The sequence below is a fragment of the Lissotriton vulgaris genome, chromosome 12 (assembly GCF_964263255.1).
Source record: "Lissotriton vulgaris chromosome 12, aLisVul1.2, whole genome shotgun sequence".
Taxonomy (NCBI): Eukaryota; Metazoa; Chordata; class Amphibia; order Caudata; family Salamandridae; genus Lissotriton; species Lissotriton vulgaris.
The window spans coordinates 664,063,129-664,351,486 of NC_141700.1; positions in this window are offsets into that span (position 1 = coordinate 664,063,129).

The window sequence follows — 288,358 nt, forward strand, 5'->3', positions numbered from 1 at the left end:
AGTAGAGAACGGCTCGGGACCAGGGTTCAATTCCCGACGTGGCAGGGTCGTGGACCAGGGTCAGCGGACTCGATAATTCTTGCCTCGGTGCCTACTCTAACCAGGGAACACACTCGGCAACTCTGGGCATTAGCTTGCCTCATCTCTACAACGGCCCCCCACATTCGCCGGGGATGCCTGGTTTCACCTTGGAGATACCCAGTAGGGACCATCTCACAGGGATAGTCAGGGCGGGTTCCCCAGCGGTCTACAGCGCCACGACGCCTCAGGGCAGCAGTGCACTTTACAAGACACATACATTAATATCACTACCAATACCACCACCACCACCAATACCGCCACCAATAGCACCACAAATACCACCACTAATACCACAACTAATACCACCACCAAAACCACGACCAATACCAACACCAATACCACAACCACCAATACTACCACCACCATCAATACGACTACCACAATCAATACCATCACCACCAATACCATCACCACCAATACCAATACCACCAATACTACTAATACCACCACCACCAATACTGCCACCAATACGACCACCACCACCAATACCACTACCAATACTAGCACTAATACCAATACCACCACCACCAATACCATCACCACCAATATCTCCACCACCAATACCACCACCAATTTCAATACAAGCACCACCAGTACCGATACCAATACAATAATGCCAATGCCACCACCAATACCACAACCACCACTACCGATATCACCAATACCATCACCACCATTACCACCAGCAATACCACCAACCACCAATACCACCACCACCACCAATGCCACCACCAAAACCCCCACCACTACCGCCACCAATACCCCACCACCAATACCACCACCACAAATACCACCACCACCACCAATACCACTACTACCACCAATACCCCACCAATATCAATACCAGCACCAAAAGTACCAATACCAATATGACTACCAATGCCAATACCACCACCAATACGACCACCACCAATACCAACACCACCAATACCACCACCACCATTACCACCACCACCAATACTACCACCACCATCAATACCACCATCAATACCACCACCACCAATACCACCACCACTAATACCACCACCATCAGTACCAATACTACCACCGATACCAATACCACCACTAATACCAATACCACTAATACCACCACCACCAATATCACAGCCAATACTACCACCACCACCAATACCAGCACTAATACCAATACCTCCACCAATACCACCACCACCATCAATACCACCACCAATACAAACACCACCAATACCAATACCATCACCACCACCATGCCACCACCACCACTACCACCACCACCACCACCACCAATACCACCACCACCAATACCAATACCACCACCACAAATACCACCACCACTATTATCTCAACAATATCACCACCAATACTACCAATACCACCCCACCACCAATAGCACCACTAATACCACCACTAACATCACCACCAATACCACCACCAATACCACCACCAATACCAACACCAATACCACAACCACCACCATTACCACCACCACCAATACTACCACCACCATCAATACCACCACCACCATCAATACCATCACCACCAATAACACCAACACCACCAATGCCAAAACCCCCACCACCAATACCAATACCACCACCACCACCAATACTAATACCACCACCGATACCAGTACCATCACCAATACAAATACCACTAATACCACCACCACCAATACTGCCACCAATACCACCACCAATACCACTACCAATACCGCCACTAATACCAATACCACCACAACCAATATCATCACCAGCAATATTGCCACCACCAATACCACCACCAATTTTAATACTAGCACCACCAGTACCAATACCAATACGACTAACAATGCCAATAGCACCACCAATACCACCACCAACAATACCACCAGCAATTTCACCACCACAAATACCACCACCACTAATACCACCACCAATACCACAACCACTACCACCACCAATACCCCACCACAAATACCACCAATACCACCACCAATACCACCAACACCACCACAAATACCACCACCACTAAAGTGGAGTGGTGTGGCTCACTGGTTAAAGGCGGCAGACCCGGAAGTAGAGAACGGCTCGGGACCAGGGTTCAATTCCCGACGTGGCAGGGTCGTGGACCAGGGTCAGCGGACTCGATAATTCTTGCCTCGGTGCCTACTCTAACCAGGGAACACACTCGGCAACTCTGGGGATTAGCTTGCCTCATCTCTACAACGGCCCCCCACATTCGCCGGGGATGCCTGGTTTCACCTTGGAGATACCCAGTAGGGACCATCTCACAGGGATAGCCAGGGCGGGTTCCCCAGCGGTCTACAGCGCCACGACACCTCAGGGCAGCAGTGCACTTTACAAGACACATACATTAATATCACTACCAATACCACCACCACCACCAATACCGCCACCAATAGCACCACAAATACCACCACTAATACCACAACTAATACCACCACCAAAACCACGACCAATACCAACACCAATACCACAACCACCAATACTACCACCACCATCAATACGACTACCACAATCAATACCATCACCACCAATACCATCACCGCCAATACCAATACCACCAATTCTACTAATACCACCACCACCAATACTGCCACCAATACGACCACCACCACCAATACCACTACCAATACCAGCACTAATACCAATACCACCACCACCAATACCATCACCACCAATATCTCCACCACCAATACCACCACCAATTTCAATACAAGCACCACCAGTACCGATACCAATACAATAATGCCAATGCCACCACCAATACCACAACCACCACTACCGATATCACCAATACCATCACCACCATTACCACCAGCAATACCACCAACCACCAATACCACCACCAATGCCACCAACAAAACCCCCACCACTACCGCCACCAATACCCCACCACCAATACCACCACCACAAATACCACCACCACCAATACCACTACTACCACCAATACCCCACCAATATCAATACCAGCACCAAAAGTACCAATACCAATATGACTACCAATGCCAATACCGCCACCAATACCACCACCACCAATACCAACACCACCAATACCACCACCACCATTACCACCACCACCAATACTACCACCACCATCAATACCACCATCAATACCACCACCACCAATACCACCACCACTAATACCACCACCATCAGTACCAATACTACCACCGATACCAATATCACCACTAATACCAATACCACTAATACCACCACCACCAATATCACAGCCAATACTACACCACCACCAATACCAGCACTAATACCAATACCTCCACCAATACCACCACCACCATCAATACCACCACCAATACAAACACCACCAATACCAATACCATCACCACCACCATGCCACCACCACTACCACCACCACCACCACCACCAATACCACCACCACCAATACCAATACCACCACCACAAATACCACCACCACTATTATCTCAACAATATCACCACCAATACTACCAATACCACCCACCACCAATAGCACCACTAATACCACCACTAACATCACCACCAATACCACCACCAATACCACCACCAATACCAACACCAATACCACAACCACCACCATTACCACCACCACCAATACTACCACCACCATCAATACCACCACCACCATCAATACCATCACCACCAATAATACCACCAATAACACCAACACCACCAATGCCAAAACCCCCACCACCAATACCAATACCACCACCACCACCAATACTAATACCACCACCGATACCAGTACCATCACCAATACAAATACCACTAATACCACCACCACCAATACTGCCACCAATACCACCACCAATACCACTACCAATACAGCCACTAATACCAATACCACCACAACCAATATCATCACCAGCAATATTGCCACCACCAATACCACCACCAATTTTAATACTAGCACCACCAGTACCAATACCAATACGACTAACAATGCCAATAGCACCACCAATACCACCACCAACAATACCACCAGCAATTTCACCACCACAAATACCACCACCACTAATACCACCACCAATACCACAACCACTACCACCACCAATACCCCACCACAAATACCACCAATACCACCACCAATACCACCAACACCACCACAAATACCACCACCACTAAAGTGGAGTGGTGTGGCTCACTGGTTAAAGGCGGCAGACCCGGAAGTAGAGAACGGCTCGGGACCAGGGTTCAATTCCCGACGTGGCAGGGTCGTGGACCAGGGTCAGCGGACTCGATAATTCTTGCCTCGGTGCCTACTCTAACCAGGGAACACACTCGGCAACTCTGGGCATTAGCTTGCCTCATCTCTACAACGGCCCCCCACATTCGCCGGGGATGCCTGGTTTCACCTTGGAGATACCCAGTAGGGACCATCTCACAGGGATAGCCAGGGCGGGTTCCCCAGCGGTCTACAGCGCCACGACGCCTCAGGGCAGCAGTGCACTTTACAAGACACATACATTAATATCACTACCAATACCACCACCACCACCAATACCGCCACCAATAGCACCACAAATACCACCACTAATACCACAACTAATACCACCACCAAAACCACGACCAATACCAACACCAATACCACAACCACCAATACTACCACCACCATCAATACGACTACCACAATCAATACCATCACCACCGATACCATCACCGCCAATACCAATACCACCAATACTACTAATACCACCACCACCAATACTGCCACCAATACGACCACCACCACCAATACCACTACCAATACCAGCACTAATACCAATACCACCACCACCAATACCATCACCACCAATATCTCCACCACCAATACCACCACCAATTTCAATACAAGCACCACCAGTACCGATACCAATACAATAATGCCAATGCCACCACCAATACCACAAACACCACTACCGATATCACCAATACCATCACCACCATTACCACCAGCAATACCACCAACCACCAATACCACCACCAATGCCACCACCAAAACCCCCACCACTACCGCCACCAATACCCCACCACCAATACCACCACCACAAATACCACCACCACCACCACCAATACCACTACTACCACCAATACCCCACCAATATCAATACCAGCACCAAAAGTACCAATACCAATAAGACTACCAATGCCAATACCGCCACCAATACCACCACCACCAATACCAACACCACCAATACCACCACCACCATTACCACCACCACCAATACTACCACCACCATCAATACCACCATCAATACCACCACCACCAATACCACCACCACTAATACCACCACCATCAGTACCAATACTACCATCGATACCAATATCACCACTAATACCAATACCACTAATACCACCACCACCAATATCACAGCCAATACTACACCACCACCAATACCAGCACTAATACCAATACCTCCACCAATACCACCACCACCCTCAATACCACCACCAATACAAACACCACCAATACCAATACCATCACCACCACCATGCCACCACCACTACCACCACCACCACCACCACCAATACCACCACCACCAATACCAATACCACCACCACAAATACCACCACCACTATTATCTCAACAATATCACCACCAATACTACCAATACCACCCACCACCAATAGCACCACTAATACCACCACTAACATCACCACCAATACCACCACCAATACCACCACCAATACCAACACCAATACCACAACCACCACCATTACCACCACCACCAATACTACCACCACCATCAATACCACCACCACCATCAATACCATCACCACCAATAATACCACCAATAACACCAACACCACCAATGCCAAAACCCCCACCACCAATACCAATACCACCACCACCACCAATACTAATACCACCACCGATACCAGTACCATCACCAATACAAATACCACTAATACCACCACCACCAATACTGCCACCAATACCACCACCAATACCACTACCAATACCGCCACTAATACCAATACCACCACAACCAATATCATCACCAGCAATATTGCCACCACCAATACCACCACCAATTTTAATACTAGCACCACCAGTACCAATACCAATACGACTAACAATGCCAATAGCACCACCAATACCACCACCAACAATACCACCAGCAATTTCACCACCACAAATACCACCACCACTAATACCACCACCAATACCACAACCACTACCACCACCAATACCCCACCACAAATACCACCAATACCACCACCAATGCCACCACCACAACCAATACTTCCACCACCACCAATACTCCACCAATACCATCACTAATATCGATAACAGCACCACCAGTACCAATATCAATGTGACTACCAATGCCAATACCACCATCAATATCACCATCAGTACCACCACCACCACCAATACCACCACTACCATTACAAGCACCACTGATACTACCACCACCATCATTACCACCACCACCAATACCAATACCATTACCACCAGTACAAATATCAATACCACCACCGATACTAATACCACCACCAATACCACTAATACCACCACCACCGATACCACCAACAATACCACCACCACTACCACCACCACCAATACCACCACCAATACTACCACCACCACCAATACCATCACCAATTCCAGTACCAGCACTAATACCAATATCACCACCACCAATACCATCTCCACCAATATCCCCACCACCAATACCACCACCACCAATGCCAATACCATCACCAATATCACCACCACCACCAATATCACCAATACCACTAACACCAATACCACCACCACCATCACTACCTCCAATACCACCACCACCACCACCAATACCCCACCACCAATACCACAGCCACCACCAACACCACCACTATCAATACCCCACCACCACCAATACCCCCAATACCACAATACCATCACCACCAATAGCACCACCAATATCAATACCAGCCCCACCAGTACCAATGAAGTAGTGAAGTAGTGTGGCTCACTGGTTAGAGGTGGCAGACCCGAGAGCAGAGGACGGCCCGGGACCAGGGTTCGATTCCCGGCGCGGCAGGTTTCTGGACCAGGGTCAGCGGACTCGATAATTCTCTCGCCTCGGTGCCCACTCTGATCAGCGATCACACTCGGCAACTCTGGGCATTAGCTTGCCTCATCTTCACTAACGGCCCCACCAGACCGCCGGGGATGCCTGGTCTCACCCTGGAGATACCCATTAAGGGACCATCTCTCAGGGAAGCCAGGAAGGGTTTCGCAGCGGTCTAAGCGCCTTGGGACCCTCCGGGTAAGTAGTGCGCTATATAAATGCCTATACATACAATACCAATACTATTATCAATAGCAATACCACCACCAATATCACCAATACCACCACCACCAATACCACCACCAATACCACCATCACCACCATCACCACCAGAAATACCACCACCACCACCATCACCAATACCCCACCACCAATAACACCACCACAATAGCACCAATACAGCACCAATACCACCACCAAATACCAATACCACCACCAATACCAATACCACCACCAATACCACCACCACCAATACCAATACCGCCAATACCACTGTAGGAGAGTAGGGTCTGCAATCCTATGATCACCCGGACTTTTTGCTTTTGTTTCACTGGTTTACGACTTTCTCGGGCTGTGGGCCTGCTAATCAGACCCACAGCCTAGCTGTTCTCTCACTAAATTGATGCGTGTACCTTAGGTGCATTACCCAATTGGAACTGGGCCACCTTGTCAGACCCTGTAACTCAGGGCATCGGTGTACCCAGGGCCTACCAGGGGCTGAAGCATGTATTATGCCACCCCTGGATGGCCATCTAAATCTGACACAACTGGCTGCACGACAGCTGGGGCAACGTAGCGTACTCGCTCGTTGCTTTAGGTATAGTATCCCTATATCTAACCTCACAATGGACACCCGGCTTCCTATCAGTCACTCCTATGGCAGGCCTTGACAATCCTGAAGGCAGAGTGCATGGAACCGTGTGAATTGGGCTCTGGCACGAGCCGAGCCCGGTTGCAGCTTGCCGAACCAAGACCCAATGGCTGTTCCATGATAACGCGTATCATATCGGTAACTTCGGTATAGCGTTATCAAGACATGTCGAGTAAGGTGTCATACGAATCGGGATGCTGCCCCCTCACCAATTCTGGCGACGAGGTTAGCATTCCGCCCTTCTAGAGGGACACGACATGTACGTAACTGTGAACCCCGGTTAAAGTTAACTAAAGCCTCAGCTCCACAAAATGGATGCTGCCACCACAGACACGAGTCTGACCTCCTGCTGCTGGGAGTCCTTCCAGCGAGGAGAGCTTGGACAAAGGGTTTCCTGTCCAGGGCGGTGTTCGCACCGTCCCAGACAGGGTTTGTGTATTCTGGGTAGGTAGGGCTTTGCGAGAAGGTGACTGCGGAGTGGCACCCCGGTGCTCACTACGCATCTGCCGGTTAGAACCAGTTCCAGGGGCGTGCAGCCCCTGACCTGGGGAAAGTCCGGCAGGGGAGAGGGGTGTAACTAACCCCCTTCCTGGTCCCACCCCTAGGGCAGGACCTAGTCATGTACCCACCCCTTTCTTTAGGATAAAGGCCGGAGCGGGGACCCTTCCAAATTAGATCATCTTTGAATCAAGAACTACTTTCTACGAAAGGACATTCGAGACTCTTCTCAAGATTTCTCCCTTGTGGCTAAGGAGTAGTCACCCTGCATCAGCGGGCACCATCTAAGAACTCTGCGGTTTGCTGCAAGTCCTTCCTCAGGAATCCGACGATCCAGCTCAACGAGAACCGGCTTCCCTGGCACCTCTGACCTCTACCCACATCGTCAGCTCAGCTGAGATCTGTGGGTGCGACAAAACCTCGAGGGACCGGCCATCATCAAAACCTGCACGCTTTCTTAACCAGCACGACCACCGAAGGAATTCTCTGGTGAGTGCTCTGGGGTCCGAGAAGCCCCGACCCTGAGCAGCTCCAGCGCCGAAGTGCAGTCTCCCAGCATCTCCACGATCTGCGTGGGGCCCTTCTGCTCGCTGCTCAGCACGTTGTCTGGTCACTAGCCGCTGGCTTGTGCCCTTCTTTGACGACATCCGACAACCAACGCTGCTGGTCTGGTTGCTCCAGACTGGCCTTTTCTCCCTTCTTCGAGAGGAGCACCCCGGACCCCCCTGGTCCACTCAAGACGCCATTTTAGGCCCACCACGTGGCCCTGAAATCTGCCAAGGCTTGTTGCCCCAATCCTGGGCCCAGCGACGCCGACAGCATCAACCTTCGTGGGACAGCTCGCACCTCTATCCTGGTCGCCGACAACGCCTCCAGGTCCGTGAGACTGCAGAGCCCAGCGTCGCCCACTCACCTAGTTGAGGTGACGGCCATCCGGTGCCTTCCTGGTACCCTCTGACTACTGGCTAGTAGTACGAACTTGGTCCCCTCTGCTTTCAGGTATCAACGATCACTGATCCAGGCTTGGATCTCTACGAACTATTCATCACTGGTCGCCGGCCAGCAACTCCTTTTCTTCCGGCTCCTGGCTCGTCAGCGAAGACCCCCGACGCCTGTAAGACTTGTGCAGCCGCAGCCCTCGTGGCTAGGTAACTTCGGCATTTCGGTGCCTGCATAGCCTCCTTACTTAAGGGTCCTGAGTCCCTCGCTTCCGACTTGCCTTATCGGGTCCGCCCGAGACCACTAGAACTTTCCGTGCCCTCGGGCATTTGTGTTAATTGTGCACTTGAAGTATTTTCATAAGAGTTTTGTTCTGTGCTTAGTACCCTGTCCTCATAAAGAGTACAGGGCTGTTGTGATTCTAATAAATACACTGTTTATTTTCATAACACTTGTGTGGTGTCCTTTCACTTGGTGTTCAAGGGGTATGTGATGGTAGAACAGCTGGCTTAACACGCCCTCTAGAGTTTAGCCCGAAGACTGCTCATATCCACGCTACTAGGATAGCTGGTCTAAGGTTGACTTACAACCAATCACCATAAGGGTCGTTTGGACCGATGCATAGTGGTCGCTAGAATAGCGAACGCTGCATATCGGGCCAACTTCTCACAACCACCACCACCAATACCACCAGTACCACAACCACCAATACCACCAATACCACCCCCAATACCTCCCCCACCACCAATACCACCATCACCACCAGAAATACCACCACCATCACCAATACCCCACCACCAAAAACCCCACCACCAATAGCACCAATACACCACCAATACCACCACCATCAATACCAATACCACCACCAATACCAATACCACTACCACCAATACCACCACCTCAGTGCCCCTCGCTCATTGCTAATAGCAGGGGCACTGTACAAGGCCGGAGCTGCAGCCAAGACCATCACTCCCTCCCTTCTTGCCTGCCATAAAGCACAGCCCACCCTGCACCAGGAGGTGAAGCCAGGGCCCTACTACAACTGGAGTGTTTTTTATTAGGCCAAAAGTAGCAATGACATTACGCAGTACCACACTGCACACTCAAATCATGGATAGGGCAGGAAATAGCCCCCCCTCTTCCTCCTGAGCCGCAACAGTGTAATCACAGAGCGAAAGGTGCTGGGGCGCTTTGTAAGTGTTTATAGCTCGGACCATATGTAACTCTCACTTCACACTTTTTGTCTGTGTAATTTACAACACTTACACATCTTCTTCACTCCACTATTTATCACTACTTTGAATACGTCAAAGGCCGGTCTCTTCCTCTGATATTTACAATCTAACAAGCAGTCGAGAAAGCCCTTTATTGCAATGCAATAGGTTTCGCATTTGCGGGAGTTTAAGCTATTAGTATTGTAAACGACAATGCCTTTTATTTATGTTTTAAACCCCAAAAGCGCTCCATTGTATCTCACACCACTCAATGATTGAGATTATTTTTAGCTCTTTTTGTGTGAACGCTTAAGCTTAACGGGTGGGCATTTACACACGACATGATCAGCCGTCACCCCCCCATCTAGCCTCTATATTAAGAGCATTCAGGAGAGCGAGTATGTATGTCATTTTCAGGCAGTAAAAGATGCCAATGGAACCCATCTTATTTCAAGTAAGCAACAGCAGGGCTTTTGGTTCCCCTGTGTGGTGTACACTGGATGTTGGTAGATATCACTTGCCATGTCGGTATCTAGCTACGAGATTACACGTTTGTAGAAACATTGAGACTGTTAGTTTAATCAAAGGTCTATGTAAGGGCAGCACATTTCTTCACATGTTTATTGGCATAGCGTACGTGTCTGCAATATATGTCTTTCATAGTGTAGACATATTGTTACCATTGTTAGGATTTGTCCCTACATGGGAGGGATTTTTCTTCTTGATAGTATGAGGACAGCGTAGCTGCCTTTCAATAATGTCCTGCAACTGCAGTTGTACATGCATGCATTTTCACCCGTGCCTCACGGCTGCCTGGGTACCTGTATTGTTGTCTTGACCTAGCAGACATAATTGTAGGCTATTCCAGTTAGACTATATATGTAAGGGCTTGGAACAATGTATTCCCAGAATCTTTAATACAAACAAAGGTAATATTGTCTACTTTTATTGGGCCAACAGAATAATAAGGTCTTAGACAAAAATAGATGCATCCAGCTACTGAATTGGCCCATAAATTAATGACATATCCCTGTCCATCTATCTACTAGGTCTGCATACAAATCTGGTTGGAGGAAAGCGGTTATAAATAGAGCTGGGCGTAGTTCGCGAAGTAGCGCTACGCGAAGCTACGCAAAGTGCACTTCGCACTACGCGTAGCACTACGCGAACTGCGTAGTAGCCTGTTCACACTGTGCAAGATGCGGTTTTCAATGATTGCACAGTGCGGACAAGCATCCGGCACTGTGCAATCATTGAAAACAGTGCGAGCTGTGGTTTACTGCCACTCAAGTAGATTTTTACTCGAGCTGCAACTTTCTCAACCATGACTGGTAGTTTGTCATCGAGAGCGGTCGCGAGCATACGCGACCACTCGCAATGAGAAACCTGACCTCCACGCATTAAGAATCTCACCGGGAGGTTTATTTTCCACGCTCGCGATTGGCAACTTTAGGCTGCTGATCGAGAACGAGGAAAAAGTCTCGTCGAGATGTCATTTTGCTTGCTTGGGGTCGACAACTTGACGTTGAGGACCGCGAGCCAGCAAAAAATGAACGGAGCACTACACTACCCGTGTTTGCTCTGTGCTACTTGCAATTCGCGTAGTGCGAAGTAGCGGAAACTTCGCAAACTATGCGAGCGTAGAGTAGTGCTTTGTCCAGGGTTAGGTATAAACAGAAGGTCATTTTCTAATAATTCCCTCAAAGAAGCAGCCTAAACACACTATCCTTTGGTAAGATCATCATAGTTATTAATCACATTATGGTGTTTCCTCTTAAATGCATGCAGTGTGTATTTAACGCTTTGTACTTTTTCGCCCCATACAGAAGGTCTGCATATATGCACTAAATTTGCCGACATTTATCCAATAGCGGGCATTCAGCAGCATTTGCACTCACTATGGACAATCAGCACCAGATGTGAGAACACTCAACCTACATTGCCCATTTAGCGAATTAGAGGAACACCTACGGCCATATGTAGGTAATTTAATTTTACCGATACCTAAATACCAAATTTTACCGATTCGGTATTTAGGAATCGGTAAATTGAATGTAGGTAAAAATTCGGTAAATTTTACCGAACCAGTAATATTCTTTATTACCGATTCAGTATTTACCGATTCGTAATTCCTATTCATTCCTATGGGCCTGGAGGCCCATAGGAATGAGTGGGAAGCCATTCACTATTACCGATTCGGTAAATACCGAATCGGTAATAGGGGGAGCATTTTCAAGGTTGGCAGGGTGTCACATTGACACCCTGTTGCACCCCTGAATCGTGCATGAGTGCACATGTGGCTCACATGCATGCCCTAAGGGCATGTATGTCTGCCACATGGCACTTTTAAAAAAGCACAACATTGCTTTTTTAAAGGTATTCGATATGTACCACCAACTTGTAGTTGGTGTTAAATACCGAATCCTTAAATCAAAAATGCACTCACTTGAGTGCTCCCTACATAGGATTTAAGGATTCGGTAATTTACCGATTCCTTAAATTACCGATTGGGTAAATTACTGAATCCTAAATCCAGCCACCTACATTAGAAAAAGCTAAATACCGGTCGGTAACGAAAAATTTACCAATTTTCGCCGTTACCGACCGGTATTAAGCTACCTACATATGGCCCCTAGATTCTTATGGGCGAAATGTTCAGGTCAGTTGTCAGCTCCGAACAATGAGATAGTCACATATGGGGAGGTCAGCTTCTCTCTTTCTTTCCCATTTTTAGTTCTATATACCTGCCCCTCATTCTTCCTGATGCTACTACAGTGATAGCACCATGAGCTAATGGTCTTTCTCTCTTGTTTGATTATATTTCTCTCTGTCGGAATTGGATTTTTCTCTGGAACACATGTTTCTTGACACCCATGTGTATGAGCACTGTATTTATGAGATTGGTGGAGGTTGTTCACAGGAGGCCGATTCAGGTTTATTATATTTCAGCACGAATAGAACAAACCAGTTTTGTGCTATAAATGTTCTCATGTAAAATTATTTTGTGGTTTAGGGCAGTCCCTTTTCATGTACATAATAATACATCTATTGTATATTTATCCACAGATTTTGTCCCCCCTCCACTCTCCTGAAAGTAGGCGATAAGAGTGGTCCTGATGAAGGTGGAAGCTAATTATTCCCACCGAAACGTACTTTGACCAGGCTGTGTGGAACCTCCTAAGGACAACACCAAAGTGGATCTAAATTGTGATTTGCTCTCTGTTATCGATGTATGCCAATCTATCTCTGAGGGTTCCCTATTTATTCTTTTGTGTGAGATTGTACTGTTTGTAGAGTGCGGTATGAGAGGTGAGATTGCATGTTGTGAAGTTTTTTTGCTTGGGGGGGTATGTGCCTGGATAAATAAGAGTAACACCTGTGTCTTTCTATGTTTTTAAACTGTAAATATTTGTTGTATATGATAATTGTATTAAAATCTGAACTAACTGTTTATTATGAACTTATATACACTTTTATAAACAGACATGCCACAATTAAAAAAGATGTATAAAAATAAATATATTTTTGTATAGTCACATATGGCATGATTGATTTCTATGGGAGAGCCCAATCTGAGTCTTGTGCAGGCCATTAGATTTAGATTAATAGATATAGGTCCGAAAGGAGCATTTGTCATAACACTTTTTCATGTGTCTTTCCCCCTTGGCTTCTGGACCTCCAAAGTATTTCTAGGGAGTTCCTTTCTTTGAGGAATCTTTAAAAAGCCAAAACATAAATAAAAGGCATTTCATTTACAATGCCAATAGCTCAAACTCGGGTGAATGGGAGACCTATTGCATTGAAAATTCTTGTTTAAATACAGTGCACCTTACCTTGTGGCCTACAAACCCTACATGGAGGTGACTTACTAATGTTTAAAAAAAGAGGTTATACCTGTCAAAAATGGTCAATTAAACAGGTAGCACTACAGTTTTGACACTGAAGCATTCAGACTACAATGATACACATGAATCCAGTGCTGCAATTCAGCAGGCAGACATTTAACTTTTCATGCCATGGATGTATTTCCACATTACATACTATGGCCTTATCAAAAAAGTGGATTAAGTCAATCAGGTATTATCCCAATTGTCTATGTTTTAAAGTTTAGAGCACATACACTAGGCACTGGAGAACAGTGCCCACATGTGCATAGTCTAAAACCAGCAATAAACTTAATCAAAAATGGAGGTTTACATGCAAAAAGCTGTATTTTCTTATAGTGTTGAGTCCCAACATTTCTTATTAGAATTAACATGAGAAATCAATGTTTTGGGACCACTGTTTTTCTTGGTCCCCGTTTGATGGATTGGCAATAGATTTTCCAAGAAGGAACTAAGATGGAAATAATATTTTTTTAGGAAACGTTTTGTGAAGCTTGGTCAAACAGTGCTAAAGTTAAGTCCAGAGTCCATAAAGAAACCAAAAACAGAAGTCCATTGTCCCAAATTATAATGAAGCCATACCCCAAGCCATAGGATGCGTAGGAATCCTCTTACTGGCTTGGGGGTAAACATTCCTGACCATCCTCGCTCTGCATCCTCACAACGATATCCAGTTCCTCCTCAAACGTGGATATCAAATGGCTTGGTGTGGCAGGATGAGACACTCCAAAGGAAGAATGAAACAGTTGGGTAGCTGGGGAACAGGAGTCACAGATGATCTGGAGAAGGACTGCAGGATGTGGAGTAGACTGGACAGGAAAAGGTGACATGAGACCTGCTTTTAAGGCGATCATGAGGACCCATACAATTTTGAGTTGTTAAGTGACCATCTCTCAGTGTATCCGAACCTCACGGACCAAGTCCCAGATATCCCATAAGATTGTTCCCTGACCCTCTCTAATTGGCTTTAGGGCCTTCTTGATAGCAGCCAATGACACATATGTCGGGGGAATGGACTGGGCTGCCCAAGAATAGTGTAGGGTGTTGGGGCAGATGTGTCCCTGGACTCTAGTTCTTCTCAGCAGGAACTGGGAGGGGGAAGCAATGCATGAGTATGGGGTGCAGATGGAGGATGCAATGGAATAGGCCTCAAAAGTTAAGAAGTAGCTGGGTGCAATCCCAAGTGGTTATGGGACTTGCTCGTGGGACACCACAGGTTGGTCTAAGTCAAGGTCAGGGGAAAAACCAGGATGTCCCTCCTCCTGGTTGGTGGTATCCACATCTACTGCCCCCTAGTTGGCTGTTCAGTCTCTGCCCTCAGTCTCTTGGTGATGGATCATGTTAGTCCCTGGGTAGGCACACTGCCCATGCAGGTAGTGAGTTTCTCCTCCTCACTGGTGTTGTCTAGTGGTCATGCCTGCCTCTGAGTCAAGAATGTAAGTTCTTGTCCCTGGCCTTCCTGTGATCTTCTTGTCCAGTCTGGTCTGATGAAAATAGAGATTTTTTTTAAATCGTTAGGTCAATAATGCTTCTTTTTAAAATAATTTTGGCTAAAAAGGAAAAGGTTCCCATTGTCCAATTGCAAGTATTGTGGAGTCTAAAACAGACTTGTCACTACCCTCTGCTTTTATACTCAAATGTTGGTAATTCCAGAAAGTTACATTGGAAAATTCACAAAATATCTGAATAAAATACATATATATAAATATATAATCAGCTATTAAAAGGAGGAGAAAGGGGTAGTAAGAGCTTCTCGGTGAAAAATATAGTTTAAACTGTTGAACATGTAGGTTTTCCAGAGGTTTCATAAATAGGCTATATGGGAAGAGGTAGTTTTCAAACATGGCTAAAAAGCATGTTAAAGTATGTTGAACTGTGTTAACATCAAACGTTCCACACATTATTAATTTTGTGAACTTTGACTGTAAAATGTATCAATTATAGTGGTTTGGAAGTACAATAAAGGTACACAATGTCAACATCACAAAGTAAAGTTGACAACATCGAAGTGTTACAGATTTCAAATGTATCATTTGGGTTTTCGCTTTTATGTTGACAGAAATTCATTAAAAGCATTTCCATAATGTCCACATCACATAAAGCAAACTAAACAAGCAATAAACGTGTGTTAGCCAACTTTTCACACCACGAAACATGTTAAATATAATATGAAAAGTTGTAACAACGCTCACAGATGACAGATGGCAAGACACCACTATCAAAAAGCATGTGCATTTAAATTATTATTATTAATATACACTTAAAATCTCTCCTGCTCAAACTCTTCCAGAGGAGCACAGAGTGTTGTTCAGGCAGCTTTCAGGACCCTCCACTACAGAGGTGCCATGCAGAGGCGATGAGAATATCGGTTAGAGGGCAAAACCATAATGTTCTTGGCCTTAATTTGGGCTCATTGATGAAGGTCCTGCCAGTGCTTGCGGCAAAGCTTCTCCCACTGGGTGTGGACACCCAGTGCACTGCAGTGCGATGCAAAGTCTTTCCAGATTTGGACCAACCTTGCATTGCACTTCCGAATGTACTTGTCAATGACCCCCTGGCTATTGATGTTTAAATCTGCCTCAGAGAATGCGGGCGGGGGCTTCTTATCAAGACCATCAGCCATGTTGGGGGCAAAAGCGGCGAGCGGGCCATGACGGAACCGCTCCGTCATCAGCACAGCACACCCGCAGCTGATGACGGAGCGGTTCCGTCATCAGCGTGCAAGGGGTTAAGATACTGTGGCTGGACTTTTGTAAGGTGTGAGGAGATGTGCTTCAACTGAAACACAGCGCATTGACTAAACCACAGCACCTTCGACGGATCAGCAGTCCTCTCCCCCTGAGCCCCTTGAAACCCTTATGGATGAGCAGCCGTGCCTTACATGACACTTGATTTGATTGAGAGTGTATAATTGGCATCCCCAGGCTGCAACAAAGAAATGTGATTTTGTTCTTTTTAACAAGGGGCATCTATTCTAATTGTAATACATGGCTTCATACATGTAATGTGTGTAAGGGTAATATGTGTGTATTGTGTGGTATTAATTATGTATGTGATGCCACCCTGAGATGCTCATGTAGTCCCCAAGCGCCATGCAAAAGGTGACTGTTGGAAAATGTAGCGGTCATGTGTGCTTCCTTAAAAGGAAGTGTACATATCAGTAACGCAGCTCAGTCCCTGGTATCGCAGACAGCCTGCATGTTGATGGAGTGCCAACAGTGTTTGTTGCAGAAAAGATGTGCTCTGTGATGAGGTGGCTGAAGTGCAATGTGGGTGCAGTCAATGGTACCTAGCACATGAAGGAAGTGGCAAATGGCATAAAATTCCCTTGCCACCTTTTGCCTTCCCACCAGTGACTATGGCATGGTGATAAACCGGTGCATTATTGCTCTGTTGATGCATCTCAGAACCTAATGCAAATATCCAGACAGGATTGCCTGTAAGATGACAATGTTGTCAGAGGTCTCCCTTTGGAAAGATCTAGTGTCCATGAAACAGAGTGCAGGCAGTATTTTGACATAGGCTGGGATACCCTGGGAGGAGAATGTAGGTTAATGAAGCACTTGATCCCAGTTGGCAACCATGTCCAGGATCACATCAAGTGATAAGGGATGTCTGGCATTGACAACTTCCCAACCTTTCCCTATAATCCCTATCTCTCTTCCTCCTCAAATAATTCCTCCTCAGAATGAGGGTCAAACCTAAAAAGACTTTCCATTATATATGAAATGCAGGTAAATTCAATTGGTGTGTGAGCTAATTTCTTACTTGGTCAGCCTGGCTGTGATTGGCTGGTGTTGAAATGTGTTTCATCTGTAGATGAGAAGAAACACTTCTTTCATTACCAGTTGGTTTAGCAAATGTTGTAATCCTTGTTTTGTAAATCTCCAGTATTTTGCAAAATGCGGCCTAGTTCAAGCATTAAACATTTTAATTTATGTAAAAAAGAAACATAATAATTTTACTCAGTGGAACATTATATGTGGAGTTTACAATTAAAATTGAGCAAGATATTGGATCAGAAAACAAAATAAAGCTTTACACGGCATTTTTAAAGCAAAATCACAAATTTGAATGTGAATAATAGAAATAAAAGTGTCTTCATTTGCCAATATATTCCTATTATTTGTTGACTCCATTGATTTGGATGGGAGGGTTACCAAGGTTTGGTCATGAGTGCTGCTAGAGTTACTCCAGGTCTGAGCTGGAGTATATTTACTACTTGTTTGGGTCATATTTGGTCGTAGTAACTTTAGATACAAGTGCAGTTTGTGAATAACATTGGGCTCACTCTTTTGTGGGTTGGTCTTTGACCATCCCATAACCCCTCCTTAATCCTCCCATTTTGTAGTAAGCATTCCCCATTTTTCAGCCACTCTCATCTGTCCCTCTGGCATTTACTAAAAAAAAGTATAGTTACATGTGAGGAGAGTCCTCAGTGTGGGACAATATCTCTGCCCAGAAAAAGATAGGAAATGCGGAGGCAGAACCTCCACACATACATTTGTGAATAGTATTTTGTAGTATGTTAGGATAATCTTTGTAGTACTACTAATGCACTACAAGATGTAACTTGTGAATAGGCCACAGTGAGTCTAGGATACACTCTGTAAATGACTTTGTTCCACAGAATCATTTAATTTGATCTCTGCATACTACTTGCACCAAGCCCATGCGGAAGGTAAAGAGACCAACAGAACAATATGTTCAGTGGTTAATGATATGGATGTATGACGTTACAATGCATGCTTTTACCACGCATGCTGTTACAACGCAGGTTTTACTACGCAAACCATTACAACGCATTACACATAGGGGTGCTGGATAGTGAATAGTTTAATTTACTATTCCAACTCCAGTCCCCGTGGACACTAGGGAAGGTGTTGGATAGTAAATTAAACGTATTCCTTATCCTAGAGCGCCCCCAGTGTAATGCGTTGTAATGGTTTTCGTTGTAATACTTGCGTTGTAACAGCACTGCGTGGTAAAAGTTGCGTTCTAAAGGATGTTTCCCTAATGATATATCCAATAATGGTAATGAAAAACTATATAAAGGCCTTATGATACAGTGTGGTATGGCGTGTCTGCATTTTTTTCCTGGTGGGATTTTATCGCCCCTTCAATTCTTCTTCCATTGTTAACTCCTACTGTTTCCTAAACTGGGTACCACTTTAACACAGCTCAATTCACACACCAATGGCAGAGCCAATTTTGCCTCCTTATGAACTACTTTGGGCCCCATAGTGACAGGCATGGAAAAATGAAAAATTATCCAAACTTGAGATGTATCTCATGGGGCATTGGGGCTTTGGGGGGGGCGGCCGACCAGTGGGAGGCCTGCCCCTCCCGGGGGAATTTGGGGCCGGGGATGGGGGGGGGGGGGAGGTAGTGCCAGCACCGTCCGTGGGCTGGTTTTGGCGGGTTGGTGCTTTGGGCTGTGGGCGGGGCGAGTTTGGGCGGCTTTTGGGCTGGTGCCCCATGAAAACCGGCCATGTCATTGTGCAGGCCACCATTTCGTCTGGGTGCCCCAGCTGTCGGGCGGGGGGTGGCGGACAAATTTATTTTGGGCCCCTGGTGCGGTGGTTGTCGGCGGGGGGGTGATCGGTGGAGCTATGAGTCCAGGGGGTGATCGGTGGAGCTATGAGTCCATTTCGTCTGGGTGCCGGCATGCATCGAGGCACAGCACGGCTCGGACGAGGTGGGCCGCGCAGACTGGTGCGGCCCGACGTGGCGGTAGGGCCACCGAGTGCGTGACGTAGGTAGGTGGTGGTGGCAGTGCTGGGCCTGGGGGGGAGGGCGGTGTAGTAGGGCCGCGGCAGGGAGGCGGGGCAGGGGGGTGGGGGGCGAACATGTGGCGGCAGAGGCGGCGGAACTTCCTAGACATGGTGGGTGGGGGGCGCTCGGACGGGGGAGGGTGGGTGGGTGTCGGAAGATGTGTATGGTGTGGGGGCCGGGGTGGGGAACTTGCCGTTGCTGGAGGAGGCGGGGCGGAAGGGGGGGAGGTGAGCTGGATGGGGCCTGGTGGGGTGGCGCCAAGGGGGGGCGGAGGGCGAGGGCCTGGGGGAGAGGGTGGGGCGGGCGGGGGAGAGCGTTTTGGCTTCGAGGGTGCGAAGGGGGGGTAGGCCGGTTTGAGGAGGGAGGGGGGTGGGGGGTGGCTGGCCGGCTTGGGGGGAGGGGGCATCTGGTCGGGGGAGGCGGTGTCCAAGGGGGGGTGGAGGGGGGGTGTGTGCTGGGTAGAGGGGGGGGGGTTTGTTGTCCCGGCATGCTGGACCCATCTCTGGTGCTGGATTGGGACGCAGAAGTAAGCGCTCGGGGAGCAGCATGCGGCTCCACGCGGCCGAGAGGATGGGCCGGCTCTGCCTGGTGCGGGCGGTCGCGCTCCCACGAGGGACCAGTCTTGGAGGCGCGACGAGAAGGGAGTAGTGCGCCACCGCTTTCCCCACCCGAAGGGTCGGAACGGCCGCCGGGGCTTGGGGACATGGAGTATGGACTTCTTTATTACATCTGCTTATGGACTTAGTTATTGCATGTGTTGGCGCAACCTTGGAACAAGGCTTCCCTTGACACTCCCACCCGAAGTGTCGGTACGGCCGCCGGGGCTGGGGGACGTGGAATATGGACTGATTTACTGCATGGTATTATGGACTGATGTATGGCATTGTGTTGGGGCAAACTTTGAACAAGGCGGTGTGAGCTGCCCCTGCCACCCCCCCCGAAGGGTTGGTACGGCCGCCGGGGCTGGGGGAAGTGGTACATGGACTGATTTCTGTATGGACTGATTTACTGCATTGTATTATGGAGTTATTTATGGATGGTGTTGGCGCAAACTTTGAGCAAGGTGGTGTGAGCTGCAAAAAACACAGTTGATGGACAGAATGTAGAACAATGTCATACATTCACCCCAGTACAAGGATCTGGGCCTAAATCCATCGTTTTTTTGCACTCCACACCACCCTGGGTCAGACACTGGCTATATGCAAATCAGCTCTGACCCTGTGCCCCATGGGAACAGTCCAGTCCGAACTACCAAGCCATGTCTTTCCCAGACCGGAATCAAGCATCCAAGGACCGGTTTCTGGCTATCAGCCTTCATTCAGCCTGGATAGCTTGACTCCAGTGGTGTGGAGAGCCTGGGGCTCACGTCTGAGTATACCCAGCACACTCGGGGTGAAAATTGCAAAAAACACAGTTGATGGACAGAATGTAGAACAATGTCATACATTCACCCCAGTACAAGGATCTGGGCCTAAATCCATCGTTTTTTTGCACTCCACACCACCCTGGGTTAGACACTGGCTATATGCAAATCAGCTCTGACCCTGTGCCCCATGGGAACAGTCCAGTCTGAACTACCAAGCCATGTCTTTCCCAGACCGGAATCAAGCATACAAGGACCGGTTTCTGGCTATCAGCCTTCATTCAGCCTGGATAGCTTGACTCCAGTGGTGTGGAGAGCCTGGGACTCACGTCTGAGTATACCCAGCACACTCGGGGTGAAAATTGCAAAAAACACAGTTGATGGACAGAATGTAGAACAATGTCATACATTCACCCCAGTACAAGGATCTGGGCCTAAATCCATCGTTTTTTTGCACTCCACACCACCCTGGGTAAGACACTGGCTATATGCAAATCAGCTCTGACCCTGTGCCCCATGGGAACAGTCCAGTCCGAACTACCAAGCCATGTCTTTCCCAGACCGGAATCAAGCATCCAAGAACCGGTTTCTGGCTATCAGCCTTTATTCAGCCTGGATAGCTTGACTCCAGTGGTGTGGAGAGCCTGGGACTCACGTCTGAGTATACCCAGCACACTCGGGGTGAAAATTGCAAAAAACACAGTTGATGGACAGAATGTAGAACAATGTCATACATTCACCCCAGTACAAGGATCTGGGCCCTGCCACCCCCACCCGAAGGGTCGGTACGACCGCCGGGGCTGGGGGGTATTGTGGACTTCAAGATGGCAATTGATTCTGGCCTTAGTTGTGCATGGTGATGGCGCACACTTGACCAAGGCTGTTGGAGCTTTCTGGATGAGAATGGAGTGGCTCCGGGGGGAGTAAGGGAATGTTGGCATGGAGTTGGCATAGTGTACATTCTAGGATAGGAGGTGTATAGCAATGCTAGCGAAAGAGATGGCTCACTGACATTTCACATGTGCGGGGAGTGATTTAATTAGGCGGAGTTGGAAGCGGGGGCGAACAACTTGCAGGAGGTGGTGATACGGGGGGAGTAGCATGGAGGTGCTGATAGTGAGGTATCGTTCTTTTAGGAGGCGGGGTATAGATAAGGGAGTCCAACATGCGGAAGGGAGTGATACGGGGGTAGCACAGAGGGGAGGGGGGAGGCACTGTTTTCCGGTCATGAGGCGGGGGCGAGCGCGCGCCGACAAGCTAGATGAGTGGCGTGTTCCGGGGGGCAGGGTTAAGGCGTATGGTGTGATGGCTTTTCTTTCCTTGAGGGTAGGTGACACGTGTGGGTAAACATTGGGCGGGAGACGGCAGTCGGTGTGTGCAAGGGAGGGGAGGGTGGATGCAGGGGGGACAATTTTACAATACAATTGCAGTTTTACTACCTTCACTATATCTAAGAACATTATGCAAAATGAGTGTTCTTCGTTGTGCATCAAGTTCGCACTTTATAAAACTTTATAAATACATAAATAAGTAAAGATGGATCACACTCTTGCCCAGACATGGTTTGTGCGATTTTACAGGCGGAAAGGTGCAGAGTTCTGTATCTCGCCACTTTGCGATTGTTGTGAAGAAGCTGCCAATTGTAGAGAAGCATTAGCAAATTCAACGGGTCTGGCCTTTGGCAAGCTGGTGAGAGGAAAAAAGACAACATGCCGCCAGCTAAACATGGTCACCAAATAGCTGCAATGAAAAAGTTAGGTTTTAAAAAACAATTAACCATTACATCTAATTTAATAGAAGTATATGAGTGCTCCATTGGAGGAAGGTGTACTTAGAACAGGTGTAGGAACCTTTTGGTTTAACAAACAACTAACAAAAAACCTGTTACTGGTGTCAAGAAAAGATAGTATTTCTTTGAATTATCGCTCCCTGTAAGCATAGTTTAAACTCTCAAAGATTACAATAATAAACAAGCGATGTTAAAGGCCCTGAATTTTTTGGTCCTGGTGCTGCTGTACCAGCTGCACCATTCAAATCATAAACCTATTGCCTGCTGGCTGAATGCACATGTGACTGGCTTGTTTAGTAGTAATATTTTGCAATAATCTGGGTTTCGCGGGGTCCCTAGAGCTTTTGGCCCAGTGCATTCAAATCAAGTTGCTTTTAACTGCAAGGTAACTACAATGTTGACTTCCTGTGTAGTAGTAAAATATAGCAATGTTTGGTGTTTAGAGGTCTGCTTGGAGCTTTTGGTACTGGTGTCACTGCACCTGCTGCACCATTGAAATCATGACCCTGCAGTCTGAAAGGTAATAATCTGAGTTTAGTGGGATCCCTAAAGGTTTGGCCCTGGTGCCCCTGCACCTGCTGCACCATTCAAAACAAGTCAATTTTAACAGCAGAGTAACTGCAATTGTGACTGTCTGTTTAGTACTCAAATATAGCAATTTTATGTGTGTAAATGAGTTCTGACAACTTTTGGGGCCCAGTGCTGCTGAACCTTCTGCACCATTCAAATCATGACCCTGTGGTCTGCAAGGTAACTGCACTTGTAGCTGCCTGTTGTGTAGTTAATATATAGCATAGCTCTGATATACTAACTTTAATTTTAATGTGCAATGTTTATTACAACATTTAGAATTTGTTCATAATGACCAAATAGATTACGGTGGGGAAAAAATTGATCCGATAGTGCCTACAAAGTGCAAAGAAAAGTACTGAGGCATGAACAGAAACTGTCACAAACGTTCTAAGGCTAAAGCATCTGCTTTACTCAACAAATTAATAAAAAGCGAGCATTCCAGAATACTGTTAGAAGCTGTCTGCCTTTTCGGTGGAAAGGGATCTTCTGTTATCAGTGAACGAGGCTTAAACAGTGTGAACAGCTTTAGTAGAAGCATTGTGAATGTGGACAGTCAGGGGGAGTTAACAAATAAGCGTATGGAAACAGTACTTTGGCATTGGGAACTTATAAGGGATTGGTGTCAGTACAACGCGGATTTTTACAACGCATTCCGTTACAACGGAATTTTTACAACGCAGGATCCATTACATCGGATGCCATTACAACGCATGGCATTACATAGCAGATGCTATTACAACGCATACCATTACATCGTAAGTATAGGTAAGTATACCTTTTTTAAAAAAATGTTATTAAGTTAATTTAATTAATTTAATTTAATTAATTTAATTTAAATACATTTTAAAATAGCCATTAATTTAATTTAATAAAATAATATCTATTTAATAAATGTAATTTTAATAAAAAAAGGAAATAATTTAATTTAATTAAAATAATGAAATTAATTTAATGTACATATTTTTATAATTGAAAATAAATCAAATTAATTGAAATAATTTATTTTATTTAATTAATTTAATTTAAAAATGTAATTAATGTAATAAAATTAATTTAATTTATTAAATATATTTTAATTAATTTAAAAATGGTAAATATAATTTAATTTTCCCAAAACACAAACCTACCCCTGAAGCCTACAATACCCCTGTACCCCAAAACCCAAACCCTGCCCTAAAACCTAAAAACACCCCTGTACCCCAAAACCCAAACCCTGCCCTAAAACCTAAAAACACCCCTCTACCCCAAAACCCAAAGCCTGCCCTAAAACCTAAAAACACCCCTGTACCCCAAAACCCAAACCCTACCCTAAAACCTAAAAACACCCCTGTACCCCAAAACCCAAACCCTGCCCTAAAACCTAAAAACACCCCTGTACCCCAAAACCCAAACCCTGCCCTAAAACCTAAAAACACCCCTGTACCCCAAAATCCAAACCCTGCCCTAAAACCTAAAAACACCCCTGTACCCCAAAACCCAAACCCTGCCCTAAAACCTAAAAACACCCCTGTACCCCAAAACCCAAACCCTGCCCTAAAACTTAAAAACACCCCTGTACCCCAAAACCCAAACCCTGCCCTAAAACCTAAAAACACCCCTGTACCCCAAAACCCAAACCCTGCCCTAAAACCTAAAAACACCCCTGTACCCCAAAACCCAAACCCTGCCCTAAAACCTAAAAACACCCCTGTACCCCAAAACCCAAACCCTGCCCTAAAACCTAAAAACACCCATGTACCCCAAAATTACTTACATTAACATATTTAATTTATAATATTTAAAAACATAAATAAATATTTTTATTTATAATAAATAATAATTAAATCAATTATATAATATTAAATAAAATAAAAAAAAATTATATACTTACCAATACATACGATGTAATGGTATGCGTTGTAATAGCATCTGCTATGTAATGCCATGCGTTGTAATGGCATCCGATGTAATGGATCCTGCGTTGTAATAGCTGCGTTGTAACAGCATTATGACGTAAAAGTTGCGTTGTAAGTGTTACATACCCTTATAAGAGACCCCTTTTAAGATATATGAAATACAAGGGATTCACTAGCACAGTGCAAATGCGGTGCAGGCGAAACCTAAAAAGCGGTTGCAGGTTTTGGAAGGAAGGTCCCTAAGGAGTTGAGAAGTAGCCCTGCAATTACAAGCAACTCACAGATCAGCTGTGACAAATCCTTTTTTAGCATATACAGGAATTGTAATGTTACAGACTCAATGGAGCGCACGGTTGCATTACTAATATTAACGTTTCCATTCGCCGCGGGCCGGACATGTGACTGTCTTTGCCCCAGCGTTACCTGCCTTTCAGACGGAATGGGCGTTCTTAGAATCTGGCCTTTCTTGCTGGGCGACCCGCTTTCGGGCGCGGCGGGTGGGCGAGCAGTGCTTGTTGGCGGTGGGGCTTTTCATGGCGGACAGGCTCTGACACGGTGACACCTGATCTGGATGACTTCTTTCTGGTAGGACGGCCGGGTTCGATGGACTGCCAGCGGCAGCTGGTCGGTTGCGGGCCTCGTGGCTTGCCGGGGGGTGCCCCTGGCGCCAGAGAAGACGTACGGTCCCAGACTGTGCTGTCCTTGCTGGGTGTTGAGCTCAACTCCGGGACAGGGAACCATGCCCGCCGGAGGCAGGGGGCTGCATGGTTGGCGACGGGCTGCACAGGAAGTGTCGATTTAGGGTGCGCGGTGTGCGACGTTCAGTGCTTTTGCAGTGGGTTTTCCTGGCGGACAGGCTCTGGCGGTGGCGCACTATCTGGTGACTTTTACTGGTGGGACGGCCGGGTTCCGATGGACTGCCAGCGGAGCTGGACGGTTTTGCGGGCCTCGAGGTTTACCTGGGGGTGTTCAGGGCGCCAGAGAGGAGGCACGGTCCCAGTTTGGTGCTGTCAATCGTCGGTACAGAGCTCGACTCCGTGGCCATGGAAGCAGGCCTGCCGGAGCTATGACCGGACAGAGGAGGACTTGCGGCGGTAGGGGGTTGACGGGGTGACGATTTGTCGGTGGGGGACTGGGGGACGTAGCGTTTGGCAGTGGGGGCAGGTTGTCTCGTAGTCAGGGGCAGGGAGAAGAGGTGGACGCTGGCACGAGTTATTACCGGCTTGGTCCGAAGGGGTATAGGGGGGTGTGTGCCGGCCTTTGCCGTGCCTAACATAAATAAATAAATAAATACATACACAAAGAAGGAAAATACAGGGTGAGGGCCTGGGGGGGGAGTCGACGCTGGGGGCGGGGGCTTGTCAACTGTCGGATTTTAGGTCAAGGGCGTGGGGGTAGAGAGGTTGGAAGGCCATGAACTCGCCACTCTTAACTCTCTGAATACTATAGGCGGGGGAGTTAATAAATTAACGATACGAACCAGGGTCAAGCCAAGGGTATGGCTCGAATCTTAGAGGGGTAGGACGGTGTTGACAGGATGGGGACCCGGAGATTGGGTATGGGGCAGTGTCTTTTTGGGGATGCACCTGCCGCACGGAGCGGATCTGATGTGGTACACTTGGTGGAGGCTCTTGAGCAAGGCGTTGGTGGGCACGGGTGCCAGAAGGTGTAGGAGTCCTAGGGGGGGTTCGAGGGCCGTTAGCACGTCCCTCGAGTGGCGTTTTTTTCCTAAGATAGGTGGGAAGTGTAGGAGATCTGTTTGGATTATCGGGGGTAGGTCAAGCACAATAAAGTGTGTAGCCAGGTGGAGAGGCAAATTGACGTTTTGCTAATTGTTTACTGTTGCGGATTGGGGGAACCAGTTTTAGGGGAGGGGGTGGGGGTGTGTGTCAGGAAATTGAATATTTAGTGAGGCCTAGTTTTGTGCGGCGCAGGCCAAGGAATTCATTGTGTAGGATGCACCTTCTTCCAATAAAGTGGCCTTTATCACACTTAATTGGAGTCTCTGATCGGTGTTTTGCCCCCCCCCCCCCATTCCCCAAAGGGCCCCAATGGGGCTTTGGGGGGGGCGGCCGACCAGCGGGAGGCCTGCTCCTCCCGGGGGAATTTGGGGCCGGGGAAGGGGGGGGGGGTAGTGCCAACACCGTCCGTGGGCTGGTTTTGGCGGGTTGGCGCTTTGGGCTGGGGGCGGGGCGAGTTTGGGCGGCTTTTGGGCTGGTGCCCCATGAAAACCGGCCATGTCATTGTGCAGGCCACCATTTCGTCTGGGTGCCCCAGCTGCCGGGCGGGGGGTGGCGGACAAATTTATTTTCCCTCCCTCCCTCCCTGGTTTTTCTGACAGTAAAAGGGGGGAGGCCCAAGGGCGAGGTGATCCCCCTTTTTTCGGGGTGGTTTGGGTTGGTTGTTGGGGGTTTTCGGGGGAGCATTGGGAAGGTTTATTGGAGGCCGGTGCAATGGGGTTTGTTGATGGTTGTGGGGTCGTCGTGTCGCTGGAGCAGGTGTGGTTGTGATTTCTGCCTCTGGGGGCGTTTTTTTCCTAAAATAGGTGGGAAGTGTAGGAGATCTGTTTGGATTATCGGGGGTAGGTCAAGCACAATAAAGTGTGTAGCCAGGTGGAGAGGCAAATTGACGTTTTGCTAATTGTTAACTGTTGCGGATTGGGGGAACCAGTTTTAGGGGAGGGGGTGGGGGGGTGTGTCAGGAAATTGCATATTTAGTGAGGCCTAGTTTTGTGCCGCGCAGGCCAAGGAATTCATTGTGTAGGATGCACCTACTTCCAATAAAGCGGCCTTTATCACACTTAATTGGAGTCTCTGGTCGGTATTTTGCCTCCCCCCCCCCCATTCCCCAATGGGCCCCAAGGAGCCTTTCTTCTGCATCACAGTACAGAAGCAGCAGATAGAGCGAGCAATCTCGAAGCATAAAACCAATTTTGTAATAAAATAAGGTAGAATTAAAAGCCCTGAAAAACTGAATATTTTACGGCTCAACCTGTAGTTCGTGTTAATACGACCTCATTACAAAGCATTTCTTGTAAACTGGTCTGACAACAGAGTTGTGGGTGTGAGCTGTATTTGCCGAGCACCAGCCAGACCTCTGGCTTGGCTTTCAGCAGAAAAGTCAAACATTAGTGGTGGCAGCTGCTTCTGGCTAGCAAACTCCAAGGTTTAAATTAGCTCTGTCCCCGCAGAAGCAAGTCCTGTCTGGCTGTGCCACAGCATTACCGAAGAGTAAACTCAGGAGAAACTGGCAGCCCGCGACATGGGCAACCGAAAGGCTGTGCGCGGGAAGGGGAGCTTGGTTTGCCAGCACTTTTTTTTTTTTTTTTTAGCTAAAGTATCACTTAAGCTTTCCAACCTGAGATTTATGCATCCGAAGGAAAAAAACAAAAATAAATATCTGTGACTCATGACGCATTAGTACAAATATGGTATCCACTATCATGTATTTTTGGAATATAAATATTAGAAACCCCAGCTAGACATATCATTTGCGTCAGGGTAGGAGTAAGGGGAGTCATCTGCATGTTTTTTGTAAAGTCCTAAAACAATGCAGGCATTCACATTTGAAGAGGGCGGTTGACCTACGACCCGGAACAAAAGTACCTTCCACAAATATTCTCTTTGGGGTAGAATCAATGAAAGAAGTCAAACCGCTCCAGGGCAATGTAACATTTGCACCAGGTATTGGGTGCTCCTTTTGCTCAAGTTTCAAGTTTTTATTATTATGTTTTGGCTCTCTTTGAGGGCCACATAAAAGACATACCACCAATACAAGTAATAATACATCAAACACTATATTTCATCTATATACAATATTTCTAGTACATATGTCGATCAAGTCCAAAGAAAAAAGCATTCATTAAAGTAAGCACAAAGAGAAGCTGGCACAATAAATAAATAACATCAATAAATATCTAAAAAACTTTTGAAGAATTTAAAAATGAAGAAGCAGAACACTTCATTTGGAGGGCAGTATAAAGATTGCATAAAAATATTTAGAGTAGATATACCTAAGCGGAGACAGATAGGTTTTAGCCATTTAAGGCGCAAAGTACGAAGTGCTGGGCAGATCAACAGAACGTGCATACGGTCCTGTATACTAGTATTACAAAAATTGCACATATTAGATGAACCGTGCCATTTAGAGAGAAGTACATTTAGTGGCAATAGATCGTACCGAAGAAGGAACCAGAATCTTCTGATGCCATGGGGTAAGTTCCATAAAACATAATTTACTGCTTTTTTGGCAACATATGAGTTAAGGAGAAGATCACAACCCCCTTTTCCTTGTAATATGTTTTTATCGGTTAGAAAGCATAGTTCCCATGATGCCTGTTTTAGCAGGATTTTTAGTTGTACTGGAGAGTACTGGAACAAAGTACCTTCCTCCAACCTCAGAATAGTCACCGCTTTTCTGAAGTTCTTTACAAGTAATGAGAACTCTTTAAAGTTGCCTAATAGTTCACTCTTCAGCAGTGCCCTCATTGTCCCCGGTTCCGCTCTGGCTAGAGAGGCCACCCATCGTACCAGGGCACAGAGCCCCTGTACCCAGCTACCCCTTAGCCCAAACTCAAGTCTGCATGCTGCTAAAGAGCAGTTAGTATTTAGGGATGCGAGGGATCTCAGAAGTTTCCCTTCGATTTTATTGCAGAAATCCCATAGTTTTATATCTATGAGTTCAATGCCGTAAATGAGGGTAGCGGGAATCTTAGCCTTATATACTTCAAGCAGAGAGGCAAAGTGTCTTTTGCCAGTTGCTGAGTAGAGTGTTTTAAGGCCATGTGCTATAGCCTTTCGTGCACAGTATTCGATGTGCGGCCTCTCGCTCATGTTAGCCGCGATGATTTTCCCCAAAAAGGTGTAGGTTTTAACGACCTCCAATTTTTGACCACCGATTTGCCAGCCGAAGTTTTCCGAGCGGCACTTCCTTCTCCCCCCTATACACATAATTTTGCTTTTGGTGATGTTAATTTTCATAGAGTGGGAGACTGCGAAAGCATTAAGGGCTTGCAACCTATTTGCCAAACCTTTCGGTGTCAAGTCAAGGAGGAGAATGTCATCAGCGTACATCAAGCAAGAAACTGAAGCCCCCCCTATCACTGGAGCAATGCCCTCACAGGCCGCCACCACGGTAGGCAAATCCTGCGTGTATAGGGAGAACAAAAGGGGCGCTAGAAGACAGCCTTGCTTTAGACCATTAAGGGAAGAGATACGGTCCGAAAGACCTCTTTCCCCCCCCTGCAGCACCCTACACCATGTTTCCGTATGTAATGAGCGGACAAGCGCCAGCAAGTACGGGGGTACTCCAAGAAAGGATAATTTTCTCCACAGCGTTCCACGATCTACTCTGTCGAACGCTGTGGAGAAATCAATGAAGGCTGCATAAACAAATCCCCGTCTTACTTTCGTATACTTGTCAGCTATTACGTGCAGGGCGGTTAAATTATCTAACGTGCCATGTTCCTTACGGAATCCCGTTTGTTCGCGTGGTAAGATATTGTTCTCGTCGACCCAGTCGGAGAGTAGCCTTAAGAGACATTTTGCAAAAATCTTGCCGACTGAGTCGAGGAGCGCAATCAGGCGGTAGTTACTGGGGACTTCCCTTGCACCCTTCTTGAAGATGGGTATCAGAATACTACCCCTCCAAGATGCTGGAACCCTTTTGGTCTCAAAACAGGATTTGAATAGAGGGTAGAGAATTTTACTCCAAAGTAAAGGCTCCTGCTTGAGAACAGTCATGGGGAGTTCATCCGGTCCCATTGCACCGGACGAACGCATATTTTTTATGGCCGATACTATTGTTTCTTCTGTGGGATAGATAATTTCACCATCAGAGGTTACATCAGGGAAGTTAGTGTCCTCTATAATACCATTCCCCCCATAGAGCTCCCAGATGTAGGAAGACCAGACATCTTCAGCAATAGGGATAGAGCAAGGGATTACTCTATTGCCACATTCCTTCCCAATTATTGACCAAAATTCGCGGATCTTGCCATGCACTACAGCTTCCCTTAGGTTAATCCATACTAGGTCTTCCTTCTCCTTTTTTATTGTCGCCTTCAATCTAACTCTCTTTCTTTTTAACCTAGATACTTCTTTTTCCCGTTCCCCGTTTCTGTTTAGAAACTGGGCGCGTACTAGTTTATTTATCTCTTTATTTAATGTTCTCAGAGCACTGGGCATATATACCCGCTTTAAAGGACACCTAGCTTTTTTAATATCTAGAATAATGTCCCGCATAAATTTTTCAAAACTGGATATTTCTAAACCATGCCAAGCATTCAGGTCTGCCATGGTTTTACACAAACTAATATGCACCCTAGCAATTGCAGATGGATTCCAGTAGCATCTACCAGAGGAAGTATGAAAGTCCGTAACTTCACCATTAAGAGACCATGATGCCGTACTAGGTGGTTTTAAAGAAATAGCCAGGATAAGTATATTATGATCACTCAGCATCGTAGGAACTAATATAAGATCCAAGATGCGCGGGAATATATCATAATCAGATATCGCATAATCAATTATAGAGGGCTTACCATGGGAATTATGCGTAAATTTTGCAGGTACATCAGAGGGGAATCTCCCATTTAGAATAAGCCCCTCGACTATCGATAATTCCTCAAGGAGAAGTTTCCCTCTTTTGCTAGTTGTGATTTTATCTGGAAAAACAGATTGTGGTATAAAAAACGCCTCTTCTTTTGCTCTATTTCTGAAGAGATTCATACTAGAGTTAGATATTTTGCAATTTAGGTCGCCTACTAATATGACTTGTGGGGCGGGAGTTCTATTTTTAATGAGGCCAATATATTGAAATACCTGCTTCAACACACGGTTAAAACACTCTCCGGGAGGAATATAAGCATTTATAATAACAACAGACGTCTTCATGGGAAGTGTGGGAAGGTTTGCTATAGATATAGCCTGGAAGAGGTTACTAGGGTCGATGTACTGAGCAAATTTCCAATTCACTTTGTTGGATAACAGGCAAGCGATTCCTCCTTTAGCATGGCCTTTCTTGGAAGCAACAGCCGGGACTTCCAACACAAAATAGTCATTTCTGACATCAAGTTTACTAGTGCACCAGGTTTCTTGGATACAAATTACGTTTGCACCTAACGTAAATAAAAACTCCAGTTTCTCTGGGCTATTGTGGATCCCGGCTGCGTTCCATGAAATAATTTTCAATTGGTTATTAAAGATGCTGAAATAATTTAGAATTGTCTGTGGATTTGGCTGCTAGAGCACTATGCAACCAGTTCCATCGATTAGAATCCTCTGACAAAGAGGAATTCTTGGTCAGTGGGAGTGGTTTTATCTGGGAGACTAAACGTTTCCCTTTTGCTACCCAGACCTTTAAGTCTTTAAAGGATGAACCGATCCCAGTTTGTTTATCATCTTTTTGGGGCATCCTATAAGACACATCTTTATAACCAAAGTTCATTATAGGAAGGACATCAATGCCTGTACATTGGAAGCACTCTGCCTGTTGCAAGACCAAATTTACAATTATTTTTGAGTAAAATTTCACCCTAATACTCGACACAGTTTTCCCCCCCAACAGAGAGACTAGCTCAATATCACTTGATTGGATGAGCTGTAACTTATCTATTTCACCAAAGCGTTTTAGTAACCATGATCTGTTTAAAAGTAAATCATTATCAAATAGCGGCAAAAAGTCCAACACATTAGTGTCCACATAAGATAAAGCTTCTTTTTGCTCATGGGGAGCAATTGGCGGCTCCCGTCCCCCCACTATAATAGTGAAAGGAGAAGCCAGTGGGTTAAGACCCCCGGATTTCAATTGATTAACATTCCCTGGATTCAATTCAGGGGGAGATTTTAAACCCACCCCAGCTTCTTGTATTGGGACCTCCCCAATCATAGGTAGAGAAATTACAGGGGTCTCAGGAGTATGGGAACTAAGACTCATTTCCAAGGCCACCTCTGCATTTGATGTAATAATTTCAATGGCACTACTTTCCCCATCACTCAGATGTAAAGAGTCTTGAAAAATGATTCGCCTCTGTCTTTTCTTCCTATGCTTTCGCACCGGTTTCCTTTTATTTCCTTTGTATTTTTTTTGTTTTCCATTTTTTTCCCTTACTTCTGGGTTAACCTCGATAGTTGATTTTTTATTTTCCGCACAGAAGATAGGAAACAGATCTTGTGGTACCTGGCAGTCAAGTTTGGGCATACTTCCATCTTCCAACTCTAGATCCCCCTTCATAGTGCACTTAGTTGCAGTAGTTTCGGTAGTTACAGGCAGACCTTTAACACTATTATCAGGATCTACCAAAGATATTGGAGCTGGGACCTTCGAGTTTTCTGTACACACCTCAGTTTCCCCCTTTTTCAAGATAATGACTTGCGGGAGGAGTGGGGTGATCTTCTTCTCCAGTGCTTTTTGGACTAGGTGTTCCAAGATTTGTGTAACGGACTCCAAAATGCAGTCCGAGCTACCAACAAATTTCCCCAGGAGAAACAGAATAGAGGCTAACAGGTGTTCCAAGGCAATAAGGGATTCCGATACTGGTTTATCTACTGCCCCAACTGTAGGGCAACTGCCAGAAAGATTAAGAATTGGACTCCTAGAAGTACTCAATAAGTCAGACATTTCATGTTTGCCAACAGAGGGGGTACTACTGTAAAGATGGAGCCCAGATGGAGTCGCCCTTCCCGGGAGTTTATTAATTTTTGGAACGTCCGGGCTGTCAGGTTTCACATAGCGGCCACAAAGTTCAAGGTCAATAGAAAGTGGTAATGAAACCTGCCCATCCATACTGTTCAAAGAAGGCTCCAAGAGAGGGACGGGGTCATTAACTAAATCGCCTTTAGGCAAAGTTGCTGGAGGATCAATAGCCCCGCCCTCCTCAAAATGTACAATACTAGGAGAGTCAGTGGGTATCGTCTGAACTGGTTCAAAAGTTATAGGAAGAGCGTTGCTATATACAACATTAGTATAAGCCTCTTGGTTTGTTTGGGCAATGTTATCATTTCCACCGGTCATTAGGAGTTTGTCCCCCGGTTTTTCCCATAGTTCAAATAACTGACATTGACCCTTTAGCAGCGGGTTACTCACTGATTTATTTCTCAGGGGATTAGATTTTGTTTTGGCACAGGTTCTTCCACCCACCATTCTGCCAGAACGGAGCTTTTTAGTCATCTTTTTAGATCAAAGCTTCCCACACCTACGACGTATGTAGGAATGAATATTCCAAATATGAGAGTGAAGAATAAAAACTTGGCTACACACAGATATGAATTAAAAATTACAATAGTACGGCCAGCGTTCTTGTACAAACGTAGGAATTCACTTCTCTTGGACCAACAACAAGATAGAATTGGAATACAGATGAAACTTTAAAATGACGGGGCCCAGCCCAGCCTACCTCGGCCACTGAGGGCCACAGAGGGCCCGCCCTTTGCCCGGGCTTAGCCCGGCGTCCCGCTCGCGTCCCGCGAGACGGGGCTGACTCTGTATTTGAGCGCCTCCTGGCGCGCGTTTGGCGCGATTAGCGCCGCTAGGGCAGCTGGGTAATGTAGTTTTTGCAGGTCCTCTACCACACTCCTCACGGCTGCAGGACCCGAAGATGGAGCAGGGGTCGGCGGCGGGAGGCGGGAGGACGAAGGCACCAAAGTTAGCTGCAGCCGGTTGCTTCAAGGGTAGCCCAGGAACCACACAGCGTCCGTCTCGGTAAGCAGAGAGTCGCCCCCTCGACCGGGCTGACTCTGTATTTGAGCGCCTCCTGGCGCGCGTTTGGCGCGATTAGCGCCGCTAGGGCAGCTGGGTAATGTAGTTTTTGCAGGTCCTCTACCACACTCCTCACGGCTGCAGGACCCGAAGATGGAGCAGGGGTCGGCGGCGGGAGGCGGGAGGACGAAGGCACCAAAGTTAGCTGCAGCCGGTTGCTTCAAGGGTAGCCCAGGAACCACACAGCGTCCGTCTCGGTAAGCAGAGAGTCGCCCCCTCGACCGGGCTGACTCTGTATTTGAGCGCCTCCTGGCGCGCGTTTGGCGCGATTAGCGCCGCTAGGGCAGCTGGGTAATGTAGTTTTTGCAGGTCCTCTACCACACTCCTCACGGCTGCAGGACCCGAAGATGGAGCAGGGGTCGGCGGCGGGAGGCGGGAGGACGAAGGCACCAAAGTTAGCTGCAGCCGGTTGCTTCAAGGGTAGCCCAGGAACCACACAGCGTCCGTCTCGGTAAGCAGAGAGTCGCCCCCTCGACCGGGCTGACTCTGTATTTGAGCGCCTCCTGGCGCGCGTTTGGCGCGATTAGCGCCGCTAGGGCAGCTGGGTAATGTAGTTTTTGCAGGTCCTCTACCACACTCCTCACGGCTGCAGGACCCGAAGATGGAACAGGGGTCGGCGGCGGGAGGCGGGAGGACGAAGGCACCAAAGTTAGCTGCAGCCGGTTGCTTCAAGGGTAGCCCAGGAACCACACAGCGTCCGTCTCGGTAAGCAGAGAGTCGCCCCCTCGACCGGGCTGACTCTGTATTTGAGCGCCTCCTGGCGCGCGTTTGGCGCGATTAGCGCCGCTAGGGCAGCTGGGTAATGTAGTTTTTGCAGGTCCTCTACCACACTCCTCACGGCTGCAGGACCCGAAGATGGAGCAGGGGTCGGCGGCGGGAGGCGGGAGGACGAAGGCACCAAAGTTAGCTGCAGCCGGTTGCTTCAAGGGTAGCCCAGGAACCACACAGCGTCCGTCTCGGTAAGCAGAGAGTCCTGATTACGATCTCAGCCCTATGGGCTACAGAATGACGTGAGCAAGCAGTTTTGAATCTGGTTTGCCTGAGGATTACCCAAGCACGTTGGGTGGCACAGGCAAATTACCACTAGCTTTGATCTGGTGGTGCCGGTCTAAGAAAAAACAACAAGGCAAGCACAGTGAATGACTGAGTACTACAGAGAGCATGTGTTAAAATGGGCGCTACTATTTTTGCACCAATTGTGATTCCGTGTTACACAGTGAACACAATAGCGCAGTTTTGAAAATGAGAGAGTAACACTGTATGGTGTTCTTAAGTGTGTGGGTGAGTTCCACCCTGTGGATACAGGTGGCACTAAGAAATGAGTTGACAAGGCAGTCAGGCGGAGCCTGAGATCTTTAAAAACACCTAAGCCTCATATCTAACCCAATTAACAAGCCTCTTTTGCCCGGCCACCATACCCACTTATCACCTTGCCCCACCTTAATCACTACCAACCTGCTTCCAACAGTGTCGCTATCCAGCTACCCCCCACAACCATCTTCACTCCATCTATTGCTATAGAATGATTGCTACCCGTTGCCACACTCCAGAAACTACCTGCCTGCCTCACACATCATTCACTAACCACCGGCACATTAACACACCGACCACCCACACCTTAGTCACTACTCACCTGCCCAACTATCCCTACTCGACTGAGCACCACACCCATGCCTCAAACCAGTTACAATCACCCTGCCTCCACCTCAATCATTACCCACTTGTGCCTATAAATGTACCCTACCAAACCCATGACTGCTCGCATGACTGCCACACTCCTGTACCCACCTCAATCACTACCCACCTGACCCTACAACGCCTGCCCTCGCCTCAGATATTTCCTGCTTGCGTCAACACCCTTGCATCAACTGTCACCATCCACTTGACCCTTACACTCCTGCCTCACACTCAACCAAAGTACAATATAGATACCCCCACACCACTGACAAAAATGAAGTGATAGGACCATTCCCAGACCTGCCGGTGCTAGAGACACTGTGCCGCAGCACGTGCTACATACACTCTTTTACATGAGTTTACTGCTTGTGGTTTAGAAACATCAGACATATTTACTCTCAGGCCACCACACCAACTCCCCCAGTTGCCCATCCCCTCAGCCCTTCCCACTCTGACCACGAAGCCTTTGTATCTCCAGACAACCTGCAAAGTCCCAACATGCACCACAGTCTAACCTGCTTTGTGTATCATAACATTTGTGAAAGGGCATTTGACTGAATAATTTCCGCATATTATGTCTTCCCCTTGCAGCACCAGCCCAGCCCAGCCCAAGAAATAGTGAACCTGGTGCACTCTAGTTATTGCTGGGATCGTCAGCTGTACACCATCCCAGGGACTAGGAGTATACTGGGAGACTTCAGGAACAAAACACAAGACTTTCTCTCTAACCCCTTTAAATCCAAGACTGGATGGAGATCACAGTGATCTGGAGCCATGCGGTGTCAAGAGATTGCAAGGCTAAACTGTGCTCTCCTGCCATCTAGCTAAGGGTGTTTCTCTTTAACGGACCAACCCAATTTGACTAAACTGTAGTGAGAGGTTGTGTGCCCTAAAGGGGTCAAACATAAGTGGCCATTCCACTGTGATTCTTTGGGATGGATATCGGTCCGAGGAATTCACACTTCCCGGCGGAGTCCCACAAGGCTCGGCCTTGTCCCCTACGCTCTTCAATATATATGTAGCCCCTCTGGCTAGACTAATAAAAAGTTACAGCTTTACGCTGGTGTCATACGGTGATGACAGGCAGCTTATAGTGCCGGTAACACAGTCAATGGATGCTATGGCAGCCCAATTCTGCAAATGTATTTCCGCCCTGATATCCTGGATGAACGACAATTTCTTAAAGCTGAACGTAGATAAAATCGAGGTGATAGAGTTTGGCCAGAAAATCTCGGTCTGGAACCAATTATGGTGGCCAACTGCAGCCGTTATCTGTCTGGCTCCGGTCAATAAAGTCAGGAACCTCGGTCTTATGGTTGACAAAGACTTCACCTGGGCTCCTCAGATTAACCAAGTCTCATCAGCTTGCTTCTTTATGCCTGAGGGAGATTCTCCCATTTATTCCGTTTTCCTTGAGGGAAACAGTGGTAATAGCCACAATTCTATCTAGAATTGACTATTGTAATGCTTTCAATCTGGGAGCAGGTGCTGCTCAATTCTCCAAACTTCAGTAAATTCAGAATGCAGCAGCTAGAGTCCTGCTCAAACTACCCAAACATCACCCTACATCAACCAGTATAAAACAACTACACTGGCTCCCAGTGCGGCGGCGAGTTGATTTCAAGACTATGCCTGGTGCACAAAGCCCTGTTTGGTGGTGGGGCCAAGGATGTGCAATCCTTGTTTTCCCGATATGTACCAGCACAATCTTTAAGATGGTATACACCCGTTACAACGCATCTTTTACTCCGCACTACCATTACAACGCGACTTTTACTCCGCATACCATTATAACGCATTGCGCTGGGGGGGCGCTCTAGGATAGGGAATAAGTATAATTTACTATCCAACACCTTCCCTAGGGTCCACGGGGACTGGAGTTAGAATAGTAAATTATACTTACCACTATCCAGCACCCCAAAGCGCTATGCGTTGTAATGGTATGCGTTGTAAATACCGCGTTGTAACGGTATGCGGAGTAAAAGTATGCGGAGTAACATGGTACATCCCTTTAAGATCAGCCTCCCTTGGTCTGGTACAACTCCTAAAGATAAAGAGAGCAAGGTGTGGAGGTAAACGCTTTTCCTTTTTAGCATCCAAACTCTGGAACTCATTGCCCACACACCTAAGACTTCTGCCAAACAGATCTGTCTTCCGGAAGGAAATTAAAACATGGCTCTTTTCACAACCCTGAACATGTCGGCTACTGTTTTTGCATATCACCTAGCGCCAAGACGCCTCGGCAGTAGTGCGCTCCACAAATACCTTCAGTCAGTCAGTCAGTTTGGTGCTGCTGAAAGGCTTGTCTGGCTGGGAAAAGGCTTGCTCACATGTCAGGCATACCAGACAAGAGGTTCTATGGCTGACATTCAGGAACAGTGCGAGTGATTGACATACTAAATGTGACTATCTCTAAAATGTTCATCAACAAAGAATTAGTACCACCCTAAGTGATCACAATGTTTCATAATCAATAGCACCAAGAGGACCTGATATTTTGCTTGAAAGCAAATTAATTTATCAGATGTATTTTTCTAATCATTCCTTAATATTAATAATACTAATAATACATTTATAAAGCGTGATATTCACCTTACAGGTGTCTTGGTGCTACAGTATCTAATCCTGATCTCCATCTGTTAGAAATGGGGGGTCTATAGTTGGCAAATTGTTACCGGGTTCTAGGAAGGACCCTTCTTCCTGGTCAGGATAAGGGGATACACGACTGATACAACCCCTGCTCAATCCCTTGGTAGCTTGGCACAAGCAGTCAGGCTTAGGCAGTCAGACTTATCTCAGAGGCAGTGTATGAAGCATTTGCACATAACCATTAGTAAATGTAAACGTGTGTGTCTTGTAAAGTGCACTGCTACCCAAAGGCGTCCTGGCGCTATAGACCGCTGGGGAACCCGTCCTGGCTTTCCCTGTGAGATGTTCCCTCCTGGGTATCTCCAAGGTGAAACCAGGCATTCCCGGCGTTTGTGGGGGGCCGTTGTGGAGATGAGGCAAGCTAATGCCCAGAGTTGCCGAGTGTGATCCCTGGTTAGAGTAGGCACCGAGGCGGGAATTATCGAGTCCGCTGACCCTGGTTCATGACCCTGCCGCATCGGGGATTGAACCCTGGTCCCGGGCCGTCCTCTGCTTCCGGGTCTGCAGCCTCTAACCAGTGAGCCACACCACTCCACTAATACAATGAAAACACTACAAAAGGACAGCACCTCAGTTTCAGAAAAATAACCAATATTTATCTGTGTAAAACAAGACAAAAACAATAAAAATCCAACATACAATAATCAGATTATGCACTTTTCAAGAATAACCTTAAAAATATAGTTTCTTGAAGTTGGTAGCTTCGTCTGGTGCTGCCGCTGTGCTGAAAACCACCAAATCCAACAGTTTCGGTCGACCGCGCCGGTGTGGACCGGCGTTGGTGTCAGAAGACTTGTAAACAATACCTTTTGTTCCAGCTGACCACAGCGGTGTGGGCCAGCAGCGGCAGTCGCCGAGGCTGTGGTGTGAAGTAGAGCGTGCGGCGTGTGGTGCCCTCAGGTCGCAGAGCAGGCAGAAGCTTGGTGGCGGTTGTCCAGTGTCGTCGGTGAGACCAGGGCTGGGGTATGAAGCAGGGCGGTGATCAGCACAGTCCAAGCATTAGCGTCCGTCGAAGATCGGCAGATGATGGTGCTGGTGTTTGTCGGCTGCGGTGTGCGACGGGGTGGTGCTTCATGCAGCTTACGAGCAGTGTCCCCAGACCACAGTGCAGACCACAGCAGGGATGTCAGCTGGCAACTGCATCATCAGTGAGACCAGGCTGGCAGAGTGAAGCAAGGTGGTGCGGAGTGCAGTGCCCACAGGTCGCAGTGCAAACAGCAGCTCGGTGGCAGCGGCGGTCATCACCGGTGAGACCAGGGTTGTGGTGCAAAAAGCAGCATGCCCTCTGCGGTGGCTTCAGGTCACTGAACTGCCATCAGTCTTGGTGACAGGTTGCGGTATCCATATGTGGCAACTGAGATACGCCTCCCCAGAGGAAGGTGAAGCCTTTGCTGTTCCTGAGACTTCCTGAACAGGGGTTAAGTCCTACCTCAAGCCCTTGGAGAAACTTAAACAACAAAGTTGCAGACATTTCAGTCCTGTCCTTGCTCTGCCCAAGACAGAAGCAGCTGCTGCTGGCCAACACAGCAAAGCACACAGCAAAATGGTAGTTCCCCCTCACATTTTCTCTAGCCCTTCTTCTTGGCAGGTTTCTGAGTCCAAAAGAGTTCTAAAATCTTGGTCCCCAATATTTATGCCACATTTTCCTAAGTTCTCTTGTGGCTGAGAGGGTCTGTGCTCAGTCCAAACCAGATCTCTCCTCTCTGGCCAGCTTCCTGGCAGGAGGTAGAGACAGCATTGTCCAAGGCAGACCAGGCCCATTCAGGTGCAAAGAAATCTCCTCCCACTACTCTAAATGCAGCCCAGGTCTATTCAGCCAGCCCTGACTCATCTAGGAGAGGCAGGACTCACTTCAACCCTCCCCGAGGCTGTCTGAAGAGAATGCACATCCCCACTCCAAAGCCAGACAGTCAATTAACAACCAGCAGAGGCACATAGGATGGTTAAGCAAGAAGATACCCACTTTCTAAAAGTGTTATTCTCTCACACACAACATAAAAATCATCTTTACTAAAAAATGTATTTTTACATTCTGAGTTCAGGCACACTAAACTCCATTGCTCTATCTTGTCCCAAAGAAAAGTTGTACTTGAAAGGCTATCTGTCCCATATGATAGAATGGTATGATACTTTGTAGCATGTTACAATAGTGAAAAACAAAATACACTGTATTTCACTATCCGGACACGTCACACACACCAGTTCATGTCCTACCTTTCACTTACACTACACCCTGCCCATAGGGATACCTCGGGCCTACCTTAGGGGTGACTTACATGTCATAAAAGGGAAGGTTAGGGCTTGGCAAGTGGGTGCACTTGCCAAGTCGACATGGCAGTGGCAGGTCTGAGATACCTTTACAGGGCTGTTTCTGTGGGTAGCACAATCAGTGCTGCAGGCCCACTAGTAGCATTTGATTTACATGCCCTTGGCACACACAGTGCCCAGTACTAGGGACTTAGCTGTAAATCAAATAGCCAATCAAGGAAAGACCAATCCATAACACAATTTTCATCGAGAGCATATGCACTTTAGCACTGAATAGCAGTGGTAAAGTGCCCAGATTACCAAATCCAACAAAAACAGGGTACAAATAGGAGGCCAAAAAGCAAACGGTCTGGGGTGAACCCGCTGAAAAAGCCAAGTCTAACGCTATCCAAATGCAGTTCCTTCATATGTAAACATGCAGCTTTCTTGCTTGCTGTCTGCTTTTGTGGAACCATGGATGTGAACTATGTCAATTCAATTTTATATTGCACTGAAAGTTGTAAATGGGATTTAGTCATTTCAGAATGTTTATAATAAAGTTTCACCATGATTCACAACAAACACTGAGCACTTTTGACCTTACAGCATTATCACACTGTAAATTTATTTTATGCATTCGCTGGCAAGTTGTGGTTATTACTGTTGCATACGACTTATGATTACCAACCACTTTGCCTTAGTGAAGTATAGAATAACACTTTGCCCCAGTAAAGTGCACAATCCCACTTTGCCCCCAAAAAGTACAGAATCACATTCTCTGTCTCGCATACAAATGCATTGGAACCCTGAAAGTCTGGTATCAGTTTTCCCTTCTGAAGAAAAAGGGAAACCCTTTCTTTCAAAATCCGATTTAAAAACAATAGTTCAAGCCCTAGTCCTCTCTCACCTGTACAAAGACAACCCTCTGCTCAGGGGCCTTTCAGAGAGCACTGTGGCACCCCAGGAAACCACTGTCTACTGTATGTCCCACCAAGGGCTTGAAGACTTTTGACCACATCATCCTTGCTCTTAAAGACCTACACTGCTACCCACCAGGTCAGTTGCATCAACTAGAACGACATCAGAAATTATACCGCAACATACCTGGGTGAGTAACTATCCACCTCAGGTAGAAAGTTGTAAACCAGGAGCCAGGATATCTATAAACTTGAGATGAAGAAATTAAAGAACGAAAAAACACAGAAGGCTACCTGCTCCATCTATGCACTCCAGGAACCAAGGGACGTGGGCAGGCCAATTAATTTCCTACGGCAGAAATGCAGCCTTGGACTTCCACTGCAATAGTATTCTAAATTGACTATTTTTTTTAACCAAGTTTCCTTAGTTATGCAATCAATGCAATTTACTTCAAATAATACAGAAACAAATTATGACAGTATGACACAGTGTTTTGATTAGTCAAAAAGACAACGTGCTCCTACAAAGTGATGGCTCCGTGAGAGTGACTAAAGTGATAAAAAAAGAGCTTGTGCTAAATACAAATATATATAGACTAGCAGCCCGTCCCGACGTTGTCCGGGTATGAATTGCTGCCGGCCAGTAGTATATTGTTTTGTAGGATTTCGTTTTGATAGCATTTCTTATCTGTGACAGGCCTGTGAAACGCTCCGATTCACAGTGCCCTGCTGATGCACTTAAGAGTGCGCGTTCAGTAGTGTGTAAACTTGAGTTTCCCTACTTTATTTTTCCTTGCACTATTATATAGCGCGAACTCGACAACATGGCATGAGCACAATTTACATTACAGAAGAACACATTCATTTGTGGTAGGCACGGGGAGACAAAGCGATTTGCCTGGAATCACAGGATGTTGAGCTGATGCCGAGATTCGAACGTAGCTCCCCAGCTCTAAAATTCTAGAACTTGTGGCGAGAGGTGTGTCTAAAAGTGTATGTCGGTGCTGGCCATCAATGAGAGAGACCTGTGCATTTTTCACATGGGTGGTGAAAAGTATGTTGCTGGAGATGTGGGCCGCCGTGCCACCAATGTACTTACCGGGGGAGTGTAAACACCCATTATTTCGCAACTTTCTTTCCGCATACCATAACTCTGCATACTTTCATTACGAAAGTACCATGACTCCGCAATGCAATTATAACGCATGGCTTTACATTTTATATGCTTTTACCACGCATACATTTACAACGAAATTCGTTGTAAATGCATGAATGGTAAAAGCATGATTTTTTTATAGGGGTATATGTTTTGGGGTACTGAGGTATATGTTTTGGGGTGTTTGGGTATTTTAAGGGTTCAGATATAGTTTTGGGTTATGGGGTACAGGGGTAGTTTTAGGGTTTAGGGATAGGTATATGTTTTGGAGTACAGGGGTATTTTTAGGGTTCAGGGCTAGGTTTGGGTTTTGGGGCACAGGGGTATTTTAAGGGTTCAGGGTTAGGTTTGGGTTTTGGGGTACACGGCTATTTTAGGGTTCAGGGGTAGGTTTGGGTTTTGGGGTACAGGTTATTTTTAGGGTTTAGGGTTTGGTTTGGGTTTTGGGATACAGGGTATATTTATAGGGTTAAGATGGGTTAGTGTTTAAGGGTGTTGGGGTATTTTAAGGAGTAAGGGTGGGTTATGATTATGGGGTCCAGGGGTATTTAAAGAAAGCAGGGTGGGATTAGCACACGATATGAGACATGGCATGAAGGGCGGAACGTACCACACGCCCCAGCGTTTGTCACGCCCCCAGCACACGCCCACAGCACAACTCAGACACGCCCACAAGGGACTACTTTGCTGGCACGGTTCTTTTACCTTTTAAATGTATATGGTGGGCGTCTGCATAGCCCATGTCCTTCTGCTGCAACTGCCCTTTCCAACGCTGTATTGGGTGTTGTGATTGGTGCTGTGGTTCCTGAGATTGCCCGCCTCAAAGGTTCGGGCTCTCTCTTTATTATATTAGTATGGATATGGATGTGACTGATTGCAATGATATGTTATTGTACATGGCACTGATACTATTAGTGTCTAAATCTCAAACATAACTTAAAATCAGTCCACAGATGTTGTTGTCTACGTTTCGACCTTTTAGCACAGTTATTTAGAGCATGACAAAAGTAAGAACAGGAGACACCAAGAAACACAGAAGCCAGGTATCAGTTCCCGTGATATACATTGTAATATCATTGTTAATTGGGTCACAGGGAAACTAAATTAACATACCAGAGGATTGGGGTGCAAGGACCCAAACTGTAGATGTGTCAGTCTTATTAGCGCGGCAAACGTCTGAAAACCGTAAGCAAGGAGATGCAATGAAACATATTGAGTTCAAACCATGTATTAGGTTTCATGATTCGCAACAAAGTGTAATGTTATTTCTATCTGGGTCACGTGGAACCCAAAACCACGTACCAAAGGATTGAGGTGCCAGGACCCTCAACCATAGATGTCTCAATCTGAATTACGTCTGGCAACCTTAGCATACAGAGAGCAAGTGCCTGCAATGAAAAAAGAAAGGTTCAAACTAACTATCACTTTCCATGATTAGTTATATATTATAATATCTTTGTTCAATGGGTTACAGAGTAACCCAATGGGCATACCAGGAGATTGGGGTACAAGGACCCACAATCATAATTGTGTCAATCCTAGGTGCGTGGGAAAACCTCAGCAGAGTTTGAGCAAGAAGCTTCCAATGATTACACAAACAGAGCTTTCATTCTCCCTTGTGGCTGTAAAGAAGTAGACGGATCCGGCTTGCACGCTACATGCACTTCAGTGAGTACAAGCAGAGACTGGCTTTGATTTTCTGGTTTGACATGTTCCTAAAATGTCTTGGCCCATAACTAAACTGTTTTAACTTTATATGTCCCGCGCAGTATATTCCACATATGTTGCAGCCCTTCGCCTGAGGGGAGCACATAGCATGGTCTTCGGCGCTTTAAACATCTGCATTTACTTCCCCTTAATTTATTTTCAATAGAAAATTACTGAAATAAAAAAAAAAATCCTTGTCCTAGAGCCAGAGTTTATACATAGCCCAATAGCTAATCAAACTATTGCGCACAGAGATAGGCTTTCATTGGAGCAAGTGCATTTGAAATGGTTGTACATATGTGTGCTTTTAGCCTGCATTTAGAAAGAAATTTGACCGAGAGAAAATCCAATTACTATGGGACTCAGTCAGGGCATAAAAACAAGGAAGTTTCCAGTTCATTTAATGTTTCTCAGACCCAGACAACTGATGTAGACAAGGAGCAGAATGCCATTTATTTATCTCTCACATCTAGCATCTTTCAGACACCTCTTTACACATGACTCATACAGGAAGAGTGTTGACAAAGCAAATACCTATTACTGCATGGGTAATGCGTTTCTTGGAGAAATAGGGCGGGTTAACATCCCACACATTCCCTCATACTTTATTTCTTTTTTAGACACAAGCAATAATTCTTTTCTGAAAAATTGAGGAGATACAGGACTGCTGAACCGACATTTCACTTTCGGTATGCGGCTCCTTATGTTACCTATATCCTTGGTTTATTCCACATATATTATGATGAAACAGCTTTATTGTCTCATAGCCTTGATTTCCGAGATAACCGGCCACGGATGATCTACCCCAGTGGTGCCAGTAATCATTAGAAGCTACAAGGACAGACACAATTATGATTGTGGATCCATGTATCCCAATCTCATGGTATGTAATTTGGGTTCCTCTGTGACCCATTGAACAAAGATATTATAATATATAGCTAATCATGGAAAATTATAGATAGTTTGACCCTGTTTTTTTCCATTGCAGGCACTTCCTCTGTATGCTAAGGTTTCCAGACGCAATTCAGATTAACACTTCTTTGGTGGTGGGTCCTTGTACCCCAATACTTTGGTATGTGTTTTTGGGATTCATGTGACCCAGATAGCAAAGATATCACACTATTTAGCGCATCATGAAAACTGATACATGGTTTCAAGCCAATCTTTTTTATTGCAGCTACTTGCTTAAGGTTTGCAGATGTTTTTCCACGCAAATAAGACTGACACATCTATGGTTGTGGGACCTTGCACCCCAAACCTCTGGTATGTTAATTTAGTTTCTGTGTGACCAAGTTAACAATGACATTACAATGTATAACAAATCACTGGAACTGATACTTGGCTCCTTTATTTCTTGGTGTCTCCTGTTCTTACTTTTGTCCTGGTGATGATCCTGTCGTAAATAACTGTGTTAAAAGGTTGAAACGCCGACAACAACATATGTGGACTGATTTTAAACTATGATTGAGGTTTTGCCACACATAGTATCAGTGCCATGTACAATAACATAATATAAGCAGGGGAACCCAATAAACCCTTGTAGGCTTGGGCACTAGACGTTTGAGGTCAATGTGTGCTACAAGGGACTTGATTCAAGCAATGATGGATTTCAATTGGGAGTAGTATAAATATATATTGTACTCCGGTGAATCAAATATGATATCACATTGAAAAGCTAGTACACATCAAGCCAAATGGAAGGAAGGAAAGAAACACGGAGGAAGTGAATTATATGCAAAAAAGTTATTTTATATTCCATCAATTTGTTACTAGGCAGTTCCTGGAAGGGGTGACATGCTTAGTTTAACTATATAACAACAGAATTTTATGTTACACGGAGTCTTAAGATAAATTCTATATAATTGATGGAATATTGATTGCTCAAAAGAATATTAAGTTTTCAATATGCTTTGTTAGTAATATAAATTCATTGATCCAACATAGGGGGTTGTCCCAGCAACAAACTATTACTGTCCTGATGATGGTCTTCTTGACGACTGCACAATAGACCGAAACGTCGACACTTCCATCATCTCCAGAAGCGTTGCTTTGGCATCAACACACGACCACTGTTGAATATAGAATTCGGTCATCTGTGATATCTACCAGGAGTTGATGTTTGTAGTTGTGAACGGATGAGTTGAAGCAATCTATACTTCTGCTCACTACTATTTTGCTTAACTTGATTTTTTGTATATCTCCCCATTTGATGCTTTGACACTCAATATAAAATAACTTTTTTGCATATAATTCACTTCCTCCGTGTTTCTTTCCTTCCTTCCATTTGGCTTGATGTGTTCTAGCTTTTCAATGTGATATCATATTTGATTCACCTGAGTACGATATATATTTATACTACTCCCAATTGAAATCCATCATTGCTTGAATCAAGTCCCTTGTAGCACACATTGACCTCAAATGTACAATAACATATCACCCCATTCAGTCACATATATTTATGTGTGTATTTAGCAGAAGCACGCTTTTTTATCCCTTTAGTCACTCTCACTGTGCCGTCACCATATAGGAGCACCTTGTCGTTTTTACCAATGTAAATAGTGCGTCATACTGTCGTGATTCCTTTCTGCATTATTTGACTTTAATTGCCATGAATAAACGCATTGATTGCATAACTAAGAAAACTTAGTAAAACGTCTCTTTAGGATACTATTGCCATGGAAGTCAAAGGCTACACCTCCACAGTTGGGCCCACCTTTTTGATAATAACAATCTATCAGCCTGATTCATCAAGCAGAAATCGGCTCGCAAAGGGCCAGATTCTGAGAATCTGGCCCTTTGCGAGAGCTATTTTTGCATTTGGGATTCATCATCCCAAATGCAAAAATCGGTAATAGCGATTTCGCAATTTTGCGAGTAATTACATTTAAGGAATCTCTATTTGAGATTCCTTAAATGCAATTCATCATCCATTAAAAAATTGCGAATTCGCAATTTCGGCCCGCTATTTACTGCGAGGTCAAACCTCGTGGTAAATAGCGAAAACTTAGAAAAATGCTTTTAAACGCATTTTTCTAAGTTGCATGTTGCACACACACATGTCCTTTGGACATGTGTGTGCGCAACACCTGTTTAAATTTGCATTTAAGGGGTGCTACAGGATGTCCTTTGGACACCCCTGGCACCCTTTAAATAGCTATCTTATTTGCGATTAGCTAATTGCTAATCGCAAATAAGGAATACTCCCCATTCATTCCTATGGGCCTTTTGGCAAAAAAAAATGGGATTCCTACATATTCCTTATTTGCGATTAGCTAATTGCTAATCGCAAATAAGGAATACTCCCCATTCATTCCTATGGGCCTTTTGGCCCATAGGAATGAATGGGGAGTTATTCCTTATTTGCGATTAGCAATTTGCTAATCGCAAATAAGGAATATGTAGGAATCGCATTTTTTTTTGCGATTCCTACATGAATCCCGTTTTGCGAGTCTGTAATAGCGATTCCTTATGAATCGCTACTATAGACTCGCAAAACGGGTGGTTGATAAATCAGGCTGTATGTATCCAGATGCCGAAACTGCCTTCCTGAGAAATGTTGAGTACCTTTGGTAATTGTCTGTGGGGTTCTTTGGCCAAAAATCTAATGTCAGTTTCTACTGTTGTGGTCTTTGGGACTGTGTATTGTTGTCACCAGCCATGTTTCAACTGATGGTAGCGTCGCCTAATATATGTTTTATGTCTGTGACTCATTATGGTCTAACTGTTATATTGCTTCTTGCAAGTGCACCAATATGACACAATGATCAGCAAGCAACTCCGGAACACCCCCATGGCACTACCTTGACTTTGAGTATATGAATCATGACCTCTGGCTGTCAGTATAGCAATCTTCATCATGGATCACAGTTTATTTCTTAAAAGGGCAGGATTCAATGGATGACCTTGGGCTCCTATGTATTTTTTTGTCCTCATTCTTCAAACAAGCATTTGCAATGCAATAGGTCTCGCATTAGGAAAGTTTGAGCTATTGGTATTGTAAATGACAAATTTTTTATTTATGTGTTGGTTTTGAAAATAGCGAAATTAATAGCTTTGTCATTTACAATGCCAATAGTTTTACCTTTCGCAAATGTGACACCTATAGCATTTGTAATGCAATAGGTGTTGTATTTACGTGACTTAGATGTATTGATATTACAAATAACAATGGCTTTTAATTTTTTTAAATAATTAATACTTAAATAAAAGTTATTGTAATTTACAATGGCAATAGCTTAAACTTTTGTAAATACCTTTTGTGAAGATTATGGTCAGTGTATTAGAACAGAAGTGAAATATTAACATCTTTTTGTGACATTTGTAATAAAGCTTGAAACATTGAGAGAACATATTTGAACCAGTTGTTGAATGGTTGCAAAGATTGATGCTGTGGTGGGGCTGAGTGATGTGGTGGTGACGAGTGATGCTGTGGCGTTCAGTGATGCTGTGGTAGCGCATAGTGATGTTGTGGTGCCCCTGAGTGATGCTATGATGGTTCTGAGAGATGCTGTGGTGATGCGATAGATAGATAGAGGGAGGGCGATAGATAGATAGAGGGAGGGCGATAGATAGATAGAGGGAGGGCGATAGATTGAGGGAGGGCGATAGATAGATAGAGTGAGGGCGATAGATAGATAGAGTGAGGGCGATAGATAGATAGAGTGAGGGCGATAGATAGATAGATAGATAGATAGATAGATAGATAGATAGATAGATAGAGTGAGGGAGATAGATAGATATATAGATAGAAGGAGGGCGATAGATAGAATGAGGGCGATAGATAGAGTGAGGGCGATAGATAGATAGATAGATAGATAGATAGATAGAGTAAGGGCGATAGATAGAGTGAGGACGATAGATAGATAGATAGATAGATAGATAGATAGATAGATAGATAGATAGATAGATAGATAGATAGATAGATAGATAGAGATAGAGGGAGGGCGATAGATAGATAGATAGATAGATAGATAGATAGATAGATAGATAGATAGATAGATAAATAGATAGATAGATAGATAGATAGATAGATAGATAGATAGATAGATAGATAGATAGATAGATAGATAGATAGATAGATAGATAGATAGATAGATAGATAGATAGATAGATAGATAGATAGATAGATAGATAGAGGGAGGGCGATAGATAGATAGATAGATAGATAGATAGATAGATAGATAGATAGATAGATAGATAGATAGATAGATAGATAGATAGATAGATAGATAGATAGATAGATAGATAGAGGGCCATAGATAGATAGATAGATAGATAGATAGATAGATAGATAGATAGATAGATAGATAGATAGATAGATAGATAGATAGATAGATAGATAGATAGATAGATACCGTACAATCCATTCCAGTTCCAAGGAAAAGAATCATGTCCGCATTAAGAGCGGGGCAAGAAGGGGTACATAGATTAATATAAAACAGTAACATTATTATCCATCAATGGTAGGGGGAGAAAGAGGAACCCAGTTTTTGTCCCACTTAAAAAGCCCTCTACGGAGTACAAAGGGTCTAGGCAGCAGTTTACTTAACAGGTCAAACGCACAGATTTTTCTTCCTGCACTTGCCTGGGGCCTGGCTCAGTGTTTACACTATAAACAGTTAAGGGAGCCAGGCGACGGAAATGTAAATGTAAATGTACAGGAATTTATATAGCGCAAATCACCGAGCGGTTTCTAAGCGCTTGCTTAGGGAACCTGTCCTGGTATTCCCCTGTGAGATAACCCCAGCAGGGTATCCGCAAGGTGAAAGCCAGGCATCCCACCGCGAGGGGCCGTTGTGGAGATTAAGCAAGCTATTGCCCAGAGTCGCAGAGTGTGAACCCGTGAATCGAGTAGGCACCGGAGCGAGAATTGTCGAGTCCATGGACATTCGGAGCTACACGTCACAAGGATAAGGAATGAAAGAATGGAGAGATACACCAGACAAAGTGGAGATAGATGAAAGAATAAAGAGAAAATGCAGAGAATGGATAGATATAAGGGAGAGGACAGATGAGGAATGTGCGGAGAGACGCAGGGGATAAGGGAAGGAGAGAAAGAGTTAAGAGAACAGAGAAATGCAAGGGAGAATAGAGATTAAGAGTGAAGAGCAAATGAAAGAGTGGAGAAAAACAGGTAGTACAGAGAAAAGAAGAGGGTTCAGAGATGCGAGGGAGAATGGAAAGGTTCCGGAGCGAGATGTAGAGCCTAGAGAGCAGAGAAAGAGGAGTTGGTCCGGAGAGAAAGAACGAAAGACAGAGAAGAAAACCATAAGAGGAGAAATGTGTGAACTGTAAATAAAGATAAAAAGACTGAGGGGAGAATGGGAGCACGCAGGGAAGAGTGAAATGAAGGGATAGAGGAAAGGGAACAAAAAGGGCCTAACGTAATGTAGTAGAAAAAAAGAGAGAGAAGTGGTAAGCTAGACATAGTGCACAATTGAAATATCACCGGAGACTGGATAGAAGGGAAAGTGGAGAGATACTTGTAGGAAAGGTGGGGCGGGGTGAATGAAGAAAAGCAGTGAGATACAGACCCACTGTGAGGCGGGTAGAAGGAAGATATATATGGACGTCTGGACAGATATGGCAGGCAGAGGCAAGAGTAGGGGACAGTTAAGAGATAGAGGGGACAGAGCGAAAGGGACAAGAATTCGGTACTGCTGCGCAGTCACTCACAGTAAAGGTGAGGATTTCAGCAGACACGGGCAAAGGATCACACGCTCGGGTGAGAGGCTGACGAGATTCACAGCTCCTTCCAAGGTATCACTTGCACAAAGGAAGCCCTTATCTGCCAATAGTCCAATTTCATGCTGACTGGAAAGGGAAAACATCTCTCAACAAGCATTGGCAGCCGCAAAATTAACGTAAAAAAAATCTATTTGGCCTCTGCGAAAAGCTACTCCTCGGCAACTTGTAGTAAAGGGTGACAGTAACACGTTACACATATAATAGGTACACACTCGCCAATGACTACTCGATAGCAACAGTCTTCATCTGAAGAACATAAACTTAGTCAGACAAAGAGAATGTAACCTCACCAAAAGAGAGAACGACGGTTATCGCCACCCAAACTGAGTCCGTACAAACCGCAGCACACAATTCACACCAACACTGAACACTGACACCAGATACGAGAAAACTCCACTAGAATAAAAAAAATACATCACTGTACTTTTGATGGAGACTACCAAAAGCACATCGAAATATTCTAAATGCATGATACATACGTACTATATATATGTACACTCCACTTTTAAAGGACATTGGACCGAGCACACAGAACACAGTTTAGAGCAGGAAATAGCCACAATCCACCTTTGAGGGAAACAAACGAACATTTAGCAATCACGCCACACTCCTGAAGAATCTCCTCCCCCCACATCTAACCCCGGGACTGGTGGCTCAGTGGACTATGCACTGTTTGACCTTATGGTCGCAAGTTCAAATTCCGGCGGGTCCACTCAGCATTTCATCATTCGGAGATCGATAAAATGAGTACCATTGAGTTGGGTAACAATAAGCATCTGTTATTCAGCACTAAGTTGCCCACTGGTGAACGTGCATTTCGTGATGTTATAAAGCAGTTTCCTCCACCTCTCAGAAAGACAGGAGCACTCCGACTACCAATATGGAGTGAGGAAATGATTTATGAGATATGGTATTTAGAACCTATAACTATTTAGCACCAGGTAGGTCAGCAAACAGTAGAATATGAAATTTTGGAACAGGGCCAATACAAACAAACAAAATCCGATGCATACTGGAACCTCGGTAAAGAGCAAATTGCTCTCATACAACACCCTCCATTCTTTCAAAGTGTCTGGAGTCAACACATTCGACGCCTTAGTGCTTATTCACTTAAGTAACACATTGAAGAGTGCACAGGTGTTTGCAACCTCCGTGAAGATCGATGCACCAACCAAGAAGCTTGCTAGGCAATGGATAGCAGCACCTTCAAACACCACTTTATATGCACTGTTCTGCATTCCTTTTCCCTGGTGGGTGCCTTTCCTGTCCTGACTCCCCCGGCCAAGTTGTTGCGTGCTACAAAGATATCGCTGTCTGTTCCATCCAGTGTAAAGTACAAAATGCTAATGCTGAGCAACCTCTGAGATAGAGGAAGCTGCCTCCGTGCACAGCTCTGGGGGGACCTATGAAGGTTTTGTAAGTTTAACTCAATCTCAATAAAGTTTTTTTCAAAAAAAGTTAATCTTCAATGTTGTTTATTCACAATCATTTGTTATGTTTCATCCATAAGATTAATATCTCTTGCATTGCTTGCATCGCCATAAATGTACTTCTCCCAATGCATTTCGGGCTTTGCTGTCGCCCTTCGTCAGGGGTTCAACTCTAAACAATAAAGAAAGTACATATGTAATGTTGATTTATATGTAGTGATTTATCTGGTTATGCGTGCAGTTAGAATCTGGGTGTGCCGTGAATGGGATTCTACATGGGGTGATCTAACGTCTCATGCTCAAACAGTACAAACAACATGTGCATTAAATATATGTGTCCGGTTGAATGAAAGAGGTGTTCTAACTCATGCCTGGGTATATGTGCCTGTTGTGCTCAACGTGTGTATATGGATTTCAGTAACGACAAAGGTGCAGGGCTTCTTAAATTTCATTGTGCCTTTAATTTTACTGTGCCGATTTCAAACCGATAACGGTATACATGAGGGTGTTCTCTGGTGCTATTAACATGCTCTACCAATATCAAACCTAATAATCCACAAGTTTGATGATCACTTACATGGCGGTTCGCGGTAGCGTACTCCGCCTGTTGAAAAAAGTACACGTTGTAAAGTTGAACAGTCCGATAGCCTGTTCCTGTTATAAAAACGTTGTAGTGCGGTCCAAAATCGTACTTACTTGTGGGTTAAACGTATGCGCTAGTGGCTTCATGCACTCGTGTTGCTAATTTGGGGATGTGTGTTTGTGGATTATAAGGTTTGAGATCTCACTTCTTGCCAGAAGTATCAAAAAAAAAAGAAGTGCCTTCTGGTTTCTTGACAAAGCCAGATTTTCTGTCTCCGTTGAAATTACCCCAAAGATAACTGTAGACGCTGTTAGCCCAACCTCTCTACCCATGATTTCAGAAATAATCTTTCTCATGTGATCCCAAAAGAGCTCAATCGAAGGGCACTGCCAGAACATATGTACCTCGTTTACGTTATTTTCTTCACACTTCCAGCACTTCTTTGTCGCTCCGCTCCTCAGCATAGAGAGTTTCAATGGCGTCCAGTATGCCTTTTGTACAGTGAAAAGACGGTTTCTTTTTAAAGGGGCAGCTTTTACATACAGCCAAAGAGTAGACTTAGATACTTGCCCGAGAGTTTCGAGGTCTTCATCTGGCCCCTATGTATTGTATAGAATATATCCCTCATAGCTGCCCTACAGCGTCTGTTCAGACACCACTGTTATTTAAATTACTTGTAAAGTTCCTGCGAGACACCACCGTAAAGCACAGCCTCAAGCATTATCGGTGCCTTGGTGACATGGACATCTAGTCACTTTACTGTTAAATCCTGGCCCTGAATTCTCATCTTGTTTGAGGGAAGATGCTGTGTGGATGTTACATTTCTGGCTGTAGCTTCCCTTGATGGAGATCTTGACGCAAATGCTGCCTTGGTGTCAGGCAAAGACAGATCAAGATGACAAGTGACCAATATCTTCATGCGCTAAAGTCGCAAAACCTGAGCCTTATTTACAAGTTTATATGTTCCACCTGGAGCATTAACTCTGGTGGGGATACAGTTCTGGGTACCCAAGTGTCTTTCAACGTGATAACTCCAGGTAGAGAGAGACGCTGGTTCCGGGATCACTGGGTGCGAATCCACACCCAGCTAAATTGCCGGACAAGAGCACAGAGCCTGGGACTCACCATCTTCCTGTAGCACAAAAGCCGGAGTAGAAAACTCCCCCTGGTCTACTCGAGTTCTGGCCTGGCAGGACCTTACCTCTTCCCATTCACCCAGTACGTTTAAAGCCCCCACAAGCCCTACTAATGACATATTATACCTGCTCTGAGGAAGGGGAAACTATCAGTGTATTTGTCTTCAGGATCTGTGAAAAAACTAGTAGAAAATTACCCAATGTTCTCCTGTTTGGCTGAAGACTCATTGCCAGTTTTTGATAAGGAAATACCTGCCGGAATTGGAGATACTGGCTCCTCCTGGCACCAAAAACAATCAAACTCGTAATGAGGGCCTTAGAAGTCCAGTTGAATGCTAAATATGTGGGCGAAGACCTCTCATTATGCCTGCTCCCTTACTTACCGCCACCCTCCCTAATGTGGGTGTGGCAGGCTAAATTCTCCCTTTGCTGCATGCATAAAATAAGTTTCTCACCGCAGATGGAATACCGCCCAAGTACACTAGCCCATACCAAAATATTTTGTCTGCTTATGGCATAATTTTAAGATCATTCCCAGAGTGGTCTGTTCTGGTGGCCACAGACAGGGTTCTGTAAGCTTATCTGATTTTATGCTATCCACAGACTGCGCCACTGTAAGCGGTTGACACTCCTGCGGGTTGGGTCTGCAACTCTCACATAAGCCACGCCAATTATATATGAATATTGACTATACTAAGCAGGGTGCATGTCGATGCACGTTGCCCCTGGACTTATTTTCTATAGCAAGGACCTTTATGCCTTAATTTTGTTGTTTGCTTCAGATAAAAAAAAATCCAAAAATCTGAAAAGTTATATTTAAAATGTTTCTTAACAGCATCAGAGGCAAACTCATTAATTTAACGAGACACTTATTAGGCCTCCTTGTTCGAATGGATCCAAGCAGTGGTTTCACTAAATGTCTAATGGATTGAAGGAATAAAAGCAGTAGGTAAGGTTTCCATCCAAATGCAATCCAGTCTCCAGCCACACTTCGGAATGAAAGCTGGGCAAATATGAAGCTTATAAAAACAAATACAAGACATAAAAACTGTGATGACTTAATGATAATAAAATCCATAACACCCACACCTGCCAATCACATATCATGCACTTTAATGATCTCCAGAACACATTTCTCGTTTAGAAGTGTATCAGCAGGCTTTTCCCCACATATTAGTTAATAGCATTGTGGACCTCTGCCCTTGTGGCTTTCAACAGCTGTGCAGATGACTCATTATTGTCTCAATGTTGATTCCATCCAGAAAGAAATGGTTATCTTCATGTAAATAGGACATTGGAAGGTAAAGTGAATGAGGCTCTCAGTAATCTTGTTATGTTCAAACACCTACAGACCTGGTGTGACGTACACATCTTGTTCCATTTATTCTCCCTTCCACCTCTCAGTTCATGATTGGTTGAACTGCAGGCCAGCAAAGTTCAATCCGATACCTTTAGCACATGGACTAAAGAACCCTCTCTGAAATAAGCACCACTTTTTTGCAAATGCCAGTTTTACTGACAGCCTAAAGAAAGCTTAATTCATTTCCTTCTTTCCTAATATGTCGCACAGAGAGATTTAACCTGCAATTCCTCCATCTTCTTAATGCTAGAACATTGTACACAGTACATGACTACAACTGTGGTTGGTTGAGAAGTAGCATTTCTGGAATTAAGGAAATTCTATGCTGACTGCTGTAAAGATAGGGATCACGTCCACTTCTATGTCAGGTTTTCTCCCGCTAATAGAGAATGCTATTTCGTTCTTCTCTCTATTATGAGAAGGGGATGCATGATTCTATTTTCAAATAAATCTAGCTCTAGACATACAATATTAACGTTGTGTATGTTTCTATCAACGGTGTAAGCAACGATAAGCCTGGGTGCAATTGTAGTGTTGAGAACAACCGTCTGGAGTTTAGAATGACCCATGACGCATGTCCTCTACTAAACTTCTCTTACTGCAAACCTGCCCATAGGCAATTATATGTTATTCTGTTAGGGGAGTTTTATATAGCGCTCATAAATCAGGGCGTTTCTTAATGCTACCCTTTCCCTAAATAACTAGTGCACCGCCTTAAATGGAATTTTACAAGTGCAGATACTCCTTCTTCAGAGTACCTGCTTTCTCCTGAGAAGTGTTGGTGCCCTCCCATTAAATGTATTACGACAAGACCCTCTCAAACCGCAACTACTTCGAGGCCACCCTCAACAGCTACCACAGACGGCTCAAGGAATCCAAGAAAGAATCCCTCATCTCCCCGCCTTGAGGCGAGTACCAACCACACAAAAGAGGTCTTCAACATCGTCCGAGAGTTTGCCTGCCCCTCCATCACTGAGAACACAGTATGCCCTTCCCAAGAGTGCAAACATCTACAGCAACTTCGATCCTCAATCCACCAACCACACCCACCGCCGCATCCCCAGCGATATCACCCTCCACCGGATCACCGAATGGAAGCAACTCTCACCGGAAGACACCAGTCTATCATGAACTCCATCCACTCCGGATCCCCATCGGACCCATGCCCTCATCACATCTTCAACCTAGGAAGATAGGCCATAAGATCCCCCCTTGCAGAGCTAATCAACAACTCCATCATGACAGCCACTTGACCCGACACATGGAAGCATGCCAAGGTCGAACCCCTACTGAAGAAACCCACAGCCAACCTCAACAAACTAAAAAATTAATGACTCATCTCGCTCCTCCCCTTACCTGCCAAAGTCCTGGAAGAGCTGATTTGGGAAACAATGGTTCTGGTGTGGCCTAAAGGTCCATTCAGAAGTGGCCCTGTAGGGGGCACTATGATTGAGACTAGGAAATGAATTCTTAAAGGGAGCGGTAAGTAATATAAAGGACATGTAGGTCAGTATATGACATATGTTTGTTCCAAAACAATAGTATTCAGGTGCTCACACAATAAGTAACAATAAGCGTGACGTGAAAAGTGAGGGTGATATTAAAATAAAGACATCTCATTGAGAACAATAGTATGAACTCCTTTAGTAGATTTTTACAGAGTAAAAGGAATTCACATTGTAGGGGGTCGATGGCGTTTCGAATCCAATTATTTGAGTTCATCTCAGGACATATATAGGTGAGCAAGCTGAATTAGGCTTGAATGCTGTTACTGTAGCATCCGGGGTGGCGAGCGCCTGTGAAACACTGCACTCCTCTATATTTGAGTGCTCGCAATCAGCGTAGATTACAGCAGCAGCAGGACACGTCCGCCTTTCATCTCCAGGTTCCCATTAAATGTCCTGGATCTTCGGAAAATAAATAAATACTCAGAACTGAACAATGCCTTACAGAGGCCAGCTGCTCCTCTTGAATTTATTCTGCACAACTGTCTCCCAGGCTCAAATCTTTATTTTAATATCACCCTCACTTTTCGCTTCACGCTTATTGTCGCTTATTGTGTGAGCACCTGAATACTATTGTTTTGGAATAAACTTCTGTCATATACGGACCTACATGTCCCTCTTCATATTACTTACCGCTCCCTTAACCACTTCGCTGCTATGGCACCTTAATATTTTACATTCATTTTCCATTGAAATGAATGGAAAGTTCATGACGAGTTACCCTTGTCATTAGCGTCGAAGAGGTTAAGAATTAATTTGCTACTCTCAATCATAGTGCCACCTACAGGGCCACTTCTGAATGTTAAAAGTCCTGGAAGAGGCCATCAACCTCTAACTTACCAACTTCCTTGGAGAGACCAACTTGCTTGACCCCTTCCTGTTAGGTTGCGGACCTAACCACAGTACCGAGACAGGCCTGATCACAGCCGCAGATGACATCAGGCGGCTCCTCGACCATTGCAGCTCTGCTGCCCTCATCCTCCTTGACCTCTCAGCAGCCTTCGACATGGTCTCCCGCTACGCCCTCATCACCAGACTCCACCACGTGGGTATGCAGGTAAAGGCTCTCAACTGGATTGCATCCTTCCTCTCTGGATGAACCCAGAGCATCCACCTCCCACCCTCTGCCTCCACACCCAAAGACATCATATGCAGCGTCCCCCAGGGATCCTCCCTCAGCCCCACTCTCTTCAACACCTACATGACTCCTCTGGCCAACATCGCCTGCACCAATGGACTCAACATCTTCTCCGACGCTGACAACACCCAGCTCAACCTATCCTTCTCAGAAGATCCAGACACCACAAGACTCAACTTCCAAACCACATGGCTAATATCCTAATATCTCCACCTGGATGGAAACCAACTGCAATTTTTTAGAAAACAAGCCCTCCACCTGGGACAACACCTGGTGGCCCCCCACACTTGGCCCAACACCCTCCCTGTCGGCCACGCACACAACCTTGGCATCATCCTGGACACCCATCTCACCATGACATAACAGACCAGGGCTGTCTCTGCTCCATGCTTTTGCATGTTCTGCAAGATCATCCAGTGAATCCCCATCTCAACCAGGAAAACAGAAACCCAGGACTTATCTCTAGCTGACTCGACTACGGCAACACCCACTATGCCGGAACCACCAAACAGCTCCTCAACCGTCTCTAGACCATCCACAACTCTGGCAACAAGACTCACTCTCAACCTTCCCAGAAGAGCCAGAAGAGGATAACATCACAGGCACCACAGAGCCCTCCACTGGCTCCCCATAAAGAAGAGATGCCTCTTCAAACTCCTCACTCATGCCTTCAAAGCCCTCCACAAATCCAGTCCCAACTACATCAACAACCACCTAACCTTCCACCAACCGACGAGAGAGTGACGCTCTGCCACCCGTGCCTTGGCCCACGTCCCACACATCCGTCGCAGCCGTTGCGGTGGCCACACCTTATCCTGCCTCACCGCCTAGTCCTCCCCCTTAACCTGCGCATGTTCTCCTCTCTGAGGGAGTTCAGGAAGCAGCTGAAGACCTGGCTTTTCGACCACCACCTCTCACCGACGAGAATCACTCAAACCTCAGAGCGCCTGGAGACCCCTGGGGTGACAAGTCACGCTATAGAAATCCTGTTGATTGATTGACATTGCAGCAGTGCTGAAAAGTGAAGGTACTCTCTCTTTCAAATTAAAGAAGTGCAAGTACTCAGTACTGGACAGTACCTGCCCATTTAAGCTAGAGATAGTTGAACAGTAACAGTACTGGCATCTTCCGTCTCTGCTGATCCACCATTGCAACTGGACAAATTCATGAATGTCAGGGCATTACATTCACAACTATTTAACTATGGCTAAAAGATCCGAAGAAATATTTGTAATATAAGCCTTCATTACAACATATATTCTTCATGTGATAAAGAAAATGTTTACAGGTTGATTTTGAGTTTTGCCATTTTTGTTACTGCGTCGTTCAATTTTACTGCTGGGAGTTTGTTGTGCCCCTTTCCCAAATTCTTAGGTTGAGCCTACTAGAAAGAGTATTTGCTGTCTGCTGCAAGGCATGCTGTGGCTTCCCATTTACACAGAGGGGCTTCGAGCCCACCATGTTCTTACTACTGGCTGCCTTTCCTATTCCCTCTGATGTGCCTGCTCCTGCTTCTCATTCATGTTCCAGATTCTCAACCTTGTGTTTGTCCCTCCCATAGGGCGTTGTCTCATTACCATGTGTATTGTTTGCAGGTGTCTGTGCTCGATGTCAGGGATTTTTTTCTTTTTTTTGAAAACTCACAGGGAGTGCATGTGTTTTCAAGCAATCTGCCCCATGTACTTACTTCTCTCCCCACTTTATTTTGCTGCCTGTTCCAGTTATGTTATGTGCTGTTTTGTAACGCGCACAACTACTACCGGAGTATCCTGGCGCGGTATACCGCTGGGGAACCCGTGCTGGCTTTCCCTGTGGGATTGTCCCTACTGGTAGTCCCCAAGGTGGAGTGAGGCATCCCCGGCGTTGATGGGGCCGTTGTGGAGAAGCTTGCCCAGAGTTGCCGAGTGGGACCCCTGGTTAGAGTAGGCCCCGAGGCGAGAATTATCGAGTCCGAGGACATTGAGCCCAAGACCCTGCCGCGTCGGGAATTGAACCCTGGTCCCGGGCCGACTCCAGCTTCCGGGTCTGCCGCCTCTAACCAGCGAGCCACACCACTCCAGTGTACTTCGCCCTGCCCTTCTGCTGCACTCACCTGTCTGCGACTCATGCGGCATCTGCCCCAATCCCTTCCCTGTGTTGGTTTAAAGTCCCCCCGCCCTTCCTGTGCTGCTTCCGCATCTTCTCCCTTCTGGTTGGATCCATGTCCCCCGCCACCCCAATGTTGCCTCCATGTGCCCCCAGTTGCTTTCACTCACCCGCCCGCTCTAAAAAAAAAAAAAGATTATTGCGAACTGTATTTTATTTGTAGTTTCGGATCCGACTTGGCAGGGTAACTGAAAGCAAAAAATAAATAGAAATAGGCGCACATCAGATTGTAGGTGCCCACACCTACTAAATGATGTTTGCAATCATGATTTTATTTTGTTTCACTATAGCCATTATGCAGAGCATCGAGGAACTGTGGAACGCGGGTAAAAACCATTGGCAAAATTAATAGATCACAAAGGAGAGAACTATTGGCTTTGCCATTGCTCCCTTCTTTAGGTCGGAAAAGGGAACACCTCACGATTGTTGTTTTACCCAAGCTTAAAACTGTATGTTTACTCCAATACTTATCTGTTTAGGTTTCCTCAGTCAACGTCCACTACACACTACCTTGAGAATGTATGTGCTGAAAAATCCAAGCTATCAGTTTAAAGTTCACTTAATTCCTAATTTCAAATTAAGCGTAAGCACATTTTGCGTCTGATTATTGAAATAATGCATGGTGCAGAATGTGCCTGCGAATGCCGAACAGCGACAATATACAATTACAAAAATGTACAATGTACAGAGAGGCTCAGATTTATGAAAAATAAGTGCAAAGTATGAAGAAAATACAACTTTAGAGAACATAACACAACAAATATTCTATGAGCATTGCTGCTTTTTGGCACTGACCTGACCAAAAGTCTGCACACATATTGAGGTTAAGTTGAAATCATATAACAGTATGTACTTGTGCAAGGGTGTGTCATGGGATCTCCTGATTCTGAACCATTTCAGAACTCATTACTGACCATATATGTGCCCCCACTTGGTGCATTGAATTTAAGAAATTTAAACATGTTAATGAATAAACATATTTTGGTTTGTGCCACCAACTGACCTTTTTGTACCAAGGCTGTCGTAAGTCATGAAGTCTGTTCATGTGTAGATAGTTAATTCAGTATTCTTACATTAGGAATGCTACACAACCACCCTTAGCCAGGTACCAGGCTGCAAGACAAATTGGGCACGAGAGACTGGGGACTTGGAGTAGATGGCACACAGGACAGTTGAAAATACAAACTCACACCCAAAAGCCAACATTTCCCAAACGTTCATGCAAAGCTCCAGCCACTTGAGGACCAGCACAATCAGCCACTCTTCTGGGGTCAATCATGGCAAATCAGGAATTTCAACCTCACCCATATATTATTCCTACGTCTGGCAACAACTGTTACTGCGACTATTGACTTTTGACTATAATGCGTACACTGCTTGTTTGCCTCTTTACCTTACTTGTTTTCTTCCTTATATGGTTCACCTCCAACCTATTGTTCTCTTATCCTTTTATGATGAATCCCGTTTCCTCACCCCTTTCCCTCATCAGTTTGTCTTTTTGTCTAGGCCTCTTCTCTGCCGGTACAGTGTGGGTTTCTGTTTTCAGCTCCTGTGCGAGGTCTACAATATGCTGGGGGCTAGTTACACTGCCCCTCGGTTTGCATCGGGTAAGTCCTGCACCAGGTTACCCTTATGTCCAACAGCAGCCGACATAAAGGAAAGGTCAGGTTGACAGACAGTCTTTATGTTCAGGTCAGACAGTCAGTTGCTATACATGCACAAAATATGCAGGCACCTGGCTGCCTGAGCTGACTTTGCTGGACTGAAGAATTCACAGCTCCTGTGGGCGTGACCTCTTCAGCCTGGCAAAGTGCTTGGAGGACCTCTCCCTCATGACAAGGGGAGTGTCGGACCTGGGCACCGGAAACAACCATTACAATGCAGTCATTACAACGCACTACCTTTACAATGCAGCTGTTACAACGCAACTGCCTTTACATTGCATGCCATTACCAAGCAGGCCATTACAATGCATGTCACTGCAACGCATTATAAGGTAAGTAATGGGTATTCTATAGTTTTAGGGTGGGCATGGGGTTTGGGGTACAAGGGGATAGTATTTTGACCCCTACACTATCCAACACTTACCCTACTGTTGCACTCACTGGAGTGGGAATAGTAATTTTTAACCCTACGCTATCCAACACTCATCCTACTGTTGCACTCACTGGAGTGGGAATAGTAATTTTTAACCCTACGCTATCCAACACTCATCCTACTGTTGCACTCACTGGAGTGGGAATAGTTATTTTTACCCCTACACTGTCCAACACTTACCCCACTGTTGCCCCAAAAGTATTATGTGTTGTAATGGTATGCGTTGTAATGGTAGTTTCTAAAAATGCATTGGAATGGCATGTGCTGTAAAATCATGCTTTGTAATGGCAGTTGCGATGTAAAAGCTGCGTTGTAAAGGCATGCTTTGTAATTGTTTACGTGGTAACATCATACGTTCCTTGGGCACTTCAGTTTTAAGCCCTGAAGTTCCCAGGGCAGAGTGTCTATCACTGACATCTCGTCACAGAATGGGGGCAGCAAATCTCACTGACCTCCTCCCTCTTTGTGACAAGGTAGGGACTACTCCCTCTGCTCATTGGCTCACCTTAAGGAGGCAACAGTTCCAAACTTCCTGGAACCCCTGAGATTCCCTCCAGAGATGCTGCAGAAGGTAAGTGTTATGTTTTTATTTAATGTTTGGTGCATGTGCGTGAGTATGAATGTATGTGTATATTGAGTGAATGGGTGTGTGTGAGTGTATGCATATGAATGCATTGATGTGAGTGATTGTGCATGTGTGCATCTGTGGCACCCTGCACTTCCTATTCTCTAATTACCAGTCGCTACTTGCTATGTCAAATGTATATTGCAAGTTGTCATCCCTTTAGTGATTGTATTCTACCAACTTTTGATGGAGACCTTGAAATTCTTCACTTGCCCCGAGACTCCCTGTCCCTTGATATTCATACCAGACGTTCTGAATATCAGCTTGCCGGAGTGTGCCTCTCTCTGTCACTCCTTACCTCCTTTTCTCCTTAGTCTAGTTTCACTCTAACATCTTTGGTCAAGTGCAGAGAGGTTTAAGTTGACCGCTAGGGTGAGATGAATGGACTGCCTTGACATCCACACTCTAGAAACACTGTATTCATGACATGAACTGAAAGTAATAATACAGAGAAAACATAAATTCACTCTCTAGTTTCCTGCCTGAGAAGCCCCCTACTATACAAACTTAGGTGTCCATTAGGATGTCAGGGTAGCGGCGTTCCCTCCATAGGAATTAGGATATGACCGCCACCCTGGCGGTCACATCCTGTATATTTAACATTGCGGAGGGTGCTGCTTAAAGCAGCACCCGCCGCAAAGTTAAAAATGCATGCTTTGCATGTGCATTCACAAAGCGGCAGGCACTGCTCGTTGCCTGCCGCTTTGTGCATGCACAAGCAGGGGGGTACCTTAGGTACCCCCCCATGTGCACCCCCGACTCCCCAACATCCTGGGGGCCCGCAAGGGGCCCCCAGAAGCAAAGGTCCACATGCTTTTCCACTGCGGAAAAGCATGTCTCCGCAGCCATCATAATAGGGCTGGCGGTGTCTTGTAGACACCGCCACCATATTGTGGTCCACACCCCGCAGATCAGCGGCGGACGGACCTGCCATCCGCCGCTGATCCCACCACCATCATAATCTGGCGGTGGGTGTTTTCAAGGACCGCGGCGGTGAATCTGCATCCACCGGACCAGCGGTGGCTTCCACCGGCCCGGAGGATGCGGATTCACCGCCATCATAATCAACCCCTAAGTGACACCCAGCTCATGACTCAGACACGTACACACTCAAGAAAAGGTTCTAGGAGCCTTTTGGCTTCATCTAGTCAAATTCAAGAGGACTGTGTTAACCTCCCTTGGGTACAACAGCAAACTTCCGTGTACGAATAAGATATGTGAGCCAATATAAGGAGTTAACCCAATACTCATAACATGAATAGTAAATAGGCTTACTGTAAAAAATGTTAACAAGGGCAAAAAAGAAGAAAAGGAGTCAGGGGATTGATATAGCAAATGGTGCTGCAGATGTCATGAAAGTCTGTGGCTAGTCCTGGAGGTTGAATGGTTCAGTAAACATCCAAAGTGCAAGAAACCAAATGTTGGAACACATAGGAAGGGAAATAATTTGAATAGGAGGATCAAAATAATGAGTCTGGGATATAGCCTGGGTCTGCGAGGACTAACTAGAATCAGAAGCGATGGCTAGAATTAATCGGAGCAGTTATTTAGGAGTTCTGAAGAAGCAAGTCCCGCCTGTAAATAGGTTACCGGACTGTTCAATCTTCCCCAATGATCTTCCTCGACTTAACCCAAAGATTCTATTCAGGTAGTACGTCAGCCACCCATCCTAATTGGTACATGTAGTATAATGGGGTAACCCAGTGCCCCTCAGAACCTGGGTGTACAAGAATGCGGAGAATGTTGGTTCTGTCGGGTAGAGAATTGATTCTTGGTTTACTGAATAATAATAAATAAAAAAATAATGCTCAGACCTTTCCGTAATAATCCATCCCTGGGTACATAAATCTCCACACTGTTTGGGAGTTACATTTCCATTTCACGTGGGGCGGAGAGAGTAGGGTTAGGATTATCACAAGCATGTAGATGTTTCGACCCAGAGAAGTGCGTGAGTGGTTAGTAGGCACTTCAGGTGTTCCTCAGGAGAACGCGAACCAAGGGACAACCCGCACAAAAATAAAAAATGTGTGGTTTTAGATTGGTGTGTATGCAATAAGGAGGGAACAGCATGGGAAGTTAACTATGGACCTACCCGATTAACCCCTTGTGTGCTGATGACGGAATAACTCCGTCATCAGCTGTGTGGTGCTGTGCTGATGACGGACAGTCCCGTCATGGCCCGCCCGCCGCTCATGCGCGGCGCGAATTCCACGCCTGCGCTGAGCGTTCTATTGAGCGGGCGGGGCCATGACGGAACCGCTCCGTCATAAGCACAGCGCAACCGACGCTGGTGACGGAGCGGTTCCATCATCAGCATGCACCCGCCGCTCTTCCGCCCCCCCTCTTAGCACTGCCTCGGAATAGCCGCCGCAGTGAAGGGGTTAAAGAAAGAAAGGTCTTCAGGGTAAGGTCAACCGTAGGTTGGATTCCTTTGAATACCAGTTTTATCCGTCTGTACAATACTGTATATATCCTGTTCACATTTAGCACTTTTTTCGCACTTTTTTCACCGTATCACTTGCGCTGTTTGAACAATTCGTATGTTCATAAACTGTGACAGCCTTCTAATGTCATCTCGACACCATAAAGTATAAATTAATATATTGATTTATCCCTCAATACAAGTTAAAATCTATTCAATTTTCTGGTGTGTTTTTTGTCCTGTTTTCTCTTTCCTTTTCATTGATTATTACTGAAAGGTCTGAGTATTGTTTTCTATTTTTTATTATTCAGTAAACCAAGAATCAATTATGTACCTGACAGAACCAACATTTTCTAGATTCTTGTATACCCATCTTAATTGGATTACATTCCTGCATTACTTCAGTGAAGGATTTCAAGATTTTGCCTTAATATTGTGCCAGTTCCTAATGCTGACCCATGAATGAACTTGGGTCTAAGCGCCATTGGTATTCATGGCCAATAGAGATACTGCAGTTGAAACTTAGGTGGACGCTCTGAATTATTTTGCGGTTTGCGGTTGGAACATAAGTTAATTGGCCCACCGGAAAGTTTGTTGTCAGCATTTGATTGGAAGACAAGGTATCTGTTGAGCCATGTGAAAGATTATGTGACCATTTGACAAGCATTTTTAGGTTTTGTTCCTTTTCAACACTGAGTGCTGATAATCATAGGGCATAATCAATGGTCTCGTAGACCTTTTACGCCATCTGAGACCGAAACATCTTTAACATCATTGATTATGCCCTATGATTCTTCAGTCATCTCTGAATACTTGACACATAAAGATGAAATTCACATGAGACTATAGATTTATGAACTTGTATTGTTAAGGGGACATTTGTGGTTCCTCAGATCCCCATATTGAAAATGTTTCATAAAATGTACAGGGATCCTGTGGTGGCGCCAGTGTTGTAATATTGATGTATTGTATATAATGCCGTTCTTTTTTGCTGAAATTTTATAATGTATTTAATGTAATATTGATTCATTTTCTATAAATAAATACTTTTCTGCTGTTAGAAGGTGGTTCTGACACTAGAGGCCGCTCTCATTTTTTGCTTTTTGAGCACCTAATTGTTGAGCTTTCACTGTGGGGGAGCCTCATAATCTGGGACTCACCCACAGTGAACTCATAATGAAGGAGACCGCATGGAGATTTTACTGATGTACCCCTGGCTCGACTAGGCTGCTGCGCAGCAACCGGGAGTATGGGGCACCGGCCTGGTTACATGCAGACACATCTGTACATGCGTGCGCACACGTGTAGGGCTGCACAGGGGAGGTTCCTAGCGTGCGCAGTCCAGGAGCAGGTACAAACTGAATGGTGGGGCAGGACCTATGCAGAACTGTGTGGTGACATGGAATAGGCTTTATACACTGGAAAGAAACATGCCAGGGAAAGTCAGTGTGTTTTACTGTGTTTTCACTTCATTATTCCCCTATGGGGATGTGGGATCCATGGCTAGAATGAGTTCCACAAGGCCTACAGATTCCAGACACGCACTAAAATACCTTGTAGTGGAGGTGAAAAGCAGTATTCTGCAGAGTCCAAAGTCATATTTGTACTGGTTTTGGGAAGTCCAGAAATGTCATATTTCTCTGAGTCCCTGGCTGGGGTCTGGGCCTGGCAGGTTAGATTAATGACCTTTCTTCAGAGAGTGAAGATCTTCCCTCCAAGGAGAAAAGATAGGTGGAGCTACAAGCCAATCCATCAACTGCTGCCGCTAGGTGCCAGGCACCAAGCTGAACCATGGTGAATGCAGTGAGGGGGGAAGCAGGGACCTCTACGCGGGGAGAAGAGAGGCGCAGGGAGCCAGTGAAGACTGCTTCCTTCAGAATGCACCCTCCTGGAGACCGGAGGGCAAAGGAGAGTGCTCCAGTGGCTGGGGGTGCCACCAGAAGCAAGAAGACGGCAAAATGGGGCAGATCGGACCCCCAGGGGCAGAAATATGGCCCCCGGAAGGTAAGCGACCTTGGACCCCTAAGAAGACCAATGATGCTGCGCCTGATGCGCCGCCGCTGTTCTCCGAGATGCCCCCAGGGTGGAGCAGGTCCCGGGGGCTGCCCCCAAGGAGAAGTCGCGCTCCCCCTCAAGGTGCCCTGCATGGGGGCCAGGACGATGAGGAGAAGGCTAGGAGAGTGCCTCCAAACTCCCCCGTGGCCCCGACGGAAGAGCTGAGTCCGCGTTTGCCCACCGGAGCGGGCAGACCAGAAGTGCTCGGCCGGCTCCCGCAGCAGCACAGACGAGTGCTACCCGTGTGGGGAGCCAGCGGGGGCAGCCTGGGGTGGGATTCCTGGGCTGCACTCCAACACAGGTGACGCGCGAGGGTCCTGGTGGGACCGGGACCGTCAGAACAACGAAGTCGGCGTCAGGGTCCCGGGTGGGACCAGGTCCCCCAACAACTGGCAGAGCGGGGGTGGGCTACCTGAGCTGCATCCTCTCACCTGGGGGTCAGGGTGGGACCGGGCCCCCCAACAGTCAAAGAAGCAGCCATAGGTCCACATCGCGGCTCTTCCCCGAGCAGCAGGAGAGCCGCTCATCAATTATGCGGCACAGCCCATAATGCCTTGCAGGCCAGAACCGGCCTGCAAGGGCAACCCAGAGTTTTCTTGGCTTTAGGTGGCCCCAGGAGAACAGGGTCACCACCCTACATGTGCAAAGGTGCTAGGGGAGCTGCTGGAGAAGCGCTGTCTCCCCACAGCACGAAGAGCAAAGTATCACCCAAAGTGTCTTGGGGATTTAAAGGAATCAACCCCTCCAGGGCTCAACTTGCATTTAACACCTTCTGGGCTGGAACTTTTGTTATTCAGCTGAGGGTGTTTTGATAATTGCATCAAGGAGTGAAGGGCTGAGTTGGGGATGTCTAGAGAAGGGCATCCCCTGGAGGTGAAGAGGTGTAATTGCACTGAACTGCATTTATTAATGGTTATTTCTTTAGAGAGACTGATGTTCAATGTGAATTATTGGTGTAACGTGATGTCATAAGCAAAGTGGATTTAAGTGGCTAGCCACTCTGGCTAGGGTGTCTGACGGTATTTTACAACTTAATCCTGTGATCATCTGTGATGGCTTTAGGAGCTGTAATTGCAAAGCATTTTTAATGATATCCAAATGTGCTGAGTACCGTCAATCTAAAGTGTGCGTAAACATGTATTCTTGCTGCTGCGCTTAGGTGAAGAACCCAGACTGTTAGCCCTTAAGATGTAGAGGTGCATTCTTTATGGTCAGTAGGAGATGCTCAGTCAGGGTCATGTGTCACCAAGGCAGGTGTACCCCTGTTTAATGTTTGTTGAGGTAATGGGGGGGGGGGGGCGCCACTGGGATGGTGCCAGTGCGCAGTGCCCTCGCTCCAGTTTATGTTCAACTAATTGCATTGGGGGCAAAATGATGTGCATACATTGGAGTGGTAGTACTAGACCCCACCCCTCTGTGGGAGGGGTGGAGATGTTATGCAATGTCCCAAAGTAATTCCAAGAGCTTATGTATATTTGTAAATTGGTGCATAGTATTGAGTAGTGTGTGTGTTTAATAAATGTACTCTTACTTTTATAAAGCAAAGTACAGACTGGACAATCAATTATTGAGTGTTATTTTTGCGCATCTGCAAATGGTGATTAGTAGCCCACACCACCTCCCTTGAGTAAGCCTCAGACTGCTCTGCAACGCTACCCTCTGAGAGTCAGGTGCTACAATTGGGTGTTTGGTTCCCAGTGAAGGACAAATGTAGTCATGTTATTTGTGCAGGCCTCACAGATGCTGCCTCGTTTTCCAACATCTGCTAATAACAATATGTCGTTGATGGAATATATGAGAGATTTACTGGTGTTTGAAGTTGGCTCATTATAATGACCAGTGTAGTACTAGTGATTTGATTTGAATATAAATAATTCCTCCAGGAACGCATTTATTTCCTAACTCGTTGAAACTACAGTACTATCTAGTGTATAACATTCCACAATTCTGTATCCCGTTTCTAATTTTCTTGCTCTCTCTTCTACATTTATCTTTACACGATTCTTGGGCCATATTTACTTTGAGCACTTTGTGTTCACCCCTCTGGCAAAGAACACTTTTTGTGTAAAAAGCAGTTTTTAAATTCTTGATAAATGTACCATTTTGCATGGTTTTTGTGCTGTTTTCCTGGTTAGTGGATGGCTTTATTGGTTACACATTGAATGCTAAATTCCTTTAAAAGAGGGACACCTCAGTGGGAATCCTGCTGCTTATTTTAGCTGTGGTACAAGGCAGGACAGATCACCTGGTAATCTCTGTTTGAAATGTAGGCTATTGATCTAGCAGAGACTAAGCACAAATGAGAAAATGAACGCTTCAAGAAGAACATTTCTATTGTAGTAGAGGCATCTCACACAGTTTGATGTGGGGGGTCTGGTTCAGCCCACAAAAGTGAAACCAGGACAAGATGTTGGACATATAACTGGGATCATGCCAGACAACAGGCTGTAATTTTGTTTTTTACATGACATATATTTACCATCTGAGGGCCAGGACAATTTGTCTTGACTCACATGATTTTTTGGTCACGTGCTGAAGCTGATATTAGAAAGTAGTGAACACTTTTCAAAAGTCAGTAACTTACTCTTTAGATGATATCCCCTGCTATTATTTATATGAATGGGTATACGTTTGGAGCCTTTGTCAGTACATAGTGAATCACACCATCAGCTCAGGACTGTTGCACCTATGATGTTCATTCTCTTCACCGTAACTATCTCTTTTGACTGGTTGTTAATTTTGTTCTTGTGTAGTGTGTCTTACATAAATGTTAAACATGCAGTTATTAGATTACTGTGCATTTTACAATTTCCTAGTACTCAAAGTAATGTGGTATTACAGTATAACCTATTCAATAATTGAAGTGCTTGCATAGGTATGCATGCTTACCAGAGGAGATCCTGGTGCACTGCTCAGTATTTTCAATTTCATTTAGCCAGAGCATGGCTTAAATCAGCTTTTGATTTGTTTAACAGTTGGGAGTTCATTTTACCATGGGTTAAGTATTTCTAAATCTGTTTGAGGTGTACATATGTGCTCTTTTGTGCAGCCCCAGCCAGAGGTGAAGGTTGGAGCTGATGCTCAGATGGAGGACAAGGCCTGTTAGTTTTAGATATAGGAGTTGAAGGTCAGAAGATGCATCCTTTTTGGTCAGTGACCCTGAATATGCATCTGAACATAGGCTGTGTGTAGCTTTAGAGCACTACCTAGGGACCCCACTTAGACTTTAGAGAGGCCCCAGGTTCTTGGCACATATGTTTAGGTGAACCAATCTCTTTTCCCCAGTTGGAAAACTGCAGTTTAAGAAGTGGACTCTGCTGTAAATAGTGTCTTGGGAGGTCACCTGCATTCCATACGAAGGCTAATTGACAGATGACACTTAGTTAAGACTCAGATAATGTAAAGAATGATTCAACTGGGTGAGCAGATGACTGTGGGGAGTCAAGCTAGTGCTCTTACCATCAAAAAGAGCGAGAGGATAGGAAAGATTCTGTTGATACAGAGGGAAATACATTTAAAAAGATGCACTCTGAGCTTCCTACCATGCCTTACTGAATGCTAATATTGTAGCGACCAGTACAGAATTTACAGTACACCTCAATTATTTGCATTTCAAAAAGAGTTGTGCTATTTTTAAATAGACCTAGCCAGGTTTTCCAAGAACTAGCATAAATTTAAGATGAGAAATGGGCCTGTCAAGAGATTAGTGTTATTATATTACTTAAGACTTAAGAAGGATGTTAACATAATCAGAACGTGCAGAGAATTTGACCCATGTATCATACAGTCACTTGTTTTACAGGTTAAACTAAGTATTATAATGCTCTATACTCATATCAGGAATGGGCAATATTTTATTGATTAAAATTTATTAAAAGAAGGAAGCTGGATTTTTTCAATTATGTCTTTGTTTGTGCTGCACATATAACATATTTTTAAGGAGCATGCAAAGTGTAAGTAGCATGTGTGTAGTAAATAATGTTCAGCACACAATTATGTAATGACTGCTTTCCATTACAGGCTAACACACATGTGAGAAAGTAGCCCTTGCTGTACACAACGAGGTAAGTCAGTGAGGAGTTTTGGAACCATTTTGAAGAATGAGACAGAAGACTGAGTTCCTTTACAAGGTCAACGAACTCCAAGATGACTTGCAATGTCCTTTTAATGTATGTCAGGCGATACTTCCTTCCTCATAAATACACGGTTACACCATCATGCCACTCGCAAACCCCTTAAATTCTTGGTGTAGTGTTCTTTCATGTGAAAGAAATAGCATGTTTGTCAAAATAAGGAAAATAATTAGAGGCGCTAGTGCAAAATTAAACAAACTAAAAGGCAGTTAGATAGGTGTTACAAAAAAATATTACAATCAGATTAAAACAACTCAGATTTTTTTTAAAATCACTGCCACTCAGAATGTGTAGAAACTAATAATTACCTAAAGCAGAGAAAAACATAAACATGTTATGAATAAATAAATAAATAGCTCCCTTCTGCTTATTACTGTGCATCTAAAAAGATGAACAAATGGAAAAGCTAGGTTTCAAATGTGTTTTTTCAAATGCAGCTTGTTCTGCCTTTCCCCCCCACTGCTGGCTCTGCAGCAGGCGTTGGGACATTACATTTGAGCAGCTAAGTCACAAGTGGACTCTAATAGGAAATGAAATGAAAATAGTATTTATAAAGCGTGGCTACTACGTGGAGGTGTCTAGGCGCTGCCTACTGAAGTGTCCTCGGGAAATGATACAACCCTGAACAGATTACTGATAAACAGCCAGGATTTTAGACTTTTTCTGACTTCACTCAGGTACCTATTACTTATAATTATATGTGGTAGGGAGTTCTACAACCTGGAAGTTCTGGAGATGAAACTTTTCTCGCCCCATCGGACGGGTTTGACTTTGGGGACAACAAGGATGCCTTAATCTGGCTCAACACCTCACTGCTGTTACTGTAAGCGCTGGGGTGCCTCCATGCACTTTACAAAAAACAAACAAAATTAAAAAAACTCAATGGTGAGTGGCGGGATCTAGATGTAACATAGGGTAGAAAAGAATGGGTGAGTTGAGCTGGGCCAAGGCCGTGTAGACATTTAAAAACAATGCACAAGGCTATGAATGTAATGCTTTTTTCAACTGGCAGCCAGTGTAACTCGACTAAAGCCTTAGCCGAAGACTTGTGTCTTGGGATACCTAAAAGAAGGCGGACAGCTCTACTCTGCAGGTCCTGCAGCTTTCTTAAACCTCTTCTATGGATGCTGGTAAAAGGGAGTTGCGGTGTTCGAGTCATGATTGCATGAGTGTTGTAACTAGTTTTCTGCAGAGCAGAGATATATATGGAAAAATGTTCCTCAGAACTTGCAAAATAAAAAAGCAAGAGGAGGTGGTGTAATTGGTCTGTCCATCAAAAGATAGTTTTGTGTCAAAGATTATACCGATAATTTTTGCTTCGACACTGGAGATCGGGAGAGGTACAAGTTCAGATGGCCACCACTTAGTGGACCAGAAAGATGGATTATTAGCAAAGAGTAGGATTTCTGTTTTTGATGTGTTTAGCTTTAAACAATTGTCCCACATTCAGGATCCAATATGTAGCATACAGTTGGGAAACTGGGTTGCTATGGTATCTAAGTCCCCTGTTACCGACACAGCAATTTGAGTATCGCCGGCGTATGATAGTAGAGAAAATCCATACGATGTAAAGGTGGTCAGCAAGAGGGGTGACATATAGATTAAAAAGAGTGGGGCTCAAGTAGGACCCATGTGGCACCCCGCATGGCAAGGATGGTGATAGTAAGTATCCCAAAGCCACTGATTATGTACAGTCAGCAAGAAAAAAAGTTAGCAGAGCAAGGGCTTTATCCTTGATTTCCACGGATGCAAGATGCTCTATCAATATTTGGTCATTTACCGTATCGAATGCGGCAGACAGATCCAATAGGATCAGGGCCACATTTCTTCTCTGATCCAGTGTCTCTCACAGTTCTTCGATAGCTGTTATTAGGGCTAGTTCTCTGCTATGCTGAGCACTGAACCTGAACTGGGAGGGGCCAAGCATTTGATTAGTGCAAATGAAGACTATAAGTTATTGGTTAATGGCCTTCTCCACTACCTTTTGTGGAAATGGGAGATGCAAAATCGGCCTATAATTATTCAGGTCGTTGGCATCTAGATTGTTTTTTTCAGAAGTGGCGTGATTGAAGCTTTTTTCCATTTTTTGGGAATTAGCCTGTGCAAAAGATTTCATTAAATAAAGGAGTAACATGAATGGCTATTGCTTCCTGCGCCATATGTAGAATCCTTGGGGTGCAGGGATCTCTTTGGTGAATCTTACTTAACTTGTTTAACTAGTTTTAGTGTTTGGTCTTCGGTTAGGGATGTAAGACTTGACAAGGTGTAATTTGCAGTATTATAAGAACACTTGAGAGGGCTATCCTCTAAGGCATTTAAGAGGGTGATGGGCATAGACTCTCCTGACAAAGTATTGGATCCATTATTGGAAGAGGAATTGATTCCTATTGTGTGATTGATCATATGATAGCTTATGGTAGTAGAAGTAGAGAAAGAGCTGTATACAGTTTTGACCTTAGCCTGATGATTTACTTTTGTTTCACCTCCTTACTGGCGCGAGCTGGTCTTTTGACACTTCCAGACAGTGGTTGTAGGTATTAGTGGATCAGGGACTAAATATCGAGGGACAGAATATTGACTGTCCAGAAAATCGATTCAAAAATATCGAGGGACAGAATATAGGATCCCTATCTACAAACAGGTAAGTCCTAAAATATCGAGTACAAAATATTGATATTTAAAATATAGTTAACTAAAATATCGATTTTTTTAAATGTATTAAAAATAGTATGAAAGTAAATAAATAATGAGCACAATTAAATAAAACATAGTTAAAATAATGTAAAAAACCTTAAAATGTAAAAATAATAAATGCAATGTAAAAAAACAATTTTTAACATATATTTACTTAATAATATTATAAAATAATTACTAATCTTCATTATAAAATATTTAAACCATTGCAAATATATTAACATATATATAAATTAACCTATTATAAAAATATAAAAATAAATAATATATAATACTTTAAATAAAGGAAAACGTTTATGTTAATTAATAATTTACACTACAATAAATATAACAAAATTAAAAACATTACATAGCTAAAGGAATACACTTAGTTTTCATGCTCCAACAAGTGTAAAAGTAGAGAATTTGTTGAGTAGTGGGTGGGTGGGTACAAATTACTATTCCCACTCCAGTGAGTGGAACTGTAGGGAAAGTGTTGGATAGCAGTAGGGTAAAAATTACTATTCCCACTCCAGTGAGTAAACAGTAGGGTAAGCATTGGATAGCGTAGGAGTAAAAATTACTATTCCCACTCCAAGGAGTGCAACAGTAGATAAAGTGGTGGATAGGGTAGGGGTAAAAATTACTATTCCCACTCCAGAGAGTGCAACAGTGGGGAAAGAGTTGGATAAAGTAGGGGTAAAAATTATTATTCCCACTCCAGTGAGTGCAACAGTAGGGAAAGAGTTGGATAGTGTAGGGGTAAAAATTACTATTCCCACTCCAGAGAGTGCAACAGTAGGGAAAGAGTTGGATAGTGTAGGGGTAAAAATTACTATTCCCACTTCAGAGAGTGCAACAGTAGGGAAAGTGTTGGATAGCGTAGAGTAATAATTTAGTAGACCCAGTCGTACAATTTAATTAATAATTATATAAATATGATTTACCTCCAACTATTTTTCACTATAAACGTCATCTAAAATATTAATAAATTAACATAATTATTTTAACATTTAATTAATTAGCTAATTAACAAAAATATAAAAACAATGATGTATAAATTAATTAACTCTTGCACCAGTCCTCCTGCCACAATGCTTCTTGGGGGACAGACCCTACCTGCAGACGCTGTTCCCCGGTTGACCTATGCATCTGGAGCCAGTCTCCCCCCGCTGCCGCTAGCCTTTTGCCAACCGGCGCGGCCGCTGTGTGGGCGGGACTACGTGTCCCAGCAGCCTAAGCGGGAGGACGCCGCCGACGCCCTGTCCACGCCCGGAGGCGCTTAAAAACAGCCGAGACCCGCGTGACGCGGGGGCAACGCCGGGCTAAGCCCGGGCAAAGGGCCGGCCGTCTGTGGCCGTCCGTGGCCGAAGGAGGCCGGGTCGGGCCACAACACTTGGTCGAGCAAGTCAAACAGTGGGACAGACTTGGACATCGCAGCAGGATCTGAGCGGACTGACTCTGATGCCTGTGTCGGTACATTTGGGACTCATAAGGAAAAAAAACGTAAGCTAACTTGTATGTGCAAAATAGGACGGTCATTAGGTGGGAGCAGTTGATTTCAGGGGGTGATAGAGGTGAAAGGTGATACCTAAATACTTTCAAGGCCCACCCAGAGTGTAGGTAGCATGGCTAGAAAGGTTAAAACCCGCTCAACTAAAGGAAAGACAACATCCCCCTTGCTGCAACAGGTGCAATCTATAGATAATAGTACATTCACATCCCCCCTTGCGCAGCCACCGGCAATTGACCCGATGTTACAAAAAGCGATAAGCGAAATAGAGCGCACTGAGAGGCGGCTGTCTATGACACCTCTAATGGAGCCACCGGCGCCAACACAGGAGTCAGAAAGAGAGGTCATGGTAATTTCCCCGCCGTGCCTGATAGACACCCTGGACTGTGATCTTCCCTGTGCCCAGCCGGAAAGCACGGCTGATAAGGAGGTAGCTGGCCCTAGTAACCCACCACTAACAGGTAGGAAACAGAGAGCCTGTCCAAAAAAATTAAAAGAGAAGAAAAGTAGAGGCAGCAATACCCAAAGGACAGCACGAGGCAAATTTGAGGAGGATAGGGCAAAAAATGTTCCCCAGGTATCTGTCCCGCCAATCTGGATGGCACAAATAGTGACGGATATCCAAACTCGCTTGGAACTTTTTATAGTAAACCAAATAAAGCCTCTAGCGAGCAGACTAGACAAAATTCTGAGTGAGGTGAAAAATCGAGGTAAAGCAATAGGAACAATAGAGACCTCAACCAATCACATAACTATCCCGGAGGTTGCCCAGGGACAACAGATGGTCATACAGCCAAACGGGCCAAATTTCGGGCAAGCAATGGGCCCGCAGAGCTCAAAAGCATTAGGCCAAACAGTGCAGCAGGACATAGCCATGATCGTAGGTGGGCGGAGTCCACAGCTAAACCAGGATTTAGTGGAACAACCATTGCCTGTACAAGTAACTAAGCAGCTTGTGACCCCCAGGGAAAAAACATCAAATCAGCCAAACCAGGTGCCCACCAAAGCATTGCCTGTTATTAACCTACCCCCGAATGCTTGCCCCTACGTAGTATCATATAGATATATATTGCCTGTATGCTGTGTTAAGTTAGCATGAGCTTTTTAGGAGTTTAAACGCCATTTTACCTTTCTGATGCTTCTGCACACGACACATAGCTGTTGCTTTAGCTTTGAGCCTAGTAGAATGTTTTGATTCATGCGAGAATAATATGTTGTTACTCTGATATCAGCCTTGCTTTGCGAGCTGTGTCTGTACAGTGAGTGCAGAAACCTTCAAGGATATCTCAACACAGTGGTTATTGTGAGGTCTGATCTTCGCACGTTAGTAGACATGACATACATGCAGCTGCGGCCAAGTTCTGGCTTTAGGCGCATTTTATATTGCTTTGCACAAGAGCATACAAACACACTTGATGGTGCTTCGCATGCAGAGAGCTGGTGGCAGATGATGTGATCCCTTACCACTAGGATCATGAGGTATGGGGCCGCCCTGCTAAAACCCAAAGAGACCTTCTTAGATATAATATAATATACTAGCTAGGGTGGGTGAGAATTAGGTGTTATTAAACACTATTCGTTTTAGCATAATACCATGCTTTCACCGTTTGTGTTCTATGGACTAGTGACTATGCTGATTACTTTGTTTCTTATAATATGTTTGCTTGTACTAGCTAAGATACTGCATTTGAGAACACTGCATTAGTGAATAAATATTTCAAATATACACGTTTCCTCTTTTACTCCTTGTTCTGGATTGAAATGATTGTATAACGAAAGAGTGTTCATGTGTTCCACGTTACCTGAGGTGTACTAAGTCCATGTTCTGGTTTGTCTAAGCATTGGGAGTTTGTGATAACCAATGAGACACTGTAGCTAGTCTGGTAGGGGATTTTGACTACTAAGGTGAGTTTTGGCACACCCTAATTCACTGAGGTTCCAAGTCTCTATGCACAGTTCTGTATGAGCACGGAATCCTTGTGACAGTAGTAGTCTTGGCAGGGGCTCCTGAACTGAAGGGGGAACAGAACAAGACACACCAGCATTTAAAAAATAAGACAATACACCGGTTGAACCAAAATAAACGCTTGAGAGCGAATGAAAATGGGGAAATACTACATGTTAGGAGGGTCAGTTGGCTGGGCAATAGACGAAAAGATATTGCAGGCAACTGCATCATTGTTAATTTTAGGGACAAGAGAGTAGTGGAGCACATCATAACAATTGGGATGAGCAACTATGCCAACTGCATTAAACCCCTGCCACTAGGATACTTCTATCCCAGACACTCTGTTCCTCTAGATATCCACAACTGTATAGACAGTTGCATGGATGGGTTTAACCAACTTGGGACTCCAGGTTATCCCCCAGGCAGGCAAAGGTCGAATAATCGAGGCTTAGCAAGCTGGAGAAACAGGTTCAGTCTGTTGGCGAGGCTAGATGAGAACGACTGACTAAATAGACCCATGTCACCTGTAGCTTTACTGAAAACAAGGGAGGAGGGAATTAGAAACTCTAGCCATTTTCTCTTACAAAAGGCGGGAGCAGAAGTATTGCCTACTGCAGTTATTGAGGTCCCTCGGCCCCTAAAGGTTATAGACACACAATCCAAACCTGGGGGGGAGAACCCACCTAATCCCCCAGTACAGTTAACTACCTTTAATGGGGGTAGAAGTCCAGACATAAGGGAGGCAAGGGCCAAAGTTATTGAGCAAACTACAGGGGGTAGAGGGTTGGATCCAGGGCCCGCCGGAACCCCTGATGTAAAATCGGCCATCAGTAAAACAGGGGAAGTAGGGGAAGGAGTAAGAGTTATCTCCTGGAATATAGCTGGCCTGGCAACCAAATTTAACAACTGTGAGTGGCGTCAATATATTAGCCGGTACCAGATAATCAGCCTCCAGGAGACATGGGTGGTGGATAACAGCTCTTTCCACATCCCTAGGTACAAATGCTTTTTTGTCCCGGTGCAGAAATCACGATTGGGTAGAGCCATGGGAGGACTGTCTATATATGTAGATTTGAACCTCCAGGGCACATGGTCTAACACGGACTGGTGCTCGTATAACCTACAGGCTGTGCAGTTCAGGGGCAAAGGGTTAAGGCTGACCATGTTTAATGTTTACAATAACGGGGCTAGTGGAGAAAACAACATACTTATACGGAAACTGGATCATAGATTGAACCAAGAAAACATAGCCAGGAAGGGGGTTCACGCCCCTGCTATTCTTGTTATGGGAGACTTTAACTGCCACCTATGCCCCGCTTTATTTCCTATAGACGCAGAATGGTCACATTGCCCCGTGGAGAACAGGCCACATTTTGACCACACACAAGAAGGTCTGGCCCTCAGTAAACTCTTGCACAACCATGACCTATAGCATACTATTAACATGATGGATTTGGAGAGGGACGGTGCTCTCCCTCCGACATTTAAGGGAAGAGGGTGTTCCTCATTTATTGATTATATTCTAGCGTCTAGAGCCTTAAAAAACCGAATTACCACCGTGAGGATTGAATGGAGTCCATTTAGTGACCACAATCCCTTAGTACTAGAGCTCTTATACTTGGCTGGGCCCAGGTTGAGACAGCCCGGTGCCACCCTCGAGAAGGTAACGGATCAGGGTAGATGGCTGAGGTGGTCTAAAATAGATGGGGATACTTTCTACAAAACCTTGATGGACACTGGGAAATCCTCTATGGAGGAATGCCTAGATACAACTGTAGAAGGGCTTCCGCTACTCCACGCATTTCGGCAGATTGCTAGCCTGGTAGATGGGCTGCTAAAAACAAGGGTGTGGACGAGGAAAAACCGTCAACCAAGATGGTTTGATAGTGAATGCTCCCACGCCCTAAGGGAGCTTAAATGTAGCCTCAAAACTAGGCCCAGGGATACCCAAAAAATAGCTTTGTGTAGACAAACATATAAGAGGGAGACCAAGAGGAGGAAATTAGCTCTACAGGGGGAAGCATGGGCAGACTTAAGAGAGGCAGCAGAAAAAAGGGACATCACTGAATTCTGGAGAATCATCAACAGACCATACTTTCAGGATGGTAATACCCCTGAAATTGGGACAAATATTTTGCCGGAAAAGTGGGTCACACATTTCAAAGGGCTATACAACCACGAAGCAGGAACAGTCGTAGAGGAGGGGATGATGCAGCAGGGTCAGCTAGTAGTTTTTACCCTCAAGGAAATCACTGTGGGAATTGAGGGTTTGTCAAAAAATAAAGCCCATGGCCCAGATGGGATCCCGCCTGACCTGTTTCTGAGCTGTGTGGAGTTGTGGGCCCCAATAATGACAATAATCATCAATGTAGCTATCAGCTGTGGTTTGCCCCGATCGTGGTCAACGGCCACAATCGTCCCTATTTTTAAAAAGGGTAACAGGGACAATCCCCAGTGCTATCGACCAATTTCACTGATAGACGTGTCTGCTAAGCTATTGGGCTGGGGAATCCTTAACCTTCTGGCTGAGTGGACCGAGGAAAACAACACTATCTCGGACACCCAGTATGGTTTTAGGATAGGGAGGTCTACTAGCGACCAATGCCTGAACCTCTACATGCTGACTGCTAAATACACCAAAGCCAGCAATGAAGCCATCTATCTGGGGTTCATGGATTTGGCAGCCGCTTTCGACCATGTGAATAGGGATAAGCTCTGGGCTATGATGACTCATATGGGGATTGATGTTGATCTAATTAACATCTTAAGGGAGCTGCACAGTGACACTTGAGCCAAAGTACGGAACAACATGGAGGGGGATTGACAGAATCGTTCCCATGTAGGAGTGGGGTACAGCAAGGCTGTATTCTCGCCCCTTTTTTATTCTCACTTTATATTAATAATTTAGAGCAGTTTTTGTTGAATTTAAAGATAGATTGCCCAAGAGTAGGGTCACGCTGCATCCCGGTATTACTATATGCGGATGACGCTGTCCTGCTCGCGGGTACGCCAAAGAGTCTAAAGATTTTACTAGACAAATTTGTTACATTTATGGAATCTTTAGACCTGTCCGTCAATCTGGGCAAGTCATATGTACTGTTGGCAGGCAATAAACCTTGCACCAAATCCACCTATATGATAGGAAGCCACAAAATAGAAAGGGTTAAATCATTCTCTTACCTAGGCTTACTATTTGACGGGTCTTTAAAATTTAATTCCCTGGTGGAGGAAAGTTGTTGTAAAATGATTGCCACTAATGGTGCTATTGCGAGTTACGGGCGGAGGGTTGGTAGATGGTGCCCCGAACAGGTGATGAACCTTCATGGCTCTATGTGTTGTTCCAAAGTCATGTATGGGGCAGAGTTATGGGGCATTGTCAACACTACACAACTCCAGCGGGAAGAAAACAAACATCTACGATCAATTCTGAAAATCCCACAAAGTACCCCAGCTGTTATAGCACATAGAGAACTAGGGAGGCCATACCTCGAAGATTGGTGAAGCTTAGACCCATCCTGGCCTGGTTGAAAATCTGGACAAACCCTGAGGCGTTCTTAAGCAGGGAAATTCTAAGTGATTGCCTAGGAAGGGATAAAAGTATGAGCATTCCATGGCTCAATTATGAAAAAGCAAGCTTAGAAAACCTTGGCTATAAGAATCTCTTTATTGATCCGGCAGCAATTGTACCTCAGGACAAAGTGATCATAAAGAGAGCCTTTCTGGCCCAGAGAATAACACACAGAGCTGAGGCTGAAGGGTCCAAACAAACTGTGAGCGCCCATAGTCTTGTCAAAAGTACCGAGGGAATGAAGCCATACCTATACCTTATGTATAATGCCCAGGATAGGCTTTTAATGTGTCGTTTTAGGCTCAATTTATTACCATATTTATTAGCGTCTCCATTAGGATTTTTAACTTCAATTGCGCAGAAGGGAGCCTGCAGCTGCGACAATAGGTCTCCGCAGGACTCCCTTCATTTTGTATTACTGTGTCCTTTTTACTCAATGCCCAGGCGCAGATTCTTGGTAGGAATTCTAAAACAAGCTAAATTGAAACATGCTAAAGCTGCTCTACTCTATCTGCAACAATTGACATTATGTTGTATTATGAATTTCATCAAATTGGCGGTCCGACTGAGGGTAACTAGACGGGGGAATTGATTGGTATGACCCCCAATGAATTTATACTGTTAACTTCTTTAAAAAAATAGATTGCACTACAAGCAGTGTTCTGATAATGATTTAATTGATTTTAACTAGTTGTATGTATATGTGCTTTTATGCTGTTTTCTAATCACTGAATAAAGAACTCTTGACTTGACTTGACTTGAATTAACACAATTAGCAGTATAGCATAACTGATTAAATATTATATAAATATTAATAAACATTTATTTTCCAATATCTTAATAAACACCATACTTCCATATAAACACTCAACGCACTCCTATAAAAATTTACATAATTAACATTAATTATTAACAATTAATATTGAACCAATTACTGATTAAGAACAATTTACATATTTATCAATTAATTAAAAACGTAATTACTTTTTAAATATTTAATTAGCAATATTAATTATTAACTATAAAATTATTAATTAATACATTATTAATATTTTTATTTGAATTAAATTACTTCCCACCCTATTCCCCTATAAACCCACAACCCGCTACGGAACTAATATACGCAAACATTTATTACCAATATTAATTATTAAACAATAAATAATTAATACATTATTTTACTTTTTAATTTAAATTAAATTACTTCCCACCCTATTCCCCTATAAACCCACAACCCGCTACAAAAATAATATATGCAAAAATTAATTAACCTTAAAATCATTACCTTAAAAAAATTGTAACATACATTAAAAAAATTATATACTTTTATCACATATACTAACATATAATATGATTTAAAATGTTTCGATATAATAACATTATATATTATGACATTCTATATTATTAGATACTATATAATGCCATTCGATATAAAGACATTCGATATTACTTACCTATATGTCGATATTATTTCCAACTATATTATGTCCATTCTATATTCTGTCCTCTCGATATTTCTGATTCGATATTATGTCCTCTAGATATTTTTTATTCTATATTTTGGGTGTTTACCGTTATTAGTAGCTAAATCAAGATCCCCAGAGATCATGGGGGTGGTCTGAGTATGTTTTTGATTTAACTGTTTAGCAATGATTTTGTGCAAAGGTCATTGTGAGTTTAGTTCTGAAGAAGTGTCAAAGTTTACTTTATTAGAGGGAACTTTGATCTCAAACATAATTGCACGGTGATCTGACCAGACCACAGGAAGCGAGGTATTCCAGAAAAGTTGTGCATTGTCAGTAAAAATGTCATCAAGAAGATAGCCTGCCACTTGAGTGGGGACATGGACCAATTGAGTTAAGCCTGCACTTGCCTTTAGGTCTAACAGATTTGTAGCATCCTTGTCTAAAGAATTTTCTAAGTGATAATTAAATTCACCAAGAATGGTGAAATCCGGGAGGGTGGCCTTTAGTTCCACCAGATGACCGATTGTCTCGATAAATGTCATTCAGGGTGGTAAAGTAAAACTCCATTAAAGGAGTGAATGCCACTATATTCAATTTTAAAAGTGAGTGATTCACAGTTTTGGGGTTCAGAAAGGACCTTGATGTAGGTTCTGAACTGGAGTCTAAGAATTATTGCCAGTCCGCCACCCCTTTTTTCAGCATGGTCCAATCTATGGATCTTATATCCTGCAGGTATAGCTGTCAGTAAGTCTGCATCTGAGAGGGCCATGTCAAGGGAGTGCATTTCCATAAACAGACGACATTCTGTGGAATGTTTGATAAGGGATCTAGCATTTATTAATGTACATAGGTATAGGGGCCATTATTTTTGGTTAGTTTACTCTTAAGCATGCAAGGGGGTTTGATTGAAAAGTTAGTGAGTGAAAAATTACAGGTGTGGCAAGCCAATTGAAGGCCACAATGGTGAGGCTCAAGTGGAATTCGAAGTTGCCTCTAAGTTGGAGTAGAGTATTCCGTGAATATTGTACCAGGCTAGCTGATTCTTGTGCAAAACCATCAAACCAGCAAAACCAGGCAGGGAAGAACATTAGAGATGGGATTTTATACGTGGATTGCAGTCTCCCGTCTATTATATAGATAAATGATGTCAGATCGCCTGTCTCAGATAAGAGTGTTACCCCCTCTCCTGTTTCACCACTCATCCCAATAAGGTAAAATTGGAATGATTTTCATGTCACTATATGCACTGCCACATCAGTTGTGAAGTCTTGTAGTAAATATAAAGGGTGAAGGTCAGGCAGAAATTCAGCATTGCCACTCTAGTGAAATATGATAACACCACATGAAAAATCCTGGACTGTCTCCACCAGCAAAATGTTGTTAGTAACTACTCTACACCTAAATGTAGGAAGCTTGCATAAATGTGATTAAATTCAGGTGATTTCACATTCATGTGGAGAAAAGGCCAAGTCAGGGTAATTATGCTTCTCAATACTTCGGTAAAATAATTACCCCACTGCAGTACTACCCAAAATTTAGGTCCAAGGTCCACAAGAGGGTATTTGTGCCCACAGTGCCTGAGAGAGTTATTAATTCTCTCTAGATTGATATTTTATGTTATGTTGTGTGTTATGACAATTTGTACGGCGCACAGCTACTCAAAAGAGTATCCCAGTGCTAAAGACGTACGGCACCAAATTAAAAACATAATCCAATTGTGTTCAAAGCCAGGTTTTCAGTTTCTTTTTTAAAACAGAGAGATCACTGGTTAGGCGTAGATCTCTCAGGAGTTTGTTCCAGTTGAGTGGCCCCAGGTAAGAAAAGGATCTGCCGCCCAATCTAAGTCTATGGATACGAGAAACTCTTGACAGATAAGAAGAGGAAGAGCGGAAAGTGCAAGCTGTAATGTATTCATGAATCCTCTCTCTGAGGTATCCTGCTCCTGAATCATGCAAGGCCTTATGCACAAGGACCATGGCCTTAAATTGCACCCACTTTTTCACGGGGAGCCAGTGAAGGACCTTCAAATGAGCAGACATGTGAGACCTAGGGGGAAGTTTGAGTAGGAGTATGGCTGCGGAGTTTTGCACCACCTGAAGTCTGCTCAGAAGGTACTCTGGGAGGCCGAGGTAAAGGGCGTTCCCCTAATCCAGTCTCGTAGTGATCAGAGCCTGGATGACCTTTTTCCTGGCCGATTCAGACAGGAGAGGTAGGAATCTTTTCTGCTTGCAACGTATGCTGAAACAGTAACTGATCAGCGCTTGTAAGTGAGGTTGCAAGGAAAGGGTATTGTCAAATTTGATACCTAGATTTCTTACAGAACTCTGTAGAGGACCTGCTGCAGCGCATCCAAGAAGTTGGGGGAGCAGCCCCAAAAATCACAATCTCCGTCTTGTTCAGGTTGCATTTCAGTTGGTACCGAGGCAACTACTGAAACACCTTAGAGATCATTGCGAGATGAGCTCCCCGTCTATCTCCTCCCCCTTACCACAGGAGAAGAGAAGCTGAGTATCGTCAGCGTATGAGATTACTTTTGCTCCCATCGGCACTGCTAATGTTGCTCAGACAAGTGGAAAGCCATTTCAGGGCAGTGCATCTAATCCCTATTGCCTGAAGGCGTTCAAGTAGTTTTTGATGCGGAATCATGGCAAAAGCTGCGGTTAGGTTCAAAATGATCAGGATGGTCTTGCCTTCCTTGTCAAGGGTGCTTCTGACATGCTCCGCTACTTGCAGAAGCGCTGTCTCTGTGCTAAAGTGTGGTTGGAAGCCTGAGTGACTGGAATGCAATAGTTTGTTTTCATTCAGCAATTGAGACAGTTGACTGCTTTTTCCAACATTTTGGAGAAGGCAGGGAGGAGGAGATGAGTCTATAACTTGTCAGCTGTTTCGGGTCAGCCATAGGTTTCTTGAACAAAGTAAGCATTTTATATAGTGCTTCACATCACACTTCTACAAGGTAAAGCCCTTTAAATAACTCGTTTGTGCCAACCAATTTAATGGCACTTAATTTTCAAACTCAGTAGGATAGAAGGTTATGAAAGCGTTTTGGAAATAGAAACTAGTGACCTGAAGTTCTCGACATACTTTAGTAGCGAGCATTTAGCTCACTGAGCAAAAGTGGCATGGCAAGGTGGGGCGTGAAGGCGATCCGCCACGGGCAGCACGAGTTTTGGGGGTGGCGCGGCCTTCTCCCGCTTGTACCTGGGGTCTTGAGGTGGCAATCGAAACCCCCCACTATTCACTGTGTCCATGGGCGGCAAACACAGAGACCGCCACGGGTGCCCAAAGGGCTAGGCACACCACTAATAAGAAATCCTGCCGGCTAGTGCTATCAAAATCTATTTCCATGCTAGCATTATACAAAACCTTGATACATTTTGTGTAAATCCTGCATGGTAGTGTATCTCGTAAAACATAAAGTCGCTTTTAAATATTTATTTCTTGGAAGTCGAATTGTTGATTTTATTCCTTGAGGCCAACCATATCATGTGCTTTCGCGGGGCTCATCTGAGAGTAGAATATGATGACAAGTGGTTTTTGACTGAAGCAAAAACGAGGAGCTTTTCCTCAGAAGAGGCCAACCTCATAGATCTGATTTAAAATAAAAATATTTTTTGTATTAATACAAAAATATTTTCTTAAGTGCACAGTTTTCCTTCAGCCATGTACATTGGCTCGCGAAAGCACCATAATTAATTGACGCACAGGACCAATAACCCTTTCCTGTGAAGATGGCCAGGCAGGTGTACGTGTTCCGCTCGGTGCCCGGACCAAGGACTGGGTGAAATGGCGGCTCCTCAGCTGCGCGCGGGCGCTGCCATGGGCCGCTGATGGCTCTGTTAGAACTGCATGCTTATATTGGAGCAAAAGCTGCCTGTTTTCTCAAAGCCCTGGAACGTGTCCAAGATTAGACAGAGAACATCTGTTTGAGTGAAAATTGGCCCACTAGACATGTAAAGGTGACAGTTCGTTTTTTAACACAAAAATTCTGCCTCATTTACGGGATACCTGTGTCACATTCACAAATAAAACATCCGCTGAAATATTTTTTAACTTTAAATCAAAAATGCAAATTGCGACTGTGTACCCGATCCAGTTATCCATCCCTGCATTTATTAGATGTATGTCGTGTGCATGTTTTGAATTTGGTCGATGTCACTTTCGATTTTCTGCCACACTGGTAGCCCGAAACCCTTCTGGGCAGCCTAACTCTGTCCCTTAAATACCTAGACTTACTATTATGTTATGTTATGTTAATTTTGATTTATATAGCGCCAAATCACCGACAGGTCTCTTAGCGCTTGCTTTGGGAACCCGTACTGGCTTTCCCTGCGAGATAACCCCTACTGGGCATCCCCAAGGTGAAGACCAGGCATCCCATCGCAGTAGGGCTGTACTGTCAATCAAAGCAAAGCTCCCTCTGACTCAGTAAAGTACCATTTCTTATTAAAGAGGGGGGTGGCTTTCAGGTCTGACCAGATTTAAGCCCTCTTGCTAGATAGTCTACTGAAGAATGCTAGCTCTCTGCTCCGATGCCATCAGAAGGATCAGTGGTGAAGGGCTAAGAGGGTCAGAGACTGCAAGAACAGAAGAGATGAATCAACTAAGATACTCTCTTCAGATCTGATGCAGAGTGACTGTGGTGGGTCTTTTATTGGTTCCAGGCGGTGGTGGCTTCCCTTTGTTAGATTGTGGGCTGCCACTGCAGAAGCTTGAGGCAAAAGGGGGAAGACGCCTCCCACAACATATGCTTTAAGCATTGGGGTACTTTTGATATGCCACATTGTCCTTATATATCTGCCCTTCCAGAAACCCACCCTCAGACGTTGATTTGATCAAGAGAGGTGATTGGTTTCTGGGAGTTTGATCCGCTGCTCCCAATATTGGGATTGGAAGTGGATTCTCTGGCAGAGGACCTCTTCAATGTAGGTAAAAGGAGGCGCAGAATTGTAAAAAGGGTTAAAAGGAGTTACTGCAATGGCTAACCTCGGACTCGGAGTCTAAGACCTGAGAGGGGGCGGGTGGGAGTGGTAGGTGGGCGTTTCTTGTGTGTATGCAAGTCCTGTACCCCTGCTGTACAGCTCCAGAGTTGTAACCACTAGAAGACCCCCTAAAGTTTGTGTCTTCAGAAAGTAGCTTTATTTTAAGAGTCCCCACAATAGGAAAGGGGAGGCATAGAAACATGCTTATATATTTCGAAGAAAGCATAATTTACTATTCTAACTGCAGTCTTGAGTATTTGGGTAAAGAGCATTATCGGATGGGTTGCTGTAGTGTCGGCGACCATAGAGTGTAAAAATGCAGGCTTTTCAATTCAGGACGCATGTGTGCGATGCATTCCATACCCCGTAGACCTGGGATGGCTTTGAGGGACATGTCAATCATGAAGCTCTAGCACATGAGGCACCGGTGGTGATAGCATGTATAAGGATAGCAGAAACTGGACCTTCAGTAATGGAAAAGATCATGGTAAAGAAATGTAAAAAGAAAAGCCTCACGTTGAAGAGACTGAAACGAGATAAGACTGTTTGTAAATAATGTATTTTACAACTAGCAGCCCGTCCCGACGCTGTCCGGGTATGAATTGCTGCCGGCCAGTAGTATATTGTTTTGCAGAATTTCGATTTGATAGCATTTCTTATCTGTGACAGGCCTGTAAACTCTCCGATTCACAGTGCACTACTGATGCACTTAAGAGTGCGCGGTCAGTAGTGTGTGAACTCGAGTTTCCCTACTTTATTTTTCCTTGCAATATTATATAGCGCGAACTCGACAACATGGCATGAGCACAGTTTACATTACAGAAGAACACATTCATTTGTGGTAGGGACGGGGGAGACAAAGCGATTTACCTGGAATCACAGGATGTTGAGCTAATGCCGAGATTCAAACGTAGCTCCCCAGTTCTAAAGTTCGCAATTCTAGAACTTGTGGCGGGAGATGTGTCTAAATGGGGCTTTGCGGGGGGTGGCCGACCGGAGGGAGGCTCGCCCCCCCCCCGGGGAATTTGGGGCCCGGGAGGAAGGGTGGGGGGAAGGATTTAGACGGGGACAGGAAGGGAGTTTGGGCTGGTTGGGCTAGCTGGTGGGATTTGGGCTCCTTTTGGGCTTGGGTCGATAAGAGCGGCCATTTTGTGTCACTGTGCACCATTTCGTGGGACAGTGACCCAGCAGCCGGGGGGCATTTTTGATCGTTGTGGTAGTTTCAGTTGGGGGCATTTTGGCAGTGTCTGGGCTGGTGGCGTCGGGTTTCCCTACGACTATTGTGGAGTGCGGCATGAGTTTATAGGACTGGTGTGCGCAGGGTCGGGTGGTAGAGCGGAGATATTTGAAGCGGCGGTGCGGTCGGCGAGAGAGACGCTACCTGGTCACATGGCGGCGGAGGCGATGGCAGATCCCCGGGTACGCGAGGCCCTTCGCCTCTTGGGGGAAGCTGGACGAACGGATCTGCTGAGGGGCGATATGAGGGTAAGGCCACCGCGGCGCGCTGCTGATGGCGCCGCGGCGGCGGTAGCGGCTTGTGAGCCGCCGCATTCGCGAGGGAGGAGGGAGGCGGGGGCGGGGGCGAGGGGAGGAGTGTTGCATGGAGGAGCGGAGCGCGGTGGCGGCCGGCAGGCGGCTGGGGCGCCGAGGCGGGGTGGGGAGTCCAGGAGGAAGCGCGGCGGACGGAGGAAGGCGCCGCTTCAGTTTGTAGAAGGTGCAGGGGGGCTGGGGGGGGGCGGGTGGAGTCGGGGAGGCGAGCAGGGGGCCAGCGGGAGGTGCAGCGAAGGGGAGGGGGCAGAAAGAGGACAAGAGGGTTGGGGGGGGCTTCAGAACAAGAGAAGGAGTGCCAGGCTGGGGGAAGTGGGGGGTGACGGGGGACACGTACAACGAGAGCAGGAAGGGGGGGTGCACGGGGGGAGGGGATGCCGCGGGAGCACCGGTAGGCCAGGAGGCGGAGAGGGGAGGGGGGAGGGTGGGGGCAGCCCGGGGCGCAGAGGGGGAGGGGGAAGCAGGGGGGCTGGGGGGAGGAGCGGGGGTTCGCCACGGCTGATTGAGGAGTCGGAGGAGGGTGAGGGGGCAGGGGGGGAGGTCGAGAAAGGGCTGGACTGGGGGTCGTCATCGGAGGAGGACATGGTGGGGCCGAGTAGGCCGGTATCGCCGCGGGGAGGGAGGGGGGTGTGGAGCGGGGAGGGGGTCTGGCAGGCGTTTGTGGGATGCGGGGCAGGGGAGAGGAGGTCCCAGGGGGTTTTGGGGTGGAGGGGGTTTGGGGGAGAGGAAGGGGGAGGGGGCGTTTCGGTGAGTGGGGTCATGGGGAGGAGGGGGGATTGGGGGGTAGCGGGGCGTGGGGGTGCGGGGATTGTGGGGTGCGGGGGTAGGCGCGTGGTGCGGCCCGGGAGTTGCTGGGGGCTGGGGGTGGGGAGAGGGGGGTGGGTGGGGCGACCGGCGCGGAGGGCATTCGGCGGCATGGGGGAGAGGTGCGCCGGGAATGTTGGGGGGTGAAGGGGGTGATTTTGCCTCGGCATGCTGGACTTCCCCGCTTTTTTCTTGGCAGGAGCAGTTGGCGAGGGGCTCGGGTGAGCAGCATGCGGCTCCACCCGGCCGAGAGGATGGGCCGGCTCTGCCTAGTGCGGGCGGTCGCGCTCCACCGAAGGACCATATGCGTGCTGACAGCGGATGGCAGGGACATAGGTCTCCAACGCCCCCCTCCCGATGGGTCGATCCGGCCGCCGGGGGACGGGGATGGAGCAGAAATTTGGCAGGATACTCTGACTACCAAGCGGAGGATTGGAGAAGGGGGAGTGTGGATTTAGGGACACTGATGACGGAGTGCAGGAGGGGGAGCTTCGGGAGAGGGAGGGGGAGGCGAATAATGTTGTTGGCAGTGTTTTTCAGCTACGCACCCGGCAGACGGTGCCGCGAGGGACGGCCCCCCCAGCGGACCTGGTTAGGTGGCCGGATCCGGTGAGGACGCCAGCCTTGATGCCAGGTAAGACCGGTGCAAGAGTGGGGAGTGGCTTGGGCGGGCCTCATGGAGGCCAGGCGGCTGGGGGGGTGGATGGCGGATGCCAGGTGTCAGTGGGGACGGATGCTGGGGGAGGGGAGGAGGTGAGATTGGTGAAGGGCAGGTACGTGATGGATGCCGGGGTGTGTACGGAAGCGGCGGGTGACGTGGTGTCGGTGAGTACGGGGACAGGTGAGGCGGAGACATCCGGCGGGTCGGCGACATCCAGCGCCGGGGCGAAGGAGAGCTGTGAGGTGCCGGTCAGGAAGCTGCCGTACATGGGGGTGGCGAAGCCACTGGGGGCGCATTTGTCACTGGCGACTAGGGAGAAGATTTGTAAGGGGGAGTATGTGGAGATTTTGAAGTTGCTCCACAGGGAGTTGATGGCCAAAGAGGGGTCGAAGGAGGAGGAGCAGGAGTTAGCTAGGTGGCCTAAGGTGCCGGTTAACATTGAGAATTGGTCGGCGGCTTTCCTGATATATGCCAGTGTGTACTGTGAGAAGTACCCCGACAGGGCGGTCGTGCTGTTCAAGTACATGGACGTGGTGCGGCGGGCGCAAGTGACGTACGGAGGTAATGCTTGATCGCATTATGACGAAGAGTTTCGGGCGCGCATGGCGTCGGATCCGGAGGCAAAGTGGGGGGAGTTGGATGCGGACCTGTACCAACAGACGATGAGTGGGGCAAAATTTGGCCGCACCATCTACACGGCCAGTGGGTTGCCGCTGGCGCCGCCCCCTTTTTTCAGCCCGCCCCACCAGTGGGGGGATGGGGGCAGGGGGAGCTGGGAGCATTCACAGCGTCGGGGCCTGCTGGGACTTCAACAGAGGTTCCTGTCTCCGGCAGGTGTGCCGTTTCCGGCACGAATGCTCTGCATGCGGGAGACGCCACCCGGAGGCGTGCTGCTGGGGGCTTGGGGGAGGCCCCGCACAGGGCCAGTATCCGGCTCCCATGCCCAGCAGGGGGAGGGGAGGAGGCAGGGGGGGGAGGGCCCTGGGAAAAGGCTCGTACACCGGTTAGGCTGGACCGACTGGAACCTTTTTTGGAGGCTTATCCGCGGGCGGACGATGCGGCCGTGCTGCGTCGGGGTTTCAGGGAGGGTTTCCGGTTGGGCTACGAGGGTCTGCGGATCGCTCGATGGGCAGAGAACCTGAAGTCCGTGAACGCACACAGGGGTATCGTCCGGGAGAAGCTCTTTAAGGAGGTGAAGGAAGGGAGGATGGTGGGGCCTTTTGAGGAGGCGCCATTGCCGGATTTGATCATTTCACCAATTGGAGTGGTCCTGAAAAAAGAGCCGGGTCAATTCCGACTGATTCAGCATCTCTCATGGCCGGAGGGCGCGTCGGTGAACAACTTTATATCAGCGGAGTTGGTATCAGTGTCGTACTCGTCCGTGGACGTTGCAAGGAGTGACAGTTACTCAGGGCAACGGTCCCTCCCTATTACTCCCATGTGGTGGTTAGTTAGCAAGGCCGGGACCTGGAGAAGACAGGGGGTATAGAAAGGAGGCCCAACTAGAAAGAGGCAAGGGGTGGGACATGGATCATAATGGCCCAGAGTCGAGAAACAAATAAACAACAGAAAACAGCAATACTGCAGACAGTAAAAAACAACATGTCCAATGCATTCTGTAGGCGAGGTGGGACGAGGAGAAAATCATCTGTGAGTGTTTCATGGCTAGGCCCCAGGTGAATCAACATAAATGACGGAAGACTTCTGCTTCCCTGGACAGAAAAGTGTTGCAGACTGGAGACCAGTGAGGTCGCTAGACTTGAGCCCAACATGGGTTTGCCGTGTAGCCGATCAGTCTATATGATGTCACCTGCTGTTAGTGAGGACACTCGTTTGGCAAATCCCCACCCAACATGGCGGAAGCTCGATAACTCCCCACCCCAGATATGACCGATGGGTCTCCTTGTGTGTCACAGATCAATGCAGCCACCTCTAAAGCAGATTGGTGGCCATTCTGGACCTGCTCAGGAGAAGGCGTTGTTGGGGCCGGGAACAGCCCGGCAAGGCATTGTCGTTCTCATTGTCAGTAGTTGTTCTTTGTCCAGGGAACCCCTGAAAATCCCTTGATTTAAGGGCGCTTGGCATAGTGGCCTCAAGCCAGTCCCAAGCCTCGGATGACTCCATGAAAAAGAATGACTTGTCTCTGATAACCTTTTATTTGGAGGGTGTAATGAAGACCCAGGTCTCTTCATTTGTGTGTAACTAAGACGCCCATTGGCATTGAACTGCTAAAGTGTAGTCTGTAGAAAGGAAAACCTAGTGGTTGTCCCAGAGTACGGGGCTTGAGGATTGCATAACTTTTATTGACATGTAGGCGCTTGGCAATCATCAGGAGTGGCAGCGCACCCGGGGGGGAGGGGGGCACCTTGTTCAGACCTGATTGGCCCACTCTCTCAAGAAAAACGAGGTGAGCTCTTCTGCCTGTACCAGCTCCTTAAATAATTATTCCAGATGATCCACCATGTATGGGCCCTCGTAGCCCTCAGGGAGGCTATGTGGATATTGCTGCATCTGAGTCCCCCCTCTGCATCTTTGGTTCATGTCTCCATGAAGGGTACCCTCTCTGTGAGGTCCCACAATTGTTTTTGGAAATCCGAAGTCTGAGGCTGATGGTCAGCCAGGGACCTCCCTGTGATGGTGACCCATTCTGACAATATATTTTAATCTTGCCGGAGCAGGCTGATATCTTAAGCAGCTACTTCCACCTTCATTTCCAGTTGGAGCCTGGGGGCCTTGATGGCTGCCAATATGATGTCTAATTTCTCCTGCTGGGGTAGGTCTCTCACTCCCTCCGAGTGTCGCTCCATGGAACTTGTGGATGGTGCCATCATTTTAGTGGATTTACTCTGTTGCATTGCTCAGTCTCAAGGTCCAGGGAATTATGAATCAGGTTCATCAGCCTTTCCTCGAGGCCCCCCCAGAGAACTGCAGAATAATCTTTATGGCTGGTCTTACTGTTATGGGCAGTTCTTGGTAATGCAGGGAGCCCCTGGGTGGGAGCATTAGCTCCACCCCCCCCTGACTGGGACGCACCCGCCTCCACAGTATAGGGCCAGCTTAACCTGCCTCTGGGAGAATAGCGCTGGGCTGGGCAGCATGAGCAGCCCTTTTGAGGTCAATTGGTTGTTGGCCCAGTATGTGTTTCCGAGGTTCATTCCCGTCTTGGAGCCTCTGTGGTGGTCCCTGTCGATGTGATGCTCAGCTTGGGGCTTCCTATCAGGTAAGTCTTTCTGGGGGTCCAATCTTCGCTCCACAGAGGGTAAGAGTTGCATCTTCCTCTCCATGTGTAAGTCCTTTCACCCTGTTATTCTGGGACACCTGTGTGGGAAAGGGAGCCTCAGGTAGCCTTATCCGGGCCCAAGAGAAGCCATGGTCAGTCTCACACACGTCAGTGCTCCCTCCAGATGGATCTACCCAAAGGGCCGGCTGCAGGCTGGGGGTATCTCCAGTCAGAGGGGGTGCCAGTCCAGCAGCCCCCAAGCTGCTGTAAGAGGCACCGGCCATGATGGCAGGTGCCACCCAGCATTTGTGACTCTTGCCACTCAAAGCCGGGTTGTGTTCCCCCTTGCCTCCCCTCAATCAGATCCCTGCCTCCTTGTACCTCTGCAGGTACCCCACGGCCCTCTACTCATCACCGGGGCACCCTCGTCGGCTGGCAGGGTTCCTGGAAATGAGGGGTATCGCTGGGATTAGATCACCAGCCGCTGGGCCCACCCGGCTCCAATCGTTCCCACCGAGCGAGGCCGCAGGAGCTCTACGCATTGAGTGGGTACCCTCGCATCTATGTCACCCTCAGGGCTTCTTAACAATGTCCTGGCATTGTCCTTCTTCAGATTCATGGGCAGGGTCCTCAGGGTATTGCAAAATAAATAAAGGATACAGGAACTGATGCAGGGGAGCTTCTGGACTATGCGTCTGCCATGTTGCCTAACTCGGCCTAATCCCCCCATGCTACTGCGTTTATGGTATTCTTACGGACATGCAATTCCATAATGCCAACTGTGGAGTGATAAGTCGGCCAATTTTTGATGTTTGTTACATTCTTGACAAGCTGTGGAAGGAACTTAGTGCTGTGATAAAAACAACAAAACTGTCCAGTGAAAATCAGGATTGAACCAGAGCCAGAAAGTACAAAGTCAGTTTACTTTGTATGCTTCATAAGATGAAACTATAAGTAATTATTACTAAAACCCAAAGCAGTTTTACCTAGATTTATTATCACAGTATTTTGCAAACACATGTGCAGCTTCCAACTCTTATCCAACCTTCATTTATTTATGCCGGCATGCCTCTGACTTCTATGACTTTAGGGCATATGCATTGCACCTTAAAAAGATGAATTTCTTGACCGTATTTTGCCTGCCTGCCACAAATGATCTGCCAGTTTGGTTGTTTGATAGCTATGCTTGAGCTTCCCTGACCTCCATGGAGATTGGAGATTACATTAGAATGAGAAACATATACTGACACTTCCCTGGACGTCAGAATTTTGGCTGCAGAGGATTCCTCTGGAGAACATCGCCAAAGCTGATGTGGAGTTCAAACGGAGCTCACCGGAGTGCTGTTCCCAGAGGTGAAATGAGCAACAACAAAAGCAGGGGTAGCCCAAATTTAGCCGCATCTTATTGGTTACGCCAGATTACAGTGCCACGTATAGTGCAGAGTCCCTAAAGAAGAAAACCTACCATCTCCCAACTCCACGCGACAGATGGTGCATTTTCCTTTTGCTCTTTCCTGAAAAGTGATTTATGAGTTTTTAAAGGTTGCATGGAGGCAGCTCCAAATTCAAATCATTTTTTAATTTGGGCGATGAGAGATTGGACAAGACCTCCCTCGTGCTCTGAGCCCATAACCTGCTAGCTATTCTGACAAATTATTCTCAAAATGTTCCTGTCGTTAAAAACAATGGCAGGAAAGCTGCCAAGTGCTTCTTCTTAGTTAGCAGGTTTCTCATAATAGATACAAATTGGACTGGTTTCCACACAGGCAGGGATCTTCTGCCAATACAATGTTTTTTTAATTTCCTTGCTAGTGTTCTATAAAGGACAAAACCGAAATGTGTTTGGAGGAGTACCCTTCATCATCCATCTTCATGATGATCCCCCTACTGATGAAGACAATGATTGGCCACTCAGGGGAAACTGATCAATGCCACAGTTGTCTGTTCCACAAGCAGAGACCACCTATGCAGCTCGATGATGCTTCGGGTGCAATCAGTGAAAGGTGGTAGGACCTTTCAACTGAGTTTTTAATGCTGGACATTTCCACTGAACCTTCCATGATGATCCACCTTGGGATAATGGGAGTGTAAGAACTTCACAGGATATACATGGCTGTTTCCCAGCCAATACGAGTGAGATCATTAAGATCAAAGAGTTTTCAGGAAGGCTTGAGTTAATTGCAGCGATAAATTGACAAATAAATATAACAGTTTAGGTAAGACTATCATTTTAGAGATAGCAATGCATCCGGCTAGAGAGATGGGGAGTTTGGACCAAATGACCGTCTTATCTTCCAGCCATGCTAGTGTATGGCCAAAGTTCATGTCCCAGAGTTCTTGAATATTAGTGCTAAGCCATATGCCTAAGTAACGCACCAGATCATTTGCCCATTGTATAGGGTAATCTAACTCGAAAGGGACAGTTGCATCAGTGAGCGGAAGCAAGTAGGATTCGGACTAATCGATGTGGACACCAGAAAGACCTCCAAATTTGGTGAGTTCACAGAGGACTGGGTGGAGGTTAACAACTGGATCTCTGAGATAAAGAGTGATGTTGTCAGCATATAAGAATATAATTGTATCTCTGGTGGAGATGTCAAGTCCACGTGCTTTATGGTGTTGCCTAATTCTTGCTGCATGGGGTTCCATGGCAATGGCAAACAGGAGGGGCGACAGCGAACACCCCTGCCTGGTGCCATGCGTGATAGCAAATGGGGCTGACGTTAATTCATTTGCACGTAATCTGGCGGTGAGGCTGGAATACAAAAGCCTGAACTGCCTCATGAATAGGGGGCTTAGTCTAAGTCTGGTAAGAATGGCGAAGAGGTATGGCCATTCGAGTGAGTCAAACGCCTTGGTTGCGTCAAGAAATGCCGCCAAAGCAGGGTCTTGGGGGTCCAACTGATGTATGATGGAGAACCCATTAGATTATGTGATGTGGAGCACCCAGGTATAAACCCGGATTGGCCGAGCTATAAGTGGTATAAGAGGCTGCAGACGGTTTGCGAGAAGTTTCGCATAAATCTTGTCTATATTGATAAGGGAAAGGGGTCTATGGGAGTGGCACTTATTTGGAGATTTGCCTAGTTTAAGTAGTGTTAAACTGACTGCTTCCCTGGTAGTTGGGGGGAGTGACCCACTCTCTAGGGACTGCAGCCACGTTTAATTGGCAAATCTGCATAGGGTATATTTACCAGCGCTGCATGGCCAATGTTTCTGCACAGGAATGACTGAAAGCGGCGTTCACAAAATGGTGATGCTTTCAATAAAATAGACTCCAAGGTGTGCTCACTCCTCTGGTTAGCCTTTTATGGGACTACCTTGCCTTCACTTCCGGACACCTGTTGGTTGTGAGAGGAGAGCATCTTTTGTGTTTTCTTTGGAACTGCTTGGTTTCAAGTACGCTATTTGCTGCTATCTTTCATGTCATTTGCAAGATAAAACATGACCTGCAAAAGGTTCGTACAAAGAGGCTTTTGCCACCTCAAAATATTGTAGGACAATGGAGGATAATTTAGTGATGTCGGTTTAGGAATAGAGGATCATTTCTTATGTAGCTTTAAGGAAAAAGTACTTGAAATAAGGGCCACATCGCTATCTTCTTTCATCTTAATGTTGTCTCTCACCTACACTCTTCTACTCTCACCTTTTTCCAGTCACTCTGCCTAGCCCTTGCTCCCTCCTAAAACTCACTCACTCTTTCATTCTGACAAGTCTCTACAACCCAGTTGTTCAATGTCCCAAACCTATTTCTACGATTCCCGTCTTCCTTCTCCACTTCATTGCCCTGAGTCTGCTCCTCTCCTAACCCAACCATCAATATCTCAAGTATTCACTGCCTTCAATAGCCCATGCGCCGGGGACTGTTCTTAGCTGCTCCATGGCCCTACCCTGTCTAAGCTCCCCCTGAACTCACCTTCGCTCTTCTGCACCCCATCATTTCATCTTCCAGTCCTGAAGCCTTCTCATGTCCAAGCTTTTCCATTGTCCAAGTCCTACCACCTTGATCTTCACTCTTTGGAATATGTTTGCTTCCCTCTGCTTTCCTGTATTACCTTGTAGAACTCCCTTCACTCTTCAGACTTACTTCTATAGCCCCCATTTATTTAGGTATTGTTGTGAGGAACCACATCGGGGGAGGAGGTCAGGTCCAAGGACGAAGCCTCGTTGAGTAGGATCCTGCACCCCATGTCCATTAGTTCTTGTGCAAGGGCAGACAGAGCTGCCTCTCAGTGATTTAACCAGAATCTAGATCAGACTTTTCAGGGGTATGTGTCATTCGATGCAAGCAATGGACAGCACAAACTGTGGACGGCTGTGATTGTGTTGACGAATGATGCTGGGCGCAAAGTGGAGAAATTAGTGAATGGTGTCATGGCTTGTGCCAACTCATGCAAGGTTTGTGCAGACTCCCAGGAGATGAGTGGGAACTCTGTTTATATTTAAGTACATTTGGACTGTGGTTCTTTGACTGTTTATACAGATCCTTCTGCTTGGATCCTTTTGGTTATCCAGTTAGCAGTGCTACAGTATTCTGGTCTATTAATGCTGTGGCACTTTTGGCACTCTGGCATTGTAGCAGCATAGGTTACTGAATTTTTGGCACTTTGACACTATTATTTTCTGCATTTCTAACTATTTTAAATTAAGACTTCTTGGATTCTTTCAGTGGAATTTACAGACCAGTAACATCTGAAGTCTGCATTGTGCTATTGCCAAGGACGTATGATTTTGTTTTTACTAAGTCAAAGTGAATTATAAGGCACTGGAAATTTTTTATATATGATCCTTCGCCCATTCCTCATATAATAAAAACAGCCCCCCTTCATGTTACAAAAAGGGATGGTGAAAGGGGGATAACAGTGATAAAATGGGGATAAGATACCTATGGGAAGTAGTCATAAAAAATTATATCATTGATTTCTTCCAAAGAAGTTCTGCTAAAATACCTTAAACTATACCCTCCCATGGAGCACATGCTTGGGTTCTCCCATATCTACTATTCCAAGAATTCTATCTATGGAAAGGAAGAAACATTTCCCAGCAAACCCAATCAATTAAAATTGTTTGACCATCAAATAAGCTACAAGCAAATTTGTTCTACAAAGACAAACAATGTACATGGTTTTACCCTGCTTGATGTTCATATTGAAGAACCATCAACAAAAGGAAGAATGAATAGGAATTTTAACAACCGGAAGTTAGACCAGCCTAAAGGATCTGTGTTTTAACTGTAATTCTAGCTTTTACAGAGCACATTAAATCAGGAGACATCAAAGTGCTAAATACTGTCCTGTACTGTTTGCTTGTCAAACTGGGAGGATTTTTCCCTCCCAGCATTTAAAGATTTGTAGGTCAAGGAGGAGTGAACACCCTTTCAGAAGAATTGTATTTCCCTCTCCCTTTAGAGGATCCACCAACATGACAGGCATACATAATACTCTTCATTCCATGAACAAATCATTAACAAAACAATCAGGATCATAGTTTTGCAATTCTAACTAGTAATATGCAAAGTTTAACCCTGAAGAGGGATAATTAACCAAATACAGCAATTGTTAAGACTGTATCTAAATCATCACACACATAGAAGGTGCGCGATAAATTATGCAGAAAAAATGCCAAAAGCATAGATTCAATGAAAGAAGTGATTGGTTCATCCAAGTAGGAACTCCACTGTTTAAGAACTTTCGTCAGATTTACCAGAAATCGGTCCATATGTTTACTATATTCTCGATGAATGTGAAAAAGGATTGCAGAAGATGCCTTGGGCACCCTGTTCTGAAAGATTCCTGCTAACTCTACTCTCAGAGGGCAGGGAAGGCAAATTCAATGAATAAAGAAAATACTCGGGCAGTTTTTCCAATCTTTGAGGTTCATACACCTTTAAAGTTGGGTCTCAAATATATTACTTCCAAGGATAGAAAACAGGGATCAAACTAAAAGCAATCAAAAGAAAAAGCACTCAAAAAGCAACATTTGTGGAGCAAGTGGATATTATAGAACAGCAAACTCTACTCAATCAGACCATTAAAGATTCAGAATTACAATCAGCTATTAAATCCCTTTAAGTCGGAAAATCCCCTGGTCCAGATGTCCTTATTGCCTATATCTATAAATTGTTCATGCAAGAGCTCCGACTACCCCTATCGGACCTCTTTCATGACAATGCTGAGACCAGATGCACTGGGGGAACACTGCAGAAGCGATTCTAGCTCTAATCCCCAATGAAGTAAAAAATCACACCTATCCCAAACACTACAGATCAATATCGCTCATCAACTTATATTTCAAACTAGACAGCAAAATCCTGGCTCTGTATTGAAGTGATATTACTATCTCTGATCAGACCGTATCAAGTTGGCTTCCTCAAAGGCAGACTCTACAATCATAATACTAGGTTATTAGACCATGTATTACAAATTGCTAAAACCAATGGTTTACCAGTCGTAGCCATAGAACTCAATGCTGAAAAGCATTCAACACATTTGCATGGTCCTTCTTGAAGGCCACAATATCTTGCTTCAATCTAGGAGAGTCGTTTATATAGATGGTAATGGCCCTGTACTTAAATCCCAGGGCTAAAATCAGGTTTAATGGTGTTTTATCTGACTTGTTTCTCACTCAAACAAGGCACCAGGCAGTGGTGCACTCTATTCCTATCCCTTTTCCTTTCAGCCATTGAACCACTTTTGCTATCTTTCAACGAACATAACAATTCAATCGGTGTAAATATAAATGGCAAATCTTTTAAAATAGTGGCTTATTTAGACAACATCCTAATACTAACCGAACATGAAAGCACCGCTTTTCCTGAAAGTATGGCCAACATCAAAGAATACTACTTAGTTTCGGGCTATACCCTCAAAAAGGATAAATCTAAGGTTCGTCCACTTAACATTACCTGCACCAAAGATGTTCTGGTCTTCTTGGGTTAATCGTGGCAAGCCGAATTTCTCAAATACTTAGGTCTTTAATTCAATGATTACCTCACCAAATCTATGTGACATAACGAGTCCATGGTCCCTCAAAAGGTTTAGAAATTCCTAGAAGGTTAGTCACCAAGATTCCTGACATGGTGGGGTAAACTTGAATCCACAAAAAAGGTTATCACTCTAATTGTTAACTTACTAAACATGTCACCCATACTTTGCTTGGATGACTATTCCCACAACATAGATCAGCTTTTTAACAAATTCATTTGGAATTCTTAAAAAAATTGTATCTCCTAACGTTGTTTACCCAAACATCTAGGCAGTGCTAACCTTGCATACTTCCTGAAGTACCAACTCACTTTTCTGGCCTCCCAAGGTGCAAAATAGCTTGACAATGCCTCTGACTTCATAACCCAATGGTTCTCCCTTGAGCATTCGCTTACTGATAATCTCTCACTGATGTCTCTTCTAACTATTTCCACAGACCATCACAATCTTGGTAACCTGATTTTGAGGCACGCGAGAAATGTTTTGCTACAACTCGACCTTCGCCTCTAGGCTGTGAAAAACAGCACGCCGTACAGACCCCAATCTAGCTCAATAAAGATATAAAATGTGATCCCAGAATCTCCACAGAAAATCTTGGAAGTCGAAGGAAATTTCTATGGTGGGTGACCTTGGCTCCAATAAAAATCCTCTATAATTCTACAACATTAAGTAAAACTACAACATTGCTCTGTCCAAATTCTATGACTTCTTTAAAATTAAAGTAGCCATTTCAAAACACAAACCCTTCCCTTTTAGAGATGCCCCACTCCCAACCCTCTTAACATTATTTAAGAGAAGCATAGACGTGGCCTCTAAGATATATGGCTAGCTTAGTCCTTTAACCACTTCGTTATGTTGCGCTACTCAACAGAAGTGGTGCGATGAATAGACCTAAAATGGACTATCTACCCTGTCAGACTTTAACTGGCCAAAACTGTGGGCTTCCCCATTCACTAAGAAAACAACACCAAATTGTGTCCAGACTAAACTACATTTGCATCACAGAACCTTTTGGACCCCAAACCGCTTGGCCACACTGGGTCCAGGGCCGGCTCTAGGCTCATGGTGGCCCTGGGCAGGGAGCGTTGGTAGGGGGCCCGGAAGAGGGGGTCCGGGCGGGGCGGAGCGCGCAGGCCAGTAAAGAGGGGAGGGGGTCTGGGAGTTTAGAAGTGGAACAGAGCCAGAGGCCGCCAAATCCCTGCCAGAGGCCACCACGCAAATATGTATCCATCCTCAGAGGATTAATATATTAAGGATATATATTGGCGTGGTGGCCCCTGGGGTTTGGTGGCCCTGTGCAGGTGCACAGCTTGCACATGCCTAGAGCCGGCCCTGCTGGGTCTCATGGACAAAAATACGTGCTGGAATTGTAACTCTGAAAATGCAAGCCTTCATCAAATGATGTTTGGATGTTCCTCGCTACACAATTTCTGGACTAAAATTCACAATACCATTGATGACATTTTTCATCCTAAACTCCCTAGGAACTTTTCGTTTTCCATATGTGGTGTTTTCAGTCCTTCACACACGACTGAACTATTACTGGATGACTTAGTTATAATAGATTTAATATTTATCTTAGCCCATAAAACCATTATGTCTTCTTTGAAATCACTTGGGAATGCCTCCAATAACACATGGTGGGAATGACTGAGATATGTTAGGGGCGCACACTCTGTACTGTATGCCCAGTGTCTTTGCTAATAAAGCTCTTTGAACAGCCTGGACCGATACCTTGCACTGATCAACGCCCCCCCCCCTTGAAACACTACTCAGTACTCTTCTTATGCCATTATCACCAACACCCCATCATACTGGTTTGCAAACAAGATTTGTGGCCCTTTTAATGTAGTCTTGCTGACATAGCCTACTTAGACTCAACATGTCCTTCACATCACCCGCCTGTTAGTTAACTTGCTTGATTTATTTATTTTCTTATTTTTTTTTATCTTCCTCTCTTTTTATCTGCTTTTACTTTTCCACCATGCAGTTGAGCAATGTAGATATTGATAAATTAGCAGGCTCTTTGATACATGTGTACCTGCTTTGTACTACCCGTTTGTCAAATAGGCTTGGGCGAAGCACGCAGAGTTTCACTATCCGGAATTCTGTGCAGTTACCAAAAAACTCTGTCAAATTACGCAGAGTCGGATTTCCGTGAGTGGGCAGAGTATTGCTCGGCCGATGGCCACCCCACTCTAATTAGTAATTAATCATATCCAATAAGGCACATTACAGGGTTAACAGCTGGAGTAAAAAAATAGCACTTTCGCCCATTAACTTAACTTCACAATCCTCCTAATTAGTGAACACAGATCTCGCTGGCGAGAATGTCTAAATATAAATGTCATCATAATGAGCGATTTAATTGCGCTGATGAGGGCTAATGAGTGTGGCCCTCGCTTCCTCAGAGGCTGTGGGGTGAGGGCTTACCCCAAAATCTAAAATTAAAAGCAATTTGCCTTCCCCCCGTTTGTGATCTACAGGAGTTATACAGAGATTTCAGTTTGCCTTTTAAAAAAAGGTTGCTTCTCTTTGGAAATTAGTTTTTATTTCATGGTTCGTGCACACTTGTTTTTGCAACAAAATTGTGGCTGTGCTATTATTCATATCATATTGATGTCACGCCCAGACCACTTTTAAAAGCCAGGGCTTTTCTTTCAAAAGCCATTGTTATCTGGTATGTACATTGAACTGGAACAAGCCTATACCTTCCAGAATGCAGGGATCTGTGCATTGAAAGGCCCTGCTTTCAAACATGCTGTATGTGATGACATGGAGTTTTATAGTAATGCTGTCACTGTTTGTTTATCTGAATTGAAATTGAGTTTTATAAAGCGTAAACGTGACCGGAGAGGGTATCAGAGTGCTGTGCAAAGGAGCAGAAGGGGAAAGGAGGTAAAGGCAAAAATACAACTGCAAAAAGTAACCTAACAAGTACAATTATCAAACAAGAGCAGCATCCACCTTGTGGGACAAGTAAAGTAACAAAAGAGCAACAAAACTTATGGCACATGTAGAGTCACAAAATTTGCAATTTTGAATGAGATATCAAAGAATATAAACAGGAGATAAATGTTAGTTAAGGTGGCTTAAGGACTAATGCTGTCGATGTCTGTATTTGTACGATTTTACAAACCTGAAATGAATACTTTGCATAAGGAAGTGGAATACAGTCATTAGACCGCTTAACTATAATAAACACACACACACAGGCTTCTAACATAGCATGCCCCTCCAGAAGGGCTGAATGACCACAATATCGGAATACGCCTTTAGTCCCCTCTTTTCCTGGTAACTGAGTGGTGGTGCCACAGCCTCGGCAGAGGGCAGCAGGGCTGAGGCTGAGATGGGACAGCAAGCATGATGGCAGAAGAGGCTGAGGGGAGAGCCCTGGATTCAGGTGCAAGGGAATGAGTGAAATCTGAGTGACTTAAATGTCCACTGACCAAGTGACCGGATAGAAACACTGAGCTCTCGTAAGACTCCAGCAACCCCACCCACTGCCAATCAGAGCTCTTGACATGTTGTCATGAAAACAAAAGAAAAACAACATCTTTCTGGGGTGTTATTCTATCTGGGTGAGCGTGCCAGTAAACTCCCCTCTACTGGTTAAGTTTTTTGCCGAACTCCGCGCTCCAAGCAGAGTGCGGGGTGGCAAAGCTCTGCAAACTCCGCAGGTGGAGTGAAGTTTACCTCCCACCCCTAGTGACAACACCATACAATCATACAATAATACTGTCTAAAATGTATTTAGCTCATGTATGCTAACTGCTAGTTTTGCACTAACATCTTTATTAAAAAATTGAAATAAAAAAGAACATCAAACACCTCAAATATTTATTTCTCGGACACCGTTAGCTGAGGTTTACAACCACAATTGTAATGGGTCATTACTTCCACCAGAAATTTCCAGTTCTATCCTTTCTCCTTCTAATAACGTAATCCAGATAATTAGGAAGGATTCAGGGATATTATCAGAAGTGGAAAAACAAGAGAGAGATGGAACTATCCAAGCTTAATTCAACAAATTGTTTCTTAAATTTAGCATTGACTAAATCTGAAGAAAACTGTCAATCCTTTGAATATTTTAGTGATAAACTTTCAGCTACAGCCTACAGATAAACTATAAAAACATTTTGACATTATTAATGCAAACATTGGATTACTGATCTCACATGTTTCCAAGTAACTTGATATTATTTTTGGGCAATTGCAAAACAGCATTACATATGATGCATGCTTAAATTCTGAAATAATGTCATACCATGAATGTTGCAGTCTTTTATTTCTAAATTGTGCAAATTGAAATCTGATCAATAAGCTAAACTGGTATAGTATCATTTGTTAACCCCTTCGACGCTCATGACGATCTCAGCTCGTCATGAGGTACACCTCTCGTACGTTCATGAGGAGCTGAGCTCCTCATGAACGCATAGGCTTCCGTTTGCGGTCAGCGCACCGCGGAAATCTGCACCGCAGCGATGGTGTTAATGCTGAATCTGGCTAATGAAATGATGAAGGGGAACTCACCAGGCACAGTAATGTGGAGAAGGGGGAATATCTTGACAGTTTTTGGTTATATTTTTCTGCACCCATGGTTGCTGAGGAAAAGCTACAGCATGACGCTCTTGAGTTGACGAGAGAGTGATTATAAACCCCCTCACCTAAGATTTCAACCATAAAACCCGGTACAGTAATTATGAATTTCACAAGGAGACATTTACAGTTTGGAAGCAATTAACCCTAAGGGTATTGCCCTAAGTGCAGTAATGTTTAAGTAGTTTTCTAGAGGGTGTTGTGGAATTCCCCAGATTTGACTCTATGATGTGAACTGTGGAGATTATATTTAGAGTTCAGGTCCTACAAATAATGTTGTACAGGGTGGCAAACCCTTTGATGTGAAAAGGAGGGTTTGCGCAAGATCCAGCTAGTGTTGAAAAAAAATAAAAAGAAAAAAGAATCAACCTCAGTACATGAGAGTTACTGCCCAATGCTGTGAGGTATGTTAAAATCAAACGGTTGATACAACAAACAGTGATATGAGGAAGAGAAGTTGAGGAAATGGGATAAGATTTCCTGAGCATTGCAAAAGATGAACAAGTATACATCTTTGGGGGAGTTTATGGTCACTGAAGAGGCCCTAAGAGCAGTCCCCATAAAGCTAGAGCTAAAAATTGCTAATTTGGTTCTTGTATAGTGATGATGGAACACTTCAGGCTGCAGCATCTGAAACAGCAATAAAACCTTTTACCCCAAAATGTATTCCATTTTGATTCTCCAAATGTGTAGGTAGTAGAGGAGATTATAACAGCAGCCAAAGCAACTGTGGTGGAAAGGGTGGGTGAGATTCTTAGAACTCCTTACAAAGTCAACATAAAAGAGTAGGAAATCATCTTTGCAAGGCACTTTACTGCTTGCATATACCTGGGGAAAGTGCCTGCCTCATGGGGGTGGGGGGGTATGTTTAACCTAAGCAGTGTATATAAAGAGATTTGTAGATAATGCTGCCAGTCCTTTTAAATCACTCTTTGGCATGTGTTAGATATTGGGTTTCTGGTTGGCAGAGGTATGCACCCTTTCCAAGCTGGAAGTCCAGGAACCACAAACCTAGTCAGAGTAAGTCAGATGCATACCATAAATTAATCTGTGCTAACCCCCTCTGGTAGCTAGGCACAGAGCAGACAGGCTTTACTTAAAAGGCAATATGTTAAGTATTTGTTCAACACTTCAAACAGTAACACAGGGAAAACACCACAAAAGACTCCACACCAGTTTAGAAAAATAGAGTATGATTTTATGAATAAAACTAGACTAACATTACAGAAATCCAATAGGTAGAAGTCGAGATATGAATTGTTACTGATTAAAAGTAAAAATAGCGCTTAGAAGCAGTAAGAGCCAATGGGGATTATTGGTCGTGCAGCACTGGGGCAAAGTCAAGAGTTCAGGTTGACCGCGATGGAAGGGCCGGGGATAGGAGACACCCAAGGTCCACTGAACGGGAGTACCTTCATCCTGGTCGCAACAGCGAGATGCAGGTGCAGCCATGCGATGATTCAGTGTCAATCCCCCAGAGGAGATGATGCATCCATTTTCTCCACGCAACAATGGCAATGCGTCAGTTCTGAAGACGAAGCGCAGGTTCTGAGATGCATTAGTTCAGAGTGCGCTGTGCTAAGTTTACCCACACAGTTGAGGGGATTCTTCAATTGTATCTCCTGCAGCGGAGGTGATGCAGTGGGTCAGATGCGTCGGTCTGATGCGCTAGTTCCAAGTCGAAAGTGCGGGTTCTGTTTCCACAACAGTGTGTATGTGTCAATTCTGCCTCACACAACAATGGATGTTTCGGTTCCACTGGAGCAAGCACCCGGGTCCACTTCCTATGGACCAAACACAAGAGCACAGGGTAAACCTTTGATATCTCTGAGTCAAAGAACAGGAGGAACACTGTGCCCTTGGAGATCAATCTGGGCTCTAGCAAGTGTCCAGTTCCTCCTCTGCAGGGCAGAGGGTTGCAGGGCAGCACAGCAGAAAAGCAGTTTTTTCAAAGCAGCAGTCCTGCAGTTTAGCAGTACTTGTAGCAGCACAACAGTCCTTCCTCCTGGCAGAGTTTATTCACAGTTCCAGAAGTGTCTGATTTGGGGGGATCAGAGACCCAGTACCTATACCCAGTTGTGCCTATGAAGTGGAAGTGACATCAAAGATGGTCTTTGAAGTGCACATATGCCTTCCTTCCCAGCTCTGGCTACAGTCTCACTACAGGGGTGTATGTAGCCTTTTGTCTGGGACAGGACACTGCCTATTCAGGTGTAAGTGTAAGCCTTCCTCCCATCCTGCCCAGGATGACCCATCAGGATGTGGATGGCCACTCAGTCACACCTAACCTTCCTTTGTGTGTAACTTTCTAGAGGTAATGCACTAAGTCCAGCTGTTACCTTCCCTAGACGTGTATTAGAGATACGCTGCAGGTACACAGAGCTAAAAGCAGAGAAATGTCATCTTTTTGAAAATAGCATATCTAAAATAATGATGACAATTTAATCTTTGCCAGCATAGAGGATGATATCAATACCATTCCAATGATATGAAATATGAGAGAGCCACTCCTTCTCAATCAGGAATTACAGCTTATAGGTATAATAAGGAATTCCAAATGTTAACCAATGAGAGGGGTAGGCTTCGCAGTCGTGAAAAATTAATTTGGGTGTTTGTCACTACCAGGACATGAAGAACTTAACAATGAATTTCCTACCTTTTAATTACACAGCAGCCTGCCCAATAGACTACCTATGGCCTACCTTAGAGGTGACTTACATGTAATAAAATGGGAGTTTAAGGCTTGGCAAGGGGTTGTTTCAAATACCAAATCGACATGACAGTAAAATGTAATACACAGGCTCTGCAGTGGCTTTCCTGAGATGTATTTAAAGTGCTACTTGTGTGGGTGGCACAATCAGGATTGCAGGCCAACTAATAGCATTTAGTGTACACCCTTTGGGCACATGTAGTGCACTCTACTAGGGACTTATAGATAGATTAAGTACTCCAATTGTGGACAAGTCAATCAAAGCTTGTTTAGGGGAGAAGGACATGCACTTTACGTTGATAGTGGTAAAGTGCACAGGTCAACAAAAAGAAATAGGTGAGGCAAACAGGCACAATGGGTGTTGGGTCTAACACTGTGTATGGGAAACTGTTTCTCAAATATCTCTAACAGCAAATAATGGATTGGGTTGAGGATGTCAGCTTCTTACCAAAGGTGCAAATGGGCTTAAAAGCCTATTGTGCCACAGACGACTATACTGTAGTGCTAAGAATGAACCTGAATAAGATACAGAACATGCTGTGCCTTCATTGACTTCTCTAGTGCTTTCAACTTTATGGCTAGAAATTAATTATGAACACTACTGACTGTGTTATTCAATCCCTACCCGTATTGACCATAGTGATGGAGTTAAGCCCCTGTACCTTGAGTTTTTATCCAGTTAGGAGTGATAAATATTGTACACCCTGCAAGTAGTAACTGTCCTAAAACAAAGATGTTCATTGGCCCGCTTTTGTTTTTTCTCTATCTGGTAGATTCACCTAACCTGGTAGAGCATTGCCGGTCCTTCTCACTGAAATTTGTAAATTGTAAAATACTCGTCCTAATGTATGTGGACGATCTAATTTTGCTAGATTTAATGATGGCCATTGGGCTTTAACAAAAGCTTGACAAACTCACCACATACAAGAGGAATAACCACCTGATAATTAATATCAATCAGAGTAAAGTTAATATTATTTTAGAGGGCATGTGAAGTGGACACTGCTCATGCTTGAAAGCAGCTTGGTTTGGTTACCTCATCTGAAAGAGAGTTGTTGGCACGGCTTGCCTCAAATAGCAGTAGGAGCCAACAGGTCATAAAAAGGTCTATGATGCAAAAATTCTTCCAATGGTCGTATGTGGTACTGAAAAAAATTCTCCTGGGCATCATTCAACTCTAAATAAATTAGAGGGGAAACTCCAGAAGAGCTTTTTAGCCATGCTGCAAGGGCTGTTTTTTGAAGCCATCTTTCTTGATTTAGGCATGCCCAAAATCCCTTTATCAGTTGCCAAGGCCCTGATTGGTACATCATGCGATCAAATATTGAGGAGTTACTTTTTTCTATGTTAGTTACTTCGTTGCTGAAGTTAAACCATATCATTGGGTTTTCATTTTGAAATGAGTATCTTGTCAGGACAGTGGCCATGCTTTCAGTGACATCTTATGATTGGGCTCAAATCTAGAAGGAACACCTTGCCAGGACACTGCCCTTGCTTTCTCTGGTACCATATCATTGGGTTCTAATCTATAAATAGTATATTTCCAGGACAGTGGCCTTGCTTTCCCTGACACTATAATTGGGCTTTAACCTAAACGTAATATCTTGCCAACATAGTGGTGTTCTTTTCCTTGTCTCCTTATAACTGTGTGCTGATCTAGAACTGGTATCTTGCTAGGACAATAGCCTTGGGTCCCCTGGCACCTTTTCAATGGGCTTAAAAGATTGGGATACTGCCAGCCTCCACTTTCATCACTACACTGTGCGTGCTCCACTATGCAACACAGATTTCAGAAACAACACAACTGCTCCACACATGTGCACAATCAGTAGATCATGCAGAGGTACAAAAATGTCATGTTATTTGCTTAGCAATACAGGATCCTTGGAAACCGAGGTTGGGGATTTTGGGCTGGCTTGGAGAGTGCTGATTAGGAGATTGTGCACACTGTTTTTCTTTTTTCATGGTTCACTGTGTACCATTCCACCATTTAACAACGAAAAAATGTAGTTAAATTCTCAATAGGTCGTATTTCTGTTATTGTTCATAAATTACATCGTGGAGGGTGGGTGCAGCAGCTGTTTGGGAAGGAGTATATTAGTTTCTGTGTTGATATTGCGACATAGCACACTTGCTTCTTCTCTGTAATCCGGGCACAAGTCCTAAAAAAAAGTTAGGTAGTATCACAGGAAGTAACATCATGGTGCATTGCATTGCAGGAAGTGACATCACAGGAAGTGACATCACAACACATGCCAGGTTCCTTTACCCAAGGATTGACAAACTAACTCTGCTCCCAGCCTACCCCACCAGGCGTAATATTCTATTTGCAGCACATTTCCATGTAGATGTGATTGCTTTAGCTGCCTGTTGGTTAATACATTTGATGGAAAGATCTGTTTTTTTGTCTAGTCCTAGTTTTGACTTAAAGTAGCATACTGGGTTAATGCGACTCCTGCAAGGCACATCATGTAACATGCAGATGGCAGATTTTATTTTATGTAGATAGGTAAGTAGGTTACTGATTTGAACACAGAGACCCTTTTGTTACATGCAGGTGCATTGTAACACTTCTAGTATAGCACAGTGAGCCATGAAGGATGATATGTGACTCCTACACCCAGTAACCCTCACTGTCTTATGTAACACATCCTGTACAATGATTTACAAACGTGTGTGATTTATTGACAATATTATATGTATGTTTGCTGTACATTGCTTTAGCTGCCTGTTGGTTAATACATTTGATGGAAAGATCTGTTTTTTGTCTAGTCCTAGTTTTGACTTAAAGTGGCATACTGGGTTAATGCGACTCCTGCAAGTCACATCATGTAACATGCAGATGGCAGATTTTATTTTATGTAGAAAGGTAAGTAGGTTACTGCTTTGAACACAGAGACCCTTTTGTGACATGTGGTTGCATTGTAATCCTTCTAGTATAGCACAGTGAGCCATGAAGGATGATATGCGACTCCTACACCCAGTAACCCTCACTGTCTTATGTAACACATCCTGTACAATGATTTACAATCTTGTGTGATTTATTGACAATATAATATGCATGTTTGCTGTACATTGATATGGCACCCTACATTGGGATGAATAGCGCTGTAAAACAAATAAAAATACTGGTATTTAAATTTTTATTTTGCAGGTGGACAGAGTAACGCATCTGACATTCTTACAGTGCATGAATATCTATTATATATGGCGGTCCGAACAAAGTCAAAACCGGGCCTCTCTTATGCGTCTTTAAAGTGTTAAACAAGCTCCTGCTGTTGTTTCCCTTCCTCTGCATTTACATATAGGTGTGAGGCTACGGGCAGCCCCCAACCTGAATACTCGAGCTCATAGCTGCCAAGGTTTCAGATGGTTATGTGTGACATTTACAGAATGTCTTTGTTATAATGAGTGACATTTCAACGACTAGGAGTGACACTTTCTCGAGAGCAATATCCAGCAATGAAGACGAGGGAAACATAATAAATTAAATTAGAGCAACAAGAAAATCGTAAAACTACTGCAAGGTACCAGAAATGCATTAAGCCTCAGGCTGAGGGACAGAGAAGTCTCAGGCATAGCCAGCAGCTAGGGCACTGTAAGTGTTTATCATTTTATAAACAAGTCTCTCTCAGCACTTACACAGTTGTTTTGAAGTTCTTCAAGAAATGGCAAGTTCACCTTGAGGCCGCCCAGCCATGAATTAGTTAATATACAGAATAAACGTTCTGCTCTACATTCCATCCACATGCTCCAATAACTAATGTATTTTTGATGCGCTTCAACTTCAGCTTAGTTAGCCATTCATGTACGACACGTATACGTCCGGCTACCAAATGCCTCACAAACACATGCACCACCTTCAAGAGACACCCAGAGTGGAGAAGTGTGGCTCACTGGTTAGAGCAGCAGACCCTGATGCAGAGATCTGACCTGGGACCAGGGTTCAATTCCCGTCGCGGCAGGGTCTTGGGCTCAATGTCCGCGGACCCGATAATTCTCGCCACGGTGCCTACTCTAATCATGGGTCCCACTCTGCAATTCTGGGCAATAGCTTGCTTAATCTCCACACCGGCCCTAATCGCTAAGGATGCCTGGCTTCACCTTGGGGTGCCCAGGAGTGGGCGCCTCACAGGAACAGGCCAGGATGGGTTCCTCAGGGGTACAGCGCGGGGACACACTGGCTAGTGTAACCAGGCACTTTCTAAGCTCAGTTACTTATAAGCTCAGTTACTTACCAGCCTCTCCTGAGCGCCGGATTTAATTGCCTCATGATAAAGTAAAGCACAGTTTGAGTTGTTGGCTGGCCCACAGCGAAGGGAAAACTAATTGCGGCAGACTGCAGCATGCATTCTGGGCATTTGGGGCATGGCAGCCTCGAGCCAGTGGGCAATTATATGGAGGATCATGTAGTGACATTAATAGATGTCAAGTGAGTGTTTATGCGGCACAGAGAAATCGTGTTACATGCGCTGGGCCGGCCTGCGAAAGGTGTCATGCTGTGCATGTTGTCTGTGCGTGCCCGTGTCACTGACTGGCCGCTATGTGCAAGTCTGTATGTGGCTGCGAGTGCGGAGTGTGGCCCGTGTTTGCGTTGAACTTGGTGAGGTCAGAATGCAAAGCCGGGAACACAGCTAATTTGGATCTTTAATTATTGCCAGCAAAGCACTCTTACTTTACTCTTAGTTCACGCCCCTCTCTAACTTCGGGGCTGGGCACACACACTTACTTGAAAAGAGAGCAGCTGCATTTCACATGGCGATGCCGGCTGCCTAGCTCGCCTCTCCCTGTATTGTGATCGCCAGCCTGAATCAGGCTCGCTTGGGTCGGCCGGCTCAGCTGCACATTCCTGGTGCTCTGGGGGCGCAAACGAACCACTTTGGCCGCCGCAGGTGTTCTAAGGGACTCTGCCGCTGACCGGGCCATAGTGAGAGAGCTGGGTCAGGCGCGCGTGACGCAGCGGGCGCGGGATTCATTACCGCACCAGCTGTGACCTCATTAAGACCAGCCTGGGGCATTTCTGAGTTCAGTTGCTGCCTGTGAACTCATGAAAATGAAAGTATGTTGCGATACCGCGCAGCGATTCAGTTACAGTTGTTACATTGTAGCAAGTGCCACAACTCAGAACCCAGCCCCCCAAGTAGTCTTCCCTGCAGCGCGGGCTGCCTGCCAGTACCACTGATGCTAGTGTTTTATAAGAAGAGCACTCGATAGGCAAAGGCCCTTATATGTGTGACTTCGCATTTCAGTGCGGTGATGTGGACCACCTCACTGAAATGCGGTAGCGTCACGCCTGATGCGTGATACTTGGCAGGGCTGCCAGCTGGAGTCACAAATGACAAAAAAAACTCCCCGTCTGCACGATGCTGCTCAGAAGGTAAGCAGAAAACGAGCAGGCGCTGCTGAATGAATCCTGGTGTCTCAAACTTACACCGGGACGAGTTAAGCATATTTTAGAATGGGGCTCAACTTCTTGGCAGGGTGGACGGCGTCCAAACTGTGAAAAGACTGGGTGCTCTCCATCCACCCGCGTGTACTACTGACTCCAACCCTCAGTCTGTAATCTTTTGAAGGTAAAAGATGCCCCCATCACCACTTGCCCTGAAGCCGTGGCTGCTGATGTGCAGGGCAGCAGGCATTATCACTACTTTCCATGACTTCTTTGATTCCATGTACACAGTATGTATCTCTCACTTTTCCCAAAATGATATCGCTGTGCACAGGTTTGGGGATATTGCACATCCATTACCTTTGCTATTTTAGAATGATATGCGTGGTCCTCCAAAACGAACACACACACATACACTGTTGCTGCAAGTGCATTTACCTGTTTTGTGATTTTGAGAAAGTGTGCACTCCTGCTGCCTTTGTCACTGCAGTTTTGGCTGTGGGAGGGAAGCTGCCGCAGTTCCTACTGTACCTGTTTAGTGTGAGTGTAAAAACATATGCACTTTTGGTGCCTATTCTGTACCTTCTGATTGTGTGGAAGGGAGCCTTGCACTGTTGCTGCCGCCTCCTGTCCTCCACCTCTTCTTTGCTTAAGTGAATCATGCACTGCAGTTCCCAGACTGTACCTGCTTTATTTATTACTTGGAAAATCATTTATCCATACAAAATCACAAAATATTAACTTTGCCAGGGCTTGTTTTCAATAGCATCGATTTTGTATAACGGGTGCTAAGGTACCAGGGCATACGTGATAAATAGGATGCCAAAGTATGTGGGCTCATATGCCTGTTTAGGTCTGGCGTTAACCAAGTCCTTTTGATTCTACTAAAATTAAATGTACAATACAATTACACGGGCTTTCAGCCAGCCCTTTTCAACTATTGGTCTATTATTTTCTCATTCGTGTGTTTTTCCATCCAAAACCAATACAGCATGAGGCAGTGGCGCAGCAAACTGCTCCCTTTGTCTAATTTCACCGGAAGTGACAACATTGTACCCTTTCACAAAGGGCGCATTTACACACAAACCCCCCCTAATTTTTTTATATATATATATATATATATATATATATATATATATATATATATTACCTGCTGGCGTCTCGCCAGTAGGTATATATAGTTAGGATTTTTTGTCTATGGAACTTTTGAAAATTCTATGTCTAATAACTTTGGCATTTGTGGACAGAATCGGCTGAAATTTTCAGGAAAATGGCACATTTTGTTTCTGAGCAGCTCTTGAAAATTTGGGGGGGTTTCGTCAAGGGGGGGCCGAGAAAAAAGGGGGGTCCCAAAACGCGTTTTCCCCATGTTAATTTCCATAGGGCGGTTGGCCTCACTTTTAGCTCGAACAGCTGAATGGATTTGCACGAAACTTGGCAAAATTGTAGGGACTGTTAGCCCGATGTGCCTTTGCTAGGTCTCAATATATGTGCTCCAGTGGATTTTGAGAAATTAACGTTCAAAACAAGATATATATCTGTAACAGCGCTCCGGGCTGCGCTCCGGTCCGCTTACTTTTCGCGAAACGGAACTTTGCGATGCGAAGCTGATTGGCTCTCCGGTGTCTGTCAACATTCTAAACAGTCCGGAGCGGCCGCCATCTTATCTCTCGGTAGGATCGAGAGAGAAGAAGAGGTGAAAAACGAAGGGGGAATTTAATGAAAGGGGGCAAGGTAGACCCCTCTTGACCCCCTAGGAATGATGTCGGGGTTATTAAAGGGTCCCGTGGGGAAAAAAAAAAAAAAATGATTTTTCACGGTAGAAGCGCTTCTCGGGCCGCGAATTGGGCCGCAAACTGGTAGCGAAACGGGAATTCGCCATTTTGTGTTTCGTTTTAATTAAATTACTAGGTATAAGGGGGTGCGGGAGACGTATCCTGATCCCTTATGTTTTCTGAGGGTGGCTGAGGAGGCTCATATATGTTGATACATGTCTTCCAGCGGCAGTGCGTGTTTTTTTTTTTTTTTTTGCTGCGTGACGTCTGGTAACGTTTGATTCGATGGAAATCAGGAAGTGTTGACCGCCAATTTGTCACTGCGATAAAATATTTTGTTATAAATGAATCCTTATTGATAAACATTGTCTGCGCCATCTTGCCTTTTTTCCAATGCCACAATTTTGTCGTGCACGGCAGCCATTTTAGATGCCAGGCCGGTCCCAGGCTATCACCTAGCCCTGCGGATGTAGTTTATGGCCCCAGCTGTAGAGAATCCAGACATACCAACCCTCCCGATTCAGGCGTGAGACTACTGATTTCAGTGCTAGTCTCCCGCCTCCCGATTTCTGCAAGCAAAAACCCGGGGGCATATTACCAACAACTAGCGATAATTTTTGTCTCTAACTTGTTTAGAGACAAAAATTATCGCCGCACATCGGCGATTTTTATCGCAGATAAACCTTGCTATTAGCAAGGTTTATCGCAAATGCGATAAAAAAAGGCCGCAATGCATGAATATCGCTGAAAAGTCAGCGATATTCATGCATTATCGAGCAAATGCTCTTAGCCATGTTATCCACCTCCCATTGGATAACATGGCTAAGAACTGCTCAGGGCAGGTGTTAGCTTTTGGAGATATTCGCGCTTAGCGCGAATATCTCCAAAAGTTGGTAATAGGAGATAGCGATGTTAGGGACTGTTTCCAGTCGCTAACATCTTGGCACGCCCACTTTGCATGTCATTAGTGATAAATATCACTGACATGCAAAGCGGGGCCCAAGATGGTCGCTATCTCCTTTTAGCTGTCACTAACTGGTGTTAGCGACAGCTTGGTAATAGGGAGATAATTTTATCTCTGCTTTCTTGGCTTTTTAAGCCAAAAAAGCGGAGATAAACCCCCTTGATAATATGCCCCACGATTCCTCGGGGGTTTTAGGTGACAGGGCTTGGTATTGTGTTATGTGGTAATTCTTCCAGGAAACGTCAGAGGGTCGATGCAGGGGTTCTAGAAGGGGTGATAAACCATTTAAGCCTCATGAACAAGCGCATGGTCTTTTTAAGATCTGTGAAGTACTCGGGGCGGCGGTGTGTGTGTGTCCTCTTTCAGGAGCGGGCGGGGGGGGGCACTGCCAGCAACTTGCCAGGCCAGGCAGTGTTCAACACTTGCATCACCCTTTCTCTGCCTGCTATTGCGCTCCATGCTTCGGAAAGGTAAGAAAAAGAACGTGCATTTGAGTTTGAAATGTCCGATCCTGTAGCAGTACACTTGCAAAGCCCACACATGACAATAACCCGATTCAAGGCCCCATTCACCCGATTTTTTAAAAATATATAGCACTCCAACAAAGTAGGATTATAAAACTTTATTAACTTTTAAATATAACGAACGGAACAAAAACTGTAAATACATTTAAACATTTTTTGACAAAAAAAACAACAATGGTCAGAAGCTGTCTTTTGTGCGAATAGTCCCAAGGCAGCACAACGTGCTGAGTTCTGGACGGCACCCAGGTGATGTCACCTGGGTGTCGCACTGGTTTTTGGTTTCCTACAATGCAGCTCAGAAAAACAGCGTGGGGCGTCCCGGGTGGTGCGGGGGGAGGCCTCGTCAGTAGCGGTCTGAAGTGCGAATAGTCCCAAGGCAGCAGAACGCGCTGAGATGTGGATGGCACCCAGGTGATGTCCAGTAAACTGCCGCACTGGTTTTGGTATCCTACAATGCTGCTCCGAAAATTGGCGTGGGGCGGCCCGGGGGGGGGCGTGGGGGAGGCGGCGTGAACGGGCCTCCCCAGGTGGCGGCCATCCAGCTGAGTTGCGCCCGCTCTTGCGGCTACAGCGTCACGCTCACCATGTAGTTGACTTCTGCCCACTCTTGCAGTGCAGCGATAGGCGGCTGCCACAGGACTCTCAAAATGGCGGACGGCTCTTCGGTTTTGGGCCTGGTCCACTAAAATGGCCCTGGGACACCTTGGAACTCGGACGCTTGCCTGCTAGGGCTTGGGCTCCATTCTCGAAAGCGTCCCCTCAGCCGTGAAGATTCTACAAAAGTCTTGGGGGCCCTCGACTCCTGCAGGCTTCCGGTGGGGAGCGGCTGCCATGATTGCTCGCGGAATGACCACGACGGAGCCACGAGATGGTGGTGCTCTCATGCTGACGCCAGCTTCAGTCTGAAACATCCAGAAACAAGGTGGGGCTTTCATCGTTTTGGAAAAAAAAATGTTCTAAACCAATGAAAAGTGTTATTTTTAGGTCATATGACCAAGCCTTCCATCTTTAGGAAACCAAAAGTAAAATGAACCAATGAAAAGTTTTATAAACAAGTCACATGACCTGTTATGCGGCATAGGGCTACAAAAAGCGTAGAAAATCCGTTGGCACGTGAGGCGGCGTCAGTAGCGGACCGATGTGCGAATAGGCCGAAGGCAGCACAACGCGCCGAGATCCGGATGGCACCGAGTTAGTGTCCAGCAAGTTGCTGCACTGGTGTGGCCATCCTACAATGCTGCGCCGAAAGACGGCGTGTCCAGCTGAGTTGCGGTCACTCTTGCGGTACAGTGACTCGAACGCGCAGAGATCCGGATGGCACCGAGGTGGTGTCCAGTAAATTGCCGCACTGGTGTGGCCATCCTACAATGCTGCGCCGAAAGACGGCGTGTCCAGCTGAGTTTCTCCCGCTCTTGCGGTACAGTGACTCGAACGCGCCGAGATCCGGATGGCACTGAGGTGGTGTCCAGTAAGTTGCCGCACTGGTGTGGCCATCCTACAATGCTGCGCCGAAAGTCGGCGTGGGGTGCCCCGTTGGCTTATGAGGTGATGTCAGTAGTGGACCGATGTGTGAATAGGTCGGAACCAGCACAAGGCGCCAAGATCCGAATGGCAAGTCCTGGATGTTGAGTGCCATAGTTGAGAGTTCTGAGCAGTGCTTGTAAGACTGTCTGAAGCTTATTTGCACCTGCTGCAGCTTCACTATTGCCCTGGTGTGGCCAAAGGTCGCACATGACATAGGCGGCCGGCTCCCGAGGTCCGGCGGAACTTTTTTCCTTTTCCTTTTTGGTTCTTGTCCCACAATCCGTTTCAACTGAAGACACGACCAGGTCCCTGAATGTGTGCAGGGGGACGTTATTGATTGAATGAAAATGGCGGCTTGACACAAAGCTGACTCAAGCGTTGCTGTTGATGCTATACAGACAAAAATTGGTTTTCAGTTTGTACATTCTTCAGGATTTTTTTTTCCATCCAAGGCTGATTGAGAGTTTGTAGAAAAATGGCTTCAGATTTTCCACATACTACTCTTCAACATTCTTCCTAAATGTAACAATGTGAGACTCACTAGGAGAACGGCTGTTTATCTTTCCTTTCAAAATGCTGCCAACAATATTTTCTGAATGGAAGACACCATCTTGTAGCATAAAGGGCCGAAAGGGGTTCTGGTCTGGCCGATGGTTGGTGGAGACATTTTGACTATATCTTGGACCTGCCCGGCCTCGCCCAAAATGGCTCCGGTATAAATGGGACTCGTAACTCCTTGTTGTGTACTGGTTGAACAACTTTGATATCACGAGATATGAATGCAGTTTTGATTATCATGGCGGGCGGGGACGAGAATTGATTGAATATTTTGACATCCCTATTGATATTAAGTTCTGATGTGTTATTGATTACTGTAGTATTGAAAGTTCGAATTAACGTCACCCATGGTACTTGCCCGCAAATGTATATCTAGATGATTTTTTTGTAAGTGGCCCTGTCGTATTTTAATTACAAAATGTACGTCCACCGATTCCGCAACTGTTAGACACCTTAGTTATTGCAACCTAATGGCCCGCTCGTTACGTTCCTCTATAATGTAAATGTCTCCTCATCATATACGATTTCAGTTTGCTCCGTGGCCGGCCCACGTGGTTATAGGCCCGTATTTGTATACTGACATTTTCACAATAAAGGTTTTTAAAACAAAACATGGTAGTAGTATTTACATTGGTAAAGTTTTTACTTTTAGTCACTGTTTTCGAATCAGTAAAAGGCAAGTGAAATAAAGCAGTCCAATTACATGACGGATAAAAGGTATAATATGTAGGAACGCAGTAAAGATAAATGGTCAAGGGCAGTTGTGTTTTCCACTCCTGCAACATAAAGTGATCGATAAGAATCTGATAATCAGGCGTATCGGCGACTAAGACAGCAGGCCGAGTCTCTTTTACTCAATGGCTCCGTCATGGAACGAAGAAACGCCCTTTTTCTCGAAAAAGGAATATATTTTACTTGCAGGACAGTTGTAAATTTTCCGGGAAAGTACATTAGCCTGGAATATTATAATATATATGTTTAAAAAAAAAAAAGTTCGAAATCAATAAAAAGCGTATTTATTAGGTCAGATGACCAAGCTTTTCATTATTAAAATAACAAAAGTAAAATGAACCAATAAAAAGTTTTATTAACAAGTCACATGACCTGTTATGCTTACGTTACGCGCTGCGCGCCGCGCCCCGGATCACTTCCGGGTGCGCTAACGCGGCGTGTCATATAACGCATTACGCGACAACGTAGGTCAAGAATATAGTCAAAATGTCTCCACCAACCAGCGTTCGGAACACAACCCCTTTCAGCAGTCCAAAAAGTTCTGTAAAATGACAACAGAGGGGACAGGCAACAAGAACCATCAGTCAAAGAGGGGAGGGCAAGTTCTTCTCTACCGGGTCATGTTGGGGCTATACCGGAACTGATCGAATTGGTAGTCTACAGTGTTTCTGGATGTTTCAGACTAAAGCTGGCGTCAGCATGAGAGCACTACCATCTCGTAGCTCCGTCGTGGCCATTCCACGAGCAGACATGGCAGCCGCTCCCCACCAGAAGCCTGCGGGAGTCGGGGCCCCCAAGACTTTTGTAGAATCTTCACGGCTGAGGGGACGCTTTCGAGAATGGGACCCAAGCCCTATCAGGGAAGCGTCCGAGTTCCAAGGTGTCCCAGGGCCATTTTAGTGGACCACGCCCAAATCTGAAGAGCCGGCCGCCATTTTGAGAGTCCTGTGGCAGTCGCCTATCGCTGCACCGCAAGAGCGGGAGCAACTCAACTACATGGTGAGCGAGACGCTGTAGTCGCAAGAGCGGGCGGTAAACAGCTGAACGGCGGAAGAGGCACAGTGTAGCAAAAGCGGGCGGAATGGCAACTAAAACGGTAAAGGGGCGCCCCACTACAGCGTGTCTTCAGGTCAAACGGATTGTGGGACAAGGTCCAGAATAGAAGAGTCATCAAAAGGCAAAAAGTTCCGCAGGACCCCGGGAGCCGGCCGCCTATGTCGGGGGCGATCTCAGGCTACACCAGTGCTATAAGACTTGGGGAGGGGGTCGGAGCCAAGCGTCTTCTCCGAGTCCGTGCCATCACACCGCCCCTCGGGGGCCTCCGTCAAGCGGTTTAGGGAGGTACCATATAACATTGTTTTCAAATGCAGTCAGGTCCACAAACGACCCTCACTTACTTTGAGAATAGTGAAGCTGCAGTAGGTGGAAATAAGCTTCAGACAGTCTTACAAGCACTGCTTTTCTAAACATTTTTTGATTTTTTTGTATTTTTGCACAGTTTTATATGTTTTTTTTTGTTTTTGATGGAGGGGAAACAACAAAAAACAGGCATTGAAAAAGGCTCAAACTCAGAACTCTGAACTATGGCACCCAACATCCAGGACTTGCCATCCGGATCTTGGCGCCTTGTGCTGCTTCCGACCTATTCACACATCGGTCCACTACTGACATCATCTCATAAACCAACGTAATGTAAATAGTTATTTAATAAAATGTTTTACCCTGTTACTTTGCTGGTGTGTTGTCTATATTTTTAATATTTGCATAGGGTTTGTCGTTATTTTGGGCGGGGTGGGTGACGGAGCCGAGCTGTCTTGCAGCCCTCATGGTGTGGAGCTCAGTTCATCTCACTATTTTCGTATTTCTCATGAAGGGTTGTTCCTAATGTTTCTATTTTAGCGAGGTCAAAAAGAGATCCAATTAGTGGCCTACTGATTTTGCTCGATTACTTTTATTTTTTTACACGATTTTTCACGATTTTTCACTATCTGCAAAGACTAAACAGAGTATTGCGACTTTGTGCTTGTTTGTAAATAGAGAATGAACCAAAGAGAATCAATTGTAAAACAGTAAATGCTTGGATAACAATCAATCAAATGGAGAGACAAGCAGGCACGACGGATTACAACGGGGGTAAAGGCCTGCGTTAACTACTCTTCACTATCTGCAAAGAGAGAGTACTACTAAGAGAAAAGAGGGGAGGGGGGCAGCGTTCAAAGCACATCAGCGTGCATAAACACGAAAAAGTTTTTACCTATCACGTACTTGACATTTTACAGCTTTTGATATTTGCAATTAAAAAACCAATGAAATTCACTGAAAAAACCATAGGTTATAGGCCATATATAGTTAGGAATTTGCATTTACAAAACCTTGACAATTCACTGAAAAAACCATTGGTTATAGACCATATATAGTTAGGGATTAGCCTTTTCAAAACCCTATTTTACTCACACAAAACCATTGAAATTTCATATATAGTTAGTTCCACTAACTATATATCGCGCACCCGCAATCCACTGCTGATGATGTCACATATTACATCATTCATGACATGGTTAGTGACATCACTGATGACATCACTGATGACATCTCAAATGACATCACTGATGACATCTCAAATGACATCACTGATGACATCTCAAATGACATCACTGATAAAATCACTGATAACATCTCATTTGACATGACTGATCACATCACTGATGATACCATTCATGTGATAATACCATGAACCTCTTCAGACTCTAATATAACCTTAGATACAATCAGTGTAAACAGACAGTCACAGACTGTCACTCATCCATGGAGTTACTCACACACCTAGTCAGTTATGCAAAAAATCAATCACACCTCCATTTTCTCAACTATACAGTTATACACACCTTACTTATTCAAACATATACTAACACATATTTACTTTACTCTCTTATACAATCCCTGATACATGTTCACAATGATCCATACAGCCACTCACACATTCACTGGCTCTTATGCACAGTTATTTATATATGTCAACTCTCACATGTACTGTGTTTTACATATGTACTTACTTTGACATGTAGCACTGAGATATCCATTCACTCACTAATACACTCATGCACAGTCAACCGCCCATACAGCTGTTTCCACATGCACTTTTGAACCCATACATATAGTGAATTAACTACTCACACATCTATGTACAGAGTCACACACCTCCCAGCCACCCATACACACACACTCAGTTTCCCATACAAATACTTGGACAACCAATGAATAACCCATACAGTTACTCATATAGCTACTGATCAACATATGCAGCAGTTTGTAGAACAACAGATATAATGATGCACAAATTAAAACAGTTTAGTCACTAACCCATGCACTAAGTGAGACACATTTAATCACTCACTCATACAGTCAGTCATGCACCTACTAAATCCTTCATCCAGACACTTATACATCCACTCATTCTTCAATATGTAAGACATATTTTAACTTTACAGAAACATACAGTCACTGGATGTTGTCATCAGAGATGTCATCAGTGATGTCATTTGAGATGTCATCAGTGATGTCATCAGTGATGTCACTAACCATGTCATGAATGATGTAATATGTGACATCATCAGCAGTGGATTGCGGGTGCGCGATATATAGTTAGTGGAACTAACTATATATGAAATTTCAATGGTTTTGTGTGAGTAAAATAAGGTTTTGAAAAGGCTAATCCCTAACTATATATGGTGTATAACCAATGGTTTTTTCAGTGAATATATATATATATATATATATATATATATATATATATATATATATATATATATATATATACATATATATGCAAATATATGCAAAAAAGGTGGGTTGTAGGTACACGCCGTCTTCTGGAGAGGGGGTCCTTTATCGGAAGCAAACCAACTTCCGCCGTCATATACAAAAGAAAACTCCCAAAGCCACCTCCAATCATGAAGACCGGCGAAGCAAAGGAGACGGACCACCGGATCTGGCCTCAGATGTCTTTAATAGCGCAGGTAAACAGCAGCAGCAAAGACGCGTTTCTGGCTTGTGGGCCCTTGATCACATGCAGAGTGGTTACATTTTTTTTACAAGTTTTATATGCAGTGAATTACTAACACGCCCCCTGATTACACAAGCCTCTTAGATCAGTGCTAAAACCGAGGGGGGTCAGCGAGATTGCTGTTCCTATTAAGACTGCAACAGGCATTTATGCCGCTATTTGTAGAACTAACATTCCGTTTTTTCTTTCTTTTTTAGTAGAAATGCATTTTTGCACTTTATATAGAACAAGAGATTTGTTAGCACTGTAGATATAACAGAGAGTATATCTACTATGTCCATGGTCATGTGATCTAAGAGGCTTGTGTAATCAAGGGCGTGTTAGTAATTCATTGCTGCTGCTGTTTACCTGCGCCATTAACCCCTCCCCTGCTGGTGACGGAACCACTCCGTCATCAGCCGCGGTCGCGCTGTGCTGATGATGGAGCGGTTCCGTCACGGCCCGCTCGGCACGCCTGCGCGGATTCCGCGCCTGTGCTGAGCGTTCCATTGAGTGGGCGGGCCGTGACGGAACCGCTCCGTCATGAGCACAGCGCAACCGCGGCTGATGACGGAGCGGTTCCGTCACCAGCATGGGCGCGCCGCGCGGCCCCCCGACCCCTTAGCACTGCGGCGGAATAGCCGCCGCAGTGAAGGGGTTAAAGACATCTGAGGCCAGATCCGGTGGTCCGTCTCCTTTCTTTGCTCCGCCAGTCTTACTGATTGGAGGTGGCTTCGGGAGTTTTCTTTTGTGTGTGTGTGTGCATATATATATATATATATATATATATATATTTTTTTTTTTTTGGAGTTATTTTTTTTATTTTATTTTTATTTTAATTGATAAGAACATTGGCAGATTCACCAACAACAATGTTTTGCAAACTGTGACAAAACATTCACTACAAAGTCACAAGGCTTGCAGTCAACGCCAGACCTATTGGCTTCCCCTATACTTACTTCTACAATAGGACTGGGCTCGCTCGCCCCATCATTTTAATGTTATTTACTACACAGGCTGTCTACTTTAGCTATGCACAATGCAAACCAGCGAGCCTGCCCGAATCGAGGGATAAACGTGCAATCCGCACATGATGCTGGAATGCAACATCTGCTCAGTCATAAATAACCGGAGAGTACACATTTGCTGGGCCCTGTAGCAGGTCCCCGCTGGGAAACATGCATTATATTACTTGATGGATCTTTTCCTGTTAATGTTGTAGAGGCCACTTGAAGGGCGCTGGCTCGCGCCGCTCAGTGTGAACAACAAGGAGGCGTGCATCTGTTCGCCTTGAACGTCTCGAGTGGCCCCTGCGGAGCACAGGACGTGTTTTGCGTTCTAGTCCGCTAAATCTTCCCCCATTGTCTTAAAAGGTCCTGGGCATGCACATTGTAGTGTCATTACATCTAGAATTATGCATATTGACTTGATAATTCAATTCGAGCCTCACAGCGACTGCATAGCCTGGCGAGCAGATGTGTGCTCCTGTGCCAAGCTAGACGAGGAAACGACACAGCTGCTGTAAATATGTACCAATATTGTTATTGGTCCCACAGGCAGTCTTGAAGAAAATGGACCGACCTTTCAATTGTATAAAGGTTTCGGATACCAAAGTGCACCTGTGGTTTATGGGATATGTTCACAGCCAGTATGTCTCCAATCTGTGACTGATTACATTGTTATTCGAATAATTTAATTTGTAGAATTTGCCATTGAGCAGGACATTCCAGCGTCTGTTCATAAAAGTATTTCATCATTATGTATATAACAAGTACTGGCAATGCCAATAGGTCTGGCTTATGAGAGTGCCTTTAGTGCTATTGGTGGGTTTAGGCACTCAAAAAGTCATCATACATGCACTCTGTCACTCATGTTTGTACTCGTGCATCCATTCATTCAGACACTCATTCATTCTTGGGTTCACGCTCTGACATGTCCACAATACAACACACACAAACTCAACAACATATGTTATGTTATGTTAACTTCGGTTTGTATAGCGCCAACTCACCTACAGGTCTCTAGGCGCTCTAGACCGATGACAAAACAGCAATGATTGAGAACGTAAGGAAGGCAGAGAAAGGCCAACAATACAACTATTTAAATGGGCCAAATGCCTCCCTAAATAGAAGCGTTTTTAACAGCTTCCTAAAACGCAGGAGATTTACTTCTCTCCGAAGCGGTTCTGGTAGTTTATTCCATATCTGTGGAGCCAAAACCGAAAAGGATCTCCCTCCTTTGGTTGCTAGCTTGTATCTAGGGCAGACCAGTAGCTGGGAATCAGAAGACCTCAGACCTCGTTTGGGGTTATAGATCTCCAAGCGTTCTTTGATATAGGCAGGGGCCTGCTCATAGATAGCCTTATGGGCCGTGCATAAGCTCTTAAACTCCACCCTCTGCTCAATAGGAAGCCAATGTAACTTAAGCAGTAGGGGAGAGGCATGGGTTCTTCTAGGTAACCTGAAGATTAATCGCGCCGCATCATTCAGGATCACCTGCAATCTATTGGTCAAGGTTTTAGGCAGACCTAAGTAGAGGGCGTTCCCATAATCCAGCCTCGAGATGATGGTAGCAGAAACAACCATACGGAGCACAGAAAGAGAAAGAAGGGGGGCTAGCTTACGCAACTGTCTGATCAGACCAGTACACATCCCTACTACTGAGGAAATCTGACTGGCCATTGACAACTCATTGCCAATCTTGATACCGAGATTTGTTACTTTATCACACGGTATCGGAGAGGGGCCTAATTCCTGGGGCCAGTATAGGTCACTCCAGGGTGAGGCTACGGTCGAAACCACCAAAACCTCAGTTTTTCCAGGTTTATTTTCAACAGGTTTGCAGTCATCCAGCCAACCGTATGTCTCAGAATGTTCTGGGCATTGGTCTGCGCCAGAGCCGTATTATCAATACTCAGTAGCAACTGGGTGTCATCGGCGTAATTAAGCACACGACAACCCATGTTCACTAGAGAATCAATCAACGGTTGCAAGTAGAGGTTGAATATTAGTGGGGATAATGCGGAGCCCTGAGGGACTCCGCACTCCAGGATACCCACATCGGAGATACAATCCCCCAGTTGGATCCTCTGCGTCCTGCCCGTCAAAAAGGATTGAAGCCATTGATGGGCCAAACCCCTTATCCCAAAAGTAGCCAGTCTGTCCAGTAGTAGGGAATGGCTGACAGTGTCGAACGCCGCCGACAGGTCTAAAAGTATCAGGGCGCTCGGTTTTTTACTGTCAGCCATACCTCTAAGCTCATCCAGCACCGAGAGCATCACCAACTCGGTGCTGTGATGTGCACGAAACCCTGCCTGACGCTCCTGGAGTAGATGGTGTGACTCCAGGAATAAGGAAAGGGACTTCAGCACATGTTGCTCCAAAACCTTGGACAGAAAAGGCAGTTGGGATATCGGCCTATAGTTTTTTAAAATAGCCGGGTGGGCTCCTGACTTCTTTAACAAAGGCTTAACACGTGCCTCCTTAAGAATCGATGGTAAATGGCCAGTCTCCATTGAACTGTTAAGAAGGGAGATGATATGATCTTCTAGAATAGGACGTGCCAGACGGAAAACCCTAGGGGGACACGGGTCCGCCGGAGAACCTGACTTGGTTCTACTCATAAGCTGCTCAAGACTTAGAGAGTCTATCTCAGGAAACCCTGAAATGGAAACTTCCGAGGAAATTTGAGCTTCCTGTAACGGCAAAGGGCCATTCAGGGTGCTGTTCTTAATCTCATAAAGAATAGGGCCATATGTATCATACTTCCGTTTTGCGAATTTTAAATAGCGAATCTTAAGGAATCGCTATTTAGAATTCGCAAAACGGTATGTATTTAGGTAATCTAGGAATTTTAGCGATTCCTTACTATTCCTTATTTGCGAATTCGCAAATATTCGCAAATAAGGAATACTTCCCATTCATTTCTATGGGCCAGGAGGCCCATAGGAATGAAGGGGAAATTTGCTAATCGCAATTTGCTAATCGCAAATTGTGCGAATTTTCAAGGATGCAGGGGGTGTCTCAAGAACACCCTGCTGCACCCCTGAAAATGACATGTGTGCGCATATGGTGCACATACATGCCCTAAGAGCATGCATGTGCGTCACATGCCACAATGAAAAATGCCAATTTGTGCTTATTGAAAAGGAATCGCATTTTACCACCAACTTTCAGTTGGTGGTAAATTGCGATTCCTTAAACCAAATTCGCAAGAGAAAAAAGCTTCTTACATAGCAATTAAGGAATCGCAATATTGCGATTCCTTAAATGCTATGACAAAATAAGGAATCGCTAAATTTTGCAATTCCCTATTTTGCTACTTTTTCATACATTGCAAATGTGCAAAAATGGCCGTTTCCGATTCGCAAAGGCAGAAATTCGGCGAATTTCGGCCTTTGCGAATCGAAAATAGCTTCATACATATGACCCCCTGTCTCCACCTTCTCAAGAAAGAAGCGTTGAAAACTATCAACGTTTATTGTTGTTTCAGTCATTTCTGTTTTTTTACTCAACTCTGTTAAGATTTTAAACGTTCCTTTCTGGATATTCTCGGCCTGATTTTTGCGGGTTTCGTAAAATTCTGCTTTTGTTGCCATAATCAGTTTTTTATATGACTTGAGTGAGATTTTATACTGTTCCCGATCTATATCATCTTTTGTTCTCCTCCAACTCCTTTCTAGATAACAGAGCTTCTTTTTATGGTCCCTCAGGAGCGGAGTGAACCATGGAGCCCCTTTTCCTACTCCTTTTGCTTTTTTTAGTTTCTCAGGTGCTATCTGGTCAATCGCCTGACTCCGCGTTATGTCCTTATAATCCTGTTCTAAATCCCCACTAGAAGCCAATGATTGAACATGATCAGGAAGAGTATACACAATGGTAACGGCTTCAAAGAGCGCACTGCACAAAGTCAAGGTATATGTAATCAATCAAACTATCACATTGGTGCTCAGGAAGAGGTGGGGGACTGGTTACCACAGTCTCCAAGACAAACCAAGGGTCCAAACGATTAATTTGATCCTCCGAGCACTCAAATGATCAAAAAGTCTTGATATAGTTTTCACTATTTCTTTTAATATTCAGTCTTCTTTCAAATCCAATCCAAAATCCATCAACCGATCTCTCGCAGCCAACACGTGTTTCGTCAAGTCCGTGTAGGACCAATTGACTTCCTCAGGGCTATTTGCTGTTAAATTTCAGCATGCTAGTTGTCACTACGCAGTATAAGAATATGAATCAGACTCCGTATTATTTGATGTAATTCCACTCATATATATCAACACCCGAAAGTATTTAATTCCAAATCTATATATATGGCTTTCCAAAGGCTACTGTTCCCATCCAAATATCAGCGCATAATTCATATCATTACCTTCTGACATAATTGTCTGCTCGTACCCATAATATTTTATCCGTATCTTGTAATACTTCCCGTATTTATAAAGATCACCAACACGTGTCCGTGTCGTTAGCAAGTCTCAAGCGTTCCAACTCGGGCGTTCTGAACGCCCGAGTTGGAACGCTTGAGACTTGCTAACGACACGGACACGTGTTGGTGATCTTTATAAATATATATATTTATAAAGATACGGATAAAATATTATGGGTACGAGCAGACAATTATGTCAGAAGGTAATGATATGAATTATGCGCTGATATTTGGATGGGAACAGTAGCCTTTGGAAAGCCATATATATAGATTTGGAATTAAATACTTTCGGGTGTTGATATATATGAGTGGAATTACATCAAATAATACGGAGTCTGATTCATATTCTTATACTGCGTAGTGACGACTAGCATGCTGAAATTTAACAGCAAATAGCCCTGAGGAAGTCAATTGGTCCTACACGGACTTGACGAAACGCGTGTTGGCTGCGAGAGATCGGTTGATGGATTTTGGATTGGATTTGAAAGAAGACTGAATATTAAAAGAAATAGTGAAAACTATATCAAGACTTTTTGATCATTTGAGTGCTCGGAGGATCAAATTAATGATCAGGAAGAGTACTGGTCAGGGATTGTGAATCAACTTTTATCCACTGACAAACTTTTTTCAGTTTTTTGAGGTTTTTGGGCCGGATAACCAACAATGGGGATCACACAGTTCACCAAGTGATGATCCGACCAAACACAAGGTAAAATGTCCACAAGGTTCACCTTTGGGTCTGAGGTCCAGATAAGATCCAGGGTATGCCCCTTAATATGTGTGGGGGCATCTACCAGCTGTTTAATGCCAAGTGAAGACATATTATTCTCCAAGACAAATTAAAAGAAAACACGTAGAAAGAAACATGCTGCTGTCTGAGCACAACAACAATATATGTTTGTACTATTGAAACTAAACGTAGCAGCTGGTGTTCATCTTGAAGAAGTATTGTACATAGTCTATTGTTGCTTTAAATTTCAATCATGGCCACCTCATATAGAATCAACCTTTTGCCCATCTTGGAATTCCATAGTTGTTGCCAGGTGTTACACCTAACATCCTTTGCATTGTATTCCCCCAGACGTTTTACCTTCACTCCCTTATTTTTGCTAGACTTATTTTGGTTATTATTAGGACTCAGTGCCCTCTAACCCTATTAATCAGTTGTAAAGGGCTTTTGTGCCCTCTCAATTAAACATGGTAAAATTGTCATACACCTATTTGGTACATTTAATTTACTTATATGTCCCTAGTAAATGGTACTTAATGTACCCAGGGCCCTTAAATATAATGCTGCAAGTGGGTTGGAGCACCCATTGTGCCACCCCTAAGCAGCACTATAAAGCCTGTCTTAGGCTGGCCACTGCAGCCTTGTGTGCAATTTTAAACTACCATTTCGGCCTGATAAAATAAACCTTTAGCCAGGCCTAACCCTTCCTTCTTAATAATTATAAGTCACCCCTAAGGTAGGCACCTCACTGGAGGAGGAGCCGAACCCACACAGCGAGCAGAGAGAGAGCGAGAGAGCAGCCGTAACGGTCAGAGGACGCCGAAGGCATCGAAACTTCCGAAAGCGGCTGAATGCAGCGGTGACAACCATTGCTCACGCGCCCCCCCCTGCCAAAAGAAGACCAGGAAGCTTAAGGAAACGCGGCAGGAGCAGGAGGTAGGAGACCGCCGTAAACTCTAAGCGGTGCGGGGGACAGCGGGGAATCCCGTAAGCGAGCCGCACCTACCCGCCGTCCTGCCGTCTCCCGGTTTGATTGTCCGTCCTCCCGCCCGCCTGTTGCAGCCATTGACGCTGATGCGAACTGGACCGTGAGCGCCCTAGAGCTGGGTGCTGGGCTGGGCACTGGGCATTGGGCGCAGGCTCGGGCACGGGTGTGGGTGTGAGAGCGGGCTCAACTCCTCAACTGTCCCGCAGCGGTATGAAGCGAATTGGCTTAACCAGCAGCGCCCAAAATCACAAAAGACACAGAGAGAGACAGTGAACTGTCCGGAATCTTGCCAGGAACTGCAATTGTGCGAGTGGGTACAATCCTTTAACTTGCCCCTCAGCCCTGCAGCAGCAATAAGTGATTTTGTCCCAATCGGCAGTGCCTTAATCCACTAAGGAAACGTCGGGTGGTGCAAGTGCCGACCAATTGACAATTTGAACAGTTGGACTATTGAATAATTTCTGAACATAGTGCTTATTCGAACTTAGTTGAGCGGCTGTAACAGCAATACCTGCTGCAATCCCTTGCTGCAATCCCTTGCTGCAATCCCTTACTGCTACCAAACCTGCAGCCTCGAAGGGGGTACAGTTGGACAGCGGACAGTGGTAGCAGGTGGTGTGAGCGCAGGAAGTAAAGGCATAGCGCTGTGACAACACTCCCTGAAGACCCTGAAAGTCCTTCGTATTACCACCATCACTAAAATCTACACTAGTGGCAAGTCCAAACTGCCTCATAGATAGCTACTGCTGAATAGGGAAAGAGGGTCAAAACGTGAATCAGCAGTAAGGTCGTGATACACACTGCACCCCGCCTGGTACAGGGTGGGCAAGCCACGGGGGGTGATCTGCGTGCCCTCTCAAGGTCCTCAGTGTTAAACAAGGTGCGAGGCTGTAAGCACCCAAGCCAGTACCAGGAAATCTCAGAAAACACCAACTAATTAAAAATCTAACAAAGTAAACCACCTGGGAAACAAAAAGATGAGATCTGGGAAGCTGAGAACAACTCCACTTAGAACCACCAGGAAGAAAGTCAAGACCAAATCGCCCACTCACCTTCAACAAGCTGGCCCACTTCCCAGTTTAACATCCCCTACCTATCCAATTTTTGGAACACTGAAACATTCCGGGAAGTTTGCATTCATGAAGGACCCAATGTCGGTGATTTACTCTATGTCGGCAACCCCAAATGGTCTACAAAAACCTATGACGCCGAACACTTGTAAAACAAAGTCAGAGAAAACGGACATGACGGTTCCTAAACCAGCCTCAAGCACAACGCCGAACGGAGTTGAATTGAAGCACAATTGCGTGGATCTAACCCATGACACAAATATACACATGATGCAATGTCAAGCCCAAGTCCACAGGAATAATACTACATCCAACCCGCCAAAAGGACTTGACGATGAGAATTCATTAACAACAATGCCAGCATCAAAAAGACCCCTCGACACCTCTCTGGAAGGACACACAAGCAAAGTAATACCTAACAACAGTGGAACAAACTTACCCATGATTGAAAGTAAGTGTTCAGTAAGCACAAGGAATAGTCCTTGTGAGAGGAATAGCCCTCACAAAATCAATTGGAGTGACTCCCTAGACAAGGCTCATCCTAATAACCATTCAACTCCAAGACCGGTTCCACGCCCAAACAAAGATCTAAAATCTAGTGCAGCAAAAACAAAAGACCAAAATCTGGTAAGTAAACCACACATAATAATGAATAACAATGAAAACATTGCAAGGCACAGGAGCTGTTCTTCCATTAATGCAACCAGAAGTGATATGGACCAAACCAGTACAAGCGATAAACTACTCCTTGCTGCACTGGAGGACCAAGTAATAACGATTCATGACTCACAGTCAGAAGTTTCATTAAATACAGGTCGAATGAACAAAAGCAAAGTAAAGACCCTTAGTAGAACAAAACCGGCATCAGATAACGAAATGCTTACATATGCAAGACCTTGTGACAAGGATGGTCCAAAGAAAGCATCCATATTAGAAATATCAAGCTTATCCTCATCAGACACTGCATCAATAGTAAGCAACCCAAAACTTGAACAAAATCGAATCCAGGCAATGAAACAAGAAACATTGTTCTGCGAACAGGCACACCTGGATATCTGTACTAGTCAAAATAAAAACCACAGCAACCAACCAGAAGTTGAACAGGACGTAAAAAGCAACCTAGAAGCCATTTTGACTCTCCATAGCGCGCTGGGGTGTATATTGGAAACGTCCATAAAAACCCTCAATATGCAATCAGATAAACTTGACATACAAATACACTTAATGGGCTCAATAGCTGAACATATAGCTGGCATAAATAAAAAACTTGACACTATGGCTGGCACATTTAACAGCTTCATGGAGCAAGTTTGCCCAAGTATGCCAACCCAGCCTTGCACCTGTTATCCAATACTAGACAAACTGCAGGACTTGCCGCACTTACTAAAGGATATCCTGAAGGAATGCAAGCAGGCAAGTCAATCTACTAACAATATTCAACCAAGTGGCGATTTGATCTCCTTTGACCATCAAGTGACCCAACCAAGTGACGCAAGCAAGTCTAGGAACGTAGAGGCAGCTCACAAAGCTGTTCCTCTACAACAGCTGACAGAAGGAAATGATAATCAAATCAACTCAGGCATAATAATAGATGAAGGAATGGGTAACACAAATGTAAAATCCAACATTCTTTTGATAGGTCAACCCACCACCACTAAAACCCCCACAATTGATCAAACTACCAAAATTGACAATGGGACAAGACTCACCAAACGTCAGAAAAAAAGGGCCAGCAAAAACAGAAATCAACAACCTAGATGCGAACCTGAAAACAAACAGAGCATAGCAAACTTCCCCATTTTTGATCAAGCCAAATCAAAAATAAAAAACTGGAGTGTCACCAAAAATGATTCACCACAGTTGACGATAATGAAAGACAAAAAATATTACGATCAGAAGAATGAACTTGACTGCAGGACAGAAACTCTTAGCAAACAAGCACAGAAAAATCTGTCCAGCAGACCCCTACATGCAGCAGTAGTCACCTCCCCAAAAGTCTTGGATACAGGGAACCTTCCAATTACTGACCAATGTAATTCTATTGGATCAAGTTCCTCCTTTGAACAAGGAGTCAGCCTTGAAGGTCAATCAAGTATGCCATTAATGACTTGTCAATTCAAACTAGATAAACCTGATCTTGCCTCAACACAAAGTCCTAGTCTGCAGAGTACAAATAAGCGGCACCCAATATTAGAGAAAGAGCAAAACAATGGGAAATCTGGTAATTACAGGCTTTACAGTCAGGTTACCAAAAAATCAACCAATAACGGCATGGCATCCACAATTTTAACCACCACCACCAGTGCGGACATAGAAACTGACAGGCAACTGGTAACAAACGTTAATAGGAAAAATTTGGAACTCATCAAAGTTACCTTCCCCACTGACATAAAGGCAGCTAACGCTGAAACAACAAACAAAGTAAGGGGAAGAGACCACCCTGAGAATCCGGTTGACGCAAATGAGTGCTTAGCAGCAATGAGGCAAACAACAAGTGTGGAACAAGAAGCAAAAACATTAACTATACCACAAATACGACTCCAGAATGGTGCACTTAATTTACTCAAAAACCATCACACCGTTAACATAATAGACACTGGAAGTCGCATGCAAACGAAACAACGTCAAACCGTTAAAACTTGTGACAATTTGCAAACGATAAAGGAGGAAACCACTAACATAGGGAAACTTCTCTTTATCCCCGAATATGAACTACAAGGCTCACAAGATTACCTAAACCGAGGGAACATACTTCGTTTAACATCAGCAATCCCAAGCCTTGGTCACCTCACCTCAGCAGATCTTCTCTCGGTTGAGTTTATAACAATGAATGACGAGGCAAAAAAAGAATGCACGGTTACAACATGGAGGGACGCAAGTATAGTGACCCACATTCTGTCCGAGATGGCTAAATTTAAGAAATGGGGAATCGTTCTGGAGGAAGTGGCCAAGGCAGCGTATCCGTCCCCGCTCCTAAAAAGGAGCCACGAGATCGTAAATCAAGTACAGACGAACCGACCAACGCGCTCAGTCCTTCATGGTGCTAGGGGACCCGAAGTAACTGAGTTTGAGCACCTATGGCCGCAATCGACATCCCCCAATTGAATCTCCCGCAAGTCAACTAATACTGAAAGACAAGTCATAAAGGTACTCTCTTGGAATATTGCGGGCGCAAAAGACATTGTAAACAAAAATGGCAAAGCTGCCACCTGGGCTCCATACGCAATAATAGCCCTACAAGAAACGTGGCTAATCAAGCCAATTGACATACCAGGCCGGCTATGCTATCATGTAAGTGCGACCCGCTCTCAACGCTTCGGGCGAGCTAGTGGGGGCCTCTCCATCTATATTTTAACAGCCTTAAACATCAAAGCATCACAACTGGCTGCAACAACGGCGGACATGCAAATTCTAAAACTGGAAAGTACGATAAGGGCCATAACCAGAACTTTAATTTTAATAAACACTTATGTTAATCCAAAAAAACCTCCCAAAAAAGCACTCTTCCAACGTATAATAACAGTGGTCTCAAACCTGCGTTTGGAACACCCCAACTGGGAGATAATTCTCACTGGTGATTTTAACTCTAATCTGCTTCAAGAATCAGAAGATGAAACTAACATCAACACAGCTAATGAATTTTGGAATGTTATGCCGCAGGTGATTCCTCAAGTTAGGAAGAGGGACAAGGAGGGCAAACAATTCATGTGGGATCTAGAAAATCTTGGCCTTAGGGTACTAAATGGAAGATCTAACCAAGACAACCCCCCGTCCATGACCTACACAGGTCACAACGCAAGCTCCATTCTGGACTACACGTTAGTCACATTACCCCTGTTAAGTCAAGTACAAGACTTCCACATAATTTGTTCCTTGGACAGTGACCATTCAATGCAACATCTTGAGATTAGGACGGGCATAACTAAACACGCACCAGCGTCCATGCTACCAGGCAACACCACTACTATTAACTACTATTAACTTGAAGCGGCTTAAGTGGACGAGCAAATCCCTCCCTCAAATAGCTAATGATGCTAAGAACTTATTACAAGCGCTCCTTATAGAGAACCTTCTGAGCCCAGAAATTTGGAGTGACTATTTGAAACAACTCCCGAGGACCAGTACAAACAACAAAACCAAAACTCCTCTCAAATTTAACATCAGATTCGATAGCTCAGCACGATCATTAAGGAGGCACTTGAAAAAATTAACGCATCGAGTACATGGTCAAACCCAAAATTGAGAAGCAGTACGTAAGGCCAGGAAACAATATAAGAAATTAATATGGACTGAAAAGCAAAATCTTGTAAATGAATTCTGGTCTAAATTACTGCATAATATAAAGAGAGCAGACTCGAGGGCGTTCTGGTTACAAGTTAACTCCGTAAACCGGACAGCTCAACCAATAAGTATGACCTGTATAACCGAACCGGAATGGACCCAACATATAACGGATACATTTTCAACAAATAATTGGATGACACCGGCAACTTTGCTTAGCAAAGTAACAGTTAAATCAGTGGGAGAACACATTGTCCAAGTCCATCAAGGGGACCGCCTAAAAGCTGTGGAAAACTTGGCACCACACTCCAGGCAAGACGAAGAGCAAAGCATATTAAAAATAATCAAGAAAAGTAGGCAAGAAAGCGCCCCTGGTCCAAACGGCGTTCCGCAAGCCATTTATAAGGAGGACCCACAGTACTGGGCCAGTAAATTCGATTTGCTCTTCCGAACAGTAAACAACACAGGTGGTATCCCTGAGAGCTGGAGGGGGGCGATCATAACTCCAATCTACAAAGGTGGAGACCGTAAAGATCCAAATAACTACCGTCTGATCGCCCTCATCGACGCTGAAGCAAAATACTACGCGTCAATGATACTAGCAGACCTGGCCCAATGGTCAGATAAGAACAACAAAATACCACTGAATCAGTCTGGGTTCCGCCGTGGCATGGGAACAATGACGAATGCTATGGCCCTATGCCTGATCGCAGAGAAAAGCCTACAGAACCGCCAGGAGCTCTACACCTGTTTTGTGGACTTCAAGGCGGCATTTGACCGCGTCAACAGGCAATTGCTATGGGCAAAACGAAAAAAACTGGGCCTACCGGACTCTATTCTCTTGCCCATCATTAACCTGTACACTGACACCTGGATGCAGGTAAAAATTGACAACGGGCACTGCCTAACCCGGAAGATCAACACTGCCGACGGTCTAAAGCAAGGATGTGTTTTGGCCCCACATCTATTTAATCTATTTATGGGTGATCTGACAGAAAGCCTGGACAAGGTCAACGCACATCCTCCCCGGTTAAGTAGCCTCCGTGTAACGCACTTATCATACGCGGACGATGTGGTATTGCTGAGCCAAACAAAAATTGGCCTCCAACGCCTACTGCATGACATGTCCGTCTACACAAAAAAGAACCTGTTAACCATAAACATCAGGAAAACAAAGGTAATGCTCATAACGCGACGACGCAAAACTTCACCAAACTTCCGAATAAACAATGATCAACTGGAAGTGGTAAACAGCTACAAGTACCTGGGGGTACATTTAGACAACCGCCTCAATTTCCAAGTGCATTTTAAGGACATGGAAAAAAAAGGGTCCACCTTACTGCACGCTTTCACTAGTTTGGCAGCAGAGCTAAAAGGTCCTCTTGTCTCCCCCTTGCTAACCGCAATGAAATCAAAGCTGTTACCCACAATAGCATATGGGAGTGTATTACATCATGGGAAAAGTGCTACTCTCATAGACAAAATACAAACTAAAGTCTATAAACGGGTCTTTTCCCTACCGAACAGCTCCTCACCAGCGCAAGTAAGACTTGAATTTGGATTACAATCACAAGTACTACTGAAAAAATATGAGGCTATCAAATTCTGGTACAACGTTTGGAGGAACAAGGAGAACAAAATGAATGGGGCATTGTGGGAAGCAATCCACACAAAACCGAGCTCCGAGCACGCAAAGTACCTAAAACTCTCACTAGATACAACCGAGCTGGGACCACTGTGGGAAACAAAACTGCCAGTTTCTTCGTTCAAACAAGCGGTCGTGAGGATCGCCAAGAAACACTCGCTTCTCAACGATAAAATAACCCTCAGCGCCCGGACCCACGCCTGGATGACCATCAAATCATACATAAAGCCCATACCAGCAGCTTATTTAGACATGGCCTTCTCGTTCTTTATCAAATGTAAATTTCTTCAATTAAGGCTGGGTAACCTCCCGACAAGATTTGATCAACCAAAATGGAAACCACAAGAATCAACGGAATGTGACCTTTGTGGCGCAGGTAAACAAGACATTCATATAGTTTGCATCTGTCCAGCTATGTATCAAGGTCGGCGGTATTGGCTAAAGGACAAGCTCAACGAGCAAGGAGTTCGTACCTGCCGGACTGCGATAATCCAAATCTTATGCACTGCGGATCCTCAACTGATTTGTAGATCAGTTAAATTCCTGGACAGTTTCGTGGAAAAACAAGACCTATTGTCACAGGCCCGACCTTCATCTTGACTTAAAAACCCTGTTTCCAAAGACAATTTGTGTCCTGAATAATTTCACTGAAACTCACGTCAGTCTTTTGGACACTTAGAATACATACTTTTTCTCTTTTTATATACTTAAATGTTCATTTTAAACATTGTGGAATTGTATATATTGTAATGGTTTTAATTAACCAACAATAAAGAACTACTTTTTACTTAAAGTGGTACATGTGTGCTTAAGTTTTCCATGCTCTGACAGTGAAAAACTCCCCACTGTAATAAAGCTATCTTCCCCACAAACAAAAACTAGGTTTCCTTTTTACGCTGAATAAGTGATAACGTAAGGTTTGGAAAAGATAGAGAAATTGTTCTTCCACTCAAATTGTAATTTACATTTCTCTTTAATGGCAAAGCGGATTATAGGTTACTATTTTGAAAATGTCACTTTTATTAAAGTTGGCATTTTTCTGTCTAAAAAATGTCCAGGGCACATGACTGTGAATGGGTCTACTGTGGTGTTTTGTACATTCCTTTAGGACATGGGGACAAAAGGGCCTTTATTGTTGGGGCACGGTGTTCCTCTACTAAGCAGGCTGTCCTGGGTGGTTGTACTTAGACCTTCACAAGCTTCATAGGGTAGCCTCAGGGCTATCCCCCCCATTACCTTCTACGGGCTGTGTGCCCTACCACTGACAAATGCAGCTCAAATCTAGGCCTATCTGACATTTGTTACCCTAAATAGCTTAGAGCCAAACCCAGGATAGGGTGAAGGTTAGACAAAGAGGACAACCCTCAACCACAGGCTACCACAGGTATAAGAATAGCATCTTCAGAACCTCTCATCAGAACACTCCTAGACCTGTGGTAATTTCAGAAAAAGGACTGCCCTGATCTCTGAATAAGGAAGATTGGATCTGTTTGTCTTGAACCTAGGCTTGCCAGAAGTGACTCCAAGGGTCAGTTGACTGATTCCTGTTTGAGTTACAGAGACACAACAAGCTTCCAGGAGGCTGGCCCAGCTGGACCTGCATGAGTCCTTTGCTGTCCTCTGCAGGAGTGAGTCCTGATTCTTAAGAGGAGCCCCCCCGATCCTAGACCCATGGATGCATCAGAGTGTACACCTCCAGAACTCAAGATGAAAATACAGATGTTTTGGGCTTTTCACAAGTGTGAACAGAATCCTTGGGGTGGTCGACGATTGACTGCAATGCCCACCAACGCGGATCACTAGCAATTACTGCTTATCCCAATAGCCATGACAGTCCATGTCAGCTGTGACAGTCACATTCGACCGCCAAATTAAAGGTTCAGCGATGGCCGGCTCTTCGCACCACAACAGCGACTGTCTGTGATGCTCACCCTGCTCCTCGTACCAACATCAACTTCCTTGGACCCCTGCCAATGCGAAGCTCCAGCTGCAATTTATTGTATGGACTTGGGCTCTGGGAGGGAAAACTCCTCACTGGGATAGATCTTGTTCCTGTATCGCTCTCGAGCTCCATTGCGGTCGATCTGAACTTGTGACTTTGACTCAAAGCTAATAAAGAGGGATCAGAAAACTGCGAGTGGCACTTTGATCTTCTAGGTGCTATTATTACCAAAAAAGTTAAACATTAATAACTCAAATTTTACATATTGGATGTTTTTTGTTTTGATGTCATTGTATTTATTAAAATGTACTCCATTCTTCTAAATTGGTTTGGTATTTTTCTTATCTTGTGTTTTCATTTTATAGCTGTTGAGTGCTGCATAAATACTTTACACAATGCCTGTAGGTTAAGGCTGACTGTTTAGTGCCAAGACACCAGAGGATTAAACACAGGTTTATTTAGCAACTTTTGTGGTGTACTTGACAAGGATTGTATTTATTACTTGAGTGGGCCTCCCAACTCCCTCAACTAATAACCCAATTTCTCACACCGGGTTTAGATTATGTGGACACATGGATTGCAGCGCACTACAGATGACATGAGTAGCAAGCACGCAACATGTTAGCACTGCTTGGAGAGCTGCATTATCCTCTTAAGGAAATGTTTGATAAAAAGAGCAGAAGAAAAGTAAAGTACGGGGGACTATAAAAGGAGAAAATGGAAAACCAAAGAACTGGCCAACCACCCTCACACTAATGTTCTGGGGGATGTGCACATGTGCTCAGAAAATCCCATTAGTCACAGGCCAAGAAAGCCAATGACTGATGTGAACTGAACCATTACCACATGCAGTACTTTGGCATTGGGGTGGAATCAGAGTGTAAATGACACTCAAAAGGACCACTGGCAGAACAGAGCTGAACCAACACCAAAATCCTCCACTACAAAGGTAATCAATGACATTTCATGTAATACCATAAAAATACCCATCTATAGGCTTTAATACAGAGAAATAACAATTCACCCTGCAATGTTTATAGTCTTTAACATATGCTTTTCACAGTCAATATACCAGGCCTACTGTGTTTATAATACCTTTACATAATAAACAGATCAGAACTACAGATTCTGAAATATATTTTCTTAGTTAACCAATCAGGCACGAGCTGTTATCATTGGCTTGTCTTCTTAACCAACTCAAGCCTCCAGTAGGAAGCATAAGCGTTCCCTCAAGGGGAAAAAAAGCATCATTATACAACTATTTAGTATCCAAAATTACAGTTGGCAAACCAAAATATTGTCTCTCCTAAGAGAACCTAAGAAGGATTCTGACAGTGTAAATCTTTTATACCCACAGTTTACCAGAGGGGGTAACCAGCACTAAAACATTTATCCACTATGGCAACCTTGGAAATTCCATGTAACAAAATGCCTATCTCTAAGAGGCTTTAATACACCATTAGAATCATATTGCCTTCATTACACGCTTTTCACAGTAGGTAAGTGAGGCCTACTTGCTTTGTCATAACGTTTCATTATAAACAGATCCCACCAAAGGAATCTGGTATAACCTTTCACAGTGAATGGATAAGGCCTTTGCCCGTTACCATTAGCTTAACACTATAGCAAACACAGGCCTTCTGACGTGAGCACAAGCTGGCACCATCAGCCATATAGTTATAATATTATAAATGTAGGGAATCCACCTTATTCCTGTCGTTTCTGTCTGCTAGACAGTTCAGGTGTTTTGAATGTGCATTGAAAAATCAGTAACTAGTTTCTCAGTGCATTGGTTTTGTTTATGTTTTTAAGTTGCTTGCTGTTTGTTGTTCCCTCCTGAGGCGGAAAGCCGGGAGGTGTGCTGTGTGACTTGCGTGTGTGGACCTCTCTGGTGTGCCATTACTTTTAAAATAGCTGTGTTTGTAGATTCACTTTAAAAACCTACCTTGCACTCTGCTGATTATTCTGCAGTCGCTAACTCCCTTTCCCCGCATCTGGCATTGCTCAGCCGAGTCACGGGCTGAGATACACGGGCCTCGGGCGGTGGAAATTAGCAGCGACCATCTTGGGTGGGAGGCTACACCTGCAGCGTATGAGTCCTCAGCATATAAGGAGCTTCCCTGGCAGGTGTGAGTCCTTGCTGTTTGTTGTTCCCTCCTGAGGCGGGAAGCCGGGAGGTGTGCTGTGTGACTTGCGTGTGTGGACCTCTCTGGTGTGCCATTACATTTAAAATCGCCGTGTTTTTAGATTCACTTTAAAAACCTACCTTGCACTCTGCTGATTATTCTGCAATCGCTAACTCCCTTTCCCCGCATCTGGCGTTGCTCAGCCGAGTCACGGGCTGAGATACACGGACCTCGGGCGGTGGAAATTAGCAGCGGCCATCTTGGGTGGGAGGCTACACCTGCAGTGTTCTTGTCGCCAGCATATAAGGAGCTTCCCTGGCAGGCTTGAGTCCTTGCTGTTTGTTGTTCCCTCCTGAGGCGGAAAGCCGGGAGGTGTGCTGTGTGACTTGCTTGTGTGGACCTCTCTGGTGTGCCATTACGTTTAAAATCACCGTGTTTTTAGATTCACCTTAAAAACCTACCTTGCACTCTGCTGATTATTCTGCAGTCGCTAACTCCCTTTCCCCGCATCTGGCGTTGCTCAGCCGAGTCACGGGCTGAGATACACGGACCTCGGGCGGTGGAAATTAGCAGCGGCCATCTTGGGTGGAAGGCTACACCTGTAGCGTTCTAGTTGCCAACATATAAGGAGCTTCCCTGGCAGGCGTGAGTCCTTGCTGTTTGTTGTTCCCTCCTGAGTCGGAAAGCCGGGAGGTGTGCTGTGTGACTTGCGTGTGTGGACCTCTCTGGTGTGCCATTACGTTTAAAATCGCTGTGTTTTTAGATTCACTTTAAAAACCTACCTTGCACTCTGCTGATTATTCTGCAGTCGCTAACTCCCTTTCCCCGCATCTGGCGTTGCACAGCCGAGTCACGGGCTGAGATACACGGACCTCGGGCGGTGGAAATTAGCAGTGGTCATCTTGGGTGGAAGGCTACACCTGTAGCGTTCTAGTTGCCAACATATAAGGAGCTTCCCTGGCAGGCGTGAGTCCTTGCTGTTTGTTGTTCCCTCCTGAGTCGGAAAGCCGGGAGGTGTGCTGTGTGACTTGCGTGTGTGGACCTCTCTGGTGTGCCATTACGTTTAAAATCGCTGTGTTTTTAGATTCACTTTAAAAACCTACCTTGCACTCTGCTGATTATTCTGCAGTCGCTAACTCCCTTTCCCCGCATCTGGCGTTGCTCAGCCGAGTCACGGGCTGAGATACACGGACCTCGGGCGGTGGATATTAGCAGCGGCCATCTTGGGTGGGAGGCTACACCTGCAGCGTTCTAGTTTGCCAGCATATAAGTAGACGGACATGCCTCCGCGCAGCGGACGCACCGTATCAGTGCCGGAGTCACGCCTGAGTCCAGCCCGTCTGCGCCCGTCAGCGCTAAGGAAGGGCTAGGGGCCAGGAAGGCTGGCTTTTCAGATATTTATGTCCTAGTCACACCCCTATACTCTCTAAGTGCATTACAAACACTTAAACCCCCGTGGAAGCCTTGTCATCATACGCTTACACCTGAGGGGCTACTAGATGCTCCTAAGTGCTAATGAACTGGGAGAGGAACTGGCTCTATTTTCCCTGTCCCTTCTCACAAGCTACCAGGGTCCAGGAACCTAGATTCTCCTCCTCTGATCCGGAAAACAGGGTTCCTTATCAATGCACGGTCCCTAGTTAAGAACAACATTGCCTTTAGGGATTTTATTTCAAACAGAAAACCATTGTGGGCATTTATTACTGAGACATGGGCCTCTGAGTCCACAGGGCCTGAGCTCCTAAATGTAATTCCCGAAGGGTATGCCCTGTCGAGAATGGACAGAGTGGGGGGGGGGGGCTGGGAATTTTACATAAAACTTCTATAAGATGCCGGACTGAGCTTCTCCCATCACCTTTAGATTCCTTTCAGGCCATGTACTTTGCTCTCTTTTCCTCCCCTATGGTCTCTTTTTCTGGTATCCTGATTTATAGGCCCCCGGGCCCTAGGGCTGCTTTCAGTTATAATTTACTGAAAGTTCTGGCACCATACATTGATAGACCTAACATGACTCTCCTTGGAGACTTTAATTTCCATTTGGAAAGTAATAACTCTACGGATACCGTCCTTTTGCTGGATTCCCTGGCCTCTTGTGTGCTGCTACAAGGAGTACGAAGTTCCACCCATTCTGCTGGACATACCTTGGACGGAGTCTTTACCAACGACCCCAGGTTAGGCATAGGTCTCCCCCTCCCCTTGCCCTAGTCAGATCACATGGCCGTTCCACTTGAACTCACATCCCCTCATTCTGTTGTTCCCACAGTAGTTTCTAGCAAGTGAGAACTGAAAAGGAGCTTTAGGGGTGTAAACAACGAGTCTCTAGCCCCGCTGATGTCTAGTCTTATGCCCGCCTCAGCGAAGGATACTGACGCAGCTGTCCTTGACCTTTTCAACACCATCACAAGGGCCGTAGACATTCTGGCCCGATCAAGCAGCACTATTCCACCAGCAAGCGACCCTCAGCACCCTGGTACTCAGATACCCTCAGGTTGCTAAGGCAGGGCTGCAGGAAGCAAGAGAGACTCTGGGGATCATATCCTGACACTAATGAAAAACAGAAACATAAAAGCCTGCTCAAGGAGTATAAAGGTGCGATGTTGGCGGAAAAGAAAGCACATTTGGCCAAATGACGGCCTCCCTCAGCTCCACTAGGGAACTGTTTAAAATTGTTGACTCTCTGCCTGTCCTCCAGTCACCCGACCCCATAGTAGCAACCCAAGAATTGTGTGATCAGATTTCAACCTTCTTTCACGCTAAGATAACGGACATTCACTCAGGCTTAGAAGCCCTTAATTCAGACTTAGAGGCCTCTCCTACCTCGGTGGCACTCTCTTCTGAAGAACCGGTAAGGGCCCCGGGCAGCAACTTTACTAACTTCCCCCCTCTCACACTGGAGCAATTGAGTCTGCTTCTGGATAAACTTAAATCCGGATCTCCCCTTGATCCCTGTCCTTTGAAGACTCTCAAAGAGTGCAGGGAGGTATTGCTCCCTCCACTTTTGGAGGTGATCAACCTGGCAATTCACGAAGGTGTCTTTCCGACTTCATGCAAAAATGGCCATAGTTAAGCCCCTCCTAAAGAAGGCCACCTTAGATCCTGGGACTTTGAAGAAGTTTTGTCCAATCTCCTTACTTCCTGCCCCCTTCGAAAATGCTTGAGGCCCATCTAAACTGCCACCTGAGTGCCTTTTTGGATAACTCCAGCCTGTTGCATTCCTCTCAGCACGGTTTCCGGAGGGCACATAGCACTGAGTCCGCCCTATCAGTGGTTTCCAACAACATCCGCGCTAAGGTCGACAGTGGCCAGACTACCCTTCTGGTCCTGCTCGATCTTACAGCTGCATTTGATACCCTGTCCCCCTCCATTTTGGCTATCCGCCTTAAGGAGATAGGAGTAGATGGACCAGCACTCAGCCTCCTAACATAATTTCTCAATCACCGTAAACAGAGGGTCAAGCTGGGCGACTTTCTCTCCCCTATCAAGCCTGTGCAGTGTGGGGTTCCTCAGGGTTCGTCCCTGAGCCCCACGCTTTTCAATATCTATGTGGCCCCGCTTGCCAGGCTTGTAAGATCGTTTGGACTGGAAGTCTTATCCTATGCCGATGACACCCAGATTATGGTCTCCCTTTCGCAAACTGTAAACATCACAGCCCGAAATTTCAGGAACTGCATGGAAGCAGTTGCGGGTTGGATGATAAAGAACATCCTCAAATTAAACGGGGAGAAAACAGATGTTCTTATCTTCGGAGGCAAGCAGGAGATCTGGTCAATGGAGTGGTGGCCTTCTGCTCTTGGAGCCTGCCCCACGCCATCCCAGTCTGCCCGCAACCTGGGTGTAATTTTTTACACCACGCTCTCCTTCGACAAGCAAGTCAGCAGGACGGTTTCAACCTGTTGTGGGATCCTAAGAATCTTGAGAAAGATCGTACACTACCTTTCCACTGAGGCTCGAAAACAGGTTACGGTGGCCCTCATTTCCTCTAGGTTAGACTACTGCAACGCACTATATTTAGGAATTAACAAAAGAATGGTCCAATGCCTTCAAATAGTGCAGAATGCTGCAGCCAGGTTCGTTGTTGACGCCCCTAGGCTATCATCAGGTTCCTCTATTAGGAAAAATCTGCATTGTCTCCACATGCAGGGCAGGATAAAGTGTAAGGTCCTATGTCTCGCCCATGGCGCTGTGCATGGGTCCGGTGCTGAAGACATTAGATCCCTTGTGTCCCTCTATGCTCCCGGTAGGGCACTTCGCTCGGCCAATAAAAACCTTCTTTCTGTTCCTCGAGTCTCCAAAGCCAGATGGGGCGGGAGGGCTTTTTTCTCCCTCGCCCCAAAAATGTGGAACACACTTCCGGCTGAGCTCAAAGTCCAAAACTCTTTTCTTCATTTTCGAAAGGCACTGAAGACCGGGCTTTTCACAGAAGCCTACCCATAGCCGGCGCACTTCTCCTCTTCTTTTAAACAGCCATACCATCTCTATGCGCCTTAATGCCCATGGGCTAAGTTGCGCTATATAAATCGTCCCTCACTCACTCAAGTTGACTGTATTCAGTGTCTTAATCACAGGAGCGCAACCTGCTGTTGTTTTGCAGATTAGCTGTTTTCCCTTTGCTCACCTCACAGGGGTCTGCAAGGGAGGAGGGGGGGGGGTGTGCCACATTCCTACGAGGCTCAACTGAAGATATGAAAGGAATGTCTACGTGAATCATCAAAGGGACTGGCACAGCAGGGATTTCAGAGGAGGACATATTTATTTTCATCCTGTCATCCATTGAAGCATAGGGTCAGAGTTTACCAACCCAGTTTATGTGAGACCAACCTTGATAGTCGATGGGAGGAAATCCATTGAAATGGGATAAAATAAGAACAGCCTAGTTTTTATTTTTAAATGTTACTAGCACAAACATTTAAAAAACTTGAACTGACTACTGAGACAACCAGGTCTTTTCACTAAAGGAGAGACTGTCATAAATTCTAGGAGTGGAGAATTACAATAGGAAATACCCTCACACCTCTGCTAGATAATACGGCTGTTGATGTTTCAGTGAGAATCATTGGTTGGACTGTAGACAGGCATGCTACTGCTACTGTGTTTCATTTGCTTGAGAACCTCAGAACCAGAGAGATCTTCTGAAGTGGGCAGTGAAGGTAGTGTGGGGTGGGAAAGCTACTGAGAACAAATGTGAACACATCTGAAAGTCCAAAGAGACAGACAGATAGACCCACACAGGTTCATGTTGTGAAGAACTTGGAAATAGATCAAAGCTGCTTGTACTGTGGGTGGGAGTGTGTCCAACCCTGACCAAGACTTGTTTGGTTCAAGGTTCAATGTCAAGAATAATCCCCTGTTGGCTCAATCGGATGACCATTAAAGAGGATCCAAGAACTCTTCTTGTGAAGCAAACAATTTGACCAGTTCTATCTGGTTTGGCATAAAGATTTAATTTATGTAATGGAAAGTGAGTGATGAAGTTACCTCACTGGGAACTGGTAATTGGAAAGAGGACTCCCCCGAGAACTTTGGAGTCAACACCAAGGTCTGGGCTGAGAGGTAAGAAAGATGGAGGGTACTGCTTACTGGCTTAGGCAGACTCAAATAGAGCAGATCTGCTGTGGAGATGCAAGCCAGAGGCACCCCTGCAGGACCTCTGTGAAGTTAGGAAGCTGTGGACTGTGCCTGCTTGCACAAGACAACTGATTCACGTCCAAGTACTCCGACTGAAGGCTAGAAGCAGCTGTGGGCTGGGAGTTATGCTTTGTAACTGGAGGGAGAAGACACCCCCATGGCCACTTGGGAGTACTGTGCAGGAAATATCATTGATTGTCCAGGCTGGATTGAGGAGGCATGTGGAAGGAGACTGTCACTTTAAGAAGCCATAACTTTCCTTTCACTGCTTCTCTTTGTGTCGCTTGTTGGCCTTATTTTAACCATAGAACACTGATTTTACTAACATTGTTTGGGAGCTTTAATGAGTGGTTTCCTGATGCAAGTTTGGTGCTGCTACTGTCATCCCATAACACACTTTCTTTGAAGTTGCCGTCCATCTCGGTTCTGTGCTACTAAGGTGTATACAGGGCAGAAGAAACAGTGTTTTTCTGCACAGTGGCAGTAGAGTTTGCACCACTGGGAAACACAATGTCCTAAAATAAACATGTACAAAAATACATTTGACAAAACAATACACTACTCCTCTCGATAGAGTTCGACAAGAAGCTAAACAGTGAAAAATATTCCCAAGGTTTGTGACCAACACCAAAGCAATTGCTTACTGTGGTATGTTTATTGACTTTGACATATGCTTTTCACAATCAGTATGTCAGGCCTACTTCCTTTACTGTAACTTTTCATTAGAAACAATCTGGCCTATAGCCTTTGCCATTGGCCTGCCACCATAACCAACTCATCAGACAAAAGGTGCAAGCCAAGCAGTCATTTTTGTGGAAGGACACCAAATCAGAACAATCCAATCCTGTATTCTGGGGACCACACATTTTTGTTGATCACATACAGCCAGGTGACAGGTGCACTGTCAAACTAGATGTAAAATTCCACGTAGATTAGTGTAACACTGCGCGATCCCGTACTGATCTCAAACACACAAATGCACTAAAGCTAAGGATAGAAACAGAAGGTGCTGAAACTGAAAATACATTCCAACACAATTTAATGAAATTACAATGCTATGCATGTGCCCCCAAGAGTTCAAACAGCCAAACATTTGCTGGCTCATCTAGTTAATAAGAAAAATATAATAACCGCTACATAAAAGAAAATCACTTTTTTTGTGAAAACATGTTTGCCAGAGTCAAAGGCCCTCTACGTAGTACCACTTTTTTAGGTTAACGACATAAGTTCCAGCAAAAACTGTGCTCTCATGCCAGAGCTAGAATCATGCAGAAGGATGATTTAGAAGAGTGTGGCAATGAAAAATCTACACTGAAACCAATAGATGTCTCCCTTCCACGATTTCTGATTGGCCAATGTGCAAAGGTATCTCTGCCAACAAGAGTGGTAAATTAGCAACCATCTTGAGTGCTTAACCTGCTAGTGTCAGGAGTAGGTACTGCTGTGAAAGTCCCCAATGCAAAGGGTGGATCACTTTTACTTAGAGTACCTGGGCTTCAACTTTGGGAAAGAGTATCTCTGCCTCAACTTTGGGAATATTTTTGTTGAAATTCTTCTAGCAGTGACTGATATTGGTAGATTTTCGATCAGTGTTCCTCTCATGCCAGATACTGCAACTCTGATGTTTAGTGAGCCTTCACTAAAGTTATATTTATAACAGAACTTAGTTACAATTCTTGACGCTCTACTTGCAAGCATAAGACACACAATTGATGGAAGGAATGCAGAACAAATCAAAACATTCACCCCCAGTCAAGAGATCTGGGTTAAATCCATAATTATTTTGCTCACCATGCCACCCCAGTTTAGACCTGGCCATATGCATCAGTCTTGACCCTTGCCTCATGGGAGCAGTCCAGCCCGAACTGCCAAGCCAGGTCCTCCATGGCAGTATGTATGACCCCACTAATCTACTTTATGTCAGTAGATAATACCTGTTGTACAGTGTTTGAATCCTCAGGTGAACAGTTTGCAAGCAACAAATATTTTTGTTGTAACTTACTATTACCAAATGCATTCTTTTTTCAAGAAAATATGTAGATAAGAGAACAACCAGTTTGAAAGGATTAATGTATTCACATGATTCCAGTTTACTAACAGACATCCAGATTGAGAACTGAACCAGGGACAAACACATTCCTGTTTTAATTGCAGCGATTATCAAAATGTTGTAAAATCCGAAGTCGTGCTGCACTTCAAGAGAGGTAAATCAATCAAACTGAAAAATAAACTTATTTGGGAACACAAATTCTCAGTATATTCAATAAAAAAACAAAATGCGGACTGAAAGGAAAGTTAAGCTACAGATCAATCAACAGAACAGTAATTGAACAATTGAAAACATTAAAGATACTTCTTAGAAGCAGTGATCAATGAATATTAAGTAAGGACTTGATTTATAGTTATGCGGACTGGGTACAGAATCTCAAACATGACTGAATACCCTATCCTGTCTCTCCACCTATTTTAAATTGGGCAGCAGCGGCCAATGCAGGTGAGGCCTGGTTGGGGTGGGAGGGGGTGGAGGGGGTGATTTAAACAGACGATGACGAGGGAAAATGTAATAAATAAATCATTTCCCCTCGTCACCGACTGTTGAAATTCCCCCACCACCAGCACCACCGCCTGACTGCTCTTACCTGCATGGGCCCTGGCGAAAATTGGGCGGATCGTCAGCTTTCCATCAGTGGAGCCCCCGGTGGCCCGTCAGTGGAATTCTTATTCTGATGGCCTGACGGAGTGCTGTCTCTCAGGGTCTGGACATCACATCACCTACCCTAATCAAGCCTGATGGTCTGCTGTCACTTGTTAGGTCTCGCCTGGGCCAGTGCATGCGCTACTCTGGCGAGACTTTTAGTAAGTGGGTTTCAGAAAATGCTACCATGGCCTAGAGCTTGCGGTTACGCACCATCTGGCTTTCCTCTCTCGTCAGCAGTGCATGTTTTGTTAATGGTATCTGAGGGGGCGTGCCTGGTGTCTTCAACCCTATGACTGTATCCTCCTTCTTTTTTTTCCTCATGCTTTGGCATTTGAACGTCAGCTTGTTTTCCCTTATGTTTTTGTGGCAGCTAAGAACATTTTGATTCTCCTTTATATTTGAATATGTATTCAAATCAGAAAAGGGCAAGCTAGCAAATGTGCACAGTTAAAAGCTTTTACCCCACCTTTTCCGTCCCGACAACACCTGCTCCATCCATAAATAATTCCCTCCCCATCAAATCTTTAAACCCCCTTTGACCTTTGATTACTTGCAATTTATTGTCATCAGTGTTTCGAACTTACCATCCTCCAGGTCTCTGTGCAGACACGTTCAGAGTCTGAGCTGTTTGATGCTTTCCGCCTAAAAATATATTGTGCTTCTCCTTTATATTGAAATATTTATTTACGTTGGGAAAGGGCAAGATAGCATGTGTGTGTGTTTAAATGCTTATCCACCACCTCCCCCGTCCTGTCTATGCTTGCTCCGTCCACAAATGATCCCCTCCCCCATCACTGCTTTAAATCCTCACTGACCTTTGATGTCCTGCCATTCGTTATCATTAGTGTTTAGAACTGCTCGCCCCTGGGAATGTGCTCCACTCCAATCTCTGTACAGACACGTTTACCGAGTCGGAGCTGTTTGATGTTTTAAGCCTCACTCGGCCTGCATCTCGAGCCCCAGCTGTGGACACGGAAAAGGCTTCATGTTGAAGATCCCAACAGTGCATATTTCCAAGGGAGTGGGTAGCGCTACAAAGGCATCCCAATGCGTGTTCACAGTGCTGCACAACTATTTCATAACAACGTGCACCTCCTTCGGCAGATGGTGCCCTTTCGTGGTGCAGTGAATCCCGGTGGCATAGACCACACACCACTTGTTACTGCGTCAGATTCCCGGGGCATCCCCCATGCACATTAATTTTACATGGTGAGCGATGCAAGGGCACGGACAGACCCAGAATGCCTCTCCAGTGCTATTCCAGAGGTGCCCGGTTGTGCCCTGGCATTTGGTTCCAAGGCGCGGACCTCCAATTCTGGTGAACGCTGCTTACCCGACATTTCTTTATCCCGCCCGTCTTTCATATTCTGCCATATTTTTCCTTTTTTACATTATTTTCCCCTGCTCCCATCATTCTCCCTTCATACATTTCTTATTGTCTTGCACACTCTCCAGCCCCCTCTGCCCTTCCCAATCCCACATCTCTTTCAGCTCTCTTCGCACCTCGCCTTGACACTTCTCTCCCACCTACTCCATCTTCAATGACCTCACTTCATTTCAAGAACCTTTGCTGTTCCTAAACATACCTTGGCCTCAGCCCACTCTCTCACCCAACCCCCCTCGCTCTCTCTCTACAAACTCTTACTTCACTTCCTGTCACTCTCTCCCTCCTGCTCCTTCTTCCCTTCCTCTCACTCTCCATCTGTCTTGTTCTCTGCCTGCCCCGCCCTCTCTAGCCTCTCTTCAATAATCAAAGCCTTCTCTTTCTCCCCCTCTCTCGCTCTTGAACCCCCACCCCCCAGCCCTTCTCACTCACACAGATATCTAAGCCTCAGAAATCCATTTCTGGGGAACCTTGGTAAATTGTAATTGTAATTGCATTTATATAACACTTACTACCCCTGACGAGGTGCTGAAGCGCTTTACCCTGGGCAGCATGCTGCTACCGAACCCAAGGTTAGTGGCTAGTCATGTTATTGGTTATTGGGGTTAGTTTAGTGACTCAAGCAACTATTCCATGTATTCACTAGAACTTCCTTGGGGTAGATGAAATGAATAGCAGTTGGGTGTTAACATTAGTGGGGTGGGGGAGTGGTTGAGGTATGTGAGTTGATGCAGATGTTTATTGGGATTCTTCATGCTGATGTTTGGTGGGATTAATAAAATACAGATGAATGCAGATATTCTGAACCCTTTCCATGTTACAAGCAATAGGCAGTTCTCGGGCACAGCCTCCTTGTCCTAGCCTCATCGCAGTCCTGGGCCCTTTGTACAGCAAACCACTCACTGGTGTTGTTTGAAGACCTAAACCTTTCCTTCAAATGGAAAACAAGCATTGGCATAGCCAATAGGTCTTGCCTTTGGGACCTTATAAGTGTTTAGCCATGCAACAGTTGGTGTTGTTGCACCAAGGATATTGTGCTGCATAACTAAATACTTATAAGGTCCCAAAAGCAAGACCTATTGGCTATGCCAATGCTTGTTGCTCTTTGTCACCGCCAGGGAAATCATGTTGGTGACAAATAGAAAAATAAAAACCTTATAGAAAAAACTCCCTGGGTGTTTGGTTCATTGATTATTTGTTTTTCAAAGCCAAACTCCCAATTTTGAGAGTTTGTTTTTGAAATACAAAGATGTGGGTGGACAGGTCTCAAAACCAACAACAGTAATCCACCAAACATGTTGTCACCTTCAGAAGGAACCTCTTGAATGTGGTTCCTTTGAAGGTACAGAAAACACTGCTGATCGGTGGTGATTTCTATATATAGCTGTTCTTTGTCCGTCAAATTAATTTGGCCACATGACCGGCACATAAACTACTGGCATCATGCCATAATCCAGGTAAGTGCTTCAAATAAGCAGTAAAACATAGGTGGGCATCACATACCTACTGGACGTTGTGGTGTGTGTAGCATTTGCCATGAGCGGTATCATTTATATATTTCTCAATGCAGAGATGTTTGTCTTTATAATGATAAAAGACGCATTCATATCATGCATAAATATATTGCATCTCTGTTTAAATTAAAAGGATGTTTAGTTAGCAGAAACACCTTTACTTATGAGTTGCTTGATTGTGAGTAAGACCTGATCAGTTTTTGAAACTCACACCAAGTGGAGTACATAATCACCTACATATACATAATTGCCAATGAAATGAGGCACCCTATTTTTTTTACCCTCTTTCATTTACTGTAGGGTGGGTGGCACAATACTAACAGGGTCATTTAGCGTGTGGTGGTCAAGCTGGTAAACCCGTGGGATGGCAGCGGCCCCACCTCCACCAAAGTAAGAGCGACCAATGCTGTGTGGAGTTTCCTGCCATGTATGTAGAGAAGATTTGTAGGAAGTGCTTCCACCGACATAGCTTGGGCACTTTTGGGGAAATGCTCTGGAATTTTTCCTCCCGAAATTTTAGGTGACATTGTTAATTTTTGTGCCCAGGGTTATCATCTTTTATGGATACCCTGCACAAAAATGGTGGACTTTCGACGCCCTGGTGTTGACGGATCACTGGCCGCTTACCTGCCAGCGAGATGTTTCAAATGGCAAAGACGCCTTAGGTTTTGACCCACTTAGGAGGGCACAATTCTTGTAGCTGTCTCCCTACCTTTGTTTGGACACTTGACAGTCTTCACGGATGGCAGGGTAGACAGTGAAGTGTAGCTCGACATCACGTGACAGCTTTCGGCTGAGGTTTGTGGCCCTTTCGCAGCTTTAGGAGGTAGGTGGGTGGCTGTCAGATTTCTTAATAACAGTGCCTGTGCAGCCATTGGGGACTGTGGTGAAGATATATCCATTTCTATCATAAACATCTGTTTTAACTGCTTTCATTTCCTGTGATGGAGAGAAAAGTGGCACAATATGCTGCAATGTGTCTGAAGGCATTCGGTACATGTCAGATTGTCTTGCAGACAGGTGGTTTTCATATATCAAGTGTGTCTCTGCATTCTCTGTCTCGAGGAACCCATGGTAAAAAATCTGAGTGCACCGAATCATTATTGTCTTTGCATACATAAGGCTAGGTGATGTCTGTTAGGGTTCTGATTCGGCCTTTGATCATGTGTAGGTAGTTTTATGATGTCCTTTGTTTGGCCATAGCTCTGGATGCATTTCTGATCATCAAAGCTAGGCAGTGATTTGCTTGAATCTCATTTCCCTCTGTGTTTTACTTTTTCTTGTGTCTTGTGGGCAGTTGAGTGTGCGTACTAGACATGGCAAGAGCCGTTTTAAGCCTTGGGTAAAGTGAGCAATTGCCCTGGGCCCCCACCTTCCATAGGGCCCCCAGGGAAAGTCACCTTTCAGTGTCTGACCTCTGTCTACCTCCATGTCTAAATATTTCCCCATCTCTCTGCCTACCTCTACCTTTAATATAGTCAGTGTTTGCTCAGGGGGCAGGTTAAGGAACCTTTGATGCCTAATGCAAGCCATATTTCTTTTTTTCTAAACACTTTTTTTTAATGTATTGACAATGCAAACAAAAAACATGTTATCTTTATACGGGCAATGCATATTTAAACAGTTTTTGATTGACCCCCCCATTTCAAAAAGATTTTGGCACAATGAAGGCTTGAAATCGCAGAAACTGAGTAAGAAAATTCAACCATTTTCAGGACAAGGACCTCCAAAATATGTCCCGCCCGAGGCCCCAAAATTCCATCTGACTGCACTGGCCATTGTTGCGTTTCCATGCAGTGCAGCACCTCTCATAGTAAGTTGTTGCACCAGTGGCGGCTCGCAAAGGTAACACAGAGGGACGGTGAGGCGGGGCAGGGGCGGGGCAGGGTGGGGGTAGTGGAGTCCGACATAGGACAGCAAAGATTAAAGTAAAGAAAGAAAGAAATATAACCATTTACAAGGCGGTGAGCACAAGGTAAGTAGTTGTATTTATTTGTCTACTTTTATCTTTGCTCTCGTGTGTCGTACCCTACTACTACCCCCCTGCTTGCCCCGCCTCACCGCCCCACAGTGTTACCTCTGCGAGCCTCAACTGTATTGTACTCCATCATGTAAAATTGTAAATTGATACTTGTATAGCACACTACTCACCCGCAAGGGTCTCAAGGCGCTTGTACGAATACCGCTGTGGAACCCATCCTGGCTTTCCCTGTGAGGCGTCCACTCCTGGGCACCCCCAAGGTGGAGGCCAGGCATCCTTAGCGTTGTGGGGGCCATTGTGGAGATTAAGCAAGCTATTGCCCAGAGTTGCAGAGTGGGACTCCATGATTGGAATAGGCACCGAGGCGAGAATTATCAGGTCCGTGGAATTTTGAGCCCAAGACCCGCCGAGGCGGGGAATTGAACCCTGGTCCCGGGCTAGACCTCTGCATCAGGGTCTGCCGCTCTAATCATTGAGCCACACTTCTCCACTTCATGTGTGGTGTTTATTCTTGGTTGTTCATGCTGCCGTGTCCATTTAGAAGTTTTAATGAGGAGAATATGTGCATGGAGCACAAAACATTGTACATTCATGTTGTAACGATTTTCTATTGCAAGTGATTCTGGTGGCATGCCATTCTTTTCTCCTCCAGTTTGGGTTCTAGTAGGATTTATCGAGCAAAGGCATAGGTGTTAAAAACTTGGATTATGAAATGTCCAGTTGCAAGGAGACAATTACAAAGAAAGTACAACAAGCATTAGTAAATGCATTAGGTTTCGCCTATGTGGTTAATAATATTTTTTTGGGGGTTGCAAATTTTAGCTCGGTGAGCAGTTGTGCAATATAAGTTACTGAAACTTCATAAAAGAGTTATGACTTGTTTATTGCAAAAGGCAATACGTGCAGTAACAGCATTTTTCACACAATTATTGACTTGCAGCATTTGCTACATAATCCATTATCAGATGCATAATCTTCAGATTTAAGAGGAAAAAAAGGTTTCTAGCCCAAACGGTTCAAAAGTTACTGAAAAAGCAGAGACGTGCAGTAGAATGCCCTTTGCAATGATTTACTGATCACCTTTCTGTTGCTTATTGCTATATTTGGACATGAACAGATACTAATTAGCTGCAACCTATACCCAGACAGTGCTAACAAGTGTAACAAGAGCTGGAGGTCAGCGCATGTTTAGAGATGGACACCTCCCCCAGCAGGCACATGCATCCTTGCTTCATCTCTGCATGATGTGCTTAAAGCGCCCCCTGTCAGACAGCTGAAGAAAACAAGGCTTGGAGTAAGATTGTAATGGATCGGACGTTGGGTAACCACCAGAACTGTTAATTTAGGAGCTGGGGAACCTGTTTCGAGTCTCAGTGTCGGCTCATCATCCTGTGATTCTGGGTAAATTACTTAATCTCCCCATGCCTACCAAAGACATTGTGCCATAGTGTAATGTAACTGGTACTCAAATAAAGCGATCCAATATCTTCAAGTCCATCGCACTGTCTAAATAAAAACAGAGTGCAACATTGCCCATAGCCACGTCCGCAACTGTGCAACATTTAGTACATCTTAGCGCTAGCCTTTAATTTATGTGTGATCTTGCTCCTTATAAATAATAAGTTTAATGCATGCTTCAAATGTATGCTTACAGAAAGCAAATAAATCAAGCGTGTGGTTTCATAACAAATGTATGCAGCTTGCCAGCATGCTTTAAACAACTTAATTTTATTTGAAAGGAGTCAGAGCCCCAAAACCATATAGAAAAATAGATATTAGAAGCTCAGTTCCCAAAAAGATGCATCAGTAAAGGCCACATGCCACATGTTTTCAGTTTTGCTGTATTTACATTTTATATATAGCATGAACTCCACCAAAAGGTATCGGAGTGCATTTATATGAGCCCCAGTTATGTTACACAAACACACATTTTTAATTGTTGTCACAGTGAGATTAAGTATTTTGACCAAAAGGACAGGATGTTGAGCCTGCACTAGTTGACCTAGTTGACTAGAGACCTAGTTGTTCTCCTGAGGCGGAAGCCGGGAGTTGTGTTGTGTGTATCCTGCCTGTAATTTGTACTTTTAATCAAAAACTTTAGTTAGGCAATTTGCCTTATTTTTAACTCATCCCGCATTCACCCTTACTCAGCCGAGTAGGCGCTGAGTTTTCACGGAAACGGAGGCGGCTGGATGATCGAGCGGCCATCGTGGGGGAGGTAATCAGGGTAGCGGTCTAGTCGCCAGCATAAAAGCAGGAATTGCTGGGAAATCGCGAGACCTAGTTGTTCTCCTGAGTCGGAAGCCGGGAGTTGTGTTGTGTGTATCCTGCCTGCACTTTGTACTTTTAATCAAAAACTTTTAGTTAGGCAATTTGCCTTATTTTTAACTCATCCAGCATTCACCCTTACTCAGCCGAGTAGGCGCTGAGTTTTCACGGACACGGAGGCGGCTGGATAATCGAGAGGCCATCGTGGGGTTAGGTAATCAGGGTAGCGGTCTAGTCGCCAGCATAAAAGCATACAGGCATGCCTCCGCGCAGCGGACACATTCAGCGGGCACACCATCATCGCGCCTAAGAAATGCCCGTCTGTGCCCGTCCATGCCAGGACGGGCCCAGGGGCCAGCCCCCCAGTACTATCTGCTTCAGAAGGGTTAGGTATAATAAAGAGCAGCTCTTGGGTCTTAGAGGGAGGGATAGTACTGCTTGTACATTTACCTTGGCCGGTGATAGGGCTCAGAGTTCCTGCCCCTGCTGTAAGTTTGAATTCACCCCGATAGAACCCCCGAGCCGAGCAACCTGTAAGACTAAGTCATTTTCATTAGCACTGCTCAATTGTCACTCCCTCCCGAAACATGCGATTGAGATTTGCATGCTATTAGAAGAGAGAGACCCTGATGTGCTCTTTCTTACTGAAACGTGGACTAATCCATCCTCAAATCCTGATGTTGTGCGGGCTTTACCCGTGAACTATGCTATCCTAAGACAAGACCGGAATAATGGGCGAGGGGGGGGGATTGCTATTATTTATAAAAACATCTATGACTGTCGGTCTTCAACGTGCCCTATTCCGGATTGTGAGAGTATGGCATTCGCTATTAGCTTCTCCTCCACATGTACTCTCTCCGGGATACTTTTATATCGCCCGCCGGGAGCACATGCCAATTTTTGCAATAACCTCCCGAATATTGCTATAAATCATCCCAGTCTCTCCACTAATTTTTCCATTTTGGGGGATTTTAATATCCATTTGGATGCACCTGACACTCCTGCGTCCCAGAATCTTACGGCAGGATTGGAGGTGCTCCATCTTAAACAACTAGTTAATGGCCCTACTCATAGAGCAGGTCCTTTGCTCGATCACTTTTTTACTAATCTGGGTAATTTGAGCTTCAAGGAATCTTTGGCCATACCTTGGTCGGATCATGCCCTCCTATTTTTTTCTTGGTCACCCTCCGAGTGGGTACTGCCTGGTATTAAAACTAAAAAGTTGAGTCGCATTTGGTCTAAGCTGCCAGTAGAGAAATGGGTCTCAAATCTTATCATGACTGCTCCGGCCTGCAGCTCTAACCCTATAACTGCAAATACCCTCTTTAATAACTGGTTGGAGTCTTCATTGGACCTTATCCTGCCAAAAACTGAATTTTGCCATCGAGCTGGCGTTAATAACAAATCTTGGTTCACGCCCGAATTAAAATCACTTAAACAAATTCGCAAACAGTTGGAAAGAAAATGGAGGAAGGATTAGTCCAGAGGCTAATAAAGGGAATTACAGAACTGCATTGCGGACTTATAAAAATAAAATAAAAATGACACAATCAAGCTATTACCAAGAAAAGATAGCCTCAGCTTCAAACTCCCCGCGGGAAATTTTTTAAGTTTTTAAATCACTAGTCTTCCTCCCCCGGGCCCCCTCTGTGAACCACTACTTGCACAGAAACGCTGTGATGAGCTAGCAAACTTCTTCGCCACTAAAGTGGCCAACATTTATTCCCTGTTTCAGCAGGTGGACCCTGTACCACTCCTTCCCTCCCCCTAGGGTTGGTAAGACTAGAGGAACTTGATTTGCTTGATCTACCTACCGCGCAGCGACTGCTGGGAAGTCTTAAGTCTGGGTCCTCCCCAGATGCCGCACCTCCTACCATCCTTAAAATGGTTTCAGACTAAGCATGAGCGAATTTTGCGGATCTCGCGTTCGCGAATTTTGCGGATTTGCGGATTCGCAATCCGCAAAATCCGCGAATTCCCGCGAATTTGCGGATTTTTTTTTTTTTGTGTTCGCCCGTGTTTCTGCCAGTTCGCGAGGGTTTTTACAATTTCGCAATTTGCGAACTTACCTGTCGGGTCGCAAGTTTTGCGAACTTGTTGTTTCTACGTGTCCAACCTGTTTGGGACACTCTTCTTCATCACTGCCACTCTCTGTCACCACTGCCACTCTCTGACTACTCATGCCACCCTCTGGCACACCCATGCCACCCTCTGTTTCATCACCACACCCTCTGGTTGTCCAGTGTACATTATTTTCGGCAAAGCAAAGCACACCTTCCCTGCCTCAAGTGACCTGAATTAATTTAGGGCTGATTAATGTGTCACAGAATATTTTTTTAGCTGGCACCTGCTTCCTTAGTGCGCCCTGATTAGTGATCTTTTGCACTTGCTAAGTGCTTTCATTGTTGCGAAATTAGTTACAACACCTGCCCTGCCCCAACTGACAATAATGAATTAGGGGCTGATTAATGGATTTTAACTTCCAGCCTGGCTCCTGCTTGTCTCCCTTAGCTGTAATTCATGACCTTTGTGGCATATGTGTAACTATTCTGAGGTTCAGAGCAGGGTCACATAATAGTTTCAACTGGCAACTGAACTCTGGAGGGGCCCCTCAGGAAGCACTACAGGAAATGGCTACTAATGATGTGCCTGAACTTTTGAACCTGGTAAGTAGTTACTTTCAGTTTTGCTTAGATCGTATTTCTGCAATTTCGCACTTATTCGCGGGGCGCGAACTCACGCGAACAGTGCGAGCAGTGCGAGCAAAATCCGCTGCTCGCGGATTTGCGGATTTTGCAGGAAATTCGCAAATCTCGCGGATTGCGGATTTCCCGAAAATCCGCAAAATCCGCGAGCGGAACTGATTTTCCGCCCATGCCTATTTCAGACACGGTGTCACCAGTCATACAGGATCTAATCAATGCCTCTTTGAAAGTTGGTCTCATTCCACCCTCTTGGAAACAGGCAAGAGTGAAGGCACTCTTAAAAAAAATAGCTTAGACCCGGAGGAGTGGGCTAATTATCATCCCATCTCCCTGTTACCTGGTATAAGTAAGCTGGCAGAAAAGCCTGTGAACTCACTATTAGCCACCTTTCTGGAAAATAATATGATCCTACATCCCACCCAGACAGGCTTTAGGCAAAAGCAAGGTACAGAGACCGCCCTTATTGCAGTTGTCGAAAAAGCCAGGAAAATCGTTGATGCTGGAAGCTGCGCAGCTATTATTTTATTAGATCTCAGCGCAGCCTTCGACACTGTAAACAATACCATCATGATTCAAAGACTGAGTGACGTGGGGGTTTCAGGCATGGCCCTTGAATGGCTCCAGTCTTTTCTCATGGACAGAACCTTTGTTGTCTTTGAAGAAGAGGCTATTTCAACTCAGATGCCCCTGCAGTACGGCGTCCCCCAGGGATCCTCCCTTAGTCCCACCATGTTTAACATCTACATGAGACCGTTGGATAAGGTGGTTCTTCCCTGGGGGGTTCAGTTGGTCACCTACGCCGATGACACCCAGTTAGTAATCTCCCTTTCCCGAAAGGATGGCACGTGTAATAATCTCTCCTCATGCTTAAGCTAGGTACTTGAATGGATGGATGAATCCTTCCTTAAACTTAACGGTACAAAAACCGAGGTTATGGTGTTAGGACATAATGCTCCTACCAATGTCGGATCCTGGTGGCCTAGTAGCCTTGGCCTGCCCCCTTTCCCCAAGAAACAAATTAAGAGTTTAGGTGTGTGGTTGGACCCTAATCTTAGTTTTCTGGTTCAAGCGCGCAAGGTTGCAGCAACCTGTTATGGCCTGATAAGACTAATAAGGAAGATTCTCAAGCTCCTCCCTTTTGAAGCCAGACGCTTGTTGGTTCAGGCGCTGATTTTATCGCGTCTGGATTACGCAAATGCAGTCTATCTAGGTGTTCCGCAGAGAACGTTTAAAATCCTACAGACAGTGCAAAACTGTGCTGCACGAATGTTGATGGACATTCCCAAGAGGAGTTCGGCCAGGCCAGCGCTACGTCAGTTGCACTGGCTCCCAGTACAGCAAAGGATTTGGTTCAAGGCTATGACTATCACGCAGAAGTCTATTGCGGATTTGGGACCAGCCTTGATCCAACCCCTGTTCCAACTCCATCACATCCCGCGGACATTAAGATCTAATAACAAGAAACTTCTGACTGTTCCTAGGAATAAACGTACACGTATGGGTGGCAGACGTTTTCCCTACATGCTGCAAATCTTTGGAACCAGCTTCCCGATCCCATCCGATTGAAACCTAACCATTTGAGGTTCAGGAAGCTGTTAAAGACCTACCTTTATACCTGAACTGTGGAGGAATGACTGAGTTGTTAATGCGCTGGGATGCCTTCGGGTAGCCATGCGCTATATAAATACTTAATCATTCATTCATTCATTCATTCATTCACTGATTCTTCAACCTGTTTCTGAGTTTTAAAGTCATCAGGTTTGGACGTGCAAGTATGCAACCCTTATACTAAAAGCTACTGCCTAGATTACATATGTGTAATCCTCCTTTTCCATTTGTAAAAAAACATCTGCGATTCCTATTGTTTAAAATGATAACTGATGCACATAGGTTCACCTTTAAAACAGGTATGTATGCGCACAGAAAATAAATAAATACAGCATAAATTTGTCAATTGGATGTTCAAAAGGCACGCAAATATGAATTTGAAAGACTATGATGCCAAAGGCACGCCAAGATGAATACGATGCTAACATGCAAACAAATGTCTGTTGGCAGAGTAAGTGAATGAAAGGGCTAAAGAAGTGTGGGCTCACCCGAAAAGCTAAAATGTTAATAATTTCTGTAGAAGTAAAGGATGCTTTAAATGCACGCAGTTTGGGAAAGTTAACTAAATTCTGGACTAAGTAATAAGAGTGTAAGATAAATAAAAAAGGTGGCTAGTGAAATTTAAGTATTGATGTGCGACACAAAGGGGTGGGATCAACTTGCTGACCTCCCAGCACAGTTCGCCCCTAAGCATTATGGTAAATGCAGTTTGCAGTGCACGCTTACTTGGTATTTTGCTGGAGTGTTCCACCAGAGTTGGTGCAGATTAGTGCTGTCATTTCTGGACACATCTGTTTCTGAATTTTATCCTTCATCAGTAGAGATCAAAAAAAAAATTTCATCTGGGGTTGCTGAGCAGGCTGCCAAAATTCTTACAGGTTTCAGTACCTCTCAAAGGCACACAGGTGCATCTCCACTAGTTCCTCAGCTCAGTGGCTCAAGGGAGGCTTTTTTAAACAGGAAGGGGTGGGAGCACACTGCCGACCTTCCCGCACAGTTCGCCCCTAAGAATTATGGTAAATGCAGTTTGCAGTGCACACTTACTTGGTATTTTGCTGGAGTGTTCCACCAGGGCTGCCGAGCTCTGGAGATGCACCTGTGTGCCTGTGAGTGGTACTGTGACCTGAGAGAAACTTGGCAGCCTTTCCAGCAACCCCATTTGCTCTCTATTATTGCTGCTCTCTACTGATGACGGGCTCAACCCAGAAACACGTGTCTAGAGACATACAACTATGTCTGCACCAACTTTGGTGAAAAACTCAAGCTAATTTTGAAGTAAGTTTGAACTGTGTACTGCATTTACCAGGATGCAAAGGGGAAAACTCTCCTGGGACTGTGAGACAGTGTGCTCCCAACCCCCATTCTGTTTAAAAGGCTCCCTTAAGCCAGCAAGCTGACGAGCTTTGGAGATGCACCTTTGTGCCTGTGAGTGGTACTGTGACCTGAGAGAAACCTGGCAGCATTCCCAGCAACCCCAGATGATTTTCCTTTGCTCTCTAATACTGCTGAGGTCTACTGCTGATGGGCTCAACCCAGAAACACGTGTCTAGATATACAGCAATGTCTGCACCAACTTTGGTGAAAAACTGAAGCTAATTTAGAAGTAAGTTTGAACTGTGTACTGCATTTACCATGATGCAGAAGGGTGAACTGTGCTGGGACTGTGCAGCAGTGTGCTCCCAACCCCCATTCTGTTTAAAAGGCTCCCTTGAGCCAGCAAGCTGACGAGCTTTGGAGATGCACCTGTGTGCCTGTGAGCGGTGCTGTGACCTGAGAGAAACCTGTAGCATTTCCACCAACCCCAGATGCTTTTTCTTTGCTCTCTAATACTGCTGCTCTCTACTGATGATGGGCTCAACCCAGAAACATGTGTATAGAGATATACAGCAATGTCTGCACCAACTTTGGTGAAAAACTCTAGCAAATTTTGAAGCAGGTTTGAACTCTGTACTGCATTTACCAGGATGCAAAGGGGCGAGGCAAATTGTGCTGGAAATGTGAGGCAGTGTGCTCCCAACCCCCATTCTGTTTAAAAGGCTCACTTAAGCCAGCAAGCTGACGAGCTTTGGAGATTCACCTGTGTGCCTGTAAGTGGTACTGTGACCTGAGAGAAACTTGGCAGCATTCCCAGCAACCCCAGATGATTTTTCTTTGCTCTCTAATACTGCTGCTCTCTACTGATGACGGGCTCAACCCAGAAACACGTGCCTGGAGATATATAGCAATGTCTGCACCAACTTTGGTGAAAAACCTAAGCTAATTTTGAAGTAAGTTTGAACTGTGTACTGCATTTACCAGGATTCAAAGGGGCAAACTGTGCTGGGACTGTGAGGCAGTGTGCTCCCAACCCCCATTCTTGATGTGTGAAACGGTTGTGCTCTGTTGTGTAAAACACCGCATATTTTATTTTATTGATATTTCTGTGTGGGAATTTAAAAATTAAAGTATTTACTGTTTCGCTGTTTTTACTGCACTGCTGCCATTTAAAAGTGATGGTAATAACAACTACTCATTTGAGTGCTTTTACATGAGCCCTAGTTCCAATACAGAAAGACACTTTTTTTTGGTTGGTACACAGAGATTAAGTGAATCACCCAAACTTACAGGATGTAATGCTGGTGCTAAAACATGAAGCAGTTTCCCTAGTTCCCAAGTTGACAGATGGAGACAGCAGTAATGTGCAACATGGTTTCACTCAAAAAGGAGCAAGCCAATGAGCCAAAGTACTTAAGCAAATGTGTGCATGCCGTGAAAGTTAAAAGTGCAAATTCGTATAAAACATGTCGGAGATAAAACTAATGGAGACAGCAGTGATGTGCAACACGGTTTCACTTTCAAATGGGCAAGCCATGAAAGTTATAAGACAAAACTAATTAAAAGCCTAAAATAAAAATAAACAGGCCAGAGAATCAAAGAAACAGAGACATCAGGGTTGCCAAGGAAAGTAAACGAAATGTGTGATACTGTTTAATGCAGCCTGAGAAAGTAAAGTCAATAAAAAAGGTCCACACAAAAGCGCCTTAACACAGTACTTTGACTACAGAAACTGACAAGAGCACCTTTTAAGATATATTGAATACAAGACATTTCACTGTGTAGGCGAAACCTAGAAAATTAATGGCAGGCTAGGTCCATTGACTGATACGACTGCTGCATGATCATAGCAACACCACCATTAAGAAATAAGAAATCACACAGGCGCAAACACAAAAATTAAATTTTCACATGTAGAACATAAATCCCTGCCAAAATCATGTTTAGAAGTCCACAGCAGCCGAGTAGGGGCTGACTCCAGGGAACACAGGACTCTAGCCTGCCGCCATCTTACTAGGAGGAATAGGGTTGCGGTCCAGTTGCAGGACGCCTCCCGCCCTCCTCCACAGGCTGTACAAAGGAGCATGTTCTTCCGGCGGCGCAGCGGGCGCGTCGACGGCACGCCGAAGGCTCGCCTAAGGCAAGCCCGTCTGCGCCCGTCCGTGCCTTGCAGCGCCCAGGGCCCAGTCCCCCTGCTCAATCTATGGAGGAAACGCCCACTTTGATAAGGTATGCCCCTGACCTGCTAAAAAAACTTATGTCCCAACCGGAGGCTTCTTGTCGCCACTCCATACACCCTAATTCACTCGTTAAAAAGTGCCCCCACTGTCAATATGAACTACGGCCCCCACCGGAGGAGCAGTCCGAGACTGTCGAACCCCCTTTCAAAATGTTTCTCCTAAACTGTCGCTCTCTGACCAAACACGCGGTGGAAATGTCAATCCTCCTTGAGGATATCAACCCTGACGCAGTATTCTTAACAGAAACCTGGTTAAGGGAGGAAGCTGACCCAGACATTACCGCCCTACTACAGAAGGGATACGGATTACATAGGGTCGACAGGGTAGAGGGTAGAGGAGGAGGATTCGGCATACTTTTTAAGGACTGCTACCAATCCAGAACCGGCCCTGCGACAATTCCTAACTGCGAAAGTATGAACTTCGCATTAGACCTATCCCCTACCTTAACCTTTTCTGGCCTACTTATCAATCGCCCCCCAGGCCAAATTGGAGATTTTATGAACTCCCTTCCCTTCAAGGTCGCTGAATCAGCCATCTCTTTGCCTCATTTTACGATACTAGGTGACATAAATATCCATTTAGACGATCCCATGGATCCCCTAGCTACCACCTTTTTAAACAATCTTGCAGCCCTACAAATTGTTCAGAAGGGTTTTGAACACACGCACAACAAAGGTCACTTGCTAGATGCAGTCTTAAGCAATGATCATAGACTTAAGACAGGGAACCCAGTTCCCCTCCCATGGACCGATCATTCCCTGGTCCCACTACTCTGGCACATTCCAAGCCCCCCCTCTGCGCCCCCTCGAGCTACATTAAGAGGGAGGGACTGGGCGAAACTATCCACAGACCAGTGGGCCGATTCCCTCTCCACTACCCCTCGACAGACAGGGGCTGACATAGACACACTTTACAACCATTACACCAATTGGCTACAGACCACCCTAGACATAATTGCGCCTCAGAAACCCCTCAAAGTGAAAACCAAGTCCAAAGAATCACCTTGGTTTACCCCCAAGCTAAAAGAGCTAAAACAAAACTGCCGGAAGCTTGAGAGGACTTGGAGACGCACCCTCAAGGCACAGGACAGAAGTAGCCATCGAGAGGCAATCAAAAAATATAAAGCTGAAATCACACTAACACAGGCTTTATTTTATGAGGAAAAAATCAGAACGTCTGCCAAAACCCGAGAGAATTATTCCGGATAGCAAAATCCTTGATTAGTACCCCCCCAACTCTGCGGGATCCCCGCGAAGCACAGACTCGCTGTGATAGACAGGCAGAGTACTTCCATCAAAAAATTCAAGCCATCTCCTCATCATTTGACCCGGTCAGTCAACACCCAGTCGGAACAGACACCCTCCCCCCAACCACGGTCTGCCAGCTAGCTGAATTCCCACTGCTTGAAGAAGACTCTCTAAATACCCTTATGTTGAAAGTTACATCAGGTTCCCCTTCAGACCCCGCTCCCCCGCGCCCTCTTTTGAAAGTTGCGGATATCATCAGACCAGCGATTCTAAACATTGTGAATATGTCAATCACTACAGGGAGAGTACCAGAAACTTGGAAATGTGCACAAGTTAGGGCTTTGTTGAAAAAACCCAACCTCGACCCAGAAAAAATGACCAACTACCGCCCCATCTCACTCCTCCCCTGGGTAAGCAAGCTGCTTGAGAAACACATTAACACCAGCCTTATGCTTTATCTGGAAGCTAACCATCTGATCCATGATTCTCAAGCTGGCTTTCGCCCAAAATTTGGGACAGAGGCGGCATTACTGACCGTCACAGAACTAGCCCGTAAGCACATGGATCAAGGCGGCACCACAGTAATCATGCTGTTGGACCTAAGTGCCGCCTTTGATACCGTAAACAGTAACATCCTTATCTCCCGCCTAAAACAGCTCGGAGTGACGGGAAGCGCCATTTCATGGTTACAGTCTTTCTTAGAAAACCGCACTTTCCAGGTGGTGGAGGGTAACATTCACTATAAAACTTGGCCTCTCAACCAAGGTGTGCCTCAGGGCTCCTCCCTGAGCCCCACACTTTTTAACATTTACATGCAGCCATTAGCAGAGGCCGTTCACCCATTTGGCTTTGAAATCATAACCTACGCTGATGACACCCAGCTTGTGGTGGCCCTGAATCAGCCAGGAAGCACCCCCTCCAACCTAAACAGCTGCTTAATGGCAGTTACAAAATGGATGGCCTCTTCCCATTTAAAACTCAACGGGAACAAAACAGAACTGATGTTCCTGGGGAACACAGCCAGCCCTAGACCGACCCTAGAATGGCCACCCTGCATGGGTCCCCCCCCCAGAGCCAAAAAAGCGAATCAAAAGCTTGGGCATGTGGTTGGATGATACCCTAAGCTTTAACCAGCAAGCCACAACACTCTCCGCCACTTGCTTCGGGCTGATGCGAATGTTGCGGAAAGTCCTACCACTCCTCCCTTTTCAGGCCCGCAGGATAATGGTCCAGGCCATCATCCTGTCCCGTCTTGATTATGGGAATGCTTTGTATTTGGGTGCACCGACCAGCACACTTAAAAAGCTGCAAGTCACTCAGAACGCAGCAGCACGTCTCCTGCTCGGCCTGACCCGTAGGCATTCGGGCACTGCTGCCCTGAGAAATTTACACTGGCTGCCCATCCAGGCCAGGGTAAAATTCAAGGCTATGTGCATAATGCACAAGGCCATGTGGAAAAACGCCCCCGCAATGATCTGCTCCCTAGCCACCCCTTACCATCCTCAAAGATCACTGCGCTCCAGCACGGCCTTTCTGGCAACAACACATAAGATCAAACGAGCCAGGTGGGGCGGACGCTCCTTCTCCCTGAATGCTGCCACGGCTTGGAACTCTTTACCCTCCATGCTTCGCAGCGAGCCCAATCATCTAAAATTCCGCAAAAGCCTTAAAACCTTCCTCTTCTCTAAGTAAGTCAGTAATGCGCTTTATAAAACTCACTTTCATTTCATTTCATTTCACAAGTTCAAAAAACAAACACCCCAAATGAGATTAGCAATCAACAAAACATTCATACATGGCTAGAGAGTCACTATTAGGAAGGGAAAGCCACATCCTAATAGCGAGTCGCAAAACACTATTTTGCGAGTCACAATTGTTTGCGAATCGCAAAATAGTGTTTGTGCATGGCCATGTATGTTTTTGTGTGCACAAACGGGTCGCAAACTCATTTGCGCATGCAAAAACTGGTCGTACATCCGGCCCACTATGTCTACGCTTTACCCCTGAGAAGCCTCTGTGCAGTGAAGGGATTCGCAAGCCAGAAAATAAAATTGGAATTTTTCCCTGACTCACATATCACTACCTCCTAAAAATGCTGCCCTGTATCTGAACATGATGCTAGGATCCAAGGCCCATGCTGAGTGAGTAAATGGACACACAGACATTGTCAGCTGATTATTTACACAACACATGCCAGTTACATATCACACACTGCAAAATAAACTTATCTACCTGCAGCCACTCCTCATCCTCTGTTCCCCAATGGGTGACAGCAGATATTCATTTATTGTACTAGTGATGTCAACAATAGCCAAGCAACAGCTGTACAGAGGAGATAAAGCATGGAACGCTTATGAAAAGTGATGAATCATCAAGAGGGCCATTTGAATGTTCAAACATCAATTCAAGTGTATGCATCAAAAAATGTACAGAACTTAAGCAAACCTGTTTTGGGTAGGAGACCTGCTACAGATCTGCTTCACACTCCACGATATAGCAAGTAACAGATGGCTCTCTACTGTGAATTTACTAACACATCTACTGAAGCAGGACATGGTCAGCCACAGCCTATGTTCTTTGAACTACTGGCAAAATTAGTGTAATTGCTGCATAACCAGAGATGGTATAATTAGCTCAACAGCTCAGGTGGAGGGCAGTTCCCAGCAGACTACGTAACTCTGCAGTTGATGGGGGGTGTTGAAATGCTTGCACATGTCTGTCAGAAATAATAGTGCTGGAGATTAGATTGATAGCTAGTGGGAAAGACACCACTCCATAAATGGACAAGTCCAAATGTGCTAAAGGTAGCTTTGAATATGTGGGGTTCTCAACAATGTGGAGGATGCTTTTTGTATAATATCTGATTCTGCTACACTGGTTTGACATGGTGAGCGTTAACCCCTACAGGCCAAGGTTACAGGACATCCTTCTCTGTCTCTAGTCCAACTAACCTCCCCTTTTGCACCTCCAACACATACCACATGCACCGTGATTGTAAAGAACTGTGTGGTGTCCCAGCTAGGGGCTTATGGATGTGAGAGACTCCTGCATACTTGCCCACCCCAACATATGATTTTGACCTTGGAATCCAGCTGACTGTAAAAAGCCAAGACAGCTCTTACGCTATCGCTTAACGACCTGCTGTAATTGCTTGCCTTTGCTTTTCATTTGTATAAGTCAGTCTTCATTAAATACCCTTGCTTGCAAGTGGTCAGTCTTGCCTCTTTGCCCCTCCTTATTCTCTTCCGTTCCTCCCACGCAGCAGGAACTAAGTATTGTCTCACTAAGCTATGCTTCTTTATCTGTTCTTTGGGGGGGGCTATTTTTTTCTTGGTTTCCTGCTTTGTTACTGTTTGATTGTGTTCAGCTTGGGTGCCATAGCTGGTTAGATTTAACTATAGCATTTCTCCTACCCACCTCCTCTTAATGCTACAGTTGGGTTAGTGCTGCCTCCCACGCCATGCCGCCAGGCCTCTGCTGGTTGTATTTTATTTTCATTTTTGCAATTTTCGATGTCCACAGTCAGTCAGACTTTTTTCGTTCTTATCCAAAAATATTGTTATATCTTTGAAAGAAGACATGTTTTCAACATTTCCAATCCATTTCTAGCTAATGTGGATTTATGGGTACGTTACATCGATGATATTCTCCTGCTTTGGACGGGTGATGAGTCCCAGCTTACGAACTTTCACACTTGGCTGAACCTGAGGACCACGGATATCCAGTTTACAGTGCAATCTGATGCTCACCGCATCAATTTCCTAGATTTAACAATATTTTGGGATAACAACGAACTACACACAACTCTATACCGCAAACCAGCTGAAAGAAACCCCCTTCTCAAATACGATAGTTACCACCCAAGAGGGCTTCGTGATAATCTTCCTTTTGGGCAGTTCTTGCGCATTCGCAGGAACTGCTCAATCAAGCATGACTACATGATGGAATCAGAAGACCTGTCCAACCGCCTTCTGGAACGAGGATACCCATCCAGGCTGATCAAGAAAGCCAGAAAGCGGGCATGGTTCAGCCCAAGGCAAAGTCTGCTACAACCCAGAGAGAGAACTGGCGTGATCAATGAAAGGATGATCTGTGTCACGACTTTTTTGACCAGAAGCAATGCCATCAAGAAGGTCATAAATAGACATTGGAAACTCATAGCACACGATATAAAACAAGAGACTCCTCTTCATTCATATAAAAGAGCCAAAAACATCAAAGACCAGGTTATCCGGTCCTTTCTGGATCCGCCTGAAGCCACAACGATTCTCACCCTATGGAATGTGCCTCCTGTTACAGGCCATCACAGGTGTGGTTCCTGCAAGGTTTGTGCAACCACAATCCAGTCTAAGGAGTTTGTACACAAACATCTGAAAATTGTGCTTAAGTCCCACACGAATTGTAACACCAAAAACGTTATCTACGTGATACGCTGTCCCTGCAGCCTACTTTATGTTGGACAGACCCAACAAAAAATTAAAGTCAGGATAATGCAACACTGCAGCAGGATACGCTGTATGACACCCGGGGCAACCCTAGTCGAACATTTTTTGCGATAAAAGCATACCTCTGAGGACTTTGAATGGACGGTTTTGGAGAAAGTGTCCACAGGAGCAAGGGGTGGCAATATGAGCACAATACTGAACATGCGCGAGTCAAAATGGATGTCATTCTTGGACTCCATCGACAATGGTCTGAATGAACTTGACAGAAGTCATGCACAATTGGCTACATTATGTTAATCAGGCAGGAATTCCTTCTCTTTCTACATTCTCTTTACTTTGACCTATCTGTTTCATTCACATTCTCTATGACTAGGTCGCATGTAAGACACCTTTACCCTCATTCTTGAGAGGTACGTGTCACTGTGCTTCACTGTCACATCAGAAGGTCTAATGTTCCTTTTTAATACCACCTGCATTATGTATTACCGTCAATCCTTCTAAGTACATTGTGCCAATTTTACGTAATTCACCTTCACCCTCATGTTTAAGAGGTGCGTGATGTCACATAAATCTCCTGATCTTCCGGTTTGACTGAGTATGTGTGTAGAACCCGTTTTTATCCAGCCAAAGTACCATCATGTATTTTTCATATCTGTAATTCAACCTTGCTCATTGGCCTGCCGAAGGGTATCGTTTTCGGTCCAGACAATTTTGAAATTCAGTCTGCCCACACCCCCGTGTTCGGGAGGTGTGCGACTGGTAATCATGTTTAATTATTCATATGATGGGTTGTAAACAGGATTTTTGCTCACACGGTTCCAATTTGCAGACCCTCATAGTACGCCAACTTAGGCTGCTCACACCCGTGGACACTTTTGAATGTCGATCACGGCTTTTCTTTAATATCTTACGACCTTCGAGCCATGACGACATTTTGTTTAGAATGTATCTCTTTTTTTATAGAATTTTATCGAATATGGTCATGCCCTACCTCTTCTACACATGCGCCCAGCCGAGTCTTTTTACTATGGCTGTCCACGCATTTTGTGTGAGACAGTGTGCAAGCGCGTCTACATGCCGTTCGACTATAAACGCGGCCCTCACATGAAAAGCGGTTGCTCTCCAACCGTGAGGACTTCACCGTGCGTCGTTGGCCTTTTTGAGATCGAGCAGAAGGTACGTTCTGACTTCCCCGACCCCCGAAGTGTTGTTGTTGTTCTGTACCCTTACTGGTCTTACGATATTCCCTCCGTTTGTATGTCTTCTAGATAACTGTCTGACCTTCATGGCAGCTCTTACGCTGACCACTTCGGCGGTGTCCTGAGTATACACAACGACTGACTAACCCCCAAGATACAGGGTTGACTTTGAATTATCCCAAGTGAGTGATAAAGGTATCCTGTCATTCTAGACGGTATTTCGGTTTAATTATTGACGAGCTCATTAAACCCCCCGCCCTTTTTTCATAGATCCTTCTTGTTCTTTCTATTCTGGAGCCGGCTGGCCCGGATTGAACGTTACCTTCCCATAGTAATAGTATATTTCAGTTCCTTCTACGTTGTTTTTAACGGCCATTTGTTGCCCCCATAATTACTATGCTCGTATTATTCTCCTCAGGTAACCCTGCCTCACCACACCTCCCCAGTCCTGATGAAGACTCCATTCTAAGGTTTACGGATACCTAGTACACCCACGGGGTCGAAAAATCGACACTTGTTACCCCTCTCACACCAGCTTGCGCAGATTTGTATGAATAACCACTTAGGCGCTGGAAGCATGGTTTTGTGAATTATTGTGAAGCTTATAGAGCATGTACTGTTCTCTTTGGCTGAAAGAGAGCCAGTGGATTATGTCAACACTAATGTGTAATATATGATTGATCCATTCACTTATCCCTCAATCCTCCTTTGACTTTCTGCACATAATTTCTGCACTCTTTTGTTTTGCTTTTCCCTCACGCCTTCTCCGGGGCACAAATGCTTTTGAATATAATGTGAACAATAATTTTTAAGAACATTGTAAATAAATAACAGTGTTCTCCCTTCTATCTTGCTTCAAGTAATCTATGTTCATATGTATATATAATTTTTCCTTGTGACCAAAACTCACACTGTTCTGGGACCCCCTTTTTGCTGTACTACTGTATCATAGCGGCAGAACTGTCCTCTCTCTGCCGGTCTCGGCTGAAGAGCAGCAGCCCCTGAAGCTGGCCAAGCTGCTGCAGTTGGGCTTGCAGCTGCTGGAGGCTATGGGTCCAGCCACTGCAGCACGAGTGAAACTGGGCCTGCGCGCCCACCTTATTTTGAATAATTGTGAACATACTTGATCAGCCCTGCACCTGTTTCATGAGCACTAGGCTTTGTTTTACTTTCATTCTTGTGTATTGTTTCTTCCCCGCAGCTCCATCCCACTCTCTCTTCTCTCCCTCCCGCTCCCTTCAAATCAGTCAGTGGGCTCCACTAGCATTCACTTCCAGCAGTTGCCTAACAAAGCCTTCTTGGCACAGATAAAGTGCGCAGTGTTGTGCAGGTCAGCACACTCATACCTATTTATTTATTTATGTATTTTTGACATTTGTTGAGCGCACGGCTACCCCAAACGGGGGTGTCCCGGCGCTGAGGACTGCGAGCAGAGGGAGAAAAATTAGCAGCCAGAAAATAGAAAGGTCTTTAATTTGCCCCTAAATTGAGATTCGATATCAATGAGACGAAGGCTGATGGGTAGGGAGTTCCAGAGTTTTGATACCACCACTGCAAAAGCTCTACCACCCTTTCTCGCAAGGCGGAATCTGGGAGGGAGTAAGAGACGGAGGTGGTTTGATCTGAGATTGAGAGACGATTTGACTATCTTTAGTCTATGTCTAAGGTATCTGGGACCTTTTCCGTTCAGAGCTCTGAAAACTAGTACAAGGGCCTTGAATCTGACGCGAGCAGTGATGGGGAGCCAATGCAACTTCCTCAAGTGAGGGGAGATGGAATATCGATAGGGGACCTTACAGATCAGGCTGGCTGCGGCGTTCTGCACAATCTGCAGCCTGTGTAGTAGGTAGGCAGGAAGTCCTACATACAGACTGTTCGCATAGTCCAGGTGCGGAATAATCAAGGCGTGAGTCACTGTCTTCAGTGACTCAGTGGGGAGAAAGGGGGAGATTTTTTTTAACATGTGGAGTTTCCCAAAACATGCCGAAGTGACTTTCTGGATCTGGGTTTTAAAGGATAATTTGTTGTCGAATTGGACTCCAAGATTACGTGCCACCTTTACCGGGGAGGGCGGAGGATTGAGTTCCGCCGGCCACCAGGTGGCGGGTGACATGGGAGTCGCTTGATTAAAAAACAACACCTCCGTTTTGTCCGTATTAAGTTTTAGCGTGTTCAGAGTCATCCAGGCTACAATATTGGAAAGACAAGTTCTAAAAATTTTAAAACCAAGGGGTGAGTGGTCTCTGATGGAAAAAATAAGCTGAGTATCATCAGCGTAGGAGATCATTCTGACCCCAGATGTCTCAATCACCTTTGCCAGGGGTGAGACATAAACGTTAAAAAAAGAGGACTGATGGCAGATCCTTGGGGCACCCCACAACCAAGCGGTTTCTTGTCTTTAGACCAGAACGGTCGGCACCATACTTGTTGTGTACGGTCCGTTACCTACACCGCCAGCTCCCTCTGTCTTGCTATCCCAGCCATTAGTGAGCTCGACCTATGGGTCTATCCATCTCCCCTCATTAGTCTTCTCAGCCACTTCTGTATCTTCCCTCTAACCAGGCCTCCATCAGCAAGGGTCCTGCCGCACTAACTACAGCAGCAACAATAAATATCCCAGTTGGGAGCAGGGCAGGTGATGTCACTCCCACGTTAGTCACATGCACCCTCGTTGTTTGCCTGTTGATCTGTCACTGTACATACAAGACACACCCGAGGTGACTCCCTCTGAAGGCCTTCCTCATTTTATTATTTTTAAATTGGTATTTTCTTTCAAGCAAGTCAGCCCCCCTGCCCTCACCTCCTCCTACATTGAACAGCCAGCAGTGTCATGCGTCGGCGGGATGTGTTGATGCTTTTTTGGTCTACCCCTTTGGCTACGCTTGGCATTACTATGTAGACAGTGTGTTTTACTTCCCACCCGGGAGTGACCTGCTGTTTTATATTTTTGCCTAAGTATGTTACCAGCTGCGATGATTTGTTACCATGGACATTGGCCGAGGGAAAGCTCCAATTCGTTGTTGTGTAACACAGGTGTGATTTATGATTTCTTTTTTACCTAAGTATTTTGTTGTTTCCTTGGGCGTACAGTTTTCAAATATGCACCCACAAATATTTGGCTTTCAAATAAAATATATATATGACAAGTATTGTTGTCTATACAAGTTTGTGTCCTTAAACAGTCTCTATACTCTGCCCCTGCTTTTTTTTCTGCTTTTTTTTCTCCTATTCAAAAATCCCCTCCCTCGATATGAGGTTACCTGGCTGTAACTGAAGGAAACCCAAGTCTCCACTCTTGTTTGATTGCTGTGGTCCTCCTTAGATAGGTTACAGCTTTAATTGGCGAGTTTCCCTGCAAAAGTAAGTAGCGGTAATTACAGTCAAAAATACAGATTGGTGTGCTCTAATGCTCGTAAGACATAGTCTTGTGGGCCTGGCTTCCTCATTTGAACTACAAAAACAAATCTGTGTCAAGAGAGATGTAAGAAATTTGAAAACCAGGACATACCTTGTCAACATTTTTTTTATTCGTAGCTTACATACATCTAAATTAAAAAAATAATCTTGCATCTTTGTTAGATATGCACTTCGGAGTTTATGGCTGGAGTGCTGTTGAAAATACTTAGACGGTAGAAAACCTGCCAAAATGATGCTTTGGAGCAGTACTCTGGGCTGCCTGGACTCAGGGTTGCTGCATAGTTCTGGTATGCACACACCCATGAAGTGAGAAGCTTTGTGATAGGGTTATGGTAGTGGAGCTGTATCCGGTGTATGTGTGCTTTTGTGAGCAAGTGCTCTTCAATACTTGCTTTTTGTCATAGGTCATATTGCGTGATTGCTGAACGTGGTTGCTTCTGTGGTGTGCTGCTTTTGACAAATTAGTGTTGATTATCCATACAGTTCCATGCCACACAATTCAACTCCACATATTTCCAATACTCAACAAATAATTTGAAACCTAACTACATAATTCAGCTCAACAACACAATTGCACAACACACCACATACATCTGGTCCACACCACAGAATTCCACATCATGCCAAAAATTTGACAGCACACCACATAATTAAACTCCACTACATACTACTCCACAACACAAAACCATTCCACATAATTTCACTCCATAACACACAATCCCACTCCACATAATTCCACTGTACTACAAACCACATAATTCCACTACACACCATGCCACATAATTCCACTACACTAATCCACTTCGCACCACACAATACCGCTACACACAGTTCCACACCTGACAATTCCAATCCAAACCACATAATTCCGCTACACACCACATACACACGCTCCATAACTCATGGGTAAAGGACATTGTCATTTACGAATCCAGAAGCTCTAACTCAAGCAACTGCAACACTGTAATTAAACTCCACAACATGCCACTCCATAACACAAAATGCAATTCCACTTAATTACAGTCTGACACACAACACTCACACTCACATAATTCCAGTGCCCTTAATACCAAACATTTACTATCCACATATTTCCACTGCACACCATGCCACATAATTCCACTATAAAAATCCACTCCCACAACACAATTCCAACAAACAGAATTCCACAACTAACAATTCCAATCCAGCCCACATATTGTGCCCCACATCAACATACATCCACTAACCTCCAAACCGAAACACATAGGTAAAAGACATTGTCATTTACAACTCCAATAGCTCTCACTCCCGCAAATGCGAGACCTATTGCATTATAAATGCTTGTTTCTATAGCAAACCATGTGAAGTCTGCAGATCCAAACTTTGCTCTGCATACCTGTTCTGTAATAAACAAAATATAGGCCAAGGTGAGGGCTATGTGTCTATCTCTCTCCATGGGCTGACAGGATATACCTTAAATAGCTAGAAAATAATCATTGAACAAAGCATCACATTTCAAGCACAGATGCATGGATGTGAAATAAAATATGCACATTTATGGCCACCCTTTTGGCCATATGGTGGCCAGGTATGGAAGTATGATGGATCCATGGACTAACGTTTGTATGTGCTGACCCAAAACATGACTAATTCACATAGCACATTGTCAGAGGATATGTTATATGGTTATGGTGAAGACAGTTACTGGATGCAGGACCTAGAGAGCATAGATTATAAGGCATATCGCCGTCGGCTGCATAAATGGTCACAACCCAGGCTCTGTAGGTACCATGGGTAAGGGTACAGGATAGAGGGTAGGGCTGAAGATAATGCAGGCTTGGACAAATGCCATAGCACAAGTTCACTGAGAACATGAGCCTGAGGCGCTGTGCACGGCCAAAGGCCAACAAAGCCTTCTGTTCAGTGTCTACAGTGCATGGCTACATCCATGTGGGCACTTTGGTCATAGGTACTGAGTGCAGATAATGCCCAAAGGTCATGCCTGTGGCCTTCTTCTACTAACAATAGTACATCAAATATCATTAAAACATAAGAAATTAAATGAAGGAACTTTTTTATAGGGATGATGTGGTCTCTGCTTTGATCACATATCTATGATGGTATAGGAACTCTTATAAAAATCTTCAGCTTAATTTATGTTAATTTATGTTACTGCTGTGATACAAAATTTGAAAAGCACTGAAATAACCCAGTTAGTGAGAGCAACTGAAACCACACCATATGCACCACTAAGTCTAACAGATCATGGAAAATTTGCAAGCAAAAATCTTGTAATTGGATGACGTGTAATTAATGCTTGAAAACCCGTAATAATTTGGTCCCTCCTGACTATTATTCATGGGCTATATGTGGAAACATTAGAAATGCAATTACACCGACCTGCTGTTTATCAAAAATCGAGATATCCTTTGCTAAACCTGTAGGGTAAAAGGGATAGACTTGTAATCAATGGGATTATCAACTCCTCACTTAATTTGCTTCAGTAATAAAATTACATTATTAATCTGCTCTACTGTACCTATGTAAAATCGCTAGGCGTTATTTATTTTAATGGGTCCAAAATAAAATTCACAATGGACATTCATAACCATGTGTGCACTAACTATTTAATAAAATCATACACCCCATATTTTCAATACCTATTTTATTATACTAATTAGCAATAATGAATAATGGATAATAACACAATGAAAAATATAACATATTAAATTCTACGGCCTTTGAAATTTACTAGAAGTCCACACGTTTAATTATTAATGCATAACATTCCAAAATGTTTAAGACTATGCTTACTTATACTGATTTCAAAAAGAGACTACACGTATTTCAAAATATATGAAATATATTACATATGTGGAAACTATGCATATACATTCATTTGAACAGCACATAAGCCAAGAGATAAATGACCACTACAAGAACAATACTTAATCAACAACTAGTCATATTGGCAATCCATTTAATTTTCAAGGCATATACCTTCCTCAGAATAGACCTATTCATCAATACTGTAGATGTTCTTTCGGCAATGCGTGTAATTGGTCTGTAAAGATCCTCGTTAACCCCTTCCACGCTGATGACGAGCTGGGCTCATCATGGCGTAGCCTCCTCGCACGCTGATGACGAGCCCAGCTCGTCACGTAACATGCGATTTAAAAAATCTCAGCGTGCGAGCGGAATTCCGCTAGCGCGCATGAGGTTAAAGACATTTTCTTATGTAAAAAAATATATAGAAATAACATTTTAGTATATGGATAGAGAGTTCTTTAAAATGTCTAAAAATAAGAACTAGACAAAGCATGAACTAGTCAAATGGTAGGAAGAAGCTGACAATGTCTGATCAGCCAAAACAAATATTTCTCAGAAAGGTTAACACTAAAAATGCAGTATTTTTAAAGTGGGAACCAATCCAAATGTTGTGCCATTTAGTAATTGGAGTCATCTACCCGAAGCACCGTGGCCAAAACCATTGGTTCATGCTGAACGACCTGCAAGTCCAGCTCACTCTTCAGCGACTGAGATCAGCCGGGGCTCCAGGCAACAATGGCCTTTCAAACGCCTTGTTTAAACACAAACAATTTTGGCCACGTCCCTTACCCTGCTGTTCAACCATGCTTTTTTTACCAACTCGATACCAGCATCCTGGAGAGGGAGCATTCTGCATCCCATCTTTAAATCAGGCTCACGGACTGCCCGCGAAAGTTACAGACTGATTGCCCTCATCGATGTCGAAGTTAAGCTTTTCACCTCCAATCTTTGAGCAGATTTGGAAGTATGGCCAGCCTCAGCAAATATTATCCCAAGAAGGCAGACAGGTTTTAGGGATGGCGTAAACAAGATGACCAACCTTCTTGCAGTCAACCTCCTTGCCATTAAACTTGAAATCAAGCACTCAAAACTAAACACTTGCTTAGTGGACTTGAAAGCATCATTCATCAGGGTTCCAAGAGACTGTCTCTGGGCCAAAATGGCCTGCTGGGGTGTCCCACCTAAACTATTGGAGGCTGTGATCAATCTGTACACCTGGGTTCAGGTCAAAATTGGGAATGACGACAGAACCACCCACCCTGGTCGAAAGCAGGGGAACGTCCTAGCCCCCTGCCTCTAACATGTACATAATAGATCTAGAAACATGACTAATGGAAGCAGAAAGTGACCCTCTAAATTAGCGAATTAATCACTTACATGTCTACAATACACTAATGACATTTTCTTACTCAGTCAAACCCTGATTGGCCTACAGCGCCTAATCACCCATCTGGTTCAATTCATATAAATGCTGGGGCTGGAACTTAATGACAACAAAACAAAAGTAATATGCTTTTCAGCAAACCTTAGCTGCACCCATCCCAAGTTCAAGTGGAAAGCAGCCAGAGAGATCTCAGAGCTGGCCAAAACATAGAAATACTTAGGAGTGGTAATGGACATCTGAAATACTGTGTAGAGGTTATCTAAACCAAAGGTGAGCCCTCGCCAACAAACTACGGTATGCTTTTAAATGCTGCAAAAATGATTGGAAGTACAGCACAGCATTATCCACTCCAGGTCATTAGGGAAAAGAATCTCCTCTTACTCACCTACTATTACCAACTCCAATCCTCCCTGTTCAAATGTATCTTTCGGCTTCCACAACATATATCAGAATCACAGGTGAGACTGGAGTTCGGTCTGTTCCACCAAGCATGGGTCAGGAGGGATAGAGTCATCAAACTATGATGGAAACTCACTTGCAGCTTTGTGTTGGCCAGAAATGTAGAGACAGCCCTACCACAAATATTCTTGGCCAACAGACCTTCGGGGAGCCCTAAGCTACGTAAAGTTGGACAATGCTTGAAAATCTAATCTTGATTTCACTGCCTTCATAAAAATCACCAACAAGGCTGAATAGCTTCAATCTTGGACCACTGAAAAAGCAGAGCTCACCTTAAAAGGCATGGATAGACAGTCGTGCACTCCCACACAGCTTAGAGCTCACAACCCTATGTCATAACCCATATTGCAGCTCCCATTCAACAATCACTTTTTTATATTCCGTATGGTTACCTTTGCATCAAAAGATCAGGTCCCCGTTTGGAAGCTGTCCTGCTTTGACCCTCAATGTCGACTATGTGGTCACACAGAAGAAAGTGTATTACACTGTTTATGCGTTCGCCAAGCTGTTATACACATCAGACAGAAACTGTTATGTCCTGCCCTGAAGGCCCTTCAAATTGGATCCTGCCGCCCTGCAGTGATGGCCCTCCGTAACGGACAAGACATTCAGCTTTGCTGCAGGGCCACCAAGTTTCTGCTGCAAGTGAAAAGGCTGCTTCTACAGCAAACCCCGGCCACTTAAAAATTATTTTGATGGCTTTCCGCTAGCTGCAGAGATGGCCACCCCACAAGCACCAAGTACTCCTCGAAGCGCAACTCTTTGCACTAAATCGAATTTTAGACTACAGCCTTTCATGTGACTGGCCCTTTTCATAAATGTTTTAAATTCACCTAAGGTTAGTACTGGATTTTAATGAAATGGCAAACTTCACACTGCAAATTGTTTATGAAAAAATTGCTGTAACTTTATCTATGCTAAATGCAAATTTTCATCATTGTAGTGTACATTGTGATGTTCTTTTATTAATCAGCAATAAAGGATTTACTTACTAATTGAAGTTCATTTAAAATTAAAAGGTCACTTTCTGAATTGGTGGAGAAATAAAAAAAACATCTATTAGAGACTAGCCTTCTACCATTGATGCCGTCTTGCTTCAATGTAATTTGTCAGACCTTAGAAAGACAATTGGTGCTTCATGTTGTACAGGTATTTTTAATGTATAGGTAGTTTTATTGTAATCTCATATTGATTAGGGCAGTGGTTCTTGACCTGTGGTCTGCAGACCCCTGGGGGTTGAGGGGGGCCGTGCCTGGGTACAAATGTAAAGTCTGAAAACTAATATAACACATATGTGTAGATATATTAAAAATGCAGATTTGATAGATTTGAAATTATCTATACATGTAAATAATATTGAGTTGGTATCCTTATCTTGATTTGTGGAATCAGCAAAAGTACAGCAAACCAAATGTAGTATCGATGATTGGTGGCTTCAACTTAAGCAGCACAGAAATATACCATTGGAATCCATTATTGTAGTGCAACGTCACCAATTTACAAACATTCATGTATTATTCCCTGTTTAATTTCTAAAAATGCTTAATAAAAATCATTTGAACATAAAAAGTGAGTATGCGCTAGGACCAATACATCAATGATATTTTAAAGTCTAGAATATTGCTTCATGGTTTAGAACTAAAACTACATTTTGAAAAGCTTCAACCTTTCCTTTATAATTAAAATTTTGATTCTATCATTTTGTTAGTGAATTAAATACAATTCTACATAATTTATTTGTTTAATGCATATTTGTTTCTGGATTTCTGTGTATTGTTTAGAAGTTCAATTCACAGAAATGATTTAGGTGAGGGTCCCCAACTTTCAGAAGTGATTCAGTGAGGATCCACAGAAGTCAAAACATTAAGAACGTCTGGATTAGGCAATTAAGGTGAACATAATGTTTAATATATTGCATGCGCCAAACTTCTTTGAAAGATTTAAGAAGCCAGATATTGGAACATATGTGATCCTTATGTTTTAGTTTTGTATTTTACCTCACCACTGGTATACATCATTTAAATCAGAATGGATAATTTCCTAACAAATTCTGCAGTGATAAGTAGTCTACAAAAAAATGCAAAACCCCCCAAATACTTTTGTATTATCAAGGCTCACTGATATGGACAGCTCTGAAGATAAATCTTGAAGCAATATCTAGTTTAAATGGTTTGCTGAAACAGGAGAAACATGAATTAAACTAAAACAGGAAGAGATATTGAAGAAATGGGTGGTCGTCTCCCCAAGCCTTTTTCCTTACTCCTCCAATTTTGTTTGATCTTATTTTTGTTGGCCTTAGAACTCTGTGCTTGTGCTCTCTCCTTTAAAACTTGTAAATTGGGTTACACCCAGCTGGCACATTTAATTTACTTGCTAGTTCCTGGTAAAGTGATTCTACAGGTACCAAGGGCCTATAAATAAAATTCTCCTAGTGGGTTTGCATCACTGATTGTCCCACCCACTTAAGTAGCCTTTTAAACATCTCCGGCCTGCTTTTGCAGACTGTGTATGCAGTTTTAAACTGTCATTTCGACATGCCAAAAATAAACCTTTTGCCAGGCCTAACCTTTCGTCTTTAATTCACATAAGTCATCCCCAGGATAGACCTTAAAAAGGTGGAGATGGGCTTTTAACTTTTATATGTACTGGTAGTAAAAAACTCTTAAATTAGTTTTTCATTACCCCAAGGCTGACATCTCCCATAGGATAACATTGGGCTAACTTATTACATTTAATAAGATAACTCTTTCAATTGGGAGCAGGTGGGAATGCCAAATTTGGTTTATAAATAATTGTAATCTAAAGCCCTCTTTATAGGTATAGTTAGATTTTAAGTCAAAATTCTAAAAATTTGTCGTTTGAAATGTTGGCATTCTCTTGTCCGAACCATTTGGTGTCTGTTGCCTGTATCCTGGGTCACATGACAAGTTGTTATTGCCAGTTGTTCTTTGTGTATTGCTCCCAGGTAGTGAAAAAGATGGCCACAGGTGTTGGGAGGATGGCCCATCTCTGACTTGATGAGAAAGAGGAACTATCACCTACCATATTTGCATATCACAAAGGCTCTGCCTGAGCACACTCAAAACATCAGCAGAGCTTGCAGAGTTTTGCCACTCTGCACCGTGCTTGCAACATAGAGTTTGCCAAAAACGACACCAACCCCACGCAGAGTTTATTGGCGTGCTCATCCCTAGACATCATCCCCCAAACAGTAGTGCACCAGGGGGCCCCTTTGCAGAGTGGTTTTAAAGGGGACGGGGCCCCCGACAAAGTCTGAGCTATCTGGCCGTGAGAAATTTACTTATGGCAACAATAGGGGTCTCAGCCAACAGTGACCCTCAGCAGCTAAGGTGACATCAACCCCAACCAGTAGTGTGCAAGGAGGCACCTTTGCATAGTGGTTGAGAAAGGGGGTGAGGCCTCCGACAAGGTCTGCTCTATCCTGCTGAGGGGGACTTACTTGTAGCAACAATAGGAGTATTTGGCCCCAAACAACCCTCTGCAGCCAAGGGGATTTCATCCCTCACCCAATAGTGTGCCATGAGGCCCCTTTGCAGTGTGGTTGAGAAAGGGTTCTTGGTCCCCAACAATTCTCAGCAGCCAAGGGGACTTCATCCCCCAACCAGTAGTGCACAAGGAGGCCCCTTTGCAGAGTGGTTGAGAAAGGGGGAAGGGCCTCTGATGTGTCCTGAGAATTTCTGCTGTGAGGGACTTACTCTTGGCAACTATAGGGGTTCTTAGCCCCCAACGACCCTCAGCAGCCAAGGTGACTTTATCCCCCAACCAGCAGTACACCAGGATGCCTCTTTGCAAAATGGTTGAGAAAGGGGACGTGGCTTCTGACACAGTCTGAGAAATCCCGCTGTTGGGGACTTACTGGTGTTAACAATGGGGGCATTTGGCCCCCAATGACCCTCAGAAGCAAAGCAGACTTCATCCCCAAACCAGTAGTCCACCAGAAGGCCCTTTTGCAGAATGGTTGAGAAAGAGGGCATGGCCTCTGACATGGTCTGAGTAATCCCATGGGGACTTACTTGTGGCACCAATAAGTGCATTTGGCCCCCAACGACACTCAGTAGCACAGGGACTTTGTCCCCCAACCAGTAATGTACTAGGACGTCCCTTTAAAGGGACGTCCCTTTAAAGGGTGCAGATCTCATATGACCTTGAGCAGTCCCACTGTGGGGGGACTTACTTGTGGCAACAATAGGGGCTATTTGTCCCCAAAAACCCTCAGTAGCCAAGGGGACTTCATCCTTCAATCAGTAGTGCTCCAGGAGGCCTCTCTGCAGAGTAGTTGAGAAAGGGGGCAGGACCTCCAATGAGGTCTGAGCACTCTCACGATGGGGAACTTTCTTGTGGCAAAAGTAGGGGTTATTGGCCCCCAATGACTCTCAGCAGCCAAGAGTACTTTGTCCCCAACCAGTAGTGAGCAAGGAGGTCCCTTTGCAGAGTGGTTGAGAAAGAGGGCATGGACTCCAATGAGATCGGAGGAATCCTGCTGTGGGGGACTTGCCTGTGGCAACACTAGGGGTTCTTCACCCCCCCCCCCCAGCCCCCCCATGACCCTCAGCAGCCAAGGGGACTGCATCCCTCAACCATTAGTGCACCTGGAGGCCCCTTTGCAGTGTGTTTAAGAAAGGGGGTGGGCCCTCTGACGAGGTCCGAGCAATCCCATTGTGGGGACTTACTGGTGGCAGCAATAAGGGTTCTTAGTCCCCAACAACCCTCATCAGTGAAGAGGACATCATCCCCCTAGCAGTAGTGTGCCTGGAGGCTCCTTTGCAAAGTGGTTGTGAATGCGGGTGGGCCTCCAACGAGGTCTGAGCAATTCCGCTGTGGGGGACTTACTTGTGGCAACAATAGGGGTTCTTGGCCCCCAACGACAGCCAGCAGCCAAGGGGACTTTATCCCCCAACCTTTAGTGCATGAGGAGACCTCTTTGCAGTGTGGTTGAGAAAGGGGGTGGGGCCTCCGACAAGGTCTGAGCAATTCCACTGTGGGGGACTTACTTGTGGTAACAATAGGGGTTCTTGGCCCCCAACAACCCTCATCATCCAAGGGGATTTCATTCCCAACCAGTAGTGTGCCAGGAGGCCCCTTTGCGGAGTGGTTGAGAAAGGGGGCGGGCCTCTGACAATATCTCAATGTTAATTTGGCAATGGAGAGATGGTTATCACCGAGGGGGGGGGGGGGTCACGAGCCCCACCAAGGTCTCACCCCTCATCAGCCAGGCTAGCTTGACTCCAGTGTCATGGAGAGCACAGGACCCACATCTCAGCATACCCAGACGTGGGTCCCTTGCTTGCTGTGCCAATGGATTCAAGCTAGCCTGGCTGATGAGGGGTAATACCCAGAAACCAGTCCCAGGATGCTTGTTTACGGTCCTGGGGGGACCTGGCTTGGCAGTTCGGGCTGGACTGTTCCCATGAGGAGCAGGGTCAAGACTTATTTCCATATGGATGGGTCCAAACCGAGGTAGCATAGTAAGCCAAAGAACAATGGATTAAGTCAAGATCTCTTGACTGAGGGTGAGTGATTAAAAAGTTTCAGCACTCCATCCATCATCTTGTTCTGTTTGCTATGGGCTCCCTAAGTGACCAAGGGTATGTCCATGCCGTGGGTTCCTTGCTCGCTGTGCCAGTGGATGCAAGCTGGCCTGGCTGATGAGGGGTAATACCCAGAAACCGGTCCCAGGATGCTTGTTTCCAGTCCAGGGGGGATCAGGCCTGCCAGCTTGGGCATGACTGTTCCCATAAGAAGCAGGTTCAAGATTGATTTGCATATGGATGGGTCCAAACTGGAGTGGCATAGTGAGCAAAAGAATGATGAATTAAAACCAGATCTCTTGACTGGGGGAGAGTGGTAGAAAAGCACTCCATCCATCATATTGTTGTGTTTGCTACTGTAATAGTGTAAGCAACAAAAATCATGTTGGTTCATATAAAATGCACATGTTATCATAGGTATGGGCAATTGTCCAATTTGACATTATTCAGGGCGCGGACTTTTTGGCAACAAAACTAAATGAAATGGCATATTTTTGTTATCCTTAGGGGCGCAAAACAAAATGATTATGAAATTAACTCTGAAAGTAGAAACGAATAAACGAAGTGGGCAGCTGAATCTCCGGTGGGGATGGGGTGAGATGGGCAGCAGAGGGGTTGAGGAGGGTAAGCCACAAAACAAATAAAAATATCGTGCATGGTTTGACAGGCCACAATGTTTTTCCTTAACATATGTTTCAGAACCACCTTTAGCTTTACCCAGATGTAAAATTATTACATAAGCCAAACAAAAACAAAAGGAAGGCCAAGGCTTGAACAGCTGGGGTGATCAGAGTGTCAAACTTGTATCTTAAATTCATATTACTTTGGCAAACGTCTTTATTCATGTAGTTTGCAGAGATTCCAATTTCCCTTGCAAGAAATGCTTTCCAAAAAAGTACTTTTTGGAAGAAGATTCTCCCAAATTGCAAGATTTTTCCGGAAGAATGTGTGCTTTTGATAGTTTTTGTCCTGACGACCTACTTTTAAAACTTCATAAACATAGTTAAGTTCATGAAGACTGTAACGGTTAAAAAACACAACGTCTCAAAGTTGCATGTGAAAACATTAGCAACTTCACATACTATTACAAAGGGACAGAATAACAACAGCATGACACCAAAGGCAGATATGGAAACATAAAAATAGCAACATAGCATCAGGAAGAAAGATGTGTCTCTAGGTTGCCTGTTATTGTAATTCAGCAGCCATTAACTATGTATTCCCTTTACATTTCACCCACAGTAAAAGTTCGTTTTCTGCCAAATTACAGCACAGCTTCTAAAGTTATTTTGAAGTTTAATAACATAGTTACTAATGGTATTTCCTAGTCTGTTCATGGGATAAACTATGTATTTTGGATGGAATGGTGGCAGCTCAGCAGGCAACATATGTACTAGGAATGTCCACCTTATCTCCTACAGGATATGAGGGATGAAAAATGGATGAGTAGGAACATACATTAAAACAAAGTATAGACTGTGGGAGGCCTCTGACTAAATGACGGATGTGTGCTTTTTGGTTGAACTTTGAAATCTCAATAAAAAAAATAGTCAAGGCTGTTTGGGTTTAGAATCAACAGAAAACAGATGTGAGCTATTTAGAAGGGAGCTTCTTATAATGCATTTCTATCCATCAAGAATTAGCAGGAATAAAACAAAGTTTAGAGGTAGTTTGTATAAGGCACTGGGGGCCGAATCTTATTGTAGAGTAATGTGAGCAGTGGCGGAAGGTGATCTCTGCAAGTGGTGGGGCGTAATACCGGCGAAGAGTCACCTTATTTAAAGAAAAACTTGCCTTGAGAGTCCCGCATATGTAAAGTGAAGAATTATGTTAATTGTGCAAATGCTAGCATTTTGTTATGGGTCCCCCTTTATGACACATACAATATTACAGTACCAGAATTCGCCCTTGATACTGTGCAAATACCATAGATATCCCTTATGTCAAAAATTACATCCAGTATTTCAGAGCCAGCTTCCCTCAATCTGCCCCCTCAGTTCCAAAATTATGGCACTCCCTAAGCCCAATAATTACCTACAGTATGCCAGCACCAGTATTTACCACAGGTGTCCCCTTAGGTCAAGCATTGCTTCCAGTATTTCAAGGTCTGCATTTCGCCTTGGAGGCCCTCCCTTGTGCCATGAATAACCTTCAATGCCCCAATGCCAGCATTTTGCCACTAGTGTATCCGTGCCAAGAACTACACCCAGTATGCAAGTGGCAGCATGCTTCCACAGGGGCCCTTTTGTAAAGAATTACTTTTAGTATGTCAGGGCCTGCATTTTGCCTTCGGTGCCCTTCATGTGCCAATAATTATTTGCAATATGCCAGCAGCGGCATGTTGCCCTGGGTGCCGCCATGAACTCAGAATTATATTGAGCATGCCACAGTCAGCGGCAGACTCACAATCCTAAACAACACAAGCAAACACGCTCTGACACACTCACAATCTCTCAATTTCACTCATTCCCACTCCCTCTCACATTCACGCTCTTCCTTCTCAATCTGACACTCTCTCACTTACTCATTCTCACTCACTCACTCCCACCTACTTTTATTCACACACAAACATATTCATACTCACACTTTCACAGCAAATGACCCAAGGCCCTGGTTCAACTGCACCTGCTGGACCACTGACAGCTACACCCCTGACTCACTTCTGCTTTCTCTCATCATCTCTGATCACTCAATCCTTCTAATGCACTCACACTCCTTCACACTAATTTTCACTAATTCATGAACACTGCCAAACTCAGACTCTTACTTACTTTCACTCTCATTGACACTCTGAAACACTCACACACACGCTTTGACTCAATCTCATTCATTGTCAATCACTCATAAGCACAAACACATACACACATATATTACTCCCAAGTCCTATGCGTTTCCTTCCCAATAAGGAACAAGAGAATCAAAGGCCATCCCCTAAAACACCTGTGTCCGAGATATGGGAGGGACAAGGAGTGGTGGGGTGGCACAAGGGGACTATCTCTACATAAGGAAGGCTTTCAACTACAATTGTTTTTCTGTTTTGGTCATTTTTCTGTTTTGTTGAATGTCTGTTGGGATCTCTGTTGTACTCAGCTCCATATCTTCTCTGACGTAGGTGACAGCAAGGATGTTAACAGGCCATGGTCCTCCGCAGAGAACGAAGACTGCACTATTTTCTTATGTCCTCTGTTCAAACTATAGATTATGAAGAAGATAGTTTTCAGCATGAAAACCCTTCAGACTTTGCTACAGAGTTAGATTTGAGTAAGGGGTATGCTTATGCTTAAACAGACACAATCCTGTTTCACATCCACAAACTACCTGTTTAGATAATACAAACAGATGCATACAGAAGAAAGCAAAAGTAGCATCCTCTCTAGAGCATCCATCTCTCTTTCTCAGCGTCAGCAAGAGTCACAACAAAGTATTAGGCCTTATACATAAATAAAAGGCAATAAAGTAATAAAAGTCGTGTAGTTTGCTTACAGTAGGGGTTAATGCTTGCTTTCAATCATCCCAGGCGTATCTTTTAAGGTCCAAGTCAATAACAATAAACTAAGTTTGTTAAAACAAGATTTGTGAACTGTTTGTACAAAAAATATGTTTGGAAATTACTTCTGCATGAAACAATAGCTGTGCCCATATTGGTTTTTCCAAAACAAAATCCAGCTGTGCGTGTTTCAAGTATGTATTCTCCAACAAGTTTATTCCACACATTAACCTTTTCACACATTCGATCTTACTTTCCACCGCTAATTTATTTATACATTTTTTTACAATTAATAAAATATGCAATATTTTGTTATATAATTTAATGACATAAGCAAAAGGAAAACTGTACAGTTTTGTTGTGTGGTGCCAAATTATTGAGTTTTTAATACTAACTTGCACATTTATTGACTTGCATTATATTGTCAAGGTAGATAGTTTTAGGTTTAGAATAGTACGTTTACACTTCTCTACATGTGCTAACATTGACAATATGGTGGTAGTCGATATTGGCGCAGGATGACATTTCCACCCCCAATGTTTAACTTATAGAGAATTTTACACCTAGCTCTGCTGCCTAATCAATTAATTTAGTGAGAAATAGAGGGGGTGACATTGGGAAGATTGTTTTTGGCAGCTAAAGCTCCACCAAATCCTTTAAGGAAGTTGAAAGATATGGTAATTCTAGAAAGTATGTTTTCAGTATACTCCTTCCTGTAAAATAATGGTCTAATGGAGAATGTTTTTCCATTGAATTTGTCATTCATACATAGTCAGCCTTTAAACCCAAGGAGATTTTAGGAAATATATGAGGTGTGTACAAAGTTAGAGATGTCAGGAATGCCTGGCAAACTAGGAAACAAACTCAAATCCTGATCCATAGGTTCACATATTTCTAAATCAGGACATGTCAAGAGTTGTCTTAGATTGTTATTGTTTGAAATCCCAGGGCTTGGCTAGACATTTCTTTAGTATTTCCAAGAACAGGAAAAATACAAAAGAAAACCATACCTATAAATGTTATGAAATGCATTTTGGGAAAAGAACTTCTCGCCAACACATAGTGATAAATGCTAAAATTTCCTAAGCAATTGTTTCGCTGATGAGGTGTGGCAGAGTGTCTCTAATTCCCATCTTGGCAGTCAATTGAGGTAAGCATTAAAATAGTGAAATATCATCATATTTATAAGACACCTACGCAGCTATTGGAAAGATTGCTAGTACTGGAGATGTTGGCTAGGATAGTCTACACTGAGGTGGTGAAGTGAGTTAACCCCTTCGCTTCTCATGACGTGCTCAGCTCGTCATGCAGTACACTGGTCATGTGCTCATGACGAGCTGAGCTCGTCATGAACAATGGGAAATCTGGAGTAACAGCACTCAAGGGGAATTGCCTTAGCACTGATGTGGTTAAAGAATGATGATGGATTCAACCCAGATCTGTGACTGGGGGTGAATGTCTGAAAAGTTTCAGAGCTCCGTACATCATCTCCTTGTGTTTGCTAGGATAGTCTACAGCTAGTTCCAAGACAGCAAACATAAGTAAAATTGGTGACTGCAATGATCTGTTACCACCATCAAAATGTTTGGGGGTAGTTAAGAGATTGAAGATAAAGGGGCCATCTGCCTTCTTCAAGCATCAACATCTCATTTAAAGATTAGAGGATTTAGCTTTTTCCTAGAGCAGAGTTAGTGTCAGCCCCACAGTTGAGGAAAACATTTCAGTGGGGCAACTGCGAGTGGACATGTTGTCACTAGGTCTACTTTATTTAAAGTAGGCCTTTGGAGAATCACGTCTGCCAGCATTTGCTCTGAAGGGATTTCAGGGCTCACTATAGCACTACCAGGTAGAAACAAGCACTGGCAAAGCCAACAAGTCTGGCATTTTTCCGCAAACATTGCATCTTTGCCAATGCTTTTTTGTTATGCATGGTTTTTGTGAATCTTAATATTGTGAAAGCTGCCAGGCACACGCCAGTATAAAAAATACAATTGGCTTTTGTTTTCAAAAACACATATTTACATAGTAGTACCTGGTACGAAAGGGCACTACTCTGTGTGTCAATGTGCTCCGTGTGAAAAAGCAGAATCCGTTCATTCAAAGTGAAGTTAGCCAGTGGCTAAATTGCACTATCTCCATGCCCCATGCTGCATGCTGTAGTGGGTGCAGGACGAATGTCAATAACACCACAACATACCAATGGATGAAGAAAAATGGCTGAAGGTCTTTATAAGTATGAACATTATATATATAATTTTAGTAAGATCAAAAGGTCTTGGCTAACGTCAAAAATAGGGATATAACAAAGAATATCTTTTGTCATGTAAAATAAAGTACTAGGATTAAATGCGAGAAAATTAAAACCCACCAAGGTTAAAAGGGTACATGGTACAGGCTGTTCAGCTTGTTGTAATTATGCTGTAGTGTTCTTTTTCTTTCATGTTAAATAAGTGCCATATTTAATTAGAGACAAGACATTGACACACCATGCCCTGTAGGCGCTCAGGGTCATGGGATAGAAGTCTGAACCTACCTTCTGGTTAAGATTTCCTTTTTTTTTATTTAAAGAGAAAGGATTTGCCTGGTGGCATAGGAAAGACTTATGTACTTCTTTTAGAGGAGAATGTTAGTTGAATTAGATAGTTTGAAAGGTATAGATTCATTATTAGAGTGGGAGAGTTCTGAGTGTTGTATCACATGGTGTCTGGATCTACTTTCAAACGTCATTGTTTTTACTCCAGAGTGACCTGGTATTTTCTGCAGTGTAGAAGAGGCAACTCTATATGCATGCAATGATGAAGTGATTCTTAACAAAAAAGTCCTTTCCAAAGGAAACAGTAATCTAACCATTACTACAGAGTTTCTATCTCCAACACTGAAATACATTCTCACACACGCATATATATAGGTTACTGTTTCCTCTGGAAAGGACTTTTTGTACCAATGTCTTTAAGTATATATGCACATATGCCGTATATGCAACCCATGTACTTGCAGTACAATTTGAGTGGTTAATGTATGAAATTCTGCAAGCATAGATGACAAGTATTACACACACCATCAGAAACAGTGGTGACCATTGTGCCGTCCATTTCCAACTCAGATTCCAACTGTTCATTGTGGAACATACGAACCCCAAATTATTCCTGCATCAGTTATATCACAAGACAGTGACATCACAACATCAGCACACTGACCAGGGAAATAGGAAAATAGGACACATCCATCGATTTTATGTCAAGTCTACCAGAGAGAGCAAGCATTTGCTTAAGTAGTCAATGACAGTGCATGTGTTTTCCATCTCTCTCGCTCGTGTGCATGTCCCTCAATTCCGGCCCTCTATGTTGCTGTCTACCTCATGTTGCAAGCTCTTGTGTGCTTCACCACACACAGAACTCCCTTCCTCCTCTGTGCTCCATGTTGCTTTCTCACTCGTGTTTTTCTCCCCCAACCCCTGTGTTCAGCTACCTCGTGGGCTGCTATTCCCTTACTCTGTCCACTCCACGTTGCTTCCAACACTACATACCCGCTGCTTCATTTCCCCTATACCCCCCATCTGTTTTTTCTAAAACAAAAACTTGGGAGGGGGTAGAAACTGAAAGCAACTTGCTGGTGGACCATCTGTCCTTATAAAGCACCTTGGCACTACTATTTTTTCATTTATTAATACACCTTGGATATTTAAATAAACGAATGCTGAAGCTTTCGCCTACAAACGATTTGACTGCTGTGGCTGTGCCATCAGACCATTTTTTTATATAAATAAAAAACAAAAAAAATCTGTCCATGCTGCACAGCATCCTGCTCAATAATGTACAAGCAGCACCAAAAGTCACTGACAACGCAAACACATCCCAAAGGCAAAATCTACTGGCTTTGCGATGGTTGTTGTTGGATTTATGTAGCACACGTGTAAAAGTTTAGATTTCCAACCCTTATACCATCTGTGTGACTAAAAGCATGATTGTTAGATGTTTATTATGAAATGCAAAGAGACCACATAAGCTTAAATCCTCTGCACTCTAATCTAATTAGGACGAAAACAATGGCACTTTCCACACTACTGGGATCTTCTTCAGCTTTTTCTATAACTTTAGGAGACACAGAAACCAAATCAAAGAACTCTACTTTTTGTGAAGTGTGATCATAAAAAAATAGTTCTGCTTGGAAATAAGAAGAAAGCTGTCTTCATTGGGTCTTGAAACCATTAATTCTTATCATTGACAGGAGGATGTAATGTCCCCGGCCAGCTCAGAGTATCAGGAACAGATGTCTCAATGTTGTTTTGTCCTTGATCTCTCTTACTGAGAGGTAAACTGAGATTGGTGGAGTCAGGGCCTGAGACTATATGACCCACCCTAGCAGCTAAAGTTCCCACTTAGCATGGAGTGTGTATAAATTAAGGCCCCCGAAAGGGGTGCGTTGTCAGTGGCGTAGGGTGAGTTACTTTATCGGGTGTATAGGTATCTTGCAGACCAGGGCAGAGAGAGTGTGGCACTTCTTTTTGTCGTCTTAAGTGCATATATTAACCCGAAATATATCCATGTTAATGTATATTTTGCTGACATCATAGCATGGGAACACTGGCCGTAAATTCTGAACTATGTATTCATTCGGAGAATAACTACAGCTCCAATTCAAACAAGGAAATCAGGTACTTCATTACAATCTTCTGATCTCTTGTTTTAAAAAAAACAGTTATCAGGCGTTATATAGATATATTTTTTAACTATAGGTCATTAAAGAAATAGAGATTTTCGATGCATGTTTCTACTTATTCTGAGCAACAGCTCATTAACCTTATTCTAATATTTTTTTTACAATAAATTACTAAGTGCTTTTTGTTGTCCTTAATTTCATACTAATTTGACACTACAGATTTTGCTTTAATTTTTCATGTAGGTAACTGTACTGTCTCCATCATATGAAAAAGCAAGACACCAAAGATTTTCGTGGTTTGTGGGAAGAATGATGTTGTGACGAATGTAAGGAATACAAGGGCCACATGTATGAAATCAGGGTTTTGTGACTCCTAAATTGCGAATTTTAGCAACTCGCAATTTGTGAGTCACAAAACCTGATGTATATCAGAGTCTCAGGCACTCTTTGCAATTCCGAATGGGTCACAAGGGACCTGCCTCATTAATATTAATGGGGCAGGTTGAATTTTGAGACCCACTTGAAATGGCCGGCACTCACAGCGTCTCACCATATCTCTGACTGCTTTTCAAATTACGTTTTTTTTCTCCAAATGCCGTTTTCCTTAACCCCTTCCATGCTTATGATGATCTCAGCTCCTCATGAGGCACAGTGGAGCCGCGGCACTCCCACACACAATTTATTCCCTGCCTGTGCGGAAGAATCAATCAGTGGGCGGAGTCATGAGCACAGCTCCACTGTGCCTCATGACGAGCTGGGCTCATCACGAGCACCCCCTCCCACTGCACCGTGGGGGAATTACCGCTGCGGTGAAGGGGTCAAAGGAAAACGGATGCATTTCAAAAATGAAAATTTTAAGTTTTCTTTTCCTTTTTTTGCAGTGTACAGTGGTCCCTGGGACCACTTCCCACTCTGGAAGGCTTTTGGCGCCCCCATTGACAAAGAGGTGCCTTGGGGACCCCTACCCGTTTGTGAATGGCTTACCCACCATTAATTTGTGAATGTTTTGCGACTACATTCCCGGTTGCAAAACAGTCATACATACCAGTGTGACTCGCTATTAGGAAGGGATGCCCTTTACACACCCCTGCCAAATAGCAACTTGCGAACCCTATACTGAGAGTCGGAAATAGGTTACTGACTCTCAAAAAAATAAGAATGGTACATAAGAAAATGAAATTTACCGGTCGCAAATGCATCATATATCTGGCCCATAGTACCCTCTGCTCTTCCAAAGAGGAGTTTTAGATGATGGTGCCACAGGCTCTCATTCAGAGGCTTTGCTCTGCAGTTCTGCAGACCTTGCATGGTAACTCCACAGGCTCTCACAGAAGGGCATGGATGGGTTGTTGCTGACAAAAAGGTGTCATACATCAGAGTCAGAGGCTCTTATATCAATGCCCTCACAAGGCTGCCTGCCATCTCCCACATGCTGGAGTCAAAAGGAGGTATGAATGATACAGAATATCTTACCCCTCCAACTGCATATATTATAATGATGAGTCAAATTCACCTTGGAGTTCCATGCAATTAAATGGCCATAACACTAGTCAGTAAAGTATAATATATACCTATGATATGCAGTTTGTGGCACATTATCCGAGGTATAAAAGTAGTTTTTATATTACTTTTCCTAAAATGATCCTTTTGCCACTTATAAGTGCTGTAAATAAAAACGTTTACTATTGCCCAATTTAAAGTCCAAACAGGTTTAATAAGTCTAAGACAAGGTTGTTCACCAAAATCAGAAATGCACCATTTCAGGTAGGAACATTTGCGACAGCATCACTACAATGAGAGACACCATGTGTTTGGCTAAAGATATAGGAGAGGAATTCCTAGTTGTCAGGTTTCAGACCAGGATGCCCTATATCACTTGCCTTTTGCATGCACAATCAAGTCTACTATGTACTCGCAGAAAAGATGAGATAAACAACCTTTTTTTAAAACAGGGAATAATAATACCCCAATAAAATGTATTTCTATTTGGACAACTTCGTGGTACTCAAATTCCAAACTGAGTGAAAAGTGTTGTGTTATAAACATCACTTTTTCACTGCCATCTGGTCTGCTTGTAAATGTAAACAAAACAAAATGTCCTGTAGTAGGAAAGTAGGAAAAGGTTGAAAATCTCCATAGATAGCAAATGAGTGAATACAAATAATGGAGGACACTTCTCTATGACACTAATGGAGAAGAAAACTGGCAAAAAAACTAAATAAAGAATTAATTATAATATGTCTTTGAAGAGTCTAATAACATGCACAATAGAAGGCAAAATCCTTGACATAAAAGCAATATATTTAATCATCCTAATGGTTATTATGGTTGTTCCATTTCCTGGCAAAATTCTAAAGTCTATGCAGAAACTCTTTGCAAAATACTTTTGGGCATCCAAAATTGTGAAACTGGAATTTTATATTGTCGTAAAACTTCATGGAAATGGGAGTAAAGGTTTGCCTAACCTCTTCAACAACATTTTGTCAAATTTCCCAATCTCTGTCATCAAAACTAAGGGTCTGATTTAGATCTTGGCGGATCTGGTCCCACCATCCCTTTTTTGACGGTCTCACCACTTGTCTACTTGACGGTCTGCCCGCTCTGTTTAGATGTTAGCGGGTCAATAGATGAAAGACCACCTGAGTGCTGCTGACTCAGCCCAGAATTTTCAACCGGGTCGGCACCATCATAGGCAAAAGTGGCTGTCGACAGGTGCTCAGCCAAGATTGCTGACGGGACAATCACAATGTGCCTTTCCATCGAGGAAACTTTGGCAGGGCTACCTCGAACTTTGAGTTGGTGGAATCGAAGGAATTTATGTTCCTTTTTTCTGTTTCCCATGTTTGTTTCGGTCTTGTATCCCATTGTCCAGGACCTCCCTTTGTTGCAACTACATGACCATGACATTGAGCAACTCCATTGCCACCAGGAGCTAAGATAAGATCGATTTCTCTTACTATGATTAGTGTATTGACAATTGCTTTAGTCCTGTGTATTTTTACATTGCTCTTAAATGCATTTTTTTATGTGTAATGCATTAGTGTACATTTTACAACTTATTACGGTAAAATAAACACACCTTTTGGGACACTTAAAAAAACAATGTTGTTGTGGGAATTATGGTTCCTAGGGTATGCATTCAATAGTGTGTGTATGTTGTTTGTGTGCTACACAATATGTAAGAAAAGGGACATAACACATTACCTGCATATATTTTAGAAGCAAACACAACACCTTTATGTTTTGACACATAAATCAGTAGTTGTAGAAACGAGGGAGAGAGACTCCTTGTAGCCCAGGGGAATGGGGTACTTTTAAACAGTAAAGTGAACAGCTTCCCTTGGGTAAGTAACTGTATAGGGATGCCCAAAAATTGGTCTTGGACACAAAGCTTCACAAAGCAAAAGCATAAACAATAAGAGTTTTTGCATATAAAATGTAGAAATTGTATTCAAACATACAATAAAACATATTAAAAATCATTGTTCTTACATAAAAAAGACCCTTTGCATCAATTAAAAAGAACATCAACTTATTCACAATTTATACATGTAAACAAATGTCTGTACTGAAATCTAACAAATAATGAAAACCTTCTATGTATCAAAGAAATTTTTTTAAGAAAAGAGAGAGACACACACTAAGACATCAACAGTTTGTCATTCTAAAATGCACATCATAGCCTTCTTTTAAACTCAATCCAAGACTTGATTTTTTCTCTTGTTCTTGGGGTGAGTTGGGTAGTTGGATTGTGCAACAATAAGCGTCAACGCGTTTCGATGGCTTTTGTTTATTCGTGTACCATCTTTTTCAAGACTATTAGATTGTTTGTCTCTCCTGTAGTGGCACCGGATGGTTGCCTCTACGAATGGATCCTGTAGGTAAATATATTCGAATCAATATTTAGCATCAGACCCCGAATAGTCAATAACATATTATTAGTTAACAGTCAGTCCGAGCATTTGATATAATTTTGACTAGCCGTTTTGAACATGAGGCTTATATTTAAGGCACATCACATTTTTCCTTATTGGCAATTTACCACAATTACATGCATAGGTTTATAAATGTGATTTTGCTGCTTCACCATGGGTCCAACTAATGTGTGGGCAGCCATTGGAAAAACCACCTCCCAGAAAAATCCCAGCGGAATTGTAACTCTTCTAATATGTTTTTATTTTTATTTAAGCCACACCACCTCCCGGGGTTCTCCCAGGGACAATTGACATTTTCTAGTCTAACTGTTAGACTAGAAAATGTCAATTGTCCCTGGGAGAACCCCGGGAGGTGGTGTGGCTTGAATAAAAACATATCAGAAGAGTTACCATTCCGCTGGGATTTTTCTGGGAGGTGGTTTTTCCAATGGCTGCCCACACATTAGTTGGACCCATGGTGAAGCAGCAAAAGCACATTTATAAACCTATGCATGTAATTGTGGTAAATTGCCAATCAGGAAAAATGTGATGTGCCTTAAATATAAGCCTCATGTTCAAAACGGCTAGTCAAAATTATATCAAATGCTCGGACTGACTGTTAACTAATAATATGTTATTGACTATTCGGGGTCTGATGCTAAATATTGACTCGAATATATTTACCTAAAGGATCTATTCGTAGAGGCAACCATCCAGTGCCACTACAGGAGAGACAAACAATCTAATAGTCTTGAAAAAGATGGTACACGAATAAACAAAAGCCATCGAAACGCGTTGATGCTTTATTGTTGCACAATCCAACTACCCAACTCACCCCAAGAACAAGAGAAAAAATCAAGTCTTGGATTGAGTTTAAAAGAGGGCTATGATGTGCATTTTCGAATGACAAACTGTTGATGTCTTAGTGTGTGTCTCTCTTTTCTTAATTTTTTTTCTTTGATACATAGAAGGTTTTCATTATTTGTTAGATTTCAGTACAGACATTTGTTTACATGTATAAATTGTGAATAAGTTGATGTTCTTTTTAATTGATGCAAAGGGTCTTTTTTATGTAAGAACAATGATTTTTAATATGTTTTTATTGTATGTTTGAATAAAATTTCTACATTTTATATACAACAACTCTTATTGTTTATGCTTTTGCTTAGTGAAGCTTTGTGTCCAAGACCAATTTTTGAGCATCCTTATACAGTTACTTACCCAAGGGAAGCTGCTCACTTTACTACATAAATCAGTAGTACTTACCAGTCTCCACTCCACCAGGGACTCACTCTGTCAGCAATCAGCCGCTAGGACAACACCAGCATAACAAGGACATCTAAATAGGCTCAGCACAAATCCTCTGACCTGACAGCAACAGAATACTGTTAGCCAGCAAAGGAGTGTGCCGTCTCAACTAAGATGTGCTGTTTACGTGACAGGAAACAGTCTGTTGATGTGGATGTCGGTTCCGCCAGCACACATCTAAATACGGCGGGCGGGATACCATCAGCTTGGCGGTGTACTTGGATACTCCATCGTTGAGGAACAACAGGAGTCCCGCTAGTATCTAAATTAGGTCCTAAGTAAAGACAATGTCACTGATATTTTGAGATGTTAGCTGTTAGTTTTAGGCTGTCCAGTTTAGGTCTGTGCAAGCTAAAAGAGAATGCTTCTATTTTGATGACTCCTTCCCCCCATTTACCACACGCACATGCACCTTTCTTTCTGAAACTTAAATACATTCAGCAGTACCCTTTAAGCACAGTAGAATCGCAGAAACCTTTGAAGAGAGAACATAATTAAAAGGACACTGTGGTGATATTTAGCAAACTCTCCAAGTCCTGAAGATTATCGTAAAATCATCAAAGTAACTCTCAAGAGTATTTGGCAACGATGGCATGCATACCTCTGAAATACTTGCAACATGCAAGAAAATTTGCCAAATCTCCACAGTGCCCAATCAACAAATCAGTTCATCCTCCATTTTGTATGTAACTTGTATGGGACCCAAGAATGTTGGAAATTCATGGCCAAAATAATAAAAGAACTGACAGGTTGGCGCTCTATGTCCCACAAAATGATTCCATATGGGAAAAGCATGAACTACAAAGAGGAGATGAATAAACATACACTGGAAAAGAATGCCAAAGTATCGTTCTTGACAAAGTTTATACTCATGCTTTCATTAAATGAAAAATAAACAAATTGGGCATTGCAAAAGTAGGAAATTAGGAAATGGTAGTAATGGATAACCAACACCTACCAATAAGGGGATTGTTAAATGACCAGATAGAAAATCAAGCAGGAAAATGTGCCTGGTTAAAAATATCTCCTTTGCAAAATCCTTCATTATCAAGATAGAAAACTGCAAAAGAGGTATATTTGCGATTAGTAAGGCTGGCATTTTTTGAAATGTGATGTGTGTAATAAAATGTCTTTTTTCATATAAAAGTGGCATATCCCACCCAAAACATAAGGAGAAGACTATGAGGTAAATGTGCATTTTCTAAAACGATGCAATTAAAAAGCTTTCCTTGAGAAAGTCTTGATAAACCCCCGGCAAGGAGCCTGCATACCCTATGTTGGGAATGTTAATGTACATAACTCCTTAAGGGACTATTTAAAATGTGATCTATATATAAATAAAGTTTGTTTTACAAAAAAGGTGTTATGAGTAAATCATAGTCCAAGGTTAGCTAAAGGCAGGCATGGTCCAACATGCAACCCACAGTCCTGAGCATGGAAATAAATGTTAACGGTGGAAAGCTGCAGTAACATGAGCTGGTACTAGAGGCCACTTGATACAGAAACAAATCTTTGTGAAAAAGGCAGTTATTAGAAGTCCCTAAAGTCAGACATATGCTCTCGTAATCATGTGGCTGTTGTACCTTAGTTAGTTCCTCGAGGACCCTGGAGTCAGAAATAATTTTGGATGCAACACCTAAGATCACTTCTTGAGGTCCCTGGAGTTAGACACAAACCTTTTCTGTAGCAGGCTTCAGTACCTTAAGCTGTTATTAGAGGTTCCTGGAGTTAGACATATGTCCTTGCTGTAATCAGGCTGCAGTAGGTTGTTACTGAATGATATTTCAGCCAGACACAAGTCCTTTCATGTAGCAAGCAGAAGGATCTTGTGCCCTTATTAGAGATCCCTTGGGTCAGACATAAATGTTTTCTGAAGCAGGGTGTGGTTACCTGGCATATTATTGGAGGTCACTGGAAATAGATCCTTGCTCTAATAACGCTGCAGTACCTTAGGCTACTAATAGAGGTCCTGGAGTTAGGCCTACACATGTTTATTCTGTAGCAAGCTGCAGTGCCAGAGGCCATTACCAAAGCTCCCCCTGGAGTCAGAAATACATATTTTCTGAAGGAGAGTGAAATGCCTTAGGCTGTTGCTAGAGGTCCCTGGAGTTAGGCATATGTTCTTGCTGTAGTTAGGCTGCAGAACATTATGCAATTACTTCATGCCCACAGCTGTTCATTGAATCTCATTTACCAGAGTTTTATGTGTTGAGCAGACACTTATTGTTTTAGAAAGACAGATCACAGAGAGGGTGTGATAAATGAGCATATTTACTTACATAAGGCAATCAATTTTCTTCTGGTTTCTATGTCCTAAATACAAATTCTACCAGTGGGTCTTGATAATAGTCAATATTGACTTAAGGTACATTCTTCCATGTTTGGGAATAAGTCATCCTAACATTCTTGGCTAATGCCAGGCTCTCATGTACAACTGACAATTATTCAGGAGTAATAGTAATACATTTTTCTTGCTGTAATATCAAGATTCTTTTTCCCATTTCCCGTCACATTGTTTTCCGCAGGACAGAAGCTTTTTCTTAATGTTTCAGTGCACCAAGAAGGGGGCGATTGAAATATCAATACAGTAGGTTCCCTTGAATGTATTGTATTGAAAATGGAAAGAAACAGTGGCACATAAAGTTGACTTTGTTTTTGTTTTCAGCAGGCCAGATAGCACAGAGGGTGTGACTAAAATATGTTATGTTATGTTAACTACGTTTATGAAGCGCGCAGCTGCCTCAGCAAAGAAGCGTCCCGGCGCTAGCAGTAGAGGAACAGAGACTAAAAAACTGGAAGGAAAGGCAAAGGAAAGAGTGGCCAAAGAGAAGCAAGATTAGATCGCAGGAGATGGCTTTGCGAAAGGTCAGCAGGCTATCCATGCTGCGAATATGAAGGGGCAGCGAGTTCTATAGTTTAGCTGCCAAAAAATGAAAGGACCGGCCCCCTTTACGGAGATGCTTCATGTGGGGAATCACGACCAAGTGTTGCCCCAGTGAGCGCAGCTGGCGTCCAGGAACATAAGGTGTCAGCAAATTGGCCAAAAGGCCGGGAGACGCGAATTTAAGAATTTTAAAAGATAGACAAAGAACCTTAAATTCAATTCGCTGAGCTATGGGCAACCAGTGTAGTTGTCAAATAGCACCAGCTGTAGCACACCTAAGCAGGAGCCCCAACAGGACTCTGGCAACTGCGTTTTGGGTCCGCTGCAAGCGCATCACCTCAGCCTGATTAGCTCAGAGAAGGAGCATGCTGGCGTAATCAAGTCTCGATAAAATTGCCGCCTGGACAATCAGCTGATGAGTAGGTGGGTCGAAAAACCCCAACAGGGGTCTAAGTCTGCGAAGAAGTCCGAAACTGGTACCAGCTACATTTTTTGTGTGATCTTAAAAGCTGAGCGAGGAGTCCATTCAGACCCCCAAGTTTTTAACCACTATCTTGGGGATAGGCATGCTGCCAAGAGTAGAAGGCCACCATATAAATTAGCATTTTCACTTTGCATGTTTTTATGGCCTAAATAAAAAATCTAACTCTGGATTGTGATGATGATACACATTAGTAAGGCTCTAAATGCACTTGTAAGTATAAAAAGCACCATTTGTAGCTACAATAGCAAGTTTCTTAGCTGTTTTAATAAAATGTTTTTTTTGTTGTTGCACAGGAAATTCAAGTAGGGCAGCAGAAGTTTAAATTTACTTTTAGATGTCCCATTACCACATAATAAGACAATGTAACCTTTCACAGGATGCCAATGGCTTGAGGGACAACCCACCAAAGAACTGGTAAACATAAAAAAAAATATTAAAGCCATTGACTATCGAGCATGACTCAAAACTCACTCACTATTTCTTTTTTCTATTGGTAATATGATTGTACCCAGACAAGTAATGTTAACTAACAATCTGAGCCTTTACAGCTTTGCAAAGGGAAGTCGGTGTCCTGCATCAGGTCAGCAGAAGTGTCTCCTCTTCAGTTGATGACCGGCAACCGGGCTATAACCTCAGGCTCTCATACCTGTGTGGGAGGGATGGGCAGAAACAGAAGCAAGGAGGTCTTATGTGTGTAATATTGGAGTGTTTTTATTCCAAATTATGAACTAAAGTATACAAGTGGGAGTTCCTACCAAATAATAAATTAATGTATAACAGTAGTAGATCTTCTCCCAATACTGCCTCAAAGTAAGTAGAAGTTCTTTCACTTCTTCTTCTGGTTCCCTCTAGGTGTACCTGTACTCTGGAGGGGGGTCATGGAAGGTTTGCCAGCGAGCAGAACAACAGAGAAAAAGGAACAATCTTACGGCGACTTGGTGTGACAATCCTTCACCACACCCAAGTGGAGGTAATTGTGCAAAGAAATCATCATATATAGCAGTTCATCGATGTTTGCCCAGTTATCAGACTTTCTTCATGATCTATTTATTTTCCTTAGATTTTCTCCCATGCACTTTATGAGGAAGGGGGGAATTCAATTGAAGCAGTGGAGAGGTGTGGCGTACAGACAAAATATGAAGCCCACAGAGATTAGTAGGGAAGTTACAAAGACTCGGTTCCTCGACTCACCGCTCAACCTCCCCAACTTTACTCTCTTTAGTTTCATGTACTGCCTCTTGCCGCAACTCTCCAGAGTTGAAGTGGCTCCAGCGCGTCCTCGGGGGATCACCACTCCTCACTCCACACGTCTGGAGTTCCCTCGGTTTTGGTGTCTTCTGCATTGGCGTCCTCCCCGGTGACGTCTCTTTACGGCGGCGTCTCCCCCAATGGCCTCTTTCCTGGCAGCGACTGAGATCCCTCCTTAGGCAGGTGCGCTAAGTTACTGCATCCACCTGCAGGGAGAAGTCTGGGGAATCCACTGGACCACCTGTACACCTTTTGAAGGATCACAATCAGAGACACCACATCTGTGCATCACATTATTGTGGTGCACAGTCAGTTCCTCTGACAGTTCCTTTGCCTTTGTGCCCATGCTTATATAAGTGGCAAAGTGTTACTGCATTTGCATGGGGCCACACCCCCATACAAATGAGGGAACACTGCCTGGAGATTTCAATGGTGCACATAAGCACTTCTAAATTACAAAGGTGACTGCTCGAGAGTCTTCAGTCCCTTCTGGGGGACATACAAAGATTGGGGAACATGCCAGCTGTGCCCCTGGGGCACGTGTGTAATAAGGCCTCATGTCAGTTTAGCTACATTTTGGGAGAAGTCAGCTGTACTTACGGAAATTCATATCATCGCAAACAAATGTTTCTAAAAACACTCATTTACCACCATGATTGTTCACAGATTATGGATCTGTGCAAATCTACCATGGCAATATCCACTTTAGACAGCACAAATTCCCTGTATGGGTTTCCGCTGTCATATGTTTGGGTTAATGATGGGAACACAGATGTCCGGCAAATGCCCTTCATTGTGGGTATTTACTACCACTACAATTCCATTCCTTCTATACCTTTATACCCAGATGGCTCATAATTGAAAGATCTATGATTGAAATCCAGGCATATGCTTGTTAACTCTGTACATCCAAAATAAAGAGTATTACAAATTCATGGCATTCAGCATTTATTTCTCACTCACTGGCTTCGCTGCATGTAATTTAGAGCTGGGTCATTGAACCAGGATGTTGTACAAGCCAGAAGCTCTTTTTTTCTAGCAGAGGAATGGAAAATGGGAGCTTTTAACAGATAATAGATTGATTGCGGAACAAGAAGAACCAGGAGGCAAACAGAGGTTCTTTTTCTGGAGCATGCTTAAATGCAGGTATGCCAAGAAGAGCTAGCAGAATACCTCAGTGAGTTGGACCCTCTCTGTTGGAACATGTAATGAACTGCAGTCCATGAGATTGATGCCAGACAAACCCATCTCAGCACTACAGCTTTTCCAAGTCAGTAACTGGCGTGCCTTTTAATTGGGCAATAGTAACAACTGTTGTTTACAGTGCTTACAATAGGCAAACGTTACGTTTTAAGGGAAATAGAAATAAGCTTTTATGTATAGGATAGCGTACAACAAACTGCACATTCACAAGTATATTGCAAGTCACTGAGGAGTTTTACAACCATACTTAGGTTTGTATCAGAAAGCCAAGGGCCTTTCCAAGGGTATGGAATTCCAAGGGGAGTTTGATATACCTTTATAATATTAGCAGTTGGATGTGTATTATCCCATATATTATATAACAACATTAGCTCCCAGCATGTCATATGCTAAAGGGAAGCCTTCCAAGACATCTCATGTAGGAAACTAAGGCTCTGATGTGTGAGACTTTACAACTGTGATGAACTTGTAGGTTTACACATCCACTTTGTCCCCTTTTTCAAGTTTACTGATACCCTGCAAAAAAGAAATAGTAAAACAGTTTTCCAATGCACATTTAGTCTTACCAATAAAGACAGAGGCAAGGAGTTTAAAGAAAGATCTACACCATGCTCACTGGAGCCCATCCTGCTCTCCTGCAGACTCCTTTGTAGCTTCCATTGGGATCTGTAGATACTTTCTATATTTAACAGCGTGAAAAACTTATGATTGTGAATACAAAATGGTGCGTGTTTATACAAGCAAGTACCTAGTATTTAGTGAGACTATTGGGGTGCCTTATTCTGCACAAATGGGAAAACACTTGGAGCAGTAATAATGCCCATTATTATTAAAACCCAGAATTTGCATATTTAATTTCGTCATAGAAAACAAGCAAAAATTGATACACTTGTGAATGAAAATATGCAAATTTATGTTCAAGCTACATGCTTTATGCAATCGAGCCTTGTGACACTTTCTTTTCCAGTGCTTCTTTCCCGTTTCAACAAGATTATATTATGGTTGTGATGAACCATGCTGTAGGTGGTATCTTTGTGGCGCACAACTGCATAGGTACTATCTAGGTTTTTCTTGTGGTCGCTTCCATGGCTGGGTTCCCCAAAACTGTGGGGTTTGACAATGGAAAAAGTTCATTTCCTCTTCCATGTGGAAGATGCTGAAGCAAGGTGGTGTCATTTACTACTTATGCACGGTGTGCCCCCTCCACCAAGTGGGTTGGTGGAATGCTTCAACATGATCCTTGGGAGCATGAAGAGAACACAATTAGAATTTCCATTCCTAACCAATGCTTTTCTTTCTTCTTCAAAGATATCAATTAAGTGTGACCAGGAGCAGTGGTTGCTGCGCCTCTTTTCCAATTTGGCAGCTCTCAAACTGCCCTTGCTTAACCTGGCTTTAGGATTCTTGGAGGCTGTAGCTGCTAGGAAAATTAGAGTTTTATACTTGCACTAGTTTTCACTGGTCTCCCTCTCCCTAATTTTCAGCAAGGCACAATATGCTGTTGAGGGGCTACTAGCTGGGTGATAGAACCACAGTGTGATGTCATGAAGAGGTTAAACAGTGTACAGTTGCCATTACACTCCGACTAGCCTTTTGCTGAATGAATTAACAGTCTTGTTCTTCCTTCTGCATAGTGTGGGAAGTTGTAGAGTTGTGTAAAAGTAGATTCATCAATGATAAAAGTGAATATGATCCTTATAGAAGCCATCCAAAAATCCTCACAAAAATATTGAAATTAATGTAATTAGCAAAAAGTAAATATTAGTTATGCTCCACTTCATACTCCTCCAAAAGCGCTAGCTTTTCTCCATCTCCCCCATTACAGTGCTTGATTGCTTTGCGTTTCTCTCTAACCTCAGCAGTTCCTGCTCTCGTGTTGTTTCAAACATGAGTAGTTACTGCTCTCACAGTTTTACTTTCTCCTTGTCAAAACTTCCTGCTGTCCTTGCTTTTCTCATTCATTACAAAAAAAATTCAAGCAATTTCTGCTTACCAAAACCCATACATTTTCTCTGTGCTTTCCACTTTCTATCAGTAGGTTATACTGTCTGTGCTTTCTCTTTGTCTGCATCATTCTGTACCTCCTCAGCATTTCTACTTTGCTTTTTTCTCTCTAATTTCCTTTTTTAATTTGTCAAAACCTCCTCAGCCATCACTGTTTCCAGCTATGAGGCCTCTGCCTCTTCCCTGGTTAGCAATTATCCTGATGAACTTCCCGTTTCATAGTTGTTAAGTTAAGCTTTCTTGGTGGGTATGTCCATCATTTTATCAAAATCTTTAGGTCTTGCACTAGCTAAGACTTTTTGATTTTACAACTACAAATAATATACTTATGGGGGCTTTAGTCAATTCTCTTTATCAATTGCTCTGCTTTTGTGTCATTCATACATTATTTTCACCCACTACAGCATACAACAGGGGCAGTAGGACTGCCCACATCAGCCACTGGATAATTTCATGGAGAGGAATGGAATTATGTGGTTTCTCAAGGAGCACACACTCACACAAATAAGTTCCCTCCAGTGCCCGGAACTAATATGGCAATGTAGGCTTTTAGAGACCAAAAAAACATTTTTGCTTTTGGCCAATAGTTTGTGTTTTTGTTTTTCTGGTAATGCCCAACATCTCCCCCAACAGTAAAGTTTACCAAACATCATGACAAAACAAGAATTGACAAAGCCAAAAGGCTGGGAGCCAAAGCCACACCTATTGGATTTCTCAATTCTTGTTATGAAAACGAAGTACAACATTTCTACTATACGAATCCAAGCCAAGGCTTGCCAATGGAAAATTAAAGTTGGGCCAAAGTTTTTATGAAGTGTTTTTACAGGCTTCAATATTTAAACACTTTAATGTATTTGCTCTTCTCTTCTCTCGTCTTTGCTCTCAAGCATAATGCAGCAGATCATTTTCTGTACATAGTTTTGGTTGGGGCCACACTGGAGGAAAAGGCATGTTGTAATAGCAAAAGGGGAGCCTTCTGCAACCGGAGAGCTGCTCACGGCCGGGCTTTGCTCCACTGTGCGCTTGTGCTGGGCGGCATCATCGTTGTGGTCAGAGGCGGGCCGGGCTTTGCTCCGCTGGTGGCCTGGCCGGGCTTGGCTCCGACAGGTCACGAAGAAACCACAACTCCCAGCAGCCCCTTGCGGCAAGGAAGCCGCCGACACCCTCGAAACCAGGAAGTGCCTGGGGGCATAAAGGAACACCTGCGAGAGAGTGCTGCGGGAGCCTTCTGCAACCGGAGAGCTGCTCACGGCCGGGCTTTGCTCCCCTGTGCGCTTGTGCTGGGCGGCATCATCGTTGTGGTCAGAGGAGGGCCGGGCTTTGCTCCGCTGGTGGCCTGGCCGGGCTTGGCTCCGCCGGGTCACGGAGAAACCACAACTCCCAGCAGCCCCTTGCGGCAAGGAAGCCGCCGACGCCCTCGAAACCAGGTAGTGCCTGGGGGCATAAAGGAACACCTGCGAGAGAGTGCTGCGGGAGCCTTCTGCAACCGGAGAGCTGCTCACGGCCGGGCTTTGCTCCGCTGTGCGCTTGTGCTGGGCGGCATCATCGTTGTTGTCAGAGGAGGGCCGGGCTTGGCTCCGCCGGGTCACGAAGAAACCACAACTCCCAGCAGCCCCTTGCGGCAAGGAAGCCGCCGACGCCCTCGAAACCAGGTAGTGCCTGGGGGCATAAAGGAACACCTGCGAGAGAGTGCTGCGGGAGCCCTCTGCAACCGGAGAGCTGCTCACGGCCGGGCTTTGCTCCGCTGTGCACTTGTGCTGGGCGGCATCATCGTTGTGGTCTGAGGAGGGCCGGGCTTTGCTCCGCTGGTGGCCTGGCCGGGCTTGGCTCCGCCGGGTCACAAAGAAACCACAACTCCCAGCAGCCCCTTGCGGCAAGGAAGCCGCCGACACCCTCGAAACCAGGAAGTGCCTGGGGGCATAAAGGAACACCGACTCCCTCGTCCCGCGGGACGCGCACGGGCACGCCCGGGAAAAGCCCGGGACAAGGGCGGGGCCGTCTGCGGCCGTCAGAGCCCAGAGGAGGCTGGGCTGGGCCACGGACTTTGGCTCCTTGTATTTGGTCTATGGACATAGAGTAAGCCCTACTTTTTTAATCATTGATTTATGTTTTGTTTTAATAACTTGGTCTTAATGTCCTGATAGTTCTTTTTACCACAATCAGGCTTGACTCTTGCTACCTCATATACCCTAAAATTTGCATCTGTAGGGCCTCATTATGTCTAAGCTCAGGTTGGCTAAACCAGCGGCAGCAAATGAGGTCCGGACAATGGATAATTATCTTGTTAAGGTTGTAAGCAAAATTAATAAAGACAGGAGATTATTACTAGGGAGTGGTAGCCCAGATAGTTCACCTATAAAGCTGAGTGCACCTTCCACACTCTTGCCTCATATAGACAGTGGTTTGCCCGCTGCAAATAATGATGACATAATTAATGACGATTCCATTATAACGCCAACAGAGGAGCGGGAAATTGTAACTGAAGCTACCTCTAGTCAGAGATCATCACCCTCCCCAAGGCCCTCTCCCCCTCAAACACCTGTACGGAGGATAGTGTGTGCCTGCAGGAAGGCACCTGCCAAAAGGGTGGTGGGTAGGAAGACTAAAAAGACAGGCCCAACACCACAGAACAGGGAAGATAGCCCGAGCCTCCAAATACAGTGGGTGGGAGCAATTTACATCCAGCCCACATTGAACTCTTGGTTTCCATTATGGAGACTAAACTAAAGGCATTGATTAGACCCCTGGAGGAAAAGATAGATTTAGTTGCCAGTGAGGTCTCTAGACTTGGTAGTCTTATAGATTCCCACATGACCCGGCTCCCTACTCAGATGAGTCCTCAAACTGGCCTACAAGGTCATTCGGGTAATACTGCAGAAGGACCTGTTGGCCTAGTATCAGTTAGCTCTAGGGATAATGGCCTAGGGGTTACTGCTCAGGCGCCCACAGTTGTACATGCACCGAACATCTCAACTGCAAACCCACTAATAGTGGCAACACCTATAGTACAAACACCAGCACAACCCCAAGTAGCACTAAATGGTACCCAAAATAACCTAACAGGGGGAGATACGGCCGGGCGAAGTAGGATCAGGAGGAAGAACTCTGTCAACCTCCCACCGGAGTGTGTTCCATACACTGTGGTTTTAACAAATGTACCTGAGGTTGACTCCTGCCTAACAGACCCTAGGCTAGAAACACATTCAGCCTTAAAAAATTAAACCCTTGCTTGGTTGAATAGGAACTGTGGCTTTCCGTATGCCTTTTCTAACGATATAATATCTACACGCAGAGTCAGTTGGATTGGCAATGGTAGGAAAAATACAAGTGGGGACTGTATTATTATACATTTTAAACATCCACAACACGTTGCAACTGTCCTCCTTAGAGCTGCCTCCCTACCAAACCTTGATAACTCAGTATGTGCTAGACCTCTTGGTTTTTTCTATAATCATCTGGACAACTCCCAACATCGAGTGCCTCATAACCAAAGGTATCTTGCACATGGGCATGGGAGGGGAATGACTGGTTGTGGGTCGAATGCTCCTTTAAATGTACCCCTGCAACACATTAGAGCGGACTCTTACTGTTATCAGGTGGCAAACAGGGAGTTTGATCATAGTTTACCTCTCTATAATCATTTTTCTGCCCTGTCATGATTAGAGGAAAACGATTGACTGCCTGTTGTTCCGGAGAATTCTAGTCAGATATTAACTCCGTCTTTTAAAATTGCTACTTGGAACATTGCTGGCTTGAAGAACAAAATTGGGAATGACGATTGGCTACAGACATTAAAATCCTATGATATCATTGCCCTACAAGAGACTTGGGACCAAACAAATAGTTTTTCTTTGGATGGATTTTGCCATTTTTTCAACCCAGCCAGTAGTAGTGTGGCAGGAAGATCTAAGGGGGGTCTGTTAACCCTTTTCAAATTGGACATAAAAGGAACATTAACTCAATGTTCTTCGGGCTCGGAAAACTGTCTGATTGTTGAATTATCTATTCAGGAAAAAAACAAGATTATGTTTGTTAATTTTTATAATTCACAGGCAAATGAGCATACCAGTCAAAACTTGGAACTATTGGATACATTTTTGTCAACGTACAGTACTAATGTAAATGCCTTTGAATTGATGGTCCTCCCCTCTCCACACCTGTCCATCTGGAACATACTAGGCGAGGAGAGCTCCTCGAAACATTTCTTGCAAGATGGAACCTACATGAATCAGGATGTGGGGATGGGAAAGATAGGTCCCCTACTTTCAAGGGTAAAGACGTGGGCACTATTATAGATTATATTTTTGTGTCTTCTTATTTGTTAAATAATGTGACAAAATACTATACAGAGGTGTCAGTTTTTAGCGATCATAACCCTGTTTTAATTGAAATGATGCATTCGGATTTAATTTCTTTAAAATCAGTAAAAGTTAGAGGGGGACAAAATGTTATGGTAAAAGATCAAAATCGTAGGCTGAAATGGACAAAAATAGTCCCTGAAACTTTTCTTCAAGAGGTCTTGTCCAAAGTGGAGGATGAAGTTGCAATATGCTTAGCGAATAGAATAGAATGTAAGGATGTTATAGCAGCATTTGATAATATCTGTATTGAAATTAACCAAAATCTGCAGAAAAAATTGAGGCAGCCCCCGCTACAGGGAAAAAGATGGTTCGATAGGAAATGCTCAAAAGCGCATGGCGTGCTATTAAAAACTCTGAAAGCCATCCCTAAGAACCGCGCAGATATCGCTAATGCTAGGATTGCTTATAAAAAAAACTATCCTGGAAAGGAAGAGGGTCCTAAAAGACAACGCTTTGGCCCAACTTCATGAACCAGAAACTTTAAAAGATAGTGGCCTTTTTTGGAAAATTATAAACCAGCCACTCTTTTCGGATGAAGAAAATACCCCCCTAGAGGCAAATATTCCAGATGAGGGCTGGATTGAACATTTTAGCCAAATATACTCGGAAGCTAGCAGTGCCACCACTTCTATTCCTATCACAGAAGCTGAGGAAATCACACCATTTACCCCTGTGGATGCCGTTATTTTTGTTGCCACAGAAGTGGAAAAGGCGATAGATCTGACCTTAAAAAATAAGGCACCGGGTCCCGATGGGGTACCAGGGGATGTCTTTAAAAGTGCCCCGAAATTTTGGTCTAAGGTCTTATGTAATGTTTTTAATGCTCTTTCATCTGATAAACTCCCGGATTCCTGGAAAAAATCCATAATTATACCGGTCTTTAAAAAAGGTAACAGGCAAGACCCATCCTGTTACAGACCCATTTCATTGATAGATTCATCGGTGAAAATACTGGGCCGGGTTATTTTATCAAAACTGAATGATTGGTTAATAGAAAATAGGGTCCTAACAAACGTTCAGTATGGCTTTAGATCAAAAAGGAGCACAATAGATCAAGGCCTTAATTTGCACTTGTTGGTAGAAAAGTATACAAGGGCTAAAGAGGGGTCCATGTACTTAGGTTTCATGGATCTCTCGTCAGCCTTTGATCTGGTAAACCGCGCTACATTATGGAGAATTCTGCTTGAGATAGGGTTAGATAGTGCACTTGTTTGCCTTTTAGCAGATTTACACACTGACCAAATAGCCTCGGTCAGAGTTACCCAGGAGGGGCGTTGCACGAGCCACTTTAAATCAGAAAGGGGGGTTAGGCAGGGGTGTATTTTGGCCCCTCTTGTATTTATAGTCTACATAAATGCCCTGGAACCAGCACTTAGAGAGGCATCCATTGACATCCCACGTATAGGAGAACTGGGAATCCCGGTTCTCCTATACGCGGATGACGCCGTCCTGCTCTCGCGCACTGGTGTCGGTCTCCAAAGACTCCTAGATGCCTTTGAGGACTTCATGGGGTCATTGGACCTAAAAATTAATGTAAAAAAGTCTCAAATAATGATACTGGGTAAGGGTACAAAAAATAAGCTCACAAAAACATTTACTTGTGGCAAACAAGAACTTTGTAGGGTTGCCACTTTCACTTATCTAGGTATCACTTTTGATGACAGAGGCACATGGGGCCCCCAGATAAAAAATAGGAACATCTCCCTTGCCAGATATTCTTCTGCATTGCAGGGCTTTTCGAAAAAACTGGGATCAAGGCCAGTAGCAACTCTTTTAAAAATGTATAAAGCTAAATGTCTTGCCGTTGCTACATATGGAAGCGCTATATGGGGCTATTGTTCCATGGAAAATTTACAGATTACTGAGAACACATTTTTAAGGGCTGTTCTCTCTGTACCACAGTCCTCCTCAACATATATAGTTCACACTGAACTTGGTTTAGGTTATATTTCAGACCTGATTAAAGTGGCTCCTGTTCTGGCTTGGTTAAAGACATGGCTGAACCAAGAAATTCCCCTTAATCATATTATTCTAAAAGACTGCTTGCAACTGGACAGAGTAAATAAAATCCAGTGGCTAGCCTACATTAAGAACTGTCTTGCTAAAGTGGGGAGACCAGATCTCTTTTCTTCCCCTGCCTCTATAACTGTTAAAGATATTGAGCTTATTAAAAGCCTGATGGGAGAAGCTTTAAGGCTGGAAAGGGAACAAGTAGAGCTCGAAAAACCAACAGTGCGGACTAGTATTATTCTGAGCACTCATGCTGGACCAGAATCATACCTAATTACTGTAAATCAACCTTTTCATCGCTTTCTTTTGACGCGTTTTCGGTTCAATTTGATACATTTAACTCTCGGACATTTCTCAACTTGGAGTAATCCCGAAAATGCTATGCCGTGTACCTGTGACAATTTTTCAATCCAGAACACTCTACATTTCTTAATGTTCTGTGATCACTACACGGCACCAAGAAGGAAATACTTGATCCCTATCTTAAAGGAGGCAGGTTTTATGCAGGTTAGGCCAGCGCTCCTGTTCCTACAGTTATTACAGACCCCCAGGATTATGTTCCATGTTGCAAGTTTTTTAGTAGGGGCTGTTAGGATCAAGAAAAGGATGGTGCCCGATAATATAACAAATATGACCCCATAAGTGATGAAATCAAATACTGGTCATAGGAAAATGTTTTACAACATGAATTAATATCCTGAAATGCAATATGTATATATGGTTTTAACTTACTGACCTCTTTTTAATACTTTTTTAAAAAAAATTGAGTCTGTTATATGATAATGTGTTTCTTATCTTTTTCCTTTTGCATAAAACTAGAGAATGTAAATTAATTAAGATCTGATCATGTATAATTATGTGTTGTTGTTTGTATAAGATTGTATTTTTGCCTATGTCTTTTTATGATATTAATTTATCGAAAATAAAGTATTTTGACTGACTGACTGACTGACTGACTGACTGACTGAATAGCAAACAGTCAAAGTGAACAACACATTCCACAATGCCTGTCTGCTAGATACTTGGACTTGTGATAATTATCACACATGGATCATAAGAAACCAAACCAAATGTTTATATAGCCCCAAAAACACAAAGGTGTCAAATCGCTTGCAGGAATCTAGGAAAACACAGGCATCAAAACAAGGTCTTCAGATTTTTTCTGAACAGCAAGAGTTGTTTCATTTGCCTGAGACCGTATAGGACAGAGTTGCACACTGTACATGCAAGAGATGGAAATTACTGCCTCCCAGTTTTTTTCCTGGCACTCTTTGGGGTCTTTGAATCTATTTTCCAGAAGATCTAAGAAGTCTTATGGGTACAATTAGGGTATATGTGTCATATGACCGACTGGTGCCTATTCATCCTTCACAAAAGGGGAGCCAGTTGTTAGTGATCAATAGGTTATAAATTCTTAGAAGAGAAACTACAAAAAATGTAACTTTAGAAGATGAGTATCATTAATCTAGCTGTTCATTGTACAAAATATATATTTACATGCAATTATATTTTTACATTACACTTTAATACATAAACAGTTTAAACCAAAATACATTCCCAATTGTGACTTATAAACATGTGCAAATTAAGCTTATTGAGATTGTTTTTATCGTAATCTTGTGTGGAATCCATATTAATACTGATCCCATATTTTGTAATTTAACAAGGCATCCCATCCAGAGCAGTCTTATCTTCATTGAGTTCCTGTGAAGGCCAATAAACTGGGACTGTTATTGTTAATTTAGCTGAGCCTAGTGATTCATCCTCAACTTTCTTATTTGAAGTTCTTTCCAAATAACCATCAGTGTGGTTAAGATAAAATGCATAGTTTTATTTTTCACCACAGTTTATGTAGCTGAGCCAAGAAAACATGTTTTCACAGCGTCCTGGTGGTTCCTCAGGTTCTAACACATGTTGCAACTTCTTTTTATATTGTGTGAACTTTGGCTGAATAGAATCAGATCCTATTACAGAAATTGATCTTCATTGTAACAATTTTCTAAAGATAACACATATTGTGCAACATCCTTCTGCTTCCTTCTTACACATCTTACACGTTCTCAAACACACACATTTCAAAGAGAAAAGCAAAAACAACAAAAGAATATAAAGACAATCATTAATTATAATAACACATCTCCCACCCCAAAAACATCAACAAAAGTCATTAAAACATTCTCCCTGGTTCCATACAGCAAAACGCCATAAAAGTTATCTTTGTCCAGAAAAATACATTTTTGTGATTTTATGCTGTACTCCAATTACCTTATTACATATTGTGATCCTAATTCAAAATAAGGTTAATTAATTGTCCTTACAAAAATATGGCAGATAAGGGAATCCATATATATAAAAACCTTTGAAATTCCCTGAAAAAACCATAGGTTGCAGGAACATTATAGTTAGAAATTAGCATTAAAAAAACTTTGAAATTCACTGAGAAAACCACAGGTTTCAGGGACATTATAGTTAGTTGGACATTTCACTCATACAAAACCAGAGAAATTCGTCCGTTACAGTTAGTTGAACAGAGTGCACCAATGACGTCATCACATATTACATCACTCATGACTAGGGGTGGGCGTAGTTCGCGAAGTAGCGCTACGCGAAGCTACTCGAAGCTACTCGAAGTGCACTTCTCCCTACCCGAACTGCACGTAGCACTACGCGAGCTGTGTAGTAGCATGTTCGCACTGTGCAAGATGCGTTTTCAATGACTGCACAGTGCGGACAAGCATCCGGCACTGTGCAATCATTGAAAACGGCATCTTGCACAGTGCGAGCTGTAGTTTTCTGCTGCTCGAGTAGATTATTACTCGAGCGGCAGCTTTCTCAACGCGAACTGGTAGTTTCTAATTGAGAGCGGTCGCGAGCATGCACAACCACTCACAATGAGAAACCTGACCTTCCAGTGTTGAGAATCTCGCCGGGATGTCATTTTGCTTGCTCGTGGTTGCGAACATGACGTTGAGGACCGGGAACAAGCAAAAAATGACAGCTGCACTACGCTACGCTGCAGTACGCGTGTTCGCACAGTGCTACGTGCAGCTCGCGTAGTGCAAAGTTGCGCAAACTCCGCGAGCGTAGCGTAGGGCTTCCTCCAGGGTTACTCATGACATGGTCAGCGACATCACTGATGACATCTCAAATGACATCACTGCGCACATCACTGATGACATCATCCAGTGACTGAGTGTTGCCTCAAACCTATGGTTTTTTAAGTGAAATGTCAAGATTTTTTAAATGCTAATTTCTAACTATAATGTCCCTGAAACCTATGTTTTTTAAGTGAATTTCAAAGGTTGTTTCAATGCCAACTCCTAACAATAATATCCCCCAAAACTTTTTCAAAATTTTTAAACTTTTATTAAAATAATGTGATGTTTTATCCTTTTTAAAATTTGCATTTTCAATATAATTTTTTTTTTAAAAGTGAGATTTGAGTATCGATTGTCTACCAGTCACAGTGGATTTGCCACCATATTGGTTAAGTCACGCACGATCCATTTATGGTATGCGGAGAGTGCGCAGCTATAATTTCTAATTTTTTAAAGTTTATAAATACATGACATATACTACAAATGTATTAAATCAATCATAAATGCTTTATTGAAAGACTTATAACAGTGAAATTTACATAAATATTATGGATGTTAAACGTCTTTTAATGAAGTTACGGGAGCCGCGATGGTCCCGCGTAACGTCACATACGTATTTCCGGCATCGCGTTAGGCAAGCAAATCCAACACACGTTATTTAGTTTTAAAAGTATATGTATATATAGCTTTATTACATATATTACACGGAGAGATTAATATACACAATTGTAAATATTGTATATTTGTAACTGGAATGTAGATATATTATTGTTAAATATATTTTTCAGGAATCGCGTCTGGTGCGCCCTGTTTGCGCGTCGGGTGCGTGAATCATATGCAACTTCAAAAGAAAGCATTTCATTGGTTAAGAAGCATTTTATTCTAGAACTTGCAGGACCCTACCCACATTTTTCATTCTTCCAAGAGCATCCTCAGGAGATGCAGCTTTGTATTTTCTGCTCCCGATTGCATTTTTTGGGTGTTTTTTTAAAGCTCTGCTAAAATGATATCTTCTAATCCAGCTCAGAACATTCTTGGAGAAGATGATGATTTGGAAAAAACCTTCCAAGCAGCTCAAGGAGAGTGTCGTGTGGGCCTTTTTTCCATTCTGACTAGCGAAAAGAAGTTCAGTGCATGCAAGGTGACCTTCACTTTGTGTCAAAGGGTGCTATCTTGGGGCTCCAAGAAGAAATACTTGTGTGGCACTTCTTCTATGAAGAAGCACCTGCAAACAATCCACCCAAGTCATCTAGCATTGTTGTGAACTTGAACAACTAGCACTGCAGGATGAAGAGGTCACAGGGCCTAGCACCTCAGCAGGTTCTTGTGCATCAACCCAAGGACCCAACATTAAACCAGAGTTTTGCTGCATTTGATAAGCAGTGCATTAAATGCAAAAAAGTTCTTTATTATGGAGAGCAATCTGTGGGTGCTCTTTTGTTGCAGCAAGAAAACACCATTGTTTTTTTAGCAAAGAATTTTTTATCTTATGCAAAAAGTTTGAGAAAGTTTTCTCAGTTTATTCTGTTGATTTTTATTTTTTTGTTTAAAAAAATACAAAAAAAGAGTTAGAAAAACACAAAAAAAATGTTAAAAGAAAAAAGAGGGAAAAAGGTTCTTGTTAGAACTACCTATTTGGTTTTGTATATGAATTGCGGCAAGTGTAATACATGTAGGAGTGCATGATTGATTGCATGGGTGCATGGGTAGTGCCTGGGTGATTGGAGGAGTGCATGCGTACTGCCTGAGTGATTGCATGAGTGCAGGGGTAATGCCTGAGTGCATGGATGAGAGCATGGGTAGTGCCTGAGTGATTGTATGACTGCATGGGTAGTGCCTCGTGATTTGAGGAGTGCATGGGTACTGCCTGGGTGCTTGCACGAGTGCAGGGATAGTACCTGAGAGCATGGATGAGTGCATGGGCAGTATTTGAGAGATGACTGCATGGGTAGTGCCAGGGGGATTGCATGAGTGCAGGTGTACTGCCTGAGTGAATGCAAGAGTGCAGAGGGAGTGCCTGCGTGCATGGATGAGTGCATGGGTAGTACCTGAGTGATTGCATGAGTGCAGGGCTAGCACCTGAGGGCATGGATGAGTGCATGCATAGTATTTGACAGAATGGATGAGTGCATGGATAGTGCCTGGGTGATTGCATGAGTGCATGGCTACTGCCTGGGTGATTGCATGAGTGCATGGGCAGTGCCTAGGTGATTGGAGAAGTGCATGTGCACTGCCTGAGTGATCGGAGGAGTGCAATGGTAGTGCCTGTGACATTGCATGAGTGCATAAATAGTGCCTGAGTGCAAGGATGAGTGCATGGGTACTGCTTGGATAATTGCATAAGTGCATGTTTAGTACCTGGGTGATTGGAGGAGTGTATCTGTACTGTTTGGGTGATTGTATGACTGCAGAGGAAGTATGTCAGTGCATGGATGAGTACATGGGTAGTTCCTAAGTGATTGCAAGAATGCATGGGTAGTGCTTGAGTGATTGGAAGAGTGCATGGATAGTGCCTGTGTGATTGAAGGAGTGCATGGGTAGTGCAAGTGTGATTACATGAGCACAGGGGTAGTTCCTGAGTACATGGATCAGTGCATGGGTACTTCCTGGGTGATTGGTTGAGTTCATGGATAATATTTGGGTGATTGGAGGAGTGCATGTGTACTGCTTGGGTGGTTGCATGAGTGCAGGGATAGTACCTGAGTGCATGGGTAGTGCCCAAGTAATATCATGAATGCATGGATAGTGCTTGGGGAATTGGAGGAGTTCATGGGTAGTGCCTGTGTGATTGCATGGGTTCAGGGGCGATACTTAGGTAATTAGATAAGTGCATGGGTAGTGTCTGGGTGTATGGAGGAGTGTAGGGGTAGTGCCTGGGTGATTGAAGGAGTAACATGGGTAGGGCCTGTGTGATTGCATGAGTGCAAGGATAGCACCTGAGGGCATGGATGAGTTCATGGGTAGTATTTGACAGAATGGATGAGTGCATAGATAGTGCCTGGGTGATTGCATGAGTGCATAGCTACTGCCTGGGTGATTGGAGGAGTGCATGTGTACTGCCTGAGTGAATGCAACAATGCCAGGGTAGGGCTTGAGTGCAGGGATTTTATAAGTGCGTGCGTAGTGCCTCAGTGATTAGAGGAGTGCATGTGTACTGCCTGAGTGATTGGAGGAGTGCATGGGTGCTGCTTGTGAGAGTGCATTTGTGCATGTGTAGTGCCAGAGTATATGGATCAGTGCATGGGTAAAGCCTGGGTGATTGCATGAGTGCATGAGTAGTGTCTCGGTGATTGAAGGAGCGCATGTGTCTACCCCTTAGGTGATTACATGAGTGCAGGGATAGTTCCTGAGTGCATGAGAAGTATCTGAGTGATTTTATGATTGCATAGGAAGTGCCTCAGTGATTGGAGGAGTGCATGTGCACTGCCTGAGTAATTGGAGGAGTCATGGGTAGTGCCTGTAAAAATTCATGAGTGCATGCATAGTGCCTGAGTGCATGGGTACTGCTTGGGTGATTGCATGTGTGCATGCATAGTGCCTAAGTGATTGGAGGAGTGCATCTCTACTGTTTGGGTGATTGCATAACTGCAGAGGTAGTGCATGAGTGCATTGATGAGGGCATGGGTAGTGCTTGGGTGATTGCATGAGTACATGGGTAATGCCTGGGTAATTGGAGGAGGGCAATTGTACTGCCTGAGTGCATGCAAGAATGCAGGGGTAATGACTGAGTGATTGAAGGAGTGCATTTGTACTGCCTGAGTGATTGGAGGAGTGCATGGGTAGTGCCTGTGAGATTGCATGAGCACATGCATGGTGTCTGAGTGCAATGATGAGTGCATGGGTACTGCTTGGATAATTGCATAAGTGCATGTGTAGTGCCTGGTTGATTTGAGGAGTGCATGGATAGGGCCTGGGTGCTTGAAGGAGTGCATGGTAGTGCCTGTGTGATTTTGTTATCCTCATACGCCATTAGATGTTCCCAGAGCCATGATTGTTTAAACTCTGCAGCCCCCCTTTTTTTTATTGATTGGCAGCAAGAGGGCTCTGATCTGCATGGATGCGCTTTACACAGAACGTCTGTTCAATTTTTCTATCTGACTGGCACCTTGAACTGACTTGAGTGGTAAAGTAAATCTGTGAAAAGGCATAATCATTGGACAGATGAATCTCGGGTATTAAAGATTGTCAAGCCACCTCAAACATGGCAACCCAAAAAACTTTTTTCCTCTTCTGGGTAGCTCTTTCTAATTTCAGTGTATACTAAATCGAGTTTACCCAGTCTAAAAAGGTCGCGGGAGTGCTCTTAATCCAGTTTTTACAAATTTCTCTCCTGACGAAGAGGTTTAAGTAAAGAGATAGCTTGCTTATATCTAGAGATAATGACTCATAGTTTGGGAAAATACCAAAAAATACCAAAATTATGCTCACCTGGATTTTGAAACCAAACATAGCTTCCAGACCTTCAACAACAGCTCCCCAGAAGTGTTGTAGGATTGGGCAGTCTAAAAACATATGAGCATTGTCTGCTTTTTCCTGCTGACACTTCGGGCAGCAGGGGATAGATCCCCTAGCAAATTTAGAAAGCCTGAGAGGAGACCAATATACTCTATGGAGAGAGAAGAGATGATTTTTCTTTAAATTGGCACAATATACTGTGGAGTATAGTAAATCATAAGATACTTGCTGAATGTCTTCTGTACTGGAACCAGGCAAGCACTCTCCCCACAGCTCTGATGGTAGGATGAAGTCGCCATCAGCGAGGTCAGTTAATAGCCAATTTAGGTTGGCCGTCTCCTTTTTGTCCTGTCTGGATTGCTCTTTTTATTTCATTTAAGCTTTAAGCTTATCCCGCTATTGAGATTATTAGAACTTACTTCGTCAATTTTATTTGGAGGATATCCATCAAGCCAGGCCTATTTCATTTTGTCTTATGGGATAATGTCTTCTCTATAAACCTTTTCAAAATGGTTTTGAAAAGCTGCTTCAATGTCTGTGGGGCCCTTAAGTAGCTTTCCTGTGGTATCACAGACTATTTCTCTTATGTTACTTTTTACTAATTCCTGTTTGGTATTCCAGGCTAGAAGCTTCCCACTGTTTTCCCCATATTCAAAATGGGCCAGCTTACAAACCTCCTACCTTGTCCTCAGTCTTGAATCTAGAACTGCTATCAAATCTGTTTTGCAGGATAGCAAATTTTCCTCCAGCATTATACCTCCCTGAATAGTGAGCTCATTTTCTAATTTCTTAATTTTGGTCTGAGTGAATGCAAGAGTGCAGAGATAGTGCCTGAGTGCATGGATGAGTGCATGAGAAGTGTCTGAGTGATTTTATGATTGCATGGGTAGTGCCTCGGTGATTGGAGGAGTGCATGCATAGTGCCTGTGTGATTGCATGAATGCAGAGGTAGTACCTGAGGCATGGATGAGTTTATGGTTAGTATTTGACAGAATACTAGAAGGCATGGGTAGTGACTGGGTGATTGCATGAGTGCCTGGCTACTGTTTGGGCGATTGGAGAAGTGCATGGGCACTGCTTGAGAGAATACAAGAGTACAGGGGTAGTCACTAAGTGATTACATGAGTGCATGGGTAGTGCCTTGGTGGTTGGCAGTCCATGGGTAGTGCCTGGGTGATTGGAGACATGCACGGTTAGTGCCTAAGTGCATGGATGAGTGCATGGGTAGTGCATCTGTGTTTGGAAAAGTGCACAGGTAGTGCCTGAGGACATGCATGAGTGCATCGGTAGTGCCTGGGTGATTGTACGAGTACATGGGTAGTGCCTGGGTACAATGAATGTGTGCTGGAGTAGTGCCTGAGTGCATAGATGAGTGCATGGGTAGTGTTTGACTAATGTAGATACAAAAATCAGTTGAACTGTTTTAGACTCGTTTCGCTGTAAACTCAATTTAAAATCTTTTCAAATGTCACCATTAACTTCTGTAAAAAAGAAGAAAACGGTTATTGAATATAATATCATACTTTTAAGATCACAACAAAATTTTATAATAACATAACATTTTCAGTTTCCCCTTTTTGCTGTTCTTAGATTCTACTGGATTTCACCATACGCAGTGATTTCAATGTAGTAGCATCATACAACAGCAGAAAAAAAAACAATCAATGAGATTGTAAAAAAAAAATCTGTATTGATCATTATTTACAACGTGTAGCTATGCCTTTGCCTATCAAAGCTTTCTTAATTACATTCTTCAACTACATTACGTCTTTTATTTCTCCAAAGTACATTTTGTAAATTTTACACTCTCATTCACATCTCATATAATATAGACAACAAATATTTGTTTCTAAACACAATTTTCCAAATGCAATATGAATTAGCATGAACAATAATCCATTCACTAGTTGTTCACATCTTTCCAATGGGCCAAATAATGTTTCTGAAACTTTTGCGTTGAAAATATCCAAAATAAACTTGTTACTTCATGTTCAAATCTTCCCAGTAGGCTGAGTGATGTATTCAAAACTTTGGCATCAAAGTCAATTCCTTTATTTTCGATAAATTAATATCATATAAAGACAAGAAAACACAGTCATAAAAAGTATACAGTCAATTACAATAAATGAAAAATAAATAACAAATTTTCTAAAAATAGAACAACGTTTTTCTTAAAATTCATTCCATATGGTATAAAAGATATGCTTTTTAGATTTATTTCACAATTTTTAAAAAAATATTCCTAAAAACCACATTTATATAGGAGTGCCATGGTGTCGGCCTGCCCTTAATGATATTTTTTCTAAACATGGGGTCTACTGTTCACAAATATTTAAGAGCGGTAGAGATGTGACATTTTTTTTCCTAATTCGGTTGGCTGCAATTAAAAAACTAGCAACATGAAACATTATTTTAGGAGTGCTAAGTTGTTTTAAATACACGAGTGCCGGCCTGACCTGTACAAATCCTGCTTCTCTGAGAATTGGTAATAAATATTTCCTCCTGCACTCGTTAAAATAATCACAAAACATCAAAAAATGTAGGGTGTTTTGAGTGGAAAAATCGTCACATGAGCAAGGATCTGGCTGTTCTGGGCTGCACCATTTGTGATAGACACCCAGAGTAAAGTGAATTAAATTTAACCAAAATCTGGTCAAGAGGAACCGATGGTAGGGATTGTTTACTGTGACCAAGTATGGTTCCGGTCCTATGCAGGTGACCAATGCATAGTTTTCCCTTACCCTGGGTTTTCCCATCTCTATTACCTCCCGCTCTAGGGAGAAAAGGGGCTTTTTTTGTTAAAACAATGTCTTTATTGGTTATTGTTTCCGGAGAGGTAAATAAACCAATACGCCCTATTCTCTGGAACCCAGCTCTTATGTACGCCAGCCAAGAAATTTTATGTACTTTGTCCAGTCACTGGCAATCCCAAATTATTGAATGGTTTAGGGGGATCTCACCATTCAGCCATATTCGCAACCAATAAATCAAAGGTGCGATTTTAATCAGATCGGATATATACCCAAGACCCAGTCCTGTGTGAGTTGAGAAAGTAGGGGTTGATTGAGGAACTGAGAGTACACTTCTTAAGAACTTGTTTTCTACTCGTTGTAGTTTCTCTTCGCTGGTGTAACCCCATATTTCACACCCGTAAGTTGCAACCGACAAGCACTTGGATTCATATACTTTTAAAATTGCCTTAATTGGTTTAGCTCCCAGTTTTTTACTAAAGCCCAAGAGCCCTGAGACTATCCTCATGAATGCCACCGAGCGACTATGATTTTGTGCCCGCCAAGTGCCCTTCTGATCGAAGACCACCCCCAAATAGGGAAATGTGGGGACCCTACAAACCATTTCACCATTACAGAAGAAGGTTTTTCCTTTGTTCTTTGAGTTACTTCTTCCTGTGATAAGAACCTGGGATTTCTTAGCATTTACTTTCAAATCCAGGTTCTGCATGAAGGAGCCAAAAGCATTCAGCAGTCTTTGTAGGCCTACCCCGGTTTGCAACAAGAGAACCGCGTCGTCCGCGTATAGGAGAACTGGTATAACCATTTCCCCCACACGCGGAATGTCTGCAGGAACCTCCCCCAGGGTTTGTTCTAGGGCATTTATATAAAGTGTGAACAGCAAGGGTGCCAAAATGCACCCCTGCCTAACGCCCCTGTCTGACATAAACTGCTTAGTACACCTTCCATCAGTGTTCACTCTGATTTTAGCCGTAAGGTTTGAGTGCAGATCTGCTATGAAGTGCACTAAGGGTGCGTCTACCCTCATTTCAAGCAGGATGTTCCAGAGTTTGGATCTATTCACAAAGTCAAATGCCGAGGAGAGGTCCATGAACCCCATATACATGGACCCCTCCCTGGCCACGGTGTACTTGTTAATTAAAAGGTGTAGATTCAAACATTGATCTATGGTACTATGTTTTGATTTAAAACCATACTGAGCCTTAGACAGGACACCTCTATCAACTAAGCTATCGTTCAGTCTATGCAACAGAACCCGGCCCAAGATTTTTACAGAGGAATCGATCAGCGAAATGGTTCTGTAGCAAGTGGGGTCCTGTCTGGAACCCTTCTTAAAAATTGGCACGATGATTGATGTGACCCATGTAGAGGGGATGCTATCCTGCCCTATTGAGTTAAAAACATTTGTTAGGACTTTTGCCCACAACTTAGGTGCAGCTCTAAACAGGTCTGCAGGGACCCCATCCAGACCGGGGGCCTTGTTTTTAGTCATTTCCCCTATTGACCTTTCAATTTCTGCAGTCTCAAACCTTAAAGGATGTGCAGCATGATCTAGTGCTTTGTTCATGATATTATCTCCACATTGAGGAAGACTATATATCTGCTCAAAGTGGGCGATCCAGGCCTCATCAGTGATGTTACAATCTAACACAGTATTGACATTGTTTGCAAACAGTGGTTGATTTATTATTTCCCAAAATCTAGAGCTGGTATTCAAAACTTCCGGTGATAACATGTCAGTCCATGCCTCATCTCGTAATTCCCCTTTTCTAGCCAGTACAGCTTGCTTATAGGCTGCTCTATTTTGGGCTACCAACCCCCTGTCCCTTGGGATGGTCTTTAGGTATTTAGGAAGTGCTGCATGAGCAAATGAGCACTTTTTATCAAACCATCTATTCTCCATTTTAGGTTTGCGTTTATCCTTGACTGTCAGCTTTTGATTTATATGTGCACAGATACTGTTGAATGCATTTATTACGTTTGGACCTTGTCCCGTTTCATCTACGCAAGTATTTATCTCAGCCCCTAAATTCAATAAGATTTCTGATGTAAAGATCTCAGGGATCACTTTTCCCCATTTTAGTTTTCTTCCTTGGTCCGTTGGTATAACCTCTCTTGCCTTCCTTTAGGGGTCAGATCTTGAAGACAGTCCTCCCACGGCTGATAATTCAATTATCATGGGATTATGGTCGCTAAAGGTTGAGACCTCTGGGAAATACCTGAAAACTAATCCTAGCATAAAAGAAGTTAAAAAAATATAATCAATGACTGTGCCCGTGTTTCTATCCCTCCCTTTAAATGTGGGCATCCTACGTTCCACCTCACCACACCCTGATTCATAGAGGTTCCGGTTAGCTAGAAAATTTTCCAGATCCTCCCCTTGTTTGGTGTGCTCGAAGTGAGAATGTGCTGAGAACTGTGGGCCCTCGTACGTCTTATTCCTACACTTGTTATCGCACAGGTGAATATTTAGGTCCCCCATTAGGATTACTTCAAAGGAGTTTAACCTACTACTATATATTTATTTATTTATTTATTGTGACTTGTATAGCGCACTATAACCCAGGGGTCTCTAAGCGCTTTGTTAGGATCAGCTAGACAATAAAAAGATGCATCAGATTACAATTGGCGGTCACCCCACGCTTGCTGGAAAAGCACAGTTTTTAATTTCTTGCGAAAGGGCATTAGTTTCTTTTCATTGCGGAGTTTCAGCGGTAGTTTATTCCACATAGCTGGCAAAGTATGTGAGAAAGCACGCCCACCCACAGTGGTCAGTCTACAGCGTGGCTGAACCAGATAGATGGAATCAGCAGATCTAAGCACCCTCCCTGGTTTGTAAAGGGACAGGCGAGATTTCAGATAGGTGGGTGCCCTGCCATGAAGCGCTTTGTGTACAATGCAGAGCCCCTTGAACATTAGCCTCTGCCTAACTGGCAACCAATGGAGTTCCCGCAGGAGGGGGGATGCCTGGGTACTCCTTGGTTTCTTAAAAATGAGCCTAGCAGCATCATTCATGACCGTCTGCATTCTGTTCAAAAGGCCCTGTGGAAGTCTTATATACAATGAATTGCCATAGTCCAGCCTGGCCAAAATCATTGCAGAGACCGCGCTCCTTAGAGTGGAAAAAGAGAGCAGTGGGGAAACTTTCCTGAGTTGGCGAAGGAGGCCGACGCAGCAGCCCACCACAGCTGTGACTTGCTTTTTCATGGACAGCTTACTGTCCACCTGGATGCCCAGGCTCTTAACCACCTCCGCCGGTTCTGGAGGCGTGCCCAGCTCCCCAGGCCAGAAACGATCACACCAAGGGTTGCCAGCGATGGTAATCGGCAACACCTCGGTTTTGTCCGGGTTGATTTTTAGGGAGTTGCCGGACATCCAGTTAGCTGTGCTTCTCAGAATGTTTTGCAGTCTGGTAAAGGCATTCTGGCTATCCTCCAGCTGGATGATAATCTGGGTGTCGTCTGCGTAGTTATATACCTGACAGTCCATTTGATTAAGCATTCGAATCAAAGGCTGTAGGTATATGTTGAACAATAGGGGTGATAGAGCAGACTCTTGTGGGACTCCGCAAGTGATCGAGGTTGCGGTAGAAAGCATGTCACCTAATTGCACTTTCTGCGTCCTCCCTTGAAGGAAGGATGTGAACCATGCCAGTGCTATGCCCTGAATGCCGAAGTCCCTCATCCGCGACAGTAGTTGTTCATGACACACGGTATCAAATGCCGCGGAGAGGTCCAACAGCACCAGGGCCCCCGGAATTTTCTTGTCTGCTCTGTTCCTAAGCTCATCTACGATTGACAACATAACCAGCTCCGTGCTATGATTCGCACGGAAGCCTGCTTGATTCGGCTCTAACAGCGTGTTGCTTTCCAGATGTTCTGAAAGGGTGGTAAGGACATGCTGCTCCAGAACCTTCGCCAAGAATGGTAACTGGGAAATTGGTCTGAAGTTTTTCAGACATTTTGTGTCTGCCCCCGGTTTTTTTAACAAGGGAATCAGACGGGCTTCCTTGAAGGCAGAAGGCACTTGACCAGTATGTAGAGAGAGGTTCAGGAGGCTCAGCACATCTTCCTCTATGCCCGGGAGTGCGAGTTTAAACACTTCAGGTGGGCATGGATCCGACCTTGAGCCGGACTTGACCCGTCCCATGAGGGAGACTAAACTATCCTTTGTAATCAAGGGTAGATTAGAGAGCGGGATTGTAATTGGCAATATAGCTGGGATATCCACCGGTGGACAGTCAATTTGCGAGGTTGCCGTAATTTCGGTGACCAAATCAATGATTTTGTTGGTGAAGAAATCCTGGAACTTCTGACAATCCTCCTGACTAAAGTCCGGAGACTGTTCCTTGTTCTTCCTGAGCTCCGTAAGGACTCGGAAGACTTCTTTCTGAGGGTTCGTAGCCGTAGAAATCCTCTCCTCGTAGAACTCTGACTTCCTGGCTATAATCGCTTGCTTATAACCAGCGAGAGCCCGTAAATAGTTGCTACGAGAGTCAGGACTGTAGTTTTTACGCCAAGTTCTTTCCAGTTTACGTAACCCACGTTTCTGTGCTCTGAGTGAATCGTTGTACCACGGGGCCCCTCGTTTCCTATCCGTACGGTTCACCCTACAGATTGGTGCAACTTTGTCTGTGGCATTCTGGAGTTTGTCCATGAGTGCCCCACAGAGGGCCTCTGGGTTAAGGGGGCAATTGTTGGCAAGGGGGTTGGGGCGAAGTAGATTTATCATTTTATCCCCATCAATCTTGTACCACTTCCTAATGATAATGACTCCTCTAACATATCAAAGTTTTTATCCGTGTCTTGAGAGTTATAGAAGTTTAAAAATAATATATTGTCTGAGTCTGGTACTAAGAGTTCTACAGCCAGACAATTTTGGCCTCCTATGTCTAGCTGTCTAAGCGATCCCTTTATTTCTAAGGGGAACAGAGTAATCAATCCCCCTCTGGCTCTTCCTGCCCCATTTTTCCTAGCTGGGACATAAAAATGAGAGTACCCATCCAGGTAAAAACTATTTTGATGGTCCCAAGTTTCTTCTTGTAAAGCTATTATATGAAATGTTTTTAGATAGCAAATCCAGATGTCATTCACCATTTTCGCTTTTACGCCTGCCGTATTCCAGCTCACTATTCTGCACAGTTGAATTGTTTTTCCTGCAACATTGACAGATGCCTCTTTATTTTTTAGTCAATCGTTTTCTCCTAAGTTAGAAAGTGGAGAAAATCGATTTGCAAGTGTACAGGGAAATGGGTGTGTTGGTCTGGCGTTGTAGCTTGTGATACAAGGTGGGGTACTTCCATCTGTTATATGTTGAGTGGTCATGTGAGCATGTTGGACGGGAACTGGTACTCTCTTCCCGGCTAGGACAGTCGGGACAGGGAACAACCCTACTTTAACCTGAGGGGGAGGGTAAAAATACCCCAGGGGTAGAGGTCTAATACCGAGGTTTGTTATGTTTGAACCATCCCAGAATAAACGCTCTGCCATATTTTGGGTTTTGAAATTTATCACCACACAATCCCCTTCAATTGTCTTTGTTTTGGGGCCTACCCAGCCCACCCTTCTCACCATATTTATGTGGGTGGCTATGTCCATATCGCCGCTACAGTAATCCTGGCACCAATTTTTGGTCTTCTCCATTAAATATTCAGAGCTCTCATATACTTTAGTTTTCAGGGGAGGAACCCCTGTTAGCGCAACTACTAGGGGGGCTGCTTGTGGGGGAAGATGTAGCCTAGATTTACATGGTAATACCTTTGTATCTTTAACTGTGTTTAGCATGCTTAGGGTATCAGAACTTTTTTTGGTGCCAAGTACACTTTTCCCTGCACAAGGCTGCCTCATGAATCCCTCCGGCAATGAACTGCTAGTCCCTGGTATAACAATAGGTATATTGCTGTCTGCCAAAGAACCACTTTTACCATCTACCATATGTGCCTCTGCAGGCAGGGTCGTTTGTATGGTATCTCTTTTTAAATGCTCGCGCTGTTCTTGTAAAAAGGTCTCTATCATATTGCATTTTTTTAACAGACCTGCGACACATGTGTTCAAAACATCGATTATGTCCTTTGCTATACCAGTTAGAATGGGCTCTAGATGTAAATTTACAAGCCCTTCAATTTTGTTGCTGAGTCTATTGATCAAATCATCTTCCCAGAGTTCGCTCAATGTATCGGTGTGCTTAGTCTTCTTAGTGCATTTTTTAGGTTGTTGTATTCCCCCCTTGCCTGGGTTCTCTGCTGATACTTGTTTCGTGTCTTGGGATAGAGATATGGCCTGTCCTTTCTCATTTATGGGTGTGATGATAGGGACACCAAGTTCGAAATTTGGACGTAAATCCACAAGTGCATCAGGCGGAGTATCAATGTCAGCTGTGTTGATCGAAGATTTGTCCCCCTCGCGGGCTGGGCCAGGTATGATGCCTAATGTGTTAGAAATGGGCAATTCTTTTTCCACATTTGCGATTTCTTTAGTGATAGCCCCCACAGCAGAGGTCAAGTACGAGAGTATTGAATCGGCCTTTCGTGGCATCTTAGGTTTTTTACTATTTAGGCTCCCATTACATGTTAGTTTGCGCTTACCCATTATGGTAGATCTCAGGGGGGTGGCCTGTCCTGGCCTCTGTCATCCGATGACGGCCACAGACGGTCCCGCCCTTGTCCCGGGCTTCTCCCGTGCGCGACTCACGGGCGAGAGGGGTGCGAGGCTCTTGAAGCGCCTCCGGGCGCGCTGATGGCGTGTCAGGTGCGCCGGCCCCCAGGTGGTGCTGGGAGGTGTAGTCCCCCGATAGGAACTGCAGCCGTTGCCCTCACGGCGTTCGCGGCTCGCCTGTCCACCTGCCGTTCCCCTCACGGCGTATGGCTGTCCCGGTGGTCGTGTGGCAGCAAGGTCCGACCAATTTTGAAGAGCTGATGCAGAGAACACCATAGACTTCAATTTAGCCCCCCGTTGCGACCCCTGCCACCTTGCTTGTGACCTCTGGCTGTTTGTCAGCCTTGGCAAGCTCTGGTGGCACAAAATCAGCCCATGTGCGCAGTGCTTGATTGCACCGCGGTGCTGAAGCTGCGCCGGCAGAGACATCATCTTTGGCATCAAAAATATCAGATATGAATTTGGTAATTTTTAAGGCAACCTAGATTTGAAATCCAAATGGGCATCATTGCAATGTCATCATTATTGCACTTTAAATACACAGTATACTGTCCAGATAATGTAGTAGGTCCATCATGGAAAATAATAGCCACTGCTTTAAAAGTTCTTCCTGAAATTGATACTTGAATTGACACAAATTAATTTTGGTTTCCAATTTCCTTCCTATTACTCTACAACATTGTAGCATTAAAATGACATGTTTTCCAAATCTTTCGATAGATAATTTTGACAACATTTCTGATTTACAATGAGAAAATGTCATATCTTGATTAGCTGTTTTTACTAATTTGTTAGAAGATACTGATTTGCAATCTGGTATCGTCAAGTATATGAATCGCTCAGTATCTATTTCAGTGGTAAAAGAAAATGAACACTTTACATTTATGCTCCCATCATTAACTTAGTCCAAATACATTTTCAATTTCAATTCCTTCATCTTCCAATACACCAAGCATAAGGATTAGGCATTCTTGTGCATCTTGTAGTATGTTGAGTGTAAATTTCAAAGAACCAGTACATATATCCAAAAGATGCCGAATGCCAGAAGCAGTATGGATTTTACTTCTGTCAGTGACCAAATTTTGAAAAACATAATGTAGTAAAGAACAGAATCTTTTTTCTTGAGTTTCCATAATTTCATGATGAAGATCTTTTAGATAAAACACAACAATCACAATTACATTAGCGTAGCAGTTGATACCTGAACAATTTTCTAACTGGTATCCTACAATATTATCAACAACATCCATTTTTATTGTCTTTCCACCTTCATGATTCTCTTAAATTATTTCCTTTTTTTGAATCTCAGTAGAATGTTTGTAATATTTCCGTTTTGGACACACTATATACATAAACTTTGTAGTCTCTTACACAATTTGTATCAGCACTAATCTTATTCTCATCAAAATCAATCAAATACAAACCACGTACTCGAGGCAATGCAACATATGCCATTCCCTCTTTAAACACTGTACTTCCAATATTTACCAAAAGCACTTAAACCTTGAGATTTATGAATGGTTACTGCATATGCTAAAGTCAGAAGTCTTTTACAAACAAAAAACTTACAGCACAATGTCCAACCTGTTTTACCTCTTCAATCTGATCAGATTTAATCTTCAAAAATTCAATTCCTACTCTGGTCTGAAAATGTACAAAATCAACAACTTTTCCCATTGCTCCATTTACTAAAGCTTCTTCTACATTCAAATTACACCGCAAAATTACCTGACATTTATACATACATGTAATGACTTTTCTAAACCTGCAGTCTTAGATACAGACTTTTCCAAATAATCCAATTTTGACTGTAGTTTTTCTGAGACATGAATAGTCACTCTTTGGGGTTCAGTTTTATCAATAGCTTTCATTTTCACTATTGGTTGTTTTTCCAATTTCAAAAGTTCTTCATTGAATGTAGAACACTCTTGCAGTGTAGGCATTAGGCAAACTATAGACTTCTTTTCTCCAATTTTTTGTACATTATTTTAGGTGCGGTGTTTTTGGATGTAAACAAGTTCCTTAGTAGTCGACTTTGTAAAGCTTGTTTAGCATGTTTTGTCAAAACAACAATTCTTATATCTTTAAGAATATTTCCATAATCTTCATTACTTGCTTGTCGCATATTCTTAATAAGTTCTTTATATTCAAAATGCAACCAAATAGTCACATTTCCAATACTGCCCAAAGATTTCCGTGTGTCTTCATCGACAAGTGTTTTAAAAACGGGTTGCCCTTTTACAAGAGTAAGCTGTAGTAGATCGCCAAATACAATAACATGTTTTCCTCCAAACAGAACGTCATAATCTGTTTATAAAATCTGTTGCATTCTTAAATGTACAAAGGCAAGCATTACGTTTGAGACCATGCTCACCTCATCAATGATTAGAAGTTTAATTTTCTCCAGTACTCTTAAAACTTCATAACAAGCTTCCCCAGATAGCTTCTGATATTCCAGTTTATTTTCATGTTCAACTGTTAGCATAAGTAATTGATGTAGAGCAATCCCTTTAATGTGGTGTGCTGCTAATCCCGATGGAGCTGTTACAACACAAGATAAATGTGATTCTGCAGGTTTGTGTAGATAACTCGTCAATTTTGTTCAATATTTAGTTCTTCTTCCAAATTTCCCAACTGAATAATATCCTGTTGTACTTGTTGCATTGCTGTTTTTACTTCATTCATGGCTATTGCTGCTTCATTTTCAATAGTTCATTGTCCTATTGGATCTTGACTTAGTGGAGCGGAACTTTGACTATCTTGAGAACTGTCTCTAGCTATTTCAGCTGCTATAGTGCTTTCTTGTTCAATCTCTTCATTTAACATTTGTAGATAAGTTGGGAACATTGTGCATTGAATACTATCTTTAAATGGATTAAAAGAATCTTCATAGCAGTCAAAATCTCCAAATAATTCCATTTCACCACCCCAAGGCTTGAAGAGTTGCAGAAGTGCTAATTAGAAAAATTCCCTTTATTTTGGATTTTTGCAACTGAGTTTTCTGTGGTTAATAAGAGTCCCTTTGGCATGTTTTACCAAACATCCATCACATCCAATTACTACATATTTTCTATCATTTATATTCTCTGTAACATTTCTCTTGAGCTGTAATGTTGCAGTACTTCATAGAGACATAGGTTTTCCAAATGTGGACTCCTTTTGGGATGGTATGTATCCAATATATTAGTTTTAACAATATCTGCACTTTCTGGTTCATTCAATGCTAAATATTCAATTTCATGTAGAGATTTCAATACTCTATTTTGTGTGGCAGCAAGACCTAGACTTACCCAAATGATTCTTCTTGACTTTGAATATAAACCAGCAGACCTCATCCGATCCGAACATTCATAGGATCCAATCTCTTGATGGGAAAGCATTTTCAAACTAAAACTGTACAATTTCCTACTAAGACTCTTCTCTTGAGAAATGTCTTCCCACATTTCTTTCAACTCTGTCTTTTCAGGTTGGATTATTGTAATCACTCAGTGGTCTAAAAAAGGGGCACACATATAAAAAAGGAGGGACTCCATTGTACTGCTAGTGCTTCATTATTGGTAAGTTTTCCTCAAAACAAACAAAAGGGGTTTAAGGTGTTATTGAACAGTCCATGGACAAGGGAAGTAGTCTTCCTCTCTATGCTTCCTTTCCCTCTCAGGACACAACAGGGCTTGGTTTCTTCTCTTTTTCTCCCAGTGGACAGTTGAGGTGGCTGAAGTTATGTTTTGTTTTGCATCAAAATAAACAAACAAAAAAAAACAACAATGTTACGAGAAGGGCTTTGGAGTTGCTGTTTACACCTCCACCTAAACACCCAGGTGACTGTGTATTCAATAGGTGCTTCAGGGTATGCAGTGCTCTGGTGCAGGTTTACAGCCCCACCACTTCCCCACAGCAAAATAACGGAGGAGTAGAACTTGCCTCTGGCCACAGCCCCCCAGGGTCGTGGCAGAAGGAGTCCAGATCTCCTCTTCTCTGTCAGGACTGTTGGACCGGTAGGTTTTGTCTCTGGGCTGTACCCTGTGATCTGCTCCGGTGTCCTTTTCCTGGCTCCTCCTTGTGAGCTTCTCATTTTTGGGCCTCTCGCTCTCAGTCTTTTTGTCAACAATATTTTCCATATCGAGGACTTGCACAATTAACATACTCCTCGATAAAAGACAAAACACTTTCATCAGTATCAGTTCCAAATTTTGGTGTATTCTTTATCCATAATAGCATGTGTAGATGAGGAGCTCCTCTGGCTTGGTACTCCTTTCTCCAAAGAAATCAGTAACTTCTCCAAGAGGTGCATTATTTTTATTGCAGATAGAAGACATCATAGCTTGAAACCTATGATTAAAATATTGGCATATATTCACAGGATCCAAGGAGCACAGTTCTTCAGCTGTCTTCAATTTAATGTTTTTTGCATTTGAATTTGCTTGTCATAGAAATTCAAGTGAATCATCCCACGCATATTCAGCATAGCTAAGTGTTAGAAACCACGTAAGGTTACCTACATTTCTTAACATACATTTTAGTTCACCATGACGATGATACCAATACTCATTAGTACCAGGTTGACATGCCATCAAATAAATTAACTGAGATTCTCAATGAGTGTCTCTTTGTTGAACTTTGTCCATAAATTCCTTTGCAGAAACATGTGTAAGATAAACATATGTTTTTAATATGTAGTTCGCTGCATACGAAATTCCAGACTAGTCAGTTTCAAACAGAAGATGAAATATATATGGAATGCAATTTCAAAATCTTGCATCTTCTGAGTACATTCTTGTCGAGCGGTATTCTGAAGCTGGAATCTGTACTGCTCGTTTATCATATTGTCCACCTTCTTCAGTGGGGAACAGCTGTGGAAAACAACAAGCTTCTAAACTTTTTTCCCATACACTCATGGGAGTTCCCTTTGCTTTCTTCATTTGAAATAATTCAATAGTGTTTCCAATCACTTCTTTTGAATGTAGAGGATATATACTGTAATGTTTGTAAATCTCTTTACTCCTGTATTTGTCCACTTTTTCTATTTGGCCAGTTGAAATTTCTGCTTTGTCTTCCAACCATATTTCCTATTCTTCCTTATTTTATAGTTTTATAATAAATATTGTTCTGTATAAGATATAATGTAGCCTTTTGAAGTTTGATGACATCTACTGACTCTTGCTATATTTTCCCACTCTTTGTTGGTATACCATTAACTAGAATAACCACAGCCTCATGTTTCTCTCTCTCTATAGCAAAGTTGCAATATTTTTCTTAAAATCTAAAGGTAAATACATAACTCTTCCTTTCAGACCTCTTTGTAAATCTGTTGGACGCAGCTTACCTGTTTTATGGTTCCATATTACCTATAGCCTGGAACAGGTGCACAGATTGAATAAGAATGGACGCAAATGTATTTAAATCTGCCAGTTCTGGAGGAATAGCTATCAACTCTAAGTTTTTATATACTGCTCTAGCTGGCATTTTTTGCTCTTCTAGTTTGTTGTAACAATATTTACTAATACACTGATTGGTACCCAACTCAGAACTACCTTCCACCAATAAATAAGCACCAAATTGCTCCCACTTATCAGTGTTTTCCTTTTCACTTTTTAAACACACATTAACACGCCTAGTTTGACTTCTATAGTGAGTACGTTGACAACAAATATAAACATAGTTTGGTTTTTATAATGAAACTATCTTAAACTTTGTAATTTCTTCTGCAAGCTTCTCAGTACTAATATCTTCCACCTGTTCTTCAGCAACCTACACTTGTCAAGCTCTTACTTTCCCTAAACTCCTCCAAAGAAACACAACTGTATATCATCCCAAACTTTTTGTACATCCAATACTGAACCATGCAAAAGAGCTGTGCTCATTTCACTTAAAGATAATGCAAAACGTTTTACGTAGTACAATCTCCCTACTAACTTCCATATTTCTGAGTGATTTCTAACATTCTAAAATGATGAAAAGTACTTTGACACACTTTTCTAGAAAGAAAAGCCAGAGAATGACCTTGAAACTTAGTGTATTTTTTCACTTTACAAGGATCTAGTCCTTGCAACATCTTAATATTCTGTTTAACACTTTTATTTGCATAATCTTGTAATAACATTTGTAATATAGCGATAGATCCCTATCGAATACTACAAATACTCCCTTGAACTTGTTCAGTTATTACTTCTTCCACATTTCTAGGAACAATCTTTTCTTTTTCAATTGGACAACCATCTATTATCTCATAACAATGACCACTGCTATCAACTGCACAAACTAATGTATTTTGTTGAAAATAGCCTCTTCATTAAAAAAAGGCTCAGTACTAGAAGTGTGCTTCCATTCAACACAAAAAGGTTTTGCAAAAGTTACTTCTATTAACTAGTCTTTTTCTTTTGCTTTTCTTCTTCATAAAGTGCATTGTTTTACTCAATGTATCATTGCCTTCAATACCAATATAAATAATTTTCGGTTCAAGTCAAATCTTTTTCTGCTACACTTTCAATCTGTTCCTTTATCTTGTAAGCCATTGATCTTTTTTTAATATTTTTTACAATCGTTCAATACATTTTTTAGTACTTTTATTTATACATTCTCTTCCTAATGTATTTATATTCTTTCAACTTTTTTCAACATGGATTGTTTTCCCATAATTTGATTTTCCATTATTATGTCCTTTTTTCGTTTCCTTTTGATTGGTTGTACAACTTTTCTTTCTCTTTTCCACATTTTGAAAATTCATTACATTCTTTAGAAGTCTTATAACAATTTCACTTACCAGAAGTCTTTTTCTTTAATGTCACATTTTGAACTTCATCTAATTTCTGCTTTTCTCTCTCCTTTAATTAGTACTTTTTTCTTGTCTTTTCTTTTGAACTTGTCTTGTTATACTGAACCTTTCTTACTAATGATGGTAAATATCTGAAAAAAAAGAAAAGTTTAAAAAAAGTTTCTAAAAATTATTTTATATTATTAAAATAATTATATACAAATATTCTCATCTATAAATACAGTTACTTTCAATGTAATTGCAAACCTATGTTAGTCACTGCAAAATTCCTTCATTTGAACACATCACAACCTCTGCAACAGGATGAGACAACACAACTAAAGGATTTCTCTAATACTACCCAAAACAATCAGGTTCACATGTATAATACATCAAACAATATATGTATAAATGAACACATATGTCAAGTCAATTCAAGTCAAGAGATTTATAAAGCGCGCTACATACCCATAGGGTCTCAAGGCGCTAGAGGAAGGGTGGGGAATTACTTGTCGAATATCCAAGTTTTAAGTTGTTTTCTGAATGCTAGGTGGTTCTGAGTAAGGCGAAGGTGAGTGGGAAGTGAGTTCCAGGTTTTAGCTGCCAGGTAGGTGAAGGATCTACCTCCCATGGTGGTTTTGTTGATGCGAGGTACAGTGGCAAGGGCTTGGTTGGAGGATCGTAGCTGACATTCACACATCACCATAAAGTCCCTTAAACTTCACAGTCCAGTGTTCCCAATTCAAATTAACACCTAAAGTGTTGAGCTTATGCAAATATAAAGCAGCAACCCTTCACATATCTCACCATATTCTTGAAAGCATCCATACTTGTGTCTGTACCTTTTGCTAGTGACACTGTATATAAAACAAATATACAAATAGTTCTATACCTGTATTTTTTCATAGACTCATACAAAGTACCCTAATCACTAAACCATCTGTCAACATGTGTTTAACCTTACTTTTGTGCTGCAGCTTCACCATTTTGCAACTACTCAAAGTGTTGGGCCTACCCAAATATAAAGCAGCAAACCTTCACATGAGTCGGTTGTAAATCTCACAATATTTCTGAAAGTATGTATGCATATGTCTGTACCCTATACTAGTACTATCATATATAAAAGAAAAATACAAATACAGGTATACATATGTTTTATACATCTAGTATCTTCAGATGCATAGCACATATTAGAATTCATGTGCAAGTAGAGATATACATCAATCACAAGACCATGCAGACCATAAACTTAAAACATGACATACTGCACTTTACATTTGAAAGAGACACCTACATTTATGTGGTGTTCTTCAAGTGTACTTTTCCCCAGATTCATAGAAACTAGCCTAATTACTAATACTGTTGTATGGCGTTTTAGCTTCCGATTGAACTTTCCCGATTCATGCCCTTATATAGGTACAATTCGCGTTGCCCTTATATAGGCATAGAAAATAAGCCCTTATTTAGGCATAGCCCATGCTACCCAAATACAGGCATGGCTACTTCCATCCGTTCACCAAACGCCACAATGATTTCTTGGAAAACCAGCGTAAGCCATTAAGGACTTCCCCTTGCTTGAATATTGATTTCTCCAAGAACTCAGTTAGTTTACCATGAACATCTATTCCTTAGGGGTTCATTCATGATGTTCATATCCCCGGCTTTACGTCAAACATGGCATGCCTAAACACCTTCTATGTATAAATATACCTTCACTTGCTATGGCAAAGCACAGTGGTTCGGTGCAGTTCGACGACCTACTTGCCTGACGCAGCTCGCTACAGCAAGTGCAAAAGGAAGCCGACTCTCCAGCTGACGCACTGACAAGAAGCTGTCCTCTGCCGAGAGAATCCAGCTCCAGTGTTTCTGACTCCCTTTGCGGGGTGTTGGGAAATCGGGTCCTGAGACAGAGATACCAGACCTCCTTCATTCTAAGGCATGGAGCTGATTAGAACCTAGGGAAACCTTTGGCAAATTCTTGGCAAAACTAAACCTATGCTAAAGACCATACTTACTTTTTCCCTCGTACTAGACCTAGGTTAGGTACATTGGGGTAGGGGTATTTTAGAAGCACCAGTTGAGTATTTTAGCCTGTGTTATTTATGTATGTATTTTTATATGGCTTAGAAACCATACAATGCTCTTACAGTATTATTTCACAATACTATTCTCGCTGTACGCATTATACTTTGCATTCCGTCTAAGGATTGTAGCAGTTCACCTCTCTTGCATGAAAAAGAAGACTGTTCAATAAATCCATTTATTGAAAACGCCTGTCTCTGTATTTCTCTGCAACTCTGTAGAAACAAAGCATGCATGATTGACTGAGTGAAATATTTATCTATTGTTTACACAACCCTGAAGATACTTATTCCAGTCCTAGGGAAACAAAGTTGTCATGTTTATGTGGTTGTCAGAAACTAATCCCTTCTTGTGTATTCGAGAAAGTTTCTAGTGACCTCTGAGTTAGCTGGCACACACAATTAAGTTTAATATATTTGATAGAGACTTACTGACCTAAGTCCTACGTCATATCTATAGAATATATTATTCCAATGCGCAGAGCCTATTGAGAATATTGGTACTACACTACATGGCGCCCAGCGTTCGATAAGGCACCAATTTAATGCTAGATACTAAAGTAACTAAGTCGTGCTTTTCTCGGAGACCCCTTTTTCCGTAATACTCCAATAGACTTCTGGAGTGGGTAAAGGGATAATATCCGCCATAGCTGAGTAGGACGAAAATCCTATGTATTAGCTTTTTGGTTTGTTCAATGTTGAAGGATACAGTGTTCCAAAATATTGGGCACCTAATCTTTGTCTCCATGAAACTTGATCTGCAATTTTCATTAAACAATGTTGAATAACGGCAACAACACAGGTAACGGAAGAGCTATGGCTTATCCAGCAGCTTTTGACACAACAGGTTTTAACAAAACCAACGCGGATGCCATATGCATTCCTGTGAATCTAAGGAAAGCCATCACTATAAAACGTATAAAAAATGGCCTAACATCGAGAGGTGGTAGGATGTTTTCGTGATAGAGGCACATGAGTATCACCAGACAGAGGTATTCTATTCATGGATAGTCTTCCCTGAAGCAAATCCAGTAACACATGTGTTTCACTTCTACAAAGAAGATGAACCACGGGATGAGTATATTCCTCTCGAGGATATTGAAATTCCACTCACATACCAAGAGCATGCGCTCAGATTTAATGGCACCCTAAAATATATAAATCACATTACCAGGTTCGGTCCACTAGGTAGACCAGGAGCAACATGGCCGGTTTTAGCAAGCTACACACCACATCCTGAAATTAATGAAATGACAGATATGGAACTACGAGCTCAGCTTAAAGAGCTAATCAAAATCTATCGACAATTGGTTCAATATATCATGCGGACTCTTACAGTCCAACCAGCAATAATGATTCTACAGCATCCCCCTCGCCAGGGAAACACACTAAAAATTGCACCACAGACTTTACATTCAGTCATTGGTAAATTACCCATGAAACGGGAACAAATTCCATTCTGGATATCTCAAAAAATGACTCAGATTGAAGCAGTATTTCCTAATACTACCCCTCATGAGAAACACAGAATTCTAATAATCTGTTTACCAATGGGGATCGCACCACATCTAGAGGACTGCAACTCATGGGGTACATTCTTTACTGCAATCTACACTAAAACACATGGTGTTCTGTCTATGACGGTAATACCTGATGTCCTGAAACAGATTCAAAATGAATACGAGGCAGAGCCTACTTTAAATTTAGGTATGAAACTACTAAACGATTTTAAACAGGTCTCAACAATAATATTAGCTGGTGAAGCATCATCTGTGGCGATCTGCCAGAAATGAAGGGAATTTGATGTAACTGAGCAACCACAAGAACTAGTCAGAATAATTGAAAAATCCTAAGAAGAATTAGGCAGAGACAGTCTGGGAGGGAAACCAGTGAAACCCCAACTGTCTGAAAGTCCTGTAAAGGTCTCTACTAAAAACACTCCTACTCCTTCTAAAAAGAAGTGGGAGAATAGCAAACAAACTTCTAAAGAGAAGCGTTCTCAATCCAGAGGTAGGTCTCCACAAAAGGAGCCCTCTGAAAGGAGATATAACCTCAGGAATAGGGATAATTTGAGAAACCTGATAGATATCAAGATACTAATACATGTTCCTCTCATACCTTTCAGACTTCGTCACAGAAATCCGAAAGAAGAGGACGGTCAGAAAACAAAGAAGAACACGTGAAAGTCCAAAGACGATCAACACGTTCAGAAAAACAATAAACCTCAATTCACCAAAAAGAAGGTAGCAGGTCTAAAAATCAAACACGCCAAGGATCTTGAGGACACAACTCAAGAACGGGGAATGGGCTCAGACAAAGTTGGACAGCGCAGCAGAAGTCGCCAGAGACCGCAAGAGCTTGAAGGATCATCTGGAGACAGTGGACTTGAATGAATTCATTCAAGTTGAACCTGCAGATACCAGGGTTAGTTTCCCACATAAGTTATATTAAATAACACTTTGGATGGAGGGAAACATACCAAGAAAAATTAGGACACTCTTTTGGAAGCGACTCTCGAAGGGTTATGACATTCTTCTAGCTGAACAAGACTGGCCACCACAATTTGTCAGGGAGTGCCCACATGGCAAATACATCATTATGCCAGTCTTCTCTAATCACATTCCAATTCATTTAAAGTATACTTATGCTAGGAAATGGGCAGTCGCCCAAGCCCCAGCATTATAAAAAAATGATGTAGGATGGGATGAGGACTCTCCTCACCATAAAATCCAACTAAAGAATCAACCAACTGCACAAAGGCAGTATCCAGTTAAGAAAGACGCTTAAAAACAGGTCACGGAGATATTAGATCAACTTGAATATCAGAGGGTGATTGAAACATGCGCCTCGTCCATGAACAATCCTTTGTTTCCAGTCTCCAAACCAGATAATACATATCGTCTAGGATTGGATTACAGACATGTAAACTCTTGTTGCAAAACCTTTGCAGTACAAAATGCACACAGTGCAGCATTAATGAATAACATTGTGTGTAAAAAATACAAAACCACTTTAGATATTTCTAATGGTTTCTTCTGTCGAAACATTGTACCAGAAAGTAGGTATTGACTGCTTTCTCAATCATGGGGACACAGTGTCACTTCTGTTGTCTCCCTTAGGAATTCAAGAATAGTACTGGGTTATTCTCAGCAAGGGTAACAAAGTTAGCACAAACTTATGATGATGAAGCATTATCATATGCAGATGACATCTATCTGACAGATGATGACTTGGATAGGCACTTGAACAGGGTGAACACCATTATACTGGGCTTCGCCTCTGAAGGGTACAAATTCAATAAAAAAAATCTAGAATTGCCCATCTCAACATCCTATTTGTTGGATATGAGTTATCAAGTGAAGGCAAAAGCCTGGCAGCAAACTTTCTAGAGAAATGTGCCCTGCTCCAACCTCCAAAAACTCTGAAAAACTTACAGTCGGTTCTAGGATTCTTAAATTTCGGAAGAACATACATTCTAAATTACGCAGAAAGGGTTAAACCTCTCTAAGAATTAATCAAACCTGATTTTAAAACAGTTAATTGGACCCAAACACATGCAGAAATTGTGCATTCATTACAAACAGACATGTTAGCAACTAAAAATTTACAAACATGCGTAAACGTATGCAACTTAGTGATCTGAATCATTCCAGGACAATGCGGATTCAAGTACTTACCTTTGAACGAAGGTGAAAAAGTATCAATAGCTTACAAATCACACTTGTACACACGCTGAAATGAAATTCACTTCTACAGAAAAAATTCTGACAGCTGTTGAAACTGCTGTAGCAAAAGAGAGAGCCCTCGTACAGGGTAAGCGCATTATGATCCTTACACCTGTACCTACCTAAAAGGCAGTGACAAAAGCGAGCATTCCTAATGCTAAAGCTTTACATCCAAGATAGATACAATGGGTTAATTCTCTTGCTGCAACAGATGTTGAATATGTTTCTGATCCTTATTTGAAAACACAAGCATTTCTACGATACGAACAGGAATGTCCTCTGCCTACTGAAATTCTGCCTCTTGACCAGTATGAATGTATAATTTATACTGACAGATCAGCTCAACCCACTACAGAGGATAAACAAGCCTATAGTGCGGCGTGCACGATCATTAAAGGTCGTTGTTGCAATGGCGAATTCCGACCAATGATCACTAAAACTCAATCTCTAGGATATTGTACAGCTCAACGAGCTAAAGTACAAGCATTCAAGATGGCACTTGAGAATACGGACCGCGAATTACCCACACTCATAGTGTGCAATTTGTATTATTGTGTTCGATCTTATAATGAATACTTGCAAAACTGGATTCAAAACGGTTACAAAGATGCAAAGGGTGGCACAATCAAGCATAAGTTGCTTTGGGAACAAGTAGTTCAGTTACGAGAAGGACTACAAAACACTCATATGATACATACGCTGAGTCATCAACATGATGGCATTCACGTTGAAGGGAATTCATTAGCTGATGAAGCAGCGAAGGCAGCTGTGCAAACGGCTTCCGTAGCTGCAATCACTTGTTCAAAACAACAATAGACAGTGAAAAAATGCTAGCTGTCAATGCTTCAAGCATAGACAGTGGTAAAACATTACCTAAAGGGTTTCCACTCAAATACTCGTACATAATTGATGCGAACAATGTTCCGTTTGCTCGAATCCCTGGAGTGGGGGATAGAGTAATTCCAAACATGGGACATAGATTAGGGCTAATCTTAGCAGCACATGAAGGGTTTGCCTCTGCACATGCAGGTGTTTCCGCCACAGTGTCATTATTAAAACAGAGATACTGATGGCCGCGCATGAGGAAACAAACCAGAAACTATTTTTTGGAATGTGAAATATGCCAGAAGATGAAAGTCTCTACTGTGAAATGTCCTGCACAGACACCCTGTTGTCTCAGATAAACCATTAGCTTCCGTTTACTTGGACCACTGCGGTCCCTTACAAAGGGATGGTAACTCTAAATATATCATGGTCAGTGGATTCGTGTTCAAGATTCATTTGGATGTGGCCTCAGCGCTCGGCTGACGCTCAAACTGTTATAAAAGATTTGCTAGTCTTTATCGGTACATACGCATTTGGCACGCTACATTCTGACCAGGGTCCTGCGTTTAGCTCTGGGGCTTACAAGGAGGCCATGGCCAATCTGGGCAATGCATTGCGGCACTCTAGTCCATTCCATACTGAGGGAAATTCGGTAGTGAATAAAAAAAAAGGGACATAAAGCAATCTATAACAGCTAGGGTATTAGGCTTGGGTGACGGTTGGGCCAAACATCTAATAAGTGTCCAACGTAGTCTTAACAATCTGCCAAGAAGTTCTCTAGGGGTATCACTCCATATGAAGTCCTTTTTGGGACCAGAATGTTAGTATCGGACCTAGATTGTCAGACTTCAGTGGTAGACCAAAAACCCTTTGATATCGAAGACCGTTTGGCTATTTTACAGGACTTACATGAAATAAGAATGAAACAAAATAAAGTGTTCGTGAAGCCAACCACCACTGAAGAGAAACCGACCGTTCCCAGCATGGCCTGTCTGGATCCCAAAGCTTGGTGATCTGATCAGAGAAAAGATCGCGGACAAGAAGGAATTTGGGCCTTCTTACAGACAACCAGTACCTGTCCTAGCCATCCACGGCTCAAGAACAATATTACCGCCACCCCTTGCTGGTAAAAAAGGAGAACAGGTTTGTGTTAATCGACCTGGTCAAACCCCATCATGTGGCCGATCATAAGCAGTAGGCCAAGTGGACTCCGCCAATGTAGCAGACACCCTAATCTGGCTACTATCCAAGAGGTTCAAACTGAGAGACTCATCACCTTTGAAGAATCTGCAGTGCGAAAAGAAGGACTATGCAACAAAGCAATGGAACTTGTAGCTCTTGAGACCCAAATATCAGTTCGGCAAGAAACACCTGTCTACAATAAAGTAGCATCTGACTACAAAAATGTATCAAGTGATCAAGTGGTTCCAGCAATTTCAACGAATCCTGATACAATCCCTACAATTGACAGAACTGCCTCTGGCTATTTCATTAACTTTGATACGTTTTCTGAGGATCCAAGCAAGCCTGAAACGACGCTCACAAAAAGAACTTTGAAAGAACAAGCAACTGAACTTTTTCATCATCTGGAAAAGACGTATCTGGTTTCACCATGGTTTGAACTTTGGGTTGTGTTGGGTGTGCTTTTTCTTCTAATTTGGTTGACTCTGGTAATAACATTGGGAATGCTGATAAATGGAAGATATGTCAAAATGGACACAGCAAGTAAGAATATCAACTTACTTCTCAAGCCACACAAATCATCTCGTCGTGAACAAAGAGATTTGTCATCAGTGAACATCACAGCCGTTCCTATACCTGGAGGTATAGCTTGGGACAGCACTGATTATGACATTTTTGGCCCGTCAGAGCTGTTGAAAATTCTACACCGGTTCAAGATTTCCTTTAATGACTTTGTTTCATCTAGTACCTTTTCTGATGATTGGGACTTCGAGACTGTTAATAACATGATGTCAGAAATGTCTGAAGTTTTACTAATCATGAATATTTAGAAGGTTCATCCGACTATGAACAAATGTATTGTTATAATCATTATGGTCATCATTTCTTGCACAGATCTGCAAATCCTAGAAATGTATTAATGTATAACCAATGGGAACATTGTCCTACGCCACCAAAGGCTAGCTCAAAAACATTTGCAAGAAAATTTCCATACTTTTCAGGGTTCAATATATCAAAGGCTAAATCATTTTTCTTTAAAAATGTGAACAAAACAGGAATGAAAAGTATGTTGACAAATAACAAATTTTATTCTGCAGCCTTTTATGCCCAAGTGTCTAGACTAGGTTTCGACTTTTGGAAAGACAACATTGAGACAAAAACTGTCTGGAGTACAAAAGATTGGCAAGTGCAGGGTATAGAAGCTTTATTCAGAGCCTGTATAATCCCTGAGCAAATTATGTTTTTGAATGACACTGTGCAACAGACGTCTTGCCTTGGGTTAGCCAAAATTAAAGACATGAACAATCCGTCTACACCTACACCTGATAGCAGTAACACTTCAGAGGGGGAGGTCGATGTACATACTATTTTGCTTCACAACAGAACAGATCCAGATTGGAATAAATGTTTGATCTGGCCCATAGACACAAACAACTGTCAAGATAGATTTCTGAACAAAAAACAGGGTTTCACATTCAATAGGTCAGACCCAAGATATGTTCAAAGACAGCATCCAGGAATAGTAACAACATACAGTGTAGGGAAACTGTGTCTTGAATGGTTACATAGATCTGCACTCAAGGATATAAAGAAACACTTATCTTTACTTAAAGATCGTGCTGATCTTAGAGAAATCTTGCTAGGACCAAGAACACCACGTCATAAACGTTTTATATATGCCAGTATCTATGCTATTTATAATGAGCATGGAAGATTACGCAAGCAGAGACTGCAGAAAGAATCAGAGAAATTGATCGTATTAAAGAGAAAACTCTCTCTGTGGTTTACAATGGGTTATCGACTCTGTCGTCCAGGATATATTCTTTGGACAGCATAGTATCTTCTGCCATAGACATCATCTAACAGGACTCGGTCATGTTGCAACAAGGTCAGTCGCAATTACATTCTATCATGCTGTTAGGCAGGACATTACAAAACCTTCGTTCAGGCTATGTGCCTTGGCGTTTATTCAATACTATGTCAATGTTTTCAGAATTCAATCTCACTGATAAACAGATCAAATTGGCCCAAAGGGGAGCAGACTATATGGTGCTGAGCATTGAAAAACTGGAAAGTTTGCCATTTACAGTAGCTGAAAAACAAGCTATTGAATGGATTATACATGGAACAATCACTCTGCCTGTTACAATTTTCCATTTTCAGTATTGCCTATAACACATACCAGCAGGCACATACAAAAGGTTGGGTAAAGAATACATCAAGACATCCGGGAAATTACCGTACACACATAGATGTTGGAGTGGGGGGCATGAAGTGTTTATTAGCGGAAAAATCTGTGAAAACGCACTAAGCGGTTCTCTCCTTTGTCAGGGTATACACTTACATGGGGCCTGCGATGGTTCCTCAAACAATTTATCCTGCCACCTGCAAGGTTCTCCGGCTGAGGTGATTGATCCAATTTTTGGACAACTTTCAAATGGAAGTTACCTCATGTTGAAAGATCACAGCCAGGGTCACTTGCTGTATGCAAGTATTGTTTCCAAAAACCAAGACAGACTTCACTGAACATCTCTTCTATACGAATTGATACTTTAAGCAGAATGAAAGCCATTCTTTTGCAAAAAAACTGTGCCACTGACCTTGGCCAAAGAAACCTATGATCTACAAGTTGCAAGGACCTCTGCCGAGATACATGCCCTCTTAACTACAAACTGCCCTGTTCATTTCTCAGAAATGTTAAGTCGTATCTTAAACATGTCTGATACGAGCGGTATTGCACATGTATTTAAGATGATATTTTCTGGACTGTTAGCACCTTTTGAAGCAGTCCTAGGAATATTACCAAACTTCGTGCAACCAGTGTTGGGACTTCCTGCAGGGATACTATATTTGCTCCCACTGCTGCGATATGGCAAGCCAATTCCCCAGCGACACCCAGTTCTCCATGGAGACAACTCTACTGGCGATGAAGTGTCGTGAGCGCATTGTCCAAATTTTGGGACTACCTCGTCTAAGAGAATTGAAAACCACATGGTTTCTATCATTCAGACCAATTTGGCAAGATTGCATCTTACCTGCAGAGAAGAATGCATGTTAGACACATGTCTCACACTCCCATCAGTCATGCCAACGGATGTTGATACTTTGCTTGAACCATAACTGCCCAAATGTACAAAGTTTGTCACTGGACATCCATGTATTAACAATGAACATCAATGTGCTACTTGGATAAAGGCTGAGTACAGATTCAAGGTTTGGACTCATTTTAATACTAGAGAATTAGCAAGCCAAATACATACAGTCATTGGTCTTCCCTTCACCACCTGGAGGCTATGGGGCAGTGTTGCCAACAGGCTGAATCCAAAGATTCCAGTATTAAAGGAGATGAATGAAGAAGAGTGAGGGGTAAGTACCAAAAGCACAAAGATACCTGCCTAGTGAAGCTACCCACAAGATCGAGAGAAAATAGCAAAGGTGCAAACAGGAGGGGAGCTGGGTGTGAACTGAAAAAAGAAGCGCGTAGGCCCATCAACACTCACTGATGATATCCCGTAAGGGGTCCCCCTATTTGTTAGGAAACATATGGCGGAAGGCATCAACCAGGTGAGATATATTAACAAATGAAGCAGGTTACCATGATCTATCTGCTGGTCTACACCACACCCCCACCCCCAGTCTATGAGTCATTGTAGCTGACCTCATACCCTATGATAATTGAGAATGGAATAAATGTTGTAGCCTAGTATGGCATCAACAATTACTGGTTAATGTGCCGGGGCAAAATGGAGTGTCCCGGACCCTAATGGTTTGAACAAGAAGACATGCAAGGCTGGCTTTATTTATTAATGCATAGTTAATGAGGTGTAGTGCCACTGGATTGATTACTTAAAAAATTGGGATGGGACCAACAAAGGTAGGTTTGAACTTTACATGGTATTCCGGAAGATATAGATGATGGGAAGAGTCCATACAGAATCTCCTACTATATAAAATATAGCAAGTTGGTGAAGCAGATCATCATGATGATTTTAATTTATCTTGCTCTTGTTCAGATGTTGTATCACGCTCTTTTGTATCTTATAGACTGGTGAGACAAAATATTTGATGGAGAGAAAAATACTCAAAGGTTATTTAGTGGGCATCTAGCAAGGATTGACTCATAATAAAAATAGAATGGTGATGATTTTAAGGAACTGTAATAATTTCTATCTCCTGGAAAAATAGTTTTGCTAAAATGTGAGCTGTGGGGAGTGACTTCTTAGGTACGAAATGTTCCATTTTGGTGAATGGGTCAGATATCACCAATCAAGTTATATATTTGTTTGAGTTGGTAAATCCCCATTGAAATTCATAGATATGGTGGAGAGGGCAGAGGCTTGAAAGGCCTACAGATTTTCCACAAACTAATTCTCCAGTGTGTCTTGCGCCATGGTGACTGGTAAAAAAAACACGGTTGCAGGATCTGATCTTGCAGTTTCTTTGTGGTTACAAACAGGCTTTTCTCTTTAGAGGAGTCCTTATTGACAGTGTTCAGTCTTGGCGTTGCTGTCAACTACTCTTGAGGAGTCTAGTCTTTTTGAGCCTTTTTAACTACTTCCAGAAAGGTGCTGCTGTGATAGGTCTCGTATATACTACAGGAAGGATTAAAGATGGAGGAGAGTCCTCAATGTTTTTCAATTTCTTGATGAGGCGGCTGCTTTACCGTGATTCCTGGTCTGTACTTGATTTGAAAGTGGAAGTCTGAATTTTCCACATCTCATGGATTTGAGCGAAACAAGGTTCTTATGATCTGGCCAAACTTTCATCTCATAGTTTGCTCCTTCTAAATAATATTTAAATGTCTCAAAGATTATTAGTCGTCCTTAATTGCTAGGAACACAGCGCCCATAGAAAATTTTGGAGAATTACACAATTGCGGATGGCAAAGCGACACTTGATAAATTAAACTAGTCATTTGCTGACTGTAATGCTATTGAGCAAAAAAAAAGACGCTACAAAAAGACATTTAACTACAATAAAAATAATAACTATCCTAACTAAATCTTTTTCACACCCGAAAACAATCAACACAGTACATACCTGGGATAGATCTAAAAAATAATTTTGTCACTTTTTCCGAAACATCCTGTAGTTCACTGAATTACTCTAGCTCATTAGAAGGGACTAGTACAGGCTAATCATCTACCTTTAATTACAACCCATAATTTTTGGGCCAAAATCAACAAGGAAGGGGGAGAGGACAGGGGGAGGTCAAACAGAACTTTCAGTCAGTGGAACAGTAGACAAGAAGGCAATATTACAGTTCAGGTGGAAAATAGTGACTGTTAAAACTGACACTATACACATTTCAACATCCCTTAAAGTCATGGTTGTCTGAGTGATCTTTGAATTGCAGGACATGATGCCAGCTCCATTCACAGACCCCACTGAATTTTTCATAAATTAATGTTGCCTTTGCCCAAATCTACTTCGATGGAATGCGTTTCTCACAAACTAACAGTACTCCCATGGCAGCTTCTTTTGCACCAAAGTTTGATATATTGTAGGTAAATGACTAAGTTTAATTAATCTCTAATGCTGAAACCAAGTATTGATGACATATTTATGATTTGGAAAGATGATGATAGTGTTTTAAATTACTTTTTTATGTGGATCAATTCCCTAACTAAGGATGTGTATTACACTTCCAACTACAGCAGGATTTTCATTGACTTCCTTGATCTCATCAAAATCTCCTTTGATGGGCTTTTAGGCACAATTGTGTTCTGTAAAGCAATTGAAAGTATACACTATTGCAGTACTTAGGCAACCACCCCAAGCTGAGGGGTGAAATGCTATCTATAGGGTGCCTAAAATATAATCTGGAGAGCATTGAAGAGAGGCTGGTGCTCTCCTTGTGAATATTTGTTAAACCCTAGGGACAAGAGGGAGTCCTCAAGAATTGTTTGCGTTACCACTTTTTGCTCACATAGCAAAACATTGATTATAATTAAGAAGCATTGGTCATTAATACAATCTATTGGCCTGGCAGATTATCTTGCAATGTGGTGTGATTTTCAATGTTATTTAGTCTCAAAGGATGCGTGCGTAACAGGTGCCGTGAACTATTCCAGTCACGGATGCTTGATTAGTGCTCCAAAAGGCACCTGCATTACGTGCCACCCAGTCGCACTGCGGTGTAATTTTCAATGTTATTTAGTCTCAAAGGATGCATGCATAACCGGTGCCGTGAACTATCCCAGTCACGGATGCTTCATTAGTAATCCAAAAGGCACGTGCATTACGCGACACCACGTTGCACTGAGGTGCTATTTTCAAAATGATTTAGTCTCAAAGGATGCGTGTGTAATGGGTGCTGTGAACTATCCCAGTCATGGATGCTTGATTAGTGTTCCAAAAGGCATGTGTGTTACTCACCACCACATCGCACTGCAGTGTGATTTTCAATGTTATTTAGTCTCAAACCATGCGTGCGTAATGGGTGCCGTGAACTATCCCAGTCATGGATGCTTGATTAGTGTTCCAAAAGGCAAGTGTATTATGCGCCACCAAGTCGCACTGCAGTGTGATTTTCAATATCATTTAGTCTCAAAGGATGCGTGCGTAACGGATGCCGTGAACTATCCCAGTCACGGAGGCTTGATTAGTGCCAGAAATGTAGCAAGTTTACGATTTAACTGTGGGTCCCCTGGGTTGAGGCACACTATTATTGATTGCCTACAGGTACGGATGCCTCTGTTGTTGAAGCTTCTATTTAATAATAGTGAGGAAAGCTTTCACAGTTGGGGACAAATGCAGATCAAATGAAACAAGCCCTTGTTTTTTCCTTTGCAGAGTCTACATGATGTGGGACCGGTGTATTGCCAAGTTGGTTGTGTTGCTAGTGCCCCTATAGTACCCATGCGCAGGATCATAAGTCTGTGTTTTTTATGTGCCAGAAAGGGAATTGCCAAGTAAGGTGATGGTGTCAGAGTGTCATAATATTTGATTCCCATCCATGCATGCGATCAGGGGCTGAATGTGACTTTTTTCTTGTGACAAAACTGGAGATTTACAGCCCTGTTGGTCGCCCATTTAAAGGCGTTGTACAGTGCACTCATTGCCCACAGTTCAGTTAGACTCAGTTGTTTAATGGAGATATTCTGATAGTTATACTATTTTGACTGCTAGTCTCTTGGAAGAGCCTACCATAACGTTCTATTTAATGTAATAATAATAACAACAATAATCTGGTATTTGTAAAGTGCAAACTAATCACCCGTAAGGGTCTGAAAGTGCTGGAGGCTGTCGGGGAGATTAAAGGGCCTATTCTGATCCGGTAAAAAGCGCTCCGAATAGCCGTTCAGAGGCTTTTTCCCGAACAAATCGTACCCTGCAACCCACCCCGTACGAACGACGAAGTACGATTCGTACCAGGAGCTGGACTCTGTACGAATCGTACAGAGACCGTACGACTCTAATCTCAGTACGAGTCTCACTCGGAACCCGCTGTACTCGACATCTGTACGGTTCGCTGCTGGTTTATACGACCCAGCAAGTACGATACGTGTCGGGCACGCACCGTACGACCCTTTTTCTACGGGAGCTGAAAACAGCCGTAAAAGCAGAGTTCGCGACAAAACAGGTACGGAATTCCCCCCCGGGTACCGCGCGTACCCCCATGATCGGAGGGGTACGGCGCGTACCCCTGCGATCATGGGGGGTATGCACCGTACACCCAGCGTACATGGGGTACGCACCGTACCCCATGTACGCTGGGTGTATGGCGCGTACCCCCCATGATCGCAGGGGTACCTGCCGTAACCCTGCGATCATGGGGGGTACGCGCCGTACGGTGTGTATGTTATTGTGCGCTTTTCCGTACTAATCGCCCTTACCTGACATGTGTACAAGAGTACGGTTCACTGTTTCTTGGCTGATTTTATAACAACCTTTTATTGTTATTGATCTTCTGGCTCAAACTCAATGCACATTGAGGCAGGGGTTAATCTGTGTTTTATCCAATACTGTAGCATCCTGCCCTCTCATGGTCACACTAGCATATGCAATAGTTGGAGGCAGCTTAGAAGAGAGGACTGTTAAGAGCAGTTGAAATGATGGATCATCTTGTTTTCTTGCCAAGGTGGTAAAGACGTGAATTAGTAAATTCCCCTTATTAAGTATATATTATTTTTACTAGAAGAAGTTTCCTTTAGAATCTAGGTACAAGCCCAAGTATTGGCTATTGCTTGATACCTGTCTCCTTTCAGTACCGCGCACGAGAACTGCCACCTGGGGAGATAGGCGCTTTCTGGTGGCTACTCCGAAACTTTGGAATCTTTTGCCACTGGCGATTAAAACTGCCCCTAACCTGATGAGTTTCCGCAGGCTCTTAAAAACGTGGTTGTTTAACCAGTAAATTGATGTCTGACAACTAGTACATTGATGACTGATCTCTATTAGCTCCTCATGCGCCGAGACACCCCAGGGTATTCGTATGCGCAATAAAAATCTCGAAAATAAATAAAATAAATAAATGTCTCATGATGGATGCCAATAAAAACAATCGAGGCAGCCTGTCCTGGTAGGCTGCGGAAAGACATGGTTTTTGTTTTTGTCACGTTTACCTCCATATGGTTGGTGCTAGTGTACAGTGCCAGGATGGTCACTGATCTTTGTAGGTCCACAGTAGTTGAACTGAAAAGTACAATGTCATCTGCGTATGATAGATGAGTGAGACGGAGGTGACCCAGACAGGGGCATGGGAATTGTGCTGATCCACGGCTGGTGATAAGTCTGCCTGAAGAGGTTAAAGAAGTAGGGCACTAACACATCCCTGCTTAAGCCCCTGGTAAGTTATCATTTTCAGAATCTTCTGGTGCCATCCCCAATTTTTATTTGAATCCAGGTTTCAGAATATAGCAGTTGGATTGCTCGTAGCAGCTTGTCTAGGAGACCCCAGCTCTTTAGCTTACTCCATAGTAATGACTGGTTTACACAGCCAAAAGCTGCTTTGAAATCTATGAAGCAGAGGTGTGCTTTTTTCCTGTCCTGCTTACATTGTTCGATTAAAAAGGCAGTTGCTAAAATATTTGTTGTTGTACCCATGCCTTTCCTAAAACCAGTCCAATTTAGTGGGATCACTTTGTTTTCATTTGACCAGCCGTTTTCGTCAACAAGCAACAGGGATTCATAGTGTTTAGATTCTGAATTGAGAAGAGCTATGAGTGTATGATTGGCTGATTTTGCCCTATCACCTTTAAATATAGGGTTCACTAAGGAATCTTGTGAACTCTTGGGGACAACTCCACTAAGCTTCACTTTCTTGAATAGCGTAGCCGGTACTACTGACCAGAAATCAACGTCCTCTTTAAAAATGGCATGTGGTAGGCCATTTGGCCCTGGTGCACCTTCACAGCGTCCCGTAAGCAGGACTTTTTTTACTTCACTAGAGGTGACTAGAAGTTGGGGCCCTCTGCGGCCTGCAATTGCTCTGTCCATATACTTGCTGGTACTGGAGTGCTTTTCAACATTAGTTGGAGGTGCAGTTTTACTTAATAGCAGACTTGATTGCTCTCAAAATATTCGGCTCTAGAGTGATGTTGGTTTATCTTGAATGTATTTGCTAGGTAAACCACACATGATTGCTAGTTGATGTTTGAATTGTTTATCATTTTTCCTCGTGTGTTGAGAATATTTAGTTTCCCAAAATTTCCTTGGTTTACTCTGCTTGACATTACACATTTGTTTAGTCCAAAAAGCATAATTTGCAGATTTCTTATCTTCCCAGAGTGGCTTTTTGTACTCTTTCTTTAGACATTTCAAATGTTCTCAAAGGGGAGAGCTCAGAGGCTGCTTTAAATAGCCAGGTGACTTTCTTTTGTTCTCTTTTAAACTCAATAGAATTGGGGGAGAGGCATGGTTTTATCTTTGCAGGGCTAGTGGGCCTGATGTCACTGAAAAGACTTGAGCTAGTAATGCAGCACCAAAGCTTAACCAACCTTCTATGGGATGATTTCTGGTGTTGATACTGTGAATCGTTAAGTCTTTAGCCAGGAATGCAAGGTCTACTATGGATTTATTGGACCATCGCAATCGCTTTAAATTGGTTGTGTTTGTCACACCAGCTTGAACTGGGGCCAGTGCATGTGTACATAGGGCTATTCCTAATGATAGGATCTATCAGGAAAGATCACTATTCGTAGTATATTTTATTGAAAAATGATGAATAAGTGGGATCAACAACAGAGAGACAAGTGTATAATCAATAATTATTTAAGTTGGGACCATAGTGTAATTTGGTGGAGTGTCATCAACACATCTTCCACTTACGACCCTCATTATAAGAAATGCCAGGGTCAAGACAAAATTTCCCCTGTTAAAATGTCGACTTTTGGTGGTTGAATTTGCTTGAGTCGGAACATTCCAAAATGTGTTATCAACACCTGACGGATGATGGAGTGTTTGATTTGTCTATGTGCAGTTGAACCGGGGCACACTTCAGGCATCCCAGTCCTTGAAATAGCTGAGGGAACTGTTCCAAGATGATATCAACTTGCTGTGCATTGACTGTTCGTGCTGAGACGACTTATCTGCCATGTGGCATCCCAATAGTGTTTGACCCTTCCTTGGTGACATGGAACTTGGCAAGTGCTTCATTGTTGCCATACTGCTCCAGCACATCAATTATTCTCGCCAGCAGAAGAGGTTATTGGCTTTCATAGCTACATTTTTTGGTCTTGGTTAGTGATAATGCTGGTTGGGGTGGTAGAAAATGTTATTGTCCTACGCTCATGACATTAACTGATGCCCCTGTATCAATTAGCTCGTTGACTGGGGTGCCCGTTACTTTAACTTCCCATATCGGCCGGGGTAGTCTGCCACCATTTTATAGGGTAGGGTATGCTATGAGGAACATATCTTCCTCATCGGAGGTTTCAACCGCCTCATCATGGTGTGTTTGAGAAATGCGGGCCTTCGAGTTGTCTCCTCATCGAGCATGAGATGCAGACTGTCACAGAGCGATGACATTCTCCCTCTCCCCTCCATATTCTGTCTCCGCTGTGACAGACCCTAGCAAAATGATTCAACTTCCCACACCTGGAGCTGCTCTTGTCTTGCATGGGATATTTCTCTGGTGGATATACTTATTTATTTGTTTTATTTATTTATTTGAGTTACATAAAGCGCTGGCTAGACCCTGAGGTATCAGAGCGCTTTACATAAGGTTCCACAAAGTTACACAATTACATCAGTTACCAGTTACATCAGTTACCAGAAAAACACTTCAAGAGCGTAAATACAAGATAAATGGAGCATAGAAGGGAGAGGGGGTAGGGTAAAGGGGTAGGAGGGAAATAGGGTGGAGAGAAAAACTTGCAAATAGGCGTCATCTTGGAGTGGAGAGTCTCTCCATGGAAGCCCCCTAGACAGGAAAAGAGTCGGAAAGGCTCCGCCGGTTACCAGTTGCCGGAGCGGAACAACCAGCACAGCGAGCGCTGCCCACAGGACTCACTAAAATGGAATGAAACTCGCTAAGCCTCAATCTTGCGAACCCTCAGGCAGACCGGGGGCAGCTGATGAAAAACAACGAACCACGTATAGCCTCTGGACTGCGTAGACTCAAGGAGACCATGCCACAGATCCTGCACTGGGTATCAGAGTTTGTGATCAGCCTTACTTATCTGTCTTAGTGTGGGCCCGTTCCGTATGGCATTGGCTGACTTGGTCTTGTTTGGTGGCATCTTCCCCGCATGAGGTTGAATTCTTCATTAATGCCACATCCATCCCAGCAGCGGGGAATGCTGACAGGTCATGGGAGAGTTCTAGGACGAGAATGTCCTCTAAACGGATTTATGGTTGGCGCAGGATTAGGTATCTCAGTGTCACTAACAAGCAGCCTTGTATGATTTCGGAATGGACTTTCTTGGTCTGGTCATCATTGGTGCATGCTCTTGCGGGTTTGTGCAAGCAAGCATAGAAGGTGTCAGTGGATCCTCAGTCCCTTTGTCAGGCTTGTCTGAACTTTAAATCTTCAAAGTCTGGGTTTATTTGTCGGTAGAAAGGCACGTTAGGTGCTCTAATGGCTGCGTCATAGTCATCATCGGCGATAGTTCTGGGTAAGTGTTCAAATAGCTTATAGATCTCTTTCCCGGTGAAGTGGGGCAGCAGGGATCTCTTGATGGTGCTGTCACTTGTGTGGCCCTGAAATAATTGTTGAGCAGTCCCACCCAGATTTTCCTTCTGGGAGTCGTGGGATGAACTAGTTTACTAAAAGGTTGGAGACCGAGTAGAGTGTTGTGCCTTCCCAATGTGCTAGCAGGGCAGACTGTAGGATGCAGGTTGTTAGAGCCTCCGAGTGCAGCTGTGGTTCACTACAAACTCAGGGGCCTTTAGCAACTGTGGTATTGTCCTTCCCCTTCTGGGGAGACTGGAAGATTATGCTGCAAAGGACAACTGGCCGCATGCTGGGGAAGTCACGGGTGATTGTGGCAGTTGGCGACTCAATGTCCTTAGTGTGCTGTAATGGAAAGTCACATTAAGGGTGCTGGAAATTACATCACACACCATTTACCTTAATGACATCAAAGGAAGAACCATCATTTGACCTTTAACCCTCAATCTTCCCAGGAAGTGCTTTCACACTACATCCCTGATGACATCACAATAATTTACATTGTTCAAATTCCATAATAACTGAATGATTAATATACCAATACAAGAGACAGATGTCTTTCAAATACCACCTGTATGTGGGTGCTGATGTGATATGGTAGGGGAACATTACTCATTTCCCTTTATATTACATGAAACAATATGCGTTCACCTGAAGAGCATGTAGTGCCACAAAACACTGAACAGCACTGGGAGCCTAACGATTCTATACCATGAACTCGTATTATTTAATAGTCCCTAGTTTATACTGCAATGAGAATAAATGTATTGATAAATCGTAGTGAGAGGAAGAAAAAAGATTTCAATAAAATATGAATAGGTATTTCTACATGTAATAATTGATATAGACCAAATATTGAATATGAACTATGATATAGGCCTAAAATTATTCCTTATTGTTGAAATATTTTGATTAAGATCATTTGCAAGCACTGTCACTTGTTTGAAGCACAGAGGTGAAGGTTTAATTCAAACTCGTCATTATTTATCTATTCAAAATATTTAAACATTGCAACAGCATGTTTAAGAATGTTTATTTTTAGTTCATTTTTTGTGTAACCAGAAGAGTGCACATTGCCGTGCTGAAATTATGTTGTAAAACCTAAAGCATGATGTTCCAGTTCCAGTGTAAGCGGCACAAAATAAACACTACTTGCCCAGACACTGTTTACCTTCTGTTCTTGGAGTGGCAGCTAGTGATTTTTGAAAGGGGTGAGCCGAAATACCTGCTCTGAATTGTAGAGTGGGTGAAGTGAGTAAGTCAAACTTCTGCTAAAGAGGGTTCTAAAGACTTCTCCATACTGAGAAAAGTTTGAAAAAGATTTAGTCAGAAAGTGCCTTTTAAGCACATTTTTAACAGAACTTTGATAAAAAGCTACAGACTCTGAAAGGACCCTCATCAAATATTTAAGTCCTTTTATGTTGTGCCAGGTTTTTGAAATCTGACTCTCTCCAGGAGTTGACCCACCTTTTTCCAAAATGTGCTATGGGTGCCTGCATATGTCAAATATATATATATTGGTACAACTGAGGTATATATATATACCTCAGTTGTACCAAAGCCAGCAATTGGCCATATGTACTCCTCAAATTCCATGAGCGCCCTTTAGGCAAAAAATGAAATATAATATGCTAATGGCAGAATACAGAATATTGGTTTTATTATATATATATATATATATATATATATATATATATATATATTGACACCACACCAAACTTCACCATCAAAGAAGGCGCTGACTCCGTGTATCTCAGTTCAAGGGTGTTTATTTCTTACATCAGCTTCTGCTCAGACGCGTTTCGGCGGCTACTCCCGCCTTGCTCACTAACATCTGACCATAGAATGTTGCGCTTTATATACATGTTACAAATTCACATGAGTCATAATTAACATCACTAATTGGCATTGGTTTGTTACCATGGTGATTTGGGTTACACCCACATGCTTACGTGACCACTCTCATGATTTTGACATCTTTTGGCGGGTTAGTTAATTGCCAAATGTCACGTTCATTGACATGTTATCTAAACATTACCATCATGTTTTTAGAAGTACTCGGGTTTTTAAATACATCTTAATCCTGTACATGTCAGAACACTCGATTATTTACATCATGTTACATTGCTGATCCCTGTATTATAGAGATTACATTTCCCAATTGTCAAAGTACCATACATTACACCCAACGTATTAACCTACGTCATTGAGGTTCGGGCGTATCAGAGGAAAGGTGTGTTATTCTCGTGACTGTGATTGGTTTGCGGAGTGGGTTAGTACAAAGGGGCTCGATTTCACCGGTGATCGGTTTGCTGGCCTGGTGGCAGAGTCAGAACATGTTACTGTGTTGACAGTCCCTCCTCGTGCAACCGGTAAGCTGGAAATGTGTTTGTTTAAGTGAGCCTCCCTTAAGAATTCTAACAACCGTCACTTTATAAACAAAATTCGAGAGGAAATACCTTATATATATATATACACCATGGGTGGCCCCCATATATCAATAATTACTTCTAGTAAGCCAGCACCCGCATTTTGTCATGGCTGCTTCCATCTTCGGAGTATAACATCCAGTGTGCCCTAGTTGGCCAGTATTTTTTCACAAGTCTCCGTGATTCAAGGAACTGCTTCAAGTATACCAGCACAAGCAATTTACCAAACAGAACAGATAGTGGCTGGGTAACTCTTGCGCAACAACAACTAAATTAATATTCTCCTAATAAGATGGCTCAAGGGAACAGGGGAAAGCGGCCACCTGCGTCCCCAAAGGAGTCCTCTGAAAACAGAGAATTCAATGACAAAAGATAGATTGTCCCCGAGCACATATATGCAAGTTCTTATATTTTTTCAAGAGAAAAGATAACCACAATCAAATCAATGTTCTTTCAAAGTTCATCGAGTCAAATTCCTTTAATTTCCATTTCTTTTCTCTTCATATATCAGAAAATTCTTCACACAAGCAATTTACCATGAGTGCCTTTTTAAAGCAAGAATTACCTTAAGTTTGCTATGGCCAATAGCTGACTTACAGGGTGGACCAGGCTTGGCAGTTTCGGCCGGACTGTTCCCAAGAGGAGCAGAGTCAAGACTGATTTGCATATGGCTGGGTCCAAACTAGGGTTGCGTTGTGAGCAAAAGAACAATGGATTTAACCCAGATCTCTTGACTGGGGGTGAAGGTTTGACTTATTCAGCATTCTGTCGATCATTTGTTGCCACAGCACAGACTCACAAGCATAACACTACCTTCTCACTCTTGCTTAATTATATTCACTCATTCTCGAGCTCTTATTTATTCACACTTCCTTTCTTGCACTCACTGCTATTCTCACTCACTCTTTTGCACTCACTGTAACTCACTCATTCTCACTCACTATTACACTCACACTCACTTGCACTCACTCTCACTGTAGCAAAGGCTCTCCTCTGATTCAGTCACATTGCTCACTTACATTCACTCTTATGTCACTTTCTCATAAATTTCTCACTCAGATGCACTCACTATTGATCTCACTCACTCATTCTCACTTATTCTAATTCATTCTGCCTCCTTTATTGTCACTATAGTTACGGTTACTCACTCTCACTCATTGCCACTCATACTCCCCAGCACTCTCTCACACTTTCTTACTCATTAATTTCTGTCCACTCACTCTCACTGACTTTTATCTCTCACTCACTCATACTTATTGACATTCAGGGGTACAGTTACTAAAAAAAACACATTGAAGCACAGTAACCAACGTTGCTAATCTTCTTTGTGCTGGAGGAGAGAGAATTGCAGAGCCATATCTACAAAAACTGGCTTCCTTTGCACTACACCTTCAACTATCTTTCTAGTCCAAAACAGTATGCCTAGATAAACTTCAAACTTTTCATACATTGGATGTTTGCTGTACAGTAAAGCAAAGATGTATTGTCTGAAAAGTTGAGAAAATGAATACATTTCTCAGTCTTAATGCCGGCCTCTAGGAGCGCAATACCTTTTGTGCAAAGCCCGTTTATCCATTTTATAGATACTAGTGCTCTGAGTCAAAAATCATGGTTTGGTGTGTGGGAATGCCCAATTGCACTCAAAGCATGCTCCCTTGGTGAAAAGTAGGAGTCCGCGCTTTTTGGGCTACTTTAAGGCCACTTGCCTGCACAAAAACCTTTTGCCCTGGAAAGCAAATAGTTTATCAAGGCTTTGCACCAGCATGACTTTGCTGTGGCGTAAAGTTGATGAATCTGGCTATTAATCCCACTCACCACCTGCCACTCACACACACAGACACATGCTATTTTACTTACTACAGCTGCCAGCGAAGGTCCCTTGCCAGGTCCTAGTGCTCCATTTTTATATTACACTAAGAGTGAATAAAGCGCTAATATTAACTATTAGCATATAAAACAATGGACAGAAATGAGGTTGGAGCCTGACACCCATAAGGGTGAGATGCCCCAGTGTTCGATGCAATGACTTCACACAGCCTGAGTGACACACAATGTCTCTCCCAATGTCCACCACATGTTAGAGTCACAGTTCAAGTCTTTCATCAGGAGCAAGTGTCCATGGAATGAGGGTAGCTGCACCCATCCAGTGTTGTAATTTAGTGCACCTCATATGCGGTGCTGTTGGGAGGAAGCCCCTGTTCAGGGGGGTTGCACAGTGCCCTACTCGCTTGGCACACTAGGCCTACTGGTATGGCCACTACGGCGCCTATCCATGGTGGGTGGGTGGGGGGGGGGGGGGGGGGTGATGCTGCTCCATCCTGATTGTGCGTCCTCATCTGTGGAAGTTAGGATTCCTGGCCCAGCAGTGCGAACGGCCCGCAGCTCATCGACAGCAGATGTTATTTGGACTAGAGCCCTTGCAACGTCCTGGCCGTTGTGTGCAACCTCGCACTGATTGCAGTTGTTGTGATTTTATAGTTCATTGGTAGCAGAGGACAGGCGGTTCACTGCACGTGTGTACAGGTCTAGGCACTGCATCTCTCGGTGCCTAGCAGCACGGTCGGCCTTAAGTTTGGCACAGAGTGCCTTCACGGCACCAGTCATGCCCCCGAAGCCTGCCCTGACTTGCCTCTGTAATGCTTGTATATTTTTGGGCTGCAGGCACTGTACTTGCAACATGTGCATCTCCAGTCCGCTGAACACTGTATCATCCCCTGGGTCTGCAGCCCTGCTGGATACACGAGACCTGCGCCTGGTTTGGACTGTTGGGATGGGATCAGCACGTGCACGGTGTTGTGGCTCTGGTTGTGTTGCGTCAGTTTGGACATCGCCATCGGTGTCCTGGCCCTCGTCCTCCAATGGGGGTAATGGTGGCACTACATGTCTCCTGCGGCACTTTGGAGGGTGCACTGGGCTGCCCTCCTCCTCTGTTTCCTCCTTTTGCCCTGCTGCTTCTCTGTTAGGGGAATCGCCCTGTCTTCCACTGCCTGTTGCCTGTGTTCCAGATGGTGCTGTGGTCGCAAAAGTACACATTTATATACTGTTCTTACTTGCACTTGTCAGTTATTAAATATCACTTTTGGGATTACATGTGTCTTGTATTTGCCGTTCCTGATGTGCACATGCTATTGGGGGCTGGCTGTGTGTAAATGCACCACTGTAATGTGCATGTGACTACATCTCCCATGTAACACTGCAGTGTGTGCTTGTGTACCTGCACTGGACTTCTAGTTTTGTCCTGCCCCTTGGTCACTGCTGGGTGTGTGGGGGTAGTTGGGGGGTTCAGGGGTGTGATGGCATGCTTCTTACCTTGTCCTGGTACCCGGGGGTCGGAGCTGTCAAGGTTGGCCACGCCCATTACACTTTCTGGAAGCAGGGGGCCCTCCACCAGTTCCTCTAGAGGTATGGAGTCAGTGGCAGTGGAGGTCCCTCCACCAGTCTTCCTGGACTGCTCCAACCTGGCAGCCACCTTCTCCTTGGAGCGCTGGCACATATCATACCAGCGCTTTCTTAAGTCTTCCACACTCCTGTGTGTGACACTAACAGCATTCACTTTCTGCTGGATTTTTGCCCATATGCGCCGCTTCCATGTCTCAGGCACCCGGGGAGCTTTCTTCCCAAATAGGAGCTCATGGCTTGTCACCATTTCCTGTATGAGCACATCCAACTCCGCTTCAGAAAACTTTTGCTTCCTTTTCCTCTGGGTTTCACCCTGCTGCTGCTGTGTGTCCTGGCTGGCCATGTCTCCAGTGTCTGCCATTGTATTCACCACTGCAGAGTTCCCTCTCCACCACTCCTTCTCTCAGACTGTGCTTCAGAAACTCAGGTGTAGCAAGGGTAGTCACACTTCCTGGTTGTGATGTCATCAAGCTGCACCTGAGTTTCCGATTCTCAGATTTGCGAAATTCACACTTTTGAGATTTTTTTCCGTTAAGGAATCGCTATTTGGGGGTGTTGAAATGAAATTAGCGATTTTTACAGAATTGCTATTTTTTTGCAATTTTTTTACATTCATAACGTTTTGCGATTCTGAAATTGCGATTCGGTAAAATTCGCTAATTCGGAATCCCAAAAGGGGAGCTTGATACATATGGCCCTCAGTCTTTTGTTAGTTTACCAGTAAATATTTAGAATGGAGTCTGAATAACAATAAAAGTCAAATTTAGGAATTGGCTTGAGATGGATTATGTCTGAGGCATGGTAATTGTTAATGTAAATGTTCAGGACAAAGAGAAGGGCAAAGGTTTAGAAAAAGTAGCAGAAGGGTCACGTTTCGAGGTGAGTTTGGAAGCAAGTTTGTGGAAAGTTAGGGCTAGAATTTGAGCAAGAATCAAAGTTAAGGTAGATTACTGCAGGCGAGCATATCCTCATGGGAAAGGAAAACTGTAGCAAAGGGGAAGGTGAGGAGAAGATGAAAGAGAGGGCGCATTAGACATTCTCCAGGTACTGGGAAAACACAGAGGCGTTGATGGCTAAGTTTACTTAGACAGGAAAAACTCACAACTCTAGTAAACTGTCTGTTTTTACGTTGATTCTGTTGGAGGACATTAACTGTAATGCCCTTCCTAAAAAGCCATAAATTATGTAACGTACAGACTTTAATGTATCACATTTACTAAAAACATCTTTGTCCATTTACTTCGTATATGAACCATCGAGTAAAATACGCCAATTTCGTGTATTTTTTATTTTTTTAATTTGCCATGTTTAACTAACAATAGAAAACTTTTTACTGTCAATTGAAACTATTTTCTTAGCATCCTTTCTTGTGTTTTGAATTTAGACTTGTTTTTCTCATCTGCGTATTTGCTTCAAGTTCAGAGGGCTTCAATACATCATATAACATGTCAAGAGACAAACATTAGAGCAACTTAGAGAGTCATAAAGATTACTTTTTGCCCATAACTCCACCCTGCTTGCATATTACATAGGCGGTTTCTCAGAGTGCACATGTTCTTGAGTTTCTTTGAATTGCATAATAATTACAATTTCCACTCGCACATGTGCAACAGGAAATGGTGAATCCTTCTACCAGCCTCAAAGCACTTTAAATTGTATCCAGTGTAAACATCTCTGAAATGAAGATAACTAAACACCCATTTGCACTTGTTTAGTAGCTGAGTACAGTAAACATAACAAATGGTTTCAGGCATAGCATCAATTTATGTCCAGAATGAGGGGTTACCAAGGGTTGTTGCATGTAAGCTAAATAACTTGAAGTTGTGGACCATCCTGTTGTGAACTAACATTCCTTAGTTAGACTCCCAAATTTTTTTTTGTTTTAAATAGTGCGAGCCCGACCCAAAGGTATTAGAGGGCTTTACCTGAGCACCAGATGCGTTACAGACCAATACATTCATTAGGTCTCGCACCTAGTGTTGCAGTGTGCAGCACTGCTCGCGCAGCGAGAGACATCTAGTAGGGGGTTTGATATTGAACCTAGGAATCACACATGCTCGTGCGTGTGCTTTTCCTTTTGGCCCACGCTATTGGCCTATGTGTGCGTCTTTTTAACAAAGACAGCACGCAATTGGCCAAAGGCGGGTGCATTGCTCCGCCTATTGGTGTTGGTTACTCACACCGCCGTGGTTTCAATTATCGTGCCCAGACACGGGCGCGATATTTGAAACCACATGACTCGCAGTGGCAAGCGCGCATGTGTGCACCACTCGCGGGCTTGTTGTTATTTCGGATCCATTTCACAGGAAGCAACTAAATGAAAGCAGGAAAGAGAGGTTGTGAACCGTTTCTTCAAGTCACGGTTTAATTCATTTTGTTTTTCTACTTGTTACACTGGTTAACATTTGCAAATGTATTTGCGCGATTGGGCAGCGCTCACCTGCGAACTGCATCGTCACTAGGCTCTTCCTGCCAGAGAAAGTGCTGGTACCAAGACAAAAAGAATGTGTCCTTTTATTTTTCGAAAAATCTGGCTACTTGCCTCGGTGCGTAGGGAGGCGGTTTAATTGTAGAATTACTGCTGAGCATCAGCGTAGCCTTTTTCTGGCCGGTACCACGTTCAGGGGTCGCGTGGTTGATGTACTGACACAGGGCAATATCGTTTGATGTTAATCCAGATCTCTCCATTTCATTTTCAGTTAATCAAATAGAAGTACAACCCCCAGTGTTTGAATTGGGTTTTCAGAAATTTCAGCACTTGGCGCAAACCCCGGTTGGCACACAACTCAAAATTATGAGTTACTCGCGAAAAGCAACCCGTACATTTCAGTAGGTCAAACGTATCTACCAGTCGAAAAAGCCATGTCAATCAGGAACATGCAGATTTTAATTATGTAAACACCAAATCGGCATGGTGTTTACCATGTTCACAGGGAAGTTTACAGTCAATGTTATTCATCGCATCGGATAAATAGCAGTCTCCGGAGTGGCATTACCTATGGGGTTCGACAAGTATCGCAGCAACACCAGGGTGCTCGTAATCAAGGCCGAAGTACTTCATTAGTATTCCCACAGAGTTTTAAAAATAAAATGATTGGGAGTTTTCTGTAGCGCAAACTCGACCCGAATGTAGCAGAGCACTTAAATGAGCACCTGTTGCCTCGCAGACTGATACATTCAATTCAATATAACTTTATTCCGTCCAAATAAAATATAGACCATAAAAGTACATACAAATATTTCACATAGCCACAATCATACACGAAGATTTAAAAATAATCTTACATTAAGAACAGTAAAAAAGGATACAAGTGCATAAACAACTTTAAAAAGTTTCTTAATACATCAAACAACCATGTTTAGGATAAACAAAATGGTGCGAGTCGTAGTCCCATTTCTGTGCTCCATTACACTCGTGTAGGGTGTGGCTGAAGTTTAAAAAACAATACAATCGAATGGAGAGATAAATAAACCGCGAAAAGGGTCCGCTGTGCGCTCCTACTATCCCTAAAATGGAACCAAATCATTTCACCAAACTCCGTATGCTACACCACGCTGCACATCAAATTCTAACGAGTTAATACAACATGGTGGGACTAGCCCTAACAGCTGCTTCCAAAAAAGCGCAGATACTAAAAGCAGTTTCGAGTAAACTTAGGGATTGTAGATGAAGGAGAGCTGGGCTACAATGTCAGAAACCTAGCTTCCGTAACAAAGGAATCAAAAAGTGCTTTAATGCTGGACTGTGCAATTTGCAAAAAACATAAAGTGCAGTAATGATTGTGGGGATTGATTGTCACAGGGGCAGGTGGAAACTATGTTCTCCTCTGGATCAAAAAAATATTTTAAAAATAGGGACCAATGGATTGACCCTGCTCTGAAGCAAAAGAGAACTGGCCGGTCCCATCTTGACAAATCCAGAGATAAATATAAAGGGACTTCATCATAATTAAGCGACACCGAAGGTTTGATAGCTCTTTTTCCAGCCAAGTATTTGCACAGTAGTTCTTAAATAGTGTTTTCACCGCCATCTTCGTCCCCCATGGGACATCATCAGGGCTGAATCATTTTCATGTTACTGTCCATTCTTATTCTTTTTCCAATTTTCTGATATTTCTATTTTATGATGCAAATTCTTTTTATAATGTCGAACAAGTTCCTGTCAATTGCTCTTCCAGCCTTCCTAATTGATTTTCAAAATTTCTATTTTGTGATGCGAATTCTTCTTACTATGCCAAGCATCTCCATGAAGCTCTCTCCTCTGCAGCCAGGCCCGATAAATCCCGCTGCGGGACTTTCAGTGGTGGGAACACAGTCTCCCTAATATCCGGTCTAATAAGGTTACCGACTGTGCCGGCAATTTTATTTAATTTAACACTGGCCTGAGCAAGGTGGGAGTTAAGCATGGGCTGAAAATCCGTTCCGCTCGCGGATTTTGCGGATTTTCGGTAAATTCGCAATCTGCGAACTCTTGCTAATTTACCGAAAATCCGCAAATTCGCACGCAGCGGATTTTTTTGCTTGGTGATACAATATTGCGGCTTTCGGCATTCACTTACCGATATGCAGCGTTTGCCGAGTTGTTTTTCTCGATATTTTGCGAGTGCTGCGCCATTTTGGCTCTTGCTGCGGGATCCCGCAGGAGTTTGGCGACCCATCTCGAGAGTTCGCAATTGCGAACATGTAGATGCGGCGGGCAGCAACAATCTCGCACTCGCGAAATTACAAAATTTGCAATTCTGCACAAGAAATCCACCAGCAAGCAGCATAAACCTTCTGAAAATGATGATTTTTATCAGAATAACTCCTCAGGTTGACATTTACCCGCTTTTTTTTGGATTTGAGGCCTTTTTGACTTTCTTTGGATAACTTTTGGATTAGAAATCAACTTTCACAAGTAAGTTTGTTTGGGGCATTACAGTTGCTGTTCTGAAGAAAAACGAGTTTTGCAAAACTGAAAGCACTCAGCAGGTGCAAAAGTTCACTCATCATTAGTAGCCATTCCCTGTACTGCTTCCTGAGGGGCCCCTCCAGAGTTCAGTTGCCTACGTTTGTTTGGGGCATTACAGTTGCTGTTCTGCAGAAAAACGATTTTTGCAAAACTGAAAGCACTCAGCAGGTGCAAAAGTTCAAACTCATCATTAGCAACTGTTCCCTGTAGTGCTTCCTGAGGGGCCCCTCCAGAGTTCAGTTGTTTACTTGCAACTATTCTATGACCCTGCTCTGATCCTCACAGCAGGCTCATAGAATAGCTACAAGTAGGCCACAAAGGTCCTGGGAAAAAAATTTGCACCGCAACAGAAAGCAAATTACAGATAAGGAAGCAGGTGCCAGACAGGAAGTTTAAATTCAGTGACACATTATTCAACCCCAAATTAATTCATGTCAGTTGAAGCAGGGCAGGTGTGCTTGCTTTCCCCCCCTAATCTACAGTGATGAATAAGAGGGTGGCAGTGATGTACCAGAGGGTGGCATGGGTGAATCAGAGAGTGGCAGTGGTGAAACAGAGGGTGCTGTGAACCTGTGATGATGAACCAGACGTAAAAACAACAAAGTCGCGACCGTTGCGAGCCGACAAGTAAGTTCGCAATTGCGAACTGGTACAAAACCCTCGCGAACTGGCAGAAACCCTTGCGAACACAAAAAAAAATTCGCGAGAATTCACAGGTTTTGCGGATTGCGAGTTCGCAAATACGCAAATTCGCGAACGCCAGATTCGCAAAATTCGCCCATGCTTAGTGGGAGTTCCTCGATCCTGAAGAACTGAAAGTTAGCCCTAAGGGACAAAAGTTATTAACAGCCATCAGAGCATGCCCATTAATAATACATTTATTTAACCTTAATTTGCCTGGGCCACAAGACATAATGTGTGACTTAGTATAATTAGTTGTTACGTTCACATTGTGCATAAAAAAAGCAAAACGGTCCACCTGATGCCTCAATGCATTTGGAGTGAGGGCTAGCAATACCGCATTATCAGCATACAGTAAAGCAGGAATTGGGGAACCGGCGATTCTGGGTATGTCTCTGTGGGATGTGGATAAATGGGCTGTTAAGCCATTAATGTGTGAAATAAATAATAAAGGTGCCAATGTACACTCCTGCTTCCCACCACTCTTCAATGGGAAAGCAGAGGAAAGCTCCCCATAAGAATTTAAATGGACCTTAGCTGAAAGGTCTGAGTGTAGACAGTACAGAAAATTCACCAGAGAAGAGTCCACGCCTTGATCCAGCAACATTAACCAAAGTTTAGTTCTGGTCACTGAAACAAAGGCAGTGGGTAAGTACATTAAAGTAAATCGGTGTGTGCTTGGCCTTAGTATATTTGGAAATGATCAGAGCCAGGTTCAAACATTGTTCGTTGATTTCTAGTTTTGCCCGGAAACCAAATTGAAAGGGGGAGAGTATATCATCTGTTTTATGTTCGGAAGGGGGACAGGAGCTGTGCACGCGCCCGGACAGCCTGGGGATGTGCACATGCGTTTCCTCTCAGACGATTTTAGCTGCTGCTTGTTCTGCAAGTGAGGCGCGCGTGTCACTTCACCCTGCCTTCAAGTGAGTGGGCTTCTGCGCCCGGACAGGGGATGTGCACATGCGCCTCACTTGCAGAACAAGCAGCAGCTGAAATCGTCTGAGCAGCATTACAAACATTCTTAATAGCAGCACAGCATCTGGGAAATTGCTTCTGAGCCAGTCAGGACAGAGAAGGTGGCAGCTGCTGTTATAGACCGTGTTTACTGTATTTTGGTGCGTGTTACTCCATCCACTGTGAATCCAGTCCATAAAACAATATCAAGCAGATGTGTGAGGTGAGAGCCAAGAGGAAGGTAATTGGGGGAGGCAAAATCCCCCATAGGAGGGAGACTGGTCTATGCTCGCTCAGTATCTATTCACAGGCAGACACATGGGGTTTTACACTTACCCTACGAAGCATGAGATCGTCCCTATGTCCACCTTGCTCTCAGTAGAGCAGCAAGAAGAGCGCCAAGTGAATAACTTCCTCTGCACTACCAAGGGGAACAAGACTGGAGTGGCACTCTCCAGGAGGTGACAAATGCAAAAACCACAGTTGATGGACAGAATGCAGAACAATGTCATATATTCACCCCAGTACAGACATCTGGGCCTAAAACTCTCCAGGAGGTTTCACTTCTTGACAGCATTGTGAAGGCAAGATTGGCATTCATCAGTGGTCCATGAAGGGATTTTGCTCCAATATTCGAGGCCCACAAACTGCAAAGAGTGAGCTCTACTTCGATGACTTGTATGTGGGGCTTTCATTTATTCATATTACACACAACATTTTAGAAATAAACCTAGCTTCTCTGCGCCGATAAAAAACCCAATATGTACTGTGGTAACGTATAATACAAGACACGTTTTAACACAGTATAAAGAACAGATATTTATAAGCGATCTGAAGTTTGGGGTTACACAAGTAATTAACAACGAGTTGATCACCTAATAATAAAGCTTGTATAACAATGGACAGTGAATGAAAAGAAATGCTCAAATCATACAGTGACAAGGAGATGCATTTGATCCCAGCATCTCCTTGACACTAAGAAAACATCTTAATTTCCTTTGCGAAAGCAGCGATACAGAACAGTCACCCAAACAAATACCAACTGCAGGGTGCTGTTGGGAATAAAATAAGAGGAAAGAGGACTCTAGGTTGGAAGGCCCTACTGAAGGACTGGGTTTTTCTAAGACCCAGCGGTGCCAGGGATAACACCTGAAACCTTCGTGGGTTACCTGTTCCGGCGTACAAATGACAGAGACACGGGACACTTCCTTCGGCGTCAAAGATTCGAGGTTTATTTACTGCAGGGAACACAGAAGTCACGAGAAGTACATAGCATGTAAGTTCACGGAGTCTGATTCAAATTGTATCTGTAGATCGCTCCTTTTATACAGTTTTTCGTCATAGGATAACATGACAGACAAAAAGTTACAACCCGGCTCCCACAGTAAATGTCATAGGGGGTCGCTTTCATGTATTCAGGGCCGGAACATAATTACAGTAGCATTTGGCAGTTCCCAACTGTAAAAGTACATCTTCCCACCATTAGTACATTCCGTTCGACTGTAAACAAATCAAGGAAGAGGCAGAAACAGGTGCAGAGGAAGACGAGGATAGCGAACAGATCGAAGAGAGTGTAAAAAAGGGGGTGGTATCAGGAAACACGATTGCAGAGATCAAAGGAGACGTGCCTAATGAATGCACAACTAAGACAATAGACTGGCACGGCAAGATGAGCCTCGAGCAGGGCCATCTGCCTTACAGTGTCATCCCCCTCATCATAAAGACACCCTCAAAGGAACACGTGTCTTCCACAAGAGTTTGGGAATCCCAGGGTCACGAAGCAGATAGCGTCCGTTCGCTGGCTACTTGAGGGCAAGAAACAAAATGGATGCCATATCTAAAATGGAACCCGTGGGTTCAGATGAAGAAACCCACGAAACAAACGAACGGTATTGGCTAGCACAGCGAAAACACGTACACCCACTAAACTCGTCATTTGCGGTTCATAGATACCAGACTCGACCATATTCGGGCGAGTCGAAAACACCACTTACAATTGTCACGGAACCTCAGACGCTCCTTTTGCCCTCATGTAGGCAAGCACTAGTCGTAATCAGAATCGATCTCGATATTCATCAGACCATCCAGATGTTGCTGCAACATTATTCTATCCATCAGTGCTTCCTTGGTAACAGGTGGCCGTCTTATACACGTCATAGCACAGAGGCCACATAAGGCAGGACCACATTGCACACAAATACAACACGTGAACAGAAATGCTACAACAACCCCAATGATCATCAGAATTTTCCAACCCCACGTCGACATCAGGCCCCAAAACCACCCTAGTAGCGTCCAATCCCCTACGTCCACGTGTATGGACTCAGAGATCTTATGCAACTTCGAGATGGCTTGATAGACAGTTGGAGCGTTGTCAGGAATGAAAATGCAACAACTCGAATGGATCACCTTACATACCCCACCTCTATCTGCTAGGACAACATCTAAAACCATACAGTTTTGTAACGTCATAAGCCTGTCCGCCTGAAGCTCTGCTGTAATGTTACCAAGGGCACTTGCAGTGATATTAGCGGTCGATTCCACCACTCGAGTCAACTGTCTCAGGTTCCTACTATTGATCATAGGTCCCCAAAACGGCAAGAAACCCTTAAAGAAATCTCCCGCTTCTTGACCGGCAGTGTCCTCTTTGCTAATCACGCCTCTCACAACTCTGGTCTTGTGATAATCTGAGGCAACTGTAAAAGTCGGTGGCAGCAAATTTGCAATATAACAGGTGCCCGCGAAGTCAAGGGGCAACCATGTATATGCACGGTCGTAACATATAAAGTACGTACCCTTGGCAGTCAGGAGAACAGGGGAAGAGAGCATTGGTAAAACATACGTTTCAGTGCAAGCACTCTCCCCAAGATGAGCTCTCGGGTTTCGACCACGACCTTTCAGACAAAAATTACCGAGGTGGGGTACGATCCAGATTGGAGATGAACTTTTGAGCTGTCTATCACCCACTAACACGCTATACTCGGCCTCGCTCAGATCCCTATAGGCTCGCACCTCTTCCTCTGGAATAAGCGATGGATCAAAAATATCTCTATCTAAATCAGCAATCGCTATTGCCAAAGACTTATGGTACGGGCCGGGACCAAAGTGTGGAGAACGTGGCTCTCGATTGGGGTAAGAATCTAGTGCGCTATGGAACATAGTTTGGAATGCTCGAGCTGAACCCTGGGATCTGTAAGGAAGGACCAAGTACGGAATTCCCTTATCGGTGGTATGTGGCATTAACCCACACACCCAACAATTGGTAGTGTTCATCACCAACCGATGCTGATGAAGGAGCTGAACGAAGGAATTGTTCATAAATTCCGCACGTCTAACCTGCTCGTGTTGAGGTAAAATATGAAAAGAATGAGGAGAAACAGTGGAGGTAGGTTTAGGTTCAGGAGAAGGGGTAGGTGAGGCAGAAGGCAATAATGACTGTATCATGTAATACACCCCACCCACCAATAACGAAGAAACAGTTAGGAACAGAAGGAATACCTGAAACATGAAGCATTTAGTACGTGCAATTCTATGCAGTTCGAATCTTTGAGATTGAGTCTTTTCCAATTCCGACAGCTTCGAGGAAGCCATCCTCTAAAACCGTCCGCAACGTTCTTGACGCACTTCGTTCTGTGTAGCAATAGTCAATCCCCAGGAGTTCCTAGGAATCGACGGTCTCCAACCTAGTGTCAGGACCTACTAAACAGAAGGAAGTACCCGCACGGCCCTACGGTCCACCCGGATGTAAGGTTCTTTTAATTAATTAAACAATATATATATATACAAAATCTCCTAGCTGTGGAAACAAAACACACATATGCGGAAAAGAACTCAGAATTCATACAAAAATTTCAGTTATTCAAAAATGTTCAGAGTGATAATGGGGTAACGTGAATGTCAGGGGAGAAAGCAAAAATATTTTTATTAGTCTCTAGTGTTGGAACGGAGCAAATATCTGCTTCTCCCAAGACGAGTCTGATCCTCAAACAGTCGATCGGATGAAGAAACAAAATCCTGTCGGTCAGACAATAGTTCAGATCTTGAGTTCTCCAATGACAAAGGTTCAACAGTATCGTCCGGCTGCACTGAAGTCTCTCCCACAGGCTGAGCATCACTGAATGGTACAAAGTTCGGCAGAACCTCCGTTTCAGACGAGGCGATGCCCTTCCTCACCCACGAGTCCGCTGGTAAAGGTATAGGTACCTTCTTGGTGTGGGTGGCATGCACCCAGTGTTTGCGGCCCTCCAAACGAACAGCAGTTCTCGTGGCAAGGAGCACCTGATAGGGTCCGATGAACCTCGGCTCAAGATTTCGTTTTCGGCCAAAATTCCTCGTAACCACCCAGTCTCCGGGCTGGAGCTGGTGGCCTGGACCCTCCGTCTGCGCCGGCAGTGCTTCAAAGACCTGTTGATGAATTAACCTCAGTTTAGCAGTCAGATCATGCAGGTAATCGATCAGCATTGGATACTCAGCGAACACACTGGGTCTAGGAACCCCCAAATATTTGCAGCGCGGCCGAACACAATCTCATATGGGCTGAGCCCTACTCGAGAGTGTACAGTCGCCCTAGTTGACAGAAGAGCCAAGGGCAAAGCGTCAGGCCACAAGAGACCAGTCGTAGCCTGAATCTTTGTGAGTTTTAGTTTGAGAGTACCATTGTAGCCCTCAACCAAACCTGCTGACTGGGTATGGTTGGCACTATGGAATTTTTGTGTAATTCCAAGGCCCTTACACACACTCTTCATCACACTCCCCACAAACTCACTTCCGTTATCAGACCATACAATCCGTGGCATTCCATACCGAGGAAAGTATTCCTTCAGTAGGACTTTCGCTGTGGACAGGGCAGTATTGTCTTTGAGAGGGTAGGCTTCGATCCATCGGGAGAATGTGCAAACCACAACCAAAACATATTTTAGGTTATTGCATCGCTCCATATGGATGAAGTCCAACTGAATCACTTCAAAGGGACATGAAGGAGGAGCAAAATGGCCAGGGGGTGTAGGAGTTCCCTTGCCAGGATTGTACATCATACATATCATGCAATTCTTGACCAATCTCTCAGCACACTTAGCAATACCATCATTCTTCCATACCGGGAACAACAGCTTGCAAATACCTTTCGCGCTAATATGTGACAAACCGTGTGCCATAGTCACAACAGCTAGCACATATGCATCCGGCAACATCCATCTTTTATTCTCCGACAAATCAATCCAACAGCCATTCGCATCCAGCTTTCCCGTACTCTCTTTCCACTTGGTCTTTTCAGTCTCGGTGGCCTCATTCTGAATCGCTTTCACACTTTCAATAGTATCTTCACACATACCAGTTTCTGCAGGCCACCTTACCGAACTCGTCACATACATTCTAGTTGTAAGGTTTCGCGCAGTCTCCTTAGCAATCTCATCAGCAAAAGCTTTGCCCCGACCAACATCATCCGTTACCTTACGGTGTGCACTACACTTAATAATCGCCACCTGCTTAGGCAATGTAAGTGCATCTAAAAGATCATTCACAAGCTGTCCATGCTGAATCTTCGTACCATGCGATGTCATAAAATCTCTCTCTCTCCACAATCGTCCAAAACTATGCGCAACACCAAACGCATACTGACTGTCAGTAAACACATTCACCCGTTTCCCTTTTGACAACACACACGCTCTGGTTAAGGCAATCAGCTCCGCCGCCTGTGCAGAGTTCTGGCTTAATCTTGCAGTCTCCACAACCGTACTCAACGTCACCACAGCATAAGCAGTCGTCACATCACCATTCGGCAACTTAAAACACGAACCATCCACATACAAAGTACCATCGGGTTCTCCAATGGAGTGTTTTTTAGGTCAACACGACCCTTCGTTTCCTCCTCAGTTCGTAAGTAACAATCGTGTGGTGATACCTCATCTGATTCCATATTAGTTGGCAACAAAGTCGCCGGGTTTAGGACATTGCAGCGCTTTATTTGAATGTGACTTGCCAGAAGCGTCAACTCATAGCCAGACAACCTTGCACTCGTCAAGTGTTGGGTTTTCGTACGATTCAAAAGAGTGTCAACTGCATGCGGAACCATCACCGTAAGCATATTATCCATGACCAATCCTGCAGATTGTCGGATGGACACCGCAGCCGCCGCTGTTGCTCTCAAACAACTCGGCAATGCTCTAGCTACTGGGTCCAAGGTCGAGGAAAAATATGCACATGGACGCTGCTTACCGCCAAATTGTTGCATCAAAACACTCAACGCACAACCTTCCCTCTCGTGAACGTATAGTGTAAACGGCTTACTGTAGTCAGGAGTACCTAACACAGGGGCCGAACACAACGCATCACGCAGTTCAGAAAAACTTTTCTGACATTCTTCCGTCCATGGCAAAGGAGTTGGAACATCCTTGCACGTAAGAGCTACCAATGGTTTCGCTAGCAACGAAAAATTTGGAATTCATTGCCTGCAGTATGACGTGATACCTAAAAAGGCACGCACATCTCTCCGAGTTGTTGGCACAATCATTCGAGCAATCGCTGCAATTCTCTCTGGGGTCAACCTTCTTCCCTCCTTTGACAATAAGTGACCTAGATAGGTTACTTCTTGACAACAATATTGCAATTTAGAAGGTGACACCTTATGATGTAAGTTACAAAGATGCTGCAACAACGACACCGTAGCAAGTTTGCAAATCTCTTGTGTGCCCGCAGCCACCAATAAGTCATCGACATATTGGATCAAGGCCGCACCAGCCGGCAACACAAACGCGTCAAGTTGGCTCTTCAGGGCTTGGCTGTATATCGATGGACTCTCACAGTAGCCCTGGGGAGCACGTTTAAACCTAAAGCTGCGGCCACCTAAAGAGAAACCGAAAAGGTCCCTGCTCTCCTCAGCAATCGGAATGCTAAAGAAAGCATTCTTCAGATCGATCACTTTGAACCAGGACGCAGATGCTGGAATCAGAGTCAGTAAAGCCGTAATGTCTGGCACCACAGGGAACTGAGGAATCACAATTTTATTCACTTCCCGTAAATCAATAACAAAACGATAAACAGGAGGCTTAGATGGATCAGTGCGTTTCAAAATGGGCAGCACAGGGCTATTACACACTTTTCCCCGTGTCTCCTCGATAACATCTTTCTCGATCAAATCATAGATGATCGCTAACAACGCTCGCTCACCATCAAGGGAGATACGATACTGGGGAATACGTGGTAACCGCACATTCGATTTCAGTTGAACAACATAAGGGGAAAAATCAAGCAGGCCCACGTCATTGGGACCTGTTGCCCACAAAGATGCAGGAAGAGAACTCAATTCCGGTGGGAGCTTATCAATGGACAAGTACATAGGAGAGATTACTCTCTCACCCAATGTAAGCTTAACTCCCGCAGGAGAACAATACAAAGTCGCATACAGTCGTTTCAGCAAATCCAGACCCAAAAGATTTTCACCACAACCAGTAGTCAAAATCAAAGGAGCTTGCAGCTCACGAGGCCCAATTGTAAGGGGCAAAGGGCGAGAGACCGGATTGCTAACAGGGGCGCCGGAGAATCCAACGGAAACATTTGTTAAGCCAGACAAAGGTGCGCCAGGGAGTTTCAAATGCATGATGGAACTTTTCGCTGCACCAGTGTCCAACAGAAAAGGCTCAACTACGCCCGAGGTGGCAACTGCGACGTAAGGCCCTCTCTGATCAACCGGAACTGATACTACTCCCTCTTCTTGTCTATGGCTGTCATAGTAATTACCGTCGTCAGTACCCTGATCAACGTAATAATCATCCACATTGTACTGTGCGGATCTACCTGATGATGATCCACGCTGATCGAAACAATTATTAGAATTAGAGGAATTATTAGAACAATCATTTTGATTTTGCGTAACACCACGACATCTACCTCGTGAAGCCTGCTGCGGACCACTACGGCCTCCTCTAGATGAATTACCACTATTTCGATCACGCAAAACCGGACAATCAAATTTCAAATGACCCTCGCCTCTACAGTAGGCACACGGATTGTACCCAAGCATAGATCTCTGCGAAGAAGAGTCATTTCGCGATTGTGACCTAGATGACTGCGACTGCGACCGATTCTGCTGCTGGGAATCATTCTGATTGGAGCGCGGAGGATATGCTTGCTGTAACAAAACCTTCATTTTGAGCTCTTTCGTCTTTTTGTCTGCACAATCTTTTTCCTCTTTTTCTCTATTTTCATAATATTGGGCCGTAGCCAATATCTGGGCAGAAGTAGAAACAGCCCACGCACTCTCTGAATTTCTCAATTTATTGCTAAGGTCAGGCAACAAATTTGACACAAATTTGTCCACAAACTATCTCTGACCTCCCTTAGTGCCCATATCCTGACCACTGTGATCGATGAATGCCTCCTCAAATCTTTTAAAGAAATCAGAGACACTCTCATCCTTCTTTTGCTTACAAGCAGACAATTTGTCCCAGTTGACTTTCATAGCTGGCATAAGCGTTTTCATAAGAGTAATTATTCTCTGAGGAAGATCGGTAATGAGCTGTTCAGGTTTAGCCCCACCGACTTGTCGTACATCAGCCGCGGTAAGCGCAGCCCAATCACCACCTAATTCAGCTGCATGGTCTTCATGACGTATTTTCGCCCATACCGGTTGCGGTACCACGTTGCCGAATAACATATCGATGTCGGCGAGATTCATTATCGTAGCATCCACTAACTGAGACAATTCTTTGTAGTACCCTGCAGGATTTTTGCGAGGGTCGGGCAAAGTCTGCTTAACCTGCAAAACTTCCGATCGTTTCCATGGAAGGTGTATCCACACTCTCTGGAAGTGTGGCAAAATAGCAGGATTAACAGTAGCATCGCCTGGCATCCACACTGGTGGAACTTCTCGCATGGGATACTGACCAGGCGTTGACATCCATTCCTCATGCTCATCTTTATATAATGCACGAGGCATAATAGGACGAAAAGATAATAAGTGCTCGACTGCACGTCGAACATTGCTACCCACAAGCACACCACTCGAAAACTGAAGCTGAAGTTCAGTCAGAGCAGCCAGTACCTCATCTGCCGCATCAACTGATATCTCATCGCGTAAGAGTTTACACATTTCTTCAAACACAAACCTTTGTGTCGGCTCATTGAATTGAGAGAAAGTGTCAACAATTATACGTGGAGGATTCTTAAGGGGATACCTAATCCAATTTTTCGCCATTTTATATAGCGTGTCACGTTCCCTACCACCAGGAAGCTGACTTCGTCGTTGGGGAGCTTCAGATTCATCAGAACCAAGAATCGGTCCAAGAGGAGAGTAGAAGTTGGCAACGATATTAGGGATATGCCGCCGAACAGACGGGGAAGAAGAGAGAAGTAAAGGGGTAACAATAGGAGGACCAAAAACACGAGGAAAAGGAGCAGCAGGAGTAGCCACAAGAGTAGAAGTAGCGGGAGCAGTAGATTGAGAAGGTATAGACGGAGGAGCAGTAGGAACAGGAGCAGGTAGAGGAATAGGAACAAGAGGATTCGCAATAACAGGGTTAACGCTGGGCTGGTTAACAGCTGCCGGAACAGCAGGTTGAGGAACAGGAGGAACCACGGGAGCTGTGGTATCCTGTGCATACGGAGGTGGCGACTTCAGTAGATAGGACAACAAAGGGTCCTCTACTGCTTCCTCTCCCTTCTTTTCCGTACCCTTCGGTAAAGCGGGATAACATTTATCCACTGTCATACGCTGCAATCTATCAAAAATGTCCTTTTCCTTCTCTTCCTTGTCTCGCTGAAACTGCTCTGCATTTCTCATCGTTGTAACAATACCTTCTCTCTTATTACGTTTAAGCTGCTTGATTTCTTTCTGCTTGGCTTCTTTACGCCATAACCGAAAGGAATCAAACATGGCCGGCCTTGCTTTTCTTTGGAACAATTTAGCTTCAAGATTATCTAAAATCGGGGCCTCAAAACTACCATGAGGTGGCCAACTAAGGACACCATCATCTTTGGTGTAGCGAACCCAGCAGTCATTGAATGCGATAGGACCCACACCATGTCGACTATATAATTCGTAAATTGGAGTTCCGACCGGAGGTATCGGACACGAGTCCTCCAACCGGGAATCCGCACCACAACCTCTAAAGCAACTGAACAAAGTACTACGGCTAGGCATTGTGCACACTAACCGAGTTTCACAAACGTCAAGGGTTATTGGATTACAATGTCCCTGCAAAAGTGCAAAAACCCTCGGTTTTTGGCGACTGCAGACGTCAAATAGAACAACTATGAACAGAATACAAAGGACCACAAATGCAATGGAACCATGCAACGACTAAGCACCCACAACAACTAAGGATTTTGGGAGCGACCCACAAATACTTAACTCAAAGAACAATGGCGTCACCAGGAAGGCCCGTCAATCGTCTCGCTGTACCAAGGTCTACGCCAGGCGCCAAAACAGGTCTACAGTCAGGGCAGCAGTCCGTCGCAGCCGTCAGGAGGCGGGGATCTTCGCGGGAAAAGTCTTCGAGCCACTTGTTTCGACAACAGGATCGATGAAGCGGGGTGCAACTTCCCTCGGAGATTTCACACGAAGTTCCTCACGATCGTCGGGCTTTGGACCGGTACCACTGATGCAGCCCGACGTTGGGCGCCAACTGAAGGACTGGGTTTTTCTAAGACCCAGCGGTGCCAGGGATAACACCTGAAACCTTTGTGGGTTACCTGTTCCGGCGTTCAAATGACAGAGACACAGGACACTTCCTTCGTCGTCAAAGATTCGAGGTTTATTTACTGCAGGGAACACAGAAGTCACGAGAAGTACATAGCATGTAAGTTCACGGAGTCTGATTCAAATTGTATCTGCAGATCGCTCCTTTTATACAGTTTTTCGTCATAGGATAACATGACAGACAAAAAGTTACAACCCGGCTCCCACAGTAAATGTCATAGGGGGTCGCTTTCATGTATTCAGGGCCGGAACATAATTACAGTAGCATTTGGCAGTTCCCAACTGTAAAAGTACATCTTCCCACCATTAGTACATTCCGTTCGACTGTAAACAAATCAAGGAAGAGGCAGAAACAGGTGCAGAGGAAGACGAGGATAGCGAACAGATCGAAGAGAGTGTAAAAAAGGGGGTGGTATCAGGAAACACGATTGCAGAGATCAAAGGCGACGTGCCTAATGAATGCACAACTAAGACAATAGACTGGCACGGCAAGATGAGCCTCGAGCGGGGCCATCTGCCTTACAGTGTCATCCCCCTCATCATAAAGACACCCTCAAAGGAACCCGTGTCTTCCGCAAGAGTTTGGGAATCCCAGGGTCACGAAGCGGACAGCGTCCGTTCGCTGGCTACTTGAGGGCAAGAAAGAAAATGGATGCCATATCTAAAATGGAACCCGTGGGTTCAGATGAAGAAACCCACGAAACAAACAAACGGTTTAGGCTAGCACAGCGAAAACATGTACACCCACTAAACTCGTCATTTGCGGTTCATAGATACCAGACTCGACCATATTCGGGCGAGTCGAAAACACCACTTACAATTGTCACGGAACCTCACTACCCTGGAGACTCCTGCTACAACAGCGTTTGTAAATATCACCCATTGAGGTGGTTCAACTCCACTAATTGGGCAGACATCCCAAAACGTTGTCTGGCTTCCAAAAGCATCAGAAAGAAGGACCTCGAGCTGCAATTTCCTTAAGACACTTGGACGATGTTGAAAGGGCAAATTGTAGTAGTTAACAGGGCTGCTTCACGAATGCCCTGAAAGGTTCACATCTTTGGAGTGACTTATCGCTGCAGCATTTATCCACACCAAGGACGGCCCAAGTCACAGCTCTGTGGCTTTGCGCTGCAGGAGGGGCGCTGCAGTACAGTTCCGCTCCTCCGTTAACATATACATAACATTGATTACATTTCAAGAACCAGCCGCTGATATGATAGCAAAGTGCTGCTCAAGTGGCCTCCGGGTCAGAGGCTCAAATCTCCTACCCTTTGGAGGTTGGCAAATTGAGCACCACTTTAATTGTGATACCGGTTTAAGCACTGACTACAGTGTGAAACACTATATAAAACAGTTACAACTAGCTGATTGTATTGGACGGTGCTAGAGTAGGTAGCATAGGCATTTTCAAGAAAAACAAGCGTAGACAAGCTTGGTCACGAAAGTGAAAGCAACCGCGCTGGGTTAATTAGTAACCTGATCCTGGAATGCAGCTGGCACACTGTGCGCCACTGTTTGCTCCTGAGACCCATAGTCCCTGGGAGTGAACGTTTACAGAAAAGGCGGGACATACCCCCCTTTGACCATTTGCATGCTTTAATTTTTGAAAGCCACACGCAATGGCCAATATAATGTGTGGTTGTGAACAAAATCACACAGAGAAGTCTGTAGGAAGTTGGGAGTGCCTACAAGAAGCCTCCACATAGAGCAGTGTATGCGCGCTGTGCTAGGCTCGACCTAAAAAGGAGAGACTAGTGACCATATTAACCAATGAAAGGCAGCCTTTGCAAAGCACAGTAAGAGGAACCAATGAGAAAGATGGGTGTTGCTTAATGCACACATCGTGAATACAGCAGGTCTCGAAGAGACAGCGCAAGCGCTGCCTAGGTGAGACCTAAAGAGGATGCTCATGGCCCCATCCAGCATATCCCCCAGGTTCAGAGGATCACCTCTGCCCTTTCAGGTTAACTTATTGTTTGCTCCTGGGACACAGTTTGCGCTATTTTCACTCTAATCAAATGCTAATTACTGGCTGGCGGAAGTGGGAGAGAAGCTTTAGGAACTTCAAGCAAGTGAAATGTAACTTTATAAAAGTAAATTTTTCTTAACATTTATTAAAAATCTGATTTCACCATTGAATTGGAATAACTATTAAAAACGTGTTTTGTTATTTTTATAGCTAGTTCCATTCCGGGGATTCAGAATTAGGCTTTTCATCTGTACTGTTTTTCTATGTAGAACAGCTAGGTTTGCCACAGCAAAAAATAGTTTTTAGGTGCTAGTCACTGTAAGGACATGTTAAAATAAAAAATGACATGCCCTACTTTTAAATACCATGTGCTCTACCTCATGGGCGACAAGTCCTACAGTAGGGGAGACTTAATATTTGAAAAGAAGATATTGTCCTGTCAAAATGGTTTATGTTGACAGGTGGATTGTAGTTTTGCACTTCTCCCTTCAAGTCTTCAATGGTAGGCCTGACACCAAGTTTGCACTGCCACTGTGTTGGGTGGCACAAGAGAAGCTGGGTTCCACTAGTGACATTTAACTTCCAGACCCTGGGTACATTTTGTACCATATACTAGAGACTTACAACCTAGTTAAATATGCTAATTTCCAGTATGTCAATTCAACCAGGTTAAAATGGGGAGCACATGCACTTTACAACTGGTTAAGAGGTGTGAAGTGCATAGATTTATAAAGCCAGCAAAAATATAGGGGAAAGCACAAGGTGAAAAATCTGGGTTGACCAGGCAGAAAAGGCGGATTTCCTACACCGAGCAGCAGGCTTCTTATGTTCAGATACTGGAATCCAAGCAGCAGACCATGTTCGATACTAGAGGCTGATGCTGGAGGCCGAGGGGGTGGCCGCATATGTTCAGATACTGGAGGCTGAGGGTGGAGCCCGAATACACTCAGATGCTGGAGGCTGAGGGTGGAGGCCAAATACGCTCAGATGCTGGAAGATGAGGGTGGAGGCCAAATACGCTCAGATACTGGAGGTGGAGGGTGGAGGCTGAATATGCTCAGATAGTGAAGGTTGAGGGTGGAGGCCGAATATGCTCAGATACTAGAGGCTGAGGATGGAGGCCGAATTCACTCAGATACTGGAGGCTGAGGCCAGAGGACAAATACGTTCAGATACTGGAGGCTGAGGGTAGAGGCCAAATAAGCTCAGATACTGGAGGCGGAGGGTAGAGGCCGCATACGTTCAGTTACTGGAAGTGGAGTGTGGAGGTCGCATACTTTCAGATACTGGAGGCTGAGGGTGGAGGCTGTATATGTTCAAATACCGGGGGCTGAGGAAATGGCTGCATATGTTCAGATACTGCAGGTCATGCAGTAGGTTGCCTATGTTCATATACTGGAAGCCGCTAGTAGGCTGTGTATGTTCAGACACTGGAGGCTGTGGAGCAGCCTATGTAAGGTCAGATACAGTAGGCAGAGCAGCAGGCTCAGTAAGGTCAGATGCTGGAGGCTGAGCAGCAGGCTCATGTGGTCAGACTCTGGAAGCCGAGCAGCGGGCTCAGTACGGCCAGATACTGGAGGCCGAGCAGCGGGCTCATGTGGTCAGTCTCTGGAGGCCGAGCAGCGTGCTCAGTATGGTCAGATACGGGAGGCGAAGCAGCGGGCTCATGTGGTCAGACTCTGGAGGACAAGCAGCAGGCTTAGTACGGTCAGATACTGGAGGCCGAGCAGCGGGCTTAGTACGTTCAGATACAGGAGGCCGAGCAGCGGGCTCAGTACGGTCAGATACTGGAGAAAGAGCAGTGGGCTCAGTAGGGTCAGATACTGGAGGTTGAGCAGCGGGCTCAGTACGTTCAGATACTGGAAGGCGAGCAGCGGGCTCAGTACGTTCAGATACTGGAGGCCGAGCAGCGGGCTCAGTACGGTCAGATACTGAAGGCCGAGCAGCGGGCTCAAGTACGTTCAGATACTGGAGGCCGAGCAGCGGGCTCAAGTACGTTCAGATACTGGAGGCCGAGCAGCGGCTCAGTACGTTCAGATACTGGAGGCCGAGGCAGCGTATGTTCAGACACTACCAAATCCGCTCCATGCATCAGAGAAAAGCTGGCACCTGGAGATTTCACAGTTTTACCACCGTTGACCATGGTGTGCACCTTACTATTTTAAAACACTGCGTGGGCTTACAGGCTGGGTTGGTTTCTTACCGGAGATGATGAAAGGTGACTGCCACTTCCTAAGCTCCAAAGTACCCATAGGATGGAATGATTACAGATCCAATGCACTCTATACCTGTCTTGTTTGGGAGAGCTGTCTGTGCTTAATTTCTAAACAAATAAGTTCCGGGGCTCTAGTCAGGAAGACGCTCCAGCGCGCACCACTTGTTGCCACTGGCGTTGTTGCCAATGACCGTGCCTACACAAATACTAACCAGCACACTGCTACAAGTTTGACAATCAGACTATTCCAGACCGCCCAAAGCTATGAATATAGCTTGGGCAGCAGGAAACCACCCGCTCACATTAAGCATTGAGAGGTGTCTGTAGGTCTTGGAGCGTCCCTTTATGCACACTTTAAGGACACAGTTGTGCATCCGTTACATAACAAGGTTCGACTCTACTCTGATTAAATTGAAGGAAAATATATCCACCATTTCTTGAAAAGGCACCTCCTCAATCAACGGAAGCAGACTGAACAAGCATTGGCAAAGCCAATACATCTGGCTTGCATTTTGAATACCGAATAAACCATTATAAAGCCTGCTGCAGTGTGAAAAACAAGTCAATAAAAAACAGTTGACTATACGATGCATTAATTAGGTAATTTAGTTAAAGTGTGATGATTCCGACTTTGGGGTGGTAAGCAAGTCCCTCATGTGGTGTGATGCAAGCTCTCCATAGTAAGTGAATGATGCAAGGAACAACCAATAGCATGAGAGCAGGAGGCGGGGCTTGCTCCTCTGAATGCAATCAAAGGCCGCTCAAGGTGGAGTTTAAGAACTGGTAGCAATAGGTTGATAAACAGCTACACTGGTATGCAATACTCAAAAATGGGTCTAGCTGTAACAGTTCAAAGTAACAAAAATTGTCACAGTTACAAAATTAGGCCCACTGACCCCACCCAGACCAAATAAAGCGTTCTGTGAAAGGGATTGTTTAGGAATGTGGGAAGTACACCATTTTTTTTTAAAGATGTGATATTACGGAAAATTGAGAGAAAATCAAATGTCATTTTGTGCTCTATTTGAGTGTGAAATGCGTCCCGGCGTCAATCTTTTATTCAAGAACACACTTTGCCCTGACAATTAGTGCATGGAATGAAAGCCTCACGTACAACATTCGGTCGTTCCTGAACATTCGCGGTAAACGTTTATCACAAATGGTGCATTAATGTTGTATAATTATGCCGTCAAGCATCCTTCAGGCAGGCAAGTACACACTAGCCGTCAGGCAGCCCTCAAGGAAGGCGAGTACACACTAGCCATCAGGCAGCCCTCAGGCAGGTGAGTACACACTAGCCATCAGGCATCCCTCAGGCAGGCGAGTACACCCTAGCCGTCAGGCAGCCCTCAGGCAGCCCTCAGGCAGGATAGAACACACTAGCCGTCAGGCAGCCCACAGGCAGGCTACTACACCCTAGCCGTCAGGCAGCCCTCAGGCAGGTGAGTACATCCTAGCCGTCAGGCAGCCCTCAGGCAGGTGAGTACATCCTACCTGTCAGGCAGCCCTCAGGCAGGTGAGTACACACTAGCCGTCAGGCAGCTCTCAGGCAGGTGAGTACATCCTAGCAGTCAGGCAGCCCTCAGGCAGGCGAGTACACCATAATGTACCTCCCAGTAGTCAGACTAGAATGAGCGAAGGGTCCTGAACAGCTCATATTCCAGAATGTTCCCTCACATCCCAGGAAGGAGCGCAAGCAAGGCTCTGTTTCAATTCACTTTCCTTTATTATGATAGGGAGCTCCTGCAAGGTGCATATTACACGAAACATGTCATAAAACAGCGGTGCATAATACACACTAAAATCAATAAGTGTAAAATCTCCAATCTATCACATAAACCAGTTAGGGGGTCATGTACTGTCCTTTACAAAGTGACGGCGTGCATAGCACGTCACTATAGATGCACCTATTGCATACTAGGGCCCTATAAATACAACCTTTGGCAAAGATGTTACAGCGCACTGTAACATATACAAGACCCAACAAGTAACGGACAGGCATCTGTAGAGTCTGTGGCATCTTCGGTCTGGTTGTGCAGTAGGGTCAGTGGCAGGTGCCTTACAAAGGGGCTGGGGTATTTAATGCACTTAGAACTTAACAATCCTCACAAATTCAACAGTAACCCCATGCTGTCGCACTACGGATTGTGGTGCTCTGTTAAGAGTGTAGTTTTTACTTGTGTTTGGCAATATTTGAGGCGTGGTGGTGGTGAACTGTCACAGACAGGACACAAGCCATCCGTGA